Source organism: Pleuronectes platessa, chromosome 4 (genome assembly GCF_947347685.1).
Source record: "Pleuronectes platessa chromosome 4, fPlePla1.1, whole genome shotgun sequence".
NCBI classification, from domain to species: domain Eukaryota; kingdom Metazoa; phylum Chordata; class Actinopteri; order Pleuronectiformes; family Pleuronectidae; genus Pleuronectes; species Pleuronectes platessa.
This window is the reverse complement of record NC_070629.1, coordinates 2866108-3154465: the sequence shown is the minus strand read 5'-3', so window position 1 is coordinate 3154465 and position 288358 is coordinate 2866108. Positions and strand designations below refer to the sequence as shown.

Below are 288358 nucleotides of genomic sequence, written 5' to 3'. Positions count from 1 at the left end.
CTCATGCATGTAGGGAAATTTAAGCTCTGCTTTTGAACCATCTGGTGCAGGACACACAGAGCAGTGAGCGACCATGTACGGTGCCCGGGGAGCAGATGTTGGGGGAGTAAGGTGCCTTGCTCAGGGGCACTAGACAGGGTAGGGAGAATCCGAAGAAGCAGTAATTGGTAATAGCAGAGTTGAAATGATAGCAAAGGTTGGAGTAATCGAAGTGTTGTATAAGGGGCAGAGACAGAATTTTTTTTAATAAAGTAGTATGAATGGCAACAGTAGTAAAATTAATATAGAAGTTGTTGGGCAAGAGTCCCTGCTGAACTGAACATGTGGTGGGATCCACACAATGGGTTGTAAAAGTAAGGCCTGTGAGCCAAGATGAAACCAGCTCTAAAGTTTCCATCTAAGATCAAGCATGGAGATTGTATCTCCTCTGGTGGTAACTTAATCCCTGGGGTCTCCCCAGAAACCCCTGCTCTGCTCCTGGCCGCTCCCACTCTCCTTTGACCTCTGACACTCAATTGGCTAAAAGCCAGCATCATCCCATGACCACACCTCAAGGAGGCTGGGCCTCCACAGGTTAATAAGAGGGGCTGCTCATCAATAATCGCTGCCCGTTCCCAATTCCCTGAAGATAGAGCTGACCTTTCCAGTTACTTGATCCGGAGGTATTTTTAGGGAGCAATTACAGACGTTTGTTTTATTTTTATTTTGCTTTATTTCTTTAATCAGTCGACGTCTTACTTTGATAGAGACTATTTTTGTTTTTAACTTGAAAAGGCCGCGCACAGGAACTCGCTCGCAGGCCGAGCTCAGAGACTTTCTTTCCACAATCCACAGCTGCGCCACCGCTATCCATCCCCGCAGAAGAGACGAGGCAGAATTCCGTTCCAAGAGCAAGTGAAGTTCGCTCTATTCGGCCCAGCGCTAACCTCCGTTGTAAACACGAGACCCACCGGAGCCCGCTTAAGAGGCCAGGACTTCACTCATTTGTTTTCCAGGAATCCGCCGTTCGTGCAGGCATCCTGAGGTTTAACAACGAGATTCACTGGACTTCCGGAAAATCCGCGCGCCACGTGCATACAACACCGCGAAGGTCACAGTAAGAGGCTTTATTGTCTGGGCAGAGACTAGTTTAAATACTTAGCGTGTCATTTTATTTGAGTGTGTTTGTTTGTAGATCGCTGATCTGTTTTTAGATCAGCGAACTGGAGACGTCACATCCGGTTCCTTTGTCTACTATGTTCTGAGAAGCGCGCGTAACAAGCCGGCACTTCCTTTTTACGTGTTACCGTCAGAGATTTTGTGCGGAGATTTACATCTGTTAAAAGATAAATCTCACGTAACTGGACTGCCCGCTTCGCCGGAAGTTTGTCTCTGTTTGTCCTGATCTCTCTTTATCTCTCCCTCTCTCTCTCTTTTCTCCTAAACCTGTTTTTACACACGTCCCGACCTACACTTACATATTTCATGTGGCATAGAAAATTCTAGATTTAAAGAGCCTTAATACATCTCGACGCCATTCGGCGCCAGAACCAGGAGATAAGAAATCTCTTTGTCTAAAGATCCCCTTTGTTAAGGTCAGTGACCGGCAGCCATTTTGCTTTTCGCAACGTGGCTTCACTTAGGCAACCTCCATCTTGAAAGTACGTGAATGTAACATCACCTTGAATTCGGCCAGAGGACGTCACCACGTGACCTCGTCATTACGCCATAGCCACTCCCCCTTTTCTTTCTTACACACACACACACACACACACAGAGAGACACAGACAGGCAGACACACGACCAAACACACAGATACTAAGTTTCACCTGTGTGGTTCCAATTGTGATAAGTGCTGCTGCTGCTGTTGTTGCCATCTTTGAAATATTGGAGTTTGTTAAATGAAGAATCATTGAAATAACATTAACTTTATTTCCCATTTTTTAATAAATACTTTTGTAATTAAAGTATTCGTATTTCTTTGATTATTTGTGCATATCTATGTGAATACAGCTGGATTACTATAGCCTGTGCTCGAACTTAAAACCCTTCATTGTTTATTATATAATCATTAATATTAAATATTGAGATTATTAATATAACGTATATCACTTGAGACTGATATTTAAAGATTGACTTTGTGGTGTCCTGTCATTTTAGTTTGTTAATTTCAGTCTCCTCAGTGTATTTTCTGTTTCCTGTTTTATTTTGTAGCATCTGTCCCTTGTGTGTGGTTTCCATCTTCACTTCCTTTCGGTGATTGTCTTCCCAGCCCTCATGTGTTTCACCTGGGGTTAATTGTTCCTGCCTTCCCTCTGTGTCTTCTTAAGCCTCTGTGTTCCCCAGCCCGGTGTCGGTTTGTACTAGTTGTTTTCTCCCCACATCGTGAGAAATGGTTTGTTTGATCCTGCTGTTTCGTCCAGCTTCTCCTGCTTCCTCGTTCTCAGTGCGCCTTGTCGCCAGTGTTACTTTTGTTAGTGTTCTTGTTTTGTTTTTGTCTTGTTTAAACCCTTTTATTATATTAAATACCTTTTGTTTGTAACCTCTGCCTCCTGGGTCCATCTCCTCCCTTCAGACCGTAACAGACTTGTTGGTCCCTGTAACCAGGTTGGTGCCCCGCAACGATAAGCATTAATTACAGATTGTTTCATTCTTAATTGATAATTTTATTGTTTTCATTAATTATTTAACCATTATTAATTGATAACCGTATCATTTCTAATTAATTATTAATTATTCTTAATTACTAGCTTTATAATTTTTAATTATTTTTAATAAATAATTTTTATTTTAATAATCATTTTTCATGATTATTAATAATTAGCCAACGTCAAATCTATTACTACTATTGCACAACAAAGTTGTAATAGCAGAGGAGGCAGGAGAAGCAGCAGTATTATAAAGACCTTTTTCCACATGTTCAAAAACCCATGAACAAATAGACACTCGGAGAGAGAATGTGTGGCGCTCACTCAGCAGGAGTAGTAACAGGTGAGTTGATTGTCAAAGCTGCATTGAGTTGTCTAGTCATGTTCTCCTTTAATTGCAGTAGCGGCTTGACTGAGGGGAGGCTTCTGACCGACACCCGTAACCTAACCTAAACCTAATTCTAACCCTAACCCTAAAACCAAGTCTTAACCCCCAAACAGTCCTCACCGAAAATGTCCTCACTCCGTTGCTTGTAGGCTAAAACTGGTCCTCACAAAGATAGTTGTTCAAGAGCACACATACACACACACACACACAAGCACCAATGAATGGGAAAACTTAAATCCACCGAAATAGCTTAAACTTGGATCTAGTGCGGGCTGTAAGATGCACAGTGGTGTGGAGTTGAGGAAGTGTGTCTTAATCAATAAATACTTCAGACAACGCTCTGTGTCCAGTGGGCTCCGTGCTGACTCGACCCACGGTTGTAACAACCAGTGTTACATCACCATTCACTGTCAATTCAAAGGACTCTGCAGTCGACACAGATCGGTATGGAAACATGACACCTGGGTTGTGTTTTTTAAACCTTTAGAGCAACCTGGATCATGCAAGATGCAAGAAAACAAGGTTTCTAAAGCATTGTGTAACCAGGTGTAAGAAACACTGTTAATTTAGTACCGTAAAAGAAGAGAGACTGTTTGCTTTGATTATCTTATTTGTTTTGAATGCACCGCTCAACTCGCATGGTCCCACGTGGGGTACCTAGTTCTCAGCAGCCAATCAGAAGCTACGCAGGCCACGCTCAGCCTGTCGGCTCGGAGAGGAAGTGCAGTCGCGTTGCTCTTCCGGTCTTTTCGGATCTCGGCCCGGGAAGCGAGGGCAGCTGTGTGTTAAGGAGAAGAGGAAAACTAGAGAAAAAAACCCAGAGTGAAACCTGTGAAAAAGGAAAAAAGAGTCGGAGCACTTACCCAGTGGAGGTCCGGAGCCAAGTGGCTGAACGAAGGAGAGTTACGTCGGTAAGACGTGTTAATTATCCGATGAAAAGATAGCTTGACGCTTACCGTCGGTGTCCATGCTAATGCTAGCTCTGTGCTTAGCAGGCTAACTGCTTGCCTGTCCTCCGGAGAGCTGCTACGAGGTTCGGCATCGGCATGCTCCACCTTGATACACAGAGCAACGGTCAGGTTTTTTAGAGGACTGAGAGTCTGAGGTTCAGGACAACTTCCTGCTGTGAAAGATGGCGAGCCAACTACCCTGATTGAAGATTAGCACCGAGGAGATATTCACGTACACACTCATTCACACAAATAATACACTCACATTACACTACAAGGAACCTTGGAATCAGGTGAACTTTCAACAACTCCTTTTATTTTAAGGGCCCCAACAGACATTTTTGTTTTAAGTGTGCACACTACTTTTTTATTTTTCTTACTGTTTGGTATAATATTTTGCATTTTGTACGAACCAGACAAATTACTTTGTTCACTGTAAAATATAAGAGTGGCTACTCAATTGTTACTCTTGTGTCTGCCTCATTGTTGTTGCTCAGTATAGTGGCTCCTCTCGAATTTGGTCTCTTCTGATTCTGGTCCTGGTCTTATTGTTAGTCCAACTTATATTATACTGTAATTCACTTTTACACTCCTAAAATTGGTTACAATTGGTTTCTGATTGGTATGTTGAACGTGACTTACCGCTTCTTGTGTGAAAGCACCACAGGTAACTCGTTACGCTAAGCGTACTCAGCTCAGTATTTCTGTGCCAGGGCGACATGACATCCTTTGTATTAATGTTGGGATGTATGGAGATGACGGCGATAAGTGCTCACTGTTTGAAAGCACCGCAGATAACCCGCTCGTTGTTCCGTGTTACCAGCTCAGTATTTTCAACTAGTCACTGCTGTGCCCATTGAGTCCATAAAAAGGGCCATTTCTGGTCTAAAGAGTCTACAATGAATCTACATGTAATACTGTTTAACTGTACACAAATATAACTAGACGCTGAATAGAAACGTACCCATTTCGTTCCAGTATTAATGGACTTTTATATTCTTAACATGATTTTGTTCCAGACTTTCCAGGTGGTGACTTGAGCCCACGAAACAAGATTAACCTAAGGTAAGTTAAAATCCAAGAATGAAGATCTTCAATCCCATAGAATGTTTTGTGACTGTATGTACAGGGCAGTGTCTTCTGTAGTGAGCAAAATAATTATACTTTCAACAGTAACCGTAGAGGTCAACATGACTATTTTAACTCGAGCTTTAACAACAGCTTTTATTTTATTTTTATATATTTATAGTTCAGATGTAAATTGGAAACACTGTTCACTTAACAAGTTTCTTCTTTGTGGCCATAAGCTGCCAAAGCTTTGATGAGACTTCTTCAATCTTTCAGACTTAGACAAAGCAAGTCGATAACTTCCAAATTTAGTCTTTTTAGCACTACATTGCCTCTATTTGTCACTCCATCTGCCACAGCAGAGCCATAAAGCACAGAGAAACCACTAGCTTTTTATCGACCCTTGACTGCATAGCAACAAGACCTTTGAATTTTTTCCTCTGTAAATATTAAAATTACTAGGTTTTTCACCTTTCCCAGATATTAATGGAATATACATTATTTTCTTGACATGATTTTCCCTGGAATGATGGTGGCTATTTCAAGCCTGGACCTAATACTCATTGGACCCAGGGTAAGATATGCACCTAGGATAGAGTGATATAGTACCAGTAACACGGCTGTAATGAGACATTATGTACAGGACAGTGCGTTTTGTTAATGTTCTACAAGTTTTGATTAAGCTCTACGTTAAAGCACATACATTAGTCTGGGGAAACTCTTCATTTTATATATTCTAACTGGTGAAGTAGAGCTGTACCAATACCAAAATTAGGGAGTAAAAAACTACAGTATCAATATATTGGCCAATATTCTATATAAATATACATCAACGCCTGGTGACAAATATCCGTAATGAATTCAGGATATTTACATTTTACAAGTAAAGTTGGTCCATAATGACACCGTATTTTGATAATTATAAATAACTACCTCAATATTTTTAAACAATTCGAAAATATATTGTTAGGCAGTTGCCCTCTTCTTGCTAAATACCTCACTCAGCTCATGGTACATGGAAGGGAATTGGGACAATTCCGGAGTACTGGGAGGTTTAGGAACCGAGGACACAGCTCTAGTGAGGAGACATGAAGATTTGCGCTTTGGACCCCACTCGACCAACGTTCCCAAGGACCAATTGATGTGAGGACTGTGGTGAGACAACCAGGGGAACCCTAGCACAACAGGGAACTCAGGAGAGTGGATAACAATGAACAAATTTGTTCACAATGTTTCTCAAAAATAGACGGAACAACAGGAGCAGTAATGTGGGTTACTGTACCTCTTCCCAAGGGCCATCGAGGGCAGTCACTGAGAGAGGATGGTCCAGGCTAGTTATGGGCAGGTGAAGGCTGCTGGCGAGGGTGAGGTCCACGAAATTACCAGCAGCCCCAGAGTCCACAAGTGCCTGTAGAGGGTGTTATTGGTGCTCCCAGGAAATGGTGACAGGAAGCCGCAAGCACAAAGTAGAGTCGAGTAGAGTCGCCACCGTCACAGTTCTCCTTTTACAGGAGGTGGCAGGGCTTTTCCCGCAAGCACGGGACACGATGGGCGGAAATGGTTAGGACCTCCACAGTAGAGGCAGCATCTCTCCCTCATCCTTCGGTCCTGTTCTGCCTGGGAAAGGGGGGTTCCACCAAGCTGCATCGGCTCTTCAGAAGAAGGTGGGTCACACTGAGGCCACTGTGGCAAACTGAAGGTTGAAGCAGTGGCTCCAGAACTGGAACGGCTGTACGGCTCTCGTTCATGACTCCACTCTTGTAGACGGTTGTCGAGACGGATAGTCTGGTCTATTAGGGACTCCAGATCCGAAACCGGATCTTTAGCTGTCAGCTCATCTTTGATACCGCCAGCGAGCCCCTGCCGGAGCGCCACCATCAGGGCCTCCTCGTTCCATTTACACTCAGCTGCCAAGGTGCGGAAGAGCACGGCATACTCAGAAAAGCTAGCGATGCCTTGACGCAGCTGGAAAAGACGATTAGCTGCATGTCTCCCTCCTAATGGATGATCAAACACCCGACGCATCTCACCCATGAAGGTGCTGAAGTCATCACAGGAATGGCCCTGCTGTTCCCAAACAGCTGTGGCCCATGCCCGGGCTTTTCCGGTCAGGAGAGTTATGACGTAGGCAATGCGAGCGCGATCAGTATGGAAGGAGGAGGCTTTAAGTTCATAAGTGAGAGAGCATTGGGTTAGGAACGACCGGCAGTCCCTGGGGTTGCCGTCATACCTCTCGGGAGCAGGTAGTCGTGGTTCTGCAGGTGGAAGTGGATCATGTGTTGGCACTGGAACTCCAGAGGGGACTGGTGGTAGCAAGTCAGCCAGTACATCCATCAGAGTCTGTTGAAAGCCATGCAGGGCTTGTTCTTGGCGAGTGAAGGCAGCCTCATGGTGGGTTAGGCGAGCTTCGTGACGAGACACCGTGGCATCATGACTGACCACTGCCGCGTAGAGTTGATCCGCCGATGTCGGTGTCCATGGGGACTGAGATGATAGGGGAGCCTTTGTTTCTGCTGAGTCTGGTTCCATGGCCGAGTCTTACTGTTAGGCTCAGTCGGGATTCGAACCGGGGTCTCCCGTGTGGCCTACCACTGAGCTACGAGGGGTGATGTCTCAGATGCAGAGATTCCACACGGTTTGTAAAGCAACTCAAAATACCTCCAGACAACTAAAAACACAGTCTGGGAAATTTAACGGAGTAAACTAAGGATGTCCAAAAAAGGTAACAAAAGGATCTCAAGAACAAAAAAAGGGTTCAACACAGGAATAGTATCTAAAGCAGAGGTTCTCTGAGCAACTCACGTAACTTAACTCAAGGGTGTCAATTTCAAGACTCGGCAAACACAAAGAAGATCAGGTGGCTTATAAAGGCTAGCAAGTAAGGCACAGGTGAACACAATGAAACAATCACGTCAACACACATGTGACAGGGAAAACAAAAAAATTAAAACCAACTGCGTTATAAAAGTTTTAATATAGGCATATATCGGACAGTATGTACACCACTGTGATAGGCCAATTATTGGCAGACCAATATCTCTCTTAGTCTTGTTTTAACTTGAATTTTTTATATTTAGTAGGGATGAGCGAGTACAGCATTATCTGTATCTGTATCTGTATCTGTTAACCATATGAATTATCTGTATCCGTTGTTGTGCCAGAGCCCAGCGGGGGGCCGCCAGACACTGGAGCCGAGAGGAACAAAGGGTTGTTAAACTTTGGGCGGGAAAACATCCTCCTGCAGGCTCAAGAATCTCCCCCTGGTGGTGGAAAAATGTCCTGGGGTTTTCCCAGAAACCCCTGCTCCGTTCCAAGCCCCGCCCACTCAGATCCATTTCTGACACTCAATTGGCTTAAAGCCAGCATCATCCTATGACCAACTCCTCAAGGAGGAGGACCTCTCAGGTAGAACAAAACCACTGAGACCCCAAACATCGCTGCCATTTTACCCTGCTCTGAAGACAACACCAGGCCCCCTTCGGGGCCTCCCAGCTGATTTAGGTGCTAAAGGGGGCAACCAGAGTTATTTTCTTTCATTTCTTTCATTGTCTTTTATCTCAGTCGACGTTTTTATTTTCAAAAGGACTTTTGCTCTTTTAACTTGAAGAGGCCGCGCACAGGAACTCGCTCGCCGGTCGAGCATCACAGACTTTCTTTCCAAATCCACAGCGGCGTTACCGCTGTTCATCCCTGAAGAAGAGACGAAGCTGAATTCCATTCCAAGAGCAAGAGAAGTTCGCTCGATTCGGCCCAGCGCTGATCTCCGTTGCAACCACGAGACCCACCGGAGCACCGCTTAAGAGGCCAGGACACTGATTTTGTTTTCCAGGAATCCGCCCGTTCGCACGCATCCTGGGGTTTAACGAGACATTCACTGGACTCCCGGAAATCCGCGCCCCACGCGCAAGCAACACCGCGGAGGTCACAGTAAGAGGCTTTATTGTCTGGGCAGATGTTAATCTAATACGTAGCGTATTGTTTTAATACTTGAACGTATTTGTTTTGTATGAGACCGCCGAGTCTCTAATGTTTAGCGGCGACTCGCCACTTCCGGTTTCCGGTTACGGCCTTGTGCCACAGTTTTTAAGCGCCGTGAGCAGCGTCTCCAGCTCATTGTGACCGTTTGAACAACTTTAAAGAGACTTTACCGGTCAAACCTCAGCACACAACGCCACTTGGGTGCTGAGTGGTAAAGTAAATGTAACTTGTCTCTGACGGTGCTTTTAAGAGCTTTGCTCTCTCCTTGTATGCTCTCTCTCTCTCTCTCCTTCTAAACCGACCTATACACACATCCGATCTGTATTTAGAATACAGTTCATGTAACGTAGTTAAATCTATATTCAGAGAGGCTGGACACATCTGGAAGCCATGCGGCCGAACGCCAAAGCAGAGACAAAGAATTCTCTTTGTCTGAAAATCCCTTGGTGTAATTCATGTGACGACCACCAGTGTGAGCTCCGGCCACATGGTGTCATTAACATAGACTCCATTTTGAATAACGCAAGTTAACCCACCATTTTGAATCTGTTATTGCCACGCCTCCTCTCTCCCTCTCCTCCCATTCTGGCTCTAATTTCATAATGGCTCCGCCATCTTGTTTTGTAGTCAATCCGCCATTTTGAGAGTTTTTAGGCCTTGATTCCACGAATCATGATCGGCCGCCATCTTAGATGTGACGTCACCAAGTGACTGCGTCATCGCCACGCCCCCTTTCTTTTTCTCTCTCTCTCTCGCTCTCTCACACACCCACACACACACAGACACACCCACACAGACACACATTGATAGACACAGACAGATACACACACAGATACACATAGATGAATACATGTGTTTTTCTAAATTGTGATAAGCGGCTGCTGTTGTTATCTTTGAAATATGGGAGTTTGTTAAAATGATGAATCATTAAATAACACTAACTTTATTTCACATGCATACACATAGACACACACACACAGAGAGACACTTTGACACAGACACACACACACACACACCGAGACAGACATACATAGGTAGACCGCCGGTTTTACATGTATTTTCTGAATTGTGATAAGTGCTGCTGCTGTGTTTATCTTTGAAATATCGGAGCTTGTTAAAATGATGAATCATTGAATAACATTATAACTTTATTTCCCCTTTTTAATAAATGCTTTTGTAATTAAAGTATCTGTAGTCTGTGATTATTTGTGCATATGTATGTGATTACAGCTGGATTATGATTGCCTGTGCTCGAACTTAGAAGCCTTCACTGTTAATTAAATAATTATTAATATTAAATATTGAGATTATTGATTTGACATTTATCATTATGAGACTGATATTTATAGATTGTATCGTTGGTCCCTGTAACCAGGGTGGTGCCCCGCGACAATAAGCAATGATTACAGATTTGTATTATTCTTAATTGATAATTTTATTGTTTTCATTAATTATTTTAACTATTATTAATGGATAACCGTATCATTTCTAATTAAATGTGTTACATTTCTTAATTAATAGCTTTATCATTTTTGATTATTTTTAAGAAATAATTGTTATTTTAATAATCATATTTCATGATTATCAATAATTAGCCAACGTCAATTCTACTCCTACTATTGCACAACACCGTACTAGGAGTGGGCGGGGCCTAACCCGGAAGTGGGCTGGATTTAACCCGGAAGTAGGCCGGGTTGTCTTGAAACGGGCGGGGCTTTAACCAGTATGTTATTTTAAGCATGCAATTGATATGGGTTGATCAGAAATTTTTATATTTATTGCTGATTAGAAAACTATTACAGGACAGCATCAGCATTGAGCTTCAGATCAATGATTTTAATCACAATAGCAAACGAACTATTTACAGAACAAGTTTTGCAACAATGAATACAACACATGCGGTTGCAATTATGAAGTGAAATGTAATAAGTGTTTTCATACTCAACATAACTTTCTTTTTTAACTTTGACATTTTTTTATGATTTTTTATTTTTATTTTTTTTTATTTTATTTCCACACCAGGTGTGTGTGTGTGTGTGTGTGTGTGTAAGAGAGAGACAGAGAGAGAGAGGGGGAGTGTGTGTGTGTGTGTGTGTAGCTTAATTTGTAATATTTTTTATACCACTACTACCTAGAAAGTGTCAGACACTCATTGCGTGAAGTAAAATAAAACTGGTTAGAGCCAACTGACGGTTTAAAAACAAAACAAAAAACTCCAGAGAGAGAGAGAGAGAGAGAGAGAGAGAGAGAGAGAGAGAGAGAGAGAGAGAGAGAGAGAGAGAGAGAGAGAGAGAGAGAGAGAGAGAGAGTAGTCAGACACTCAATGCGTGAAGTAAAAAAAATCTCCGACAGGCAGAGACGTAACGCGAGTCGCTTTCTACCAGCACCACGTCTGAACGAACCCACATTGCAGAACTCTACTGGTTAATAAGTAAGTACAAACAGAAAAAGAAAAAAAACGAAACCCTAAACGTTAACGGAAAAGACCCGCAAACCTGAGTGACTGAGAGACAGAGAGCTGTTCTGTGAGTGAGTGAGCAGAGCGGTGTGTGAAGGGGAGGAGCGCTGTGTGAGGATTTTCATTCAGTCCGAGCACAGATATTGACTCGTATTACTCGTATAATACTCGTGCTCGGCAAAAGTGCTTTATCCGTACCGGATACTCGTTTCAGCCGAGTATCCGGCTCATCTCTAATATTTAGTTTTATGCAGAATAGGTTGTATTCGTTTTAAATTAAAGGAATGAGATATTTTTGCAATCAACATTGACAGAGTAAACAATTGCAATAACCAGTTGGCTCTAACGTTTGAATGTACATTTGAGATGTGTGTATTGGTTTCAGACAAACTTGACAAATGTCAGCATGTCCCTCAACCTCTATGGAGGACGAAAAATTACGTACGTATAAATAAATAAAGGCATAACAAATAAATAAGGAAATAAATACATAAATAAATAGGACTTACATGATTAAATGTCTTAAATTTATTTCCACATTAATAAATTACCACATTTATTTGTTTCTGAGTCTGCATGCTAATGAGAAAGACGGTATTAACCTTATTCTCATGGAGGATTGGTCACAGTAGTGCCTACAGAAGACAAGAGCTCGTAAAACAAAGAGCCCAGTCTAAAGGATTTCAATATATTCAATATTTCTATATTTGTTGTACTTTTTGGTGTATTTATATTTTTGTGGTTGTATATGCATGCTTCTGTGGCTACTTAGGAAAACCTAAGGTGTTGTACCAGTCCGTTTGTGTAAGGATACCATATCAATTGTCATTTGTTTAAGATCAACGCAGAGTTCCAGAGGCTCATGGCTGTTCCCCTGGAGGAGAAATTCATGGCCCAGTTAGATATGCACTCCAGTGAGCTGATCAGAGTCATCCGTTCCAAAGGAGTAGCAACATGCCAGAAGATTGCTGGCATCATGCAGACGTTGGACCAGGTAGATCTGTATCATCAGAGGAGATCCTATTTTTCTTATTAGCTAAGGGGGGTGTCACAGGTTATCTGTATCATTTATGGATACATAAACATGGGCAGACCAATGTTGACCATGCTTTGATTTACAGGTCATGTTTTCAGCTGTAGGAAAGCTACACCATTGCACTCACATTGTTCTTTTTTTTTAATGAAAATCTAGAATCACATATGCCTTTTTTAAGCAGATGAAAAAGTTTAGCTGTAAGAGTTAAGACATCTGTTTTTAGAGATTTGGAAAAGAAATTAAGATAATTTTTTCCTAGACTGAGGATATTCATCTTCGGAGAGAGTGTCAACTGAAAGCCCTCATAATATTCCTGGGAGAAGATGCATATGATCTGATCAAGGAATATCTTGTAAGTTTTAATACAAATATGCATGTCAGTCCAGGGGACATACATAAATATCCTACACATGGTGCATTTGTGTCTTACCTAATGCATTGTTACTGTATAACAGTGCAAAGTGCTGCCAATGATGTTTGGTTCTTGTGTCATGTACCCATCTGTAGGACTCGAGAGCTGAAAGTGCTGAGAAGGACCTGGAGCAGCTCACCATGGCAGTATTTGTTATTCGCAAAGAAGGGCAAGGATGCCAAGAGCCACCTGAAGACATTGGCATCATCATTGAGGGCGTGGAGGTGCTAAGTGGACTGACCTCAGTTGCCACAGCTTGTGCCCTCCTTCTAGGATACATATATGCTCTCAACCTAGCTTACCCCAAACCTCTGCATTTCACATTTGAAGTGCTCCAGAAAATCATCACGCAGCTTGAGCAGCACAAGATGTCCCCCATGGTCCAAAATCTCTACGGCAAATTCCTAAGATCACAGTAATACGCACTACCACGTATTGCTCCTCTGGACCAAAACGAACAACAATATGTAAACAATTTTGCCCTGATTAAACGGTTACACAGCAGTGTTAGTGTTTGTTTTTTCTTTTGCTCTTCAGTCTTAATAGTGATTTATATTTTATCTATTGCTGACGACTTGTTAAACCCATAGTTTGTGAAACATTTGTGTTCCTGATAACTTACGGGTTTTGTGCAAATGTGTCTGAGAGAAAAGGACCTAAATTGTACATGTTTTTATGCATATGTGTTGGTTTAAAACCAAAATATTGTTGTGACATTTACTTACCTAAGTAAAGTTGTTTTTAAAAGTCACATTTGAGAATGTCTCTTATTTCAGACAACTGAACATTTATATTGTTTAGAAAGTATTTTAATTGTATTGCACAAACTAAATATACACACAAAGGTAACCTTAATAACTACTTTCTATTAAAGCAAAAGATCACGTATTTATGGTTCAATATTTTACTTTTAGGTAAAGCAAATAATTGAGTTGAAAAATGGGGACATTTTAAGTTGAATTGCCTTAAACCTAAGTTGCATATATGCAAATTTCTGATTTGAATTATCTGACATTATAAGGTACAACTGACTTAAAGCAAATGGGTTTGTCTAACCTGTTTATTTGATTTGATTAAACTTAATTGAATTGGGTGTTACCAATTTAAGTAATTAAATTAAGTTGGTCCAACTAATTTATTTTTAGAGTGTGTTCTTCATTGTGGCCGCGGACAGATTCTCATTGACACATCTTTAAGGAAATTCAAGACCAGACCATGTGGTCTGAGTGATCGGATCACCTGAAACATTCGTTAATACAAGTTCTGAACTCTGTAGCCACACCAGTGCTAGTGGATAATCCCCATGTGAGAATACAGCAGGAGGTATTTTAGAGGATTCACTGCGCCTGATGGGCGTATTTGACGGTTCTAAAGGCCGAAGTATAGTCGGGCTATAGGCTATGAGGAGCCGGAGTGGCAATGTAAATAAACAGTTGACGAAGAAGAAGACGTCTCTTGGAGCAAGGAAAGAAGTCCTTAAGAAAAGGTGGAGGGGATAGAAATATTGATAAGACAACCCTCAACAGATTCATAAAGAAAAAAGAGAAAGGGAAAGTAAAATCAGTAGCCTGGGATGCAGCAGCTGAGGCAAAGAGAATAACAGATGAGATGGAGGAGGAGCTTGCCAAACACTTGAAACAACTAGCTGACCAGTTCCATGGCCTTGTTCCAGTTAAGTGCCGTGAACTGGCATTTGAATACGCAGAGAAAAACAATATCCATGTCCCTGCCAATTGGACAGAGAAACAATGTGCAGGTAAGCTAGGGTGTGCAAGAGATCACATGAATCATAATAATCATAAAGATAGATAGATAGATAGATTACTTTATTCATCCCCGAGGGGAAATTAAGTCGTCATAGCAGCCGGTACATTTGAATACAATAAAATACAATACAATAGAATAAAATATAAAATATTGCGGTAGAAAGAATAAAAACAGAAACACAAGATAAAATAGGTAGATAAGGTGCAGTGGCAGATGATGGTAATGGTACTGATGATATGATGGTAATGTTATTGTTAGACAGTATATAAAAGATAGTACAGTATATATAGTATATAATATATATTTATATATGATAGTAATTATACCAATATAATAGCAGTATATAGTAATAATAGCAGCAACAGTATATATAATAATAATAATAGTAAAATATAATAATAATAACATGTACACATGTATAAATAAAATATGTGTATATAGACTTATATATACAAAGAATATACAAAGAGTATGATATAATATATGATATATAGTACGGGTATCAATATAAGTATTTGGCGATACAATAGATAATATAATATACTGTGAGTATAAGAATATGTAGACAGAGTGTGCAAAAGACAATAATTGACAGATCCCCATGATTCGGTTACTAGTCCAATATTAGTTTTGGAATGTGTGTTTGTCAATCTAGCTGTCAGGATTTTAACTATTACAACATGTGTTGTTATGGTAGTTTTAAAGTGGAAAAAGTAAGTGTCTCACTTTACCCCAGCTACGGGGTAAAGTGAGACACAAGACAACTTTTTTAAAAACAATCATATTTCCACTGCCCTTTGTCCTGAAGACATTGCTAGAAAACATCCTGAATTAATGGGAAATGTGTAAATTTTACTGATATATCATTTTAGCTCGCCTAGAGGGGAGCAAATGTAAAAAATGTCCCACATTAACCCGCTCTCCCCTATGTGTAATATGTGAAAGGCATACTCCAAAGAAAGTCCGGACCCAAATGGCACACCTGTATAGTCAGCCTGGCTAAGAACAACATCATCTGATCTTTGTAATGAGAAATGATGTACATACTTATGTGCATATAGCAGGGAAGTAAGATTTGATTCACAAGGGGTCGCTGGACATTCCAATGTCATGAGTGAACTAATGAATGGATGCAGGTCTGAACTGGGCCTGACAGACACTGTGAGTTCCACTGGAGTTAGAGGACTTACGCGGCTTCAAAGAGAAGACAGACAACTGCAGGGCAGAGCATGTGATACAAGAACGTTTCTCTACCCTTCAACCACCACAACAAGGAGGACACAGCGAATTCTGTGTTTGCTGCTGCCTTACACTCACCAATGTAAACAAGAAAGAAGAAGTGCAAAAGTCCCGATTACAGCCCATCACACATCTTACCCTGCTCCATCTCACGCCATCTCTCCTCCTGGGAGTGCAGAACCAGAAAATGTGCCAAAAGCTACAGAATAAATAACAAAGCTGGAGGAGGGGGGGTTCTCTTCAAATGAATGCAAATTCTACTAACACCCCCATCACCACCACCACCAACAACTTTGTTCACATATTGATGAGTTCTGCAATCAGCTTCAATGGCACAAGCCATCTTGTGGGAAGAGAAAGGATGATCAACCCAGGGAACTGGAGAGAGAGAGAGAAAGTCAGGAAAAGAGGGGGAAAGTGAAATGGGGGTCCCAGATTATTTCTTCACTCGAGCCCTACCACTACTTTCATTAGCCCCCCCATTAATTAGCCGTCTTGAGCTCATTTGCAAGTCAATTGCTGTGGCTGTAGGACCAGCTTCTTTGAGCCGCAGCGCCCCTGTGATCTCTGGGTCCTGCAGCCCCTCCACCCCTCACACACTGGATGCAAGCCTTCCTGACAATTAGTACAAAAGAGATTCATGCTCCGTATAGCCAATACATTATTCATGTTTTCTCCTCACTTAAATAAATCATAATGTTCTTGAGGGTTTTACTTAAACAACATGCTGTCTCTCCCTCTCTCCCAGCTACAGCCAGCATTCTAAGCTAACGCCCTTTGGAAATCGTTTTTTCAGTGACCTTGCCCAATATTGAGATCCCTTCCTCAGCAGTGAGAGACAAGCAGATACCATTCACCAGTTCAAGATCATCATCATGGGTCTGAAAAAATGAGCACAGTTTATTTACTATACCCTCTCATGTCTAAAATGACAGATGTAACCCTGCACCTTTTAATCACTAGAGCTGCTTTCAGATATGCACTGAACTTCACAATTCTCCGCACCTTCTCCGGAGGCGGTGCCTGTTTGAACACAAATGTATGAGTGAGAGCTTCTGAAGTATCTGTGGACATTCTTGGCCTGGTCACCTAGTGTAAAGTATGCAGAGTGTGAAGACAATTCATGGTGTTAACACAGAAGGGGATCCCTTGCTTGATTCACAGCCAGCAAGTACGTGTATGGGGGGTGGTGGATGACACTTCTTACACACAATGAAAAAGACTAAGAGAATACAAATATCTCCCGGTGAAAAAGTGAAGTCACACATGACGAAGAGGTCAAGAGAGTTTTTGACGAAAGGAGCCAACCCCAGTGTCTGTGTGCTGTCAAGGAAATAACGTGATCTATGCATCACTTCCTGTCTCTGCCTGCTCGACCTCTTGCCTGAATAATGTGGAGGATTTGCTGTTGTGAATGCATCTGTGCAGAGAACCTCCCGCTTTGTTGTGCATGTGTGGAAAGCAAACTGCGGGTAAAGTCCGAAACCTATACTCCGGACTTTATCTGCTGGTCATGTCTGAAAACACCTTAAGAATTTCACAGTTTCATTCTATGTTTGAAACACAATCAGACTTTCTTTTGCCACAGTCGACAAAATAGAAAGTCCTCCTGCGTCTGACTGTTCCGTTAGAAAGCAAGCCGAAGCTTTGTCTGGAGGATTGCAGGCCTTGGTGCCTCTTATGTCCTCTGCATTGATCTGTTAGCAGTGTTGTGCTCGACCAGCGCGCTCTGGACAGAGCAGAGCAGCTGTCTCAATGATTTAGCAGCCCTTTGTACTATTATTCATCTGACTGGAGGGAGTCAGTGTCCAGCTGAGGGCCTGCATCTTTTATGACCACTTGCAGTCCATTCAGACAAAGGTACTTCCATGGAATACTTTCGGGACCTGCATCACATATTGATGCACAAGGCTGCATATTGATCTTGAACATCTTTATTTCATTGTGAAAGGGATAAGGGCTGCTATGCTAAGATAAGAATTTCTGCAGTTACTGTTTAAATTGTCTGTCTTGCTCTTTCCCTCATGTTGACGTTGATAACATTAGACAAATGCTGTCATATTTCCTGGTGCACCTGTCATGTAAGTTAATCCGTCAACGCCTGTTTGACAGCTGTCTCTTTTAGCTGCTGCTCATTTGGAAAGTTGCATGGAGCATTTCAAGGTACATAATCCTCCACTTTCCCCCTCAGAAGTTCTTCAGCCTCACTTTAGCTGTTGTATATTTGAGTGTTTTACTGCAGCATTGCGTGGTTCTGGAGATCTGAGGCTTCACGTAGACACAGCTAGCCTGTCACTTGAGACTGGGTAGAAACAGGTAGTGCAATTAGCCAGCAGAGAACATGTTTATCTGTCAGCCCAAAGACAGGATAGGATGGTTTTGAGGAGAAGGAGGGGGTGCGGGTCACACTGCCCCTTTTAACTGTGTACAGGCTATTAGACTATTTCACAGAACTCATTTTCAGATACAAAAATGGTGTTCCCCCCACAGCTGCCCCCACTTTTGCCCAATTAGGAGAAGAATCCCCCTTCTTCAGCATTTATTACACCTATTCAGTATTCTGGATGCTGCTATCAGTTTGCCATAACTAGGCTGCGCAAAGAGCAAACGCTCCATTTGGTGAGATTTGTTGCCCCGCTTGACCACTTCTTTGTCTCGGCCGAGCTGGCTAAGCACTGTGGAATGGGGCACCCCGCTGTTTTATCAAGTCTGCTGAATCCATAATGAGATAAGTGACGGTGACAGTGACAGTGAAAGGAGGGGAAGCAGAGGTAAGAGCAACAGACCGCCTTATTTGAATCATTTAAGCAAGATGCAATTACGGCTGCGCTCAGTGCGGGGGAAACAGCCCATTTTAAAGACAACACAAATCAATGAGCACAGCGATGGTGATGTGTTTGACAGAAGTGCCTGTTAGTGGTATACGGCTGCTCTAGAGGACCATTACACACTGTGTAGACAATACATTATCACCAAAAGAGGGGAATGAAAACAAAGAGCAGTGGGATGCGAGGAGGGGCCACTGGGCCATCTGTATTATTGGATTGGACGGCCATTTGGTGAAAAGAAAATTATTTCTTTCACATCTCAAAGAACTCTCATATTCTTCAGGCACTTTTAAAAACTGCAAGATAACATTTCTTCAAAGTGGTCCATGCATAACAGCTTTATGCTATGATTACTTCACTTGTGACACCTGTAAGGGTTAAGGACAGAGGATGACATTTTGATCTGAGAATGTGGGCAATACAAATAAAATTTGATTGATTCATTGACCTTTGTGTTAAAGACTTAACAATAGCGAGGTGTTGGTACTTTTAGATTTCTTTACTGTCCAAACACATGAATAGTGTAAATTCCCCACTGGGACCAAATGTGCTACATGCCCAGTATTAGCTTTTTTTTTATGAGCGCATTTAGTTAAAAATATCAGTTCTAACGCTGATCAGGATTGAATGCACTTCCAGTTCAGTTCACTGGAAGACTGAACCTGGTCTCACCTTTATTGCATAAGAGCCGGATTAATTTCAAATGTATTTAATATTTATCTCGTCTTTAAGCGAATTGGAATATATTGTATGATTAAGGATTTAAATAGGACCATAATTTTGATTATCAGAAGTCTCCAGAGATATCAGTAGTGCCAGTGCTTTTTTGATTTCAGACCACATCTCCCATGTTACTTCCCACCCCCCACCCCTCTCGCATGTCTTTGAGTGTATTGAAAACACTCCTCCAGTCTAATGGCACAAAGTAAAATGCATGTTGTTTTATATTCGTGGTAATATGAATGTTTTAAAGTCAGGTTGTTATTTCTTGATGTTGAAGGGTCACTTTCCACCATTGACCATGTCAAAGTCGGGTTAAAATAATATGGAGCACTTTGTCTTCTGTGTTTCTGGTGGTGCTTTCTAAATAACCATTAATGATATCATCAGGATTATTTAATCCTCAATGGAAAGCCTGTGTTTCAAAGCAGGGTTGTGGTGTTAGAGTTCTATGTGTGTTTTTACCAGGTAAGGAGGGTATAGGGAGAGACAGTATAATGCTTAAATATGTAAAATGTTTTAGCCATACAAGGAAGTAAAATTCAGGGTATTTCAATTACAGATTTTGTAACTGCCCCACAGTTGCTGACAGTATGGAAGTGCAATATAACTAATTGGATTAACTGTTAAATAATGTTTTCAACCTATTCTATATCTCTGGTAAAATTTACAAAAATCATTTTAAGGGACAGTTTTATATGATTGATTTCTGACAAGAAGTCCTCATATGTAATGAGGTGAAAGAAGATGGAGAAAATGAAAAAAGGTCACAGAATGTGTCAATTTTATGGGATGAGGCTTTTCCAGTTAGTTAGGCTGAACATAAGATAAGCTCCAGTAGCATCCAGGCCCAGTGTTGGACATAACTTTGACTGAGCAGAGCACCTCTGGGACGTGTCACACACCAGCGCTTTCTCTCTCTCTCATTCTCTATTTGTGGGTCTCTCTCGCTCTCTCTGCCTAAGGATGAGGCCATCTGGTGTATGTTGGTGGAGCCAGCAATGCTGACTGGAGTCGGTGTGGGCCAGGCCAGTCTGCATACTGGAACACAACTCACTTTGTATATTGCCTTGTTTTGGCTGCAGAGCCTCATTGATCTCCCTCCACAGAACATTTTACATTTGGAACATTCCTCATTTACACTTGTACAGACGAGCTGCACAGCGGCCGAGCAGTGGCATCATGAATAAAATTATCATATCAAAATATCAGCGTTGAAATTATCCATTTCTGTGTGCGAGTCGGCCTTCTCCTCTCGTATAGGAGAAAATAGACACTGGGGATTGAGAAGCAACTGTGAGAACTTGTCAGAGGAAATGAGAGGGGGTTTCTGGACCATGGACTCACTGACTGGAAAACAGGAATCAGAGGAGAGACCCTCAGACTTCTAGTCTAGTCGTGTGTAAAAAGAAAAGAATCTCTCCTACATCAGCTTTTTTTTTTCTTTTTGGAAGGGGGGGCTTCCCCCCGGCCCCTGTGATCACCAGTCCTGCTGCCCAGTCAGTAAAGCTTGAAACTGTCAAGTCAACATTGTCTTTACCAGCATGTGGCATGGCCTCCTTAAGGTCGAGTTCAATATATGTATGGATTGAAGTTAACCACTCTAACTTCAGTGTTTCCTGGGCGAACCCTCTCTATACCTGACACCCCCGCCCCTGTGGCTCTCTTTGGAGGACCATGGCTGGCCACCGGAGCTCCATGTAGGCCCAGCCCTCATCTATCAGTGACACTTACTGCTGACAGAGCACTTATTCATACTCACTCATGAATATTCAATTTACTCTTACTTCAAGGGTACAAAAGACATATCTATACACATGAGAGAGAAGCAGCATCTCTCTGTGTTCGCTCTCCTCTTGTATCTTGCGTTATCTCTCTCTTCCCCCACCCTCCGCTTCTTCTTCATTCCGCGTCATATGAATAAAACCTAAACATCGGCAGTAATGTGCAGGTCTTAATTTCATGTGCATGTTTCATTAGAGGTGTCGAGCATGAGACATTTTTTTTCTGACACTTTGAGCAAGCCAACACAATCCTGCACCGTTTGCGCAAAGTAAAAATCCCATTTGTCCTTTGTCAGCACAAACACTTTAATTTGAGGCTTTCACTCCTGAGTAAGCAGCAGATCTCCTCAGAAGCCCGGAGAGACACAGGAAACGCATGTGGGTCCTTCAATCTCTCCCTCATCAGCAGAGGCACACCTCATTCCACATGGCCTCTGTGTTTGCAGGCAGCGGGGGCATGCATAAGTCAAAAGGAGAGGGGAAAGTGCAGGTGTGTCAGAGTATAAATAGCCTACAGGAATAGCGGTCACACAATTATTGTGAAGTCCTAAAATGCTCATTACCAGATGCATTTCTAGCCTGAAAAACAGTCACAAACATAAAAACAACATAACATTTACACCACAGATCTTAAAATTAAAGACAGTCTTAGTCTGCGCCACCTTTTGTTTGAGTCATTTTGAGTCAAATCCACATGATCCTCTGAGACATGTTAGGTCCTCAGACTTTAGACCCGGGGTGACAAAGCAAACTACCGGCTGTAAATCAAAGAGCAAACATTAAGACACTGGTAGTATGGACCCTGAAAACAATGTTCTGACATGGTAAAGGACAAAGAATGCTCCACACAGTGCTTACAGTCACCCCTCTTTCTTACGGTACATTGGGAGGATGTTGTATCTAACCACTTTTGTAAAATTCTATGTCCTACAAGGGGGGTTCGGACTTTAATTTCTACTCTTTTCACTTCAAAATGACTTTGTGCTTAAGCTTGATAAGTGCAATGTGTATATCTGTTTGTGGGATCACTTTCATAGGAACTGAATAAGAGGTCTTAGAAAGATAAGGGGGGCACTGAGATTCCAACAAGGGGAGTGTATATTACATTTGTTTGATGTTTGTTTTTTCCTTCTGGAAGACAATATATATCAGGTTCAAATTAGTTTGTTATTAGAAGAAATTGGATGAAATGTTATACAGCCTGGTCACTCATTCATATGACGCATACTGAACAGTCTGGCAATGGGTTGAAAATACCTGGGAAGGCAATATAATACTTTATTTATATGTAATATACATAAACTAATATGTGTATTATAATGTCTGAAAAGTGTCTCATGGTGTCACTGTCAACCAGTATGCATTTCAAGACTCATGAATACATGAGGCATTAACAAGGTTGTCAAAGATTAATACCAACACAACGTAGATGTGATTGAATATGCTTGCTGTCTTCAGAAATTAGATGTGGAATATCTTTGGTCTCCTGTCCAAATGTGACCAGATCACTGCACTCATCTGCACCAAATAACTGTTTTGAATACACCTAAGGACAGCACTTAATAACCACATCCTGGCAAATACAGCAGGAACTCATCTCTGAAATCTGAAATCTCATATCTACTGTAGAAAGTTTTATTTTATTTTCTATTCTCATAACCAACCCCTCTCTGACATCAGTTGACAAGGTGTAAATTAACTTTTTAATACATCAGGTGCTGAATCTTCTAACGTGATTTCATACTAATTTACTTCTTTTTTACAACAATACCTGTACTTTGCTGTCATGTCTTTGACTGATGTTCAATTCTGGTGTCGTTTTTAAATAGAAATAAATACTGAACTAAAGTAAAAATTTGTTAATCAACAAAAAAACATTTTGAAATCTGAATCTGAAAAGTAGCTCTATCCTTTTCGGTGATGAGTAGTCCACACATAACATATACATTGGTCTCCTACAAACTTCACAACATGGTACAGCCTATATGTAACTAAGAGGCAAATCCAAGCCACGAAGCACTCGCTGCACCACTCACTGCTGTTTTAAGCACATGGCAGTAGCTGACAGGTACTTTGGCACCTCTACATTTGTATAAACTCTCATCTTGTTCTTACTGTGCTAGACAGTAAGAACAATGTTCAGAGTAATTAGAAAAAAAACGTCTAAAAAAGTAAATGTCCTGGGGACAAAACTTTGATCTTGAAAAGAAAGGGCCATTTTAAATCTGGCAAACTCAGCTTGCCGACTGATTACAGTTCTACCAACCACAGCTTGGCAAAGCATAATTTGATATAAACTTTCCTTAAAAGTGATCCCTGTAATGAAAAGTGAACTTGGCTTTGCTAAAGCATGTCATGATGAGGAGAGGATTTGACTCTGACACATGTTTGTGACGATCAGTGCTTGTAGCTCTCTAGGTGTGAAGAAGGCTTAATTAGCTGTTTGTGGATTCGGCTGCTCTGGATTGCATTATGGATTGCAGCGACAGCACTGGGGCAATGAGCGGACTAAGAGCAAACCTCTGTTCTCGTAATTGCACATCTGTTTCCTGTTGCTTGCTCCTGTAATTGCCTCCTCCTCATCATCTCTACAGAGACCAGCTGCAGGTGAATGCAAGTAAAGCGGGACCAGGAAACCTGTCTGCTCTCTGGTCAGTGGAGACATGCAGGGACACCTGAGAATGATGTTTTGACAGCTTCTGTGGGGCATTCACACAAATATGCACACACAAAGTATGCAGTATGTACATATCTAGTTCACTGGTATGTCTTACACCAGAGCACCACCCAGTGGTGGAAGATGAACCTACAATATAAGTGGGAGTGGCACAGACAAAATAAATGACTATTTGTGCATTGTTGTGAACTCTCTGTGACACACACACACACACCATTTTTTTTATTTAGCATCAATTTCTTTCTGATTATGTCTCTTAATTATTCCTAGACCAAATGTACTGAATTGAACAAATGTAATTAGGTGTGTTTGTGTGTGTGCATGTTTCACTCAGGCACATTGATAAACATTGTATATGGCTGCTGTGGCTGAGGGGTAGAGTGGTCATCCTCCAACCTGAAGGTCGGTGGTTCGATCCCCAGTCTGACCCATCTGCATGCCGAAGTGTCCTTGGGCAAGATGCTGAACCCTGAATGGCCCCCCCATAGAATAACAAAGTGCTGCGAATAGATGCACTGTATGTGTGAATGGGTGAATGTAAGTCTGTACTGTAAAGCGCTTTGAGTGGTCATCAAGACTAGAAAAGCGCTATATAAATCTAAAACCATTTACCATTGTGGGGACAGTCTAGTATCAACAAAGAAAGTTTTTAATTGCTGGATATCCAGACATCTGCCAGAACCGCTAAGTTGTCAAAATATAAACAGCCTAAATCACACCAGGAAATTTTGGGGGCACAAGGATTGTTTTACTGAATACTGCTTCCTTTAAATGCTAATCATAAGTGAATTTTTATGAGATCAAATAGAATAAACTGCAGAGACATGTGACATATCCATAAATACTCAAATTAATCTTGTGTTCCTCTCCACTCAGAAATGAATACATTCCTTATTCTTTGTTACTTTGCTTGAATGTTTGCGCTCCACTGTTAGAATGACATATGTGCTGAGTCTGTCATTACAAGGCTGTCTTAACATTCACCTGCTGAAGGGTTTAACAATTGGATGTATGATCAGGGTTTTATGACAGAAACTGGTGTGATATGCAAACATGCAGACACTGGAACAAAATATGATCTAGGGAAAGAAGTTGCACAATACAATCTTAATCTACTAATCAATAATAATAATAAACATAATCAATATGATTTGTTTTATTGTACTCGTTACCCATCATGGGAAGTGAACAGAAAAACTGTTCCTGAAGGTTATCCAAGGATGTACAAGAAAAGTTCATTGTGGTCCGCAGCCTGACTGTTAAGGCAGGCTGCTCTGCCCCATACTACTGCCAGACGGCAAACACTATTTGTCTTTTTATTAAAATTCTATCAATATTGAACGTATTGTGTTTCAAAATCCGGGAATATGTGTAAGGCCAATAAGATGAATGGTTTTCAAGAAATGTGATCCACATACATACAGACAGAAGTAAGGAATGTGTAGATAGAGAAAATAAAGTGAAGAGGAAAAATAAATGGAAACATTTTAGGATGAAGGTACTATACATTAGTGCATTTGCCTATGTTAATAAATGTGTATGGAATTAGGTTTATTTTTCAACAACAGACGATTTATCTGTCAAGTTAAGCCAAGACTAAAAAAAATTGAATAAGGAATAAGAGCAAAGGCTCTCTGTGAGGCTCTCTATGCAGTGGTCCACCACTTTGTCAGTTCGTCTTCAGTTCTTTGCGTTAATTTCCTTTGCCTCTTACTTGCCTACAATAAAGTATTTTTGGGTATTTTCACCAGAAGCTGTCTTCTGTTTGTGTCCTCCTGCTCTCCATATTGTGTCAACAGGTGAAGATGTCCCAGTGAACTGTGTCCTGTAGCTGCACTGAAATAGATGATCTGTTTGTATCTGTTGGACTGAGAACACGCAAGGGTACTCACAAGGGTAGTTGGTTTTGGATAGCTTACCGCTAGGCAGAATTGATCCTAGTTGGAGCAGGCTAGATAAACTAAAATCTATATTTTAGAAACGTGGCAATCAATGAGCTCTTATATCTACGTAAATGGGATCTTAAGAGTCAAGTATCAAAATGCGGCCTCGACCTGAGTAAAACGGGAGAAAAGTTATACATATTGGCAAAATCAGTGGAACCCATTCCATGCAATAGCTGAGGTTCTTTCCTGAGCAAATGTAGGAATTAACTACTATTAGTTTAGATCTTTGAAAAGAATGTATGTAGTTGGTGTCTTGAAATGTGAGGAGCTACTCAGAGTTCAGGACCACAGAGTGAACTGTGATATATGTGTTCCAATGGAAAAGCTGTGCAGCATTGTGCCACAAGGTGTCAGTGTACCAAAGTGTAATGTTACCACAATGAAAGTCATCTGATGCCTTCGCCCATGTTAAAGTCTATTCAAAAACACTCATCTACAGTTTACTAGTAAATTAGCCCAGTTTTGTAGAATTAACTACCCAATGAGGTTAATTTTATATATGTACACAATTTAAAATATACTCTCATATCTAACTACCCATCCATTTATCCATTTTCTGTCCTGCTTATTATTTCTGGGGGCTGGAGTCAATCCCTGGAAAGGTCACCAGTGTATCACAGGGCTGACATACAGAAAAAAAAACATTCCCTTACCACATACAGTGGTAGCTGCCAAATTAATGCAGCAAGAAGTAGTCATAGAAGTAGATTGTTTAAAGACATAATATATTCAAGTCAAGAACAAGTACCTGAGATTGTACTTTACTTCTTTAAATATACAATTTTCCACCACCGCACAAAACATAGAACTCTTAAATAAAAAGGTTGAGAGTTAAGGTAAAACACAGTCCCTGGAGAATATAAAAAATATCTACTCACAAAAGAAAAAAAAACTAATCGAGACGAGGAAATGTGCCATCAAATCAAGTATGGAAAATAATATGAGAAGTGAGTGCAAAATCCCTATCACATTCATTCACTGTAGTCTCACAGGGCCAATAACTTCATGGTTTACATCCTCCCATATTCCCTATACAGCTGCCTTTGTCATGTTCAGGTCTCCCTTTGAGTAGGATTTCCTTTTGCTTGCCATTTCCTCTGAGGACAGACTATAAAGAGACTTACACTGACTAATATCATATATACAGCCAGACAATAGGTCATGTATAAGCAGAGAGGTCACAAAAACAGAGGTACATGAGTAAATCTTAGTCATTTCTCACAGCTTATAGGTTATGTCAACAAACTTCTTTGGCACCAAATTGTACCCGTAAACACTTTAAAACACAGTAAAAATAAATGAACAGATTCCCATTACAGTACATAAAAAGCTTAGCTTCAGTCTATTCAGTAGAACTTGGATAAGAACAGACTGTTAAAGCAAAAACCAAAGATTCTATAAAGTCGAATGGTGTATTCACACCAAATGCGATGACACATTGAGTAGGCAATGCAAGGACACTAAAAGACACAAATTTTGCGTAACTCTCGCTTGCCAATGTGAAACCTGCTATTAACACGACGTGATAGATTGAGATATTGTCATAATGCATGAGCATTGGCAATGTGTGTGCCATTTGAGAAGCTCTGTCTTGACCCTCACCCAGTTTACATTTTGTTTCAATATTCCACGAGATAATGTCCCAGCTCATAACCAAACATTTTTAGCACTCTGCAAATCTCACCCCTCAGATCTAAGGATCATGAGTTACAGTTACACTGGATGCCTGCTCCTGCGAGCTTCACTTCTGCTTTCCTTAGCCTCATATCTCATCTATGCCTTGTGAAGACGGTGCTTCTCTTAAAATACAAAGATTGCTGACCTTAAAGAAGATATCTGCTTTCTGATGAACTGCAGAATAGAATCTCTTGAGCAGCAATATTGATGAGAACAACAAAAATACTCAAAGCAGCCATCCCTGACACAGATCTCTGGGACACCATCATTTGTTCTTCGCTTTCATCCGGCTCAACTTGAAACCACTAGTTGTCTTGGGCTGTGGTCTTGGTCATAAGAAAGGCATGGGCGGGGCGGCTTCACCAACTCACCTTAACCTCACCAACCGTACTCCACCCTTTCTAATGACTCTCTTGTACATCCAGCAGATACTTCTGTGGCTCTGAAACTGGAAGAGAATCTTTTGTCAAAGACTGCGGTCGCTCCTTCATCACATTGCTCACCCTCTTGTTCACAGTATCCTCCGTCAGTGGATTCCAAACACTGTGTTGAAGCAGATAAGGCTTTTCTACTATCCTGAGAACTTCCAGGGAGTTTTTCCTCACCCCTCTTCTACTCACAAACACTTACAGTGGGTGAATCCATAATTAGGAATTGTTCAATGCGGTCATTCAGTAATTCTTCAGAGCCATGGTCCCTGTCATCCTTGGTAAGCTTTGTTGCTTCTGCTCTCACTCCAACCCTCAATAAACTAAGTTATAGTTAACGTGCAAACTAATCACACGGCTTGTTCTCCTTTTGCCCACACTGGACCATAGAGTTGGCCAGAAATCTTCAGTCTCCACAGCTGCTGCCCCCACGCCTCCTCAGCTCACTGTCTTGGCTTTGTTGATAATATCTGCTCTGTCTCTCCCTCTAGATAAACGATGTCAACACAATTGGCAGACGAATTGTGTTACATTACATTCCGCTGCACGAGTCTGTTTACTTCCAACAAATCCGCGCATTTGGCACCTCAGAATAGTGCACCCATTAGCTCCGCCTTTCAGGCCTTATTCACCATCAACCTCTTCACATGCCCTAAACAACCCATTTCCCCCCCTGCCGACCTTTCCTCTTTGTGAAGTTGCGCTCCCACACACAGCCAGAGGCACAACTGTTGCTTTTCGCAATGTTTTATTCACACCCAACATACATGATCAAACATAACTTAAATGAACTTAAAGGGTCTAGCTTTACAGCTCAGTCCTTTCTAGAGTCTCTCCTCCTTTGTGTTTTTCTGTCTCTCAGTCCTCTGTGCCTCCATGTGCTCGGTCCTGAGGGTCTGAGAGTCTCTCCTGAGACAGCTCAGCCACTGCCTTTTAACCTGAGGATCAATCAGCTAACCGCTCTAACCTATGCTGATTGATCCTCTTCTACAGGTGAAGGTGCTCTCCCATGTACAGGGGCTACAGGGGCTGCAGGCATTGGCCTCTCTGCCGACGAGGGACCAGGAACAGTGGCTGCAGGGAGCATGGAGACAGGAACAGAGCATTCGTCAACGTCACAGCGGAGCTGTGCCCTCCACCAGACTCAGTGCTGCGGGAGAGTGCGGAATCAGCGACATGACAACCGCTGGCTTCTCCAGAGCTCTGCAAGGAAGTGGAATCTGGGCCGCGTTCACCGCCTCCTTCAGCGCGTTGCGGCAGGCGGGAGCAGGAGTGGATCCCCAACCGGGCCAGCAGATGCTTCATCAGCATTATGGCTTTCATTTATAATGAATACGAAACATTTTACTCGGATGGTACTCGTGCTCGTAAAAGCACATTATCCGTACAGGACACTCGTTTCATCCGAGTATTCGGCTCATCCGTACTTTGGACTATGTTTGGTGGTTTTGATGGCAAGGCATTGGTAACAGTTCTCTGGATTCTTACTGATGCTGCAAGGCATTTGAGTACCTGGATGTGTCTCAACGAATACCTACCTTGGGAGAGACTTCTTTTACAAGCAGTGAGGATATGCCTCAGGGTAGCTGAATTCAAGCATAGTGGTTAGCACGGATCTTCGTTCAGCCACTGCTGTAGGTTTTTGGGTGAGGGGAGGACTTCCTATGTTCCCCTAAGCAGGAAGCTTGCCTCCATTCCCCAGAGGTATTTCCTGCTGTTCTTTCTTTTCTCTATGCTCCCTATTTCATCCATTGCCCCTGTCTGGCTTGAGTGACAGCCTTCGCACATCTTGCTGCCGCTTCCTGACGCAGGATTTTCAGGAATACCAATTTTCACCGCTCTGAAGGACTTGCTTTTTTCCCCAGGGTTCTACTCTATCCAAGGCCCAAACCTCCTCTTCCCTGTTAAACATGGCCCACAATGTCAGTGTGCTTGAGTGCTGCTTTTGCTTGTTGAGTTGCATCTTTTGGTGCCCATTTCCATCATGTTGTCAATGATGGTCTTAAGGTCTGTATAGGGCTTTAACATGGTGTGACATCCTCTGTACTTAACCCTTAACAAGAGTAAGGAAAAACCACTAAAAACTCCACCTCAGAGAGAGCCACTTGTGAGGGATTCCCCTCCCTAGGACGAACGAAGTGCAATAGTGTACTATATATCAAGCAGTCCTGCTGCAATCATAGTATATGGTCAGCAGCCAGAAAGATCATGATCCAACATTAAGATCGGATGCCACAATAGTCCACAGTCATTGTCCACTGCCGCCAATTAGGATCTATCATCAGCTGCCACCTCGGTCGTGGTCCACCACCATTATCAGATGCCAACATGATAAAGAATCCGCCATTATTATAACGATCAGCCAGCACCATACAGAAAACGCCAAGCTGGATCCACAGATCGTAATCCGTGATGTGTCCACAGCTGTCACCCTGAATCTGCAGGCGATAAGGCAAAGGGACTCTGGGGAAGGGGTCAAGTCAGTAACATGTATTGACGAGATATGAATTAGTTTGATGTGATAATAATTTAAGAAGAGGAAGGAGAAGCTGGAAAGAGAAGCTCCGTGGTTCATGTGTCCCCCCGACCTTCTAGACCAAACATGGGCAAAGTACGGCCCGCGGGCCATATACGGCCCATTGGGCTTTTTAATCCGGCCTGCCGAACTTGTCCAAATATAATAAAATCTGGATCGAAGATCACTCCCAAGTTCCTGACTGTTTCATTGGAAGCAAGGGCAATGTCGTCTAGGTAGCTATATCATTTGATAATGTATCTCCAAGGTGTTAAGGGCCAAGTATTATAACCTCTGTTTTATCTGAGTTTAATGAGAGAAAATTGTGGGTCTTCCAGAATTTTATGTCCTTGAGACATGCTTGAAGTTTAGTTAATTTACTTTGTTCAGGTTTTATTGACAATTATAACTGGGTGTCGTCCGCATAGCAGTGGAGTATATCCTGATAATGTTTACTAGTGGAAGCATATGTAATGAGAATAAAATTGGGCCGAGCACGGAGCACTGTGAATGCCATTTCCATTCAGGCTGATGTTGCTCAGACATATTTGGACTCCTAACCACTTTCTCTCATAGGAGTTCATCATTCTCTCCATTTTTTCAACTTTTTTGATAGGAAAGTAAACTACTGTAAGTGGCCTCATCGGTCGGGATAAAAGTCCAAACTGTAGGCACCAGAACTTTAGCTTGCCAGGAATCCTAGACTGGTCGATGTTCTTAAGACATGTGTGGACATCCTCCTTCAGTTGCTGGACCTGCATTATATCATTGTCCAAGGCTTTTTATTGGTTATTCTCTGACACTGTTGGAATGGGTTCTCCATTAATCTTACCTTTGCTTATTGAGATGCTTCTTGATTTTGATGGATTGATTCTCATTCTGGCCCATGTGATATTGTCTTCAATTTTCCCTAGCAATCAGTCTTCCCCATCTGCATGCTAAAGATTCCTTGGGCAAGATACTGAACCCTTTGATCGCCCCTCATAGATCTCAAATGCACTAATTGTAGGTCGCTTTGGACAAAAAGATTCCGCCAACTGACATTTAATGTGATGTGGTCAGGGTTGTCATGTTGTCCCTGTAGGCCCTAATTTGTGGTAATCAGAACCCCAATTGTTGTTGCTAGCCACCTACTACCCATTTTAAAGCTTTAATAATGACCTCCATCACCATGGTGAACGCTAGTGGTGAGATAGTGCAGCCAGCCATAATGCTGGATCAAGGAAGATGACATGTAGATATCTCTTCTCACTCTTGGCTCATTGGATTTGGTGCCAGATCATGTTAGTGTATTCTAAACATCCAGAGAGACCTGGGGTTCCAGCTTTTTGGACCGTTGTATCCACAAACTTGTTTTTCTACAGAGAGTTTGTCAGCCTTTGGGCTATAATGCTAAAAACGATGTTGCCTTCTATATTGAGGAGACTGATGGGTCGAAAGTGACTGATGTTTGAGAATTCCTCCTCTTTTGGTATCAATACTCCCCAAGCTCTGTGCCAAGCTTTGGGTATTGTTTGCTTAACCCATGCCACTCTCATTAATTTCGACAAGAAGCATAGAACATCAGGAGCATTTTTGTATACCCTGTACAAGACACCGTTCAGGCCTGGCACTGATGCCAGCCATCAATTTGGTTCTGAGTAAGGACTTAAGGGCTTTGTAGGTGAGGAAGATTCTGTTTTAAATGATATTCTAAGGCTGTATGCCTGATATGCCGAGAAACTGTCACAGTTTTCAAGGAGTAGAACATCAGCCTTCACTTCAAACCAAGCAGTCAACGCAGGTACGGGCGGCTACGGCTCAAAGGTTGGGAATCTGCGATTCAAGAGTCAACTACCAAGGCAAGTTTTTTGGTGGCATTCGAAATAGCAAAGGCTAGCAAGCCTTTCTCCGAAGGCGGGTTTTGTTAAATTGCCTTGCAAATAAATGCTTTGCTACTTGTTAAAGGCCAAATCCTTTCATGTAATGATTTTTCCATGTCATTTATATTAGTTCACAAAAACACTCCGTCCATCTGGTCCTGGCCCGGCCCCTCTGTCAAATTTTAGAACCCATTGTGGCCCACAAGTCAAAAAGTTTTCCCACCCCTGGTCTAGTGTGTCAGCTTTATGTGAAAGGAATCTATTGGCATAAATTAGTTAATTAATAAGTGTGAACGCGCTTCAGAGGAGGCCATCAGTGGACATTTAGGCTAAAACATAAGTAATTGACGCTGCTTCGAGTCGAATATGAATGTCGGGCTTACGGACGCTTGGATGACTCCACACGAGCAGTATGGAGGCGTATATGTTTTTTCTCTTGTTTTATTAGGTCTGAAGAAGAGGTCGCAATAAGTTGCAATTGTATTGGATTTTGCTGCAATGCTGTTTACACCTGAAACTCTAGAAGTGTTTTGTGGACTTGAATTCACCCACCCTCCACCGTCATAGTGATGAGAAGATAATGAATGAATTTACATTTTTCGGTGAACTGTCCCTTTAAGCAGAACTCCAAATCAGTTATTAGTCATAAGTAATATTGCCAAGATCATATCACTCCTTTCATTCAATAATGAGGTAATTCTCATTCACTCCTTTGTCTCCTGCCATCTAGAATCTAGATTAATAAGCGCTGCCATTCTGCTCTCTATAATGCATTGCAGCAACCAAAACGAACATGGTGCTTTCAATTTGAAGAGTGATTGCGAAAGGATTCTGTGAAAGCCATGCCAAGACAGAGATCAGCATCTTTGGTGGGTTTGATTCTCTGCACGATATAGTAAAACAAAATAATAAAATTATCAAAAGATCCGGAGGGGATTTTGCCCATTTGCAGGCTGCTGATAGTTTATCCGAATACATTGAAGACAATGAAGACAATGTTCAGCTCTGTCCATATTCACGGACTGACTGCTAAAGCATGCTGCTACCTCCACCACTCAGACACACCTACTGACTGCTTCAGAGTGCTGTTTCCTTTTTTTTATATTTGTATAAATTTTGTATGTATTGCATTACCAAATTGCACTCCCCATGACCTCTAACAATGCACATGGAAAGTGTAAAGTTGATTAGGTTTCGTGAACAGTAAACAGTTGTGATATGTCTTCCAAATACAGACAGACAGAAGTTTGTGGAATTAGTAGGTAGATACCATCTTTTTGCATGCTTGCACTGCAATACGATACAAGCAGTTACATCGTATATCAGTCTGTGATAAGATCTATAACTGGTGTCTCATGTACAACAAACTATTGTACTTTGTAACAGAAAGAGGCCTGCACATCCCCTTATTTGAAAAGCAGAGAGTGGTAATTACCTCTGTTTATTGAGGTATAAAGGTTACAAAGACTACCAATTTACAAAAAAATTATTCTGAAAATGTTAAATATGCTGTAAAATATTATCAGAAGTGCTATGTGATGATTTATAGTATAGAGATTCCCTTCATAATAATGCTTCTGTTACTGATATGTTTGTACTGGTTAAATCTGACATTTTCTTGTCTTCATAGTCAGGGTTTCTCTCAGAGTTGCATTGTCAAGGGTGTAACAATACCTCAGCCCAAATCTACTGAAAGTCAGAAGAATACACAAATGCTGATATTTGCAAATCATTCTGTCAGTGTGAACATTGCTGTTCTGTACTGTATAAACTCTTTCTCCAGAGGGAGAGGCTGACTCAGCCCTGTAGGGGAGAGCGGGGTAATGTGGGACATCTGGTGATGTGAAACACCTTCTGTAACTAGGCAACGGAACACATTTGTGGTCAGGTGACTATAATGTTTAAATGCCCCTCCCATTCCCCCCTTGCAATGAAGGAGAAGTTGGTGCTAGTGCTGTGGAAAGTATGTTTTTTCACAAAAATGTGTTTTTTGCATGTAAAAGTAAATTGTCTTGCTTTGAACTTAATCAACTGTTGTGTCAAAACAAAATGATTCAGGTATAAAAACTTATATCATACAAGTTGATGAACTTCCAACATATAAAACCATGTGATTGATGCTAGCTGAAGATTAGCCTGAATTGATAAAAGATGTTGTTTTTTCTAAAATTGTGGCTTCGGGGTAAAGTGGGACAAATGCTGTGGGGTAAAGTGGGAAAGTGTCTCACTTTACCCCACCATGAAGCAGCAGTTAAGTTTAGTCTTAAATATATTTTAGTGTTATATTACATTATATATGTTTTATTTTAAATGTCATAAACATTGTAGAAAAGCCATCATGCCAAGAAACTACACCAGGAAGACAACCTGGGGCCAAACACCCCTCGCAGAGATGGAGAGTGCAGCCGCTGAGGTCATGTGTTACGGGTCCCAAGATTGAGACCACAGCAGCAAAGTTAATCTGTAGAAAACAGGAATGATGCAGCAGCAAAAATTAGACGTTGCATTCACTTCTTTACCCAGACAGCATCTTATTAAAATATAACACAATTTCAATTACAAACATTAACAATATAGAAATAATAACAGTCTGTATGTGTGGGAGCTGATCTACACAACGTGTAAAGTAAAGAATAATTTTATCATCAACCTCCTGCAAGACGACAGGCAGGTAAAAATAAACACCTCACAGGCGAGTGTAGCTCCGCCCACCTAGTGGCGCGAGTCTAAAGCCTGAAACATGCTTCTGCGTTTTCACGGGCCCGTAAGCGCAAGAGCCCTTCCGGGTCCCTTACGTGCTTATGTATCCCTCCTTACGTGCTGACGGGTGTCGACCCCCTTTTCTAAAATTTACGGCAAAGCTCCGCAAGCTCACTCAGCCCGCAAGGCTGTGATTGGTCTGCTCTACATCCCGTCCGGTGTCTAGTTTCCGGTTTCATGCCCCACAATACGCGGAAATCACGGAAGATTTAGAAGAACGAATATGGACCAAATAGAAGAGCACTTGGCAGAAGAGATCCGAAAGTATGACCACTTGTATAACCCGTCACTGACTGGCCGATTTGTCCGCCAGAAATAGGCTATGAGGAGCCGGAGTGGCGATGTAAATAAACAGTCTAATTATAAGAAGTTGCTCTTCAATGTCCAGCAGCTCCATCTCAATCAATTGTTGTTCGGTTGGAATCATGAATACACTCTCTGCCATGGTTCACCATGTGTTTGTAATGGTCAACAACGATTGCCACACCCACAAAGAAGGCGTCTCTCAGGTCGCCTTCGACAAAAAGCATTACTCCGCCTAGTGTTCTGGCGCGGAATTGCTTTGTAAGACGCGCAACGGTTGGGGAAGCATGAATGAAAACGAGTCTTGCGCCACAGCGGCGTGAAAAGACGCAGACGCAGTCGCAGAAGCATGTTTCAGGCTTAACTCGCCTCACTGCCCAGCGGAGTTTCTCCGTTTTTACAAATCTAAATAAATAATCAATACAACATTAATATGACTCAATAACACCCGTGGTGATCATGGGAAGCTTTAGGAGCTAACGTAGCTGACGCTTACTCACTACTAACCTGTAGAAAACAGGAATGATGCAGCAGCAAAAATGAGACGTTGCATTCACTTCTTTACCCAGACAGCATCTGGCATGTGGGCGGACGCCCCCCCCAAAGAGAGGTACGGGGTGCAACCGCTCCCATGCCAAACGTTCCACCTGGGTGCTGCGGTCATTCACTGATCTCTCTACTTATATTATTAGAAATAACCTTAAATGAAAATTACTATTAAAGTAATTCAATAAATTACAATTACTATTAAAGTAATTAAATAAACTAGAATTACTATTAAAGTAATTACAAAAATTTAAATTACTATTAAAGTAATTAAAAAAATATATTTTGGGGTATACCACACACTCCCCCACAAACAAAAAGTGGCTCCCGACACTTGCTATTAGTAGCACAGTTTTCAATAACTCACAATAACATTCGAAACATCAAATACAAAGCTTACAATTACTCAAAACTTCAACATGAAGAAACATTAGTAACGATAAACATATGTAAATTTACAGTGTCTATCGATCATTCAATAACAGTGGATAGGACAGGTGATTGGCAAGTATGTAGGATGAATGATAGGTGTGTAATGAAATGGTTGTAAGTAAGACTGTGGATATTGGTGAGTGTAAACTATGGGCTGAGTCCCTATTGCACTCACATTGACACGTGGCTGGTAAGTTGGTTGACCCAGGGAGGTGTAAGTGAACATCTGGCCAGGGCGCCTGTCTCTAGTAGACCTCCTCAATGTAGGCTGAGCCTCTTGGACCTCCATGTCTGAGTCATAAGCCTGAGACTGTTCCTGCTCATTGTAAGGCTGATGTTCCTCAGTGCAGGGCACTCTGTCATCTTGTCCTTCTGCTTCCTCAATGACACTTCCCCTTTCAGATGCAAGCTCATCTAGAACAGGTTCCTCCAGGCAAGCTCCAATCTGCTCCGGGTAGCTTTGGGTCTCACAGACGACTCTTTGGTGCGACATGTCATTTCCAACTCCTAGCGCTTCCCTTGGCATCCGTAGCCAATACCGTGGTCTTTCCTCTTCGTCATCGGAGTCAGTTGTGTCATGGTTCTGCGTCTGTTCACTTGTGCTCACGGGTTTTGAGATTTCCTTTCTCCTTTGTGACTTTGCTGGTGCGACAGAGGTTGGTTGCTCTACAGGTAAGTAATTTACTTGAAGCAACAAGTTTCGGTGGAGCGTGCGGATGGGCCGGCCCCCTGTCTCAGGACTCACTTTATAGACTGGGTTATCACCAAGCTGTTCTCTGACGATGTAGATTGTCTTCTCCCAGTAGGACTTCAGTTTGCATGGACCTCCTCTTTGGGAAACATTGCGAACAAGGACCCGGTCACCTGGCTGAAGAGTCACACCTCTGTTCCTTCTATCATAATAATGTTTGCCGTTAGCACTTGACTGCTGGCTGTTTGTGCTCGCTATCCTGTAGGCCTTGACCATTTTCTCTGCCCATGTTTCTGCGTAACCTGTTGGTGTTTTTGTTTCTTCCTCTGCCACCAACCCGAAGAGAAGGTCAACAGGAAGGCGTGGATGGTGACCATATAACAGAAAATATGGCGAGTAGCCTGTCGACTCGTGTTTGGTACAGTTGTACGCATGAAGGACATGAGGCAGGTGATCCTTCCAGCTCTCTTTCTCTTTCTCACCTAGGGTTCTGAGCATTTGCAACAGAGTTCGATTGAACCTCTCTGCAGGGTTGCCTTGTGGATGATAAGGGGAGGTCCTGGAATGATTCACGCCGGAAAACTGTCTGAGAGCTCTGAACAGTTCATTTTCAAACTCCCGGCCCTGATCATGGTGCAGTTTAGAAGGGTATCCAAACCGAGGGACGAAGTCATTAAAAATCCTGTCAGCAGCAGTTTTGCCAGCCTTGTTTCTGGTGGGGTATGCTTGGGCAAACCTAGTAAAGTGGTCGACTACCACCAAGATATACTCGTATCCACCCCGGCTGGTCTCAAGGTGAAGAAAGTCTATACACACGAGTTCAAGAGGCGAGTTTGAGCTTAAACTTCCCATAGGTGCTCTGTCATTTAAAGCTGGCTTTTTCCGCTTTATACACTGACACTTTCTGGTGATGTACTCTTCAATGTCCTTACTCATAAAAGGCCAATAAAAACGTTCTCTTGCAAGACTAAGGACTCTCTCGACACCAACATGTCCCATGTTGTCGTGCAAGTGAGTGAGGGCTGTCTGTCTAAAGGTGGCTGGCAAGACTAACTGTTTGCGACCAAGTGTTTTCCTGTATAGAAGGCCATTCTCTATATACAGCTTACTCCACTCTCTTGAGAGTTTTCTTGTGTGTTTGTCCAAAGACCTGCGTCTGTCGTCAGTCAGTTCTGTGACATTCTCTTTTAACTCTAGAATTTTCCCAATGGCAGGATCTTTTCGCTGCTCATCTACCAGTTCATTATGGTCAATTACAGGGAAAGGTTCTGTGTGTGTCTGCTGTTGAGAGGTGATGTTAAGGCTGGCTACCCATGCTACTTCCCCCTGCTGGGCTGTCCTAGCACCCTCCCAGGTGGCGCACACTGCCTCCTCTGACCATCCCTCTGATGAGTCAGTACTCATGTAGGTATTGATGTCATAAGGACAACGAGAAAGGGTATCTGCATCAACATTCAGTTTGCCTGGCTTGTATCTTATTTCAAAGTGAAAGTCTGAAAGCTGACCAACCCAGCGATGTCCTGTTGCATTAAGCTTAGCCGTGCTCATAACGTAAGTCAGGGGATTGTTATCGGTGAAGATCGTGAAGTGAGGGGCATAAAACAGGTAGTCCCTAAATTTATCACAAACTGCCCACTTTAAGGCTAAGAACTCAAGCTTACCACTGTGGAGATGATAACTCTGCTCTGCTGGTGTTAACGTGCGAGACCCATAACCAATCACCCTCATCTTTCCGTCCTGTTTCTGGTAGAGGATTGCTCCCAGACCTTGTTGAGAGGCATCGGTGTGAAGTATAAAGGGTTGGTTGAAGTCTGGGTATCCTAGCACTGGTGGGTTGGTTAAAATGTCTATTAGGCGCTCAAGAATCTGCTGGTGTTGGTTATTCCATTCCACGGGGGTACGTGAAAGCAATTGAGGCCCCTTTGTTTTCCCCTTGACAGGCTTGGGTTGTGTTGAATTGGGCTTTCCCTGAAGCAGCTCATATAGTGGTCTTGCTATACGTGAGAAGTCTTGAACGTATGCTCGGTAATAGCTAAGGAAACCTAGCAGCCTCCGAACATCTCCTACTGTCTGTGGAGTTTTCTCCTTCAATGCTTGAACTGCATCAATATCTTTTGGATCTACTCTAACCCCATTTGCAGACACTAGCCGACCAACGTACCTGACCTCTTTGCGAAATAACTCACACTTTTCTGGCCTCAACTTAACCCCGTGGCGCTGTAGAGCTTGGAGTACACGGCGCAGCACCTCAACATGCTCTTCGAAAGACCTTGAGAAGCAGAGGACATTCATCGAGATACGGGATGCAACACTCATCCCTCAGCGTCTCAAGCATTTCCTCCATGCTTCTTTGGAAGGCTGCTGGTGCATTTGACAACCCGAACGGTATTCTGACCCATTCATATAAACCCCAAGGGGTCCTGAAGGCAGTGAGATGTCTCGAACCTTCTGCAATAAACCCTTGGTGGTAGGCTTTGCCCTGGTCTAAGATGGAAAACCAGCTATAGCCCCCAAGCGAGTCAATCAAGTCCTGAATACGGGGGAGGGGATGTCTGTCTGGCACAGTCTTTTTGTTAAGCAGTCTGTAGTCAATACAAAGGCGCAATGAACCATCTTTCTTTCTGACACAAACAATAGGGGCGGCATATGGCGACTTAAGACTTTACAATCCATCCTTTCACTAACAACTCCTGGATGTATTCTTTTACTTCCTTGTACAGTGGCTTAGGAATGGAAGAATAAGCTTTCTGAACGGGGACGTCATCGCTGAGCCTGACTGACATTTGGAGAGAGGGGATGCATCCAATATCACCGCTGTCTTGGGCAAATGCGGCCGCCTCCTCCTGCAGCACCTCCTCAACTAGATGTTGTTGTTCTAGAGTAAGATGACTGAGGTCAACGGGTGGTCGCCACGGCTCAGTTGTGGAAACCCTGGGAGCGGTGACTTTATTGACATCAGCCCTTACTGTTGTAACCTGTGGTGTCTCTATTTGTGGTGTCATTGTCTTACCTATCTCTATGACTTTCGCTACATGTTCGATGGAGCCCAACAGAGTTCTCTTTGGCAGGGTTATTTCATGCTTATTGTGATTGGAGATGGGCACATGAACAAGAGGCCACCTGTTCTTACTGATCTCTAAGAGGCCTTCCCCCACACTCAGCTGTTCTAAGCTAGTACTTTCTTCTGGGGATTCATATAGGGCAACAGAGTCATAGGCGTCGAAGCTAGGTGGTACTCTGCACCGTACACGTAATGTTTTTCCAGCTGGGATAGTCACATCTTCCCTGCCTACTCTGATTTTGGCCAAACTGAGGTCTGGTGTCTTTTGTGTCTGAATGAAATTAACCATTGCTTCGGCTTGTTCTTCTTCCACTCCAAGGGCTCTTCGAAGGAGACCTATAATAGTGGCGTGTGCATCAGTCGAAGACTCTTGTCCATTTATAATTTCCTGGAGAACATTAGCTCCTAATAAAGGCTGAGGGAGACTGAGCTGGCTGACCAGGAAGGGGACCTGAATTGCAAGGTTTGGATTGTCGTTTCCAGTGAGGTTGACCGTAAGCTCCACCCATCCGTCGTATGGAATTGACTGTCCATTGGCCGCATATACATTAAGGCTTTCCCCTTGGTCAAGGAGTTCTTCTAGTGGTCGTGCTTGGTGATTGGGGATAAATTTCTCTCTCCACGACCTGTCAATGATGCTAACCTGTGAGCCAGAATCAAACAACACTGTAGCTGCATAGCCACTGATAAAACACTTGAGCAAACTTTTCCTGCCTATCAGTGGTGCTGTGCGTATCGTCATGTCAGGGGTTTCTGGTATTTCTTTGGGGAAAGTGTCACCAGCTGTTTTGTCCCATCTTTGGCATTTTGAATCATGCTGCTTACGCGTGGGGGTTATTGGTTGGGACTGGAGTTCTCGAACGGCCTCTGGTTGTCCCTCAACAGAGGTCGGTTCCCGTTTCCCTGCTGCCTGGCTCTTTTTAAGCAGCCAACAGCCCGATGTCCTGGGTCCCCACATACAAAACAGTGGTTACAGTTTTCTAAGCCCTGATGTAGACAGTTGGTACAGATTGGTATTTTACCCTTCCTTGTGAGAGAGGGTTGGCCTGGTGTGGAAGGAGGAATTTGTCTGGGAATGGATGTAATGCTGTGTGCTTGCGGCTGACCAAGCATATGGACAGGAACGGACTTAGGGTGGGTTATGTGCATAGCTGTCGTTTGCTGGTCCATTAAAGCTGCAACCATGTTGGTCAGAGTCTCAACCTGAGCACTGAGCTGTTGAATTGTTTGTTGTTCTTTCTTGTGCGCAGTTTGCTCAACATCATCCACTCGCACACTGTGTGAATGTGTTGCTTTCTGTCGGAGACCATAACCAAGCCTGCGTTGGTGCTCATTTTCATCGCTGAGGATCTTCATAACTTGACTGACAATGTTTTCATCAACCACTTGATTGTTTGAGAGGAGAGGTCTCAACTGTTGTCTGATGTCTGTGTGTTTAGACCCTAGGCCCTGGTAGATGGTGTGGAGGAAAACTTCCTGGATGGTTCTCGGGTCATAGTGAATGTCTGTGTTGGCCTGCTTTGACTGAAAGAGGATTTTCTGTTTGAGTCCAATCATGCGATACAGAAACTGTTGAGGCGGTTCTTGTTCACTTTGTTTGGCACACATTAGTTCCTGGAACAGTTCCGTACCGGCCTTTTCACCAAGATGAGGCCTGAGGAAGCCCTTGAGTTCACCGATTGTGATGTCATCTTTATGGGTGAGCATGTCTTTAAAGGCGCCTGGTTTAACTATCCTCAGCACAGCTTCAGATCACTTCTGTTCCTGTGAAACCCTCCCTGACTCCCTCGTCTATCTGCTTACAGATACTGCTATATGTGATGTCAGAGCTTTGGTTCCCAATCTGCCCCCCATGTATCTTAAACTCCCTACGCTGAAGATGGGAGAGGTCCTTTAAAGAAACCATCCTCTCAGTATCGATCGTAGCTGGGATATAACGTGGCATTTGGTGTGGCCTGGGCTCACCTAGACTTTGCTGTGCTGCATTTGCTATATCTTTGTAGTGTTGTAGCCTCTTGCCTAGCTCATCATGCATTACTTGGAGCTGGTCCACAGTTTGACTTGTGGTGTCTGTGCTACGGTTAGTGTCCTGTATGTTCTGGACTGTGGCTGCTGGAGTAGCAGTATCGTGTCTGGTGTTTGAAATATCACTGATGGCGTCATGTGACCCAGGAGTTTGATCTATGATGTTACCTGATGTAGCTGTGAGTGTCTCATGTTCCTGAGTTACTCCATTTGTAATGACAACTGTAGTACGAACATTAATTAGCTCACGTATCAAATCATTCAACATTAACAACTGACTCATTCCCCCATCCTCAGAACTGAGTAAAGTATCAGAGTTAATATAGTCAAAGATATATTCAACACAAACTTCTTCATCGTCGGACTTCAGGTCGGGTGTACTTGGATTGTCAGCTGCGATGTCCCGTGCCAGCTGGTATCTGTCGCTGCCCGAGAGTTTGAACAAGTTCTTTTTGATGTTCCATACGAGTTCTTTGCGTGCGGTGGACATGATGTGTGTGATGAAACAGCAGTGCGGTTCCTTTGGAAGAATGAAGACCCTCCTTGGACTCTGATCTCCCCTCTCGGACACCCACCAGCTGTTATCACGGCTGCAATCACGTCACCTCGCCTTGGCCTCGTGGTTCTGATATCACTGGATCTGCTCCCCTTGATGGTTCTTGTGGAGAGAGATCCCGGACGAGCCCCCAAAATTTGTTACGGGTCCCAAGATTGGGACCACAGCAGCAAAGTTAATCTGTAGAAAACAGGAATGATGCAGCAGCAAAAATGAGACGTTGCATTCACTTCTTTACCCAGACAGCATCTTATTAAAATATAACACAATTTCAATTACAAACATTAACAATATAGAATTAATAACAGTCTGTATGTGTGGGAGCTGATCTACACAATGTGTAAAGTAAAGAATAATTTTATCATCAACCTCCTGCAAGACGACAGGCAGGTAAAAATAAACACCTCACAGGCGAGTGTAGCTCCGCCCACCTAGTGGCGCGAGTCTAACTCGTCTCACTGCCCAGCGGAGTTTCTCCGTTTTTACAAATCTAAATAAATAATCAATACAACATTAATATGACTCAATAACACCCGTGGTGATCATGGGAAGCTTTAGGAGCTAACGTAGCTGACGCTTACTCACTACTAACCTGTAGAAAACAGGAATGATGCAGCAGCAAAAATGAGACGTTGCATTCACTTCTTTACCCAGACAGCATCTGGCATGTGGGCGGACGCCCCCCCCAAAGAGAGGTACGGGGTGCAACCGCTCCCATGCCAAACGTTCCACCTGGGTGCTGCGGTCATTCACTGATCTCTCTACTTATATTATTAGAAATAACCTTAAATGAAAATTACTATTAAAGTAATTCAATAAATTACAATTACTATTAAAGTAATTAAATAAACTAGAATTACTATTAAAGTAATTACAAAAATTTAAATTACTATTAAAGTAATTAAAAAAATATATTTTGGGGTATACCACACATGCAAGGAAAGAAGTCCTTAAGAAAAGCTGGAAGGGATAGAAATATTGACAAGACAACCCTCAAAAAATTCATAAAGAAAAAAGACAAAGGGGAAGTAAAATCAGTAGCCTGGGGTGCAGTAGCTGAGGTAAAGAGAATATTCACAGATGAGATGGAGGAGGAGCTTGCAAAACACTTGAAACAACTAGCTGACCAGTTCCATGGCCTTGCTCCAGTTAAGTGCCGTGAACTGGCATTTGAATACGCAGAGAAAAACAATATCCCTGTCCCTGCCAATTGGACAGAGAAACAATGTGCAGGTAAGCTAGGGTGTGCAAGAGATCACATGAATCATAATAATCATAAATGTGCTTAATTGACCAATCCCCATGATTCTGTTACTAGTCTGATATTAGTGGTTGTTAATCTAGCTGTCAGGATTTAACTATTACAACATGTGTTGTTATGGTAGTTTTAAAGTGGAAAAAGTAAGTGGACCACTTTACCCCGTAGCTGGGGTAAAGTGGGACACAAGACCACTTTTTTTAAAACAATCATATTTTCACTGCCCTTTGTCCTGAAGACATTCTGATCATTTCCATTGCTAGAAAACATCCTGAATTAATGGGAAATGTGTAAATGTTACTGATATATCAGTTTAGCTCGCCTAGAGGGGAGCAAATGTAAAAAATGTCCCACATTACCCCGCTCTCCCCTACTGCTTCACTCAAGCTGAAGCGCATTTTTGTCCAAAGAGGACACAGCTAAGACTGGCCCATCCCTCCCCGTTGACTTTCTCTTTGTCTCATGCCAACACCCTATATCGTTTATATGGCTGCTTTTAAAAGCAGTCTCCGTGGTGACGGTGTGACCCCTGCTGTTGTCAGCCAAGTCCTCAGCAGCCTGATTGATAGCCAAGAGGTGGCCATAAAGACTATCTGCTGTTGCCAGATTAGGCCAGACAAACATGGCCCATGATTGCTGACCAGCCAGGAATGTTTGTTTACAAGGGAGCATTCCGCCATTTTCTGCCTATAGATTTACACATATGTAAGCGATATACAATGTATATTTCCTATGTATGTTGTTGCAATATGCTTTTTGACTGAAAATGTCTATTTACTGTACACAGTGGTGCAACCTTCAAGAAGCATATGCAGATTTCATCCCCCAAAACATTTAAATTCGGCTCCATTCATAAATCATGTCACTGCCCTGTGAGATCAAGAGGCGATATATATATTCCATGAAGCAGGTTTACATGAGGAGTCAGCATCATTTCAGGTCTATTCTGCAACGGAGCAGCTGGGTGTGATTAAAATTAGAGTGGGGATTGTCACAGTGTTTCTGTCCCGTCCTCTAATGCTCTGCTGGGCTTGTTCTTTTGGGAAAAGCCTTCATCCTCACTCCACATGTAGGTCACTGGCCTTTTGTGTGCAATGATGCGAGCCCACCAAGTGTTTGACGTTTCCATACCGCTTTTACAATTCCTAGGTTGTCATGGAAATACACTGGGTGGCAGTTGCGGCAATGTTACAGTGGAGGGAAGAGCGAGCAAAGGGAGGAGGTCAATTAGCCCGGCCTCTTTTGTGAGCTTCTGCTGGTTGTGCCCAGTCTGTTGATTAAGAAAGCTCTGACCAAAGGCGTCTGTTGGCTTCAGGCAGAAAGCAGAAAGCAAGACAGATCATTTAAAACTGGGAAAAACCAGAGCTCTGTTTCTCACGTAGGAGCCTCCTGCAATTCTTCAATGTGGTCAAAACACGTGTTAGATTTATATGGCCTCACTGTCGAGGTTTTTGGAGAATGTTGAACCATTCTCCAAAAACCTGAATGTTCTCTTCTCAATGCTTAGTCTGAAGTGAAGTGTGCAGAGTGTCTTGTTGACTTGGAGCCAGTAAAACAGCTCTGAACAACTGTTTGCGCACAGAGCTCAGGGCCAATAAAGCAAAGAAACATTATGTATGCATGCTCACACACACAACTATCTTACTTTCACTCCAGACTCCATATTTGTTAATATTATGTGATGAGAGAGTAAACATTTCCAAATCTAAGCTTGTACGTGAACACATAGGTGTCGACAGACCCAGGATACATTGGATACATTTAGACTTTTAATTCATATATAGTTTTCACAACAGAAATCTTCCTCATGTTGACAGTAGTAGGTCAGGGTTGTTTCACTTTGGTGAGGTGATCATGTTGCTCTGGGATGCATAGAGAAATGCCTTAGCATCTCTTGCCCTGAATCTCTGTTGACTGCCACTGTTTTAATAACCCATTTCATTGGAATGAAGGTGAGTCACTTCAGCACCTGCCTGTTTTCACCAACTGTCGAGTTTACGAGGAGCTTGCTATGCCACAACTTGTGTTGGGTTTCAGGAAAATGTGTTTTCTTCATTTAGTTAGAGTTTTACAACATGGTTTATTCATTTGTTATCAGAGCTGAATAAAGCAGCTCTGATAAGAGCCATTACATTCTTAAAATGTAATGGCTTTCTGTTATTTGGGCATAGTCTAAATAACAGATTTCACTTTACCAAACCCAATGAAAATGCAGGAGGCTAAGTCCTTCCTTTGTAAAGTAATAATAATAATAATAACCCTAACCCTTTATTTGTTTAGCACCTTTCATACAATAAAGTGATTTACAAACAATACATATACAAATAAAATATTATGTGTTAATATGTTAATACAAATAAAGACATGTTAAAATGTAATTCATAAAAGGAAACAAGTAACATAAGGACTGGTTAAAATGTCTTAAACTAAAAATGCATAAAAACAGAAAAGAAGGAAAGTGATTCAAAAAAACAAGAGCAGGATTGCGGGCAAGATCAAGATCTATTTAAAGGCTGATCTTTTTAAGATGTTCACTGAACTTGCTAGCAACAGTCTGTTCCGAAACATTGGAGCGTAGTTAAAAAAGCTGCATCTACGATTTTCTTTCGGCTGTTGTTAAGAACCTCGAATGAACTTGCTGCAGTTGATCTCAGTGTTATAGAGGGGACATAGTTAACTAGAGTCAGCTATGTGACTCTGTCCTTGCCAATTCAGAGCCTTGTATGTGAGGAGGAGAACCTTAAAGTCAAGCCTGTGTGTTACAGGTAACCAATGGACTAATGTGTTCTCTCCTCTTGGTTCTGGTTTTAAGCTGAGCAGCAGAGTTCTGAATCACCTGGAGTCTCTATATTGTTTTCTTTTGGAGGCCTGTAAAAAGTGCATTTCAGTCATCCAGTCACCTAGAAATGAATGCATGGTAACCAGCAACCAACATCAAAACACTGCCTTCATGGTGTGCATGTTGTTAAATGGTAAGCGTGCTAACTTGAAAATAATTATCCCCCATCTAGAAAAAAAAATGCCTCTGGTGCACGCATGAGCACATACATGTGCCCGTACAAAAACGTGTAGAGCACCTAAGGGTTTCAATTAGGGGACCTGTGGTCACTCTAGTTATGCAACAACATATTTTTGTCCACCTGGTGAATTTACATCCAATAATCCATCTATATTGCTCAATGTTGGTCTCTTCATGAAAGAACATTTTAGCTACTTTTTCCTTCATTATACTCAGCAACAAATCCGTAACTATACCCTGCTGTTTGCTGCTGAGCAGATTGGACAGTGGACAATGGTTTTTTAGACAAACAGTATGCAGTAAGAGTAAAGAAAGTGTTACCAACTGGCTAATTTAAAGTATAATCTATACATTGAATACATTTGACATTTTTCACATTATGGCAACTAGTGTTGTGCCTTTTCTACAAATGCCTGTTTCGTGCGTAGAAGGTAAAAGCTTTTGTCACTGGCTGACTTTAGATTACAGGCATAAATCCATTGTATTAATGTAAACAGGATTCGTATAAAACTTGCCAAAATACCAATACAAACAGCAAAGCCATTCATTATAGCCAAAACTACAGTACATGATACAATGTGACATCATTGAAATCATTAGAGTTTACTCTGTATAACTCACAATCCCACAATCAGTACAACTGGCAACCTTTGATTTGTAGCAATGAAATGAAACCTAGAAAATTCCTTTCAATTGTGGTATGAAAAACTAAACTGTAGAAAGATTTGATTTGTAAGCATGTTCAATGATTCCTCATCACTATCCATAAAGCACAAACTGTGCAGGTAAGCCAAAACTACTGTGGCTGATGTTGACTTCAGTTGCTTCCATGAAACAGACCTGCCTTTCAGCATACTGACTCAGAAAGCACCAACAGTCATGAGTCATGAGTGGGACATCTAGTCTTTCTGTGCAAAAATTAGTTTTTAAACGCCCACATGCCCTTACAAATATACTTAAAAAGGTTCAGAATAGAGCAGATCTGGTCACAAAATTCTGATCAATGCCCATGGTTTTGTAGAGAAATTTGGGTGAAATCAGGATTTGAGATGTAGTTAGAAGGCAAATATTTGCAAATTAAATTCCTGAACAATATGGAAATTACTGCAGTGTTAGCTATGACCCGTACTTTGTAATCACATGTTAGAAGATATCACATTCAGCAACTTAATCATCTTTTCTGCTTTGAGAGTCATTCATCATACCCACCAACATTTAACACATGTTGCAAACGAGGGGGACATTTTTGTTTTACTTTTCCGCACTTGAAGCTCAAGGACTTCTTGTACCAGCTGCAGAATTGCCCTGGTTTTTCCTCACTTAAAACTCCTGCAGGGACCCTTCTTGGAACTTGGCATATTAAAAGGAAGTCAAGAACAAGAATTTCTGATATATTGACAGGTGACTTATCCTGTCAGTTACTAACACAGTCAGATAGTTGGTAATGTATCTTTTTGATGGTTGAGAATAAGCAGACAAGGTGCCAAAGATGTCTGTGACAAATTCCAATCAACAATAGACCTTCAAAAATATCTCAACAAATGACTTGGGTTTCAATTTATATTTGGCATTGGCTTTGACATTGTTGTCTCTGTTAAAGAACCTTTGAATGATGCACATGTGCTCCCGATTCAAACTGAGATGTATTTCTAAACTTTTACAATTACTGCATCTTTAACAATAACTTAATTTGCCAAGTCATATAGCACCAGGAATTTGTGTATGGCATTAAAGCTCTGTGGCGCATATCAGAACACTGTAAGGTGTCTTAAGATATCCACCCATGGAACCACTAGATGTTGTCCAGTGTAAAGGCAAGCTATCAATGTGGCAGTAAAGTTTTCTATATTAACCTTTATGGCCCTGATCTACTAAGATAAGATGTTTAGCGGCTAATCTACTAAAAATAATTGCGCAAATGATAACAGGTGCAAGCACCGTGGAGGCAGTAGTATTTAAATGAGTGTTACTGGTATCCGCCATGGAGCATTACGGAGAGCTGAGTGGCCACAAGTGCAAAGCAAAATTGAATGCCATGAATTTAATGCTGTTGAGCTACAGCAAAGAAATATTAATATAACTCACAGAAACACGATATGGGATAGTGTCTGCGACTGGTACATGGTGCTGATGGCATGTCAACAACACTCATTGAATCACATCCTCTGAGCATTTGTCTTTAAAGTCAACGTGCAACGTTAATTTTGCAAAAATAACTGGAAATCATTCAAAGTATATACAAGACACACACGTAAACAGTAATAAAGCAATTCAGTTTAATTTTATGAAAACATTTACTATAATATCTTCATTGCAAATAAACCAGGTAGAATGAACACCATCTTTTCTAACTCTACTCTGCAACAGAAAGACTTTTATAAAACGCTCTGATCACAACATCCAGCTCAGAAAAATCTAAGAAGTGACAGTATATTATGTTTGAGGATGACTCACTAATGTCAGGTAATAATTCTGAAGTATACCTCCAGAGCAGTTACACAGGACAAGCAAACAGTCCATTCCAAACAGGCAGGTTTGGAACAGTCCTTGTAATAGTTTAGTTATTGTGCAAATCCACTTTTGCAGGAAAAAGGTGGCTATGATTGTTTTTGTCTCTTGATTAATTATGGGTGTGTTTTGGGCATATCATGGAATAAAACAATCTAAATGTCATCTCCCTTCCCCTTTTGAAGCCAGGAGAGCTTGCACTTTGGTGAACTGACATTGATCCAATTTCTTCAGAGAAAACAGATCATCGTGTGTGTGTGTGTGTGTGCGTGTGCGTGTGCGTGTGTGTGTGCGTGTGCATGTGTGTGTGTGTGTGAGAGAGATAAGGAGGGTCTACGTGCATTGAACACCCGCCAATGCAGGTGTATATTACTATTATAATCATGTGTCTTTACAGCAATAATGAATTACTGCAGCATGTTTTCAGAGTTTTTCTGAAGTTTTCAGACACAGCTGCTTGTCAAGAAAGTAATACACCATATAGCACCTGACCAACAAACAAAAGACCAACAGTGCATTTGTTATTTTAAAAAACAACCACAACCAACTCTGACATGACAGACATGACCTTCTACCATCTCTTCAGCTTTTATTTTCTTTATATACCTGTCAGCCTAATAAATGAAGGCATAAACAACTTAAATGCGCTGCAAACCCAATGAAGTACTGTGTGTAAAAGTCAATCACACCGTTTCACACCGACTCTTAAAAAAGAGTTTAAACAGAAACAAAGAATTAATCTAATATATTAGGTTGTTTTTCAAAACAGTACCTTCCTTTTATAAGGAAAACTTTGGCTGTGTTGCTGTTCATTGATGTTTTGTAATGCAAATGTTTCTGGCTCAGAACATAACTTAAAACAATTATTTGATAGAAAGAGTTCCAGTGTGGATACATCAGAGACTCTTTGTAGAAAATAAAAATGATGTGAAATCATTTTAGCACATCAAACAACATTTCATTCAGCTCAATTCTGTCCTTTATTTTTCTTGACCTGACTACCTTTAAATGCATGAATCCCTGCTTTTGAATTTGCAATAGCCAAAGAACTCAGAATTCAGTCAAATAAAGTGCTTGTGATTTCACAGCCCAGTCTAGGCCCAGGAATGACAGAGTTGTTGAGTTCAGATGAATAGGTGAGAAGAGTGGAGGGCACGAGGCTGAGCAATGTCCACGATTCTCAGCCTGGAAGAGCCTTTGTAACTGCAGGCTCTTGTCCAGTTGTTCACACTGTGAGTGGAAACCTCAGTCTATGCTGGATATCTACGTGGAATACTAATGACTGACTTTGTCTTAATCTGGCTTTGTCTGGAGCCCTGAATTCTCAGGATGTTACTGAGGATGTCACAATTTTACTCCAGTAGGCTTACCATCCAGACTCCTGGTTTGTAAAGCCACTCAACATACAACGATGGTGTTAAAGGATTATTCTGGCTGTAAAGTTTATTGCTGAGTTATACACAGTAACATCACAGAAAGGAAGTCAGAATTGATAAGAGAGCAAGCAGCTAGAAGCTCATTTATCTAGTTTCTCAATTGTACTCATACGATCCATAATATTCAAAGAGGGGAACTCTGGAAGGACTGCTATAACCTGGAATTATTTTAAAAGCACATGGTCTGCGTTCCATTTCAGCCAAATTAGGCTGCTCCTCCATAGCTGCCAAAATCTTTTACTCCCAAACTGTTATTTAACTTTTGCAGTTTGTGTATGAATCCATGAACCACCTATATCAAATCAATGGCTCTGAGCAGATCACTAGAACAATGAAGACATTCATTTTGCTACATAAAAACTGTGCTTACAGTTAACCGATTAATTTGTTTTCTCCATTCAAACAGAACAAAAACAACAAACCAATGTCAGATGCACGCCCGTCTACAAACCAATCAACGTCAAGTGCATGTAGATACAGGAGGGTCATGACGACAAGAAGTACGTATGTCAAACAAAAGTCTTCCTAAATTGCAATGCAAAAACCAAAATTAACAGGATCAAATGTAACAAAGACATGAACAACTTTACACAAGAAGCATAACATGATACATTTAAGGTCAAAAAGCATACAGAAGCTTTTCAACCATAATGCACATAACCAGTAAATGAAAGCCACCCAAACAGGCAGACTGTATTGACTATAGTTTTCTGGTTACAAATGGTACACTGGTTACATTTGTAGTCCTAACATTTGATTGAATATAAAGTAAAGCAAGAAAATAGAAGTTCTAATTCATTTTAGAGAGTTCGGATATATAAACAAGTGCTATGTGGTAAAAATGTCCACCACCCTGCTTATGAACCCTGTGCCAAATGCTTGACACTGCTTGCGTAAGTGGGGTTCTTTTAAAAAATGACCCAATTTGCATGAGAAAAGCAAATGGCTTCAGGGTGCTTAAGAGGGAGGGGTCTGAAGGGTCTGAAAGGAGGCAGACTAGAACTGTTGGACAGATGCACTGGGATCGCTGGCTGTCTCCCACTCAGGAGACCAGAAAGTCTGCTGGATATGCTGGAAGCTGTGGTTGACACCCGGGATGAGGAGTCTGGATTTGTTTCTGATTATTCCACACATGGAGTTTCTTCCTAGATTACAAGGAGACTTTCTGCTGCTTTGGGAGAAAAATCGGCAACTGACTTATATGCAACAATGAATCAGGACATGCTCTGGAAACCTGTTGAAGAGTGAAATACAAAAAATGTCTTGCTTTGTTAAGATATGCTCAAAGCTACATTTAGGATATTATTGGCTTAATTACCCTTAACTGAAAGGATTTTGCATTTACTTTTTTCCAAAGAGAAGATTATCTTGTTCCAGAAGTATTATATTTTTGTAAGCTGATTTATTTCAGCTGGAAAATACACTGGTGTAGAGATGACTGGAGCCCTGCATACTGGACTCATTCTCTTCTCCTTCATGGTAACAACCTGTTCATTCTATGCTTAATGACTGCCTTTTCTGAACAACCGACATTCCTTATATATTTTCAAATGGCACAAATTCCAACTTGGTCAAAATTAAGTAACTTGACTTTTTCTTCTTTAGGTTGTATGTAAGAGTGAGCCAACACATGCTGGACCAGACAGAGTGGGGGGATCACATGGTGAGAAACTGTGACTGTTGTGTCAGCCAGTAGTGTCAGTTCATTCTACTGATTGATGCATCACTGGGTTTTTATTCATATTTTTCTTAAATTTTGTATGTCTTGCTTTGTTGTGACTGTAAAATGTAATGTTATCTGTGTCTTATTCCCCAGGACAGTCCGAATTGGTTCATCTGACGTCTCACTCGGCCTTCCAGCTGTTCAATGACTCGCTTGCCTTTACCAGAGCAGAGAGTTTTTGCAGAGGCCAGTTCAGCTCCCTCGCCAACCTGGACCAGACAGAGGACCGGGAAGGGACCTTAGAGCTGTTACAACAGACTGGGCTTACTTTAGCTATTTGGGTTAGGGACCCCAGCAAAGTAGCCTCCAAGCCTGTGGCCCTAGCCAAGCAGTGTGAGTAGATCAGTGCATGGACCTTACACAGATAGTAAAATAATCGAAAGTAAAATGTACTCATTGAATCACTAACTTGTTCTGTTGCTCTTATTTTAGATGTGCAGTTCCCAGCTCTAAACTTCACAAAGGAATCCCGTGAGGGCTTTGCTCGTGTCAACATGTCCTTCCCTGCCCTTTCATCTGTCAGTGTGTGTGTTCGAGTTCAGTGGGACCCAGAGTGGAATGAGGTGTCCACCATCTTCTCCTATGCTGCACCTGTCTTTACCAATGAGTTCCAGCTACGAGGCCAAGCAGACATGCAGGAACGCATCCTCCTGGCGCTCATCATCCATGGGAAGCACCTGCCGTATAAGGCATCCTTCCCCAATGACGGTGCGTGGCATCACATTTGTGTTACATGGCGCCGCAGCATTGGCCAATGGGCTATCTATGTGGACGGTATCAGGAAGGACATGGGATCAGGAACAGACACTTCTAGGGATATCCATGGAGACGGGATACTCATTCTGGGTCAGGACCAAGACTCCTTTGGAGGGAATTTTACGGAGCCTTATTTTGGAGCTATCACTGACCTGAATGTTTGGAATATGTATCTAGAAACAAGACATGCCAGTGCCCTCAATGCGTGTTCACTCATGAGCCAGAAAGTGCTGTTCAGTTGGAATCCAGACTACCTTACCAGCCACCCAGTGGTCAAAGAGGTGCAGGCCCTTCTGTTTTGCCCAGGTAAGATCACAATGCTTCTGTGTATACTGAGCTACAGTTCATCAATTGAATCCAATAAACCCAGTCCTTCTTTGCCTTCTTATTGAGGACAAACTTTGTGTTTCTGTAATGTTAGATACAGACCATTCTGAAGAGGTGAATCCTCTCAGTTTGTCTCAGATGGGAAGGAAGTCCAGGCTTACTCTGGTATTCTTTAGTCCTCTGAAGGTCACAGTTTTTGAGCACCATTGCTTCAGGTTATAATAACGTCTTAGTCACAGTAATGACTGAGATTTGGGAACTTAGTAACAATGTTTCAAACAGGTGAAAAGGAACACAGGCCTTTTTCTGACCAGAGGACGAAAAATCTAGAGTTTCTAGATTAGCCAAATTTATTTGGAAGAGCAAATAATGATCTATTCATCACAATTTGAATAGATCATTATTCATCAAACTTTCTGTTGAGTATTCATCACAATTTACAGGATCACACCCTAGTTCAAGTTTGACTAAATTTATTTACCTTGGTATTGTGTGCACAGTTTCACTATAAATTAAAAGGAATAACTTACAGTTTGACCCCCAAATAAAGTGACTGAGATGATCTGGACAAAGTGTTGGTATGTTATCGGTCTGATCATCTGACAGCCCATGTTTCTTGCTTTATTGGACTTCACTTGCTTTAATAAATTTTAATTTGAAAAAGAGCCTAACATTCTCTGTCAGTCATCTATACTGATTATAATGTCATCAGTATCTTCTTGATATAGGATTAAACGCTTTAACCACCACTAAACCTTAAACTTTGGCATTTGAAAGAGATAGTAATCTAACCCTAATCTCAAATTGTGGGGGTGATATAGCTAAATTGCTTTAATAAATGCATGCCCATAATGATGTTCATATACTGTGGCTTTGAATAATGCTCATCTAAAATATCATGGTGTCTAACTTGAAGGTGTGTTCATTTTGAGTTTGTGTGAGTTTTTGCCAAATTCTAAATGGATGGGAAAACAATAACTAAAAAAAACTTTGCAGCAAATGTTTTTTTTTTACAAATTAAAGAAGATACAGTTTGATTGTGCCCTCACTCATCATACTTTCAAAATGAATCTCTATTCCCTCATAGGCTACTTCCCATAGCCTATGAGCTTATGAGCTTTCCCATAGCTCTGGCAGTGTAGGGGCAGCATCGGGGAGAACAGAAAGCACTGAGCTTTAAGTTTGATTTTAATTTATTCCCCTTTTAAAAAAAAATTATATGTTGAGTTTAAAGATTATGTATATGCAGATTATTTTCATCATTCCATTCCTTATTCAAAAATATATTCATAATTCCTCCATTTGCTGTCGACTGTCAAGGACCTCTTGATGTTTCTGAGAGCCAGTCTTATGAATCCAATTGACCCTCTCCATTAGTTTTAATTTGATACCAGTAAAGACCTGTAAATGTGCTCAAGCTCACTCGTGTCTTGTTGTGTGTCACTTTGTGTATGGATGTGTGATCTTATGAATGTGTGTGAAGCTGTAGACCAGCAGATGGAGCTGCAGGGCTGCAGGACGCTGCAGCGCTGGTCAGATCAGCCCCCACTGTTTGGCTTGACAGACTGCTTGGAACGACTGCCATTCATCTGCAGGAGCAGCAGAGGTGAGCTCTCACATTGTCCAAAGGAACAGGAGCTGTCTGGTTTTTCTTTTTAAGTGTTTGCCCTCTAATTGTTAATGTTAATTAGAAAATATGAGCTCTAATTGACATTGATTACAGCAATACACCATGGTGTAGCCTGCATGAAGTGATATCCAAATATAACATATGCAAAATTAAATAAGTTCTATGTCTCCCTGACCTAAAAAAGCTCATACAAGACTTCGTCTTTTCCCATCTGGACTATTGAATGAACTTTATACATGCCCTAGTCAAACCTCAGTAACTGGTTTGCAGCTTATTACAAAATGCTGCTAATCATATTTTAACTTAAACAAACTGTAGGTCTCATATCACGCTATCCTTGCGTCCCTTCACTGGTTGTCAATTAAAATCAGGATTGATTCTGAAGTTCTTTTTATAACTTTCAAAGCTCAACATGGGCTGGCCCTTACTTAAATTTTGCAGCTCTTGACTCGCAATCTGAGATTGGCCAGCCTGTCCTATTTAACTGTACCTAGGTCAAGGCTGGCTACTCAAGGTGACCATGCTTTCTCCCTCAGGGCCCCAAGGCTCTGGAAGTCCCTGACTGAAAAGACAATGCTCAACTTGCCACCTATCCTAAAATCACTGCTCAAGGCATATTTTTTATAGGGAAAGCATATCTAACATGTTATTTGTAATTCTGGTATACTGCATTGTTTTAAAGGGCCTATATTGAGTAAAATACATTTGCTGGGCTTTTACTATCCCTAATGACTTCAAGGGGGTCAGTAAGGACCCTCAAAGTATGAAACAGTCACTCTGCAGACTTTTTCACTCAGTCCGTTCTATTAAATATGTTATCGAAATGTCTCGTTTCTTACTTCCTCCCCGTATGAGTCATACGGAATCGCACTCCTACATAACTACGTATTGAAACTCCATTGCGAAACCCGACTGTCCTGCTAAAACTCTAACAAACCTGAGGATGGTGTAACTTACCGTTCAGAATCATCCTGCTGTTGAAAACAGCCTGTTCTGTCTGCAGCTCCAGAGACAGGCAGAAGAGAGGAAATGGACATTCACGTGGCAGCAGTTTTTTCGACTTAAAACCACTGATATATGATTTTAGGGGGACCAATACCTCAAATTAAATCCCAGAAATGTGTTAAATATTGGGCCTTTAACTCCTGTGTTCCTTTACTTTTATTCCAACACAAGTTATGTAGGTGCTAATTAGATCAGCTTTTGACTTTGCTGCCTATGAGAGTATGTATTTAGTTTAAAAGGCATATAGGTAATGATGTCTGATCTACTGAGCGGGCCACATGACTTTCAAAATATTGCAATACAGGTCAGTGTCCAGTCAGATTTAACTTTAGCTCAGTGTACCCTCACATTCAGCTGTTAATGTTATTGTGATATAAGGCAGAAACGTCTGCCAAGGCACAACTGAAGATGATTATTTTTATTATAAAAAAACAGTCCGACAGAGCCTAAATTTGATGGTTACACAACTGCTCCTTAAATTCTTGAATTGATTGAGATTAAATGAGTTCATGAGATGTTAAATACATGTTGTAAATGTTAAAGAAAGGGGGGGGGGATTAGAGAGATAACAAGATTTAGTACAACTATCTAATGTGTTTGCCTGCAATAACTTAATTATTATATTTAAACTTCAGATGAGGGAAAGGTCCGGGATCAGTTTCTGTCAGTAGTTCAGTGTTTAACTGAAGGAACCTTCAGTGGTCTGCGGGTTGATGATGCTACCATCCACTGATGTCCTGTTGTTTTTGGCACAGAGCGTTACCTGAAAATGAAGCAGATGAGTGGGACTCAGCCTTCTGCCTTTCTGAACCATCTGATGAAGATTTCCAACAAAACCCAGGTAGACAACCCAGCACTATGGCTTCCACTCAAATATTGACATAATGTCAGCTTAATAGATGCTAAATGCTGAATTATAATAATAGTAAAAACAATAAATGAATAACTTCCCGATTTTATTGAACCTACTGTCTGGCTGGCTCTGTTTCCAGCCCGTGCTGGAGCAGCAACCATCAGGGCTGAGCAGCCTGGCCCAGGCATCCGACCTCCTGGAAATCTCTGTCCAAGCCTTGGAGGACACTCAGCAGGAGGGACTGCAGCCAACAGACATGGTGTCCCTCATTCAGCTACTCTCTCTGGCTGCTGACATCCCCTCACAGCCGTCTGCTTCTGCCACCAGCCACAGACAGGACAGCATCCAGGAGCTCAGCCAGCACTTCATCAGCGTGGCAGACAGCATCATTAATGAAGAAAACGCCCTAAAGTGGCAGGCCATCAGAGAGGTAGCACTTATACCATAGGGGAAGCACTATCTCACTTTTTCTATACCACCAGTATAGCTCCTCTCTGTGCGGTATTTTTAGAGGCTGGATACATGAGGTGTTTGCAGATCTATGCAATGGGTTAGGCTAACCCTACCCTAACCCTTATTCTTATGAAATATATCTAGTGTTCAGTGTATCTTAGATGAAGAAAGGAAATCATTTTGGCCATTTCTCAAGGACACTTAAGGAATGTCATAATAATAACTTTTTCACATATTGTGTATTTTTCAGCTTCTATGCAGTCATTGCATTAAACGCTTTTCTATTTCATGTTTAGTTTGAGGAGGAGCATTAGAGCCTTTAGGAAACCCAATTTAATTTATCAAGCCGTATTATTTGAGGTCATCGAGGTACTGGTTATCAGCTGCCATATGAAAATGACGAGTCTCAACCTTCTGTCGTTTTTTCATAAGTTGATGTTCCACCTGAAAATACAACCAACCACCCAAGACAATGCAAGCCTGTCTGAGTTATTATATAACATTCAGGAGGTCACTTGTACCTTGACTGTTTTTTATATTTTTTGAATAATTTTTTTACCAAATTCCACTGTAATACACAGAGTCTTGGTTGGGACTGTGTTGGGGTGGGAAAAGAATTCCTGTAATTTGGATTGATGGATCAAAGGATAGACAGAGTGGCCTTTCAGCTCGTGAACACTAGAGGGCAGGATGCCTCTGTAGATACAATATTATGGGAGCTCATCATCAGCATCAGAATGATTAAGTAAGCACAATATTTAGGGACAAACACTGTTACAGCCTCTGGTTGTCTTGATTAAGACATAGTGTCATCATACAATTGTCATATTCAAAATTTCTGAACAAAACAATTACTCAGAAAGGAAATAAATATTCAGAAAGGAAATAATTCTTTAATCCACTTCATAGTTTGGACATTGTGCTCTCCCAAAACTCGATTACCTTTTTTTTATCCTTTTTTTGTCACTTCTGCCTCTGCACTATTGATGTGTGCAGAGTATGGATCCGGATAGAGTCTGCCTTGTGAGTGCTGTGAGTCTCTCAGATATCTCCCACCCCAACCCCCCCATCCCCAGGCCTCTCGACACTCCCAAGGCCACCTCAGTCCATACTCAATGAATGAGCAGCACTCTGAAAAACTGTAGCTGTACTCATCCACAAACCTCCCTTGCTGTGCTACCGGCTCTGTCTCCAAGGCTCAGGTCTTAAATGGGCACACTGAATTCAGTATGCGGGGTTTCAAAACAGACAATGGCTAAATCTATGATTGCACCATGCATTATAGGCCTATCTCCCACTTCAGCCAAACTGTGCGTAGACTCTGGTAAACAGTTTACAACACTAAAAGCGTGTTCTCATGTGTGGCATATGAATGGTGATATTGAAATGTACCTCTTTAGCTTTGAAGACCGTCCGGACTGGGGCAGAGTGGGTGAGTGTTGCTGCTGCTGAGACATCTGTGCTCTGTGAATTTTAGGTGGTGAATGGCCCCATGGATGTGGTCAAGAGCATTGACCGGATGGTGACCAGCCTGAGCCCTCACTTGATGGCAGAGACTGATCACCTGACAATTCACCGCCCCAATATCAGTAAGACTCTCTCTCTCTCTCTCTCTCTCTCTCTCTCTCTCTCTCTCTCTCTCTCTCTCTCTCTCTCTCTCTCTCTCTCTCTCTCTCTCTCTCTCTCTCTCTCTCTCTCTCTCTCTCTCTCTCTCTCTCTCTCTCTCTCTCTCTCTCTCTCTCTCTCTCTCTCTCTCTCTCTCTCTTATATATATTTGCCCAGTACACACCTGACAATAACATGCAGTTTTGTGATACGATCACAAGTGGACAGATCTAAGTGCATGCATTCACACCTGACATTAAAATGTGGACCTACATGCACCTCGTGATCGGATCTCAGATCGGATCTCACTTCCCTGCCCTATATGAAAATATGTCCATGTTTTCCACTTACAAAGATGCAATGCATGGCGGGAAGCAGCAAGGAAAGAAATAAAATAACACAGACAATTCCTTTACACTGACACAGAGGACGTCGGAGGAGAAGGTGGTTTAAGTGGCCAGGACGACATTCGCATTCACACTGCTAAAAGAACGTAGATACATGAAGCCCAGACCAACTTGGTCTGGGGTGATCGGATTGCTATCCAATCTGAGTGCATTCACAACTGTACTTAGAGCTGTCCAATGTTAATACCAGCTGTGTACAGGCTGACGCACAATATTTACTGTTAATTAAATGCAGGTTTTACACAATTATTGAATATGGACAGCCTTAGATTCATAATAATTGTAAGCCTGTCAGTGTTGTTCCATCCATCTCTTTTCTTAATCATCAAGGTTGTTACCTTATCAGTGGACAACATCAACAGGTTTTTTGAATAGGGCATTGTAAGATGTCCAGATTGATATACCTCAGACCTAATGCGTGCTAACTACGACAAAAATTTGCAAAAGAATTTTTACGGACCCAAATATCAAATATCCACCATAACATTGCTCATAGTATAAAAATTATAATCTTGAAACCTGATCTGGCAGAAACAAATTTGACAAAGTTCAAAATGAATGACCACGTCTTTAAGAACTGAACAACCCTTATTTCTACACACACAGTAATTGTTTATTAGGTACACTTATGTTATTTAGTTTCCACTGCTGAGTTTTTGTTGTCGCTCAATTAGTGTGATCAATCAATCAATTTTTTTTGTTACCTTAACCCTCAGCATTGATGATGGTAAACATTTTAAAGGATAACTTCAATACTATATGTCAAGCAGTCCTGCTGCAATCATAGTCTATGGTCAGCAGCCAGTGAGATCATGATCCGCCCTCTAGATTGGATGCCACTATAGTCCACAGTCATTGTCCGCTGCCGCTTATTAGGATCCATCATCAGCCGCCGCCTCGGTCGTGGTCCACCACCATTTTCTGATGCAAACGCGACACAGGATCCGCCATTACCACTACGATCAGCCAGCACGATATAGAATCCGTCATACTGGATCCACCATTGCGACCTCTGATGCGCAATCCACAATTCGTAATCCATGGTGCGGCCACAGTGGACCCGGATCTGCGGGCGATAAAGCAAAGGGACTCCGGGGAAGGGGTCAAGTCAGTAACATGTACTGATGAGATATGAATTACTTCGATGTGATAGGGATGGAGAAGAGGAAGGAGAAGCTGGAAAGAGAAGCTCCTTGTGATCAATGATACAATGATACAGGCCGAACTTGGGGGTACACTGAGGCTATATGAGGTAAATCTGACTGGCTACTGGTTTTTATGGTAGTGCGATGAAAACCATGTGGCCCACTCAGTAGATCAGACATCAATACCTCTATGCCTTTTTAAACTAAACGCTTCCTAGCGTTCCTTCCTAGTTCTGCCGCACTAATTAGCTCTAACTATAAGCTTTATCAAAAAGGAAGGTTTTGAGCCTACTCTTAAACGTACAGATGGTGTCTGCTTCCCGAACTGTAAGTGAGAGATTATTTCACAGTATAGGGGCTTTATGGCTAAAAGCTCTGGCTCCTACTCTATTTTTAGAGACTTTAGGGACGAAAAGTAAGCCTGAATTCTGGGAGCGGAGTGCCCTAGTGGGTTGATAAGGTACTAACAGCTCTTTAAGGTAAAAAAGCGCCATATTATTAAGGTACTTGAAGGTGATGAGGAGAATTTTGAATTCTATTCTAGATTTAACCGGAAGCCAGTGTAGCGATGCTAATACTGGAGAAATGTGCTCTCTTTTCTTGGTTCTTGTCAGGACACGTGCTGCGCCATTTTGGACAAGCTGTAGAGTCTTTAACGACTTACTGCTTAAGCCTGATAGTAATGAATTACAATAGTCCAGTCTCGATGTAATAAAGGCGTGGACTAGTTTTTCTGCATCTTTTTGCGAAAGGACATGTCTGATTTTTGAGATATAACGCGAGTGGAAAAAGGCGGTCCTAGAAATTTGTTTTAAGTGACAATTAAAGGACAAATCAGAATGAAAGATCACTCCCAAGTTCCTGACTGTTTCATTTGAAGCAAAGGCTTCAAATGACAAGTATAACTGGGTGTCATCCGCATAGCAGTGGAAATTTACCGAGTGTGTCCTGATAATGTTTCCAAGTGGAAGCATATATAATGAGAATAAAATTGGGCTGAGCACAGAGCCCTGGGGAACACCATGGTTAACTTTGGTGCGCACAGATGACTCATCATTAACTTGCACGAATTGGGAGCGATCAGAAAAATAAGATTTAAATCAGTTTAGGGCGGTTTCTTTAATGTTAATTTAAAGAAAAAAAAAGTTTGATTACAGCTATTTTAAAAGTCTGTGGTACATAACCTGATGATAATGACAGATTGATTGTGTTAAGTAACAAACTATCTATTAGGGGCAGAATTTCTTTAAGTAATTTTGTTGGAATCGGATCGGTTTGGAACCTCAGATTATTTTGGTAAACTGGGTGATCAGAGAGAAGCTGTCTAAATAAAGGGTAGGATTCTCAGCCATTTCTGAGGTCTCTGTTGTTGGGAGGGTATTAGTATTTTATTATTAAAAAAGGTCATAAAGATATTGCTATTTAGGGATCGAGGAATACTGGGTTCGGTGGAGGTGTGACTCTCTGACTCTCTGGCTACAGTGCTGAAGAGAAACCTGGGGTTGTTGTTTTTTTTTGATGGAACATAGACGCACAGCTACACATTCCCTCACTTTCTATTCTTCTGCGTTAGCACACAGGGAATGTCGAACTGTCTTTGCGAGTGATGATCATTGTGAACACAGGTTCAGGTCATTTGTGTTCGGTTCACTGGTTCCAACCAGGGTCATGGGGGTGGGGGAGAGACTATTTGAGCAGTTTGAACATTTGATACCATCCTATAACCAAGATAAAGGTTTATGATGGAAGCAGTGGAATATTTTATACCCTAGACAAGTTCAGTGTCTATGTGGTCAGAAACAAGGTAACAAAAATTGTGTTTGTCTGATATTTTCAGCCTACTTATATCGATCTTTTTAATTTATTCAAAACCAAGCACTTACTGTCAATGTGTATTTGTTTTCATTTTAATGTTCAATGTCTTCTTTGCAACCATGAGTTGGCGTAAAATACCTTGAATAAAAATGTTAAACTAACAATTTAGTAGCACTTAAATAGCACTTACTTATAGCACTCTGTAGTTTTCCTTTTTTTGAAGGATTTGTACTTTCTTGATTCTTGTTGTTATGGGCTTGTACCCTCATGGTTGAATGCACTTATTGTAAGTCACTTTGGATTAAAGCGTCAGCTCAATGAAATGTAATGTAATGTAATGTAAAATAGTAACTCTTTATCAATGTTAAGCTACCCTCATGTCAATAATAAACCTTCAGCAACACTGGTGCAATAGCCATGGCATGTGAATATTACCCATTTTTGTCACGACCACAAGACCTACTACTATAGTGCACTCACTTCAGATGACTGTGCAACAACATTGCTCGCTCTTTCACTCATGAAAGGATATTTCCCTCTCCTGTAGAAGTACTCAGTCTGAACAATATAAAAATAATTTTTTGAGATTATTTAAGACGTTATTATTTTTTTTGTTTTTCCTTATTTGAACAGTTCAATTTTCTCTCTATTGTGGTTAAAAAAAATAATAATTATGTAATCAGTTAGCCTGGTGGCCTCCTTAGGGAGGAGTCAGTGGTACTAGTTACTCAAAGCTGGATACTTAGAGCTACCTGCTACTTTACTTTAAAGGCGAGCACAGTAAGCCTCAACCATCATTCTACACATGGAGCTGCTGTGGCACAACACCTGTATATTTTACAAAATAATAGTGAAAAGCATTTTTTTTGTTATTCACTATTGAAACTTTTGTTGTTTATGGTATGGTTATTAACCATGTTTGGTGAGATACACAGCAAAGGAGCCAAACAGGATAGAGAACTATTACTCACATTGTCATATGAATAGATCACGAGAAAAACATATATATATATACATATATATATATATATATGACAAAGCTGAAACCTTTATCTATTTTCCTAGTATAATTGTTATGAACATATTCTACAATACAAATATTCTTTGAAAACTATTAAATCAGGATCAAATGAATTTAATGATAACAACTACTTGTCCAAAGACACTTCCTAATGATTCTATTGTCCTGCCTTTTGTAGAAGTGGAGATGCAGCAGCAGTCACTGCAGGAAGGATTCAGAGGATCAATCTTCTGTGGGCCTGAGACAGAGAAGCACACCAACCTAGACTGTATTTCAGTCCCACTTCAGAAGATACAGGATCTCCATAACAACGGTAGGGAGATGCTGAAAGACCCTATCCTCTTCCTCCATTTGCACTTACAACAGTCACTTATACAGACTAGCTATCACAGCGCTGAGTGATAGCAGAGAGAAGACCCATTTTAATAGCCCAAGTCTTGCCAATAAATACAGCGGAAAATATACTAACAACAGAGTTGTAAAGGTGTAGCATTTATTCCCCTACTTTCACTCCCAAGGTCTCACAGGGAAGTGCAGATGGAGGCACATTGTTGGGTTTAGCAACTATTTATCCAGAACAATAAGTGATCCTAAATTAACAACATTTTTCTTAGTACTGTTGTGTTTGGCTGTCAGGTGCAAGCTGAAAGAAAGCTTACACTTTCTGTTTTGTGCTGAATGTTTAGGCTTCACTAAGCTCACGTTGGTCAATACGTGGTATGGCTCTCTGCGGCCTCTTTTCAGTGCTGAGGAGAACATCACTATGGTTCCGACGGTCACGGATGGCAGCCAGAGGTAACATACAAGCACAAACAGCTCCTGAAATGATTTCTTTTTAAATATAATTTTCATGGTACCATCATCACAACTGTCAAAGTATGGAATGTATTTTTAGTAGGGGAGAGCGGGGTAATGTGCTCTTTTTACATTTGCTCCCCTCTAGGCGAGCTAAAATTATATATCAGTAAAATGTACACATTTCCCAATAATTCAGCATGTTTCCTAGCAATGGAAATGATCAGAATGTCTTCAGGACAAAAGGCAGTGAAAATATGATTGTTTTTTAAAAAGTGGTCTTGTGTCTCACTTTACCCCAGCTTAGGGATAAAGTGAGACAGACCAGAGAAATCAAGGGGGTAAAGTGATCCACTTACTTTTTCCACTTTAAAACTACCATAACATTCATTGACAACCACAAATTCCAAAACTAATATCGGACTAGTAACAGAATCATGGGGATTGGTCAATTAAGCACATTTATAATTATTATGATTCATGTGATCTCTTGCACACCCTAGCTTACCTGCACATTGTTTCTCTGTCCAATTGGCAGGGACAGGGATATTGTTTTTCTCTGCGTATTCAAATGCCAGTTCACGGCACTTAACTGGAGCAAGGCCATGGAACTGGTCAGCTAGTTGTTTCAAGTGTTTGGCAAGCTCCTCCTCCATCTCATCTGTGAATATTTTTGCATCAGCTACTGCACCCCAGGCTACTGATTTTACTTCCCCTTTCTCTTTTTTCTTTATAAATCTTTTGAGGGTTGTCTTGTCAATATTTCTATCCCTTCCAGCTTTTCTTAAGGACTTCTTTCTACACTCTCCATCTCTGCGAGGGGTGTTTTGCCCAAGGTTGTCTTCCTGGTGTAGTTTCTTGGCATGATGGCTTTTCTACAATGTTTATAACATTAAAAATAAAACATATGTAATGTAATATTACACTACAACATGTTTAAGACTAAACTTAACTTGTGCTTCATGTCTCACTTTACCCCACAGCATTTGTCTCACTTTACCACACAGCCACCATTTTAGAAAAAACAACATCTCTTAGCAATTCAGACTAATCTTCAGCTAGCATCAATCACATGGTTTTATATGTTGGAAGTTCCTCAACATGTACGATATAAGTTTTTCTACCTGATTCAATTTGTTTAAACACAACAGTTGATTAAGTTCAAAGCAAGAAAATTTACTTTTACATGCAAAAAACCTACTTACCACAGCACCAACTTCTCCTTCATGGCAAGGGGGGAATGGGAGGGGCTTGAAAAATAATGGTCACATGACCACAAATGTGTTCTGTTGCCTAGATACAGGGGGTGTCTCACATTATCCGATGTCCCACATTACCCCGCTCTCCCCTACTGATAGTAAGCAACTTAATTTCAATGTGGGCACAAATGCTACTCAACTAAATGTTTAAGTTTTAGAGTTAGTTGGTCAGTTTGGTGGTTGGGTTATTTTATGTGGTATGTATTTAGAATTAGGCAGGTGGTGAACAGTGAATCTTAGACTCAAAAAGGTTATCGTGGGATTTAAACCTGCCTTTTTGCAAACGTTTAAGTCACTTGAGCTAAAATATCCATGTCCAAAATGGTGTGAAAATACTATTTACCAAATGATTGAAGGAAAATGTCAATTTTGTAAATAGAATATGTTTTGCTGTAAGTTATTATTTATGTTCACCTAGGGACTGCAAATTTAGCTAGAGGCTTAATTTGTAACAATTCCTTTTGAGATTGTTAATGATGTGTTTTCACATTGTCTAAATTATCCCAGGGATTGTTCATATGAAAACAGTTTACAATGGTTAGCACTGTTGTCTCACAGAAAGAAGGAGGTTTGCATGTTTTCCCTGTGTCTGGGTGGGTTTTCTCTGAGTACTCTGGCTTCCTCCCATGGGGTTGCGTTTATTGGGCACCTTAAATGACTGTAGGTGTAAATTCAAATGAATTAATTTAAATTTAATACATTTTTCAAATTAAATTTTTGTTTTCCTTTGTAACATACACCAAACATACATGGTACCACGAGCAGTGAAACGCTTTATACAACTCTCCTTGAATTTTAAAGAACAATAATTTACTATTCACAGAGAAAAATATAGTTTGAGGAAGGAAGGAAGAAATATATATATGTAAATTATATGTAAATTATATATATCTGGTAAGGATGGGAGCATAAGCAGTAGGTTGCATGGAATCAAGTGCAGAAGTACTACACTTGATGTTAGCCAAAAGAAAAGAAAAGATGCATACATTTATGTTTGTCTCTGTATTTTGGCCCTGATGCGCAGGCAACCTGTATATATATATATTATTTAAAGCAGACATCAACCTCTACTAATCTATCATTCTGGTTTGCAGCTTGCTCCTTGTTCTCATTATTAAGACGTTTAAATCTGTGTCGTTACCAGGTATTTGGGCACTGTCTTGGGCTCCTCTGTCATCTCCACCACAGCACTGGGAGATGATCAGCCGGTTAGCATGGCAGTTCACTTCCAGCTCCGGCACAGAGTACAGGTCAGCAAAATCTCTCAAATTAACTGATCATAATCATTTGGCTGTGGGGTTTGAGCAGTCATCTTCTGCCCAGAAGGTTGGTGGTTCAATCCCACTATTCCCTTTCTGCATACCAATTGTCCTTGGGCAAAAATACTGAACCCCAAATTGCCCCTCATATCAAAAAAGTGCTAAACCATAGATGCGTTGTATAAATGTGTCAAACTAAACTTTACTGTATGAATAGTCATCAAGACTAGAAATCCACTATATAAATACAGAATGTTTCTTTAGATCATTTTTTTGTACTATATTTCCTACAGAATCCAACTGGTACTGTGTATGATCCAGTGTGTGCATTCTGGGATTTTGATCTCAGGTAAGTACCAATCAACTGTAATACCACAGTTATCTTAGCTGTTTCATTAAAAATGTAATAAATGCAGCAACACTTTTAGATATGAAAATATTTTCATTCTTGGCATTCCTGTGTGTATATAGATATTTATATGTGTTGTTTGTGACTGCCTAGTCCAGAGGCTGGTGGGTGGTGGAATACCAAAGGCTGTGAGGTAGTGTCCAAAGAATATGGATACACTGTGTGCCATTGCAACCATACCACAAATTTTGCATTGCTGCTGCAGGTTTATGAAGCCCAGGTAACATTCCTCTCCTGAATTATCATTGTGTATTTGATGTAGGCTTTCATCTACAGTATTTGCTGCTATGTATGGCTCACAATCTGTGTGTGTCTGTGTCAGAGGAGCCCGGAGAACGAAAACGCTCTGCAGGTGTTGACGTTCATCGGCTGTGGAGTGTCTCTGTGTGGCCTCCTCTTCACCTTCATCCTCTTCATCGCGGTGGGGTGAGTCAAAAATGTTAAAGAGTGCACTCTGTAAAGTGCAGAGGGTGAAAAGCATTTAATAAAACTCTGCCAGATTCACATCAATAAATGGAAAAAGACAGAACATTGTGCTCTCTGGATATGTGAACAGCACCGCAGTAAAGCATTTTTGGTAAAAAAATTGAAAACGCCTGTGAGAGCCTCACTCAGGTAATTTAAGCTATGTGGGTTTGCATGCATTTATATGTGCATCTATGGTCTTGGTACCACTCATTCTGTGGGGACTTGAATCTGTTTACATGGTGACATTATTTGGATAAAACTAAACAAAAACTGTTTCTTTAATGGCGAGGATGTTTCAACTTTAGGGTAATGTTACGGTGAGGGTTCGGGTTAAGTTAAGTTGAGGTTAACGTGCAAGCAGTGTTCATGTTTACGGTTCAAGTAAGTCTCCAGGAAATTAATGTCCATGGAAAGTCAATGTAATGTGTGTGTGTGTGTGTGTTTGTGCGTGTGCGTGTGTGTGTGTGTGTGTTCAAATCTTTTCAGTGTCCCTAAATCAGACCGTACCACTGTGCATAAGAACCTGATAGTTTCTCTGGGCATCGCGGAGCTGCTGTTGATGTGCAGTGACTGGGCGTCTGCAAATGAGGTGGGAAACTGTATTATGAGGAGTAATAATAATTAAATAATGTTAAAAATAATACAAAATATGATTTCTCTATTCTTCACAAAATACAAATATTCACACAGACAGTAAAATATCTCTGGTCACCAGACCACAGTCTAATTCATTCACAAGACATTAAAGGGCCCATATTGTGTCAAATACATTTGATGGGCTTTTACTATCCCATGTGACTTGAAGGGGGTCACAAGGGACCTGTGACGTCCTGTCATTTTAGTTTGTTAATTTCAGTCTCTTTGTATTTTCTGTTTCCTGTTTTATTTTGTAGTCCCGCTTTCCTTGTGTGTTTCGGTCTTTACTTCCTGTTGTTGATTGTCGTGCCCAATCCTCATGTGTTTCACCTGTGCGTAATTGCCCCTTCCTTTCCTCTGTATTTAAGCCTCTGTGTTTCCCTTTGTCCTCTGTCGGTTTGTAGTCGTGGTTGTGCTACTCGTTTCTACACGTAGTCTTCTATAGGTTTGTTTTGTACTGCTGTCTCGTGCAGCTTTCCCCTGCGGATCTTCTGTGTTCCTTTTGCGCCTTGACGCTCAACTTCTGCTCCTGCTCACCAGAGTAGGCACCTGTGTTTTTCATCCCTGGGTTTTTTGCTCTCCAGTAGTCACCGGTTATGTTTTGTTTTTGTCTTGTTTAAAGACCCCTTTTATATTAAATACACTTTTTTGTTATAACCTCTGCATCCTGGGTCCATCTCCTCCACCAAACCATAACAGAACAAACCGACCAAACTATGGACCTAGCAGAGGTTAATTTATTTTTTGAAAAAGTTTATTATTTTGAGTTTCTGGTGTATGAGCTGGAGGAGGGAGCCCCAGACCCTGCGGAGACCCTGGAGGAGATCTTGGTGGTGGAGGCCTGGCTTAAGGATCGCCGTGTTTCGGCGTTGGAGATCCTCGCGGTGCCAGCTCCGCACCCAGCTCCAGTCCCTGCTCCGCGCCAGGGGCTCCCAGCTGACGTCTCTCATTCTCCGACGTCAGTGGTCCTCACAGCGGCGTCTGCGCCAGCACCTGCTCCAGTCCCTGCTCCGCGCTGGAGGCCCTCAGCTGATGTCACTCGTTCTCCGACGTCAGTGGTCCTCACAGCGGCGTCTGCTCCAGCACCTGCTCCAGTCCCTGCTCCAGTGCCTGCTCCGCACCGGAGGCTCTCGGCTGACGTCCCCTGTGTATCGGCGTCAGAGATCCTCGCGGTGCCAGCTCCGCACCCAGCTCCAGTGCCTGCTCCGCGCCGGAGGCTCTCGGCTGACGTCCCCTGTGTTTCGGCGTCTGAGATCCTCGCGGTGCCAGCTCCGCACCCAGCTCCAGTCCCTGCTCCGCGGTGGAGGTTCCCGTCTGATGTCTCTCTTTCTCCGACGTCAGTGGTCTTCACAGCGGCGGCTTTTCCAGTCCCTGCCCCCGCTGCAGAACCTGTCCCACTCCGGAGGGTCCCGGCAGACGCCACTCTGGTTCCGGCGTCGGAGATCCTCACAGTGCCAGCTCCAGTTCTTGCCCCACGTCCGGGGCTGAGGTCGAGGCTCTTGCCCTCTGCCCCTGACTGGTCTTCGGGCCACCTGCTCGAAGAGCTCCCGTGTTGGGCTCCTGACCGCCGTTGATCGGCCACGGCGCCGTCCTCCCGAGCCTCTGTGCTCAGCCCCGGAGCGGCCACGGAGCCGTCGGCCTGAGACCCTGGGCACCTCCCGAATTCCCTCCTCCGGTTCCCCCCTCCTCCCACCCGTCTCGGTTATGGACCGTCTGGAATCCGGTCCTTGAGGGGGGGGTACTGTGACGTCCTGTCATTTTACTTTGTTATTTTCAGTCTCTTTGTATTTTTTTTCCTGTTTTATTTTGTAGTCCCGCTTTCCTTGTGTGTTTCGGTCTTTACTTCATGTTGTTGATTGTCGTGCCCAATCCTCATGTGTTTCACCTGTGCGTAATTGCCCCTTCCTTTCCTCTGTATTTAAGCCTCTGTGTTTCCCTTTGTCCTCTGTCGGTTTGTAGTCGTGGTTGTGCTACTCGTTTCTACACGTAGTCTTCTATAGGTTTGTTTGTACTGCTGTCTCGTGCAGCTTTCCCCTGCGGATCTTCTGTGTTCCTTGTGCGCCTTGACGCTCAACTTCTGCTCCTGCTCACCAGAGTAGGCACCTGTGTTTTTCATCCCTGGGTTTTTTACTCTCCAGTAGTCACCGGTTATGTTTTGTTTTTGTCTTGTTTAAAGACCCCTTTTATATTAAATACACCTTTTTGTTATAACCTCTGCATCCTGGGTCCATCTCCTCCACCAAACCGTAACAGGACTCTCAAAGTATGAAAACAGTCACTACACTGACTTTTTAACTCAATCTTTTCTATGAAATATGTTATTGAAACATCTCATTTCGTACTTCCTCCCCCGTATGATGTCATTCGGGATCGCACTCATCTCTCAGCCCCAAGGGCGGCTGGGGTTGAGGGGTAGAGTGGTCGCCCTCCAACCTGAATGTCGGCAGTTCAATCCCCAGTCTGACCCATCTGCATGCCGAAGTGTCCTTGGGCAAGATGCTGAACCCCGATTGGCCCCCCATAGAATAACTAAGTGCTGCGAGTAGATGCACTGTATGAATGTGTGTGAATGGGTGAATGTAAAACTGTACTGTAAAGAGCTTTGAGTGGTCAAGACTAGAAAAGTGCTATATAAACAAAACAACATTTACCCAGCCAGTACCAGTCCAGCCTCCGAACTCAACATCCCTGCTCCCAACCACCACCCCTCCACACCGAACGCGACAGCTGTTTACCATCGTCAATGCACCAGAATGAGACCCATTATAGGCCTGGTTGCGTGTCACTCAAATTGCAGTCAGCAAATCAGAGGAGGGGCTCAAGAGGCAGGCAAAAACAGCCTGTTCTGTCTGCAGCTCCAGAGAGAGGCAGAAGAGAGGAAATGGACATACACATTGCAGCAGTTTTTTCGACTTTAAACCAGTGATATATCATCTTCTTGCTCACAACTACTGTTCACTAGCTGGACGATGGCTGTATATTGAATTGCATCTTTGATAGCAGCATTCAGAGATGATTAATGAAAGTATGCTAGTCATCTCATGTGTTGAGAACAGGCATCATGTGTTGGGTATCAAGTAAAAAATCATTTCTATATTAACAATTGCTCAAATGACTGAACATTAACGAGAGGGCTATATAAATAAAGTCCATTTACCATACCGACTAAAGTGCTCAGTCAGTGTATACTGTATATTTTTTATCCTGAAGGAAGCGTGCTTCATGGTGACTGCACTCCTTCACCTCTTCTTCATGGCGTCCTTCTCCTGGATGCTTGTGGAGGGCCTGCTGCTCTGGAGCAAAGTAGTGTCAGTCAACATCAGTGAGGACCGCAGGATGAAGCTCTACTACATCATTGGCTGGGGTAAACCCTCACCTCTCTTCACTGGCGTGTCACATTTCTGAATGATTTATGACCTGGTTAACTCTTTGTTTTATTGTACTTCATTGTTTTTAATTTATAACTCTATTAGTCTGTCAACTCAAATATCTGTCATCTACCAACTAATTCCAAGTCTGTCTGTCTGTATGTGGAAGGCATAAAGCGAATGTGAACCATTTATCTTATAGGCTTCATACTTGCCATGCATATTATTAGGTGGCCAGGGAAGTGAAGGTTGGACATGCAATTTGATCAACATTTACAGAATTTGAATAAACAGACTTCTACGTCCCGGATAAACTACAGCAGGGGTCATAATTTAATCTCCCTAGGGTCAAAACTGGCCTGCTAGATCAATTTAATAATATTTTTAACCAAATCAGACTGATATGACCGGACTCACGGGTGCTGATCTCCATCATGGCAACATTCACAGAATCACTTCCTGGTAATTTGGCTTCAAAGTAAATGCACAATGTTCACATTGTTGCTGCAATTCTTCATATCGACCTGAATTACAGAGATTTTATTTAAAAGAGTTGTGAACATGCAGCGTATGAACACTTAAGTAAAGTTAAGCAAATGTTTCCAACTTGTTCCCAATAAGCCAGGTTTTCAATGGGCACTGCATTAGTTATTTTGGTCTACAATCTGGTTAACCACAGGTGGTGACATCAAATAAAAAACTTGATGCTCTCACCTAATCTAGGGGTCCTTCACACAATCATCCTGCATCATAACACCATCACACCCGTTCGTAACTGTAGTGAGTTTTATTTATTAAACCAGAATCCTTATCTCAGAATGTCAAGAGAATTGTAATCTCAATAAACACCATGACTTTAATCATAACTTTAGTTAGAAAACGCTAAAAATGTTCCTTTATTGTTAATACAAATTTGGGAATCATGTTTTTATTCCTGTTTTTCCACTTATTTACTTACTCATCTAAATGTTTTCTCTATCAACAGAGATAATACATTGACAGCTGAATCCTACAGCACCTGATTGTTGTGGGGTTGTTTAATGACTGCATTGTGACTTGCTTGTTTGTGCTAATTATTCCCAATATATCATAGTTATAGTAAGTATTGAATGTTTAATATGAAGGTAATCAACATACTATACTTCAACCTTAACCAAGTTTGAAATAAAGAAAACTACGCCTGCAGCTGCTATTGTTCATGTTCCCAAATTCAGCCATATGTGTTGTGTTACAAACTAAGCTGAGGACAGTGTGTGAATATGGTGTCCCTCTCAGCCATCTGTGCAGATGTGATCAATGTTCCCCTTTAGACTAAATAGACCAAGTGAAGAGAACAGACTAAATATTCTGCGCAATACATGGTAGAAGTCACTGTTCATAAATATCTTTAGACTTGCTCCTCTTTTTGTTTTGTCAAAACATGCCCACATTTCATTTTCTTTTATTGAATTGTTTTTCAGGACTGCCTGTTCTAATAGTTGGTGTAACACTGGCAGTATCAGTGGACAAATACAAGGCAGATGATCACTGCTGGCTCAATGTGAAGACTGACACCATCTGGGCCTTTGTGGGACCTGTAATATTTGTCTTGGCGGTATGTAACTGTTATGATTTTGGCAAGATTATCCCTCATAAAAAAGTGCTGACCAAATGCACTCTATTAATGGGTGAATGCTAATGACCTGTACTGTAAAGCGCTTTGAGTAGCCATCAAGACTGGAAAATACAGACCATTTACCATTCCATACGGAGATACCAATTGCAGGGCACCCACTAGGTGACCTGGTAGCACTGGTGCCCCGCATATCGAGATTTGAGCCTTCCTACAGCGGCCAGAGGACTGTTGCCAACCCGGCCTGTTGCTATGTGTCTTCCCTGCTCTCTTTTCCATTTCATACTAACTGTCTCCTAAAACAAAAAAGCCTGCAATATTTAACACAACCATGGTACGCAATAAAACAGCAAATACAATACAAATACACAATACAACCAAGTAAAGAAATGCCTACAACAAAAGTGTTTCCAGAGGACAGAAATTGATGAATACAGCTCAGACGTGCTCTTTCCAAAAGTAAATCTTCACAACTGTGTTCAATGTGTTTAGCCTCTTTCTCTTCATTTTATTTTAGTTGCATGAAATAATGTCTTGTGCATGTGTGAAAACTATTTTATGTGATGTGATTTCCTGCGTGAATGTCCCTTGCTCTGCATGTAAGCAGGAGGCCAAGTGGATCTGCAGCAGCACATCTCGTGTTTTCTGGAGGCCATGTTGATACTATTGTCCTCCGCCTGCAGGTCAATGCAGTTGTGCTGTGTCGGGTTGTCATGGTGACGGTTTCCAGTGCTCATCGTCGTGCTAAGATGCTCAGTCCAAGCTCAGCATCAAAGTTGCAGACCTTTGACCTCACCTGGTGAGATACAATGGTTTCTCTCTCTCTCTCTCTCCTACTCTCTTTCGTCAGGCTCTACCGCTTATGCACCCACGCTCTCTCGCATACACTCTCTCACAAATACACAGTTGCTTTCTGGTCTAGGCAGCACAATAGTCATTAGAGACAGTGTGAGAGAATGGGAGTTAGGCTCAGGAGCCTGCTGTGGGAGCTGTCAGGGCTTATCAGTTTAACACCTGGTCCCAAATCTGTGTGTGTTTGTGTGTGTGTGTGCGTGCCTGCATGTGTACATGTTCGATGGGATCTGTCTTTACTGAGACACTCTGCCACACAGTGAATTCTGCCACATAAAGAGTTTTTAAAATAAAAATAAAAAGTTTTTCGTCGTATCCAAAATCCAAACATTTCTGCCACTCACTGACCACTAAAGACTGAAGCACTCCGGGTTATTCCAAACTCAGCATTTTCAACCATGAATACAGAAAAAAAAATTCCTCTGCATACTTCATAAACAGTATCTCCACCTTGCCATGACCTCTATGCACATTCTACATACTGTTCATAACCTACTGTGCCTGTGATGCGTACATATGTATATGTATATGTGTATGTATATATATATATATATACGCCGAGTACAAAACATTACTTCCTCTTTCCCTTTGTCAGGTCTGTTTATGTTGACTATGGTGGCAGGATGATAGAACAAACATTTCTAGTAATCCTGTTTGGCTGATGATAAAATATAGACTCAACAATAACAACACAACACACGATATGCCAATCCTGTAGCCTTCATCAAGCTGCTGAGCAATGCTAAGCCTGCTGCAAAAGCGTAGCCTGCTTGTGTCTTAAGTGACTGTGGCAACTTTCAGAGCGTTTGCTTTTTTAAGAGAGATGTTTAAGGTCTTGTACCCCCGTCATTATCCACAGTACCTCTGTGTCGAAACTTTGAAACAGAAAACAGAAAAACGACAACTCTGTTTCTCATAATGGTTAAGCCAGAGTGTAAGCTCATCCGCATCACTTGCTGCTGAATCTGTAAATCACGTCGTCCAAGATCCTTTATCCTATTTGCTTCTTGAAAAGAAACGATCAGATATGCGGAGTTTCCCTTGAAGTCTCCATATCTTTGCCGGTCAGAAGTAACTCAGTGACAGTGGATGTACCTGAGACGCATGCTGGGTCTTCCAATCACATGAGATAAAAAAAACGTAAATCAATACCAATTTGCTTTGAATGGAAAATCTGCAAAAACGAATTGAAGGGCAGCCCCAGGTCCTGTGGTTGCCAAAGGTTTAGGGGCCGCTATTCACTTCCAACTTCCTTTGCCACAGACAGAAATTAACAAAATACAATTTGAAAACTATATTGAACACTCACAGGCGCTTAAGGTCTACCAGGAGCATTGTATGTGTAAACTATAATTATCTAATTAAATTATGTTTAACATTTTTATGCAGGCTTTTTTGTCTATGGGTGTTGGAGGGCGCTGTATTGACCAGCCACCACTATATGTTTTAGTGTTCTTAGAAAAGCCAAACATGCTTGGACCCTACTGTGAGCAGTTTCTGTGGAATAAATAATCCGAATGAAAACGGTTGATAGAAAGGTCTGTGGAGTAGCCAGAGCAGTGTGAAAACTTAGATGCTGATGTGATTTTATTCATGTATTGTTTCAACACTGTGTGCATACAACTGAAAGCCTATCCACTTGGGTGGGTGGCAGAATTGTCAGGGAGAGATATTTTTCAAAATCTGTAACAAGATACCACATGAGGGAAGTTAGAGTTTTTAGAAAACCTTTACCAGTACAATACATGTGCAGCATAACATTATCTAAATCTTCCTCACCCTGTAAGGATTGTAAAGTAAATGGATTATAAGACGTCAATATGCCATTTGTATTAGGGACATTATTCTGTCAGTACTGTGTTCTTTCAGAGGTTATTACACAGGTCAGTACACTAGAATTGGTAGATGTTACTAATATATCTTATGGCTGAGGAGAGACTACCATCTCTTTTCATATTCAGGTTTCTGAAAAAGTCCTTCAACCCAACATGCAGCAGCTCTCTTCCATCCAGAATTTCTTTTCACACATTTGTCTTAGAGTGATGAAAATTCCACAATGCCATTCCCCCTCTCACTATGTCTCTTCATTCCCTCACAAACAGACTGAAAGTAGATGTCTGTGCCAGCTCAAGAGTGTTATGTGAATTCAGGAGATTAGAGGGAAAACGACTTTCAAAAATAAAAGGGAAGAGCGTTCTCTTCCCTTTTATTTTGAGTGCTGGCTTTGTCCTTGCACAGACACAGTGCAGTATGAAAACTCAATCTCTCTACCCAGGTGCAGCAGTGTGACAACAATAGTGGTTTGAACAAAGGCAACCTTTTCTGCCTTGCCCCATGAAATGGTTATTGGCCATATAAGGACCAGGATCATTCAAAGCCTGATTGCAAAGGAACAGGAGTATGACTGTGGTAGGCGGTAAAATCTATCGCTGTGAAGAGATGTTTGATGTGAATTCAAAGAAGAAATATTCTATAAATGTCATCAAAATACCTTGAAAACTCCACTTTGCTGAGTCCTTCTGTCTGCCTACACTCATGTGTAGTTCTCAGTTCTCACAACAGTGTGGAGTTATGTTTCAGTGGCCTGGTAGGTGTCACTCTTATGCATCTACATTTTAGAAATCATGTGTTGAATTCATACGCATACTACATGTGCATTTATGATTTTTGTGCGTGCATTCTTTGTATGTTTGCAGGGCTGTGACACGTCCAGTGCTCATCCTGCTGCCCGTGCTGGGTTTGACCTGGCTGTGTGGGGTGCTGGTCCATCTGTCTGTTGTAGTCGCCTATGTCTTCATCGCCCTTAATGCCTTCCAGGTAAACAAAGACATGCGACATCTGCAGAATCTTTTATTTATCTACATTTTTCTGTTTTAAATTAAATACAGTTTACACATTGGATAATGGTTCAAATTTAGGGGTTCCCTAAAGCAGTCATGCTTGGTTTTTAACTTGATCCGTATTTGTGTTAATAACAAGATGAAAACAATGTGACAATGGAAAATGTGTCCTCATTGTGAGTTTCAGCTCATCGTTAAAATCTGGCAGCTGTTTTCTGTAGGCTAAAACATTACTCACAACATATATAGTTGCTCTGTAACTGCTTCATTTGTAAATAAGTAGTTTGCAAATATTTTTACCGTATCGTCCAAACAGGTGACATGTCAGTGTTGTGGTCTACCTTGTTTCTGCTAGCCACAAGTGAACAAGACAACAAAATAGTTATTACATCTTTCATTATGACACAAGAAGAATTAAAGGTTCAGGGTATAGAATTTGGTGACATCTAGTAGTGAAGTTTCCTTTTGCAGCTGAATACCTCTCACCTCACCCTCCCAAACATGAAAGAGAACCTATGGTAGCCTTTAGTTGTAATAAAAACATAGGGCCCATTCTAGGCTAAAGAAAACAACAATTTATACAATGTAAATGATTACACACTATTTAAGTTTCTGCCAACAGATCCCTTTCAGCTAAATCTTAAACACTGAACCTTTAAAGTGCTGCATGATGACCAGCAATGCACAGCATAAACCAGCTGAAGAAGACAGTTTGCACACATTGTACAAATAGAGCTTTTCAATCATACAATCTGGGGTTCAGTGCCTTGACCAAGGAAGCTTAGGCAGCTGGCAAGCAGACCCCTAACACCTGATTCGTGATCGACCCCCTCTACCTCCAGAGTTATAGCTGCCCACTTATACTGGAAGTTTACAATTTATTCAGTTGAAGTTAAAATGAATATCCTGTCATCAGACATTTTAATGATTGTACACAGATGAAATCAGAACATGCATAAAGGAGACAAGTCATACCGGATCAACCTCCTTTATTCCTCCCCTGATAACACAGCACTCACTTCCTCTCTCTCAAACCCTTCACTTACTGCACACTATATCCACACCCTGGTTCTGTTATACTTATACCTTCTATCCATTTTGTGCATCTCTAGATGTCTGTTCCTACGCCACCCACCCCTCCATGCTCTTCCGCAGTCTTTAATTAATCAAAATGAACTAGCCCCTGGGTGACCCCAAGAGAGCTGCTTGTTAATTTAGATTTACTGCCAGTGTCCAGCTGAGGGCAGATAACACTACAGTAGGAGTTCCTCATGCAGTTATGAGGGTGAGGCTGGGCCAGCCAGCTTTCTTATTATTACCCCCAAAAATATTTTTTTAATTGGCTGCTTCAACAGACTATAAAAGCAAGTATTATGGAGAGCCTGTGGGTCACGAAAGCAGAGAACGAGCACTAGTAGGACAAGACTGGGTTGAATAATAACATCCAGCAGGTTTTAGTTTTGAGGTTTTACTTAACCCCTAGCTAAAGTGGTGGTCTCAGGTCTCATGTGGTTTTATCTGTCACCTAACCACTCCTGTCTTTCACATCACAGTAGTAACCAGTAATCAGCATATGTACCGGTGTGAGATTACAAACGACCTACTGCATTAGTAATTGGGCAACAATATATTCATAATCATATTCAAATGACTGAAAAGTAGAGAGAATTTGAATTAGTATTGATGAATAAGTTAATGAGCTTGATGATCTGAATTACACTTTGTGGCTGGTGAGGTGCTGCACGTGCACCCTCTGCTGACCGGCAGCCACTGGTCTCAACGGTCTCAACACAGAATAATTTGGCCAGTGATTTTTGTATGGTATTGAGCATATTGCACATAGCATTAGTTCAGGCATGTCAAAATGTAAAACTCATCCTCAATACTTCAGCTGACAGCAGCAGATTTCTATAGCAACTCACATCAGGTGATGTCTCAGCTGAACTGCTTCAAGAATATGTATTCAAAGTTCATATTGCATGTTCTATTAAAGCTGCTTTAGCAGCCAACTACTAACGTGTGCCTAGTTTTGCAATAGGCATTGATTATACCACCTTCAGTTGCTGTTTACATGCACATGATCATAAGAACCAGCATTCCTATTAAAAGCACTTATTAAATAAATAAATAACTAAATATGTGCACTCTCCACACTAGAACCTATTTAGGAATGTGTTTTTTTTCAATGCTACAAGTTAGGTAGTTTGATAAAATGTTGCAACTATACCATTTAAATTACAGTTAAATAACTTAATGAATGCAGAGCAAGCTTAAACCTTGTCTTCTTCAGCATCAGCAAAGCAGAGATTTTTTTGTTTTTCTAGAGAAAGACACAACACTTGATCAACAGTCACCATAGAGGGGTCACAGGGAGTTTGTCTGTAGCCCAGAAAACATGTATAAACATAAAACCAAAAGTCAGTTTGAGGCTTAGTCTGATAAATGTGTCTTAAAATGTTCTTCAATAATATCTGACCATGCTTACACTTCTGATTATGAACATAATGGGCTCTGCCCTGCTCACATCACAGACCTATGTATATTATAATTTAGATGTATTTGGAGTGTGTATATTTTTCCCCCAGAAGAAAAATGAAAATATGAATAATTTTTTTTTGAAGGACTCCCTAAGAGGAAAAGGTGGAATGAGTGTTGTACTAAGACTAATATACTCTTAAGAGTAGGTCAGGGTGGATTGTTGGGAGAAAATTTAGCACTGACTTTGACACGGGAGATAGCTGTTTTCATCTTATCCTTCTTTTAAACAATGACCATCATTTTCCTCTGTTACATAAACTCTACCAAGGCCTTATATGCCATCCGAACAGAAAACACTCAATGAATAGTTCTTTCAATGTCACGTATTTTGTTTTGGAAGTCCCTGATAATGTCAGGGTTAATGCTGCTAAATTGATTGACTTCTTATTTCAGGTTAGGTTCGTAACTTATCAAACACTGTCAACGTGTTACGTTCAATGGAGATTCGGGCACAGAATGCAGGACAGACTCGAGGATGCAGTTTAACAGTTATTCAAAAGGACAATAATGGTGGGACTCACGGGGAGGCAGGCAGAACAGCGGTGGAGTGTCGGTGAGGGATCCAGTGGATTCAGAAGGCAAGAGAGGGGAATAGTGAAGACGGCTGGCGGCGGACATGTTAGCAGGTGGTGTTAATCAGGAGCTGGCAGGCTGGGATGGTTCTGAACACGAGGAGACAAGAAGTTAGTCATGAGCACAGGCAAGGTAAGATAGAGCTAATGTCAGACGTGGCTCCACAGTAATGGACGGAACGATCTGGCAAAGAGGTTGAAGTACTGCAGGAAGTGATTAGGTGATGAGCATCAGGTGTACAAGCTGCCAGAGCTCAGGAGCAGGATGCCACCTAACACAAACAGAGGGGGGACACAGAGAGGGGTTGGAGGATCATGACAGTGCTCATGTGACACTACATGAGCAGTATGGAGGCATGTTAAGCTTTTTCTGTAATTTTATTACGTCTGAAGAAGGAATCAGCATTGTCTTAAATTGTACTCTGCTCTAACACTGTTAACCCCTGAGACTCCTAAAGTGTTTTGTGGACTCAAACAGTTCACCTTCCCTTCAATCAGCATCGTGGTGAGTTGATAATGAGTGAATTTTTCTTTCTTGGTGAACTATCCCTTTTTTGAGCTTTGCCAATGAACGTATTGAAGGGAATCAGCTGAGCCATCAGTCCCATATTTATACCGACGACTACTGATGACGTGTCTGGTTCCCTCAAGGACTACTAAGGACATAACAGCTCCCTGAAGTGCAGTCCCAATTCGTAGGGGAAGTTTTCAGCCACTACCCTTGTGACTCCGTTTCAAGGGGCAAGATAACCCCTCGAAAACATGGGGCAGGGGTAAGGTTAGGGAGAAGGGGTCAAGTGTGATTGGGCCTTAGAGTGCATTAGGAATACAGGGAATTGGTGGGAGTAAATCGTTACTTCGGCTATTATTAGGTTGTGCAAAAGATCAAAGATTGAATGTGTGAAATGAACTCACCACCCCTGAGAAAAATGTATTCTGTGAGGAAGACACAGCAGGTCTGTATAAGGACGGCTGTAAATGTGTGATTAATTTTGAAGGAGTGGATTAAGCAAAGCTAGATCACATGTAACTAGCGGCGGCGAGTACATATGTTTGCAGTGTTTTGAAATATCTATGTGTAGGCAGAGCCAGCACTAGTGTTTAAGCAAAATTGTATTGGCCCCCACTCCCTGGGTGCCTGCAATATTATCAGTGTTGCCATAGTTACTTTGAAAAAGTAACTTAGTTACTTTACAAGTTACTTGATTTTAAAAGTAACTAAGTTAGATTACAAGTTACTTGATTTTAAAAGTAACTAAGTTAGATTACAAGTTACTTTATTAGTTACATTCAGCAGCTGCCGACAACACCCCCGCCGCCTCAACATAAAAATGACAACCGGTTTGGCCAACACTAACTTTATTAGACACCGCCGGAGGCCCCCCCCCCCCCGCGCCAACGGAGGGTTCCCCTAACGGGCGCTGTAGCTGAGGTGATCCGCGAGAAGAGCCCGACACACGTCCAGAGTCGCTGTCGCCGACCGTCGTACCCGGTCCCCTCCAACCGGTCCCCGCCTTCCGCAGCGCCGACGGACACCGCCCCGCGGCATACTATAAGGAAAGCCCCCGCACCGCGGACGAGCACCTCCCCCCATAAAAAAACGTCGAGGAGTGCCGCACACCGAGCCTCCGGCGGCGTGGTGAGGAGGGCGACGGGGCGACTGCTCCCCCAGCCGCAGGACGTGCCCAGCGGGCTAACCACAAATACCGAAATAGTAACGCAAGGTGACTTGGACAAGTAACTTTAATCTGATTACTGGTTTGGAAATAGTAACGCGTTAGATTACTCGTTACTGAAAAAAGCGGTCAGATTAGAGTAACGCGTTGGCATCTATTGCACTTCTGTCCGTCCTGGGAGAGGGATCCCTCACATGTGGCTCTCTCTGAGGTTTCTACATATTTTTACCCTGTTAAAAGGGTTTTTAGTAGTTTTTCCTTACTCTTGCTGAGGGTTAAGGACAGAGGATGCCACACCCTGTTAAAGCCCTATGAGATGAATTGTAATTTGTGAATATGGGCTATACAAATAAAATTTGATTGATTGATTGATTGATTACTAAGTAGCGCGTTACCGGCATCACTGAATATTATTGACCCTTGTCAATGCTTGATCATTCACACACTGTAAATCTAACATACTCATTGTCAATTGTACTAGTTGTTGCTGTGTTGCTTATACGAATGCCAGCCTTTTTGCTTCTGTTCTTTTTAATCTTGATAAGCTCACACTCATGGTTTAAAAAAATATGGAATAACTAAACAAAACATGAAAAATATTAACCATCAGATTAAGATAAAACACAAGATGACAGGATCCTTCCATTGTAGCAAACTAAAAACGTTTTACTTCCAAGCGCAAACAAGTGGAGGTAATTGAGTTGGTACTGCTGCAGTAGAACACTGGTGGTTGGGTGCAGGGATCCTATTTTTATCGTGCCCTCCACTTCCTCAATGAATCGCTATGGGAGGTCTACAGGCTGCAACGTTGGAGAAAACTCATTTTGTCCAAATTACATTTCTGAAACAGATTTTCTCCAGTCCAGTTTGGATTCAGTTCAGCTGAGATTTAAGTTCCACACCCTGCTGAATGTAACTGAAGTTTGTGCCAAAAGGGAGTAGATACACACGGATAGAGTGCCTGTAGAGGTATTTTAAAATATCTTCTTTTCCTTTTGATATGGTCAAGAGGAAAACATTGTTAGAGTAAGAGGACAAAGTGCAGCACTGAATGGACTTGATGAAGATTCATAATGTCAATAAAAGCTGTACTGTATGAATGGAGTTGATTCACTTCAATTTCTCCACATCTTTCACATGTGCTTTCTAATATGTGTCTCTCCCCTCTGCAGGGCCTGTACATCTTCTTAGTGTATGCTGTTTACAACAGTGAGGTAAGAAGGCATTCACTCCATTGTCAGTGCCACTGTCTGTCACCGCTACAGCCGAATATCAGAATGTATCTGTGTACGGTATGTGAGGCTTCCAGCCTTTTGGACAAATCAGTGGGTGTAAAACTTGCTTCTCATTTAGGTGAGGAATGCCATAAAGAGGATCAAAGAAAAGAGAAAGGCCTTATCTTTCACGGTGAGTGAGTGAGAAGCACACAGCAGTGGTCAGGTCCATCAGTACAGGGCAGAAAATAAATTCCCTCTTCACACGTTTACTTTACCCAAACTCAGACTTTGCTTTTTTTTGTGTAGTTTCTAAGGATAGAAGTAGTTTGATAGACTAGTAGGTATACTTTACTTCATTATAAAAACATACAGTTGTGGCACTTCTGATTCGGTTGTGATGTATTTTCAGAACTGTTCCCAGCCAACCAGCTTCCTGCCATCCCAAAGGGCCCCAATTACCTCCTGGTGCCGCAGTCAACCTGCCCCCTCCAGTCCTGAGACTAGTGAGACCTCTGGACCCCCCAGTTCCACGTCCACATCATTGGTTATCAAGAACGGTAGGTTGCATTACCAACATTGTGTCACTAAAGAACCACCTAAAGAAATCATTCAAAATAGCGTCAACTAAGGTAAGCTGTTTGTCCTTGTTTGATCTTTAAGATGGCCTAGTGGCCGGCAACTCACAGTCATATGCTACATTAGGTAACCGATATTAGTTTAGCTATCTTATCAGTTTCATCTGCTCAGTTTCATCCGGCACAATAATAAACGTGTATCTTGGACATATTAAGAACCTCTTGAAGACTTTCCTTTTCTGAGATGATCTCCCCTCCTAGTACCTCGAACACCCTGACATTCCTAAGTAGCACCTTCTACGAGCACTGTGCGTATTGTGCTTACTTGGATTAGAGGGAGTGGTTCTGCTCAAACATAGTTTGGAAATGGGAACTGGATTTTCTGAGCTTCGTCAGGGTGTAGTACAGTAGAGCAGAGAGACACCTGTAACCATGGTAACTGTGCATAAAGATTGTTACAGCTGTCCCCTCACAATGCACTGAAGACATCTATGATGAAAACTAGTCACTGATACAAACCAGACGAAAATTGATGATTGCCATTATCGATTTGGATCTTGGTGGCAGCTGATCGTGGATTATGATTATAACCATATTGGATATACCATATTCCTACTCAAATATACAACCATCATTGGCAATACCTCTATCATTCCAATTGTCAGAATTGCTCCCTTTATCTCTGTCGGACATTTTCTTCAATACTTTAAACATTGATAGAACTCTAATTTATGTAATTTCTCATTATTGTTGTAAATATTGTTATTTTCTTGATGTTCTCTTATGATGGGATCCCTCACATGTGGCCCTCTCTGAAGTCTGTATGGTTTCTCTTTCTGAGCTTTCTACAACTTTATCCTCTGCTAGAAGTTTGGGTTTTTGAGTAAAATTTCCTTACTCTTGTTTAGGGTTAAGGGTAGAAGATGTTGCTATTTGTTAAGCCCCATGAGGCAAATTGTGATTTGTGAATTTGGGCTATATATCATTTGATTTAACTAATTACAATCAATAGATGAACCCCACCAAAACTAAAAACCAGTAGCAAGAAAATAACAGTCTTATCAACAGCCATATATGAGTATCAAAATCATTTACATTGATATCAGATCTGTACTTGTCAGTTCAAGATAGGCACAGCCAAATGCACAACTGTGGGAGCAGGTGAAAGTTCAAAAGTATTTACTAGAAGAATGTTAAAGGATACAAAAATCCAGGCAGGCAAACTTCAACAAAAAAGTTTAACAGGCTGGGTCAAAACAGAATCAATATGTTTGAGCAAGAATACAATGCTGGAAATCCAAGGCTCATGGCGCTCAGACAAACTGGCAGCAAACAAAGGAAGTGGACCAGTATATATAGAGGGCAGTTCATGGGGAAATGGAGAGCAGGTGAGTGGGGAGAAAGAGCAGGGGTCTCATTTATAAAACAGTGTGTGGGATTCATACTAAAAGTGTGCATGCGCACAAAGACCGGAAATGGCGTACGCAAAAGAAAATTCTGATTTATAAAACCATGTGCACGCACATCTAAGAAGCAATGTTCACTTTATGATTCACAGTCCACCTGGAAACGTTTGTGTATCTGCCTTATTTCTTGCCCACACAAACTATAAATGGTCATTGCAAAGCACATCATTATTACTTTAATCTATTAGTGAGGTGGACATGAAGAGAGATTTTATTTGACGGCAGTGATGTCACTAATAAAAAATATATACTGCTGCTGTTGATGATGATAATACAGTGCATGAGAGTCAGGACAATAGAAAGAACAGAGCCTGAAATAAAAAATTATATAATTCAAAGGTGGAGGAAAATAAATAATGGCTTCACAGTGAATGTGAGGGAACTTGTTGTATCACCTGTTCGTTTTTTAATCATCCAAAACTGCAGGATTATTAAATTCAGAGCAGCTGTGATAAAATCCTCAGTCTATAAAAATACACAGAATTGTTATTATATGCTTGTGTTATTACTGGGATGGTTCGGTTCGATCTGTTTAAAACTGGATTGAGTTAAGCACAATGATCACAGATCACAGATCTATAGAATCTATATCATCCTAGGATAAAAACTCTTTGTGATCGCTGAATCCTCCTCATCCTTCCATGGCCGTGCATCCATCACGCCTGAGTGTCACCACAGTATTTATATATTTAAGGAAATCTGACAGATTACTTCACACATCAGTGGATCTTAACCTCCACTTTGGGATATTATTTGGAAATAGATGTTTGAAAGTGAATAGTTTTTCGATATATTTAGTGAGTGATCTCCAGTGTGCTCTTTGCGCCTGGTGGCACAGTCACGTTCACTGCAGAGATGTTACACTCTCTCGTCCTGGATGATACACGCACAGTGTTAGAAGATATTATTAAAAACACTATTAATAACTCAGCTCTGTTCCTCTGCTGTTTAATGGTATCTGAACATAACTTGCTTGTAAATTGTTTTATATCTTTTTCAATTGAAATTTTCTATGGAACAGTTATGTCACGCTAGCAGGTAGCGCTCTTGGTTTTAATGTTCATGATGAAGTGGATCAACAATCTGACTTCAGTTCACCACCTCACGTCTGCATCGTAATTTTCTCATCTCCAAAACGTTCGTACGCATTGTTCAGATTTACCATAGAAGTGCGCACATTCTCCCTTCAAGTGGTGTACGCATCTTGCATGCACCGTTTTGTGCGCAATGGTTATTAATGAGGCCCTCAGGTGAGGTGATTCAATAAGCAGTAGGCTGGCTGCAGGGAGTGGCTGGGTCTGAAATGACAGCCGGGCTGGGAGCAGAACTGATGACAAACTATACTGAATGAAGACACTTAAAAAATGACAGTTGACTAAACTTGATAAAAACATGAGAAATTCCAGAATACAGGCCAGGAACATGGGACACTACCGGGGTATATAAAATAGAATTGGCTGTGTTTTCAGATATGGTGTGTAAGACACGGAACAAGGCTGATTAATACATTAGTTTCGATTTTTGGTTTATTAATAGTCCAAAAATGGCTGCATTTTTCTTCCTAAGCTGATACCTCAAGGCATATGGTTAGAGGTGGAATAATACTCACAATGGTTTCCAGTAGCCTCATTTATAAAGCAGTGGATAGGATTCATACTAAAAGTATACTTGCGCACAAAGACTGAAAATGGCGTATACCAAAATATATTCAGTTTTATAAAACCTTGCGCACGCACACCTGAAGGCAATGTTCCTACTCCAGCTCCACTCCACCTTGAAATGTGCGTATGTGAATGAATGCTTTACTCACCCAGTTCTATAGAAAACTGCAAACAGCCAGTGCTTACCATGTTATTCTCTCTCTCACACACACACACACACAAACACACACACACACAGACGCACACACACGCACACACACACACACAGGTGTGCAGATAAAAATATTCTTTAGAAAGGACTTTTTCTCAAATACATAGAGGGTTGCTTCACAGGAGCCAACAAATATAATATCATAAAATAGAAGGAATTTCAGGGAGTGTTCAGAGTTCAACAAAATCCAAAAGAACAACATAAAACGACTGGAATAGATATAGGTTTATGAAAATGCCTGTCAGTGTTTTTATAAAGCTTCAAAAGTTGTGTCCTCAGCTGTTCTATAAAGTTAGATGCACACTGTGATGGACACCCAGACAAAAGATGTGACAGAAACATGACAAGATCTTCGGTCATGGCTCCAAAACGCTGCTCCTACATTTCACAGGGAGAGAGGTTCAGAGGAGCACTGTGTGATGCCATCCCAGACACAGTGACTTATGGTCGGCTAGCTTTAGTTCTCTGTGTTCAGTGTGTCGCGGTATTAAATCTCATTTAGACAATTCATAGTGAGAGCATTGCTGAAGCATTCCTTCATTTCTTACACATGTTTCTTTTAATCGCCTTCACATAAAAATGTTGGATGGACAACATTTAATTCAACTGAATCAACAGAAAGTTTAGAATATACAGGTCACAGAGCGTCATTGACCATCAGTTATCATCACCAATGTCCTGGTATGTGCACCAAAGCTGTGAAACAAACTCTCCTGCACTTTCACTGTTCTTTGTGTCTGGAATAGGTGAAAATTGAGTGGGGCAGAAAGCCGACTGCTGCTAATTATTTCTTCTCTTGGTTTTTCCCATTAGTAGAAGCCTGTCCTACAAACATAAGACTGATGACTATATGACATGAATTTGATCATAAATAGAAGGATAAATACAAGAAATATGCAAACAGAAAGAACATAAAGATGGTACTGCTAATCTTGTTTGTTTTTCGTTTATATATATATTTTATGAGACTTTCTTTCGTACATTATATTTACTTCATGTTGTTGCCTTGCATAAACAAATGTAGTGTTCCTGGAAGAAAATGCTAACTTTAAATACAAATACTTTTTGTCTTTCAGAGAGTTTCAGAACTGACAGCTTTGTGAGTTTCTCTCTAAAACCAGCATCAGGAGACCAAGTAAGTAACACCTATAGTGTACAATGTGTAGTCATATATCACAGTGAATGAACAGGACTGAATGTTGGATATGTCTTTTTGATTCTAACAGGTGGTCCAGCTGACTGCATTCAAACCATCAGGTACAACGCTTACATCTCTTACTACTGGAGTTTGCATTATTTGAGACAATACCATATTATTTTTACAACAATATTATATACATTGTATACACAGTAATTTTATAGTGTATATCGAATCAGAAAATATGTATTGATCCCTGCAGGGAAATTTCTTGTTACAGTTTCACAACACATAAGACAAAGGGAAATAAGTAAATAAGTAAAAACTATAAAAATGACTTCGATCAATAAGTGAAAAGATGAATGTACAAATACAAATGTGCGAAAGGTAAAGAAGAAAGGAGAGGGGTCACACACACAGGGAATGACACCACACATGCAGGAGGATGTATACACTATCAGAGATGCTCTCTGAATGTGAACTTTGGCTGTAGCACCTCACCTAATTGTTGTGTCTGGGCAGCACAACAATTCCATTCTGAACTCTCTGAAAGCCGTCAAAGGCAGCAAGGCGATTTGGAGTAACTCCGTGTGGACATTTCTCTGTGAAAATCCTGAAGACTAAACTACTGGAAATCTGTGTCATTCCTCATTCTTATTGTCCACTTACCCCACATTGTCCACGATGATAGAAGAGAGATAGGGCTTACATCTCCTTTTCTCCATCAGTCTCTGTTGTCCTGACCCAGCTCTCTTCCCTTGTCTCTTTGTACCGCCTCTTCAACTTCTTCCTCCGGATTTCTACAGGGATGTCCATGGTTCTGGTCTTCATGCCGACTAGTTTCAGTGTGATCAGAAACGAAAAATATTAGATCTCTGTCATGTTTTGAAAGGAAACACATTAAATAAGTTACTATTAACAATTTTAAGTAATTCAAAAGAGTAAAGTTTACTAAATAAGATAACAATGAACAGCAACAAATGCAACTAACTGATCATTTTGTCACAAATAAAGAATGGACACAAACATGTTACAATAAATAATTGATCGAATGGTGTTAATATGTCTTGTGCATTCACTGAGCATTAGTGATGTGGAATGCAGTAACTGAAGTTTCAACACAGAGAACAGAGCCTGTGACCTCCCATAATGGGTAGTAGAGCAGGGAGTGGAATTATTGTTTTAGTCTCCTGAAAACAATGGTGATTGATGAAACACAGCCTGGCCCCTGGTCCTTTTGGTGCATCTCTCTTTCTCTCTCCTTTGTCTTTCTGTGGTCTCTACCATCACTATCTAGTGCGGAACTCAACTGAGTTTAATTTGTGATACGACATCAAAATGCACCGTCAGCCAGAGACTTGTACTGCTTTTGTACTGTGTTGTGTATTTTGACAGTTCCTCAATAAAAAAGTATGCAAAACATAAAAAACACTCCCTGAAATGGTATACTGAAGAGGCTTGTAATCAAACACAGGGTCAAGACTTAGTGTGACTAAGAATATGAATAAAACGAATCAACTGTCACACAAAACCTCAACAAGTCACATGCTATGAGGATTCTGAAGACGTTACCTTTATTGATTTTTAAAATGTGAATGCTGAACCCTGTGTGTGGGTCATATGGTGGCATCTCCACACTGAGGGAGGTGTGTGAAGCTGCACTAGGCTATGATGTATTTGTCGTTAAATGTATTCATGCAGTCTTAAATGAACTCGGTCAATGCCATCACCTACACATGACAGCCTGTGTGTTTCACAGCCCGGCAACCATCTGTGGCCTGTGTACCTTGACTTATTCCATTCTAGGAATGCATTAGGTCCACCTGCCTTCTCTTTTGCTCATTTAAAAAAAAAAAAATATATATATATATATATATATGCACATTTAAATTCCCGATTTAAGTTGACTGATATTTCAGTTTATATTATTGCCATTATTAGTAGTGCACGTTTACTGAGATGGTGTTTAAACATGGTCTGATGGTCTATTTTTAGTCCTGTTATGTTTTTATTTTCACAGGAGAAAAAAGTTCATTGTACTTGTAATTGTTTCTCTCATGGAAATCATTCTTAAAGGTTTCAAAGATTTGTAGAAAACATCTATTGATGGCTTCAGTCTAAACAATAAGAGCTTCCTAAAACCCTCATGCTCAGTGTGTGTGTGTGAGAAACGAATGGGTTAGCGCACAGCCATCGATAAATGATACAATTGACTGGCCTGAGGAGAAAGAGCGAAAGCAACGTTCATTTTCTTAGATTTACCTGCACAGAGAGCGACATAAGGCCTGTGTGAAAAACTGCCCTGTGTCTTTTGTTGATTTGAATGGGCAGGCGTGCACCACAGATGGTCCCCATATTTCTATAGGGTTAAGTCACTCTCATTCGCTCTAAATTGCCTGGCGTTAGGGAGAGGGAAGTTCTTAACAGATTCATTAAATCTTTGGCCGTCTGCGAGGAACGCCTGATGACGATGTTTAGAGTGCTGCTGGGTGATCATTGTTGACCGTCGAGACAAAGGGGAAGTTCATTCCCTTAATCAGGAACAGACAGTACTGGCTATTCATGCTATCAGCCATTAACCACTCCAACACCTGCTCTCTCTCACTCTGCCTTTCATTTCCCTCCCTTCTTGTTTTCTTCTTTGTGCACAAACACACGGACACTCATGTAATGCAAAAACATTACACATCAGTTTAAGCCTGGAGTCGAAGCTAATGTGTTTCACTTTATTTCTCTGCAGGTTGTTGAACTGCAAATGGAGCGGACCCTGATACTCACTTACTATAAACATGCATCATCCTGAAAGAAGGGGAGAGTGGACCCACACATCCACAGGCATCACCTGATGAAGAGCACGGCCGACACACACACTGGAGGTTGTGAGAGAGAAGCAGCGTGAAGTAGAGATACACCTCACTGCTCTGAGGTCAGATCAATATTCGGATCTGACCACTTATTTTTCTCTCACTGTTTGTAAAATAAACTCTAATCACTGAGGAAGATTTACAGTGATTCAACAAACCTAAAAATACAGATTGCTCAAATTCAAAGTCAGTTTTGAGAATACTATTTTATTCTCCACAAACATCATTATGAACAGACTTTTTATGATATAATATAGTAATTAAAACTGTAGATGGTAGTTTTTCATAATCCTGTTACAGACACGTTGCTGTTGTTGTTCACTGTTGTAGAAGCACATCTACCTGAAAACTAAATAAAACTAAGCCACTGTATTTTCTTAACTACATGGTGAATTTTTCAGTATAATTCATTAAATGTTATTTAGAACAGTGCTTGCTCGCCTGCTCCCAAAGGCCCACTAAAATTAACCTCATCAACTTGTACCATTCATTTAACACTGGGCCTCATTCTTCTTTCTTTCTGCTTTCAAACCTGGGGCCCAACATATTCTCCTATAGAATAGTCCTATGTTTTTTAGTTTTTCCTTGCTGTAAAGTGTGTTGTCAGTCTTACTGTGCTGTAAATAGAAGATATAATAAAGTTTTAGATTATATCCTTACAGCTCAACAGGCTTTGGGCTGTAAAACAACAACCAGATAGTGAGAGTTTGACACATATGTTTGCAAGAACATCCCAGAGATGTTCAAAAGTCGTGAGAACCAGTCTGCTTTTTCTATATTATGAAAAGCAGCAGCCATCTTGACTTTGCTCTCTCGTCCGTACAGCAGAGATCACTGTACACTGAGAAAGTCTGTGGATATCCCAGAGGTCTGTGTAGGTGTGTGTTTCTGCTTGTGTGTCTGTTTGTTTGTGTGCGTGTGCGTGTGCATGTTTCTGTGTGTGTGTGTGTTGTTTGTGTGTCTATATGTGAAAAAAATAGCAGATGTTTGTTGTTATACATGATGATTTTTGATGATAATGTTTTGAAGTCAGACAAGGCTAAACAACAGCCGCACTGTTCAATTCAGGAATGTTGGACCTTTTATCCCGCCTCGCTGGTCCGTATAAATGATTCTGACATGGAATGGTGTGTGTGGGGGGGTTCCACCTTGATGCTGGAGGTAGAGTTACTTCACAGCCGGAGAATATAAGAAGTGGGACTGACATAGTGGTTTTGTTTGGTTCATTGTAAAAAAGCAGAGGCAGCACAACGAGGGATCTTCTTAGCGCTGGTGTGATGGGACCTCTGTATAAAAGGGGCCAGTGACTGAATAGAATATCCTCTTGTACACAGTATGAGCTCTGTATCATTTGTGCACAACATGATGAATGTCATGCAATGATAGTCGACACAAGCAGAGCTTTTCTTCATTGAATTTTATTTTATTGTTATGATGCTATTACAATAAAATATATATAAAGAAAACAAAATGTTTAGGTCACTTTCTCTTCACTTCAGTTAAAGATGGGACAGACTGTGAACTCACAGGAAGGAAAGAAGTGATCAAAAACAAAGGCAATATCAAGGGAATCAGTTCCACCACAGTAGCATTTTGACCTCGACATTAAGCGGAGAACTTTTTGTGTTGAAATGTATCTTCATCTTGCAGTAGATATTCACTTCACAACATAAATATACTGTACAGAGTGATTACACAGCTCTCTCAACTGGAATAACCTGGTGTGTGTGTATCTTAGACATTAAGTTAAGGCAGGTGGAGTGATTGTCTACGACACCTTGAAATGTGCCACGGCGATGGATGCGCTTAGAATGAATCTAAATATCCACATTGAGAAAGTTTAGCTGCACAATCTTACAAACACTGGGTGAACGGTGTCTTTGTTTCTCAGGTGGTGCTGGTTCCACTGACAGTCATTATCGGTTACATTGTCATCATCGCAGACAGACAGGCTTTCAAACAGGGTTTAACACATCTGGAGACAAAATACATATGCTTCTTTTCAACACAGATGAACACTGACTGCTACAGATACACTGTACAGTGTTCTAGGGTCAGTAAGGACAGAGATGTTGTCCACCAATTGCCCGATAGGATATTCTGTTGGAAATCTATACATTACGTAGGAATATGTCAGTGACTGTTCCTATCAGTTGCCAATGATGATCACCCTGACAAGAACAAAATTCTGGATGGAACACTTTACTTTTTTTTTTAAATAGAACATGATGTGTATTTAATACTGTCTCCTCAACTGGATCATAGTGTTCATCTTTCATCTCTATAATGATTCAAATAGCTTGGCTGCTGTGCTCAGTGATAACTGCAACATGCACGAGAAACAAAAAATTGAGACAAATGTGGATGAGATTGGATCAGTGGCACAAGTTAGTGAAAAAATTTTAAAAAATGGCACATTTTGATGTTTATGTTTTTCTCCTGGCAAACGCAACTTCCACATGAAGTAATAATGGTGTCACCAGGACGGATGCGTCGCTCACTACTATTAAACCAACCCACTCTTTCTTACAGAAATGGAAACAACTTCAATTAAAGACTGAATGAAGGAATATACGCAGTGTCCTACAGAGTTCAGTTTAAGGAATGAAATACCACCAGAATTATGGGTTTAATCAACATAAGAATGAGCAATCTTTAAAATAAAATATTCATATTAAATATATCAGCAAAACACATTGTCAACATATATATATTTTTTCTTACAATAATTGCTTTTGGCAACCAAACATGATTTATGACTTTGTGGTTCTGTTTAGGCCTCTCAAAGCACAGCTGCAGGGACAGATCTTGGGTTGAATATTGAGAAAGTCAAGAAGAAGACAGAGATGGGATAGGTTTAACGTCTTTGTATTAAATCATAATCCTGATTTCCCCTAAACTTGACCAAAGACATTTAGTAACCTGAAGTTAACCAGCATCCTTTGCTTTGTATAGACCAAGTTGTTTGGAGACCAAGCAGAACAAGATGACTGTCCTTCACTGCTAACATGCAGTGAGTTGTTGCTGTCAAGAGTTACTATAATGCCAACATTGAAAAGTGAAATTACAAATACTGCCCGACAAGTGACATTTGATCAGCTGTTTCAGGAAAGGAAAAAAGAAACTGACAGGTTTCTAATGGTTTATGTATTCAGCAGGAACCAGTGGACTTGGCTGTCAGTCAAACACAGGGCAGGGAAGATTTGATGACAACAAGGAAATATTAGCACATCAGCATTAATTACAGAAGGTATATGTTCGGAAAATGTCATCTTTTTCATTATGTGCTCCAACAACCGTCTCAGTAACAGCACCGATGATAAGTTAATTGTGAGTCAGTGTGTTGAAAAGTGACACAAACGTAACCTTTCTTTTTTGAGGGCCTGTTGTTTTCTTGAGATATGGACTAAATAAATTACATTTTGAAAAGAAACTTGAAACCAAATGTTGCCAGATGCATCTTTTCCCTCCCTGTGTCATCTTTGCTGAAGGGCAAACACTCACGGATGCTTCCTCTTGCTTTCACACGTTTTCTGTTTTCATTCGTCTCTTTCTTACAATTAGCACACTGATGTGTCTTTTCTCCCTCCCCTCCCTGCTCTGAATTCCTTTTATTTTTTCACCCACACAGCACGGTGTATACTGAGTGCAGTTTCTCTGTTTACCGTCTCCTTTATTTGCCTGTGTCCCTCTCCCTCTCTATTTCAGAGTTTGATGAAAAATTATATTTCTCTTAACATATCCGGCTTTGATATACCAATTTATTAACATCTAAATAGATTAAAGTAAAACTATACTGAGCCACAGCGTTTAATTTTTTTTGTAAGGTTAGTGACTTGAAGAACAAATACAGAGATAAGAGCAGTTTTAATCTAGTCTGACAAGACCACAGTGTTTAAAACCCTGATGTCTGTATGCATCTAAATAATAATCTAATAATAATAATAATCTGGGAACAACATTGCTGATCTTGGTATCATAAGGTCGCATAAGGTGCACGGTAGCTACCCAACCATCAGATGTTTTCATACAAATAGTCCCATCTTGTTTCGTGACAGATGGACATCAGCTCACCCAGCACCCAATCTCACATTAAAAACATCCTATCAGTATCACTGAGTTTAAATGTTTGCTGGGCAGCTGTGGGACGTAGGAAATCTTGTTGGTGCCATTGGATTTGTGTTATATTTGGTAAAAGAGAATTGAATGCAGCTCTACAGGCCGATCTTATTTTTAGGTTTTTGAAAACAGGGCAGAAAATCCAGTTTACAAAGGTCCCGTTAATGGAGCTTTCAAGGATATAAAAACATTAACATTCAAAATAGCCAAACTGCTTTGAGTAGAGATGGCACTTTATAACTCCAAACTCAAAAGAACATTTTCTCCTCTCCAACTCAACTCAACTCAACTCACTAAGATGACCCAGTACGAACCTGTGTATCTCCTTAGATTTTGTTCACCTCTCTCACACTCTCCCTTACACACTCACTTAAACAAACAGCACATGACGGGGGAGCCTTCTGCGCACATGCCTCACACTCACGCTCGTTTGGCATGCAGCATCTCAATGAGCAGGTTGTTGCAGGGCACCTCTCCGCTCAGATGCATGTAGCACAGGTAGTCCTCGGCCTGCGTGCTGAGGGAGCGCAGCTCTGGCAGCCGCATCACCAGCTGGCTGAACTTCTCCTGGAACTGAGGGTAGGTGGACAGGGTATACTCCAGCAGAGCCGCATTCACCTGTTCCTGGACACCCTCCACAAATGCCTGGTTCTCCAGCAGCTTCACATCTGCACACACACCATGATACATAAAAATGTTTTAATATTTTTATTAGATTTCTTAAGGCAGCCATAAAATCCTAGCCTGACGTTGTCATACTCACAATTCTAGTCAGAATGTAAGTCTGATACCGCTCCATTGGGCTGTGATTATGGGGCGTGTTTCAACCGAACCAGAAAAAAAATGCCTCTTGTCTCAATTGGATAGACCTACAACCATTCAGAGCAACGTAGTATGTGACGTATGTTAAGCGACGCATTGTGAGTTATTTACTAACGCCGGGCTATTTATTCTCCACATAGGCTTGAGTGGAGAATACGTAATTTACCCTCGACACCCGACATTTAACGGAGCAAACAGAGGAGAAGTTCTTCAACATGGATGACATTAAATTAATAATTGAAGTGGAGAAGTACAGTGAGTTGTATGATCCTCGGAACATGTTGTATAAAGACAACACCAAAACAGACAAATGTTGGGACGCTGTTGCTTAATGTTGGAGCAACAAGTAAGTATATGCTTTTATACTACTGGATCAACGGGTGATATTATTAGCGCTGCCCGGCGGTTCATTATTTGATGAAATAATCTCATCTCACGGTTCACTTACTATGATATGTTGTGGAACTTTCAACCACATGTCATCATGGAATAGAGATTTATACACATTTTAATGATGGAGCCATCTTCATGACAACTGATTGAACTGCTATATGCTGTTCTTCCATTACGGTCGATACAGTCATCAGGGGATTCAGTATCTTGCCATGCGGTGTAATATTGAAATCTAAAAAAGACTTGTGTGGACCTCAGTTCACTTTCTAGAAGATTCCTCTTTTGTAATATACATTTGTTTGCTTGCTTATTTGGATGACAACTAGTTAGTGCCAATATTGAGTTTGCCATTTTGGTTTCAGAGAAATTGCTTTAATTTGTTCCAGTGTGTGAGTATTAAACTTACTATATATATTAAAAGGCTGTTTCAGAATAACAGAGAGAAGAAACCAATCAGTTTGATAAAAAACACTCACTTATGTTAGCTACAGGGTTGCATTTATACAGTGTATTATAGATAGCGCATATATATATATATATATATATATATATATATATGTGTGTATACAAGCTGTATCTATACTTTGTGGAGTGTGGGTGGCTGTGTGTTAGTGTTCGTGATTCTGTGTACTTATGAGACAATAGCCAAGCCCTTGGGTGGACCGACATTCAACATCAGCTGAGCCCATCCTGGAGAATCCTTTCAGACAGTAATTAAATGTTTTGAATCAATGTTCTGAATCATCTTTTCAAACTGCTTAAGGGCAATTAAATTACCCCCAACAAACCTGACTCTGAAGATGAGGGAGAGCGAGAGCGAGAGCAAGACTGAGAGCGCAAGCAAAGAAGCTGCCGGCAAAGACAGCAAATATTTTCTGCCTACGACAAGTGCTCTCACCATTCAAAAGCTCTTTGTTCCCCGCTTTGCCAGCGCTAAACAGCAAACACTTCTGGGAATCTGGGCAAGCCGCATCTATGCGCTCTCCATCTGCACAAGCCGCTACATGAATGTTGGTCCTACCATCGAATGATAGAGCCATCCATTACGCTTCTTTTGAATGCCATTAGTGGACAATGGAGGAGGATGTCTTTGTTAATATTGGCTTTTGTCAACCCTAGAAATTTAATTAAGTGAATTTATTGGAGGGAGAAAGGCCAGTTTGGAAAATACTTGTAACCTTATAGATAAATAGGTACTGCAGATAAGCTGCAGCAGTGACAGATTCCCATTAAAATGTCGCTGTTGCTATTCAAATAGTGCCAAAAGACAGAATCAATATGTCAGCGCCACAAACATGATTCATTTTTGCATCAAAACTAGCTATTCTTCTGCAAGTATCCAATCTACACGTTACACTTGTATAACCTCAGGACTTTCAAAACATATTTTGTTTTGATTCAAGGATGAATCAGTCTCAATAAATATTGGAAAATCTGTATGTGAAATAATAATTATTTGTATCCTATTTGAATGTTGTTAGTCTGACAACTCTGAAATTATCTTATATTAAGATAGATATAAGATGACAACATGCCTCTTCATCCCATCACAGTGATGGATTACAAACATGAGGGTGACTCACTGGGGTTGAACAGGAGGAGGAATTTCATGCAGGCGATCTCTCTGCGGTCAACCTGCAGCACCCGCAACCTCGCCGCCAGCTCCTGACCTCTCTGCACCAAACCGGACAGAGTGACCTCAGCTGTGGACAGGATGGATGACAGCTCCACCTGCAAACACGGGCTACTGGTTATTTTCCAAGCCCCTTAGTCATGAGACTTAATTGCAAAGACTCTTTTTTTTGTGAAGCGTGTTAAAAGTTGATCCCCATTGGCAGAATTTTTGTGATGTTTTTTTTCCGTCTGCATTTGAATCATACAATAGAAAACAGAGTTTATCCCTCAACATCATTTGAACAACATAGAGAAAAAGATGTGTTAAAAAAAAAAAACATGACCTGAGCCATCTACTGTGGTAACTATAATTGCAAAATGATCTGTATCCCTTCGCTTCACAACTACACTGCTCACATTCATATTAACAGTCACAGAAGAAAGTCATGAATATTCTCAAACATTAAGCATGTGGATATTCTGTGTTCGAAACACAGATAAACAACACAAAATCGATATTGTTTAAATTCATTATTAATTATTGAATAAATGTTATAATTCAGCTTACATCAGACAACAAATGATGATTGCTAATATTGTTCACCCTCAGCCCCACATTCCATTCCTCTTTTCAATATGTGCTGTGTGATCATTTAGTAATGTGCAACATAGAGATGATGATATTTTATTACACCAGGATTGTTGAGATTCGTATCATGTCAGGGGATCATGTGCTTCACTGTTGCAAATTCCCACACTAATTAATTTAATTAGCTAAATCTAAGCTCTCAGAGCTGACTTGTCCATTACGTTGTGTCAATTAGGTAATCAGCAAAATCTCCTTGAAGTAACCCTTTAATGATACCTTATATAACTTAAAATTATGACAAACGTCACATGATTAAATGATGCTCCAGGAAAAAAAAAATGTCCAAACCATTTTATCAGCTCTTTAGAGGCAGCCACAGCTCAAGACCCACATTCTGATATATGGTGTTTTATCATGTGATACTGAACAGGTCTAATGTTTTTACTTTCATTGTTTTCATTACACATGACAAATTTTAAGATATTTTGTGCTGTAAATATGGATCAGCGGCCTTTGTATAAAATATTTTAAAATATCAGTACTGCTAAACCTGCTCCTTTTATAGATCAAACAAAAACAATAGACACAGGGACTGCAGTTCGAAGATTTGGAAATAAGCCCTTCTTTTGATTCAGATGAGGTGTTCGTGAATGAATCAGACTGTGCATTGTTTTGAGGGGAAATTGTAGGTGGGAGTTGGTACCTCCTGGCCGGTCACCAGCAGGATACTGTCTTCCTTTCCATGTTGCACTTGTCTGAAAATGTGATCCAGGACCAGGAGTTCCGACCAGCAGTTATGGAGCAGCTTCATTTGATCTCCCACCTTCGAACAGATGGATGGAGAGAAGAGAAAATTAAATCTTCTTCTTATGGCAGGTCTACAATCTGAGGTTAATTCTGTTCATACATTCACATCTCATGGCTTTTTTTTCCCTTCTCTTTGTTGACGTTACACAAAAAATCCTGATCGATATACTTTCAGACATGTAAATAGTTGGGATTAGTCATCTCTTAATGTCTCTTACAGATTCTACACTCACCTTGGATGGAGGAAATCAAATACCACCTTTTCAAATGTATTTTCTACCATTTTGTGTTGTTGTACAACATATAAAATGGTCTATGGAAGCCTCTGACTTTTCCTTCTTCACCGTGTAAATTTTAAAATAGTGTATGTTGCCTTGCAGACAGATCTCACTAAATTATATGACAGAAACAGAGATGAAAAAAAGAGAAGAGAAATGAAATGATGCTTGGTGGTATGTGTATGTCAGTATGTGTGTTTCTTCTGTGAATGTGTCCTATGTTGTGTATTTATGAGCATCGTCTGAGACCTGGTCACCTCTCCCTAACCTTCCATCTGCTCTGCTCTGGGGGATGGACGTGCAATACTGTCTACACAGTGAAGGACACAGCAGTCAGTAATTTTCGAGCCGCAGCTGCTAATAGGCCCAAACACACATTCGTCTGACACGGAGCTGACAGAATTACTGTCTATGTGAATTAAACTATATATCAGTGGTTGAGGGGAGGGTCCAATCTTGTTGGCCACAAACCAATCTGAACTGCTGCAGTGGTGGGGTCCTGGCTTTACAATGATAAAGGAAGGGGTTAAGGAAGTATGAGGTCTCAGCGACCTCCTGCGCTTCCTCTTCAGGAGGAGATGTACACTGAGTTGCAGCCAAAAAATCTGGGGAAAAGGGCTTTATTTTATGTCAGTGTTACTGCCTGCCCCAAGGACTAGGTTACACTGATATACACCACAGGTTATAAAGCTGTCATATATAATGTTTTACCTGTGAGAGCCACATTGTATCTCACAGCAATGAAGTACAAATCTCCAGGATTGTCACAGAAAATAAAAAGCATACATCATCAGCTATGAGTGAAACATTGGGTCATGCCATGTTCAAGAAATATTTTTCTTAATACTTATATTAATACTCATACTTTTTAATTACATTATCAATAATTACTGAATAACTGGACCCTTTATTGATACTGAACCACGAATTGCACGTCATAGAAAAAAATGCTGCCCATAGATGCACTGTATGAATGTGTGTGTGTGTGAATGGGTGAATGGCAATAGCCTGTACTGTAAAGAATAGAAAAGTGCTATATAAATACTGACCATTTACCATCTATATTGGCAGATTTTTCACTTATACATTGCTGCTACACTGACCAGAAAAATAAGAGACCTGGCAGTTCCTACATCCTTTTACGACCATTTCAGACTTTTGAGAAAACATTGGGTCAGAAAACAAAAGCAGCTTTATCAGTTTTATGTTGAAGATAACAAACAGAGCTAGTTGAATCTTATGTAGAGAGAATCACTAAGATTTCAATACCTCCATATGCCCTGTGCTTGGCCTGATTCGACCAGCTTACTGTGCTTGGTGCTTTGCTTAAAGTGGGTAAATATGACATAGAGATGAACTGCAGATGTTCACATTATGGTTCCTTTGAAGGCTGTTACTGACAGTTCAAATCCATCATCTCCCTGGTGGTTAGTGAAAGTAATCCTGAGCAGGAGAGGCTAATGGTATTACGGCCTTTTCAAATCAGCAGTCAGGCAGTCAAGGATTGGCAATGCCAGCACTGGCACAAATATATATTGGCATCACACTATTAAACCGTAATGTAGAAACCCTGACTACAACACCAGGAAGAGCAATATAAATCCAACATGTTTGGATTCAGCCTGCTTTGAGAGGGATGACAGTGTCGCACACACACTCCTCAAGTCTTCCCATTCATTTTATTTTGCTGAATTAAGAGTTGAGGCAACATGTGTCGTTGAATGCGTTTTGCAGTTGTGTGACAGTGTTTAGACGATGCAAGTTTCTTCTGTGTGGGAATAATGTTGATTGTGCTGCAGTGCAGCTGTGAAGAAGCAGTGGACACAGAGCCATGTTCAATAGGTAGCAGCAGATACTGCACAGCAACACTATTGGCAAATGAAAAGGCTGGACTGCTACTTACTTTGGAAACATCTAGACTGAACATAAACTGAAACCTGTGCTGTTAACAGCAGACACAATATGAGAATGTTACTGCAAAATGATTAAATCTAATGTTGGAAAAATTATTTTAATATTTAAAAAGATTGAATATACAATATCCCTCACTGACATTTGTATTGTGACACAGAGACACATAGGGAATATATTCATATTTGATAATATTCATATTTAGTGTCTTATGAGGTCTTGTCTTTCTGAAAATGGCTTCCTCAAATTTTAAGTATTGTGTGTATAACTTTGTTGCTCAGAGTAAATCTTTATTGCATAACATTTTTGATCAGAACTCTTCCAAATCTTCCTGGACATGTTACTGTGTCACTACACTGGCTCTAGTAAGAGCATATTCATGATGCTCTGTATGTGCACGTCTTCAGCAACAATGTAGACGAGCGCGGCACAGAGCTGCAGTGGAGAGCTGACTTTCCCCGTTATCGCCGACATGGAATGTAATAATCCAGCCCAGGGAAACAGCTCTTTCGGCCGGAGGCTATCTTGGAAAAAAATGCTCCGCTTTATTCTCACTGTCCATGCTGGCCGTCCACTGAACATTAAACTGCTCTGACTGTCAACAGACACATAAGATGAATTAAGCATGAAGCTTTCAGAAGGCAAAATCTGACTTTATAGTTGTTTTACTGGTGGGGGGGAATCATATTACTGAGTGTTAGAGTGCAGATGTCAACATTTTTCACATTTTGCTCCTTGCCTCTTATTTCCATTTAATTGATAAAATGAATTATATATGCAAATCAAAAGATCTCTTAATTTTGTTTAATATGCTGATATTGCTGATATACTACAACATTTTAAGAACACTATCTCTCAATGATACATTTTTTATTATTATTATATTTATTTTCTGGCCCCTACAAATGATAACTACCTTCTCTCCACCTAATACTTCATCTTACATACCCCTATGTTTCCGTCTTTATCAATCAATCAAATTTTATTTGTATAGCCCATATTCACAAATTACAATTCATCTCATAGGGCTTTAACAGGGTGTGACATCCTCTGTCCTTAACCCTCAGCAAGAGTAAGGAAAAACTACTAAAAACCCTTTTAACAGGGTAAAAATACGTAGAAACCTCAGAGAGAGCCACATGTGAGGGATCCCGCTCCCAGGATGGACAGAAGTGCAATAGATGCCACGTGCATGTACTTTACTCCGAATTACATCAAATAATTCAAAATGCACAGGGAAATTGTCAGTCCGTCCGAAGTGAAACTACAGTTTTTAATGTTTACAGAGAGTAGGGAGACAGAGAGACACACATTCTTATTTCTAATCATTTCTAATTTTTAAATTATAATTAAATAATATTATACAAACATGAAAAAGCAAGATGGGGAAACTTTTGAAATAAACGTCTCTGCCGAGGTTCAAAGTGCTCTTCCTAAAATTATTTCATTTAGGCTAGCCACTTCTGCCAAACAATGTCACAGCAGCTGGACTGTGGTTCAACATCACAAAGAGGAAGCAAAAGATGATGGTCTCGATTTAATATAGGAGAAGTTTGTTGCTACTTGAATTCAGCTGTTGAACTCTTCTCAGAAAAGACACAGGAAATGAAAGGTGAATTATTGTCCTATGCCTATGACATAATAAAAGACCTCAACAATAATGAAAGAAATAGTGTTTATAATATTTTCTCTCCAAGCAAATATCTTAATTGTACAGGGGATAAAAAATGATGTCACTGATTATCCTAAATACCAGTACACATGCATGTGTTGAAGGGACGCACTGAGGCTACGTGTGACTGAGACTCAGATTAGACATGATTATGTGAGCAAGTCTGCAGTGTGCAACACAAATGTGAAAGAGGTATCCCATTGCGCAGTGCTGCAGGCGTGTCTGACAGAAATGTTAATCAATAGTTCTATATAAGACTTGAAAACATATGTACAAGTAAATTTGAATCTGTATATTTTAGGGAGGATTCAATTATAATATGTCAAGACACTTTCTTGTCTACTCCACGGTGATGACATAGGAGCAGCTTCTGTGCCTCTCTCCTGAATCAGTTTTGGAAAGAATGGTTGTTAGTCTGAGAGGATACAACAAATCACACCTTCAACACAATGTGGTCTTTGTTTCTGAGACGAGGATGGCATAAAAGAATAAAATCCTTCCTGACGTTCTCAACAATCATATTTAGTCCTTTTCATACAACATATTTCTATTTGCATCTCTACTGATGTGTTTTCAGAATCTGAAACATCCATCTCTCACATTTGTATATTACATGTACCTTGAACAACCAACCTGTGTTTGTATATATTATATTTGTAATGACCACATCATCTGTTAGCAGGCCTAAACATGACTGATTGCATGCATGTATGCATGACTATAGTGCCTTTCTACAGGAAGACATGCTTTTGTCTACGCAAAGATGTATCTGCATAATATTTTCAGAGAGAAACTAGACAAAGACCCAGCTCTGTTCATCCAGCTCTGCTTACTTTTACTTTGCTTAGGTGATTTCAAATACAACAGACAACTCTTGTGTTAATAGTCCTGGCCAAATATGGTTAAAATTAGTTCATGCAAATGGTTCACTTTAGTACGGTGGCCCTGAGAGCTCAACGAACAGCAACTTAAGAAAACACATGCAAGTTGACAAAACACAAGCAAAGTAAGAAAACATCTTCATCAATTTCACAACACAACACAACACATTACAGAAACGTGCAGCAAATAGACAAACGCCCTGCAAATAGACAAACGCGCTGCAAATAGACAAACGCGCTGCAAATAGACAAACGCCCTGCAAATAGACAAACGCGCTGCAAATAGACAAACGCGCTGCAAATAGACAAACACGCAGCAAGTAGAGGAGAAAACACAATGGAAGTGTTTCCAGAGGACAGCTAAAAGTGATGGACACTGCTGCCACAAAAACGTCCAATACACCTTACAAATTCGGTTCCACACAGGGATCGGCCACCCGCGGCTCTGGAGCCGAACGCGGCTCTTCGGCCCCTCTGCAGTGGCTGTACAGTTCAGTGGTGTTCATATGTTTCGCAAACGCTGAACTTAACGAATCAGTTTTCATATTATTAACGTGAACGTAACGATGAACGTGAGTGAACGTCACGTAAATTTTTTTAATCATCATCGTATCAGGCCATCATGAAATACCAGGAGCGGGCGAGTGTGTGTGTGTGTGTGTGTGTGTGTGTGTGTGTGTGTGTGTGTGTGTGTGTGTGTGTGTGTGTGTGTGTGTGTGTGTGTGTGTGTGTGTGTGTGTGTGTGTGTGTGCATGCGTTCGTGCATGCGTTCGTGCAAGTGTGTGTGTGTGTGTTTGTGTGTATATGCGTGTGTGTGTGTAGTTTTTGTGTTGCTGATCATCTAAATGCATGACATGACCAAAAGACTCCAGCGTCATGATTAGACAGACAACACATCAAGCTACAGTTGAATAGAAATAAAATATCAATATATAGATCAAAATAGAGGAGAAGTTTTGTTTTTATGTCAGTGTTAAACATTATTGTTTGTGCATATGCGTTAATACGGAAAACCAGAGCAAAACACCAAGATAGAGCACGTACTGTAAAGATGCTATGTAAGTGAATAATGTGTTACAGTAATTTCATGAAGCTAATGCTTCTGTCCCTGCAAAGCAAAATCAACCAAGTATGGGCATTAACCTCCAGCGGCTCATGCTTGTGCATGTTTTACACGTTTTAGTTGAAATCTTGTGTACTCTCACATTCCAAGCTTTTTTTTACCTGTGTGATTTCCAGTCATTATACAATGAGGCATGAAGCACCTCTTGCAAATAACTGAAGTGTATTTTCACAATGTATAAAAATCCACTGTTGCCTAACGTGGGCTTCAGCAGTGCATTGTGGTTGTATGAGTCAACTTTGGATGTATTTAAGGTTTTTTATACTGAAAGTGAATATAAGGATGTAAACTTTATTGCCTCAGATCTAAAACAAGCCAGCGGATTGAAAAAACACCATTTTTCCCTCTGATTTCTTAGAGCAAAGCAAATGTTATGCAACCGCGTTCCTATTTTCTTAAGTAACACATTGAATTAGGAAATAGGAAAACTGCAAAAAGAAAGAGAAGAGTAACGTGACATGTCCTTGCTAACGCTAGTAATTATCAATGGGATTTACTTTTTCGATGCATCTGCACTAGCAAACCGATTCAAAAACTGCTTTAAATGATCATCAACATATCTTAGCTGTTCCTAAATATCATCACATGTTTTAGTTATGCTAGATTCATCTATGATCATATGAAGTGTTTTCAATATGTTTAAATGACAGGGCCATTGTGAGAAGGGTTCTATACTTGTCTGTTTGAAAGTGGACTCCTGTGGCTTCTAGATTTTCTGATTGTAAAATTTAAGTTTATATTTCAGAATTACTAAAAACAGAGACTTACATAAGAGTTTTCCAACTAACCTCAGTTTTGAGACAGACATTAGGAAAAGTTCATAAATGTAGGAAATAGAATGTGGCATTCATGGATGGTGAGGTTTTTGTTTTCTGATTTCAGATTTTTTTTAATGTGAATTTTATAAGTGAAAATCTTAGGCATTGATGGAGGAAATGGTAAAAGTACAAATTTAAAAAACAGAAAGAAAAATGTACTTTTGCTTGTATATGGAACATTTCATTTATGGTTTTTGTAGTATTTATCATACGTCTTTTTGTGAAAAACAGCATAGATGACATATATTACTAAGTTAGAATTTAGATCGAGATTTTAGACTGTCCTGTTCAAAGGCTGGAGTTTAACATAAAATTAAATCTTGAGGAATGCTGTAAAATTTGACCTTTGAACTGTTCAGAGTAGACATGCCTGTGTGAACATGAGGATGGGGCAAAGAGCTTGGTACTCACCCTGAGCTCCTTGAAGAAGATACAGCTTCGAGCCCACTCCACTATGGAGAAGAGAGTCTGGTCTGCCATGCGACACATTAGACTGAAGGTGCTGGGCTTGTCCAGCCGGCCCCGGCCACTCTGCTCCTGCTGCAGATGAGTCACAATCTTATTCTGCACCACCAGTTCATCTGGATCACAGCGCAGCAGCTCCAGCACCAGTGGTGGCAGGCTGGTCGGCTGTGGTGAGGCTGAGGGGTACATGTCTGGGTAGGGGTATCCTGTCAGAGACTCAGGTGAGCTGGTGTAGTCAGGACACTCAGCTTTAATTGCCCTGCCAGGGAAGGCTGTGTACTGGTACTGGCTAGTGATCGGCATGTGGGACTGCATGGCCATGCCTAAGGATGGGGGTCCATAGAGGGTGGCCTCGTAGTCTGTCGGGGTGATGGAGCTTGGGGTGGAGGGGAGCAAATTTTTGGAAATGGTGGGCAGCGTGTGCAGGGTGCCGGTGAAGCCATAGTCAGTCTGCAGCGGAGATGCTGGTGGAAGAGCTGCGCTCTCCAGCTTGAAACCATTGGATCGTATCAAAGCCTTCTTCTGTTGCTTCAAGGCCCTGTCTCTCTTGTACATTGGGCCAAATTTATTCCTCCCCCCACGCATGCGGTCTGCTCGCACCGCTGTCATACAAGGGACAAGAGGCAAAAAACAGATTTACTATTAAAACACCAACTCTACTGAATTCTGCTCCACTGCCATCCCAATAAGCTGAACCCAGACTCTGTACTCATATGAGCTGCATTTCAGCAGCAACTATTCATACAGAGTAAATAACAGACATGTTGGTCATTTTTGCTTCCCTTTTTAGGGCTGAGAAGAATCCCCAGAGTCTGTGCAGCTCCACTCCTTCTTGCAGCCTAAATAGAGCTTTTGATTTAAAACAGGGGAGTCTCCGGGGTTTTATCAGTAAGTCAAGAATGTGTCCTTTTTCTGCTACGGAAGCAGGTGCTTTCCTGCATTGCTGTCTGGGAATTAATCTCATCCCATGTGCATATAAAACAAGAGAGCCATCAGCACCCAAAAAATATTTATCTGTGTTTTCTTCAGAAAAAATGATGAACTTATAAACATTTAAATAAGAACAGCTAGTTTGTGGAATTATTATCAGAATTATACCATATAAACTGCAATTATGAATGTGTAACAATTTAAGTCTCTACATTTTCCACTCCCAAGTAATAACTCATTGAACCCCCAATAAATGTTGACTGCAGATCGGATCCATTTAAATTTGGGCTGTGCAGAGTGAGGTTTACCTTCTAGCCGCATCCCGACGTTGAGGCATTTCTGGAAGCGACAGAAAGGACATCTCTTCCTCTGGGTCTTGTCTATTTTACACTCCTGGTTTTCCGCACATGTGTACCTCTTGTTATTCTGCACCGTCCTCTTAAAGAAGCCCTTAAACACGCAACACACATGGAGTTTTTAATCATCCAAACTTGTGTCTTCAAAACAAAACAACTTTATTTTATCCACTCAGGATAACGTTTTTAGGTCTATATCAGAGGCTACATATTAAAATATATTAATTCATATACACACCAGGATTTAACAGTGTTTGATATTTTAGGATGAGAAGTGGAAATAAAAAGTTTTTTTCGTGTGTTTTTCTGCATCTTTACCTTGCAACTCTCACAAGTGAGCAGACCGTAGTGGTATCCAGACACTTTGTCTCCACACACAGGACACAGCTCTTCAAGGTCATCATCATATGTGTATTCCATAACCTTCAAAGTCACACCTTCACAACCAAACACACAAATACAAACACACACACACACACACACACACACACACACACACCGACAGGACAAGTTAGCGCACTGTTGAAACATCCACATTTTCTCTCAACGATAATTAACAGAAAATAAAAAGCGTATCCTCTTTATTTTTTACGATAGTCTAGTAAGAATAACATGATTTGATTTAATAGTTTTTCAGATGTCTTGCACTTTGAAACACGTTATATTTATTAAATAAAATAAACCATAATATTTGTATTCAATTACCCTATGTTGTTGTTGTTATCCCTGTGAAATGAATAATATTGTTCTTGTTAATCAGCATGGCCGAATTGTTGTTTCTTCATATTTAAAGAAATATTATCATACATGTATAGAGCTATAAGGCTATAATAACACAATTTATTTGAAACTATCCCAATTATTTAATGAAAATCTATTTGGTGCACATTTTGAGCTGAATAATATACGATAGCCTACTGGTTGTTTTGGAATAGTTTTGTTCTGCATTCTTTATTAAAGCTTTTTTTAAGACATGAATTCAAATTGATCGAGCAGTTAATTTATTGAATTGATCTGTGTTGATGTAGAATATGTATAAAAAACGTTGGTTAACGAATCTCGGAAATACTGAGACATGATTTAATAGGATACCCAATTACCTACATGAGTTTATATATCTCCTATATATACATATATATATATATAAAAACTCCTCGCTGTTCACAGTTATAATGACTGTTGTGATTTAGCGCTATATGTATGTATTATTTTATAAATAACAGCTAAATGCAACGAAACGTGAATTTTAAGACCCCCGCTCTCCATGCACTTTCTTTTCACTGTGAATTTATGACATAAGATACAAACTATTCCTCAACGTAAAATGTGACCTCTGTGAATTTTAATGAATCCACCCCATCAACACGCACATGACTTTTATTTCCCACTGTTTGCGTTTTTTATTCGAGGTTGAAATCGTCTACCTGCAAGCGGACATGAGGAAGCTTCATCACTGAGTTCACAGAATAATTCATGACAGCCTGGGGCGCTTGGCCCGTTAGACGGAGCGGTTGAACACTGCCCGGCCACTGTGAGGAATCGAACAGCCGGTTACTCTGCGGCCGTTGAGCAGCCACGTTGAGGCAGAAGCATTCGCGGTGATGAACGGGGACGATGTGAGCAATCAGGGCGAGACGTGGAGGCCATGAAACCGAGAAACCGCGCCCAGTGAAACGGTCCAGAGGACACGCGGAGAGTCGGAGGATGTAAGAGAGTGGCCGCGCAACGTTTGTATGAAACAAATCAAATGAATATGAGTTGCTTTGTTGTTGTTGTTTTTTTTGTTATTATTATTATTATTATTATTATTATTATTATTATTATTATTATTATTATTATTATTATTATGTACGCTCGTTGTTTGACATGCCGTGATCATCAATACATTAAAACAGGTCGTTATATCAGACTATGAAGATTATATTGTCGACAGAATTTTAACGCCAGAAATTGAACAACTTAGCAACTAATTCTTACAAAGGCCTATTTTATTCTTTATTATTCTTCTTGCTTTTTCTAAATGTTTACTTAATTTCACAATTGTTGGTCTCGTTTTATTTTATTTTTTAAAAAGACCTATTTGGATTTTTTTAATTTCCATTGTCGTTTAATAAAAGGGGAAGCACAAATGTATCGGTTTTGTCAAATAAAGACATTGCTGTATTTTCCTGTCAGACAACTTCTCATGTATCTAAATGAAACAACAGGCTGTGGATCTGTGAAGCTGAGGATTGACTTTGTGCAGGTTTGGTCACAGAGCATTTCAACATATACCTGCAGGCTATAATGGAGACACAGACTGATGACAGAGGAGAGCCTTACCGTGAGCCTTGTCTCCTAACATCTGTACCGCAGCCAGTCAGTGGTGATTGTTTGATGAGTAAAAGCTGATGGAGGAGTAGCTGCAGCCTCACATTGGCTGCTGAGCAGAGCAAAATCACAAAGGACGCAAATCCAGATGGACACTGTCTATTTTAATACTGCTTTAAGAACCAGTGTGGCCACAACTGCAGCTCGGAGTGAAACTCATTCTGTCCGCTCGCTCTTTACTGTGCATCCCTTATCAGTAAAGTTAGGCTAGCGAGCTGCTATTGGTGGACCCTGAGTCACGTGACGGACGCTCGCTACCTCCCTAGTGAAAATGCCGGCGGACAGAGCAGCAGAGCGGTGCTGATGAGGAGTCACACCTTCTACACACACTCAGGAACCGGCTCGATCATCTCAATTTGTTTAGCAAAAAACCTATAAAAGAGCAGCTTTCACAGCTGTAGTTACAGAGAACATTTTCACACATTTATAATTTAATTATTTATGTTCTTAAATTTACTTTTGATGCAGAAAAGACTTTGCAGAGGGAACTTTTGAATACACACGCGACCCAACACTCAATTTCTCAAAATCTCTACTCTGAAATAATTACTGTTGTACGGTTACATCAACAATACTAATTCTACTGATGATAATAATAATAATAATTATAATTATAATGTTAATAATAATGTGGCACTATTGATTAGTATATTTTATAATGAGTTGTATTTATTAGTGCATTTATTAGGTTTATATTAGGCTAATTCGGTATTTGCCATTTCATTAGCTTTCATTTCTATATAGCTTTAGCAGAGTAATCGTACAGATTTAATGAATGTCCAGTTTATTTTTAAACCGGCTTGTTATTCATTGTTGGTTGTTTCATTCTGGATATTTCTATATTTATCTCCACATATACATGCATGCACAGTTGTTCCAACTCATGTTGGCATTAATATCAATTGACTCTGGTCGGGCATTTTGCTTGGTAAGCACTGTGAGACGTCAAACTGTCTATTGTTAGCTGATGACACAGGAAGCAGTGGGTGGCTGCTGAGGATCCGTCAGGATTCTGAGGGTCATTGTGTGGAAACGCGAAACAAAGCTGAAGGTCCTCAACTGTTGGCCATCATACAGTTTTAAAGACAGGAAACACAAACGACACTGACGTTAATACAAAGCCCATATCCATTTGCAGAAATTGATTACCATCCCTTTCTGGACTGTTGGGTTCAGTCTCTGCCATACAGTGAGGGGTTCTCTTGCTAAACACATCCTGATGGTCAACCTCTGTAAAACTTTTCAGACCACTGTCCTTGAGGAGACAGAGTCCGATAACTGTTCATTTAGCATTCTTAAAATACAGTATACTAATGAACCTCTTAGCATTACTGGACACAGATCTCTTTCACAATCAAATGTCGCTATTATCACATCTTTCGTGAGCAAGTCTAAATCATTTGTATGTCTTCCATCACTCACACAGGGGTTAATCCTGAATGTTATTCTAAGAGCAGATTTTGGTGAACAAATTGCTCAACAAACTCTCATAACAACATGGTGCATATAGTTTGAAGAGGTCAAATTACCGGTGGGGGGATACAGACATATCAGCAGAATCTATGGTGAAATAAACTGCTTTGTTAATTTGTTAATGTTAGGGGATGAATTGACAGTTGGTAAACAGCACCCTTACTTCCACTCAGATTGCTTGTCTGCTTGACAGTGAATCTGAAGAGTTTGGAAGAAACTGACCATAAAATGGTCTGTATTTAGTCTTGATGGCCACTCAAACCGCTTTGCATTAAAGTTTATTGCCATTTAACCCATTCACACACACATTCATACAGTGCATCTATGGGCAGCACTCTTTCTATTAGTGGCAATTCAGGCTTCAGTATCTTACTCAAAGGAACTTGGGCATTCAGATGGGGAAGACTGTGAGCGAACCGCTTAACTTGATGATGGGGAAGGTAAGTTCATGGCACTGAGGTGTTGTCTGAAGACAATTAGTCAAGTGTCAAATGTCCGGATGTTGACAGGCAAAGCAAAACGACAATAAAACATAAAACAGAGTGATTTATGTATAATTTTAAATGTTGCACCCCATTGGTGACCTCGGGACAACAAATCACAAAGATGGAAAATTATATAATCCATAAAGGTTCTACAGATGATTCTAAACCATCTTTAATGAACCCCTGGAAAGTTCCAAATTCTAAATTCAAATAGTCCTGCAAGAAATCTCCCTTCATTGAGGTTCTGATGGTCACTTTTTATTATCTCCAGCAATATTTGCATCGTTGTTAATCTATCTGTTTTTAATCAATATTAGGCAAAAACTACTTTGGTTGTTATTTTGTTCAACCTGGTGGAGGAGTTGGACCAGAGAAGAACCTATTAACTTTAGAGCAGATTCGACCGAGGGGGAAGATCCAAGATTTTTTTTCTTATTCTCTTTAACATTGAAATTTTTATGAATTTCTCAAGAAATAATACAGAGACGTTTATGAATGGATCTGCCATATGTAGAGTGTGTATATCTATTTAAAGGCCCACTTTGGTGGTGATCATGTTGATAATGTATGATGTCTTAGCTCATTAAATGTACATGCGTCAGCCTTGATATGCACATCTCAAACTGTTTCAGGTGTTAACTGAACAGCATGATCTTTGTGGAGGATATAATTCATGCTGCTGCTGAAATGTTATGCATCATACACGGAATTGTGTTTGTTATTGGTGTAGACAAAAAAGATTAACACTTGAAACAGCAACTGAGTGCACACTAAATCAAGTGAATAGTAATATATAATGTATATTTATATAGTAACAAATGCAAATGTAAAAGTCTTTAAATATGGTGTGAAACATTATTCTGATATGTTTCAGTTTTGGTCAGCTATGTAAGAGGCATGTAGCCTTATTAACTATCATCAAGGATATATATATATATATATATATATATATATATACTGTATATATAAAGCTAGGTAAAGAAAGATACTGACTCTGCATTTGATCTATAACTTTTATTGATGACAATATAAATCAATTTAAAATGCAGTGAGCAGGAAGTCACATGTGGGGGAAATGTTGAGTGCAAATTTGAATAATAATTATGTTCGTTCAAGGATCCTATTTTCCTAGTTCATATCTCTTCATGATATGTGTTGGTAGTAAATGATAGTAGTTGCAGAAAGTATACAGCAGCTTAATGTTAAGAATATCAAGCAGAGTGAACTCATGGCCTTTCCCTTTCTAAGCTGAAAAACTTGCACAGCACATCTGAGTCATTAGACTGTTTGCTCAGCATAAGGTGCATACAGGGAGATAGGTTATATCTATCAATCTGTTTCACCCCTGACCTCCCAGAGTCACAGCAAGGTCCTCGATTAGCCTATATCTGCTCATCCAACTATGAGGGAGCACAGACCAGAAAACAAGCTAGGTTGGCTGGGGAAGGGGCCCCCACTGAGTCCTCTGTCACTGGGGCCAAGAAATATGGCCTATCTGCTGTTTTTTCTCTTGCACGATTTTGTTTTGCAAGTGTGCTGTGGCTACAGGTCAGCGGAGCCCCAGCGTCAGACAAGCTCTGTCTCTGTCTCCCAGATATATTTGTACAATAAATAAAGGGGAAGGACTAGGGCCTGGCTTGTGTTTTGACTTCATCCTTTATATTTTGTTCACTTTGTGCCTTCCCACCCAAAACCATTTTCTGCCGGAATGGCAGGATCTTTATTGATAAAAGGAGATAGCCCTGCAATCACTCTGGGTGAAAGCTACAGGAGCCTGAGCTTCTATGTTTTACACCGAATTCAAAGATAATTTGTAAGATTTCAGATTGTGAGCTTGTTGATCCCGTGTTGATCAGCTGCCTTCTTCTCTAGTGTCACAAATGCAGCAATGTTACATGTGTTGGTTTCCTGCTAAATAATACAATTTTGAAACCACCTATTGAATAACACTTACTTCTTCTGAAGGCCAATACAGCTTCCAGCACAATGTCAGATAAGTGAAATTAGATTCTCTAAGGGCAGAAATATTCATGTGGTGATAACTGTTGTATAGTGCTATACTGAATCCCTCTGAGACAAACAGCCTTGTATTATTTCAAATGGTTGATAGTGCAGATATCATAAACAACAACTCTTTAGGTCTTTTCAGCCTTGCACATTGTTTTAGGATTTACTCGACTCATACCTGCTGACAATATGAAATGATTTACATCTGGTTGAGATGATGATCTTAAAAATCTTAGTAACCAACCTCCCAATATTTTCATCTTTTCCAAATAATGTTTCTGACACCTCAACTTACACTGCACTCCAACCCCTGAAATAATTTGTGTATCTCTTCATACAGTATATCCAATACTATTCTGTATTTGTAAAAGTTTTTTTCATAATTGCACTAATTATTAGTAAACTAATTGCACTAATAATTGATAACAAATCCTCAGATTTCATTTCTGTCCACCCAGAGAATAAGTCTCAGTGTATAAATACTATCTGAAGAATAGAAGCTACATACTGCACATGTTCAGATCACATCTCCTATAGAGTTGTTTTTGAATAAACCACTATGCCACTCCTCAACCTTCCATAGGTTTCAGAAAAACAGAATAAGTTTTATTTTTCGTAAGGAAAAAGTAATGAATGAATTACTCTCGGCATCACAGAAACAAATCTGTATAATGCAGCTCTATTTTCTTTACATATTATGTACATATTAAACTCATGTATTTTACTTGACTTGACACAAAAGCTAAAGAGAAAGTATAACTATGATTTGTAAACCTAGAGTAAAATATTGTTGGCCACAAGATAATTAATGTTGTGCTGCTGCATTGACCTTCTCTCCCACTATTCTAAAACAAATATGACTTATTTTAAATTTCATTAGGCAATGGCCATATCCATATTTACTACCTGGTCTTCTTACTTGCCTTGTTTTATAGATTTATGTTTGTCGGCACTTTTCTGCCACCTACTGTTTACTATGGATTTTTGCAAAACCAATGGCAGCAGGTGAACAGTGTTTCGTACATGCTCGCACAGCTCAATGAGTTTTTTTCTTGTGCACCTGCACAATACAAAAAGACAGGGAGCCAAAACATTACTCCATGGCTGGCATTAGAGAAAACTCCTACGATTAACTTTGAACCTTTATTCCACTTTGGAAAGGCAAAACAATATTTTAATCTATTTCTGCCAATATATGTGAGGTAATTAAAGAATGTATCTATTAAATAAAGAACAATTTATAATGCTTGATTTGAAATTAAACAGGGTTTCATTAATTTGCTCTAAAACATGGAAGGACAGAATTGTGAGTTCATTAGAAAAATAATGCTTGCAGACTCAAGCAAGCAAGTCTGCTTCATTAGCATCGAGCAGTTTATGTCCCTTCTATGTAAGCGGTTCCGCAATTTTTATCTTATAGCAAAAAAGCTGAATATGACATCAACCTATGTAAAAATAGATGAGTGTCTGTGGCTGAGGGGGATGGGTTGTCCGCTAACCAGAATGTCTCCCCATCCACATTCCCCACTTTTCAAAGACAAAGTTCTACACTTTATGAATGGGTGAATGCAGAAACTGCACTGTAAAGTACATCAAGACTAGAAAAGTGCCTCATAAATGCATTCCATTTAACATTTCATGATGCTTTAAGCTTCAGGTCAAGGTTTGAAAAATCTATCTTGTTGGCCACAAGATAATGAATGTTGTGCTGCTGCATTGACCTTCTCTCCCACTATTCTAAAACAAATATGACTTATTTTAGTTCAATTTCATTAGGCAATGCCCATATCCATATTTACTACCTGGTCTTCTTACTTGCCTTGTTTTATAGATTTATGTTTGTCGTTGTGTTTGGCATTAAAACAGTAAAATGTTGTTAAATTACCCGGGCTGGCATCTGAAACTATTTCAGTGAAACAGCATTCAAACATTGAAAAAAATTAATCGATCTCATTTAAGGGTTTTTATATTGTATATTGGACTTGGGACTTAAATTAAAACCTGTGCACTGTCAAATATTGACATAAATATGAAAGTAAGTTTAAATGAATTTGTTTATGTTTTGTCATACTCAATAGCTTTGACATCAATAATCATACATATTGGTCACCTCATACCATTATGAACATTATAAAATACCACAGATATCATAATTTGCATTAACAATTAAAATATTTTAAAATCTTCAAGAGTAGTCTGTATTTTAACAAGGACACACATTCATCACCTTCAACAATTTTTTTAATCTATGCGACACCTCTGTGGTATAGTTTACACAATTTGTTAAAGAGCAGTGTGAACAGGTGAGAGTTCCAGGGCTTTGTGCTTCACAATCATAAAAAAAAAAATTAAGTGAGATTTTGTGCTAAACAGCCGGCATTCTGTGTCCTCATGTCTGTCCTTGACCAAGCCAGGGCACAACCACAACAAACCACTTAGAAAAGGGAAATTAAATAGAACAACCACAATAGCACTGAGAGAAAGCAGACATGGCAGGGGGTTTCCTTAGTGTCATTCTACAAGGTCAAAACTAAAATAACCCTAATATATCTGATCCCTATAACACACAATGTCTTTATAAATTCTCAGGAAGTTAATTCAGTCTATCAACTGACCTTCATAAGCACTGCACTGAGGGGTGGATTGATTGAAGATCAAACAATAAATCATGGCCATTGACATGATTGACTCATGCCCCCTGCTGGTACATTGTAATCACTCAGTGACTGACACCATGTGTCTAAATTTGTTTACCTTTCATCATCGAACAACAACTTCGGCCCATTTATCATCTGCAAAATGCATAAAATTTAACAATAATGATAGTAACCACTTATTAATATTAAACTGTCCTCCATAAAAATAATCCAGAGCAAACACTGAGTTAAGAAATGAATATTATCACAAAATCGCAAATTTCCCATAAGAGCCCCTCACACATAAATACAACTACCTGCAATTTGAGACAATCTAAAATGACATAAAATAAACTATGTGTTAACTTTTACACATTACACCCATATCTCAAAATCTCATTTAAATCCTTAAATTTGCAGGTGGATTTTTTCCCATCAGCTACAGCTTATCAATGCTTCTAAAACCCTTATCCTGATGATGTTCTCCTTTACACTTGACATCTACTGCACTTCTGTCCGTCCTGGGAGAGGTATTCCTCACATGTGGCTCTCTCAGAAGTTTCTACGTTCTTTTTACCTGTTAAAAGGGTTTTTTAGTAGTTTTTCCTTACTCTTGTTGAGGGTTCAGGACAGAGGATGACACCTTGTTGAAGCCCTGTGAGACGTATTGTGATTTGTGAATATTGGCTTTACAAATAAATTTGAAGAGCATCTGTGAGGTCAACCGCTGATGTTGGGTCAAAGTGCCGGTTAATGTTCCTGTTCATCCCAAAGACCCCAGATTGGTATGATGCTCATCATCAGTAAATTCAATGTGACAATAAGCAGTAAGCTGATCGGACCTGAACACCTGAACATCACTGATGCTTTGGAGAGTGCATAAAATCTAGTATTAACTTCAAGAGCATTTGTCCTTGTAACTTGTACAGTTTAGCTGCATGTTTCCAGCTGTAATGATGCTGAGATTTGCGTGTTTTATTACTGCGAGCACGTCCCCTCACACTAGGAAGACTGTTTTTTCTTCAGTGTTTGGAAACTTTTCTTGAAAAGCGCAACATTATGCATCTACTTCACTCTATCTCTGCCATGATGCTTGTCAGCTATGACACGCAAAAGCTGTGTTCGTTTACTTTAACCTGACCATGACTTGGTAGACAAAAGGGATCAGAATCACAGAAAACATTTCTATCATTAGAATTTTTCAAATCAGAGTTGCTTTTTCTAAATTTTCTCATATGTAGGATCAAATTGTCTCATATGTGGCATATCGTGTCTGACTTAAAGTACCACAAGCCTCATTTGGGTATATACTAAAGTCAGCTTTAATGAGAATTATATCAGAATGAGTAACATGGTTGACTAGTTGGAGTCTGTTGCCATGGTCAATCTGAGTTATATTCAGATGCAAATGGAAAAAATTGTTTTCGAAGTTAGACATGTAGATTAGGGCAGCACCACCAAAGTAACCCAGGCAGATATAGCATCGGTCCATGACTCATGCATGCTCTGCCACACTTCCTCACAGAGGGTAACCTCAATGTCCCCTATTATCACTCCCTACAGGAGGCCAGTACAAGGTGTTGGAACGCAATGCACCAATGGTGATCATTTCAGGTTATGCTATGTGACACCTCCCTGCAGACACTGGACATGTGCCACAACTTTGTGCCTCACATAAGCTGTTTTTAAACATCCACTGAACTCAAAAGAATCTCTCCAGAGGAGCTGTATGTGAAAAGGCAAATGTCTGAATGAGATACTGCTAGACCCATGGTTAAAACTCCTCAGATTGTTCGAATGAGATCCTGATTTACCGTGAGTGACTGGGGCATGTTGATGACATTTTATAACGAGCGATAGACACATTTACTGGGAAAAAATACAAGAAAACCTACCTGCCTTCTGCACCACCCCTTGCCTGAATATTCTGTGTTGTAAACAGCATAGCAAGTCAACATGTTTGACCTTTGTGTGTGGCAAAAGCAAACTCTGGAGAAAGCCCGGCCAAATACTGCAGACATTCTCTGGAGTTCACATCTGAAAACATCAATAATTAATCACTCAATGGGATTTGAGTAATGACTGTGAAGAATAAATAAAAAAGGATGAATTTCCTTTTTTCCAGGAGATCATATCATTTTATTATTTTAGGCCATAACAACATTTGCCACCCTTCATAATACCTGTCTTTGGACGTGGTTGAATGGTAGCCAGGATGACCCTGAGGAGATATAGACGGAGCTGGTTTGAGGTGCCCATGCTGCTCAGCTGAACTAAATACTGTTCACATAAACACTGATATATACATATTTATGATGAAATAGTTTTTAAGGACCTACAAACACACCCATTATTAAACTTCTTGTGAATTTAATGTTGTAAAAAGTAGTAAAGTAATGCAAAAGAAATGAATAATCAAATAATTAAGTAAAATATTTTATCAACCAATATATTAAATGGAGAGAATGAGTCTATCATTTCTCCTTTTTTTTTGTGCTCTAACCTCCTCTGGCTCTTTTTCTTCTTTTATTGTCTGAAAAATTTCATCCGCTCTCTTCTACCTTTCTTTCCTCTGTCATTGTTTCCTCCTCCTCCTCCTCCTCCCGATCATCCACTGCTGCACTTGATTCCGTTCTCAGGGATGGAGGCAGTTAGGACAGGCAGGGTTGAATGCCTTTATTAGACAGTAGTCTTCCCACTCAGTACTTTTCTTGAGCCTGTACCCTTGCGACCCTGAGGCAGAGGAATTAAATCATGGCAGTTAACAACGACACATCTCATACTATCTTACATTCACAGTTTATTTTTGTAATAAATTTTACTTTTCACTATTTCATGTGTCAGAGAACCTTGCACATTTAGCATGAAGGGAATGTTAGGATACAAGGAATCCACCTGTTTGATCCTTCACGTCCTGGGAAAAGGACAGGAATATTGGCCGCATATATTTTAATTATATTAATTTTACATATTTGAAAATATAAAATGTAATATAATATTTTTTCAATATTTTCCTGTGAGAAAGTCATTGTCAGGACAGTGAACTACAAACGTTGTGTGTGTGAGTGTGTGTATATGTGGGTTTGTTCGTGTGTGTGTGTGTTTAGGGCGTGGGGGGTGGTAAATAAATTACCACCACTTCTTTCCTGATTTTGAGCAGCTCCTATTCTTGACATTGTTCCTTTCCGACTGTGGGATTTGTGTTCACCTAACAATAGGAGAACAGTGTTAGTTAAGGCCAAACTCAATTTCAACCTTGCTGACTCCTAAATATATTTCCTGTGTTTCATGACGGTTTGCATTAATTCACATAAAGAACAGTCAGTGGGTCTGTGCTTATGAACTCTCTGTTTATTTCAGACACAAAGTTCTGTATTATGTTTATTCACAGTAACTAAACTAAACATCTGGCAGCTGCTGAACCAGGTAAAGTACATGACTGCATAACGCATAATTTGCACGGTTCCATGCTATGAGTTTTTACTGCACCTAATTCCTAATTATTATCACCATTTGCCTGTCAGTTACTGGAACATTGTTGTGGGCACAGAGTTGGCTTGGAGAGCACCTCCACGGGTACCAGAGGATTAATCAGCCAAGCTGAGGGCTGTTAGCTGTGAGATCCTCTTTTACAAAAGGCAGCAGCAGAGCTTCTGAGGAGGGTCACATGGTGAGAGACATGACAGAGCAAAGCTGCAAAGCTTAGTCGCCAGAAGAAACTGCTGGCACATTATGTTCTATTTGTCCTTAGTGGCTATTAAAAAGGCCCTAGCCCTGATGACTCAAATGCAATGAGTCTAATTGATCCAGCCCTGGTGACTCATGTGATTATTATAACTTAAGCATTAAATCAATTTGGCTATCAGAAAAATATGAAATATTAATACTACAAATATTAATATTAAATAATAACATAAATTGGTACCACCCTTCAAAGGAAAGAAAGAAAGCCGAATTTATGAGTAAGTGAGTAAGTGAGTAAGTTTAAAAACGCCCACTGACGGCTTTGGGTTTCTTTGTTATGATGGGAAAAGGTTGGGTCTTCCAGGGTCCAAAAAACAGCTGTCACACTGGGTGGTCAACACAATTGGGAATAATTACTGTGGGCATTACCATACATACACATGGGCAATAACTTATTCACACACACATACAGTTAAAGTTGTAACTATATATGCAACGAATGTCACACTGCACATTCAACTGTATATAGTTTTAGTATTGCATTGTATTTTACCTTTTTATAGTAAGCTCTTTCTACCTTGATTTTTTTTCCTAAATTAACTGAACTCATTTGTTTCTTCTCGTCCAACTTCTTTCATTGTACTGTAGACCCTCTGTTAACTTGCACATGACAAATAAAACATGAACTTGAAAACCTTCCTGTCCCTGATAATCTTGTAGCACACTCTACTACAGGTAGGGTTGCATTGAAGGGAGTACCACTGGCAGAGATCTGTGCAGCAGCAACATCAATCAATCAAATTTAAACATGGAATGCTTGATGTCTAAGTGGCAGCTACAGCACCACTGGGTCTGGCTGTCCTCTCAGCTGCTGGACGGGAAAGGGGTGACATGGATTCCTCTGCTCCTTGCAATTCTGACTGTAAGAGTCATCCGAGGTAAAGTCCATGGTGACATTCTGAGTGAGGTCAAAATAGGTCGTAAGTTATGACTATGAGACCAAATATTGACCCTCACCATCTGTCTCGGCTCAGAACAGGGCTCCAGGTAAGAGGAAGAGGCATGGTCACCCAGTAGATATAAAGTCTCGATGATAGGAGATAAAAATGATGGCATAACTCAAGATGAAGACTGTGGTGACGGTCATTGTTTGGTCTTAGCCATAGTTATTGTCAGAACTTACATTATACAGGACCTTTAATACACACAATGCAGCTCTATGACCTTAATAATTCACCAGTCAACAATAACACAGGTTTAAAGCCAAACAAAGACACAGAGAGTTTATGGATGTTCATATAAAACATAACTAACAATAAAATGGCATCAACAAACATAATTCCATTCACAAAACCACATTATTCAGTTTCTAAAAAGTGTAATATTTAAAAGAAGAGTGTTCCATTAAATGGGGATAGTTTCTAAAAGCACCATCAGGTTTTTGTGGCAACCTTGGAAATTGTTCAAAGTGCAGCTGTGGAGGATGATTGGTTTCGTGAAGGATCATTGAATGACGGGCTGCAATATAAGACAGGCTTGGTGCTTGAAGAATAAAGAGAAAATCAATAAAAAAAAATAAAAACTGTGTGGCTAAAATAGGAAATATATGATTTCTCTTCTTAGTCCTGTTAAAACCCTACCAACCATTGAAAAAAGTTTGTAATATTTGCAGTTGCACTATTGAGACCAGAAACAAAAGAAACAACAGGCTTTCAGTACCTTGTTGTTCTTGTCTTACTTTCACGATATTGCAAAATATTAAAATGCAGTTTTGGTCAAAGAATTGGAATGTTTTGTAAATCTGAGGTCAGAATCTAAAATGACACCAAAGTTTTCTACTTCTACTCTTGTTTGCAAGGATAATATGAAACATTCTGAAGATTTGTAACATAATATAAAATGAAACAAACATGCAATAGGCACTGTTGATCATTCCCATATATTTGGTATTTATAGTTGGAACAGCTTGCCACCAATTGAAAAAGAATGGATCTAAAGTGTTTAGAGTGTTTGTGACATCGTCAAAATGTGATCCTACAATAGACTTGATTTATAAAAGATGGATGAAAAGTCTCCACCCAGCCAGCCAAAATATTCCTGAAATGAATGCTGGCATCTTGCGCAGGTTATGTCATTTGGAGCCAGATTATGAGCAGTATATACACGTATCTGACCAATCATGAGTCACCAAACTCACTGGAAAAAGTATTGTCTCCTGGCAGCCACCAAGAGGCAATCAGGACACTTTGGCTTCACGTTTGCAGAGCCATCATGTCATCCATCTTTACATATTCTACAGTCGATGGCTCAGAAGGACAAGGGGGCCATCCCAAATGCCCGGTCAATCATTTGGGCTGATGTGGTGGTATCAGATTCCATGGTTTCATAAAACGAAAATTGGGCATGCTAACAAAACTGAGTATTAAAAGCTTTTTGTTTTTGTGATAGACTCCAGACTCATATACAAGGAAACAATGAGGAAAAAAAATTGGGGGGAATTTCATGTTGTTACCGCTTAATTTATAGTTTCCATTTTAAAAGGGATAAGACTTTTGGGGGGGCAAATGTTAATTAAACATAAGAAAATGGTTGGGGACTGGCTCTCTATATAGACATTTTTCTTGCAGATTCCGTCACATATGCCAGGCAGCATATGTGACTGAATGTAAATCGACTCCAGTCTGTACAACATGGTCATCAAGTAAAATGGTAATGAAAGACTATGCAACACTGTGGCTCGCTGATGTGTTTCAATAGTTTTTGGTAAACAATGGATCTGGATGAAACAAATTGTTACACTCATTCTTGGTTTGGCTCTACACTTAGTTGACAACCCAAAAAACATAAAATATCACTAGACCTATCATTTAATTTGATCTTCTGGATCAGATAAGGATTTATTGAGACTTTAACCCAGCTGGCCAACTGAGTTCAGTGCAATCCATTGGTTTCACACACACTTCCTTCAGCACCTCCCTTCACTAATATATACTGTCAGAAAAAGGCAGGTTTGCAGACATCTTAAAGCTCAAACATTGGCACAAACCATGTCAGGCACTCTATCCAAAGTCACTCAAAAGATCCTTGACCCATGTGCCCCTCTGAGAATTTGGAGAGATCTTAAATTTTTTTGCATATTCTTCATAACAACTGAAAATGGAGAATAAAACTGACTCCTTTTGATTTCTTTAAATCTCTTTTCCTCACCAGATAATTACCAGTCTTATCACTATTTGTGCTGAACATGAATTTATTGCATTACGAACATGGTGCTGAGAGATTTTATTATCGGGACACCAGATGTTCAAGTGTAGATTTATGCCAAATCACATTCATTTTCAAGGCCACTGCAGGCTGGTTAGTAATTAGTTGTCAGAAAAGAGGCCTTTAGAAAACCATAGACATCAGTCTGAAGAACCACCAAAACACTGAGAGAACAGAAATTCTGATTGCATTTACTTACAAAACACAGTGGCAAAAATGTCAACTCAATTAAAATCAATTGAGTCTCTTTTCTTATCTTTTCCAATTCATATTGAATTATCAATCCATGCGGAATAAATAGTGCAGTCAGAGGGCAAGTTTTGATCCGGTTGCCCCCATTTATTGTGCTGTCAGTGAATACATGCAGACAATTTCTTCGGATATGCCACAAATATCAGATATATCACATTGTTAGCTAAGTTAAAACCAGTTGTTGTCATATAAGAGAGCCATGTTTAACTCAGGTCTTCTGAATATGTGATGGATTTACACTATGTGATTGTAAAAGATCATATGTATTAGTTTTGGTTGGTTACATTTTCTAAAATGTATAGTATTGAAGTTATCCTTCAAAATGTTTACCCTCATCAATGCTGCTAAAAACTTTAATCTTGATGATGTTTTCCTACACTTGACCTCTATTGCACTTCTGTCCGTCCTGGGAGAGGGATCCCTCACATGTGGCTCTCTCTGAGGTTTCTACGTATTTTTACCCTGTTAAAAGGGTTTTTAGTAGTTTTTCCTTACTCTTGTTGAGGGTAAAATGATTCACTTTACTTTTCGTCAAGCTCAATAACAATTTCCACATCCGAACACCAAAGATAATTTGAAACAGTGTTTCTTTTTTATGAACATCATATTTTCATCTATATAGTATGTAAAGCACTTTGAGCTGCTTTTCTTTTATGAAAGGTGATATACAAATACAGTACAGATACGTAGCCCTTTTGGCTATTCCTGGTTACAGCCTTAAGACCCATAGGGTCACATAGCATTTAATGTCAGATCAAGGTTATGCTTTGTAAAACTTAGGCTGTTTTATAAGCTATTTCACTTTTTGTCTGTGATTTAGAATGTTGTGGTATTGTTTCATTTGTCTCTTATTGGGATTGTTTAGTTTTTTCTTAATATTTCCCTCTTTGTGAAGGTAAGTGGGGCCCACAAGGCCAACACAGACAAATTACCCTTCAGGCTCATATTCACACATACAGTCAATCTAGAGTCTCAAATAAACCTAAAGCCAGTCAGCATTTGTTTGGACTTCGGAAGGAAGTCAGAGTATGTGAAGAAAACCCATTCAGGCATGGGAAGAACATGCAAACTCCACACAGACAGAACTGAACTGGGAGCCCTATTGCTGTGACACAACACTGCTAATCACTGTACCATTGTGCTGCCCACATATTAATAATAATAATAAGAATAATAATAATAATGGTGATGCTCCCTATATTTGTATAAACCAAATAATTCAGGAAAAAGCACATAGAAGGCTGGATAGGCAAGATCACTGTTGACTTTTGATAATTGCAAAGTGGTCATTGATTTGTGGATATGCCTGTAATTGGTCATTAAAAGTGTTTGGAAGGAGCCGTTAATAGGAAGAGAGACAGAACACTTTCAGGAGCACAGAGGAAATGACAGCAGAGGCATCAGAGAAATGTTAGGGAACAAGGTTATCCCTCTCTGGAAGTGTGTCAGTTGGCAAGGGATGAGGAATGGCGGGGTTGTTGTTTCATTATCAGCGTCTAGGTCGCACTGTGTCAGGGTCAAGGGGAACAAGATGAGAGGGAGAGGGGAGGGGGCAGGGGGGAGGAGGCTGGGGGTATGCACAGGGAGGAGGACCACACCTGGTGTAGCCACGCTTCAGGAACGTGGTGAAGCGCACGCTCTGCTAACACGAGCTAGGAGAAGACAAAGTGGAAGAATTAAGGCAGAGCTGCACAGCCAGTTCCAGCCTTGACATGTGTCCTGAGTGACGTAACTACTGTTGGTGGAAACCAGACTAATGTGTGTGTACGGCAGGAGGCTCGATCCTCCATGTTACATCTGCAGTCTGGACACAGCTACTCTTTATTATTTGAGTTAATACACACACATGGCCATAAAGAAACGGTCAGACTGAATCAGCAGTACCAAACAGGTCATAATGTGGTAGACAATTCACCATGATTCTTTATACCAAAACATTTCAAGGTTAACATTCAGTTTTGGATGCATGAATCAAAACCATAGCTTCAATTGAACTGGTACAGGCCTTCAAAATCCCATTCAAGACACTGCATCTTTTAGAACCAGCACCTTGTGGTGTCTTTCATAATGCAGAACAAAATATTACAACTTAATCGCCTAAATCCACTGTGTGTTTGGGAAATTCACCGATTTGATATCAGAGCTGTTCACTTAATGGGACACAGGTACACCTGCTTAACTGAGACAAGGTCTATGTGGTTCTACATAAAATGACTTTGTAGTGGAATCCTCATGAAGGTAGCACATCGCTGTCCTGTATCAGAGTCATATAACATTTGACCATTATTCTTAATTATATTGTTGTTTTAATGATTGTTTCTGTGCTATTTTGAAAATGTCATTCACAGTCGTATGGTGCTGGGTGTTGAAAAACCTCTTTACTTAATTGATAATCATGTGCCAAAGAGCATTAGCTTCACCAGCTCCATTGTTATAAAATTAGATCCTGAGGGCAAATAATTCATTTCTACGATTTGTTGAAGTTTTAAACAAAGGATGTCAACTGCTACCTGAAACCTGAAATACAGCGAAAATGTCCTCATTGATATTTATCAGTTTGTTAAATAAACAGGCTGCTCATCTGCTCCTCAATAACAATCATATGAATCGTAAAGAACACGCCCACAGATCATTAGTGCAGCTGATTTTGCCACCAAGAGCTCGTGTATTTTGATAATTTCATTAGATTTATTGAGTATTTATCTTTGTCTGTAACCATGATGACAATGGCCTCGAGCGAGAATGGGACAAAGGACTGATGTAGATATTTAGGTAGTAATAGCAGCAGCAACATGAGTAAGCATCTTCTCTAGCTTGAACTGAATAAAATGGGTGGATGCTGTGGTGGTGTGTGGCGTGGTACCTCTTGTTATGTATTAATAGCCATGTAGCAATAAATACCATTAGATGTATAAAGCTCAGTCGTTCATCACTCTGGGAGATCGGCTGATGTGGTCACTTTAACTTCATGAGCCTGAGACTACACACTACAGCTCAAGTAATCCAGCAACACTGGCACAGTTTGGACAGCAAAAGACAGCAGTGACTGATTACCTACCTACGCCCTGTCTGCAAGCTGATTGTCAATATGCACTGAACTGAAGTGAACCTACTGACTTCTGCTAGTAAGACCAACATGAACACTCACTGTATGCTATAAGAAAGAAAGAGAGAAAGAAAGAAATAAACATAATATTGAACCCAATAATGTAGTAAGGTGTGTGGTCCCCTTCCGTGTGCTCAATATTATCACTTTGTGTGAAACATCTACGTGTTTTATCAAAGAGAAAGAGGATGTTGGACATTTGGTACAGATAACACAATCGCATTGGTTAGCATTTTTCTGAAGGGCAGTGTCCGATGCTGCATGCCAAGGTGAGACGAGAAACACCAACACATCAGGCAAATAAACACCCTTCCCACTGATAATAAAATGTCTCTTCTCCAGTGAGATGTGATCTCCAAGCAGATAGTGAAGCTCAGGTCCTGCTCTCTGTACGAAATCCATCCTCTGAGCCCCCCCCCAGCCCCAGCTCGGCCCTTCAGCTGTGTTGTTGTGCCCAGGGGGATCCGCAGCCTTGACTAGTTCTGATCTGATTACAGCCTTTTTTTGAAGGGGGGTTAGGACGGCCTGTCAAAAGCCACTCAGTCAACCTTGAGGAGATAAAGTGATGCCTCCTGGATCTTTGGCCTGGTCTGCACTCATGATGCAATCAGCAGCCGCTGACAACCATCACTCACTGACAAGTAAATCTAGCTGTGTGTGTGTGTGTGTGTGTGTGTGTGTGTGTGTATGAGTGTGTGAGTATGGTGGAAATTTAAGCAGTGCCCCCCCTCCACACATACAAACATTATTCAATGAACCCTGCCTGCTAGAAATCACATATATACATGACTACTTAAAATGTTCTGCTGCCTGCTAATGTTTAAAGTAATATTTCGCACTTCGCGCTAATAAGGCACAATATACATGTAGAGCTGCGGAGTTGTACAACACATATCGTAGTGGATGGTGGGCTTGTTGAGCTTAGATCTGTGATATCTCATGCACAGTCCCAGTTTGTGGTTTACTTTAGAAAATAGAAGCATTTTTATTAAGGCATTAGAAAATGTCTGTGTCAGCCACAGAGCTTTAGAATCTGTCTGAATCACACTAGGACTGGTCTGTCTAGGAACAATGGTCCGACTTCATGTGTCATCACACAAATAGGAAGTTAAGAAAATATTTTACAAACAGAAACATCAGAGATCTGATTGTTAAAGATCAAAATATGTGATTATTTTTAAATGACAGCAGCCATACTAGTGGATGTACATAAAACCTTAACACAGCTTCTGGGCATTGACCAATCAAGATGAAAACTACTCTTGTTGCCATGACTTGCTGTAAATGAGTTGATTTAAAAGAGGTGGAAACACGCGTTTTTGTGCTTATTTTAATGATATTATCTCGCTGTTAAAAAACACATCGGTGTGCGCTGAACAGCAGGTCATCCAAACTCCATTCCACACGGCTATCAGCTCTATACCCTCTGCCTTGTTAGCCATGAATAAGCTCAGTATCACTCAGTGAATAGATTAGATCCCTAACCTAACCCTTTGAAAGAACCTGCACTCATGTATAAATTTGTCTTCAAACATGGTCAGATCTTCATGAACAAACACAATGAGTTTGAACTAATCACACACAATTCATTGTATTGTTCTTGTCCACATTGAAGACATCATTCAAACATTCACAGTGTCGGTTGGAAAGAGTATGTGAACCCCTCGGCTAAAGACATGAACATAAGCCAATTGGAGGAAAAGGTTTGCACAATGTAATTATAATCAGATAGGAGGTGTGTCTAAGGAGCTTATTAGACTTTCACAAAAAAACATTCACAAATTATGCTGAATATTTTGTTATTCAGATAAATCACCCACTGATATGAACCGTGCCTTACAAAGAGGATCTCAGAAGACTTTGGGTTAAGAATTTGTTATTGCTAAAGAGCTTTAAAGGTTTTCAAAGTAATTTCAAAGAGTTTCGATATTCATCCGACCAAAGTCAGAGAAATTCTATAGATGGATGATTTTGAATTTGTATCTATATAGGTGTTCGTCCAGATTAATCTGGACCTGTTAGGCTCCACATAACCAAGGAGAAAATGCATTACCAAGAGTGTTTCAGGGTGATCTTGATCATCAAAATGAATCTAAGTTAGAACAGCTCTAAACAGTGAGAGAACATGCCTGAAGCCGAAGCAGCTCTGCAGGAACAGTGGTCCAGTGTTACTCCGTCAAAGAAAAGCGAACAGTGTGTACACTTGCATAACGTTCACATTTATTTGGTTTCAAGTCCTAACATATTCTAAACATGCTTTTAACACGTAATGGATCACATTCTTCACAGGTAGTTAAAGTAACAAGAGCAGACAAGAGATTTCTGAGAGAAAAACATAAAGGCGTTTCAATTGTCTGATCACAGGTGTTGACATGTGTAAATCTATTTCTTCCCTGAGATATGTCAGATTTTTATTCTCCTTCACTTCCTCAAAACTCTTCTCATTATCATAATGTGCTCCTGAACAACATAGTTATCACAGTGCTACAGCACCAGGGTTCAACACATGTTTGTGTTGTTTGCCTGTAGTGGCTTTTAATAGTTGTTCCTCCCTGACGACATCTGCAAAAAAATAAAATAGTGCAAAATCTGACTTTACGTTTCTTTTCTATACGTTTTTAATGGCTATTCCTACAGTTAATATGACATTGACTATCCAGTGGCAGCACCTTTAGACTATTGCAACAGGAGTCCAACACAAGCAGTGAAAACTGTCAGTTGACTAGACTGTAAAAGTTATTATTTTTGAAAAAGTCAGTTTACTAATAAAGCCAACAGTTTGATAGGTCGATTGAAAACCATTTCCTAAGGTTATAATGGATGTTAAACATGGTTTTCACATTGCTTAAAGTGTGGATATAATCTCTGTATCAGTCCTTAAAGTTACAGGAAAGATGAAAAACAAAAACAAAATATAACTTTGAAGGCAGACATTTTCATACGTTCATGACATCAGTAAGTAAGGCTGGCAGCTTCCATTTAAAAGCGTTATAAGTACAACCCCAGTGATAACACTGCACTGCACTGTCTGTTGTTGCAGGCCGCTGCATCAGGGTGACATGAGCAAGTGAGAGCATGTAAACAGGAGATAAACATTTACATTCTCCGATTGATAATTGATCACGAGCAGCATTAACAAAGTCACAGTTGATAGCAGTCCCATTGTTAACACTACATGTTACCTTGAAAGGCCCTGTCAATGAACAACAATCATAGGACCACAGAAAAAACCCAGACACACAATATCATGATATGGTGATTATAGTGTAAACAACCAGCAGCCCTTCACAAGATAACAAGACGTACTTAAAAAAGGTCAGCACGGGAAAATAAAGCACTAGTTAACTGCAGTAAGAATGCCCTGCATCACGTGAATGCTTAATCAGTACGCGGACATTGTCATTGACATTCTCTCATCTTTGGTATGGATAACAGGGCAGGAGTGAATTAAAAGATGACACTAATTTAACCTGTAAAAATGTCAAAGATCAGAGAAATAAAAGCTGCTGGCAGCAGACGAGTCTGAGTTAGAAAGGAAAATGAGGCAACGTGTTTAAGCATTCGAAAAATGAGAAATAAAACAGGCATCAGCACGTGTTCTAAAGCTGAGAGGTCACTGAGTGAAATAAGAGACAAAATAACAGAACATTGGTGCAATGAAACCAATAAATAAGACAAAAAAATCACCTATTTGAAAGTAACATGATGACAAATAAAGAGGTAGTTTCAGTACAGAAATTGCAAATGACATCCCTTGTCTGCACAAAAAAATTCAAATACAAATACAGCAAATAAAAAGAACACTTTCATCAGCATATGTGTATCAAAATATGCCAGTTAGGAAGTCAGAGCAGTGGCAGTAATGTAGCTGTAGATATTTTTATTTAAACTTTGATTAGCATTTGCTGCTACATTAAAGGAAAAATCCCACTTCAGATCCTCTTCCACCGTCAGATCATAGCAGTCTGTGATGTTCACTACATTCCTGGAGTTACTCTGACATGAGGGGACTTTGTTCTTTGCCACCCTGAACATTTTCTTGGGTAATCCTACTACACAGTTAGCAGGGTTCTATGTTTCCCTGACTGTTTCTGTGTACAGATCAGCTAGACTGTTGAACATTAATGCAAAAATGGCAGTCCTTGGTCTTTCCATTCTCACACCAAACTTGACAGATAACACTTGTATTTCAAATCTTTGGAATTTCTGTCATTAAACTCTATTTTTAAGCATTTTTGGGGGATTTTTCCTTTGACATTATCGATCACATCACACAGATTTCTATTACATGAAAAAATCTATCCCTGAGAACATGTGGATTCAAGGGTCACATCATCAAATTTGCATAAACGAATTTTCTCACCTGGCACCGTATATAGTTCTGGTTGTATAAGCTCGGTTTTAAGATATCCATGTGGTGCTTACATAACTGACGAAAGTACATTATAAATATATATTTTTAAGTCTCTGCGCACTATACACACTGCTGCTGGTTTCATATTGACTATTTCTTTGATAGAAAGTAGTTCCAATGAAAACCCAATTCCAGTTAGAACTAAAGAACTGATTTTTGCAGAAAGACATGTTTTTAAATATTAAATTTCCTAATAATGTGAGCACCACAAGCTAAACTCTATCCACTCCCATTTTATAGGGGTGAAAGACAGATATTTCAAAACTGCAGCTGATCAAATCAAAACCACTTCCAAGGCGGCATATACCTTGGGGTGAGTGAGAATTTTTTTTCGAGTATATTTAATATAATTTAACTAAAATAACCCTTTAACCTTAGAAGTCTGTGTGATGATGATGTATAATTTACCGTAAGGACACAGATAATATTGTCTATGCACCTGACGCAGCTGCTCTGAGAACAATGGTAGTAGAAAACTTGTGTAATTCAAGTTTGAAACCAACAATTGCTCCAAAACATCACATTGTAAATAAATCAAATAATGCATAAAAAACTGTCAGCATTGTCAATATAAAATGTAGCTGACATTGCCTGAGTAATTCTTTGTTTTCATAAACCACTGTGGACAAGGGAAAGAGTAATTATTAATGTAAAAAAAGTCAAGAATCTGTTGAAAATTTTGAAAATGATAGAGCCTTCTCTTCACTCTGCAAAAAAGTGAAAAACAACAAAAAACCAAAACATTCACAATAACTACAAAGGTACATGAAAATGTATAATAATCAAAAGATGTAAAGAGGCTAACTGAAACATTTGAAAGATAATCACTGCATTGGACTGGTGGTAGAGTTAATGCTGCACACAGAGTGGTAGATAGAAACTGGCAGGAGAAGCCATGACATTCTGATGATGCCACAGACTCTCGCTCCATCCATCATCACTGCCAAGAGAAAAATCCACACTGCATGTCTCACCTTAAAACTACATTCACTTTCACCGAATGGGGGGGAGTGGGGACCTTGGGGGAAATAAAGTGGAGAAAAAAAACACTTTTTCTACAGAGGACCTACAATGTCCTGGAACCTACATCTACTAATACTACAAGTACATCAGCATGGTCACTGAGGAACTCCTGAATGCAATACATAACACTCACTTTACCCTGTTTAAATCCAGGTCGGCAGGGACCTGAGAGAGAGGAACACGCTTGGTGGGCAGTGGCCGAGAGTCAAGGTCTCCACACCTCACCGTCGTGTGCAAAAAAGAGTCATTGCAAGAACTGCATTGTGTCTGCATTTCAAAATTGTTCATACGTCATGAAACGGCTAAAAACTTGAAGAAAACCAAGAAGAAACTTCAAGTAGTTTGAAGTGATCCTCTCATACTTCAAAAATAAAGACCATTTTCTATGGCTTTATTTTTTAACAATGTGCATATCTGTCACAGAGGTTATATGCAAGCCAGAGGTCACCGAAATTCTCTAAAACTAGCCTAGAATCATTAAGACATGGCCCAGATCAATCAAACTGAATCCCCTTTCGTCTGGGTTAAAGTGACAATCCGCAAGTTCTTTGCTGTTGATAAACTTAAAATTTACCTTATTGATTTTCGGAACAACCTTTAAACCCTGAAGACCTGAACTGAACCAGGTCACACTTACTAGTCCCCTTTAGATTGGAGTCAGGTCTAACTTAACCTACAACTGGTCTTAGGTCTGTGCAAAATTTTGATTGGACCGGGTAAGACCTGAGAACAGTCTTACGTTCCCGGCAAACAGAACTTTTGAATGGACCAGTTGGTTTTTAATTTGGGGTATTCCCAAATGGTTTGAAGCTGGAAAAGCTAACAGAGGCTAGCCAGCTTAAAATGAACCATCGGCAATGACCGCCGACTGTTAATCACTTCTCATGGACTTGGGTTAATTTGACCTCTATGATTTTAATCCAGTTGTTGTTGGTTCTAGTTTGGTTCTACTAGGTCAAGTATACATCAACTCACCTGTGAAGATCTCTTGCTATTTAGAACACCTAAAGTTATGTTTGATGATTTTGGTGTGTTCTGAATGAATTGAAGACCTCAGCATTACACAGACTACCACTTTAACCCACAACACAACAGTATTGTGGACCTTAGATTTAGGTATGTTGAAAAAGCACCAAGTTCCTGGTACTACAGGCAAAAGAGCCCAAATAATGAGCCGTCTCATGAGAAGCAAAGGGAGAAGCAAAGACTGGGAATAAAGTCTGCTCTATGCATATAGTATGTGTGCATAAGAATGTGCGCATGTTTAGTAGCATTTAGAATGAAATGCGGCAACATACTCATCTGTCCAGCAAAGGGTTCTCCCCTCTGACGTAGATTGATTAATTTCTTATCTTGATCCTTCATTGATAATAAACCTTTTTTCTTTGTGAAGCTATCAGCTCCCCACCATTCAATGGGTGTTTGAAAAAAGCATTGCATAACACTTTGGTCAAAAAAGGAAAACAATAGAAACTATAACAGCAAACCTACATATTCTCGTCTTCCTCTTCATTAAAGCCTTACACCCCCAGTCTATGATTGTAAAAAATACCCGTATGCTCCGTTTTTCAATGAAGATCCCACAGAACCAACAACTGTCACTTAACTCATGGAATGTTAAACTGACAAGATAACCTCTCATTAGCAGAATATCTGAGAGTCCATACAGATAAAAAAGCTCAGTTTTTCTAACTAACTTAGCATTTTCAGTGTAACTAAAGACTGGATTTCAATCTTTGATTTATGCAGCTCCTTTGAACATTCGGTCTCTGATTGAGTTGCCAAAGCATCCACAGGAATTTGGTTTTGGGCCTCTCTTCATTTAACAGCAAAAAAAGGTACCTGAAAATACATAACATCATAACATCTTCCTGAGGTAGTCTCAAAACACTCATCACGTGTCTATCCGCCCCCGTCTGAATAAAATAAACTCTCTTAAAGTCTAGTTCTAACAATGGCAACACCGACACATTGAGCAAACTGGATACACACTTGTAAACTCCAAAGACCAATGCATCTACGAGCATTTGTTTTGTACAGAAGCATGTGCACAGTGTAAATCAGCATACATTCAGCTCTGTCATGTAATAAATATATAAAGAAAAAAGTTACAAAAAACAAACTAGCTGCTTGTCACATTCACAAGGGAGGGGACCAATCCCTCGACTCTGCGTGTCGGGGGGTCTAGTTTCCTGCGGAGGTGGTCACGCAGGGCAATGGGCCGGTCCTGTAGCTGGTCAGGCTGGATTTGCAGGAGTGCAAGACTGCTTTGAACAAGAGCGGGAGCTGCTCCAGAGGGACATTCACCAACTTTCCTGTAAACAGAAACAACTTGATTTATATTTAGCTAAGCTTAGGCTATTTACCCCTGAAACTACAAAAGCGTTTTTATGGACTCGAACACTTCACCCACCCCTCCATCGACATAGTGGTGAGTAGATCATGAGTGAATTAGAATTTTCCAGTGAACTATCCCTTTAACAAAGGACCAAAAAAATGTTTTTGACATGGGAGAAAGTCAGAGTGACAAAGTAAAGAGCAGAATGAACTGATTGAATCAGTGCTGTGAAAATATACAGTATATTGAATTTTTGAAATATTATATATATATTTTAATCAAATGAGTGAAAATAATGGAATTAAAGATCTGTCTCTAATGTGAATCTGTTTTGAAACTGCTGTAATTCACCTTTTTAAAATTGTTTTATCAAGCTGCCATAGAGCTTTTCACAGGCTGGCAGCGATATATGAAGGTTGTTATAAGTGTTCCTCAGTTATATTCTTCAATCACAAGACACAAAGTCTTTTAATGTGTTAATTACGGTGGCCCTGAGAGCTCAACGAACAGCAACTTAAGAAAACACATGCAAGTTGACAAAACACAAGCAAAGTAAGAAAACATCTTCATCAATTTCATAACACAACACAACACATTACAGAAACGCGCAGCAAATAGACAAACGCGCTGCAATTATAGAAACGCGCTGCAATTAGACAAACGCGCTGCAAATAGAGGAGAAATCACAACGGAAGTGTACAGTACAGTGGTGTTCATATGTTTCGCAAACGCTAAACTTAACGAATCAGTTTTCATATTATTAACGTGAACGTTACGATGAACGTGAGTGAACGTCACGTAAAAAATGTTTATCATCATCATATCAGGCCATCATGAGGAGCGGGCGAGTGTGTGTGTGTGTGTGTGTGTGTGTGTGTGTGTGTGTGTGTGTGTGTGTGTGTGTGTGTAGTGAGCGCTCCGGTCCCGGGCATAGACTGTATATAGGTCCGACCCCGCCCACTCGCTCAGAAGAGGGGGCAAAATGTCTGTTTTGATAGTGAAGGTGTCCTACCCCTGCACACTATGGACAATACATTGCCTCACAAACAGGGGCTTGCTTGTTAGCGCTGTTTATTCAGTTTAACAGGAGAAGACGGCATGTCTCTAGATCGGACCATCTTCCGTGATCAGATGGGTCTCTCCGAGCGAGTGGGCGGGGTCGGAGCGCCGGAACACACATTCTCTCTCACACACACACACACGCACGCACGCACGCGCGCGCGCGCTCGCTCGCACGCACGCGCGCGCGCGCTCGCTCGCTCGCTCGCTCGCTCCTGGTATTTCGTGATGGCCTGATACGATGATGATTAAAAAAAATTAAGTGACGTTTACTCACGTCACGTTAATAATATGAAAACTGATTCGTTAAGTTCAGCGTTCAAACATATGCACAACACTGTACTGAACAGTCACTGCAGAGGGGCTGAAGAGCCGCGTTCGGCTCCAGAGCCGCGGGTGGCCGAACCCTGTGTGGAACCGAATTTGTATGGTGTATTGGACGTTTTTGTGGCAGCAGTGTCCATCACTTTTAGCTGTCCTTTGTAAACACTTCTGTTGTGTTTTCTCCTCTATTTGCTGCGCGTTTGTCTATTTGCAGGGCGTTTGTCTATTTGCTGCGCGTTTCTGTAATGTGTTGTGAAATTGATGAAGATGTTTTCTTACTTTGCTTGTGTTTTGTCAACTTGCATGTGTTTTCTTAACTTGCATGTTTCTTAAGTTGCTGTTCGTTGAGCTCTCAGGGCCACCGTAGTTAATCCTCTATTTGTTGAGGCAAATATCTGACATTTCATTTACCAAGTATCAATGAACCGAAACCCTCTAAAAGTACAAGTAGAGCGAGAAAAAAAATAAAAAAAATAAAAATAAAATATATATATATATATATATATATATATATATATATATGTATATATTTCGGAAGTTCCCAGCGTTCACAACATTGATCACAGAAAAGAATAAGGAGCCATTATATTCCACACAACCTTTGACACACACACACACACACACACACACACACACACACACACACACACACACACACACACACACACACACACACACACACACACACACACACACACACACACACACACACACACACACACACACACACACACACACACACAGACACACACACACACAGAGAGTGGCTGAAGAGCCGCATGCGGTTGCCGACCCCTGTGTGGAACCGAATTTGTATGATGTATTGGACGTTTTTGTGTCTCCTGTGGCAGCAGTGTCCATCACTTTTAGCTGTCCTCTGGAAACACTTCCGTTGTCGTTTCTCCTCTATTTGCAGCGCGTTTCTCTTTTTGCAGCACGTTTCTCTATTTGCAGCGCGGTGCTGCGCGTTTGTGTATTTGCTGCGCACTTTTTGTATTTGCTGCGCACTTTTTGTATTTGCTGCGCATTTCTGTTATGTGTTGTGTTTTGTTGTGAAATTGATGAAGATGTTTTCTTACTTTGCTTGTGTTTTGTCAACTTGCATGTGTTTTCTTAAGTTGCTGTTCGTTGAGCTCTCAGGGCTACCGTACTTGGGCCACATTGAAGGAGTGTCTACCCCGCTTACGTCCTCAGTGTAAGCTGAAGTATATACTCTGACATCTAAGCTGACTTTGTCCATGACGTCTGAGAAATTCAAAAAGCCCTTTGAGATGTAATTCATACGTCTTGGGTGATTTGGTTTGACCAAAACAAACCCAGTCTGACCCAGGCACAGGGTCTGATTCTGATTCTGAGGTAGGTGTAACATTTTCAAAAATACAAGCAAGTCCAGCTGTCTATGTGCACTTCTACAACTCCTGACAAAACCATAGTACTGGATGAATGAGAATCTTCACAGAGGCTCAAAGGTCTTACCTGCGATGCAGCGGATCTCCGGCAGACACATCATGATTTCAGGAAAGCGTTTGGGCTGGTGCGGGTACTTGTACTCAGTGTAGTCCTGACACACATACCAGTAGCGCTTGTTCAGCTGCTCAAGCTGGGAGGTGTTGGACAGTCCTCTGATATCTGCAAGGATACAAATGGTAGGAGTCATGTAGAGAATACACTACGGGTCATGAAGTGCTTGGGTCATGTAATAACAGAGCTTGTGTTGTTACCTTGGTTGAGGAAGTTGATGGCCTTCATACATGCATACTCTTCATTACTGATCTTCAACTGGTGGAACTTACGAAACAGATATATCAACCTCTCCATGACTTCCATCCCATCCTCACTGAAGCTGAGGAATAAAACACAGACCTGTCATTAACACTGGGAAAATACCAAAGTTAAATGCTGTCACTTGAGGGTCATATTAAAGCTACTGCATATTATCCAAACAAAGCAGAAGATAAACTGGTTTACTGTCCACATTAAGATCCACTGTGATGAAGTGGAGTAGCTCATCACAAAATGAAATTCCCCTCAACACTATTATCTTCTATGCTTCAATGAACAAGGCAAAAATGAGGGAGGGAATGTGTCACATCTAGTAGAAGTGCTTATCAAACGTCTGGCTGATCCCCCAGCTTTTTATAAGAGTTAGAAAAACCCACAGAGTTTAATTCCACTCATCAAACCTCAAACCCCTGTATCTCTCATAGTTCTAATCTCACCCAGAAACTTTAGTGCCGCCACTGTAAATCAGACATTCAGTCTTTAACGACAAGCAAATTGACCGAAGCAGCACAACAGCACAGTGTATTAGGAGAATGTGTGTCATGAGGTCAGATAATACTGGTCTGATTTACACAGAACCAACCCCCCACTCATCCTTTCCTATCCAGAATGGGACATGCATGTATTTCCCATGCCAGACAGTGCTAGCCACAGCTCTGTCCTGACGAGTCCTCCCATTCACGCACCACTTCACTGGCCCTCATCCAACAACAATACATTCCCTGTTGGTTTCAAGGAATTATCAGAAGCTTTTAGAGATACTATGCTCACAGAGTAGAACGTCTTGCCTTTGTTGTTGCAGAGGGGAACATTTAATTCTTGATATCCACCACTCTTCATGAAATATGGAATTGCCCTCGCTCCAACGGGTTAAATATAAAATCTTAAATATGGAGTTGATAAGTTGTTTCTGAAAAAAATGTCATCTCATTTGTTGAAATCCTCTTCGAGTCCTGATAACCATCAATAAATGAAAAGAAAGCTGGGGTCTTTGGCCCTTGCAGGCCTGTAATAAACACAACTAATCATTTCATTTTGACAGCATGAAATAATTGGCTGGCGTACTTGTCTGTCACTAACCGACTTGCCTGCCTGTGCACATCCTACCATACAATGTATGCTCGCATTGAGGATGACTGAAGCATCATACAACTCTTAAGCAGAGATTTTAGTCAGAAGTAAGTGAGCAACTGGAAAAGTCGGCTTCTAGCATTTGTCAGGCAGTACAGTTTCATAAAGACGCAGCTTTGACGAGACGGTCGATTGGAGGGATGAGATGCATTGCTTGAATTTTGTGTTGTCTTCTTTTGGTTACTTTCCCAAGCTTAGAACCCCCAGTTTGGATATCTTGTGTATGTGAATAGCTCCACAAACGGGAGCTAGGAGACAATATGAGACACTGTAGGTGAAATAATACTGAACGAGTGAAATGTCTTCAGCCATTCTTCTACTTACATACAGATGCCTTTTTCAACTGCAGTAGGGGTGTGTGTATGTGGGGGTGGTTTTTTTGGGGGGGGGGGGGATAGCGACTTCATTGTTGTGTGGGTCTGTCTGGTAGATGATGCTAGTCTCTCTAACGTCATGTTTTGAGCAACATTAACTCGTGTTTTGGCTCCATAATGACATATGATAAAGTTACCGTGAACATGTTAGATAACAGATCAGAGCAATGGTAGCATTCATTTGGACTTATTAGTGTTTCTATCCTCCTCTGCTTTCCCTGAGGGAAATATTAGTCTCTTTAACTGCTGAATGCTCCAGCTTTTCACTGACCTTGTCAACCTAGAGCTTTTGCACTCAACACTTCCAGAGAAATGTGGTTGGTGGAAGCTATATGACTGAATCAAAACTGTAAAGTTGCATGTTGTAAAATCAAAACAACTTATGTATAGATGCTAAAAAGGCCCAATGAGCTGAGGGGAACAGCTTGGTGATAATTCCCTGAAGGCGCTTCAACCTGAACATGGTGTCCTCCAGTAAAGTAAGACTTAAGCTATGCTTCTTGCTTGATGGTTACAAACTAAATATAGTGGGTTATATCTTGGCATACAGAGGTTAGGGTTGCTACACAGTTTTCTCTTGATGCCTGTATGATTTTAACATCACATTCATACAGAATTACTTTTAAATCAATGGAATCCAAATTACAAAATAGAAGACCCAAGTTGCAATGTACTTGGGTAATAAAACAGGGATAACGAAAGCCCCTCGTGCAAATCCCTTCTTTAACTCATTGGCACTTACCCCTGCAGCTCGTCATCAGACGGTGTATACTTGGCAGTGATGTCAGCCAGGTCTCCGAAGATCTGGGCACTGTAGATAGTCAGGCAGGAGAGCAGGATGAGCTCCTGCCAGGTGGAGCTTAGCAGGCAGGTGTAGTCCTCTATGGAAAGCTCGCAGAAGAATGGCAGCTTCTTAATCCAGGAGATCTGACGGAAGAGCAACTCATCTGCCAGGCGACACAGCAGGGAGAACAGCTCCACCTGCGTCACCTTGTACCTGGGATGGAAAAGACAACAATATATTACGCTGGGAACTTCGTCTTGCTGTGCATAGCTTCATAAGCACGTGAAATCTGATTGATTACATATTTGATGTTAAATTTACCATGACAACGCATTAACTACATACTTATTCACATAATTTTGCCATTATCATAGTGGAAATGAAGAGTTACTTGTTTAGCCATTACCTGTGATGTAACAAGTTAATTAGAAAATCTCTGAACTTAAATTCAAAAAGACAGATGGTCTGCCACTGTCATTTATGAATTGAATGCATATAATACACACACACACACACACACACACACACACACACACAGGTAAATCTATTTTTTTCTTCAAGTTTTACATGGAACCCAGTCTGCAGTTGACTTCGCTTTCAACAACGTCTTTTAAATTCTACGGACAAAGTATCAGCAGCAGAAATAAAATGACAAAACATTGAATGTTCTGAATTAAATAAATAACCAGTTTTACTTAAAATACGTTCTAACACAGCTGCACAATGGGAAAACTGCAGTGTTGAACTTTGACTTTTTTAAGTCTGTGCTAACAGTTTGTAGTTACTAGGATAAGACTTAAAAAGTCACTGCTAAGTGTGGTCTTTCAAAACTCTAGACATGTGATGAGCAAACTAAGCTTTATATGAGCTGGGAAGAAATCAACACAATGTACACGTGTTGTACTGTCTCACCCGTCTTCTATGAGCATAGGTGTGGCCAGTGGGGCCAGATCTTCAGCTGCCACCAGCTGCAGCACCAGGGGGTGGGACTGTGGGTAGATGCTGCGGGGCTGGGGGGCCAGCAGGCCTGACTGGGCAGCATAACTGAACAGGTGAGGCAGGAGCTGGTAGTGTGTGGACATGGAGGTGTTGATGTACTGGTCCCTGAGGGCTGCCGTGTAGCCGTTCATTTCCACAGAGCGACTGTATGCACACAGAGGTCAAAGGTTAAACACATAGACAGATAGGGGCACATCTGAATTATTTTTAATATCAAAGGAATAGTTGGACATTTTGAGTAATACACCATCTTACCCAGAGGCAGATGCGATTGATACATCTCATATCTGTGTGCTCAGTAGATAGCAAAGCCAGTGGTTTCCCTCTGCATCCTGTGTTTGTGCTAGGTTTTGCATAACATGCCACACAGTCATATAAGTCGTGACCTTTATACTCGACTTTGGTGAAGTTCTGTGCTTTTTTGCATTAACATTGTTTTTTAAATTTCTTAGCAAACTTGTAGACTAAACTTTGCTGTTCACTTTGTACCTGCATACCAAAGCTTTCTCTGCTCAGGCATTCTATTTTGTTGTTCATTTCTGCTCAGATTTAATTTGATAAAACAAGTATTCCTCTGAATAGTTACCAGGCTCTGTGGCTGCAGAAAATCTTCTGTTTATACAAAATGTGACTAAAATAAATGCCGTCATGCGAGTACCTAGACAATATTTGCCCTTGATGAGTGCAGATATACAATATGCTCGTCTCCTTAGCAAGAACAGCAGATAGTGCTGCAAGCTCTTTGTGTTTGCTATCATCACCAAGCCTGAGGAGCTGCATATTCAGGCATTCTTAGGTTGATGAATGCCTCAAGTGAAGTCTGGATGAGACAGGAATGAGGTGTTAGACTGTCAGGGCCGGCTCATTATCTCACTGACGGGCCAAGTGCCGGCGCTGTACGGCTGAGTGGATTAGATGAACAACTCACTTGGATGACAGAGTGGAGGCAGGTGATGGCTGGTTGCCCTCTGAAGCTCCATTGCTTGGAGAGCTGTGGTCACTGTCACCGTTGTTGCCCCAGTTGTGCTCCGGGGCATCCTCCTTGAACTCCTGCCCTGACATGATCCGCTCTATCTCCTCCTCCGTGATCTAAAACGCACAAATACACAATTTATATTTTTTCTCTTTTTTTTTTGCTTATAGATGGTTAATGGTAAATGGTTTTGTATTTATATAGCGCTTTTCTAGTCTTGATGACCACTCAAAGCTCTTTACAGTACAGTTTTACATTCACCCATTCACACACACATTCATACAGTGCATCTTATCGCAGCACTTTGTTATTCTATGGGGGGGCCATTCGGGGTTCAGCATCTTGCCCAAAGACACTTCGGCATGCAGACTGGTCAGACTGGGGATCGAACCGCCGACCTTCAGGTTGGAGGACGACCACTCTACCCCTCAGCCACATCCTCATAAGATGTGTCTCGGTTCAGCTGATAGCAGTGACTAGCTCTCTGCTGCTTCTCAATCAAATGTTCAGGAGCAAGGCCACAATCACACAATGAAACAGGGAGCTAGAGAAAGACAGACAGGAGGCAAACAGGTACGCGCCTGTGTGTGTACACATGTGTGTGCATTTGACTGACTGGAACACACACACATACACACACATAAAATAATAGAAACCTAGCAGGTCTGTGCTGGGAGAAGCACAGACAAAAGCTATTTAGAAAGGCATTAACATTCCGTAAAATGTAGTGTCTTGTATCTGTAGCAGGGGTCAATTCATTGGCATTTCTATCAATTTATTACCTATATTGAAATAGCAATTCATTCCATATTAATGACAGAGAGGTCTTTCTTTCATTAGGGTTTAGAAATAAAGCCGTATTTTAATAGAAGCAGGGGTTTCTGTTTTTTTACTCACTGAATTGAGTTGGAATGAATTGAGCTCATCCCTCCCCTGAATAGTGACTCAGTGGTACTTAGCCTCATGCCACCCATTATCCTGACCATTTGTATCTCTCAAATGAAGCTGGTGCTGAATAGGGAATTATCAGTGCTACATGATAATTCTGAAGGTCAGGGCTCACGCTCATTACATCCTTCAAGGGTACACCCACATGGTTAGCATTACAGCACTGGTTAGAGCGGTTGTCCTCCAAACAGAAGGTCATTGGTTTGATCCCAGTCTTCCCCTCTATAGCAAGATGCTGAACGTGAATGGCCCGAAAAGATGCATTGTATGAAAGTGTGTGTGAATGGGTGATTGGCAAGCTATACTGTAACGCACTTTGAATGGTCATGAAGGCTAGAAAAGCTCTAAATAAATTCAGACCATTTACCATTTATTTAAGTGAATGGTTTGTGCGCTAAATGGTAAGCGAGCTAACTCTGTGACTGAGACAGGTTAATATGTATAGAGTGATTGTATATAGAGGCGTACCTGAACAGGCCCGATGCTTTTGTTCCTCCCTCCTGGCATGCCATCCTCCCTGATTGCTACATGACAGAAAGAAAGATTTCATTTTCATTTGCTTCCTGAACAAGAACACGATTCATGATTAGTATCACAGCTCTACCTAGTGGCTGAAATCAATCAAACACTGCACCGCCTGACGCCCTGTACATCCATGTGGTGATTTTTTCCTTTGTGTTAGAACTAAAGCTTTTCCTCCATCTGTTAGGAGGCAAACATTTTCCTTTCTTTACCATAAGGATTATTTGTTTAACACTGTGATTTAAGTAAATCTATTTCATGTGACAAGACAAGCTGAACCGAAGTTATACATTTGGAGAATAAGCCAAACAAAATGAAATCTGACGTCCCTTAAAGAGTTTCATCCACTAGAGGGCAGTATATGCAATTGGAACGAACAACATAACTCTTGCGGGTGCTTACTGTATGAATGTGTGTGTCACCAAGCACCTCACAATTTGGACAGTTTGATTACATTTTTTTATAATATTTCATTCAAGTTAAATTAGTTTTGAAGTCTGATCTGTCTCTGGAAAGACTTAACTGGAGCTACAACCAATTAGTAAATTAAGACTATTGATGAATTATGTTTACAAATGTTTAATCATTGAAGTAAGCTTTCAAGAGGAAAAAGCTAAAGATTTACTAGATTCCGTTTGTAAAATGTGAGGATTTACTGCGTCGGTGAAAAATGATCACACAAACAAAAGTTATACCATATTCTTGTAATGAAAGGTAGTAATGTTTTGGAATGTTGCCGTTAACTAATAAATAAAAGAAGACATTTTTCAACATTTAAACAGTTTATAAAAATTAGACATTAGTTGAATTAATATTGTAAATAATCTGAGGCTGCAGACTATTTTGTTGATTTTCTCATTATGATTATTGTAACATATAGACTTTGTTCTTGTCTATAAGAAGAAACTAAAACAAAAACTATGAAAATAGTTATTTCACTTTCAAGGAGAAGCCTTGATGAACAATAATAAAAACATGAGTTTACCATGAATGGAAATCTTAGCTGTTAAGTGGAAACAAATAATCAAAAGACTTATTTTTTCATTTTCTCTTGTAGGTGGGAGCACTGGAAGCTTATAATGTCAACTGAAGTAATGTCCTGTGTGTGTCCAAATGTTACCTTTGCGGTTCATCCCCATTTGCAGACACTTGAGCAGGCGGCAGTACTGGCAGCGGTTGCGCTGCTTGCGTGACATCTCACAGTTCTTGTCACGGCTGCAGCGGTACACACGCTTGTTACAGATGCTGCGCTTGAAGAAGCCCTTGCAGCCCTCACAAGAGATGATGCCATAGTGCAGGCCTGTGGCACGATCTCCACAGATAAGGCAAGTACGCTGGTCAGCTGGATCATCTGCAGACAGAAGAGAAAGAGGGAAAAGGGACAGATTTAGAAATCCACTCTGCAAAACCCTTGCTGAAGGCACAAGTTTTTAATTGAGATCATGGGGTCGGTCGAGGCTTAAGTGCTATCCAGGCGCTGGCTAATCCGAAGGATGCTTAAAATCTAACTCTCATTTTCTGAAAGTGGAGATGTAACAGGCAGCAGGATTGAGAATGGAGACGTTGTGTAGCTTATGTTTTATTCAGAAACTCTGTTGACAGGAGGCAGAAAGGTATACGACACGACTGATTTGTTTACAACCTCTCCTTTCTCTTAACAGTAACATCGCATTGAAGAGGCCTTTCTCTCTCAGCGAAACTCACCCTAAAACAAACTGATGTCTAATATGTATTTCAGTCAAATATAGTTAATTTTGTCAGTTGTGACATGTGGTTTGGAGATGCTCTCTCTATTGAACACCATTATCCTTAAAATCTGCATCGTCTTGTAACTTCGAAATGGCAGCTTATCTTCCAATCAAGTGTTTTAAAATCTATTGGCGCTCAGTCTATAGCAGTATCTCTTTACATGGATCCTACACAGGTACTTTCTTAATCATTAACCCTCATTCTTTTTCCTAAAAAAGCAAACACTTTTTGCTGATCACTCAAAACCAAAAGGCTGTTAGAATAGGATTAGTAATAAGTGAGGGCAGGGATTTGGAACACATGTGAGGGGATATTTGGGGGCTCAGGATAAGAGGAGGGGCCTTGTGGCACAGTGGGACAGTGGTGTGGAGCAGGATGTCCTGAACCAAGCACATAGATGTTTAAATTAGTTGAAAGGCTCACTGACAGCTTTCTTACCATGGAAGAGGGAGACTTTTAAAAAAAATAAGAAAAACTGGGCCGATGTCTCTTTCAAAAAGACTTGTGGATGTATGGCGGAACATACCGATGGACTTGGGGGAGGATCAAAGACAGATGTTTTTCGACTGAGGACCTTCCTTGTGAAGCCTCTTAACTAAGTGTGAAGGTGTTCTCAAACTGAAAAGACAGCAATCGGTAAAAGCTGCTGGAAATCTTCTCCTAATCCTCCGTCTACCTCCAGGCCACATGATACACATAATCAAACTCATCGAGGAGGAAGCTGACAATTAAGTCAGATTATATTCATGCATATTCTTTATTATCATGGTCTTTTAAGCTTTATAACACACACATAAAGAAGCTCCACACACCACACCCCTCCTGCTAAGAGAGTGGACGGGTTGGACACCATGGTTACAGCGATCAGCTCTGCCTGCAGCAGGAATGTGACCTGCAGATGATCAGAGTCAGAGCTTGACTCAGTTTGGACACATCAGGACCTGAGGTTACACTTATACAACATGTTGATGCATGTGATGTAATGGGGGTTCCTGCTTCTCTATTGTGGCACAAAGACAAGGTTTGGTGAGAAAGCTGTATTGGTATTGGTTTTGTCGAATATAGTCAGCTTCTTGTGTCCCACCACCAGGCCGTTTGAGGACCTGGTAAGAACTTGTACACATCTGAAATGTGAGCACTGCTACAGACTCCTGTTTGTGAGACACCACTAGAAGAGAGGGTGTATAAGAGGAGTGTTTTCATCTTTAACTAAGTACTGTATATTAAAAACCTATTATCCACTTGTATTAAAAACCTCCCTCATAAAATTGACTAGCTCTCAGACAAAATTAATGGAATTTAAGTATCATAAGTACCTCAAACGTTCTACTTAAGTATGTAACTGCAGCAGGACCATTAGCTATAGGCTGATGTAGAGAATGGTTTCCTTCTATTAAAGATAGGCAGAGTCCATTATAAACACAAGATTGTGTGTGCTTTCACATGTGTAGCCACAAAGAAACATAACAGGTCTGAGGCTGCTGTCCAGCAGGTTAATGCTGTCTGCTGAGCCTGGAGATTAACCTGAACTCCTGATTAATCCAAGACTCCTGTGTAATGCAACGCACTGCACCGCACACAGGCAGGACCTTTACCCTCCTATGGGCTTCTGAGGTTGGAAAGCCAATAATGGAGCCAGACAAGCAGGTCTCCTGCATGGCCTCCATTTGTACTACACTCACTACTGTCATCTGTTCACAAAATCATGAACAACAATAGCCCCATGTGGATTGATAGAGATATGCTGAACCTGCATTGTCATATATGATGTGAAATGTTCTGCTGTAAATAAACGTGTAAATTGCCATTAGAAATTATATTATTTAAGTACTTTATCAACATAAAGTATGTAACATTGGTTTATCAAAAAAATACATGTTCTATGTGCAGAAACAATTATAAATTACTCTTGTGTTGACTATAACCAAGTCATGTAACTAAGTTTGATTAAATATAAAAAGCTCATCATAAATCTTCAAAATTGAGCTGGAAAACAGTGACCATTTTGAAAAAAAAATTTATAATTTAAACAATGATTGACAATTTGGCTAAAGAAAGATAGGAGCTGACATGAATACAATTTACTTGAGAAATTCTGTAAAGATTTCATGGATATTGCAAGTCTCAGATTTCTCTGAACAAATCATAGACACTACACTTTTGTCTTGAGCTGTTGAACAGTCTAACAAACTCAGTTGATACTGCCTCTGACAGTCAACAGGCCCCAGTAACATCTTCCTTAATATTCAGCTTTTGAGTGTGTGTGTCTATATATATATAATTAAAAGGGGCAGCTCATCAGAGGCATGTGACTGAGCTGAGAGCTAAGCCTCCCTCCCAGAGAGAGGGGGGGATCATACTAGGCAGCAGGGTTCATGCACTAAAGGTAATTAGAAGGGGTAGGGGGTCGTGCGGGGGTGCACATGGCATAAAGCCTCTCCCAGATAATGAATGATGAATAGAGGACTTCTAAAGCACAGAAACAGATTACCATTTAAATGATGCTGTGAGGTTTAAGTTTGCTGCGTGCAGAGGTCCGCAGGGGCAGCCATACTGTACGGAAACAATGGGGCGTCACACGGTGAGGCCATCCTGGGACTAGAATATAACTATTCCAGTGATTAATTCTATACAGCACAGAGGTTAAGTCACAGAAGGAGAGCGCTTCCATTCAGAAGAATATCCTCACGACGCTGTTGTCTCATTTTACACATAATCTTTTAGATAACGCAGGGTGACCTTATTGCTTTACAGAGATAATTAGCACAGTTCTATCACTTTTTATATAGAAATGATATAGTCTTTATAATTATCCCTAGAAAACCAATGATAATTGTCATTATAGAGTAATTTGTAGACTTTTTTTCAATAATTCTTTGGTGTAAAAATTGTAAATTTGAAAAGGGTCGATCATAATTTTCTACAAAAACAGTCTGATAACAACCAACAGTCCAAAAACAAAATGTGATCAGTTTAGTATAGAGTAACAACAAGATGAGCAGAGCATATGTACACTGGAAAATTTAGTAATAATAATAATGATTCCAATTAAATATCGAACAACAACAAATTGATAATTGTTTGGGCTCTAATGCAGTAGCTAAATCAAAATGAATACCTTCGTAAAGAGCCCAATTTTGAAGCTTGAATTTGCCTTTATAACTTCATTGATAGGTCTCACACAATGTTTGGCCATTGTTCCGAGTAAATGTTCCAAATAGATTTGTGATTGTACATGTGACATCATCTTTGTCAGACAAATGGGGATTTAGACTATGATTTTCTTTTGGTACATACTGGATGATTTTTCTACTTTCTTATCTTATCTAACCATACATACAGAGTAACAAATAATACTGTATATATCTATTTATATCTGCAGTTTGGGTTCTACACAGCGCTAGTGTCCAATGGGTAGTAATGGAGAGGGGGGGCAACTTACTGTCACACAGAGCTATAAAGTTGATATATATTGTCTAAGTTGGTGAGTCATCTTTATTAATTTGCTAGAGTCTCCTGCCTGTTGGCTCTAAATGAACTTCAATCTGGGTGAAACGCAGCACAGTTTTCTCAAGTGTGAGTTGAGGGGCAGTTCAGAAGTGATTCAGCTCAAGCAAGAATAAAGAGCTTTCTAGCTGCTAAGCTTCAGAGTAAAGCAAGGCGACACGTCCATGAAGCCTGAGAAGAAAGAGCCAACAAACGTTGTACTACTAACCATCGTCCTCACAAAGCAAACATGCACTTTCAGTTTTTAACTATGCTTTTCCTGCAGTGATCAGCTCCACCCTGCAGTATGATGTTAGATATCTGGCATGATAAAACATTTTGAAGATCAAATTGATGACAGTATGGATCCTCACCTCTTCACACAACCATTTGTCAGACCATGTGCTCATTCAGTGAAGACATTCAAACCATATATTTCACCACCCACCCCATGTGAAAGGCCTGACTTCCTTCTGTGAGGAAAAAAAACAATGGCCATTAGTTGCCATCACTCAGGCTTATTTGCCAAATCTATCACCCTGTCTTTCAAGTGCATGGCCGCCATATAAACAGGCGACTTCACACTTTCACACACTTGATCTCAGCGTGTCACGTCCTATGACTCCTCCTCCTCCTGCCTGTAGATAACAGTTAAATATTCATGACATTTAACTTAAGGAATTCACTCTGCGAAATTCCTGCCAGCAGCATGTTTGACCCAAACTTTGAGATATTTGTCCGTGACATTTCTATCTCCAACCGATTACAATAAGAGTTGAAGTAATTTAATCTCTGATGCTCAGTGAGTTGAAGAATTGAAAACAGCAACATCTCTTTTCAGAATAATGAAGCAGTTTCTCAGAAGAATCTATAAAACACGGTGAACCTTCGAAGGGATTATTCCTAAATTATAAACTAGTTCTAATGTAAACAGTTCACACTTATTTCTGATTACCCATTGCTTGAATGTGTTTTGCCTAATAAATTAAATTCATTCACATCCGCATTATTAGATGCTACTGTAGTTAAGAAATAAATCTGTTGTTGTGTAGCCGCTGCTTTGCTTTGGGAAACAGGCATTTTCTGATGTACTATAAATATGAATCACGATGTTCATACGATTTTGAGGTCATCCTGTAGAAAACATCACAATAAAGCCCCTTTTCTCCAATCAAAAAAAAGAATAATACAAACTAACATCTAGCTTTTGTCTGCGATGGGAATGGATACAATCAGTATTCACTCCTTGGTCAAATGACACTGCAGTAGACACCGGTTTTTATTGGCTCCGGCTCTGATCGGCAGTGATGGGAAAGAGACACCTGGACTATTTAGCAGACTTCCTAGAGAGTACCTCTATGTTTGTGACTTCGAACATGAATAACAAGTGAAAATGAGGAATAAGACTTACTACCCATTGCTAGGTGACCTCTATTGGCTGTTATACAGGATCAAATGAGGAAGTCGGACGGCTTCATATTAAGAGTTGACTGCATTGGAGTGAGGTTGGGCAGGATGGACAATCTGGAATTGAGGAAGTCGTTGTTTATTACGTATAACAACTTTGACCCGAACCACCATTTCCTCTGCAAAATCGAACCAAGTACTTCTTGTACCTAAATCGTGAATACTCCACGAAGTGGCCGTATGTTTCGTATCATAACAACAAAGTTCTGGTATACCTGCTGCTGGTTTACCTCTATAGCTGTATCAGAAGGTAGGGACAAACAACCTACAATGTTGTTTATGTTGGATCTCTTATTTCATCCTGTTGGATAATTGCTCTTCTCTCCAGATAACAGGATTTGATGACAAAATGTGTTGCGGGGGAAGCAGCTTGTTGATCACAGTGGCCTGTCAAGCAGCGTTTCATTTTTAGTTTTCAATAACAGAGACCTTCTGTGTGCCTGAAAGAACAATCAACACCCCTTTTGCCCCGACTACCAGTTGTGAATGCAGGAATGTTGCTGTCACTTACTTTCAATAACAGTTCCATCTCATCATCCGTGGAGCATTTATGATGCGCAACTGAAACATTTATCTGGATGGAGATTGTTTTTTTTACACTAAAACAGCATTGTAAAACGAAACTTTGTTAGTGTGGAAGCAGCCTAAGCCTGTAGAAAAGGTTACATAATGTCCTATATGGCTCGCCCCCTATAAGGGAGCTTTATTAGGTTGACAAAATAACCCTGAGGATATCCTCAGGGTTATCTGAGTCTGTTCTTGAAGGCTACACATTTTTAACAGAAACCCTTTGTTAAAAATTGGAGAAGTGAAGTTTAAATGATGTGGATGTTCACTAGCCAGGTACAGTCTGAAAAATGCTTTTGGTTGCATTATGGAAAATGAAGAATTTAACATTTGTGGAGATTGATCCATACTATGGACTACAAGTCACAAGCCGGTTCCTTTAATAACCTTCTTTCTTTAAATCGACTGTACAACTTTAAATTTAAATTAAAAAAAATGCAACATTAAATTATTGAATGAGTTCCATCATTTTATCACTGAAACTGGATTATACACAGTTTACAGAGCAGCTTTGTTTTGTTAATGACGTGGAAGTGGATTCTGTTAGTCACTGCCTGGACACCACAAAAAACTGTTTTTGTATCATTGCTAAATTTATACATTAAGGTGAGATGATTGCATGGTTGATCTCCAGCCTCTCTTTCTGTCTCTTTAGCTTAATTAAAGGAACCCTCATCTCCACGCACGCACGCACGTACGCACGCACACGCACACACACAGAGAGAGAGAGAGAGCCCCACCCCCAAAGGCCCATTAAAGGCAGCATTGTTTCTCAGGGGTCAGCCTGGGTTTCATTCCAAACTTTAACGTAAACCAGTTGAGCGTTTGAAGCCCCAGTCAGTGGCAAAGACAAACAGCGCTCTTGTTTCCTTCCCACTGCTCCTGTATGTCCTAGCCCATGCTAAATGTGACAAGCTGACTGGGTGAGTTGTGCTTTTTATAAGGAATGACTATTTCATCTCACACACTGTTCTATCCTCTACTGAGTAAAGGTGCCTGATTAAATATTGCCCAGGTTTCACTATCTCTTGACCCCCTCTTAGCAGCATCACACTGAGAACAGGGATGTATCGTGGCCAAATCTCCCTATTGTCCACACCCTATGCACACAAAGGCTGATGTATAGTGTAAAGCAGCCCTTTGAGTGGCTGACAGAGCAACAAGGCCTGCTGCTGAAGGGGTTTTCTCTTCAGGTTTTGTCTCGGGCTTTCCATCACAATCGTGCCCAGCTGAGACAGGGAGCGGGGGATGGAGGAATGTGCTGTACTTTTCCGCTGCTGGCACCCACCATGTCTGATTCTTTCTCCTTCCCCCTTTTCAACTCCTCATCTCTTCTCTGAAACTTATCTCTCCTACCTGGGGGTGAAGAAGGGAAGCATTTCTCTTACTATGACTGGTATGTAGAAAGCGTTTGAAGACTCTCTGGGACTGAGATCCAGCATTCCCAGCAGCCCACACTGTGATGCTAATCTCTTAAGTAAGATGCATGCAGTTGTAGATTGGGCTCAACCACGAGACAAAGGTAACCTGTTGATGTTGTGCTCTTGATAATATACACCCAGGCTTAGAGGCTAAAAGATTAGCATTTACTAATACCACACCAAGGATAGGATACATTTTAATGTTATGCTAATAACAGTGATGGTACTTTGTTAAATAATATGGGAAAAGACCTTGACTGTAGGAGTCGGCCTCACCATCTGAGCTTTGTTTGCATCTGAAAAGATAATTTAAATGTTGGTTTTTATTCAGTGTAAATTTTAAATAAGAGTTAATGTGCAAGGAGGCAGTAGAGCTTTCTTACATTTGGACTGAATCCATGGTTTTATTTTAATATATGTGGTTGTTAAGTGATCTATCCTTGCACTCAGCGGGTGCATTAATAGTATACAATACGACTGATACCTGAATTTCCAGTAGAGTTACCCTACATTGATTATTACACATCAGAATTGTAACTTGTTTTTCTGTAAAATATGCTGCCGTGTTGAACATCCTTTGAGAGTATGTTGTTTTCTCCAAAGGGAAAAGGATTGTTACAAAAGTTACCAAATCTCTGTAACTATTTTTTTTAAAACTATTTTGAGTTGGTATGTTTTAGTTCAACCGCAGCAAAAATGACAACATGTACAATTGGGCTTTTTTCTATTCTATGGATTGGTGTGTTAAACCAGATACACTACAGTGGAGGATTAAAACATGCTTAGTAAACCATGTTCACTTTGACAGCATTTTTACTTTTAATAAAGTTTGTTATTTATTTAGTTTTAGTGTAACATGTTTTTTACACGAACATAAATAAAGAGTTAAAGCTGTGTGGAAATGAGGCTTGTCAGACATCTCTGTTTAAGCCTGTGTCCTGTTTCTTTCATTGGCGTTTTCCGAACATTAAAACATCTGCTTAAAAAGAAAGCAGGAACTGGTTTTGGCCCTTAGCTCCTCTTTAATGTCGGGCTTAAACAGCCAGCATGTGCTGATATGAACCATGTGCTAAGTCTTACAGCCCATGCTTTTTGATACAGAGTCATATTAAAGTGTTGCTAATGAATGTTGAGTCTCTACTGTATTAGCAGGCACAGGAGACCTCCCACAGATCACAGAGTCAGCAGCATGAACACCCATTGATAATTTCCCAAATATGAAAGACTGAAACACTGTAAAATGAACAGATTGGCAATTTTAACATCTACTATAAAAAATGATCACTAAGAAAGAAAAAAAAATTGTTAAACAGCAGATTATTTAAATACTGTGTGTGTGTGTGTGTTTGTGTTGGTCCTTGGGGGAAGGGTGCAAGGTCAGTTGTAATAACAATCCCTTGTAAGGCAAAGATAGGCAACATGATGTACTTGGTTTGGTTTGACAATGATGGAGAAATGGGTATATGTTTCAGTCAAATTAGATAAAGGAGCATGCACGGAATGAGCAGCCTATGTTATTGGCTATTTATAGACGAGCATTACAGAGTCACAGGAGTCCCTGACCTCCCCCACTGTTACTATTGATCTTCACACAGCTTCTGCCCCTGCTTAAACATCCACATAAACAACCTCATGCTCCTTTTCTGTTGATCTCTGGTGCCTTGTCTTCTTCGTCTTCCTAATTTAGTTTAGCTGAGGACACCCTTTCTACATTACAGGGGGAAAAAAAACATATCAAAACAATGTGTCCTCCTGCAGATTAAATGTAATGGCTTCAGTTATATCAACAGAAGTAAGGTGTTAAACCTCCCTTAGCTGGAGCAAAACCAATATGGCTGCTGGCAGGGGGATTAACATGAGGGGGATGGGACCGAATACAGTATCATGGCTCCTCCACATGCTTTACTAAAGTCCTTGAAGAAAAACAGGGGACGAAGGAACAACCAGAAATAATTTCCCTGTCTTTAACGTCCCCAAGCGCCAATGAGCAAGTTACATCAAAAATCATTTGAATCAAACACATTGAGTTAAGCACTTATCAAAGAACATGCAGTAGTAATGAACAGTCCATGACACTTTGGTGATTCACTTTGCTTTGCCATGTGGAATATATCTTAAGAGTGAGAAAGGATCACATTCCAAATTCCTGCAATACATGGGGAAAGAGGGAGGGGTTGATTTGGAGGCTTGGTGGGTGGGTGGGTGCTCCCAGAGGGATGTCGTGTGAAAACTGCCTAAAGAAGGTTTTTTTACTCCAGCACTTAAGAGTATTCATCTAGCCAAAGCAACAACATAACGACAAGCTAAAAGCAAATTGGGGAGAGAATTGTCAGCTGAAGTCAAGGAAAGATCATCATCATCTGAAAAAGTGCTTAGTATGAAGACTACACCATCATTCAAAACAGGCTCCAAGTGAAAAATCCAGGAAGAGCCAAATATAAGGAGACGGAAATTTAACCATATGTAAAACTCAGTTTATCCTATCAACACTGCTGCCTGCAAGCTAACCCACAGCCACTTACCAAAGATGAATACATATGGAGGCACACCATGCAATTCACTACTGCATCGTGATAAGTGATAACACGAACAACAACAAAGCACTTGAGGGCATCAGTCACAGGGAGCACTGTGAAAAGCTGGAACATTGCTCATTAAGTCTGTCTTGAAAATCATTAACCAGTCTCAGTGTAAAGGACTAATCCCATCAAATGTTGCACACAAGAGCAATGTAGCACCAGTTTACTAAAGGTGCATCGGCGTGACGTTAACGTTACATCTGGAAATAGTCTGGAACTAATTGCGTTCTTTTTCATAATGTTGAAAAATGTAATGAAAATCATTAATATATTATTATTATTATTTACTAATAAAAAATTCTGGGAAGTGTAATTAAGTGTTTTTCAAATACTCTGCAGAATCGGCTTTGATCTGACATGTTTCGATTAACAACATACAATCTACTAAAGAGACAATCAAACCGGTTACATATATATATATTGAATAATGTGTGTTTAGTCACCAGAAACCATTTAAAAACAGCTTTATCACACACGCCTCTCGTCTCCATCCCAAAAATATTAATGTTTAGTTCAACAGAATGCAGTAGTCTCCTGCTTGTCTTCCTTACCTTCCCATGTATCCATTTCATGCTTCTCCCAATCTGCCTTGGCCCCATTCAAGCATGGATTTAGCTAAAGAAAGGCTACCGGGCCTGGTCGCCTCATCACTCTTTTCTTTTTCTGCCTTTCTCTCTGTTCTCTCTCTCCCTTCAACCTATTTCCTCGACAGCCTGCCCCTCTCTGACCACAGGCACAGCCCAGCAATACCACTGGTCACTTTACTGCCTGGTCACGTGACAGAGTTCAAGCCCCGGGGTCACAGCTTGGCTTGAGGTCCAATGACAGCTAGGGGTTATCTGAGTGGAACTGATAGTCCTATTTTCGCTGCCGTTCAACAATACAACAAACCACCACCCCCTCCCTGGCTCTCACCAAAATTAGTGTCCCCTCCCCTCAGTCATGCCTGTGGCACTTCGGAAGAGGACTAAAGAGGATCTCCAAGCATAAACACAGGTTCAAGCTGACAAAACACACAGACATTAACTAATTGAAGCACTTAGTGAAGCAGAGAAAAGGTTTAAAGCTAAAGTTTCACAGCTTGCTTGGTTAAAAAACTGAACAAAGTGGAAAGTTCAAGAGGCTGAGAGCCAACAAGATGGAGACACTTTCTGTTCCTGAACATTTCTCTGAATGAAAAAAAAGGCTGCATCTCAATTTGAAGTTTGGAGTCAGGAATTCAGAGTAGTAGCAATATTTAATTCCCCACAATATATTAATCTGTGGAGGACAGCTCATGTAACATATAGGGTATATGCCAACATCTGTGTCAGTTGCCCATTGTAATTTCCGCGTTACGTTTCAATTTTGTACTTAGTTTCCTCTAATCTTTTAACCACGGTGATGTTTAATGGACGCCTCGGGTAATTCTGTTAACCAAATGCAGTGGCAGGAGTGTAAACAGTGTAGTGCAAAGTATAGACTTGTTTTATTTACGTCCGAAGGCTGGCAAACAAAATTTAACCGAACATTCACTTGGGAGGCCTTGTGGCCATCCTATTCAACCAAGTTACCCTTCTTGTATTTCTGTCAGGACTGAAGTTGCATGTTGTCCCTCTTTATCTCCTGTTTTTTTTGTCCGCATCCCGACTGTAAAATATCGACTAAAAATCAAGAAGTCTAAACATGTACAAATATCGCCATTGTAGTAATGAACCACTTTGTTTTTTAGACTGTGGTTCAAACAGAATAAGACTTGAAATTGTTTTCAGTGTTTTTAGAAAAAATAAATAGTGAATATGATAGGCGACTGGAAACTCAAGCTCTATGAAACTCATAGAAACTACAACAATCATTTTGACCAATTTTGTAAATGTAGTAACAAGTAATTAAAGATAGCGTCAAACGTCCTTGTTGATACTGTAGTTACTTCCTGGTTTAAATCTTGAGTTTGTATTTTCTACTAGGAAAATTTCTGGTGCAGCTGCTTGTGTTAATATATTTAACATTTAAGAATATTGGCCTTTTCCAGTGAATCATGTTTATATTCCTCTGGGTAAGGTAACAAGACAACGTTTAGCACTGAAACTCAGGTAACATATTGGTGGGGGAGCACTGATACGAACCGAGCTCATAGCTTGCAACCTTGACTTGAATGACCATCCCATTCAAATTCACCTGGCAGTCAAGCTAAATATCAACTTTTGTGGCAAAAGTGCTTGTAAGTATGATTTAAGGCCTTCTCTGGGTGCCATGGTAACCAGCCTTAAACCAATGAGAGCTAGAGGTATCTTACCATCCAGTAGGTTCTCTTCCTTCATCCCCTCCAGTGGCCTGGCTAGGGGACCATAGTGAGAAGCATCCAGTGTATCACACCCAAAACTCTGCTGGCTAACCTGATGCTCTGTGTCAACCAGCCTCCTCTCTCCCCGCACCAAACTCTACACTACAGTGGACAAGCCTGTCCTGGTCCTACAGCCAGTCCCCCAGCCCACCCTCTCCACAACCCCACCCTACCAATACCTCCTGTTCACTCTCACAGCAGCAACACCCCGCCCCCGTGCCCAACCCCCCATGTGAATGCTAATGACCTGGCCACACTAAGTCACATATAAGAAGCTTTTCACATTCAAACACACCACAGAAGGATAGCTCATATGATTGCATACATGTAGAGAGAGAACTGAGACATGCCACTGAGCCTGGGAGGATTCACAGCAACTGAGCTGTCCTGACCAAGCAGGTTGGTGAGCAAGCAGAAACAAGTTGAACCTGTTGGTATGGTATTACCATAAGAGTCTGATACTACATGTCACTGCGTAGAATATGGTTTATATATAGGTGTTATATCTGGACAGGTCTTTCAAGCAGATTTGAACAGTAATATTTTTTATAGTCCACTTTGAATTAAGGGTTGGAGAATTTGGCAAAGTGATCTGACCGAAAGCTACTTTACATGCAGATGTAATAAAATTACTTTTTATAGTTTAACCAGCCTTTAATGTACCATTACCAGTGGCATATGTCACCCTTGACCTTAGCACCTTTCCTTCCATGAGCCGAAGATGAACAGCATAATAAGCCATGTTGCCTTTAACCTTGTAGGCAGATGGAGCACAAACAGGGTGGAGGCTCTGCTGGTTATCTGCCGTCATGTGGCAAGGGGTGCTACCTGAGAGTTGACCTGAGTTGCAGACCCTTACTATGCTACACTGATACTTCACATCTTCACCTTCTCCTGTTTAACCTGTGAAAAGCACACCTACAACATACATGTGAAAAAGAAACTGCCACGCAGACATATCTGGGTGACCACTATGTCCACCTGCCGACATTAAAAGACACATAATTGTGACTTAAAGGATTATGAAAAACCCATATCAGCTCCATCAGGGAGATGATGGTTTTGCCCCCGAATGTTTTTTTGTAAAAACTACTGTTTGGATTTCCACGAAACTTGGTGGAAGGATGAGACACAGGGCATTTTAAGCTGTAAAATTGTTTTTATTTATATATTTTTTTTACACTTTCACAAATTTCTGTGAATGCTGATGAAAAGCGAACAGGCATATTTATGTGACTGATATGAGTGTGTGAAATGTAGTGCCGATCCAAATAGTGTTGGGCCTTGGCAGGGGTATGTGATCTATTTAATTCCATTCTTGTTTTACATATAAATGGACATTTAAACTTAAGAAGGTGGACCTCGGCACTATTTGGTAGCAACTGTCTAGACTAAAACATTGCTCTGTAGTTTTCAAACTAAAACCGGGCCAGGAGCATTACCAAACTTCTCTTTTTTAGTGGCTCTAAAACTCTGAAGTGTAGTATTGTGGATGTGACCTTATAAAAAAATGTAAGTTGTAAAAAACAAAGGGTTATTTTATTTTGCTATATACAAAATGTTTTTGCAAATTTTTAAAGGATACTGGCTGAAATATTTATTAAAGAATTGATGTCGGCTACAGCCTCAGAGGTCCAGTACGGGTCAGGGTTTGATTAAAGTATTCCTCTGTAACTAACAAGAGACAGAAATGTTTCCTGTAAATGACAGAAAAACTCTCGGCCTGGACAAACACAAATGAGGTTTAAACGTCAAACTTCACAGAGAATTTGTAATTTGCCCCTGACAAACTCCTGATGTTGTTGTCTCTCAGACAAGAGACGTGTTTTAAGGTGAAAATGTGTTTTATATCAGCAGCCTGACAGACATTCCCGATGTTTGCTCTTGTCGACTTTGCCGCTCCTGAAACTCCTGCAAAGCCCATTCAAATGAAACTAAATTCTTAGCCGGAATATGAAGTTGATTCAATGTCAGCTCTAATGTGTTGTTTGGTGCCTTGATTTCTGCATTTGCCTAAACATTTAGTAAAAAAGGGCATTTCTTTTGTTTGAGCTCCCCTCCCCCCTCTACACACAGTCACATATCTCTCCACTATTCACACAAAGAACTTCCACAGGCCACAGGTCACACTGCTTGTGTTCTGCTGTAAACATACATACATCCTGATCCAAAGCAAGTACACAGTATTCATCTTTTTCCTGACGGATCACAAGCTTTCCAAAGCACGTCAGACCTTTAGCATACCTCAGCAGATGAATATACATGATATATTTTATTTAACAAACAGTGATAGGTTGAAATCTCCCAATGTTTTGTAGATTTTCACCTTTTTAAAATACTGAGAATTATAGGAATGAAAGGCATCCAGCTCTAACATACATGGAGGCTCTTGCTTATCCTTTCCTTCCAGCTCTTTAGGGTGTCAGCAGTATGTAGGCAAATCTGAAATCAACACCCACCCTGAAGGCAAGACCTGGCCTCCTAGGATTACACTTAGCAGAAAAGTTTCTCTCAATGGCAAATTCTATAGATGAACAAATAGTTGTCCACAACTAGTTTCTCTGTCAAAGCAATTCCATTCTTCTTCCTAATGAAGTGTGTGATTATCTGAGTCTTCATAACAATTACCTTTTACAAAGGACAAATAAATCATTTCATTAATTTATGCCTCGTGCAGAGGTGCAATTTTTTTTAATTTCAATAAGAACATGTGTCGTCATTTAATTGTGAATGGTGAGAGTGATGTGCTGCTGAGCACAATGGTGGCTCGATTATGTATTTGCGAATGTAACCGCAGGCTTCCCTCAGCCAAGGTTGGTGAAATAATCTAGCCTGACGTTGTCATACTCATAATTCCAGTCAGAATATGAGTCTGATACTGCTCCATTGGGCTGTGATTATGGGGCGTGTTTCAACCGAACCAGGGAAAAAAATGTCTCTTCGCTCAATTGGATAGACCTACAACCAATCAGAGCAACGTAGTATGTGACGTATGTTAAGCGACGCATAGTTGTTGTTAACAGAACTCAACTGCACGCACGCTGGAAGAAGGGACTAACGTTATGATTGTACCAAGTCTGAGTTAGCGAACTTACATCGACACCTATGATACTATGTTTACAACATTTGATTCATATCTCGACATTGTGTGTTATTTACTAAGTCAGACAGTCAAGACTTTCTCTTACCATTTGTAAGTTAGATGAACTTCATCCAAGACGATACCTATTACGTTGGCTTGAAAAACATCGGAGCCTAGCATGTCCCTCCACTTCTTGTACAGCAGCCAGGATTCCGGGCTTCCGAAAAGGAGCTAGCAACGACCGCTGGTTATGTCCACCTCGTCGTGCACGCCAAGTTTCATCGCCGTGATGCCCATTTCGGTCGCCTCTTTCACTTGGTCCTCCATGAGTGCGACCAAAGGAGAAACCACAATGACCACTGGGTTTTCATTGTGTCCTATCTTCTTGGCGACCATCGGGCCAGCTGATAAATTAAACTTTTTCAGAGTTCCGTAGGAAGGACGGCAAAACATCGCGTTCCTCTTTCAAAATGAATGCGCTGTTGATGTCTTCTAAAACAGACTCAATGGCAGCATCTACACATCTCAGCTCTCCAGCGGCAGGCTTGTTTGTTGAAAACGAATTCAACCCAAGCGCACTTTGGTGACGTGGTTGATTACGTTACGGTTGATCATTTGTCCATCAACGTATAAAGCCCGCCCTGACAATTTAAGTGGTCCGAACAGCTTCTGTTCGGGCATAGTTTCTCCCCAACGGAGCAATGCCAGACCGAACTTCCCGACCTCAAATATTGTGGGCGGGGCTAAATTCGTCTGGCGTTCAGGCTAGAAATAATCTATAATCAAATGAAAATAAAAAATTCAAGAAAACGTTTGCATTTGATCACCTGCTACCTGGACACGGTTTGTATTTATGACTCTTACGTTATTATCAATAAAATTACAAAGTTTCCTCACATCCATACATTGACTGATTGATTCAGTTGCTCAGCACCTAAGGGTAGGGCCCCCATAGGGGTCAAGAGATAAACCTGCAGGGTCACAAAATGAGATAAAACCAAAATAATTGTACCTTATTCCTACTATTATATTTACTTTTACCTTTACTGAGGCTGCTGAAATTTCTTCCTATGAAAAAAAATAAAGAATAAATCAATTCAAAACTATAACCATAACCTGTGACAAGAGGGCAAAAGTAAAAGTTTATTTGTTTTAGGGCGCCACAAGCCAAGAATATTGAGAGCCACTGGAGTAATTTTTTTTTATGATCCCAATTCATATCAAAGCATGTTATCAGTTGTAGCGTCAGTGAATATATCCTGACTCCACGACAGCCTCATGTTTGGTGGATGTCTTCCTGCTGTTCTGTCAGGGCTCTTTGGGACAAGTCACCTCTGAGGCGGCTGCTCTGTTTGTTCGAGGTGATTGTGTCTGTACGGGAGCTGACCTCAGGGTTTTGGTTTATGTCCAATCCTGAAGATTAGATTTACAATGATCCATGTTACATTCCCCAGATGCATTTGTTTTCTGGAGCCCTGATGACTAGCGGATCAATGCAATTGTTCTCTGCCTGAGCTTCCAAAGGGCAAATAAAACTGGGGTGACCTGGCCAACATCTTGGATTTAATTACCACTAAAAACAGTCATTCACAAGCCAGTCTCATGCTTTTAATTGATCCCAATTATTGCTATATTCTGGTATTCCAGTCTGATAAATACAAGACTTGGGTGATAAAGACTGCAAAGTTGCATCTATCTTGGAAATAGTTTGTTAGTAGATTTCAATTGATAAGACATTATATTGTAACTCCAAGTGAATTCCTGTTTGCTGAATAGGAAGGGTTGTTCTTGACAGGGCTGGATTAACCTGATACAGGACTCCAGGGCAAAACTGTGCTGTTGGGCTCCTGCTGCCAACATTACATCACCTGCTTTGTTCTGTGCATTATGTTCATGTTACTTCACCTCCATGTTCCAGAGAACGGAATAGTATCTTTTTGCTGAGTGAAAGATAAGTAGAGAAAAACCTATCTCTTTTATTTAAGTAAACTAGTGCAGTGCCTTATCTAAACCTGCCTGTTGAAGTGTTCTCTTGAAAATTTTAAATGCTCGGATTTATTCGAGCATTTAAAATGTTTTGCTTGAATAAATCTTCTTATTTGTGAGTCCTCCTCAAACAGTTCCAAAATACACTGTGACTTTTTATTGTGTACATTCTACAGTGCTGAGTGAAGGTAACAAATAAAGTCAGTGAGTGGTGTGTATACAAGTTTGAATGATTTACTTAAATGTTGTGTTTTTTTTCCAAACATTCGATGTCAGCTTTTTCAGAGGTCTTGTAAGTAACGCACACAATCTTCAACTTCTCAACATTGTGCCTTTACCTTAAACACAAATTGTGAAACATGAAGTGATTCAGAGACTGGTGCTGCCATGATTGAGATCAGTGCCTGGGCTGTGTGTCTGTCTCAGTCTGATATGGTGTAAAAAAATTATGAAATTATTAAAAAATATATCTTGGGGCAATTTTGACCCAGGATATGAACCATTACCGATCTGATGACACTTTCAACACGCGACAGACACAAAAGGAAAAATCTAAAATAAATATCTCCCGGTGAAAAAGTGGCGTCATAAGGCACTGATGAAGAAGTCGAGAGGGTTTGTGGGGGATAAGAGCTGACGACGGTGTCCGGGTGCTGTAAGCATGTTCACGTAATCTATACCTCTGTCGGCTACACCTGGCTGCTCCACCTCTCGCCTGAATAATGCAGAGGATTTGTTACTGTTGTGAATGTGTCTATGCAGAGAACCACCCGCTATGTCATGCATGTGTGAAAGGCAGACTATGGTAAAACTCTGTAAACAATTCTACCGATTTTAACCATAGATCATGTCAGAAAACTGCTTAAGATTCAACTGGGTCTGCGACTGAAGGCAAACCACCCCCACTCCCCAAACTCGGCACTGCACTTTCTGCACTGTATTCCAAGAAAATACCGGTCAAGAGTGAACTTGATCAGATGAACGGTTTGCGAGACATCAGTTCCAAATACAGATAGAATTTGAATTTTCTATTATTAAATATGAAGCATTCACAATGAATGTGGGTACTGCATTTGCTGAGCTGCATGGTTTAAGTGCTATCAGGATGTTTCCCCAGGCCTGCCATATTTCTACGAAACTAAATCATCGACAGACACTAACTCCATTACTTTGCTATGGCACTGTACCTTTGACACAGTGCACTTGGCAAACTATAATATACATTACAGAATAATGGTCCAGAAATCAACTGGCTGGAGCTTTGGTCTTCCAACTGTCATGAGTCACTGGAACATCTGTCCATACCACTTATCTCTCTAGGAGGGCTGGGGCCAACATTGGGGGAGAAGCTGGGTAAAACCACAAACGAAGACACACAAACACTCATGCTCATATTCAAACCTACGTGTAATGTAGATTGTCTAATCACCTGCAAGTCTTTAGACCGTAGGAGCAGGTCCAAATATCCAGAGGAGACCAATATGAGTTCACTCTACAGGGAAAGACCCTGGCCGACTGGCATGTTGCAGAACCAAGGCCAACAAGACAAGTCAAACGTCTGTTGTAAAAGGACCGAAATCAATCAGACATTGTTTCCACAAAGCAAATATTAAGAAAATATCCCCCCACTTCCATCCTCACTCTCACATCTCACCACTCGTACCCCTCTTTTATCAACATGGAACAGGTCCCTTTCCGGTTCACTTCAAACTGTGTGGAGCATTCCAAACGAATTTGGCTCGAAACCCGAAAAGTCAGTTCCCTGCTATAACCAAATATTACCTGTGATGACATCAGTGGCCATCTTACAGGCTACTGGTTGCAAAGAGAGGATGGAGAAAGCAACAATAAAAAGGCAACTGAAAAATTGTGGGACCGCTGAACCCAGTATCCTTTAGAACACTAGCAGGTAATCACTGTAATCCACCATCTGGGTATACTATTTACTCCCATTGTACATAAAACAACAGAATCAAGGACCCAAGAATCCTGGACTGAACCTGATGAGGAATCTGAGTTAATTACGTGCCATACAAGTATCTGTGGTGTTAATTGTAGTGTTATAATTTCCATTCTTTTAATCGAACTTTCCCTTAACCTGCCTCATCCATTGTTACTGACAAATCTCCCAGAATTCCTTTCAGCCACGACCACAACACACATCTTGTTACTCTATTGCCCTTTGAGGAGAATCCCTTTTTTTTTTTGTGGATATAGCCTGTGGCTCACCTACAGAGGGTTTCTGCATAACTGCTGTACTAAATAGCTGTTAAAAGGTTATTGGTAAGTGAAGGACAAATCCCTGACTCTGACACTTCATGATGTCAAAATCTATTGCAGCAGCAGAAAATATTCAACATCAGGTTATGATTTTATCCAGTTATTGGAGCAAATGTTGAATGTGTCCCCATCTATGCCTACACTTATATTTGTCAGCACTACATCGGGTCTGTGAATGAATCAACTATATGGTGAATTTATCTTTTTGGCTACAAATAAAATTCAGATCATATGTCCTAAAAGCCTAAATTGAGGACATTGATCTGTATAATTTATTAATTGTGGAAGTGACCTGATTCAAATCAGATAATGAGGCAGTGACGAAGGTGGGTCAACATAAGGTGAGGTCAAAGGTCAAACCATGCATCTGACACAAGATTAAGGACAAGAAGAGGGACGTCCCCTGCCGAACTGTTTTACCACAGTTTTTCAGAACTACAACTGCTACATAGCTGTTTGAGCAAATGGCGTCCTTATGAACAAAATGCATACCAGCTCTGAAAACAGTGCTGAAGCTTAATGATTCTGTCATCTCTAACAGTCCTGAGAAAATAAAACAAAATATATTATACAATATAAAAGCTGCCTTGTATTCATTTCCAGTATACAAATGTACATTTATCCTCGTTTCATTTTAACAAATATATAAGATAGAAATAGGAAAATGTAAAACAGTAGAAAATTATCCAGCGGAGACCAGAGAAAAAATTCTGATCGATCCTTATCGAGATCATCCCTCCATTTCACCCAAACCCACGACCACAGTACATTGTGAATGTCTTACTTAATAATCCACAATTACTTTGTGATAAATCAATGTGCAAAACATTGCAAATAGAAATATGCATCATGTAAGGCCAATGCTTTCATACTTAAAAGTGACAGATGAAATCTGTGTGCCGCTAAAAAGAATTGTGCTACTAACACCTGTTTAAGTCCAGATGAAACAAAGCTGAAGTTATGTGAAAACGTTGACTTCAGCACAACATATTGTTACCTCAGCCTTAGGGTGGTTAAAAAGTGCAAAATCTACAGAAGAGATAACAGTTTTCACAGCTTTCACATCTTTAAACCATTAATCATTGTTTTACATATTCCTTTCTGTCAGGAGTGCAGCATCCATCACATCATCGAAAGGTGGTGGTTATGATAACAATCCTCCCCACCAGAGGGCACTATCACACAAACACAGAGCCCCTGTGAGCTTTCTGCCAGCAGACAAAGAGCCTGATAAGTCATCAGCATGAGCTGGCTTGTTCTCTCACAAATACAGGCAAACTGATCAAAGTGGAGCCGTGTGTGACCTGAAAAGAAGCAGAGCAGCCATTATAATCTATAGATGTGGGCCAGCAGCTTTAATAATGGAGGATGCTGAGGGGGCTGACTCCTAATCGTCTTATCTGCTGCCAAACAACCAACACCACCTTTGATGTTGTTGGGTTTCTATTAGCAAAAGCGGTTTGTCTTCCAGCGGTGGCCGACTAGTCTGGATCAAACAGATCCTCGTCCAGCTCTAGAAAGTGTGGGTATCGTTAATAAACATTAAACATTCACGTTTGGCACATTTCATGTGTGTTTTGTAAGTGAGAAAAATATAGTGTTGTAAATCCGGTTATCTGCATTTAGAAATTTACCATATACTCAAAAAGAAGGTTGAGACTCTTATCACAGATCAAATGCATGCAGGCAAAAGCACGCACACCACTGCAACAAGGTCTTAGAGTTCACAGTGGAGACCCCGCCCCAAACCTGACACAAAGTATCTACACGCAGCAGCTGACAGGGGTGTGTCTGTGCTGCCATGAGGGATGTCTCCTCTGTCTCATTCCAATTGAAGGGAAGCAGTTATTGATCAGTGTTAGCTGTACTGCTTGAGCTAATGAGCCCAGCCATGGCAAAAAATACATTGTTTGACATTTTTTCTTGAGAAAGCTGAGTTTATTAGATACTGCTGGTAAATAACAGTGTTCATCTATTTAAGGAAAGACAACATTTAACCACTATATATATATGCACACAGATTTCATCAGTCATGACTCATGATCTCATGACTTTCAACGACATTCATTTTCAAATCCAACACTAAATTATTCTCCCATTTAAAAAAAAACCTCTACCAATTGATATTTATACTTCACATCTCCAATGTGAACATTACTTAGCTGATACTTGATTCATCAGGCTCCCTCCAGCTTATTACATTAGCTTGAGGCCCCATCTCACGGAAGAATTCAAACCAAAATCAACACATGTAATTTTGGATTAATATACATAAAAAATACATAATTTACTTCTGTTGTGAGAGAAAAGGAAGGATGACCTTGATTCATCTCCATAGCTGGACAGTCTCCCTCTGATTTTAGACGTACTTATATTATCTTAAATGTTGTTCATCTGTTAAAAATTATCCTATGTTGTTCATATGCATTGGTTATTATGCACCTCTGTGTCTCTCTGCCGAGTCGGTAATGACGGGTTAGGCTGGCACAAGGGCGTCTGCTACGCCTCCTTCAAAAGAGCTGCTGCTGAAGCCCGAGTGGGACTGGAGCCTGTCAAATTACAGTGGGATCCCACCTCACTTCCCACTCCCTCTGTCTGTCTGCCGCCTGTCTCTGCGCTGCCACTCCTCCTTTTCCTATCTTTTGTCTCTCTGTCAGTACGTCATCATTGCAACTCGTTTTACTAATCTGAGACACACAATGCAGAAATGTTCAACATTGGCCGGCCATGCCCATGCTCCCTTAAATCTTGGAAAAATTGGATCGAAGTTGGTGTATATTTGTGTGTGTGTGTGTGTGAGAGAGAGATAGAGAGATGCTTTGCGAGCATTTCTGGAATTCCGTCAAAGGCACATTTTCTGTCTGGCAGCAGTGACTGAGTCTGTCCCACCAGAGTGTTGGTAGAATATCAAAGATGAAGAGATTGCGAATTTTAACCTCAGACTCAGAGGTCAAACCTCATCTGTATGTTTTCACAATTTTTTATATCAAAATTTAGATTTTTTAAATGGTGCAAAATAAAAAGCGATGTCTCTCAGCGGGCCATTTTCTACAGCGCGTAACAATAGAGGTCCCTTCAGTATCGCCTCTTCAGCCCTTCCCCTCCCATATTCCTCATCCCTGCTTTGTCCATATCTAGCTCATCCCTTATTTCTCTCTTATCCAACACCACGCCATCTACACCCACCCCCATCCCCTCTCCATCCTACTCTATCTCTTAACACCCCCACCTTCTCTCTCTCCTTCTTTTCTGTCCAGCCCTCCTCTTCTTGCTCCAGAACTGTCAGATGGCATTAGCTCCTTTCACGCTCATGGCCTGTAGGAATAACAGCCGTGAACCTCGCCAAACAGCGCCATTCTCCTGCTCCAGTTAGCTCTCCACTCAGCACAGGCTGTTGCGCAAATACCAATGTTATTCATGTTGTGCTCCTTTACTTACACAACATGCCCCATTAAAGGGCAAAGCTAGGCAGACGCAAATCTCAGCAGAGAAGGTCATGTTGTGGACAGAAGATGCATATGTGTTGTATAACACGGTCACGCTCACTCATATTTATTAGCTCGTCCCCCTGACTCAAGGATCGACCCACAGCTTTGCTAAGATCTGGCTCACGTGGATCAAAAACGGATCTACTTCTTATCTGCTTATGGAGCTGCAGGCTGGAAATTTTGTTAAATATATAAGGTTCAGCTTATTTCCAATGAAGTTTCAGCTGCAGGGCAAGTTGTGGCTGGTATTAAAAGCCCACTGTGACCAATAAGCTGTAAATTGTGCAGAAGTTTTTTGTGCTAAGAAACAGGGTAAAATGATTCTGATACGGCAAGCACACATGTAACAGATGCTTCGTACAAGCTGACACTGCCTGTCCAGTAGTTCATGTAGTCCGCTCCAAAAAGACCTCTTACAGTGTCTTGTATTTTCAACATCTACCTGGTATTTAAAACAGCTGTCTGATAGATGTAATGGTGTGCAAGGTTACTCTCATCGGGCAGAACACCACCAAGTGTAAGAGCCAGACTGAGCCAGGCCAGGCGAGCATCCCTTGGGGTGAAAAACAGAACACCTGAAACTAATCAAACTCAGTTTGAGGAGAGATTTCCATTTGTACCTGTTGTTGCTGTGTCTGCATTGATTATCTGTAATCAGTAATATCTGTATAGTTCTGGGGCTTTGAAACAGGAAACTGAAAGATTAGGTTTGCTAAACATAGTTACTTTTGACTGCAGACCCTTATAAGCCAGTTCAAATAAATGTTAGAGCTGTGAACTGTGATTTGAGAGGATTGGAAGTAAGTACACTGTAATAATTGATTAGTATTCTGTCATCCAGATGTCTGAGGGAATGTTTGCATGTGTGAGGCTAGAGGAGCACTGCAAATACATTCTTGAGGGAGTGAGCTGAAACATTATCAGTCTGACAAGTAAGCGCAGATAGATTAATAAAAATATGAGGACGGTGTAATTTCTCATTACTGCGTAGTCGACAAGCCCAGCATGGAAGGAAGGCTTAGAGGCTAATAATCAAAGCAGATTAGCCTGAGCTCTGATAGATACTACGCAAGCCTGCTAATCATCTGAGTGATAACCATGAAGTATCCAATCACAGTCAGAAATGAGCAGCGTGTTTCAACTTATGATTTTGCTGCAATGATCTGAGCATCAATGACCCCTCAAAGTTCCTCTCTATGCCTTCCATTTGTTTGTGTCAGAGTAATTCTTCCATGTTAATACAGTATGTGTAAGTCGGTGCATATTAAGTGTGGCAAGGAAGGGTGGGAGGAAACACTGGAGCTTCAGAGCACCGGTGTTACTGTGATCTCCGGCCTGCCTGCCCTGTGATTTGGCCTTGAAATGACAGACCTGCCCCTCATTGGGCTACGGGTGGAGAGCTAATGACATGCTGCGTGGGCTAACATGACTATTAGCCCACTGTGAGCAGCAGGAACTGACAGGAACACAATTCTGTCATTACGCCCTGAGGAGACCTCTAATCAGAGAGGCAGAGACACCAGGAGAGGCCAGTTGCACTGGTTTAGGTTTGAGACAAAGAGGTAACGGGCTGGCTGTTTTTTGTTGGTTTCTTATGTGTCAGTAAACATTAGATATATTGCTATATATTGCTGCATAACACTTAACTGAGTCAGTTCCTGGACTTTATATGACACATATTCCCTTGTGATGCTGTTACACTGTCAAAAGTTAATGGAAATTCAATGTGCCATTATTTTTGGATCCCACTTGCTGCTGACGAGTAAAAGTCGCATAGTCTCCCTTTAATTGCATAATCTATAAAAAATACTGTAAAAATGCCCTTCACAATAACAGAAAAGGTGATGTCAATAAAAAGCCAGGAGTCCAAAAACAAGGATGGTGAGTGCTGCACTGGGACCAAAAATGACATCTGTTTTTAGACATGAACTCAAGACAATGTCTGGTGAGAGGGGTCTGAACTTTCTCTAGAATTTACCTTTCACATATGAACAATGAGGCAGGTCATTCTCTGCTCAGAAGCGGTGACACAAGACCAGGAAAAACAATGAAACCATACATTTTTTGACATCTTGGCTTCGAAAATCTCCTAAGGAATTAGAATTAGAATAATTGTCGTTCGAGTGGCTTGTTAATTACCTGACTAATTGTTGTTGCTGTAACAAATTGACAGCTCGATTTTACCATTATAAATGCTGAACCAGCCATCACAAGGCAATGTCTGTTTTGTGACCTGTGTATTACTGCTCAGTGATACAGACTTTGAAATTGTAAATATATATTTTCTGCTGACTTAACTGGTATTTGTGCAGTGCCACTTCTTCCAATCCAATTGCTAACCCTCTCTTCGCTCACAAAATGGCAGATAAGACAAAGCTGAAAGTGACCTTCTTAAGATTTGAATAGAGATATTTAATCTACCTGCTCCCCTAAAAGTGCCTGTCCTCTCAACTCTGCTTGCTCCATATCATCATGCCAGTTTATTAAACTGTATTACACTTCATGTCCATATTGGTATGAGCTGCCAATATCTTTGAATTGTCTTCCATGCTTTTGTAATTACAGCTAGGAAAGTGAAAACATTTGGTTGAATTAATGCAGTTTACCCCATTTATCTTTAACTATGTTAATCATACATTCTAATAAGTACAGGCACACCTACCTGTCTGGGTACTTGGTTGTGACTGGAATCTAATCTGGAGTTTACTGTATGTCTTTCTGCTCCATTAGGTGCTGGATATTAAAGTATATCTTTGAACATGTGTTTCCTTAGTTTTGTTTTCATTGTTTTGTTCGAGATCTGCATCGATCTAAAACTGTGACCCACTTATCCATTACTGAACAAATGCCCATTTGAGGATGTCCATGTCTTTCTTTATGCCCAACAAAATAATGTGAGATATGTATTGGAAATTGGCAATATAATACAATACATTCAAATACTAACATCAAGTCTTTAACTTGAACTAAGAAAATTTAAGATGTCATAAATAACAAAAAGTGACAGAGGTCTGCATCGAGTATGATAATAAATGCCTTGGTAGGAAAATAAGCCTGGCAATAAGCATGACAGCTCCACGGAGCAGGGGCTGAATCAGCTGTCTGAACCCTAATGTCACAAAGTGTCAAGAAGACCAACGGAGCTAACGCAAGAGAAGGAACATGATCTGGTGGCCTTGTCACCAGGCAGATAGTGATGCCAAAGGGTTGGAACAGAACTACACAACAACAACAACTATTCAGGGTGCCTACAAAGGGTAAGCCTATATACTGAAAATCTAACTGAATGAAAAATAAGAGCAATTTCATTAACATGAGAATCTGACAAGGTGCCAGTAATAGGAAATATTATCGAGTAGCAGGGGTACAAAATATCAGAGTATTCCACTTACCTAGATTACTTTCATTGATTGCATCTGAAAACAGAGAACAAAACCCTTATCAATATACATGATCAATCGTGGTGGAATGTTGGCTGATTTGAGGACTCAGGTTCGAGCCTTATTCACTGGTAGTCTATGTTCTACATCGGGACAGTCGGCCTGACATGCTGAGCCCTACACGCTAGGAAGGAACAGGTAAATATGGTGATCCCAGTGCGGTGCACAAATCACGGCCAAGGTGATTCCAGAAAAACACTGCTCGAGAATGAATTGATAAAATTCTGATGTGACTAGCTGCCTTTTATGGAAAAGGAGCATGTGCAGAAAATACATCAGTTCTTCTATATTTTATTGTGTCACTATTGTGTCAAGATTTAATTAGTGACATACAATATATATATGTATCACACAGCACTTAGTTTACAGTAGCTAAATATTAGTGATGAATACAGACTTTTTCATAAAAATGTTTGAAATAAATGTCTATGTCACTACTCTCAGTGTTATGTCCAAAAATATGGCAAAATAGGTCAAATATAATGTAACCCTTTAACTGGGTCAAACTGAGGGTCTAAATCACCACCAGATCATTTCGATAATCTGATCATTTTTATTTCACCATATCTGACTGACAATGAGATTCAGCGGTGTAGCGGGGGTGCTGATCTCCGTTATGTTAACAATATTCACAGAATCTTCCTGTTTGGAAATTTGTTTTTAAAGTAAAAAGCATATCGTTAATTTTGTTACAACAATGCTTTTTATCAAGCTGAATTACAGCTTTTATTTTGAAAACTTGTGAACGCTCTGCAAACAATGTCCAGCTCGCATATAATAAAAAACTGACAGTATATTTATAACAGTTTGAGGAGGACTCACTATTCACAAGGAATAATATTGAAGTAACTCCAAAGCATTAACACAGGCGAAGCAAACAGCCCGTTCCAACAGGCATGATTAAAATAACGTTAGTATAAAAAGTGTTCAAAGGCACAAAATTGTTCCGATGTTGCAGAACAATCTTCACTTGTACTGTCTTTGCTCCACAACGTTTACAATGACTTCAGACATGGTAACCAAAACAACTATATTTCTAGAACCCTGACCAAAGTCCCTTTGACTAGACCACTAAAGTTGCCCTTTCACACATAGAGCACACAACTGGAGATGATTCATCTCAGACATGTTCTCACCTACTAAAATAACTGTTGGTTTAGGCAATGGGCTGTACCTGGGTGCGCAGGGAGCATGATAGAAACATAATCAATACACCCACTCGCCCACAGTGAAATCTCCGGTCCATGATCTACTCTTTTCACATGGGCTCAGTCCGACTTTACATCGATTTTAAAAGGGAGCTAATTAGGTTTAGTCCATTAATGTCCAGTAGAACTGATTTGGACATTTGTGTCACACAAACAGCTACTGCATATAACGTGTAGATCTTCATTGAACTGGAAACATTTTTTTTACTACCAATTGTCAGGGTTTTATATGTTCAGGTTTTCAGTGTGCCAGTCTCTGAGATATCTGTCTCTAAACAAATAAAATGTTGGTGAACTGAATTACATTTCAGGCACTGAAACCTAACATCTAAAATGTATCAGCAGCCTCTTTCTCCAGAAACAAAATTTCTGTTATTTGGATAATCCACATAAGATACTGAAAACACTTTTCATATGTATTGTAAAATGGTAGTAATTGTGGTTAGAATATCTCCAAGTGAAACAAATATGAGACAATATTAAGTTAATAGTGATTATTGTATAACAACACAATGTTGTGCTAACCAACCCCCCAAAACAGCAGCTTTGAATTCATTCATTATATATAAAACAGAGTCACATCAGATATAACAACAGTAAATGTGTGAATTCTTAACACTGGTTAATAGATGTCTTAAAAAACTTCACATAACAGCCTCAGATGACTTATTAGATTAATCATAAAACCACACAGCCCCTGTTCTCCTCATCAGCAGCTTTGTTGAAATGCTCCTGACATCCTCACACCGAGCGCCGAGAGCGAGGCAGTCTTACGAGGCCGAAATAGTGACATCACCCGAACAACAGCTAAACAAAATAGGCCACAGCTGTTTGGTTCTTTAGGCTACAAATTAGACTCAATATGTCACACAACATCACATCACAGGGAGCAGCATAGAAAACGCACCGAACCGTCTCCGTTAGACTGAGCTATCTCTTTCTGTTTGCTTACTCTCTGTTCTGTTTTCAGGCTAAAGATATAATGCTAATTTGCACTAGATGAGGAATGAAGGATAGAGGTTGTATTGGTTGGCAATGTATGAAATATGGAGGGATTTAAATAATAAATGGCACCCTCTTCAACCAAGATGAGAGTCTTGAAAGAGAGTGGTACTCAGGGAGGTAGTGGGACACTTTGTTGAAGCCATAGACTCTCTAAAGAAATCTGGGGCGTATGAATTATACCTTACTGGGTCCATTATCGCTTATCAAGGTATCAAATGAATGATTCTGTCGGGGGCCCTTGCGAATGTGTGCACAGCGCAACTATAGTTCTATTTCAACAAGGAAACAGAAGGATGGAGCGATGCTTCCATATGGAGATGGAAACACCTGAGAGGAACCAGCTGTCAGGCTGGAGACATTAAGGCGTCAAATATAACACAATTCATTAAGCTTTGAATGGTATAGCCACTGTATTTCCACCGGACTGAGGAAACACTAGGGTAAAAGGGGAAGAGAATTGGGGAAAGGGGGAAGGGAAACGTTGGGAGTTTAGAAGCTAAATATGTTGTTTCTCAGATTTCCATTTAGACACCGTAGTCTAAAAATACCCAACCAAGCTCTGTGGGAAGGTTTTCCTCAAAACCGATTAAATAGTAGCAGCAGCAGGGACAGGGGTCAGAACTGAGAAAACGATGAATAAACCTCATGAACTGGGTATAAAGATGGACAACATGTCCTAAATTCCTCCCACTACCCATAAAAAAAAGCCAAAATGTCTCGGATATGACACTGCCATTTTTCACATTTGTAGCCCGAACCTGCACATTAGCATCTAGGCGGTGGAGCAGCGGTATCAAAGTCCTACTGATGCACACGCACAATCCAATCATAAATCAGTGTTAGCTGTCAATCACAACATATCACCCAGCTTTTATATAAAAAAAAAAGCGAATTAAATCTAAACTTAAAAGAACAATATCACCTGAACAGTGTGGGCGAGAACTACGTAATATTACAAAACCATTATTTGGGAAAAATCTATGTGATGTACATTTTGACATTTTATGTCGGTCCATGTCCCATCCACTAAAATGGAGGTGCTTTGAACAAGATTCTTTCTGGTTCACTTTTGGGGAGCCGTCATGTCGTCCATCTTTATATACAGTCTTTGATGCAGCCAGATACAGGGTTCCTTGAAGTAAACCTGGACAACACTGGATTGTCTTCAGGACTGTTCATAAGTGTCCCAGACAAAGTCCAGAGTTAAACCATCTGTGGAGAGACCTGAAGCTTAGAGACACTTCTCATCCAGTCTGATGGAGTTTGAGAGGATCTGCCTGGAAGACTGAGATAAACTGCACAAACCTAGGTGTGTACAGAAGAATGGAAACTGTAACTGGTGCAAAAGGAGCTTTTACAAAATAGTGATTTAAGGCTTTGAACAATTTTATAAGTGAGAGATTTCAGCTTTAGATTGTTAATGTGTTAGCAAATGTAAAAATTCTGGATTATTGAGTGTAGACTATTTAATAACAACTGTTTTGAATCCACTAACAAGTAGATCTACAACAAAATATGTCTGGTAATCATGAACCTGGATTGTGAATAGTAAGTAATGATTTTATATTTATAGTATATATGGATGATGAATTTTGTATTGGTATTATATTGATAAACATTAGCGCATTTGACAATTAAGTGTTTCAGCAATGTCATTATATATCTGCTATTATATTGATGGCTGCTAATGGCTATTTGTCAGTGTGGAAACATTAACTGTTTTGCCTGCATATTCAGCAAATATATAGCAATTATTTGCATTTAGCAAAGACGCATGCAATTGTCATTTTTGTAAAATTATTGGGCAAGCAGAGAAGCTTACAGGAGATGGACATGATATAAGGGTTGAAAGACCACCACAAAAACCAAGTTGTTATAATTGGAAAATAGTCAGTGGATAACCATTACAGTAATGAACACAGACTAGATTTGCAGTAACGTTCTAAAGTGAAGTAAAACTACCACAAAGAAAAAAATACTCTAGCCAATTTAGTGTGAAAAACACATAACAAAAAATCATTCAGTCACACTTGTTCTTAAGTATTTACACGTCTGTCAAAGCAGTACATTTTTTCGAAAGCAATTGTCATTCTTATCCAACCAAAAGACCTGTACAAAACAGGTGAATCCTGTTGTGGGTCTCCTGCTGTGTTCTCACATCAGCTCCTCACATCTTTACGCAGACATCTGGAGTTTAGCCAGAGAAAGTCAGCAGAAAGTACATGGGCTCTCACTCGAACATTGTCTTTCACATATACAGCTCCTCCAGAGAATGTCCAGAGGATCTCTGAACCTCAGTGCCTGTCTGACAGCAGCTTTTTCAATGAATCAATAAATCAAATTTGTGTAGCCCATATTCACAAATCACAATTTGTCTCATAGGGCTTTAACACGAGTAAGAAAAAACTATTAAAAAAACATTTTAACAGGGTAAAAAGAAAGTAGAAACCTCAGAGAGAACCACATGTGAGGGATCCCTCTCCCAGGACGGACAGAAGTGCAATAGATGTCACATGTAACAGAGAACATCAGAAAAATAAGGGTATTTGCGGCATGGATTGGACACTTTGTAAGATATGGAAGGTAAATGAATTGATGGATTATTGTCAGTAATGAATGAGTATCTGAGGAAACATGTTGTATATCAAGCAGTCTTGCTCTAATCAGGATCCACCGTCAGCTGTTACCTCGATCGTGGTCCACCACCACTATCAGATGCCAACACGATACAGGATCCGCCATTATTATCACGATCAGCCAGCACGATGGAGAATCCGCCATACTGGATTGTGTGTTATCAGTTGGTAACAGTAGTGATAGAATAGTATGTAGAATCGTCTTTGTAGCTTTATTTCTAAAATGTTCACAGTAAACTGATAGCCTAACCCACAGGCTTAAGCTAATAGATGTATAACAGCGCTAAAGCTTCACTGCAGTAAGCATAGAACCAACAGAAGGGAAATTACAATCTGGATTATAAAGAAATGACTTATACTGCACTTTTGGCACTGAACATTGAGACATTGAGTATGTTCTTTGATGTCAAAGAGGAATAAGACAGAGTGGACCAGCTGTAGAGGCAGTATGTTTCCCAGCATGTTGAGACACCTCCGGCAGCTCTGCACTGTTTATGTTTGGTCTAAAACTTTAACAGGAGCTGAGGCCCCAGGCCGGGGATGTCAGTCCTTGGGTGAGTCCCCTGGGATGCGCTCTCACCCTGCAGTTCTCCAGCTTCTAAGGAACCATGAAAGGGGGAAACTGGGAGTGCTGGGGCCACTTTAGTGACGTTCATGCTCACCCTCAAATTTACCCGTTGGCCTCATCATGACACCAAACCCCTGAGAAGCCACTGCACTCAAAGTGAAGGTCAAATAGCTGAGGAGGACACAACAAGACGGCCTGATCAAAGTCAGCAGCATCTCCGAATCTGCCCCGGATCTCTGAGCCCTTCTTATGTTTTATGTTCTAACTCAATTTTAAAAAATAAATCTTGCTATATCAATGTGACTTCCTCTTCCATGAGAAACCAACACTTTGCATCACATGGACTAAACCTGATGATATTATTATTTCTATAAACGAGAACCAGCATCATTTGATCCAGATAGAAATTAAATGATGCTATTTGGAAAAATATTCTGATTAAAGCCAGAACAATTAAAGGGAGTTCCCCTTTAAAGGCCAACAGACTTTCATTTACATAAAATATAATCCATATTCCACATATTTCGATATCTTTACCCAAGCCATCTAATGCACCTTATTATTTTAATACCATTGGTTTTTCCACAACACAGTTGTGAATGACAGTTCTGAAATTAGGGGAAATATTTTTCATTTAGCAGGAGTTTGTGAGTGTTTCATCTTATTGCTCAAAATGACGGCTTTTAATGCCGCAGCATTCATAACCCGTGCCTCTTATCATGGCTCGCTCCAACACTTGATGGAATTTGCCATCGCACAATGGTTGGAAAATACACTTCAAAGGCAAGACGCATCTAATCTCCTCCACTCTGCACATTGCAAATTTGCTGTGATAATAAGATCCTGCCTTCCCAAGCGTTCTTAAGGATCTGAACCAAGGATGAGAATTTCATTTCTCTCTCTCTCCCGGTAACTAGCTCTCTCCCAGTGTTGCAATGCTGAGATGGGTGGGGGGTTATGGTTGTACTGCAGTTTGAGAGAATCTCTGCAACAGCAACACTGCATATCTGTGGAACCCATTCCATCCTTATGTAAAAGCCCTATTTTACAGTTTTTTCTCACACACACACACACACACACACACACACACACACACACACACACACACACACACACACACACACACACACACACACACACACACACACACACACACACACACACACACACACACACACACACACACACACACAGCACAGTGACCCAGTTTACACATGGCCCAGAAAGATCAAGCATGACTCCCTCAGAACAGCTATGGGCACAAAAACCTGGTTCAGTGCACATCGGCGAGCAGCATACCTACCCAACTATAACAGGGATGTGCCACCTCAACTACAGTTTGCAATACTGAAATCAAAAAAGGGTACCACATCTTCGCCAAAGTCAGAAGGCAAGTGGAACTGCAAATGGGAAGGGAGGTAAAGATGTCAGTGTGTTGTGTTTAGTCTGGTTGAGGGCAGTCTGAGGACAGGCTTGTCGTCGTAGGCACAGCTGCAGGACATACTGCAAAATCACCACCTCCGACGCCCCCACTACCCAACTCCCAGTGCCCTACATACACCACTCCACCCCATCCAGGTTATCTGCACACATGAAGAAGGTTATGGATGGAGATGCTATCACAGAGAGCACATTAGCACAACAAAGAGTTTTAGAGAAGGGCCCTCTAGGATAATAGCTGATCCCTTACCAAGATGCCATGTTGGATACAGAAAAACATGCTTATGGGAAGACATAGTGTCAGGTGTTCAGGTAGGAGATGTTATCTGAGCCACGTCCACAAAAAAATTTACAAATATAAATTGGTGTGAAATTTTGGCTTTCATCAGACAACTCCAGCACCATAACTATAACTGTTAAAGCACTGCTTTAACCTGCCACATCTCCATACAGGAAAACCAAAGAGCAATAAATTTGCCTTTATGTCTGACACAGTGAAACATCGACATCCTCTTCAAAGATTTCTTACCAGAATTGCAAGCATTATCATTTAATATTATGATTTAATATTTGAGTGAAGGCACCATTGACATACACAATACAGACGCCATAAAAGCTTTTATAAATATATGAGTAGTTCTACAAGCCATTGGGGGATAATCTAAAAGGCAGCCCTTCACATCTTCAAAATACAGAACAAATAGACAGACATATAACAAGCATTCCAACAGCTCATACCAATGACAAGCACAAGAAACTGTACAAAGTCAACTTGAGTATGACTTTAACAATTTAGAATGATTCATTTCATCACATATGACATTCAGGTGAGTGAACAACATGCAAGTTTGTTAGATGCCAATTCACTCTGCTGTCCTGACATCCACCGAGGCATCTGCTTTAATATAATCTAATTCCATCTGGAGGGCAAATGGGGGATGCAGCAGTGTTCTGTTAAGGCCAAAAAAAAGGCCTGTGTGGCAGCTTGTTTCCAAGCGTGGAGCGCTGCGTGTTATCCAGGTCAGAGTGATCTAATCAGGTGTGAATGAAAGCACTTGGCAGAGCTCCAGGCAGAGCTACGCCATCATCACTCACAAATGTATGTTCACATAAATTTGTCTTACTAGACCAACATAACATTTTATTTTATACCTTTAAGGCAGCCCAACATACACTTAAGACCAGTTAAAAAATTGCATGAATTTGCATTTTGCACTGTTGGATCTTAGGAAGGTTCTAAGTAGAGCTTCAAAATGCAAAAAGAAGAAATAGGAACAAGAGACCAAAAGTTGTGAGCAGGCAATTTATTGAAAACAACAATTTAACTCAAATAGGCTGTTCATCAGCTGATCAAAAGTTTAAGACCACAGCCTTTAAAAGCCAAAATCTGTGCAAAAATTTGGATTCCATGTCATTTCCTGTCAAGTAATCACACTGTGAAGATCTCTTGATGGCAAAGGCAAAAAAGCTCACCGTCTTTGAACGTGGTAGGATTGTTGAACTGCATAAACAAGGCCTCTCACAACGTGCCATCGCTGCTGAGGTTGGACGCAGTAAGACAGTCATTTTGCATTTCTTAAAAGATCCTCAGGGTTATGGAACAAACAAATCAAGTGGTAGAACCTGGCCTTAATTTGGGACGAGGATCGTCCCAAATTAAGGCCATTACTGGTGCTGACTGCAGCCCAATAACCATCAGACGGCATCTGCGAAGGAAGGGCTTCAAAAACAAGAAACGTCTTCAAAGGCCACGTCTCCTTCAACGCCACAAAATTGCCCGTTTAGACTTTGCAAGGGAGCACCAAACATGGGACATTCAAAGGTGGAAGAAAGTTTTATTCTCTGACGAGAAAAAATGTAACATTGATGGTCCTGATGGCTTCCAACGTTACTGGCATGACAAGGAGATGCCACCTGAGATGTTTTCTACGCGGCACAGTGGAGGGGGAGCCATCATGATCTGGGGTGCTTTTTCCTTCAATGGAACAATGGAGCTCCAGGTTGTGCAGGGGCATCAAACAGCAGCTGGCTATGTGGAGATGTTGCAGCGGGCATCCCTCATGACTGAGGGCCCTCGTCTGTGTGGTAACGACTGGGTTTTTCAGCAGGACAACGCTCCAATTCACAATGCCCGTCTGACCAAGACTTTTTTCCAGGAGAATAACATCACTCTTTTGGACCATCCTGCGTGTTCCCCTGATCTTAATCCAATTGAGAACATTTGGGGATGGACGGCATGGGAAGTTTACAAAAATGGAATTCAGTTCCAGACAGTGGATGCCCTTCGTGAAGCCATCTTCACCACTTGGCACAACATTCGCACTAGCCTTTTGGAAACACTTGCATCAAGCATGCCAAAACGAATTTTTGAAGTGATCAACAATAATGGTGGAGCTACTCATTACTGAGTCAGTTTTTGACACTTTAATTTCTGTTTTAGGAGGGTTTTTTTCTTTTTTTAGCTGTGGTCTTAAACTTTTGATCAGCTGATGAACAGCCTACTTCAGTTAAATTGTTGTTTTCAATAAATTGCCTGCTCACAACTTTTGGTCTCTTGTTCCCATTTCTTCTTTTTGCATTTTGAAACTCTACTTAGAACCTTCCTAAGATTCAACAGTGCAAAATGCAAATTCATGCAATTTTTTAACTGGTCTTAAGATTTTGATCAGGAGTGTACTTTTGACCCCCCCCCCCCCCCTTTGATAGGGTCGTACTAACACTTAAGCCGTTTTCAGACATGACTTCCAGGTAAAATCCGGAGAATTGGCCACAGAGTTTACCCGTAGTTTGCCTTTCACACATGCACAAGACAGCAGGAGGTTTTCTGCACAGATGCGTTCACAACAGCAACAAATTTCCTTTTTAACTTCCTGGTGAGAGGCAGGAAGTGATGCATTAACTCTGCTGCGTAGATCACATGATTTTGTTTGCAGCAACCCAATATGTCATCCGCTCTTATCACCACACTCTATCTTGACATCTTTGTCTGTGTCTTCTACGTGTATGATGCCGTTTTTCACCGGGAGATTAAAAAAAAATCTATTTTGCATCTGTCGCGCGTTAGAAGTGTCATAACCCCCCACTCACACATCAACTTCTCCTGGATTTCCACGGAAGTCAGGAGGATAAAGTCAGTAGAAACTGAGTGTCTCACTTGGACATTTATGTACACACATGCACCGCCTCTGGAGAAAATACAGAGGATCTGCGGCATCTGAAAGCAGCTTAAGTCAGCGGAGAGCAGAACAAATAATTCTGATATGCATTAAAATGTTAATACTATAGCAATTTGATTCAGCAAATGTGGCCTTTTATTGTTTTTGTTGCGATTTATTTAATTGTGTTCACGCTAATGTTTCTATTTCACAAGAGTGAAACAATTACTCCGTACTGTCTGGCCACAGCAATGAAAAAAATCCAGTGAAGGGATTTAACTCTCAGGACGTTGTTTTCTTCTGAGCAATGTCACCCAAACTCCACCCAGAACCGCAGCCATTCAATAGAGAAGCCTTCTACTTTCAATGGTTTGAGCTCAGACCAATCACAGCACCCCCTACCCCCCTTCTCCCGGACCATCAGCCAATCAAAGCATCCCTTGCTCTACACATGACTGTGTGTTGCTGTCCATCAACTGCCTCATATATAGTGCATGGAAGAAAATGTGGAGCAGTTCAATAACTTGTGTCGTAGCCAAGCTCTGTGTGTGTGCGTGTGTGCATGTGTGTGGGGGAATGCATGTGCTTGTTTATCTACGTAGAACCATGGAAAGAGAGAGAGGAGGAGGGAGGAAGGGTAAGGGAGAGAAAGAGAAAGAGAGAGATTTGTAAGGCACTTGTATTTGCACACTACTGGCTGGGTTCCCACTAGAGGCAGGGAGATCAGACTGAAAGACTATGTGTGTATCTGGAAGTGTGTGTTGGTCTGGGAGAGATACATGGAGAGGGACCGGTTCAATCCATTTCAACAGCAACTTTTCAGCCCGTCTGCATGAGGTTTATCCCTGAATATGGAAGCTTTTGCTCGTTCTTTTTTTTTACCACCGTAGTCGCCACAGATTCACACTGCCGAAGTTTTGGCCACACCGTAGGTAAGTATTTGAACTGCTCGTCCTTCCTTGAGTCTTCACTGATTAAAACTTCACTTGCCTTTAGCACTTTTCCATTTGTTCAAATTTTGTTTAACACCACTGCATGACTCATTCAAACAAACTAAAAATCCATTTGTGATTTTATAGAAAAAACGTATTTGTCATAAATGTTAAATTGCAAGAAAGGCTTTTTTTCCGTTATAGAAGGCACAGAGACAAAAGAGTTTACTTTATTTCATGTTACGTGTGAGTGTTTGTGCTTGGTACAGTTTGTCTATATTGTGTGTGTGTGCGCTTGTGTGTATATGTGTGTGAAACCAGACAGAGGCTCTGTGTGTGGGAGAGTTTTAAAAAGGATGTATGTGCAAGAGAGACAGAGAGATTGCGCGTACTGGACAAAGTGTGCCAATTGTGGAAAGGGTCTGTGTTTTTTTTCTAAAGCTTGCTCTGTGGAAATGCAGACTGCGGTAGCCAGTAGCGATGTTTAACTGGGAGGAACTGAGCCAGACAGTAGACAAAAGCGAGCAGGGCCGTCCAGACAGGGCAGGTCAGCCATTAGAGGCAGCAGTGGAGGGACAGGTCAGCCAGCTGCTGCTCCGCACCACGAGGGGAGGGGGTAGCCTGCCTTTAGCGTTAGGGTGAGGGTTAGAGTTGCGGACGGGGTTAGGGGTGACCATGCTTCACTTTGTGACCACCTCTCAAAGTGTTCACCTCGCACCTCACCTTCTTTGAGAAGCTCTCTATGCTTTGCTCTGCCAAAATCAGGGAGTTAAGGCACAGTTGAAGAGCTAAAAATAATTTACCTTGCATCACTTGTCACAATTTTTCAGTTTGCAGATAAAGTTACATTTAAATGGCTTCAATCAAAAATCAAAAAGACTGATATAAATAACTTTCTAGAGTTAACAAAATCTTTTAAGGAGAAAAATATGACAGAACAAGTACAGATATAGGAGGCAGTGAAAAATAGACAAAAGAGGGACAGACTGTAATTTTGAGGTTGTTTTTTTCTATTCCCTTTTCTATTGGTTTTTCCCCGCCGGCTTGCGTGGGGGTCGTTGGGTTTGGAATGTATTTATTGACAGGAAATGCTGGCTGTCCCTGTATTTTTTGCCCTGCTCTGCTCTTGTCCAAAGCTCTTAATCCACCACAAAAAGCTGAGTGCGTGAGGGAGTAGCACCAACCGAGAAAAACACTGCCCCTTATCACAGATGGCTGGTGCTGCTGTAGTAGTCCCCTTTCAAAAAACACATTCACTGACAGCATAAAGGCTTAACATGAGAAACAAACAAAACAAACACACACATAAATACAGTAAGTCTGGACTGTTGCAGAGTGCTGGCGATTGCGAGAAAGGGCTCCTCTTCGAAGCTCACACACAGCTTGTGTCTTCACTTCCATTTCCACCAATTCAAATTAAAAAAAACTATACATGTATCAAATGTCTGAGGCTCTTGAACTAAAAGCCGACTACCAGTGATTCTCTGAAATGCCTGTACATGTAGAGTCTTGTTACCTAGATACACATCTCAGCCCTCACCACCAGAAATGAATGACAACTAGAGTCATACACTACATAACCCGAGTCATCAGAGTCGTTCCATGAGATTGTCACTGAAACACAGGCCGCTCAAATATTGACTTCAGCCTACATACAGCTGCTACTGCAGTGTTTGGATTCCAAATGAGAAGGGAAAAATACACTCTGTTCTTTAAAAAATGGTACAAACTTTCCCAATTGATTACAGGTAGTCAAAGTCCATTGTTGACAGAATGATAACACTTGGATTTTTGCAGCATTCAGGAAACATTGACAGTTTTGTCAAGTCCAGTATCACTTGCTCATCAGCAGATGTCTGATCAGTTGCTGAGACCCTGCTCTAAAGGTCTGGGTGGACGTTGGTTCGAGGCTTGGAGCGCTATAAGTCCCTTTGCTCCCCTTGCTCCCTCGCAGGCCTGTGTGTGTACCTGGATTTGAATAGAAACCAGACAGCAATGCCCCCTCCCCCTCTGTCACCACTCCCGCGTGGGACAATGAGGATTTGTTAGTGCTCAGCCGCAAGCCTGCTGACACAAAGCATATAGCCTTCCAGTCCCAAGCCCTGGGGTGTAGCAAGCTGAAGCACAGGCAGGCAGGACACCAGCAGGGGGGCTCGGAGCGGGGTTTGGAGGGAGGAGAGGAGAGTGGGGGCAGTTTGTAGGGGTGGGATTAGCAGACAAGAGTTCTAGGTTGGGGGATGGGGGCCTGAAATGAACAGGAAATTACTGCCTTTGATGAGACAGAGGCAGATTCGCACAGGCTGAACTCCTCCGGGCCTCTTCCCCCTGCCGTAAAAAAACCTGTTTGAGCAGAAAATGTCAAAACACTTCAAGGCCCCCATGTGTCGCTTCCCTCTGGCTACGATGGAGTTCTTAAGTCCGTACACAGGTGCTAAGCAAACACTTGCAAAACTTTTTCCCTCCAACACTGCTACTTACTGCACCCTCAACAACCTTTCCGTTTCCTTCCCCTTCCTCCCTCCAAACGCCTGCCCCTGACCATGTCATGGGAATCCGATTAAGTACGACTTCTATCCAACCCATTTTCACCCGGTGAAAAAAGCACAGCTCAGTCCATGTTGCACTGCGGGGAAACCACAGACCACACCATTTAGAAAATATTATAAATATACTGGTTGATGCATCAAAGGAAGAGGAGCAGAGATGAGGAGATAAATGGAAGTGTAAAATCAGGGTTTATTTTGCTTTCCAAACAAAAAAAGAAATAAGCATAGCAGTTTGCCCAGCCCAATATTTCCTAGGACCTTCAGCCACGTTTGACTCAGAGAGACGGAGGAGGGAGCACTTTCCTGGTCCCTTATTTACATGATTGTTCGCTATACGCCTTCACAATTAAATCATGATTCAATGTTTTACAAGAGAACTGCATTCTTTCCACTTACACCCACTATGTTTGAATCTCTTTTTTTTTTAAGATGGAGAACTCTACGGTGGCCCTGAGAGCTCAACGAACAGCAACCTAAGAAAACACTTGCAAGTTGACAAAACACAAGCAAAGTAAGAAAACATCTTCATAAATGTTACAACACAACACAGCACATTACAGAAATGAGCAGCAAATACAAAAAGTGAGCAGCAAATACACAAAAGCGCAGCACCGTGCTGCAAATAGAGAAACGCGCTGCAAATAGAGGAGAAACGACAACGGAAGTGTTTCCAGAGGACAGCTAAAAGTGATGGACACTGCTGCCACAGGAGACACAAAAACGTCCAATACATCATACAAATTCGGTTCCACACAGGGGTCGGCAACCCGGGGCTCTGGAGCCGTATGCGGCTCTTCAGCCCCTCTGTGTGCGTGTGCGAGTCACAGTGAGCTCTGAGCACAGAAGAGGGTCCGATCTAGAGACATGCTGTCTTCTCCTGTTAAACTGAATAAACAGCGCTAACAAGCAAGCCCCTGTTTGTGAGGCAATGTATTGTCCATAGTGTGCAGGGGTAGGAAACCCTTACCGTCAAAAGAGACATTTTGCCCCATCTTCTGAGCGAGTGGGCGGGGTCGCCACACACACACACACACACGGGCAGAAGAGCCGCATACGGCTCCAGAGCCCCGGGTTGCTGACCCCCTTTGTAGAAACGAATTTGTATGATGTACTGGATGTTTTTGTGTCTGCTGTGGCAGCAGTGTCCATCACTTTTAGCTGTCCTCTGGAAACACTTCCGTTGTCGTTTCTCCTCTATTTGCAGCGCATTTCTCTATTTGTAGCGCGGTGCTGCGCGTTTGTGTATTTGCTGCGCACTTTTTGTAATGTGTTGTGTTGTGTTGTGAAATTGATGAAGATGTTTTCTTACTTTGTTTGTGTTTTGTCAACTTGCATGTGTTTTATTAAGTTGCTGTTCATTGAGCTCTCAGGGCCACCGTAGAACTCCCTCCATTCCATGTGTGTTTGCGTTCCTGAGCGTGAGTGAAGATGGTAATGTGTGCTCACTGAATATCAGGGTCGATTAGAGAGTCTCATCTGGTTAGACTACTGCAGATTAGACAGGCGGAGCAGATACAGGCCGAGGGCTGATCGTCTGGCGCTCTGACCCACATTGCTCTGATGTGCACGTCACTTCCCATTATGCTGACAATTGGACGCCACATCAGCTGAGCAGGCCGTGATCTGCATACCCTCCCCGCAGGCCAGGCTCCCCATAACCTCATGCTGTCATAGGCCAACCTTGACCGTCCTGCTGCCTGGCTACAGGAAGTGTTGGATGAGTCACTGTGAGGCATCGCCATCACAGCTCTCTGTCCTAACTATGTGGCTGGTAGATTTGGCAGGCCAGCAGAATGTTGACCTTGATGCTAATATACTAATATTCAAGCTTCAGGATGTCAGGTCAAATAAGTTAAAGCTCTCTGCCTTCAGGAGAGTGTCCAGGACAAATATTCAGATTAAAGCTTTAAAATTTGTCAGCATAATTTCTAGTAAGTAAAGTAATGCCATGACTGGATCCAGTGTGTCAAGAAGTTATGTGTCCACCATGGACAGATTGTATTATATTTTGTTCTACCCTTCCTCTGTAGAACCACTCAACATGTCCCTGCCCTTTGCACAGGATTCTGATGAGCATTTGGTGAATGAGCAGAACTTTTTCAAAACGCAATTCTGAATTTCATCTCTCATCTGACATTTCAACAAGTACTTGAACCAAAAATACATTGTCCAGGCAGCCTATCATTGGTGCGCCTGCATGTATACTTTAGTTCGGCAGCTGGCTGACAGGGTCTGTTTGCAGGCTGCCTGAAAGATAATTGGCAGCTATGGAGTGAAAAGCAGGCTCAGCAACAGATAAGGGCCATGTGGAAAGCTCCGTAATCAGCTCGGATTAGCAAATGATAAATCATGGGTTCACACAAGTATGCTGTCACAGCTGAGCCAGAGAGAGAGGTGGGAGAGATTGGAAGAGGAGATATATGGAAAGAGTGGGATACATAGCACGTGAGAAAGAGAGAAGAGAGTGAATAGTGGAGAAGATGTGGATGTTTTTGCTGTATTTCAAAAGAAAAACACAATAATACCATCTAGCAGGTCAGCAGGAGAGGGTGGCTGAGAGGGGGAAATGAAAAGAGAGGAGAAATTAAAAGCTCTGCCAACACTCTGGCTAATACAATCTTCTGCCTGTCAGATTACCTTCTTTAATCCAGAAAGGTTTAACGCCTCTTAGAAATCTGAAAGGAGACATGAATTCAGCAGAGATTTTCCTCTGCTAGAGAAGAGGAAGGTGGGGGGAAGAGGGTTAAGTATCTGAGCAACTCTCCAAAGCACTGGCCTCAACAACTCTGCTGCACAGTCGTCAGACAGTTATGCAGAGGATCAGCCAATCCAAAACGCCGCAATGACGACTTCTTCATTCTAGAATTGTAGCGCAGTGTTATCACTATCACTGAAAAATACATTATATTTGAGCACTGGTCGCCTGTCTTTTACAGATACACCAGGACATAAAGATGAGCTCAACTTTGGCTTAGGCGGAGCTGATCAGGTCAACAGACCACAAAGCATTGTACAGCACATTAAGAACACAATGTCCCTGCTGATGCGATGCAGCGGCACGCTTCCCTACTGTGATGAGGCCGGGTGCTTTGTAATGTTTGTCATGCAAAAAAAAAAAAAAAGGGTAAAATCGATCTATGGGAGTAATATGTAACCATCGACAAAATATGGTAATAAGATTAATGAAATTGTTAAGTCTAGATGTGGCAAGGTGCTAACAATGCAAAGGGCTAAGGGGCTCTGATTTTAACTATTTCTAAACCCAATAGAAGAGAAGCTATTCAAGATTTAGTAATTTGTACATAATTTGCACCACGTATCTCTATGTCCTGTATGCTTTTGGATTGGGAGTGGCTGAAGGTGTATTTTTCAGGATGCACCTAAATATTTTAAGCGAAATGAGGTTCTTTGCTTCCCTTGAACTAGCTCCTTTAACTTATATTTCTCCACAGTTACCTTTGCTAAAAACATAATCAACACCATTTAGAACGACTACACCACTGTCTGGCCGTAGGGTGGCACAGCCAGCGTCTGGGAAAAGGGTGATCAGTATCCAGGTCATTCCCATGGTAGCTCACCCTGCTGGCACCCACTAATAACGGAAATGTGAAATCCGAATTGCCGTCTGTGATTTTCACTGCTTTCCTGCTCTGTGCCATTTCTAAATCTCTCAGTTTGAGGCTTGGTTTGTGAGATGGGTGCAGGGTGTAGGAGACAGAGTGTTTTAAAATGATGATGATGATGATGGTGATGATGATCAATTTGAGAGCCCAGTCCCCTGCTCTATGCCATTTATTACTGCAGTCCAGGGTGCAGTGAGTTTAAGCACCGGGCTGGCGAGGGAAATGCTCCGACCACAGCACCACGTTGACATGACAGATTTAAATGTGGATTATGTGCTTCAAGTGAGCATTGAGGATAGATTATTTGTGTTTTTCAAAAATATTTCTGCTGTGTTTTAATGACCTAATCAAGCCCCAGAGATTCAAACCGACTGAGTTCCGGAATATCTAAATATGATAGTCAGAGCAAGGATTCTGCATGTGAGCTTTGACAATGCCAGCGTTCAAATGGGGCTGCGAGTCTGACCTAGGGATAAAGTCTTTTGAAGATAAAAAGTGGCAGCAGGCTCCAGAGAAATGTGACGGTTAAATCCAGAAGACAGCCACAAAGGGCTCTCTCATCCCGCTTTGTTAGAGATCCTCAAAACTGCTGCGAAAAGAGCCCAGGCTCCAGATTCATCAGTCTCAGTGCTCATGACTGAAATGAGCCGACGAAGCTTCAGGGAAGAGGGAGGAGTGTGCCTTACAGTGCAGTTCTCTTAGGCATGCTGCAGTAGTGGATACGTCAAATAGAGCCAGACTGACATGATGTGATCAACTGCATCAACGCAGGTTCAAAGGTGCAGAACAGAGAGAGAAAGACAGGCACGTCTATCAGCACTGAAAAGGTGCTACAAGGAGGATCTGAGGAGAAAACGAAGGGAAAAGGTAAGTCATAAGCGGGGAGGGTTGTATGTTAGAGAAAACAATATGTCACTATCAAGTGAGAGACATATCCTAATGCTGAGATAGGAGTTGGCAGCATTGCTGGGTGCTGGCTCAACCACAGTTATGGCTGCAAATGAAACCCCTGGAGCCTTGGCAGGATGATCCATGGCACGTGGAGGCAGGGTGTTTCTGAAAAGGCTTGGCATTCCTTCTGAAGGAGTCCTCTTGTTGGAGCAGGGCCAGCCTGGACACAGCTGCCTGTACTCAGGTACAGCCAGTATGGCTTTTTTAATAGCTAAAAACCAATGCACAACAAGCACCAAAGAAACACACTATGGCTTACCAAATTGTGAAATCTTTGATAAATAATCAATTGCTTGAAACTGTACAAGGTTCAGCTATTTAAGGTTTTTTATTCTAGAATTTAAGGTTCAGAAATCATGTGCATTCAGCATCAAACTTCTATCCTTTTAAGCATGCTCAGCAGCTAGAGACTAGATATATTGATTGTATTATAAGAGAAAAAGAATATATTTCACAATCAAAATCAATATTGTAAGGTCTATACCTGACTGTGATTGTTTTCAGACATCCAAAATCTGGATAATGTCCGAAAAATCGGGTCTGGACTTTCTTCAGAGTTTCGCATACGAGCAACTCAGCAGGAGATTCTCCAGCCAGATGCCCTTACAACAACACAACAATCTAAAATGCATTCAGGGGAGGGGTGGCACAGCATGCAGGGGCATGCAGGACATAACATGTTAATTCCCTTGTGTAGATTATCCCTTGTTTCACAGCGCATCCGACATCAGCCTGTATTACCAAAACTTCTCCAAAGTCTTTGTCATTGATTTTTTATTTAAATTTTTCATCCGTGGTGAGACAGAAATGTCGTCAAAATATCCACTTACTCTTAGTGATTCCTCCAGAGAATCTCCTGCTGTGTTCTCCAATGGGTTCATTCTGGAATTATCCACTTTGATTGCAGGAAAAACTCTGGAGAAATTCCACATCATCTAACTGGGACATTTGCGTCCTCATATCCCTCATAGCACTTAAGTTTTACTGAATTAAATTATAATATGATAGATAAAATAATACAAAATCCTCATTCTACATGAGAATCAAAATAGTGTTATATATAGCACGAGTAGTTCTAGTCAATTGTAAATATGTAAGCAATAAAATTACATTATACAGTCATAATAGTGCTACTGTTAGGGCAATGCTGGTCCCTAATTTAACCCTGCTTTATTTACTGATTTTAGCCTCCTGCTGACATTATATCAATTCTGTTACATCACAGTCCACACTCTTTAATTATGTGGCAACAAAGACAGCAGTAGCACAGCTAAATACTATATTTTACAAACCAGCGCATGCTAAATGTCATGACAAACTTCTCAATTCGAGCAGATATTAAAATGTCCAATCTGACTTAAAGCCTATTTTATGACTGGCATAGCAATTAAGCCATATTTGTTGAATTTGATTGAGTTTGCCAAAAAAGAGGATCACTTACACCACAAGCGATTTGAGCGATTAAATCTTCCTGTGCACTTCCATTAGCAGTACCAGCTGATTGTGTAATAATAATTGTAAAGAGACATGATGAGATGGGGAAAGTGTGTGAGCGCATATGCTGGCAGTCTCCCACCCGGAGTATTCTTGAACAGGCATCTGAGCTATGCTAGGAGTGTCAGGTTAATGTGAGTACTGGTATGTGAGCAAAACATCTGTATTGTCAGAGGAATGGGACAGATATAAAGCATGTTCGGGTTTTCCTAATCACATTTTGACACCCTGTGCCTGTCTTGTCACAGCATATTGGATTCTGTGAAATGAACGATGTTTGCCTGTGACTTTAAATAGTGGGTCGTTTTATAGGATAACTGATAACAGATAAGCGTGGAGGTCTTCTTTTATTTTTAAGATTGGTGGATACATTCACTTTCCAATCCAGAGAATAGCAGCTCAGTTCCTGGCTCAACATTTTCAGTTCCTGGGTAAGGTTTTATTTTAGATTTTACCAGAAGCCAAATCAAGTTGTCGAAACCCTCTTACAGAGAGAAACAGTATTTGCAACTCTGAGTTCTTGTTGCTGGTGCGCAGGCTCCATTCCCCTAGGGTTCTTGTCTGAGAATAGATTCCCACATGATCCAATTCTTCATATTTCAGGCAGCATTCCTACAACTTTTGCAGAGCTTAATCCCTGACAACGGATAAGTCAGAGAACCATTGATAACTCTGTACGAGGGGATCAACGTTTTGGTCATGTCTAATCATATCACTGACCTAAAGTTCACCTTTACATAAAATAAACCAGTTGAATGTGTTCTCCAATCCAGCTATCCTAACATAACTAACACAATAGACAGGTTTTAAGAAATTGAGTTTTTCATTTTTCAGATTTGTGTATCTCTGTTGCAGTGGCCTCGTTTCAGGCAGAATGGAGCCCTGGCTAAAAACCAGCCAGCTATGCAGGCAATCTGACGAAGAGTACACTGTGTGCTTCTCATTGTCCAACCCCTGGTATGTGCTGACGACGCCGGGTTCACACTGGTTCAGTCACACTGTTGTACTCTTCACTCTGGCCTTGTCAGGCTGTCATGCTCATCCAGCTATTTTTACACACTACACTTTTGCATGATTTTCCGTTATGCAAATGTTTCTTGGGACCATGCCAACAGCGGTATTATCAAGGACCCTGAAGCAGAGCGTGGCCATACCTCAAACTGATGAATAAGTCAGCATGTGTTAACACACATTTCCCAAAAGTTCTACGAAGTGCAGGGAGAGCGGAAGTCAAGTTGGATGGAAATGGCAGGGGGAGGGAGAGGGATATTTGAGAATGAAAAAAGCCCCTGTGTTTCTCAGGCATGCAGCCAAGGAGGGAAGCCACTGAAGCCCGAGCCAGAGGAACTAAAAAAACGATTGCTTCCCATCCCATCTGAGTAGAAACACAGAGAGAAATTGAAAAATGTGGGACACATTGAGGCCACTGAGGCATCAAGGCAGTTTGAATTCAAGATAAAAAGTCATTTTTAGGGCAAATCATTTTTTGATTCAAGGTGGTAAGTAATCACTTTATGGGAACAACGACACTGATTTTAAAAAAAAGTTGATATTGTAGAATGTTTTAATGATGATTTGTGGTAATAATGACTGGTAAATTGTGTCAATGCAGGAGAAGGACAACAGTGCCCTCTTCCAAAAGTGATCCTGCATTATGCAGAAAGGAGGACGAAGTGGCTTCTTTCTAAGAGCCTAAAGTGTGTAAATACCAACGAGAGACTCTACAGATCCAGTTCTCTGATTCTATGTCTTGACACAACCCGAATCCCACAAAACTGCAACTAATCTCTCTACTGATATTCACTACCTTTCCTAACAGGTTCCAGTACCTCTTCAAATCAAAACCCCAACCTATATAATATACCAAAATTCTATCTGAAGAGAGGATGCAGAACAAAGAAAAATGCAGTGTTCTAAATCTCTTCTGAAAGACAGGGGAGAGGAAGACAGAAAAGGACAGACAGACAGAGAGCACATTAATAAAACATGACTGCATGATTTTCCAACCTCAAAGAGGCGAACATGGGAAGGCGTACTCCCAGAGCAGAAGCTGAGGTTCAGAGCAGGGTAAAGGGAACAGTAATCACTAACTAGCTGAACACTGCAGTGCACTAGTTTAAGCTGAGGGGCACAGCGGCACTCTCTGATCACACTTGCACCAATTCGCCTCTTTCCATGAGCCAGACTGACATCGTCTTCTGTCCTTTTATTCCTGCCATTTCAGATTTTTTTCCCCATTCTTTTTGTTCCTCTTCTTGCTGCTGGCTGAAGATGAGAGGAGCGCAGCCTCGACGGAGACAGATGAGAGTTTTGTTAGTACATCTGCATAAGGTGAGAATGATGACAGCGATCATGGCATTCAGCACGTCTGCAAGGCTATTTAAGGAAAGCCACACCTTCGCATCACCGTCTCACAATCTTTCTTCACTTCCACTTCTTCTCATCAACATCATTTGAACCTCCATGTCGACATGGGTGGCAATACGTCTTGACATGGAAATGCTCAACAAAGGCCAAGAGAAACAAAACAAAACACACACACACACACAAAAGAATTTGATACTGGCAGCATTCAGCTATATCTAGCTTGTTTTCTTGGTGACGATTAGCATTGCAAAGTCAGTAATTGCTGTAAGGGACAGGTATGCCTTCACAGCAGGATTACCCAAAAAATATGTTTATATTTGAATAGCAGACATGTTTAATATATATAAATGGAGTGTTTCTGTGATTTTATACTTGTGTGGGTCACACAAAGGTGAAAACTTAAGTTATGCACTCATGTTGCATGTGTTGATTTTCACAAGCAACCAGATTCAAGTTCCTGGTGCCCACAGTGAACATTCAACGCTGTCGGTGAGTTTTAACTCTAAACGAAACCATCGACCGTTAAATGTACCCTGAGGTATCCCAAAACAAACACAACTGTATGGAAACCAAACACCATGAAACATTTCAGTTATGCTGAGTATATATCAAACATGGGCCTTCCAGTTGGTTTTAATCTCTTGGACACATTTCATTAGGCACCAGATCAGCTGTGACGCAGGAGGCGTTCACTCTCAAGGCTGCAATAAACATTCATTGCTGTCGGTGGGTTTACATAAGAATAACTCACTGATCAATGAATGCAGACTGCGGTTCAAACACCTCAGTAAGCGACCAGCCCCGGGGACCAACAACACCAACTGTTGTGAAAAGGCCTGATATAACATTTTATTGTAATGTGAGAAATGAAGGATAACCAAAGCTTTGCATGCTTAAGACTGATTAAGGCTTTTAAATACAAGTTTACTATTTGCATTGTTCCGATGCCACTGTACAAAAATCTTCGCATTAAAGTTCAGATTGTTGTCACATATGAAGTTCCAAGTGGTACTTTTCAATAAATTTGTTCACCCATAATGTAAGAAAAACATATTTCCTCACTTACCAGTGTATCTGGATACACAGCACGTTCTGAAATAATCGTCTCAGCCTGCTCATATTAAGGAGATGAAAGTAATTTCATACATGCTAAAACATTTGGTTTCAAATATCAAACAACATCTTATTCCAGAAATGGCATCTCTCTGATAATCCAAGGAATGCTCTGATTTTACAAGGTTTATTTCTTCACTGTACTTCTGTTGGAAAATGTAAACAGTGAGGTCTGTGGTATAAAGGACACTTTTTAAAAAATCGATTTCTTACTTCTGTGGGCATCACCAAAGCAAAATGTTATTATAATAAAAAAACAATTTTGTATTTGGGTGGAGGCAAAAATCTCTTGATATTTCAAGTGTGAATGAATCAAAGGATAAAGTGACCTACACCAACTGAATGACCCTAGTGATAAGTGAGTTAATATTACATTATTGAAATTAATATTTGTAATTTGGTTGAATCCACCGATTTTTTTGTTTTGTTCTAGGATCACCATTATCACCACATCATGATCAAAATATAAAAGCTGACTCTGGACATAAAAATGTAGAATGCCTTTAATTATTTACTACACATAACAAGTACATGTTACATCAAACTGTTCCCTGAAGCATGTTACTGCTTAATATGTGTCTGAATAGCACAGTGAAAACATCTGTTTTCATTTCTAATAAAAGTTGTGCTATCAGCTGTGCTTGTCCTTCAGTCAGTGCACATTGACATCTGCAACATTATTACCACACAGCAATACCATACAGTAAGTTTGACCAACGGGCAGACATGACGTTCTGTGGGATGAATTATCCAATCAGCAATGTTTCAAGCCACAACACATGATTTTTAAACTACAAGGATGTGAATGGAAACAAACTAAGTCACAGCAGCAGTAATGGATAAAGTCGGGAATTGATGAACATTTTTTAATACTGGTGCTGATATAATACCTTAGTTATTTAGTACCTTATACAATCAAAGCTTATTTTGCAAACAGAATCATTCAGTATACCAGCTGTACCTGACATTTTCTTATAAGATCGAAAATAGAATGGAAAAATCATGCTAATGTGAATATGGATGTGAGACATGAAGAAATGTTTTTTATAGCATCCATTACATTATCTTGTGAAGTAGGGATCTAAATGTCTTTATAAATCAACAAATGTATTCAAAGTAATTATTTGTATATTTTAGACATTTCTTTGGGCTGTCACAGATTATTTCTTGTCGTTTTAGATCTGTAATTCAAAAGACCAAGGTGTCTATACAGATCTGGTACAGCCACTAAAGATTGAGCCTCGCTGTTATACAAACTGGACATCACATTATTTGACAATCTTATCTTAACCAGGCAGGTAGGGGGTTCAGCATGTCGCCTATGCAGCAAAATTCCCACCAAGACCCAGATGTTACATTGCATGACTTTCCCCGATTTTCTCTGATAACGTATGACCGCTTCCATGACTCAAAATGGTTTTTAGTTCATGTTTGTTAATGTTGTAAGCTTTCTGCTTCACAGCAAACTGGAAAAGTCTGTGGGCTTTGTTCCGAGAAGCTGCTGTTCTCTGATACTGTCACATAACCAAGTCTGAATTTACCAAACTGAAACACCACTCAAACAAAAAACTGATATTCCAGGAATTCCAATGCCAGAGGAACCTTGTCAAGGACACGTTAAAGATAGACAGGCTGCTGTGGAGGTTGAACATAAGACTTTATAATTATAGGACAGTCACCTAAGTGTACTGTAACTAAAATGAGAGGTAAAACTGAGAAACACAACAAACTCAGCAGCGGTTCAAATCAACTCACACAAATATATATATTTTTCTAAAGTGAAACAATCTGTGCCCGCAATTCTTGGAAAGTTAATAAGCCTCTTAACCCCATTTCAGTGTGTAATTGGAGGAGATCTAGACATATGGAAATAATCTTGCAGTAATTGCCCTCTAAGGTTATGTTACCATGCTGGGAAATTTCAAACACATCGAAGTTTTCCAGCCGGAGCAGACCCCAGACCTTATATTTACAGTCGGAAAGTGTCGGAGGGGACAATGTGAAACAGCCTGGGTTACTTCTTGTCTGTTGGGCGGCTGTGGTTCGGAGCTGGAAAGGGTCATCCACAAACAAGAGGATCAACAGTTTGATCCCTGTCTGCGCATGCTAAAATGTCTTTGGACAAGATACTGAGCCCCAAATTGCCCCTGACAGTGTGTGAATGGGTGGATGGCAAAACTACTGTAAAGCGCTTTGAGTGGTCATCAAGATTAAAAAAGCGTTATATAAATAAAGACCATTTAACAAATTGATATCTTAATAAAAAACAAGTATATTTAATATACACACACACACACTTGTGTATGTATGTATATATATATTAGGGCTGTGAAATGATTAAAATTTTTAATCAAATTAATCACAGGTTTCTATGGATTAATCTTGATTAATCACATTACCGATTTTTTCGGAATATTTTTGTGAAAACAAGATTTATGACATTTAACTTTTCTTTTGTGCTGCAACTCAGCAGTTCTTCAGCAGTTATCATTGCTTTTCCATATGGAACATTAATATAATCTTCATCCTAAACAGAATTCGGGTTCCTTAGCCATTGTGTGGTTGAATAAAACTTTTTTTTTTAAATTAAACAGAAATTATTTGAGCTTCTTAGCCATAGGATGGTTGACATTTTTTATATTTTTTGTCACACAACCATTAACCACACCATGATACAATCTAATGCCTCTAAAGGCCCTCTTAGCTACTCGGTCTTTAGCCAGTTGGTGAGGCAAACTAACTTGTTCAAATTCTCTGACAGTAAAGCTGACCGCTTCTTTTGCACAATGTGTCCGGCGAGTGAGTCTGGTTTGGCGCATTCCACTTGAACGCCCCTCGCCGACCAACACATGCTTCGCGTTGCGGTGGTTAGGCGGGTATTGCTACGGTGAAACGATAACGTCTTCTCGCAGAGTGTGCATATCACCTTGGTTTTACTGAATGTTCGATCTTTGTTTTTTTGGAACACGATCTTCCCGTCCAGAAGGTCCTCAGGTTCATCAGAATTATCCATGTTGTTTGTTTGTTTGAATGGCAGCTGCCATCTGACTGCATTAGAGCGGCGACTAGTGCAGAGGCGGCGGAATTGGAAGGTCCTTCTGCGCATGCGTTAAATGCGTTAAAAAAAAAAACGAATTAATCCTGTAATTTAATCATAACGCGTTAACGCGTTATTTTTCACAGCTCTAATATATATATATATATATATATACACACACACAATTACATTTATCTATATTTAAATTAACAGATTAAGTATTTTCTATGAATATATGATGACATATTAACAATTCAATAAAACAGAGTCTACATATTGCTATACAATGCTGACTTTTAATGAGGGATTCATCTACAAATGAATAAGTGAATGACTGAATCAAAAGTCAGCTCATTGGTTCGCTGCGGCTTACAATTAAGCTGTATAGCAAAAGAGGGCTGTATGCGGATAATGGATTCTATTTTCTTCATATATCAGGGCCACACATAAGTTTGCTTGTTTATCCCTGTGGAGTTTGGCTTTGTAATCACACACTGTGAAGTTATAGGAACTGACACTGGGAACAGCATGACCCACTTCTCCCTGACCTGGAAAACTCTGCAGGCTGACCCCAAGTCTAAAGCCAACGCAAGTTGCATCCAGCGAGAAAGAAGGGACGGTGAATCAAATCTTGGCTAAACATGAATTATGAAAGGCTAAAATAACAAGAAAGGACAGAGGCCAGCAGCGGCAGTGGCAGCTCCCAGACACTCAGTGGCACTCACGCCATGTTCGGAGTGCAAAAGGCTGGAACACCCATCGGAGAGGAAAAGGAAAATCAAGTAAAAGAAAAAAAGGCAATAACTGGCCTTTCATTCTTTATCCGCTTATCTATACATTCATTTGAGTCAAACACAGCCCTTAGGACCTTAGTGAAATGCACTTAATGGAAGGAGAACACTATAAAAGAACACAGACAGGGATATGAAGCGGCGTGTAGTGTTTGACTGCTCTGCTGCGTAGCACATAGGAAAATTAAAACCTGGTGATCTTGAATGACTTTTGGACAGAGGCATATGAAGTTAGCCCAGTTATGTGAGGACAAAGGAAAGGCATGTGGTGGGCTCCAGCCAAGTAGTTCCATATGGGTGTTGAGTTCACTGGGTCCAGGTGGCACGTGGGAGCATACATAAAATGGAGGGCTGTTATGGTTCTACTGCCCCCTTAAGGCCTGGAACATGTAGTGCTGCAGGAGGCTTCGCTGCTTGGCCTGAGTTACAAGGTAGGTTTCTTTACGGATAAACGACCAGGGAAATTAAATAATTTTCCAGAACATAGTGGATTGTGGATAACACAATCCATGTTAAAAACCCAGTCGGGCATGGAATACATTTTGTTCATGTGCACAAATTCTTTATTATTTAATCTATTTTCATTTTCCTACTTTGTCCACTTCTCAAGAGATAATGATTGAAGTTCTTTGGACTGAAGCGATACAAGCCCCTCAGAGGCAAAGTTTAATAGAGAAAGTCTAGTCCCCAGCTTGTAATGATTAACCATAGAACAGAGGTAGTGTGATAACCCCACTGATGACCCACTCCTCAGCGATTGGTCAGCTGTGTGAGACATACAGGCAAGGGACATACATGTGCCTTCATAGGTTATAGAAACAGATTTTAATATGAAGGATAGATTTCACAGAACTTGCTTCAATCATTCAGCATTTGGATTATATAACATACATTAATAAAAAGGCCTCAATTTAGGATGAGGCTTTGAAATGATCAATTATTTATCCAGGAAGATGTGTGACTGATTAGGAGTTACAGCTTCAGCCTTTATGAACTCCTGCATTCTACCACCACCCAAAAGACCTACATCTGTGCCCAGGATACCATACTCTTAATGGTTTACAACCCAGCGAACCACAAATCAATCTCCAATAAAAAAGGCCATCTGCAGGATGAAGATGGCCATGAAGATGTTGATGCATACTGCAAGATTCCAGAGAAAGATTTGGAAGAAGGGCCAAGGAAGAGAAGCAAACTCTCCTCATTTGAGATATCTGAATAGACAGGGTTAGTGTTGAAAACAGCTGTTGCTAACTCAGCTATTTGGCCCCTGACCCGGGTTTTTCGGACACTGAATGGGGGTCTCTGATTTCCCACCCCTGTCAGAACATTTACAAGCCTGCGGAGCCCTGCCTCAGCCCCCTTGACCCCTGAATCACCCTTGCCCAATGCATGCACCGAGGCATCCTGGGAGCAAAGTAGGGCCATCAGAGAGAGAGAGAAGGAGAGAGCGAGGAAGAGAGAGAGGGAGAGGGAGACAGAGGGAGAGAGAGAGTGGTCACAGCCATGAGTCTACCTCGTCAAGTTTACAACCCAATCAGACTCAGCCTCATAAATCCACGCCTTCTCCTGCAACATATAACAATGCCAGCCATTCACTACTTGCGCAGGTTTAGTAGTTCCTCTCAGGCATCTTTCCACTTCTTTGCGACCCCCCCCCCCCCCCACACACACACAAACACACACACAAACTACTTCTTTCTCCTCTCATAGGTCTATAAAGGGAGCGATGAGAAAGCCTAGGACGGAGCAGAGCTGCACACTATCAGGTCAGCAGAGTAACAGAGAGGTCAACAGTTTCTGAACTGTGTCCAACCTCTGACCCCTTCATGGTGCCACCTGGTGCTGCAATAGCAGCCAGGGGAGTCCCAAGTGAACTTCGCCTGAACCTGGACCTTAACATTGGACCATTGCATCACCCTTTGCTCTAGAGTTTGCTTCTCTTTAGACCTTTGCTCCCAGCTTCCTCTGTGCTAGAAGACACACATCTAACATTTTAACTTTGCGTTTCACCCGCCATGGAGGGACTCTTCTGATGATGCCATTAAAATGGTGGACTTGGATCTGGAAAAAAGGCAGCTGACCTCTCCACCAGCATGTACTGTTTATACACAGACCAAGACAGACATTGATTTTTTCTAAAGCCAGAAAAAGAAAATCATGCAATCTTTAGCTCTTTTTAAACACATCATTTAAACCTGCTGGTGAAATTTCACACTATCTCTCCCTGATGAAGCTGAGGAACAAGGGACGGCTGCACATTGACAGAGCTGCCCCCTTATTACTGAGTTTATACTCCCCTCTTGAGGATTGGAATGGAAATTGTTTTAGACAGAGACAGAGACAGACAGACAGACAGACAGACAGACAGACAGACAGACAGACAGACAGACAGACAGAGAGACAGACAGAGAGACAGAGAGACAGACAGAGAGACAGATAGACAGTTTGTTTGTGAACTCACCCATGCTGTCATTCTGTTCAGACTCCATCGGATGGTCAGTGTAAAAGTCTGAAGAAAAAGGCCCAAAGATTAAGCTGTTTTAGACGATTTGTACAGAGAGCTAGAGATGCAGATACTTCCGCTGGTATTAAGATTTAATTTAATAATAAAAATATGACACAGAGCAAATCCATCCTAATGAAATATAAACATGATTAATCACACAAATAGTTTATTAACTGCTTTGGTTAGGTACATTTTTAAATAAAACCCAGACATTGTTGAAATTGATAAAAAAAACCTGCTGCTTTTTCATCTCATAATATTTAAGTAAAGTAAATATTGAATATTCCGTGTAGACCTTGTTTTATATTTTGGACACATAACACGACTTTGTAAAATTGAGATGGTTTTAGAGTCACAATGTCATTGGCAGATGATTTAACTATGAAATCAATCGTTAGCTGCAGCTTCAACCTTTTGGTCTTTTCACTGACATTCTATAATCAACAGAAGATTGATGGAGAAATCAAAGCATTCTCTCGCAAGTACCTCCATCCATTAAAAAGGGGCATTATGGTGTTATAAGTAACAGTGCAATGTTTGACAGAAGTCACTACTGGCGAGCACTTGACTAAATCAAACAATGATTTACTGCACAAAGTAGACACAATAAATTAGGCTGATATTGTTTATGATCATATCATATTAAAAACTACATTTCAAATATTGATTTTACATAAACTGTAGCAAAATATTTCAGACATAATGAACCAATTACTGCCATTTACTATTGCAGTATTTGCGATTATAACAGTAACATGTAAGATCCTTGTCAATTACAGGTTCAAGAGTAATATAATTGTATAAATGTATTCCCCTCTTTGTTAAACATGTGGACACAAGGAGAGCATTTTAAATCTGTCAGCTGCAGCCAAATGATAATCCTGCCACTCTGACTTTTATAGTCAATATTCAAGGCTCACAACTTGGACCAGGCATATCTCTTATATCTGATAGTTATACTTTTAAATGTGAACTCAAACAGAGAGATTAGAGCGCAACGTCAGGGGGAGATTGTATTATGAATGAAGTTCTGCTGAGGAAACAGCACCAAGAGTGTGTCTCCAAAATACACAGTGCACCTCCAATGTTGTTTGTGCAGGGTTTTCACCAGAATAAACAAACTGATAGTAGGGGAGAGGGACACAGATTGTATCCTGTTCTCCGGATGATGCTCTGGATGATCTGAATAACTTTTCTTTGCCACTGATCCCTTCTGGATCTTCCTTAAATTCATTCAGACTTTCAAATCTACAGGATGGTGCCTGCTAATGATCCTGTAGCTTTATATCTGGCATAGAAAAATTAGTGGTTTTAAAATGATCTTTCTTTGCCAATGATACCTCATGAATCTTCCTTAAATTTGTTCAGACTTTCAAATCTAGGGCGGAAGTGTTCCTTTAAATGACGGATTCAAAAGATTGCTTACTATTTTAAACCATTTTGAGCCTATGACAGTTTCGTCTGCATCCATCTGTCCTCTAAACCTTATTACAATTGCAACACACGAAGGAAAAGAAGACAAAATTAGGAGAAATGAAAGAGCAAATAACTAAAAAGAATGGGGGCATCAAACAGGCTGCTGGATAGACAATCCATATAATGCTAATTAACTGTACTGTACAGACAGGATCAGTCAAAGTGCACCTTAGACAAGAGTGGCAAACCACACCGAGCCTTATACATCATACCATCTAACCATTACCCCAGAGCAATCTGTTTGCTTCAGATTGATTACCCTTTTGCTGCCTGAGCTTTATTTTATACCCACTTTTTTCACCATCTCATCTCAATCAGCAGCTTGGCCATCTGTGTGGCCGCCGTCTGGAGACACAGCGTCCACTTCTCACTTACACGGGGCCCGGCGAGCTCCATCACTCACATCCAGACGGGTACAGAGTGGGGGCTATCATTGCGTCAGATCCCCCTATCTGTGTCAGTGTATCACCCTGCTATCAACAGCTGCAGACCCCTGACCCGACACACGCCAGATGCCCCCCCCTTTCAACCCACCCCCCACCTCCTCTCCCGCCCCGAGTCAACACCGGCATATGTTCTCCCTGGAGCATACACCAACACACACAAACTCTGTTCTAGCTCACACGTGCCTCACCCTCCCCTGTGCAGACACACACTTATATTGACGAACAACACACAAACACGCAGCCAGGCATTGTCACTGTGAGCACCCGCCACCTTAACGATACTGACACTCTGAGATATGTCACAGCTTTCAAATGAGATTTATTGTAAAATAATAAGGAATCATGTCTCCCATCGTCTTCCACTGCATCTCTGATGTAGAGGTCTAAAGCATTTATAGCTAGCTGATAATTATTTTCATTGCATTCATTTTCTTACTGTACATCATCACTGAAAACGTTTTAACCCCATTTGCTTCACATTATTGTTCACTAGTTTCAAACATGGCACAGGTTTTGAACAGATCTATTCACCTAGTCAAAAAAAAAAACGCATATAGCCATGCAGCAGAAAGCTGTGGTTTTACTGTCTTCCCCCAATACCAGAGTGAATACCAGAGTTAAATTTGAGCAGCGGTAGCTCCAGAGCTACATCTATGTCTATATATGATGCATGTATAACAAGTATAATATTTACCATATTCACCATCTTAGCTTAGCTAATTAGCTGAAAACAAAATAGCTGAGTGAATGTCAAGGGCTATTTATGAGTATTTGAATGATTTCATATTTTAGACCCAATGACGGTTCTAAAGGAAACAATAATGTTTAGATCATTTAAATCGGATTTATACTATCTTCGGGTAATCATGAATGTCTGAACATTTAATGGCAATCCATCCAGCAGCTGTTGACATTTTTCAGTCTGAACCAGAGAGGGCCGTGCCGGGTCACATGGCATACCAAAATGGCATTTTAGAACAATAAGAATCAATGCCCTTTTGAGACTGGTCCATGAATAGCACCTGAACAGTCAACAGTGGGACGAGTCTTTACCAAAGACCTTGCACTAGTGAGAGTGTGGTGATTGGATTATCCTGTTGAATTTATATTTTCGATTTTTCAATGCTGTAGGCACCATAAACCATCACCTCTATTTAACTTTTGTGGATGTAGAAACAAACCTCACACTGTGCAAATAAAACCATACCTATGTACCCGCTCTATATATACAGTCTATGGGTTAGATACCCCCAGAGGCAAGACAGACTATTGTTATTTTTGTGTTGCCTTTTTATAGGTAAAACCTTAAAACTTATAATATAAACTTAGTTCAACTCAGGGAGCAACATGTCTGCATCTATTTTTGTCAGATATGTGGGTTGAATGGAAAATATAAAAGAGACTGAAACCACTCTGCCCATACAACTTTATTAGCTAAAATAAAAGGCACATATGTCATCCAATGTGATGGATGACAAGTTTCAAGCCTCGGAAAGTCAGAGCTCCTGTTGTACAGGGATGATAATATAAACGTATTTCATTTTAAAATCCCAAAACACTGTAGTATGGTTTGGGGGAAAAAGTATCATTATTCTGCCATAACGATCTTTTTAACAATACTGTACACAGACAAGCTGTCAGTGTACAGAAAGCTACTGCTTTCTGGTCCAGTCTTAATAGTAGCATGTCTGGGTTCAGGATTAATCCTTGCTTCAGTCTGTACTCAAGGCTGTAGTGTTCGCTGACACTGGACATGCGTCAGAGAAGAATGGGGCTCTCTAGTGTGTGGTCTCTGTTGCTAATCCTCATGACAGCTTATTGACCATTATAGCTCGAGGCTGGGGAGGCTTTTAGCAGCAGCCAATACTGCCGGAGCCTCCTCTGCTGTGGCCCATTGTGTGTTGACAAAGAAAGGCTGCATCTTTAACCTTTCACCTTTAAAACCTTCGCAACCTCCGCTGCTATCAGCTCCCCATCAAAATAACATACAGCCTCTTGTCCCCTCTTCCCCCTCCTTATGGATGGAGACATGCATGCTCAGTGTGGCATTTAACACAGGTTGCTGTTGTCAGCCTGACATCAGCATCCTGAGATCGAGATGGCAGAAGAAGTGTTAGCAGGCATTTAATGTGGTGATTTATCCACTAATTAAAGCATGAACTCTTAAGCATAGCTCCGTCTCACTGGCTGTGGAAACAGGCAGCAGCAGCAGAAGACAGAGAAACACAAAGCAGTTCCTGCTACCTATATCACTGCTCAAACACTAGTCAAATGAAAAGTTGTGGTAAAATTTGGTTAATTAATCAGGATATTGATAAAAAAAATGGCCGCTTTGTTGTCGATTGATTGACCATCAACTTTCAAGCAAATGTGACAACATGTTGGTTCCAGTTTATCAACAGTGAGGGTATGCTTTTTTTCTGAAGGAAGAGTTTTGGACAGATGGTCAGACAAAACATGCTGTGAATTTGGTATCTTTCAATGTGCAATGCCATGGAGAGAGCCAAGCCAACTAACAATTGATTTATTTCATTAGCAATTTATCTGGTGATCCTGTTTTCGTCGAGCTGTCAACAAACTGTGGAAATCGGACTAGGAGGCATCATCAAACTACTTATTTTGTCTGACAAACTGACACAATATTTTCTATTAATATCATTATTACTAGTGCAGTGCCTGTTCTAAACGTGCCTGTTTGGGATGGGATGTTTACATGGCCGTTGTAAATGTACCACAGCTAGAATAAGAATGATTCCTTGCCATTAGTGAGTCCTCTTAAAACATTTCAACTATATACTGTCACTTTTCTTTATATAAACAGTCATTGCTGCATTATTATCTTCAACATATACTTTTCTACCATAGCATGGTTAAAATACACCTAAGTTTAGCTGTCGTTGCCCTCTTTACACAACTATCCACACTTGATAATTTAATGCATATTGCAGTACAGCAGACACAACATTCCTATCAGAAAGCACCATATGGCTGAACCGATTTGTGCACGAGGCCACGATGTAGAGGCTTAAACAGCAGATATTGAATATACACCAAGTCACCCACCCTTTGATGCCATAAGACCTCCCCAAGAATCCCTCCCCAGCATTAAAGAAGCCCATATCTCAGTCCATCACTGCCATTGCTCCTCTGTGCCAGATGGCCAGGGTTTCGCATGGCCAGTGGAGGGCAACACATGCCTGTTATCTGAGTAAGCTGGCCTCTACCTGCTAGCCTGACCGAATAAGGGCCAGCCCCACTCTTATCTCAGCACTGCAACCCACATAGGCACCGTCTTTAACGTCACACTGTGAGGACCTGGTCTAACAAAACAATAGGCAAGAGAAAGAGGCCATGTGGTCACCAAAAAAAGCCAAACCGAATTAAGATGAATAATTACTAACAATAATAATTGATTAATAACTATCAATAGGCAGCAATTTGTAGAATTTTTATTAGTCTAATATTGCAAATATTTACTTGTTGCAGCTTATGAAAAGTTAACATTTGTTGCCTTTCCTTTTCTTTCACGAGATTAGATTAAACCTATGAGCTATGGACTGTTAATCAGACATGAGAGGAAATTATAATTAAATATTTATTAGTTATTAGTCAGTATAGTAAAACAAAATTTACTAATTCTGTAAACATGATGTAGTCAAATTAATTAATTTTGGGGATTTTTGTTAAATCAATCATGGTTGATAAGATTTAAATGAATGAGGGTTCTTAAACCAAAATATTTCATTCTGAGCACCATGGCTGGACAGACCTGCAGAAGCTTAGTCCTCATCAATGAAAATCTGTTGATCAAGGTATCAAAGTGCTGGATATCAACTAACTGTGACCACACATTGGCACAAACCACTCTCTTTGTCAGAGCACAGAAAATATACACACAAGAAAGGTTTGAGAGATTACACTTGAACAATACAGTTGTGGGTTGTGTAATGTCCGCTTTCTGCTCAATCAATCAGTCAGTCACCCCTCCCAACAGTAAGATGGATGATAGGAAGCAGCAACCACAGATAGATCATTGTTTTCATTCTGCAGCAGGACAGAATGAATCCTGTGCTGGCTGAGTGGTCACAGCAGAGAGGGCTACTTTACCCCTTGCCCCCCCCCAACCTGCAGAAGAGTCACCCATGCAGATGGGTTTATAACTAAGTATGGAGTGGAGACATGGAGACATTGACACTGTCACCCCGCTAAATAAGAAGAAAGTTAATCAGAGGAGATAAGCTACATGACAACACGTGGCTTAAAACAGATGGGAAGTGGCATTCCACCAGCTAAGATGATTTTCACCTTGCCTCGAGAAATAGCCTGGTAAATTAAAAGAAAACTAGAAAGCTAGTCCAATGAATGTTCGACTAGCTTTCGAACATTCATATTCGAAAGCTATTCGAATATGAATGTTGTGGCTTCCGGACACTTGGATGACACCAGGCGAGCAGGGTCACCTTGGCTGCAACACTGTTTACTCCTGAGACTCCTAAAGGGTTCTGTGGACTCAAACACCTCAGCCACCATCGGCATAGTCGTGATTAGATGATGAGGGAATTTACATTTTTCAATGAACTCAATGAAAGCATGGATGGCCCATAAGCTTTTACTTCTCAACTCTGACAAAACAGAAGTCATTGTATTTGGCACTAAAAACCACAGAAAAACGTTGTCTGACCAGACAGTCACCTTGGATGGTATACAGTTGCAATCAGAAATATTCAACCCCCTCACCTCAATAGACATTATAGTGATGTGGATGACAGATAATGACAATAAATGACAAAAAAAACTCATCAAACAACAAAAGATATTTATTGATGCGTATTTTAGTTATTTTGACAACAGAAGTTGACTTAACTTGGAAGTTCAAATGAAAAATGTAACTCTTTCAACACATGTGCATGTTCAGTATTATTCAACCCCCCAGCTTCAGTACTTTGTGGCGCATCCTCTAGCTTTTATAACTTCTAAAAAATGTTTTCGGTAAGTGCGGACAAGCTTCTTACACCTCTCGATTGGAATCTTTGCCCATTTTTCAAGTGCAAAAGCCTCTAGATCAGTGATGTTTGATGGCTTCCATGCTGCAACTGCCTTCTTTAAATCCCACCAAAGATTTTCAATCAAATTTGAATCTGGTGACTGTGAAAGCCATTCCAGGACGTTCCAGGATCTTTTTCTCAACCAAGCTTTGGTGGACTTGTAGGTTTAGCTTTGGATCATTGTCTTGCTGGAAAGTCCAATGATCACCAAGGTTTAATTTGTCAACAGAAGGCATCACATTCCTCCTTAAAATGGCCTGGTATTTCTGTGAATCCATGATGCCATGTACACAATAAAGATTGCTAGTTCCTGCCGCAGAAAAGCAGCCCAACATCATCTTTGACCAACCTCCATGCTGGACTGTGGGGATGGTATTCTTCTGGTCCTAAGCCTGGCCTTTCACACGCCAGACATACTGCTGGTCCATACATCCAAACAGTTCCAGTTTGGTTTCATCAGTCCATAGAACTGTCACCCAAAACTCAGTAGTCTTATCCAAATTCCTCCTGGCATATTCTAGTCGACTTTTGATGTTCCTTGTGGTCAAGAGCTGAGTGTGTCTTGAAGCCGGCCATGAAGTCCTTTTTTATTCAGTGCACGTCTTGTAGTTGCCACTGTCGCACTTGTACCAGCCTTCATCAGGTCATCCTGTAGGTGTCTTGCAATCACACAGGGGTTTATCTGAGTTGTTCTGACTAAGTTGCTGAGGGTCCTTGATGAAATGTTGGGCTTTCTTCCACGGCCAGGCAGGTTTGAAGCTACTCCATCAGTTTTAAACTTCCTTATAATGTTCCCAATTGTGTCTCTTGGAATATAATTTTTGGGGGAAATCTTCTTCTACCCAAGGCCTTTCAGATGTGATGAAATAATCTCCTCTCTCAGCTTTTGTGGAAGCTCCTTTGTCTTTCCCATGATTGCAACTCACCTTGAATACTTTCATGGGTGGGGTTTATATATGCATCACAGCTGAAGCAAATGAAGGATAAGTATAGATTTCCCAAAGGCTTAATAATGTTTCAACTTAACTTTAGGACAAAAAAACTGTCAGACAGCTTTAAAAACAACAATATTATATAGGGGTTGAATAATTGCGACATGGCTATCTTAACAAAATATACTGCTACACACAAATACTACATCATGCATTTTCCATGTTGATTTTCTGTATCACTCAACTCATAAAGAAGTCATCCGAAGCAGAATCTTGCTCAAAGAGCAAGATTCTGTCAACTTTAATTGATAAATCCTTAAAATCTTTGGGGGGTTGAATATTTCTGATTGCAACTGTAAGCTTGGCCCCAGCTCTACTGTGGAGCACGATGGTTAGAGAACTCTTCCTGGTTGAAGTTCCTCTATGATCTATTTAATGTGCCTTGAGATAATGTATATTATGGCGCTATACAAATAAAACTGAATTGTCACTTTTATGCAACCACTAAGCTGAAGCAGACCTGCTGCTGCTGAATCACTCTATCCTGCCTCCGATAACAATTCATTAATCTTTCTTCGAAAGCTAAATGTTATTTCCAGAGGGTGTGAATGGGCTGCAAATTCTTATAGGCTACGAATTACCTAGTCCAACAGGTGGACCTTAAATTAAATACTGACACTTTTGTGTACAACCACTCAGGAACAATTCTGCAAGTGCTATCTTCAACATGACAAACAGTCTAGGTCCTGATTAGCAGTCTGTCTTTAAGGCCTGGTCAGGGTCAGAGCCCCTCAAACACTGCATGGTGGATATTACATATGACAGATTGTGAAGGAACTCAAGTGTTGGCTTTCACAGGCTGCTCCGCAGTCATCCCTTTAACCTCTACACCTGACCCTTGACCTCGCTGTGTAACAGCGCAGCACAATGTCTACTCTGTCCTCCCCACTGCTTCTGGCTGACAAAGCGCTGCACAGCCCCATGGTGCTGCCTCCCAGCGCCACTCAAGTTCACAGGGCATGCCCCATGCTCATGAGATCACACTTCGACCAGCAGCAGCGTTTGACGGTCATCACCTGGAAGACTTAGCATTTAAACCTTCTGTAATGCAGATAACATTGGAGTAGAATACTTTTTACATCATCTGAAAAAATTATCAAAGAACACAACACCCTATAGACATTCAAAAAAAATGAATTTAAGATGCAAGGCCCAAATTTACATATCTAATGTGGAGTTCCATTACGTTTTGGAGTAGTATAGCCACTATTTCCCAGCCTTTTCCAACGGAATCATACTAAAACCACAAATAACTGGAGTGGATTTTTACAACTTGGGATGAGCAAAATTAAAGATAACAAATAAGTCAAACTGTGCAGATGAAGGTAACAAATTAAGAAGAAATCCCAAAACATGTAATTATTTTGTGTTATCAGGAGCATCAACTACAAAAAACAATGACGGGCTTACTTCAATATTGGAAAAGGATGTTTGAAATAGTTCAAATGACTGAGCACTTCGGGATAATCTGTAACTCACATCAAGTGTTTTACCAAGACAGTATTTATTCATGAAATATTATCAATAAAGATTTCCCCCGAATTTTAAGCACAAATTTTCTTTCAATGATGATGATGATGAAAATCTGATTTATCATTGATATTATACTGATAAAGTTCAGGCAATAATCCACCCTTCCTCTTATCAATGCTTTGGTGTAACCTCTGATGTCAAACAATGGGGTGGATGCCATTTGTCATAGCATCAGAGACTTTTTCATAGAGCAGTCATCAGTGTATGTTATGTTAACCTAATGAATGTATGTCTTCATCTGTGCTAATCCCGGCGGGCGGCTGGGTGGAGGGTCACACCGTGGTCAGAGGGGCGGAGGCTCTGTCACCGCTGCTTGACACGCTCAAAGGAGCAACTTCCCTTTCATCATACCAGGGGTCAGAGTTTTACTACCTCCCAGAGCCAGCGAGCGTACTGCACTGTGCACACTCAGACCCGTAGCAGCCATCTGATAATCATCACCTTACAAAACACACCAAAAAACAAAACAAACCAGGGGCATCTCCCTGAAGCCAACGAGCTACATTTACATTCAGCTCTATCTCACTCCCTGTTGAGAGCAGGCTCTGGGGGTGGCTTCTGAGAGACACTTTGAATTGAGGCTGCAAGTTGGTAAAATACAGACACGTTAAGCTCTACAGCCAAAACTCAACTCTTTCACTCTTGTTCTCTCTCTCAGGAACTATGCTGCTGTAACCTGGCAGTGCAACTCTGAGCTCAACTTCAGGAGACGTTCAGGCAAAACCGCAACAATTTATTTTACTACTATTCAGTGCATGATATAGTAGTAGAGTATACCTATACTGTTTATGTTTTGTTTTTTTCACAATGTATCCATTTGAGTTCACTTTAGTTGCTACAGATTCTGCTGCTGCAATTCTACCCCCCACTCACACATACATACATATAGAAGACACAGACAAAGATGTCAAGAGAGTTGTGGTGATATGAGCTGACAGAGGTGTCAGGATGTTGTAAACATGATCGCGTGATCTTCGCACGGAATTAATACGTAACTTTCTAACTCGGCCTGCTGTACCACTTGCACAAAATGTGATGAGACACTTTTGACTATCTTCTGACATTTTACAGAATTAACGATTAGTGGACATCACGAAAAATACTGGAAGACATGAGATATTTTTTAGGTGCAGTCCTAGCTCTCCAGCATTAAGTCCTGCAATTCAAAACTTGAACTCAAGTGAGCAATGCAGGAAATGTTTGCTCCTCACAGTGTGTTTGTGTATGTAATGAGAACAGTAACGGTTTAGCACATCCCTGTTAGAAGAGTCAATATACACAGCTCTGTGTGTCTTTTCTGTTGACTGTGATATGATCATTGGGGATTTAAGGACTGTGCTTCAGCAGCCAATTGTCTTCAACCCTTTCCTATCTTCTCGGCATGGAAATACCTCTGCTGTCAAACCCCTGCACCTTCTCTTCACACAAATCACCTGTGAGTTTCTTCCCTTATTCAAATGTCAGATGTCAAACGTAGGATGACACCTAACTGTTACGACTACTTACAGGAGACCCCATTCTACCCTCTAAAATGGAAATAGCGTTTCTAAACTGAAATGGCTCAGCTGCTCTTTTACAACCCCGCAACAACTGCATCCTTCAGCCCTGCAGTTTTATAGAAAAGTCATCCCTGCTCTACATAGCAAGTTCAGTGTTTTACAGCTGCCTGTAAACTCATCCTCCACCCAAATTCAAACTCAAATTGAAGACGTTTATGACCTCTGGCTAGGGTACGTGTTGAATATCGCAGAGGCCTGACAAAAACGTGGCCTGCAGACAACCAGTGTCACTGTACCAGCTGTCCCCCATACTTACTAGAATACAGTTCCCCTAAAAATATGGTTTATGGCATTGAGCTTCTTCTTCCCCAATCCTCCCCCGCTGCTCATCAGCAGCTGTTAGCGCCTCAGGTTATGCCAGGATGGAGCTAACAAACATCTCAGAGAGCGGCCTTACTGCCATCCCAGCCTGTAGCTCATGGATCAAGTGGAGGCTGTAAATACTTTCCTGGGTTACATGGAGGTCAGCAGAGAGCGGGCCATTAATGCTTCAAGAGCAACATCCCACTGACCCTGGTCACCTTTCCCATAGCGCTCACTCCCACCTCCCCCATGTGTCGCTCACGCAACAACAAACTCTTACTTTTTTTTACCCATAAGCGACATTCTGTTAGGTCAATCAAACAATTAGTCAATCAAAAGAGAATTGGATCTGGACTTTTCTCTATAAACTATAAGTCATTTTCTAGCAAAAATGGCAAAATGTTATATACCTTGAAAATATTTATATATGTAACATATTTTCGTTATGGGCAGCTACAAAATGTGATGATGATAGAATTCTCATATTTGACTGCTTTGTGATTTAATTAAATGATACTTTTTAACGGTAGTAAATTTGACACTCAAAATGCCAAAATTTGTAAATTTAAGCGATTTCTTGAGATCCAATTTGTAATGGACAAACTAAACAGAGCACTGGCCATTTACTGAGTAGTAAACATAGTTCTTATCGACCTCTCAGTTTGGACATAGCTTTTAATCCAATATTTATAATGACAGTGACACTTTTAAGTGACCTGACTATTTGAATACGATCAAAAGAACAGGATGAAAACTGCTGTGCCGTGCTATACTATACTGTGCTGCGTGCGCCCTGTTCTGCTGTGTTGCGCATGAATGGCTATGCTGCCTTTCTGTCATTGATGTTGCATCATCATCTGACCATCTTCATTGTGACCACATACATGTGTGTTGCCTGGAAACAGGCACATCGGGATCAAGGACATTCAGCCTCCAGACCTCTCAGACAGAAGACAACCTCATTCCTCACACTCAGTCCTCACCTTACAATGATCCCATAATTTAAATTCACCTACATTCCCTGGTCTTTGAATGCATTCTCTGGTCTCCCTAAAGCCACATTAGTATATCTATAGGGCTTTTACAAGGTGCAACATCCATTGTCCTTCAACCTCAACAAGAGTAAGGAAAAACTACCCAAAAACCTTTTAACTGGGGAAAAAACATAGAAACCTCAGAGAGAGCCTCATGTGAGGGATCCCTCTCCCAGGATGGACAGTGCACTAGATGCCTTGTGTGTGTCTTAATGAAAAGCTAAAACCGTAATAACTTAAATGTGCATGTCTTTAAATAGGGGTAAAAACGAATTAATTATTTTCATGGAGATAAAACACATACATACACAAACAAATATATACAAAACTTGACACTTAAAAAAAAAAGTTCATAATAATAACTAATAATAACGAATATTGGCCTGATAAACAATTAGTACAACGGCATATATGAAGTTGTTTTAAAAAAAGAATATATAAAAAATATTTTAAGCAACATCTTGAAATGCTTTGAGTTAATATTTCATCATTCATTATTCAAAAACTCAAATAGCTGTTTTTACCAATCCTCTATGACCACTACATCTGTCAATTCAAAATCTACTTTACTGTGTTATTTCGTTGAATTTATTCAGCAAGTGGTATAAAAAAAATAACAGAACAATATGTCAGCATTGTTTTAAGCCCTATGCAAAATTATAATATAATCCTAAATAATTACTTTGGCCTGTTCTCCTTTTCAATACAAGGTCGAACAATCAGGCTCCAGTCTTTTATTTTTGTCTGCAGGCCTTCATGCTGACGACTTACTAAAATCCCTTCATTCATCAATATTAAGCCTTTAAAATGGAGAAGAAAAAAAACATCTCTTGTGGAGCTTGTTGTGAGATGAATCACCTTGTTTGAAATGCTAATCAACATGGGTGAGCATTTTCTTCCATCTGCTTAAATTATCTTGGAATGCCCTAAAAGGAACCTCCTTGTTTTACAACATTTAGTGAAATAATATCCTTCACTCTCCAGTTAAAAAAAAATCATTGTAACAGGCCTCGTCAGTATCTGTCTGTTGTTTCGATGGAATTTAAGTTTAAGTAAATTAGTTGTAATAACATTTAGCACCTGAACTAAATAACAGATATTTTATGGAATGCTTAATCAAATTCAGGCCCTTACAGAAAACATAAGCACCCAAAGTATGCATCATTTTGGTTATCTTACCTCTGCTGGATTTCCTTACTTTCCTTATTTACTTATTTACAGGCCCTAAATCAGAAAATCTGATACTTACTAAATTACTAACCAAATTCACTCAAAATAGTAGATTTATAGATATCAAGTCATGGTCTCCAAAATCTAGTTTTATTTCCCCAATTAATCATTGAAGAGCTGCAGCTATAAGTTACTAGATGAGAAGGACTTTCAATTCATCAGCATCTGCTTTGACATATTGTTTTATTTTTACTTTAATAATGTTACATCTTAAATGAAGCACTAATTTGTTGTGTTGAATATAAAAAGAGATTAACTCAATCTTTCGGTAATATTCTGAGAGTAAAGAATCATTCACTGCATATTTTATTTGGGGATTTTTGTTACTGTTACAGTAACAAAGCATCAAGGCCCGTGTCCACTTCTTCAGTTTAGATTACTTTTATTCTTATCCATTTAAATGTATTCTTATCCACAAAACACTCATGTAAGAACAGAAAGCTCTGTTTAAATCTCACTGTGTGTGTGTCTGTGAGGTGAGGAGCAGCTCGTGTCATGGCTGCTGTTGAAATAGATCTAATGATAGCAGAGGAAGCCAAGTTAAGAAACAAGTTAAGAAATAAAAGAAAACATGACATGATGGATCACATCTGCCCGTGTCCCCCCCCCCCCCCAGTTTCCCTCTTCCACTAACCAACACCAGCCCCTCCTCCTCTACTGTACTCCTTCTGGCTTATCATTCAAGCGTCACACTGGGGGGTTTCGCATCCTGTCCCTGCCCCACCCATTGTCAGCCGTCCCCTTCACCCTGCCCCGAGGGACAGGACAGATCCCCCCACACACACCAGAACAGAGGCTGACAAGGCACTTTCTTTCAGCCCATCTACCCCAATGTGCCAGCCTGCAAACCCCCAAGGCCCAAACATGGATCCACACAAACACACAACCCCCTTCCACCCACACAACCTGTCTTCCTTCTTCTCTCTACTTCTTCGCCCAGTGAGTTGAATTACATTAAAAAAAGGATACTTCACTGAGCAGAGAGTGGGAGGGACAACCAAATTCCTGGTCAATTCAAAGATCAATGCAAATTGAGTGTGTTCTTCAAATGTGGTTATGTCATCCAGGGGCTGAAGGAGGGTTCAGCTCCTTTGTTTCTACAACAATGTGAGTTGATAAAAAGCTTCGACAGTCAACACTTTTTACCAATCAGTCATGGGTTAACCAGCTGGACTTTAACATCTGTAACATCTGCCTATCCTCTAACGTGGCAACTAAACATTATTGTGACCTGATCCATGAATCTACTTACACCTGTATTTTCTTTATGAAAATGGAACCTTTTTTTTCCCCGACCAAACATTTTAAAGTTAAGAGATTAATTAACTGTCAAAATAACTATTATTTCAACTAAAGCAACTACACATTATTTAAAAGACCTTCTTGATAGTATTATTCTGTGTACTATTAAATAAAGATAATGATGAAAGTGCGACAAGAATATTACAAGAACCCTGTTCAGGACAATGTTTTAATTGATAAAATGCTTTAAATTTTGTGAATCTTATTTTATCAGTCTTGCCCAAACTGCCCATTATAAAACTGATGATTTCAAAATTTAATCCTGATCAAGGGCTTATATATTATTCCCAAACATATTCAGTGTTGGTTTATTCATTCATGTATCTGTATTTATATGTACATTTATGTTATCTGTGAATTTGCTTTATACTCTTTTAGCATGAAATAGAGAAAACATGATACATTATTATAATAGTTATTTTAAGGTCAGAATGACTTCAACTGACAATTATTTTCATTATATATAAATCTGTTGAGTATTGAATTTTGATTTATCCATTAATTGTATGTTCTATTAAATGTCATGATTATTTTTTTAAAGAATTGTGAGATTTCCCAGAAGCCTGGTGAGGATGTCTTCAAGTGTTTTGAAAATCTGTCACATTTATGAAGCTGGACCCAGTGAATGTCAACGTTTTTTACTTGATACATTACTTTAAATGATTTAGGGTATAATTATTGGTGACTGCTGATGATAAATTTGCCCTAATTGACTAATCAATTAATCCCCCCAAAAAATCTGAGCTATATGTTGCTATAAAAATCAGCTGTTGCTGCAGATAAGCAGGAAGTTCTATGCATTTATACGAATAGATATTTAATAAACACTCTTAGGTACTTACTGTTATCATTATCACCTATTTATTGATTTCACAATTGCTAAAATGCTGTTTGCAAAAACCTCACAGAGCTCTATCACAGAGCAGAACCTTTGGACAGGACATATCAATCCCATTCTTATGGGCCTTCATGTATCTTTTTAACTGAGCTCATGAAGTCACCTTATCTACACGCATGTGACACACACACATCTACCAAGCAGAGAACACTTTGCAATTTTAATCTTGGAAATGTCAATAAATCTTCAGTCGCCCGTATATGTGCAGTATGCCGGCCTGGCCGCTGGGAGGTGGCCCAGTGCGGGGACGGGTTGGGGCCTGGACCCGGTCCGTATGGACCATATGACGAAATAATAAGCCTTAACAAATGACACGAGGATCGAGCTATGAGTGGTCTCCACCTCCAGGTATTCTGATCTGAAGACTGTGGGATGAACAGGCCACAGATCAGGCTGAACGTCAGCCATATGAACCGTGCATCTCGTCTTACTGTCCTCTCCCTTCCTCTCTCCTCCCTCCGTCTCCTCCATCCTGTGCAGCGCAGGCAGCACCGGATTTTGGGAACTGAAACACTAATGGCTTCAGGGCGTTCTCAAAGTTCAAAAGTTCACCTTTTACGATCTCCTCGAGCCTGACTGACCACCTCCAAATAAAAACATTCCGACCTCTGTTCCCAGTGAGTCCAGCACTCTCTCGCACACACTAACTCACAGACTGACAAACACACACACACAGCAGTGTTGGATAACTCCCACTTAAACAAAACAAGGAGACAAATCAAACTTCACAAGTTGGATCAAAATGCGCTCTGTGATTACTGCAGGTGATTTCCCTTGTGTGACCGGCAGTAAAGTAAAGTTGAGCACGTTAAGGTTATTTGCTGATGACACAGCCTGGGGCTTATTTCTGCAGGTATGTAGCCTACAGTTTGGAGAAGGTGCGTTGACGTGCCTGTGAAACCTCAGGCAGCACTAATGGTCGCACTGGTTGGAGGTGAGGACAGAAATGATCCACTCACGGACAGCAGCGGTGTGTTGCACAGGATACACGGTGCTGTGTGTGAGTGTGTGAGTGTGAACATGCAGGACCATGCTCCGGGGCGTGTTAGCCTACCGTTGACGGACTTGGTGTTGTTTCTTTCCGGGTAGTCGAACCCATTCGTCCTCTTCTCTATCTCCATCCTCCTGCATGGGCTGATCCCGAGTCAGCCCGACGTCGCCTCTCAACACCGCGGGAAACCTGCACACTGCTGCTGCTGAGGTGACAGTGGTGGTGGTGCTGGTGAAGATGATGATGATGATGAAGATGGTGCAGTCTGAGGTGATTCGTGCTGGCGCTGCTTTGTCTCTCCTCAGCCTGGATGGCTCACTCCTCCGACCGCCGTCCCCTGCTTCAGTCAGCGGGGAGTAACTGGATCCACACCCCCAGGGATGGTGCGTTCATGGCCTGCCAGAACGGTGGAGGATAGTGGCTTCCAATTAGAAAACTGACTCATGGCCGGACTGATGTTCAAACTTCAGAGGAAGTGAGGCAAAGTATTAAAGACACAATCTCCCTCTTATAGATGGAGAGTTGAATCCATGCGCAATTAACAAATAATATAATTAATTTATCATACACACAGACCAAAAATAGAAAATAGCCTCACCCCTCCACAAAAACTGACCCTGAACTGTGAAAGACTGTTTTTAATACAATTAGAATTGTTTCAAGTAGAGCTATCTATGTGTAATAGGCCTACAGTGTAGACTATAGCCCCCTCCATTAGTCAGATTCCATCAAATAAAAATGTTTTTTCTATAGCCTATATTCACAGCACATAATTTGCCTCAAAGGGTTTAACAAGGTGCAACATCCTCTGCACATAAGTAAGAAAAAAGAACCATAAATAAATAAAGGGGAAAAACATCTCAGAGAGAGTGACGTTTGTGGGATCCCAATGAGACAAATTGTGATTTGGGAATATGGGCTACACACATACAATTTGATTAATTGAATGTGATTTATCCCTCTCCTAGGGTGACAGAAGAGCTGCTAGATGCAGCATATAGCAGAGCACATCAAAGAATAACAATATTGTTTTATTTATCATTTATATGTTTAAGATGGAAAGATGAACATGAGAAGAGTTGAGAGTTTCAGCTATTATTTCCTGATATTTAAGCCTGTGTTGAACAACTTAACACATTTAATTTGAGACCCATTGTTCAAATGAGCAGAAACATCGCAACATTTACACATGTGCCTTGTTGCCCATGTGATGCCTTTTCCGTTAATAATTTAAATCTTAAAAAGACCAAAATGTCAGCTCTTGGTTCTGATCTTGGGTTTCACCCCTGAAAACTGTGTAAATGGTTAAAAATTATAAAACATCATTGAGAGCAGGTTGATGTCTATAGTTGAAAAACGGAGACATTCAGCAGCAGAGAAAGAGTGATTAGATCAATTAAACCATCATTAGACATAACCACTGAAACAATTTGAAATGTCCTGTAAAAGACAGAGATGACTGGTGAACTGAGCAATGGACATCTAACAGGTCGGACCAAGGACAACAACAGCAATTACAGAAACATTGGGAGTTAGGAAGAAAAGTCAGTAGCATCAGCGTCAACCTCCTAAGAGCAGGGGTGAGAAGGACTATGGGAGCAGAAATATACAGTAGACCCCAGAACTACAGAAAGCTCTTCAATAAACTGATGAGCCCAAGATGAAGCTCTAGTAAAGTGAATGAAAGAAAAGTGTGGAGACAGAAAGAATCTGCTCATGATCCGGAACTGACCATTTCATCAGTGAGCCTCGATGGAGGTGCTTTCATGGCAGCTTCTGAAACATTATTACAGATCATTGATGATGAATATGGATGATTAGCATATCATTAATATTGTGATATGGTGACTATAGTACAAACTGTTAAATGATCAAATTGTATTCTATGTTTGTTTTGAATATGTGCATAGAAGTAATAAAGACTAAAGTATAAAAAGGTGAGAGATTGGAGAAACTTTGCTGACGTCAATGGGCACACGCTTGATGCACTTATTAAAAAAAGTTGTTCAACCAAATATTAAATGTAAGTTCCAAAAACATTTGGGAATATATAGCATTTAATACCTTGTTGTGTCTTTTACTTGTCATTTGATTATATAAAAAGGGGGCTGTTAAAAGGGACTTGTTCTATGATATAAATCATTCAATTTAAAAATGATTTTCTCATTTTCATCGTTTAGAGCTTAATTCCAAATGTCCAACAAACACAAACTGGTGTTACTGTAATGATTTCGCCTAATATAACACTTTCAGTTAATCCCACATGCCCTGAAGGTATCACAAACACACAACAGAGATTACGTAATTTTGCCCTGTAGCATTATGGGATGTGTAGTGTCGAACCCTCAACCCAATCAGGCCCCGTCCTGAATCTGAAGATCAGCCCTTTACCCGAAGCTAAAAAGCTAATGCTAATCCAATCGTTAGCCTCTGGTACTTCCACGCTAATATGAACGGGAACAGAACGTGTTCGCTAAGAGCAGCAGGTTTCACCGAAGAGTCTTCACTGAGAAATAGTTGAACAGCGTCAGTGCTGCTCCCTGGTGGTCATACAGTGTATTAACCTCAAGCCAGGTGCCGGGGGCAGAACCACAAATGATCTATAGAAATCAGGAGAACAGATTCAGTGAAGTTAGACCAGTAAGAAATCATGTCAACTGACAGGGTTGACCCTGCAGAAATACAGATTCCATGAAGTTACACTGTTCTGTTTGTACCCACCTTTCTCTATCTGTCAGATATGAGGAGATAAGATGAGCTGACTATATTATGTCACCACGTTTGATTGTGCACGTGTCCTGACAAGAACCAGGAAAACCCATTTCTCCTGTATTAGCTGCACTACACTGGCTTCCTGTTAAACCTAGAATAGATTTATTTTTATTATCCTCCTCACTTCAAGACCCTTACTAATATGGCACCATCATACCTCAAAGAGCTGATAGTGCCTTATCAATCCACTAAAGGACTGTGCTCCCAGAATTCAGGCTTAGCCAACTTGTCGAGTTCAGTAAAGTTGGCAATATATTCACAGATTCGGAATTCCTGGATCAATAAGTCATAAGCGAAACGTTGTTAAAGCACAAACGCTGCATAATTACCACCGTAGTGATGTGGACAACTGGCTACAGGCCCAAAATTATACAAAATCACTTTTTCCCAAAGTTAGTACTGTAGCATAGTCAGCCGGACTCCCTGAATCTGTGACGTGATTTTGGTGCCAATATACAGTATTAGACCGAAGTTATTAAATAATATTCATAACAAATATTTCCCAATATTAAACAAAACCACATTTCCCTAAACTTAGTGATGTAGCATAGCCAGCAGGACTCCCTTGACATGTTATGTGATTTTGGTGAAAATGTACACTATTACAGTGAAGTTATTGAATAATCTTCATAACAAATATTTCCAAAAGTATGATAAATTAAATTTTTTGTACTTTGTACTGTAGCATAGTCAGCAGGACTCCCTGGACCTGTGACGTGATTTTGGTGAGAATATACAGTATTACAGTGTGGTTATTGAATATTTTTGTAATATCTCTTTTCGGTGTTGCACTTTGTAGACGGTCCGTTTCTCAGCAAGCTGTACGTAGACACCAATGTTCTGTGTCCATCACGGAGGACGACTCATAGTGACGAAAACTGGCCTGTAGCCCGCTGTCTACCTTACTACGGTGTGAATTATGCAGCGTTTGTGCTTTAACAACGTTTCGCTTATGACGTTTGATCCGGGAAGTCCGAATCTGTGAATATCTTGCCAACTTTACTGAACTTACTTGTCGTCCCTAAAGTCTCTAAAAGTAGAGTAGGATCCAGAGCTTTCAGCATCAAGCTCCTCTGCTGTGGAATCATCTCCCACTCTCAGTTCAGGAGGCAGACACCATATGTTTAAGAGTAGGTTTAAAACCTTCCTTTACGATAAAGCTTATTAGAGCCGGTCCAGGCTTGTCTTAGACCTGGAGGTCAGGGGACCCATGACACACGGAGCTTATTTTTCCTCTTCTCCCTCTTTATCACATTAAAGACATTAATATCTCATCAATACATGTTACTGACTCAATTGCGAATCAGAGATCGTGGTGGCGGCTGATTGTGGACTATGATTACAACAAAACTACTTCCATACAATATGCCTCATATACCATTACTGACAGTTCCCTTCATTTCTATCAGACCTTTTCTAATGTACAAATACTTAAAAAATGTACACACTTTTCTGTTTTGTTACAAACTGCTTCTTCTAATCAATGTTGTAAATACAGTTATTTTGCTGATGTTCTCAGTTACACGTGGATTGCACTTCTCCCTCACATGTGGCTCTTTAAAGTTTTTAAGTATTTTTCTCCTGTTAACAGTATTTTTGGGGTTAGTTTTTCCTTACACTTGTTGAGGGTTAAGTACAAAGGATTTGGCACCTTGTTGAAGCCCTATGAGACAAATTGTGATTTGTGAATATGGTCTATAATATTAAATTTGATTGATGCTAAGATAAGATTTAATAAGAGAGATTTTTATATGTCTTTATTTGTCTGATACTTTATTGTCCCCATGGGTAAATTTGCTTACGGCACTGTCCAGCCTGCCGTTTCACATAAAATAAAATAATATCTCTTACACATTGACCTATAATACTTACATAAACATCTGCTGACAATGACGACGTATTGCACTGCGACAAATTGCTTAAATGTCTCTACACTGTTTGACCAATTAAATTCGGAAGTCAGAATTAAAGGCAGTGGTGGGATGTAATGAAGTAAATTCAGTATGTTACTGCAGTATGTTATTAAGTAACTGTACTTTTTCCAGTAAATGTATTTTTGAGGACATTTTACTTTTACTCCACTACATACAGTGCCTTGCATAAGTATTCACCCCCTTTGGACTTTTCTACATTTTGTCATGCTATAACCACAGATTAAAATTTATTTCATCGTGAGTTTATGTAATGGACCAACACAAAATACTGCATCATTTGGAAGTGGGGGGAAATGTTACATGGATTTCACAATTATTTACAAATAAAAATCTGAAAAGTGTTGAGTGCATATGTATTCACCCCCTTTACTGTGAAACCCCTAACAAAGATCTGGTGCGACCAATTGCATTCACAAGTCACATTTGCAAGTCACATAATTAGTAAATAGGGTCCACCTGTCTGCAATTTAATCTCAGTATAAATACACCTGTTCTGTGACGGACTCAGAGTTTGTTGGAGATCATTACTGAACAAACAGCATCATGAAGACCAAGGAGCTCACCAAACAGGTTAGGGATAAAGTTGTGGAGAAATATGAAGCAGCGTTAGGTTATAAAAAAATATCCAGAGCTTTGAACATCTCTCTGAGCACCATAAAATCCATCATAAGAAAATGGAAAGAATATGGCACAACCGCAAACCTACCAAGAGGAGGCCGTCCACCCAAACTGAAGAGTCGGACAAGGAGAAAATTAATCAGAGAAGCAACCAGGAGGCCCATGGTTACTCTGGAGGAGTTGCAGAGATCCACAGCTGAGGTGGGAGAATCTGTCCACAGGACAACTATTAGTCGTCTACTCCACAAATCTGGCCTTTATGGAAGAGTGGCAAGAAGAAAGCCATTGTTGAAAGGGATCCATAAAAAATCCCGTTTGGAGTTTGCCAGAAGCCATGTGGGAGACACAGCAAACATGTGGAAGAAGGTGCTCTGGTCAGATGAGACCGAAATTGAACTTTTTGGCCTCAATGCAAAACGCTATATGTGGCGAAAACCCAACACTGCCCATCACCCTGAGCACACCATCCCAACAGTGAAACATGGTGGTGGTAGCATCATGCTGTGGGGATGCTTCTCTTCAGCAGGTACAGGGAAAATGGTCAGAATAGAGGGAAAGATGGATGGAGCCAAATACAGGGAAATCCTTGAAGAAAATCTGATGCAGTCTGAAAAAGACTTGAGACTGGGGCGGAGGTTCATCTTCCAGCAGGACAATGACCCTAAACATACAGCCAGAGCTACAAAGGAATGGTTTGGATTAAAGAATGTTAATGTCTTAAAATGGCCCAGTCAAAGCCCAGACCTCAATCCAATAGAGAATCTATGGCAAGACTTGAAGATTGCGGTTCACAGACGGTCTCCATCCAATCTGACTGAGCTTCATCTTTTTTGCCAAGAAGAATGGACAAACCTTTCCATCTCTAGATGTGCAAAGCTGGTAGAGACATACCCCAAAAGACTTGCAGCTGTAATTGCAGCGAAAGGGGGTTCTACCAAGTATTGACACAGGGGGGTGAATACTTATGCACCCAACAGATGTCAACTTTTTTGTTCTCATTGTTGTTTGTGTCACAATAAAATGTATTTTGCACCTCCAAAGTACTATGCATGTTTTGTTGATCAAACGGGAAAAAGTTTATTTAAGTCTATTTGAATTCCAGTTAGTAACAGTACATAATGGGAAAAAGTCCAAGGGGGGTGAATACTTATGCAAGGCACTGTATATCAGCAAATATATTTCTACTCAAACCAGCCGACATATTTACAACGCATTTTGTGACACATCATTATTTTTATATATTTTTTCAATTTTGTATCGGTAATCAAAAATGAAAGGTAAACTAATCCAATCAGACTAGGCCGGTTAAACATTGGACCCAACCAGCTGCAGTGTTGAAGAGACACCTGACATGGATTCAGAGCAGGTCACTGCCAAGACTCAGACTGTTGCATTATGGAATAGAATACACTCTGCAAATACTTTTGGTTTTGATAATTTAAATCAACTGCTTACTTACTTTTACTCAAGTGCAAAAGTTATTGTGGTACTTGTGTTTTCCCTGCTGCTAATTGTTCTTTATCACATCTGATTAAATCACCATATGTAGTAACGCCACATCAGTATGATTTCATTTTAGGCATTTAATTATATATGATAGAAAACATGCAGACAGAAGACTGCTGCTGTCGAGACTGGTGAAGTTTAGTGTACTTCTCCTGCTGTCCTGCAGGTGTCTCTACAGCCTTCACCGTTCCTCCATAGCAAGAAATTCCCATGTGGGGGCTCTAAACTTGTGTGTTTGCTGCTTGGTGCAAATGTAGGCATAGTTTAGACCAGGTTAGGATCTACACTGCAGCACAATATGAACTGATGAACACAAAACGTATGAGTGAGTGCAGCGGTGTTCACTGCCTGATCTTGAGGTCCTCACATCTCATCGGTTTTCACACTGAGCGACCTGTGAACGGCCTTAAGAATTGTAGGGCAGTGTTGCCAACTCCTCAGTAAGGAAAGGAGCTATTGGCTGTCCTAAAAGTCGCTAGATGTCACTAAATGACGTCATCGCCTAATTTGCATAATGTAATGGTCGCTATAGGACGTACAGAAAGTGAGAAAGAAACACCCTAAATATGTTTAGAACTTAAAATAGGCTTTCTTCCGCAGAAGCGTATTACATTCACTTCACAAAAAAATTATTCAGTTTTTCTGGGATAATTATCTAGGAAATTCCGAGACAAATGCTCAAAAAAATTAAAAATAAAAGTGAATGCAATATGCTTCCGTATTCTTCTGGTGATTCTTTTCTTTTTTTTTATCTTGCCATTGAAATAGGCCATCATTTCTCAAAATCGATTTTGTCCTGTATTGTTAAATGTTAGAATATCAAATTTAATCAAAAGGCTGTTATGTTGGGTGGAACTTCTAGCTCTAGGTCCAACCCTCCTCCTTTGATGTGCCCGCAGGATGATGTGCGCAGCAGGACGATGTGCGCCGCAGGACGAAGTGCGCCGATGATGTGCACCGCAGGATGAATTGCGTCGCAAGCCGCAGGATGAAGTGCGCCGCAAGATGATGTGCGCTGATGTGCGCCCCAGGGGATGATGTGCGCCGCAGGAGGATGTGCGCCGCAGGATGAAGTGCGCCGCACGTGCGCTGCAGGATGAAGTGCGCCGCACATGCGCCGCACGTGCGCCACAGGATGACACCTCTAGTGTGGAACGTGGTGAAACTGAACCCTTTCATCCGCAGCGCACATCATCCTGGGGCGCACATCATCCTGTGGCGCACATCATCGTGTGGCGCACATCATCACCGCACATCATTGTGCGGCGCACTTCATCCTTCACCAGCTAAATGAGCCAAAAGAGACACTCTGGCAGAGCAAGTTTTTTTTGTTTTTTTTCAGGGTCCTGAAAGGGTTCAGTTTCACCACGTTCCACACTAGAGGTCTGGAAATGTCTAGATTCTTAGATGCATCACGATGTGGACTCTGCATCAATGAAGAGACTGAACTCATGATGTGCGGTGAGGATCGTGCGGCGCACATCATCCTGCGGTGCACATAATCCTGCGGCACCTCGGCACACAAAACACACTGAGGACGTTGCTCAGTCGTGCCAGTGACGGTGAAACCAAACTGCAAATAGCTCTCGTCATATTTGCAAAGCTTTGGCTTCTTCGCAACTGGCGCATCACTTTTACGAATCAGAAAATTGTCCATGGTTGTGTTTGTTTGCTGATACAGTGTGTGTGATGTTAATAAAGTTGTAATTGCAACGTCGTGGTCTTGTGACTGTGTTTGTATGTGTGGCTGGGAGTGACTTGCACACGAATAATGAATAAGGCTCAGTGTTGCCAACTCCTCAGTAAGGAAAGTAGCTATTGGCTGTCCTAAAAGTCGCTAGATGTCGCTAAATGATGTCATCGCCTAATTTGCATAATGTAATGGTCGCTATAGGATGAACAGAAAGTGAGAAAAAAAAAAAACCTAAATATGTTTAGAACTTAAGCTTTCTGCTACAGAAGCGTATTACATTCACTTCACCAAAAAAATATTCTGTTTTTCTGGGATAATTATCTCGGAAATTCCGAGACAAATGCCCCAAAAAATAAAAAATGAAAGTGAATGCAATACGCTTCCGTATTCTTCTGTTGATTCTTTTTTTATTTTTTTTATCTTGCCATTGAAATAGACCATCATTTCTCAAAATAACTTCATGGCTTCAATGCTGTATCTACACCCACATACATAAATCGATTTTGTCCTGTATTGTTAAATGTTAGAATATTAAAATTTAATCAAAAGGCTGGTATGTGGGGTGGAACTTCTAGCTCTAGGTCCAACCCTCCACCTTTATCCGGGCAAAAGAGACACTCTGGCAGAGTTATTTTTTTTTTCTTCTTAAATTTTGGTTTAGTTTTCAGGGCCCTGAAAGGGTTCAGTTCCACCACGTTCCACACGGGAGATGTGGACTCTGCATTGATGAAGAGACTGATTTCAATGACTCATGACTCATATTTTCCAGTGACAGTGAAGATACATCCCTCTCTGTAAGCCAGGGCAGGATCAGCGGTGGCTTTGCGCATGCGCGATTCATTAGCAGTCTGGAGGACGCGGAGTGTGGGTCTCCTCTCTGCCCTGACTGCAGGACTCCTGCTAGTGCGTTGGGACAGCGGAGGGGCTCACGGCAGCACCCGCTGCTCGTTGAGGACAGTAACTGCAGAACGATACGGGCTTTCACGTCAGTTTCCAAAACACCAGAAAGTCTCCAATATCACCGGAAAAAGTCGCTAGATTTGTCGCTAGTAGCTTTTGACAAAAAAAGTCGCTATGAGGGTTTGGAAAGTCGCAAGATTTAGCAAAAAAGTCGCTAAATTGGAACAACTGTTGTAGGGTAGTAATTGGCCAGCTGATGGCGCCAAAAGGCCTTCGGGTTTTCTGCAGCGGGTATTGCTGTTCTGAAACAACGAATTCAGTTTGACGTCAAACTCACAGTGAGACTATCCAAAGTGTAAATACATAGATTACATTGTATTTACATCAACATCCAATCATAAACCAATCTTGTTGTAAATATTATTGGTGTTGTTATGTAGGCTAGTTGTACTTTTCAAACCGAGACGGTGTGTATGTGTCTGTGCGTGTGTGTTACCTGTACTCATATCTTTGTGAGGACCATTTTAAGCACCGACCCAGCAGAGTGAGGACATTTTGACCAGTCCTCACTTTTTCATTGGGCGGTTTGAGGGTTAAGACTAGGTTTTGGGGTTGGAATCAGGTTTAGGTTATGGTAAGGGCTAGGCATTTAGTTAGGATGGTTAATATTAGGTAAAGGGGCTTAGGGAATGTATTCTGTCAATTAGTGTCCTCGCTCAAATAGATGTACAAACATTTGTGTGTGTGTGTGTGTTTGTTTGTGTGCGTGTGTTCGTGCGAATGTGTGCATGTGCGTGTGAGTAGACCCCTCCCATCACTGTTGGACACGGTGCTCACTGTAGTCATAGCGCGCGGGTGGAGACAGGGCGCACGCACACAAACACACCGCACGCACACGCTCACACAGCATCCTTACATGCAGACAGACGGACTCAGACTGGTGGAGATGGAGTTGATGTAGGCGCGCTTCTTCGTCATATGGACTGAATGCAGTGACTGGCGCTTTGGATTTGTGCTCTTCACGCTACAGAGAGAGACCAGAGAGAAAATGTGGAGATACACAAACTTGTTCGCCTGTCTGTTGGTTTTGTGTTCGGATGCGTCTTCACAGAGCAAGGTAGGTCAGACGAGAAGTGCATTTTTTGTCATGTCCCATTTTCTTTACCAAGGATTGCATGCACAGCTGCATAGTGCTGCTGATTAAAGAAGTATTACTATGTAGTTATGTCCGTAATGGTCAATATATTGCTGCGGGTATACAGTGTCCAGCTCTTCTGCCCTGTTCTGCTTAAACTCAACTCTCAGCTGTATCATGTTTTGGTGTAATGGTGCCTCTGCTTCAGACAAATGAGGGTCTAGACCAATACCCAACAGTTTCCTCAAGTCAGACCTTTAATTGTCTGTCTAAAGGTGGCAGATGGTTCAGGTTATGTATCATTTTTTATGATTGGAGGTAATCCTCCCAATGAGGGCTTATGTGTGACAAGGGTAACAATGGGTTTAGGAAATCATACCTCCGCAGTGTGCAGACCTGATGCTTTTGGAGTGTGGGAGAGATGACACTCTCAGTGGGGTAACTAATATCTGGTTGTCATTGTTTGTGCAGCTGCTGGACCCCCCAACTCTCCCTCAGCCTAATCCAGCTCTACACACACTTGCATACACAGACATGCACTGCCAGAGGATAAAACACATGTACGGCTCACATTATACAGTATATGAAGACAAGAGGCACGGTCGCCTATGTACCTTGTGTGTGGGTGTGTGTGTGTGTGTGCGCGTGTGTGTGTGCGCGCGTGTGTGTGAATGTGTGCGTGTGTGTGTGTACTTTGGATACAATCAGAGAGGCCAAATCAGCAGCAGTGTGAGTCAGTGAAGAGTCAAGAGTAATATAAGCAGTATGTCAGGAGTAATACGGGTCTTTGTAAATGTGCCTGTGCATGGTTAGCTCTTGGTCCCTTAGTTTAAATGAAGGGAAATATACTACTACTGCTTACAGTATTACTTTGACAATAACAACACCTGTGTATAAAGCTCGGTAAAGAAATGGTTTCCCCATTTGCTGGCAATTAACTTGACTGGCCTGCACAGAGCCCTAACCTCACCTTTGGGAGGAACTGGAACACCAACTGCACGCCAAGTCTAACCACCCAGCATCAGTGTTGCATCGCTCCCGAATGGGAGCAAACTACTGGAGCCTGTTTATTATAAGTGGTCGAAAGAAACCAGAGAAGTGGAGGCTGTTGTAGCAGCACATTTATGTTCATGTTGCAGGAATGTCCAACAAACACATATAGCTTATGTTCAGGTGGCCACATACTTATGGCCACAGAGTGAACATCTAGTAATAGCAGTGAAAGAATGAGTAGTGTCAGGAGTAGTGGTGATGTGGGTGAGGAAGGAGGTAATACAGTTGAAAATAATGTACACCTTAAATATGGTAATACAGCGCTGCAAGGCTATCAGTTGCCCCAACTATCAGTTAAATAAGTCAGATAGTGGCATTAGATTAGTCAATCATGAAATGTCCTTGTGTAAGACACTGAACTCCAAATTACCCCTGACAGCTGTGCTAGCAGTGTGTGATGTATTATCTCTGTTAGAGAATATATGAATGACAATGAATGTGTTTGGATGTGACTTGTAATGTAAAAGTGTGAAGGCGCTGAGTGGTGATTAAGACTAAAATGCTATATATACACTGTCCATTTGCAAGTACAAGTACTATTAGTAGCAGTCGCAGCAGTACCATCACCAGAAGCAGTGGTATCCTTATGTCTGTAATGTTGGTTGACAAAATACAGCTTTGAAACCAGATATGGGTGAAGCAGCATCTGATTTGTGTTTTTCATGTTCTGTTAAATATTGTTTTATTATGGTAAGTTATAATAAGTTACATTTTTTTAAAAGTTTATGTTTTAATCATGGCCTGACATGGAAGCGTAATAAAAGATTGTCTTTCAGCTTACTCTGATACAATAATCCAAATAATAACCTTATTATTTAATATTGCAAGGCACAAATACTAAAATACAAGTGTACAATTACGTTTAAATTATATAAATGTCCAGTCTTTAATTCATGTGTACCATAAGTGATTAGACCCCAAAAAACATTTCAACGACAATGAAATTCACCCAGAAGAGAAAAGCATTTTCACTTTCACTTTAATAATCAATCAGTCAATCAATCACATTTTATTTGTATATCCCATATTTACAATCGCAATTTTTTTCTCATAGGGCTTTATCATGGTGTGACCTCCTCTCCCCTAACCCTCAACAAGAGTGAGGAAAAACTACCCAAAAAGGGTCAAATAACGTAGAAACCTCAGAGAGAGCCACATGTGAGGATCCCTCTTCCAGGGCGGACATAAGTGCTAGATCCCACATGTAATGGATAATAATAATAATAATAATAATAATAATAATAATAATAATAATAATAATAATAACAATAATAACAATAATAACAATAATAATTATAATAATTATAATTATAAAAATGATGAAATAAAAATGTCACATTAGACTTATTTTAGGTGAAGGACTTTGTTTAGACAATGTAGCCTGTTGTATTATGCACAAACGTTGCAAGTTCCAAACTTCTTTCCTTCACTCACTATTTCTCGCTCCAGGTTTTTCTCACACAACACTTACACTTTTGTTTGCTTTTAATTTGATAATTTCTTTCCTATTGACATTAGGATGCTAATTACTTTCTGACAGCAAGTCACTGTAGTCTGTCCTGAATAAATAGCTTTGCTCAGATGACATATTAACCTGTCATATAATGTTTGTCATGCAAACTCAATGACTCCCTAAGCTCTTGGTGAGACTGGTTAGTTAACAGCTGTTGATGCTAAATGTTGACATATCATAATTTCTTCTGGACTACAGCAGACCCCCAGTCATAGTCTGTAGTTGTCTGGTGCCACTAGCATTAATGAGAGACAAAGCCCGCTTAGAGAAGAGCATGGAGGGCAGAGGGTGGCGTGGGAAACAGTGCACCTGCTTCATGTTTTGGTTGAAAACAAACCCAAGAACAATCTGCACAAATCAGCAGGGGGTGAGACAGAAGGAGCCAGCAGAGTGGGATGCCCAGTGTGCCTCAGTGAAATAGCATTCTGGAGTATGGCACTCTGATGTTGGCACAGACAGGGCTTGGCCAAACATGCATGCTCTTACATGTGCTGTATGGTGTGTTTTAGCCTCAGGTCATTCCCATAATGTGAAAGATATGGCATTTTGTCATGCCATGTTATACTAGTTAGGATTGCTTTAATAGGGCATGTCACATGGGGCTTGATGAAGTGTCAACATTATCAGACTGTGGAGAGACACATCACCCTGTTTGTGGTTAAAACAAAGCTGCAAGCTGAAGAGGAGTAGGAGTTACACCGGGGCAACGACCGGTGCAATATAGATGTTTATTCTATAGACGCTTCACTGTTCTTGATCCTTGAACTGATTAACACATCAGCCATTAAATCAACCTATAAGTCTGCATGGACACGAAAACCAGTGTGTTTGTTTCGTTTTGACTCGCGTTGTGGGGAACTACATATGTTAACCCAGTCATATGGTTGTATATTGTCTTCCTTATAGGTACACACATCCTATAATGTCCCTATAGTGTGAATTATTACAGTTTAAAGTGAAGACATGATTTAAGGTTAGGTTTATATTAAGATTAAGATTAGGGTCAGGGTTAGGAATAGGCAAGTCAAACTAAGGTTAAGGTTAGAGTTGGTCTCCAGGAAATGAATGTAAGTCAATGCAATTAGCTCCAGTAACGGAGACACAATGGTGTGTGTATTCACATAAACTATAAAGCAGAGAAAAAAAGAACTGGATCTCAGTATGTTTGTGTCTGTGAAAGCAACATCTGTCCTTTTTTAATCCTTGAGAGCAAGATGTATTTTCCTAGATTAGTTTTAAATTTAGCTAGTCTCTGCCGACTCTGCATGTACGGAGTCCTTCTATGGCCTCTCTAAAAATTCTCATGAAATCTCTCTCGGGCATATTCTTCCTGTGGACTTTGAAGCTTCTACAGATCAGTATCATTGTATCCTGTCCTGAGTAATGCATGACAAGCATAAAATCGTTCTTTTAGAAATCAACTTCACATCCTCAAAAACCTTTGCGTATAAAGTGCATTTATGTATTTACAAATGAAGTAGAAGTACTTAGATGTACACATTACTGTCAGGGATGATAGGACAAAAAATTACAGATATTTATTGTATTTTTCAGATGTCACCATCAGATGTGTGTCTGCAGTCTTATCCTGTTGGGGGTCCTAGCCCCAGTATCTATAACAATTACATATTTGAAAGTTCTGTAAAGCATGATTTAAGTCCAGTTGGTGATTGAGCTAAAAGTATTGTGTCTCCTATATGTAGCAAACCATGGCCCTGATGACCACTCAAAGTACTTTACAGAACAGTTTGCCATTCATCCATTCACACACACACACATTCATAGCTTAATTTATTAGCAGCACTTTTTTTCTATGAGGGGGAATAGGGTTCAGCATCTTGCCCAAGGACACCTTGGCAGGCAGATGGGGAAGACTGGGATCAACCGCTCTATCCCTCAGCCACAGCCGCCCCAATATGGTGTTATTTTAATAATTGAATGATCATTTAAATTATCTAAATTATCTGGCGGCGATTTTAATCAGAGGTTTGACCTAGTTGCCAACTACTGCTGTTGTTTATGAGGTTAACGTTTAATAATTTGTTCAATAAATTCTTCTAATATGTAGTGCAGTATCGGTGATAAGATCTGCAGCTTTTTACAATAATAATAATATTAATAACACAAACATCTGCTGTAACAAATCATCTGAGACAAAAGATATTTGGCAACATCTATCATTCCAGCAGTGGTTGAGGTTTCCAGACATTCACTGGTAGTTAGGGTAGTTAGTGTCTCTTTGTGCTTATGATTAAATTATTATGTCAGTCTCTCAGGGATGTGGAGTTTTCTGGGTTTGTTGCTATCTAAAACTCTGTCTGACTTGATGTCAGATTTTGCAATGTTTTTAATTTAGTTTTTGCAATGAAATTGTTGGAGCAAATGAAAACTGCAACCAATCTGTTATTTGGTTGTATAGAGCTTTCCCACCTTTTCTAAACAATACATACATAATGGTTTCTCCAGCCCCTAAACCAAGACTTGGTTTAAACCCAAAGCCTTGTTAAAACCCATTGAACTTAACACTACCCGTAATGTAATGTCCAACTGTTTTTTTCCTGACAAAAAAAGAATGATATTTAGACCAATGCACACACACACACACACACACACACACACACATGCACCTAGTTTGTCACTGAAATAGGAAAGGATGCCTCTAACGGTTAGAGCAGGGGTGTCCAAACTACGGCCCGCGGGCCATCTGCGGCCCGCCATCCATTTTAAATTGGCCCGCCTCAAAAAAATTTTAATTAAAAAAAAAAAAAAAAAAAAAAAATTACAATTAATTATTAACTAACAATTTAGTAGCACTGAAATGGCAGTTACTTATAGCACTATTTAGTTTTACTCTATTTTTGAAGAAATTGTACTTTCTTGATTCTTGTTGTTCTGGGTTTGTACCCTCGAGTAGGGTAGAGCGGGGTAATGTGAGACATTTTTTACATTTGCTCCCCTCTAGGCGAGCTAAAATCATATATCAGTAAAATTTACACATTTCCTATTAATTCAGAATGTTTCCTAGCAATGGAAATGATCAGAGTGTCTTCAGGACAAAGGGCAGTGAAAATATGATTGTTTGTAAAAAAGAGGTCTTGTGTCTCACTTTACCCCAGCTTAGAGGTAAAGAGAGACAGACCAGAGAAATCAAGGGGGTAAAGTGATCCACTTACCTTTTCCACTTTAAAACTACCATAACAACACATGTTGTAATAGGTCAATTAGGCACATTTATGATTATTATGATTCATGTGATCTCTTGCACACCCTAGCTTGCCTGCACATTGTTTCTCTGTCCAATTGGCAGGGACAGGGATATTGTTTTTCTCTGCGTATTCAAATGCCAGTTCACAGCACTTAACTAGAGCAAGGCCATGGAACTGGTCAGCTAGTTGTTTCAAGTGTTTGGCCAGCTCCTCCATCTCATCTGTGAATAATCTCTTTGCCTCATCTACTGCACCCCAGGCTACTGATTTTACTTTCCCATTCTCTGTTTTCTTTATGAATCTTTTGAGGGTTGTCTTATCAATATTTCTATCCCTTCCAGCTTTTCTTAAGGACTTCTTTCCTTGCATGACCTCAGCGGCTGCACTCTCCATCTCTGGGAGGGGTGTTTGGCCCCTGGTTGTCTTCCTGGTGTAGTTTGATGGCTTTTCTACAATGTTTAAGGCATTCAAAATAAAACATATGTAATGTAATATTACACTAAAATATGGTTAAGACTAAACTTAACTTGTGCTACATGTCTCACTTTACCCCACAGCCAACATTTTAGAAAAAACAACATCTCTTAGCAATTCAGGCTAATCTTCAGCTAGCATCAATCACATGGTTTTATATGTTGGAAGTTCACCAACATGTATGATATAAGTTTTTCTACCTGATTCAATTTGTTTTGACAAAACAGTTGATGCAAGATAATTTACTTTTACATGCAAAAATATTTTTTTTGTGAAAAAACATTCTATCCACAGCATCAGCACCAACTTCTCCTACATGGCAAGGGTGGAATGGGAGGGGCTTGAAAACATAATGATCAAATGACCACAAATGTGTTCCGTTGCCTAGATACAGGGGGTGTCTCACATTACACTGATTGCAAATCGCTTTGGATAAAAGCGTCAGCTAAATTAATTGTAATGTAATGGACTATGGCCCACTGTATTGTACTACTCAGTTTTGACACTAGGTGGCGCCACGCCCCCCGCCCTAAGCTACGCGATTGAGGCGCACTGTCAACAGTCAGCTCCAGGGCAGGGGGGCGTGGCGGCGTGAGTGGCCCAGACCTTCACATTTTTTTCTGTATGTGGCCCTCAGGATAAAAAGTTTGGACACCCCTGGGTTAGAGGCATGCTTTCCTATTTATATAAATCGCTAAGGGTTAGAGTCTAACCCTTAGCGATTTATATAACAAGAAAAGTTTTAATCTTGATGCTTTCAGCAATTATAGATGTTAATGTAGCAGCCTCGATCCTTGTGATTTGTCTTGCCTTTTGATGCATTTTAACTATTCTGCAGGTTTGTTTTGTAGTAGAAAAGTGTTTAGTCAATCAGTGACTTTCCACAACAATGTTGTCACAAAAAACTGACACCAGGGAATTGGCCAACATGGGTCTCTGCAGTAAATTTGGTTGGTAAGTGTGAGACGTACATGTCACACACGTCTGCAAGATCCCAACCAATAACAAGGTGGGAGTCGGTTCATTCTCATTGTTTGGAGATAACTATGATAGGTGAAACACTAGGATTGGTCAAATTTACTGAAATATTGAAGTGATTTCACAAAATCTTAAGGGTGGACATTATTCATGGGGATAAGTGGAGATTGGGTTAATTGCTGCATTTTAGAGGGACTGGTATGTAGATTTGACTGTGGAGCCATATTGACAGCTTGATCTTGTACCTGTTTCTGTGGATTTTTCTACACTCCAAACAGAGTGATCATGTTGTGCAGCAAATCAAATGCTGAAATGTGGAAAAAATCTTCAAAGGCTTGATAAAGTTTTCTTGAGTTCTTCAACGTCACTCTGGCTCGATAGGAACCTTCATGCCAGTATCTCATTAACAATCCTTTTCTAATTTCTTCGTTAGCATGTTCTTAAAAAGACTGAAAAGTTTAGAGAGGAATGTAGATGTGTACCCCGAAAAACAGCAAGGGTTCGCTACACTTTGTGTTCAGCTAATTAGCATCTCTGTGCTAATTCCAGTGTTTTTGTTTCAAAAACTGAGCCCCGACCTCATGGCTCATCTCCAGCCTGAAGGGTTTTGAGGAATTCCTCCTTTGTACCTACTTAATCTTCATAGTGACACAGTTAGACTGTTTATCATAGGCTCGGCTAATTAGATAAAAAAATCAGGTGGGCTCTGGACTGGAATTTGGACCCTGGGTCTGGTCTTGAGTGTGCTTGACAGGAGATGATGTGGATTTTAAAGGGATAGTAAGTCTTTTAAAATCGCTAACATCACAAGCTTAATGGGCTTAAGGCTGATTAGAGCTGGTACTCATGGTGCCTTCATGTGCGTTTGTGGCGAAAAAAAGTTCAAAACGCAACGAGTGGTGGTTAAATTAGCTGCAGGTCAACATGGATCAAAGTACGAATGTTTGTGTCTGAAGAAGGTTGCAAACATGCATCTGGACATTTTAGCTTTTCCACAGGATACCTGCACTGGCTGCTTCTTGTGCCATACTGTTACCAGCTAGCAAATCAAAAAGAACGGAGGAGATCCTTGTTTATACCTTGTTGCAGAGATAGCAGCGCAACACCAATGCCTGTGTAATACATCTCAGGTTTTTAAGAATTCCGAGCACAACTAGGAGTTAACCTCATCACTGTCAGTGCATGTTAGCTGCCCGATGCTGCAGTGGTTGATCTAATAGAGCTCTCTGCAGTGTGCAGGCGCTTTTCCTCGTATTGTGCAGACATGAGTTCATGTTTGAGCCGTTCCTTTTTGACCTGAAACTTGACTGCACTTGAAAGGTCAGAGCCAAAGACTCAAAGCTCAAAGCATGCGTTAAATACTCTGTACTCTTAATTATTAGCACTCTTAATTGTGTTGCCTGTTCTCATGCTGGTAGGTCAGCTCTTGGCCTGAGATGCTTGACAGTTAGTTAGGCATACTGGCACATAGGATTTGACAGGGGGCAAAGGCAGCTGCTCTGATTGGAAGAATGGCTCAGATCTTTCATGATACATTGCTGCCAAATCCTTCTCCTGCTGGAAAGCTTTGGTCCTTTTTGACCGAACACGAAGTACTGGAGTAAATCCTCCTGGAATTTCACTGACTTCTACATCCTAAAGCAACTTAAGCTGATGTTGCTATGCAGCAGATATTGTTCGGCAGGGCTTGAACACTGCAGCCCAGCAGGGCAATAGCCATGGCTTCTGCTAAAGAAGTATAATCTGCTAATCCAGTGTGTTTTCATGTGGCTGTAGCATTTGTCAGCCTGCTGCCTTTTCGTTTGACTTGAGTCAGGATTGGTCCAGCTCTGCACACAGGAGTCCTGCCCTGTATCAGACCCCCTCCCATACATGTCTGCAGTAATAGAGGGGAAAGCATACACCCCTCCACGTCTTCCCTCATCACTCAGCCTACATTCCTTCACTAATGAGCCCGCACCACCTTCACCACTCCTCCCTTACCTTCATTAAGCCTAATTCAGCCCTGCCGGAAGACATTCAAAATTGTGCTAAAACTGTAATGAGGGAAACCCATAAAAGAATATAACATTAACTTACATCCTAATCAATCAGTCGATCATTTCCACTTTCATTAATAATTTTCTGCTCAATAGTAGTCCAGCAATTTTGTGTTTCATAAATTTGAGGGACTCAGGAGAGACATACTTAAAAGGAATGGTCAAGCTGTTTAGCTGGAGATGAATTTACTTTAAGTCCATAGTATGAGTCAAGCTCAAAATCTTTCCTACCTGCTTGACATATAGTATTGAAGTTATCCTTCAAAATGTTTACCATCATCAATGCTGCTAAAAACTTTAATCTTGATGATGTTTTCCTACACCTGACATCTATTGCACTTCTGTCCGTCCTGGGAGAGGGATCCCTCACATGTGGCTCTCTCTGAGGTTTCTACGTATTTTTACCCTGTTAAAAGGGTTTTTAGTAAATTTTCCTTACTCTTGCTGAGGGTTAAGGACAGAGGATGTCTCACCATGTTAAAGCCCTATGAGACGAATTATGATTTGTGAATATGGGCTATACAAATATAATTTTATTGATTGATTGATTGATTGACCTAAGACCCTTGATATTTGGGTAAATGCCTGCATAATTCAAGACAATGCATATCAGTGGCTTTTCCACTTAGTTCTTACACAGAACGAGTGCCGGAAGGTTTTTCAACATCATTATGCAAGGCCAATCTTTTTCTTTACATTTGTCTCCATATAAGTTCTATTGTTTATAAAATTAGAGTCCTACATCTGAACATCAGTCACATCCGGACTGGACCACAGCTCATTAATGAAGAATGTCTGTGAAGTAATACCATATGTGCATCTGTGCTGTGGTTTATAGTCCCTAAATCTCACCAGGGAGAAATGACAGCCCTAACCTCCTGCAATATATGATCATACGGCCATGATTCTAAATGATGAGAGATGAGCTCCCATCAGTCACATGTACCTGCGGACTATCTGTCAGAATTAGACAGTGGTAAAATGGTACAAAATCATTTGTATTATAATTTCGACATTTGTGTATTGAAATATACTGTATATCATAATAATAATATGATAAAGGGAACTAGTCAAACTACTTGTCAGTATGAAGATTGGAGCCAGTTAGACTGATTATCAAGCCAACGTTAACGTTACTGTGCAAGCTTTAATTTGTTTTAGGAAATTTGACCTTTTAAGTGTGCATGTGCTGTGTTTGTGTTTCAAGTTTATAATCTCAAAACTTAAAAGCTATAACTCCACCTCTATCCACGGTCCCTCCTACCTTCCTTATTGCCTCTAAACGTTTTTGAACTAGCATCACTAAGTTTTCAGATATGCACAAATCTTTATTCATCTATCTACATTTTCTCCTCCCGGCACGCCGCCCTGTGCAAATGTGTGTATTGTATTTTGTTGTATTTTGCACAGATTTTTTTGCAATCATTTCCCCCTCTAAAATGTACTTTGCTTACAGTCAGAACACACCTTTTTACAGATTATCTAATGAACAACAAGGCATAAGGGCCCATTCAAAGGACACAAGTTTTGCAAGAGCAATTTACAATTCTGCCCAACAAGGCGTCAATGGCCCCTGTCAAATGAGAAAAGATGGCTTAGGAAACACTGTTCAGTTCTCAGCAGACCTCTGCCAACTCACCATCACCATAAGGTGGACCACGACCGAGGTCGGCGGCTGATGATGGATCCTAATAAGCGGCAGTGGACAATGATTGTGGACTATAGTGGCATCTGATCTTGCTGGCTGCTGACCATAGACTATGATTGCAGCAGGACTGCTTGACATATAGTATTGAAGTTATCCTTCAAAATGTTTACCCTCATCAATGCTGCTAAAAACTTTAATCTTGATGATGTTTTCCTACACCTGACATCTATTGCACTTCTGTCCGTCCTGGGAGAGGGATCCCTCACATGTGGCTCTCCCTGAGGTTTCTATGTATTTTTACCTGTTAAAAGGGTTTTTAGTAGTTTTTCCTTACTCTTGCTGAGGGTTAAGGACAGAGGATGTTACACCATGATAAAGCCCTATGAGACGAATTGTGATTTGTGAATATGGGCTACAAATAAAATTTGATTGATTGATTGATAAGCCTCATCAAATGTCATAAATCTGTGAGGTGGAATTCTTCTGTGAAATCTCCACTGTATGCCAGCGTGCACATGTCTCACTTAGGAACTGTGTGGAATGTGTGTTCAGGCTGCCATGCTCTGCTTCCTGTTTATTAAATAAGCCATGAACATGGCCTGCCAAAGCTCTCTCATCATACATGGCAGCCAAAGGCCAGCTGGTGATGCAGGAGTCTTATGAGTTATGTTTGTCTCAGAGGCTTTCCTCTGAGTCACGCAAGCTAACATTCAAACCAGGGGAAACATGTGGTTAGAGTTATTTTCCTTCCCTTGCTTTTGTTTCCCTACAACAGAACAGGATTTATTATTCATGCAAGTCCATCAGGGGTTTGACTAATGGAATAGATGAGTGGAAGAACTCGCACTGAGGAAAGAGCACAGCTCAGCATACAGTATAACTTTATCTTTATTTAGCCTCACCCCACAGGTTCACATCCAGGTCTGATGTTCTAAAACCGTGTTCAACCCCATGGCTGCTTATTTTGCAGTATTACCACAAGGAGACATTTTCACATCATGCATCAAAGGCCTGGTTCATACCTGGTATAACGTGTTGGGTGATTTGATCACATGTGGTTATCTCTAAGAAAGTAACGTTTCCCGAATGACCGCTTGTAATCAGATCTCATTTCCCTGCTCTATATGCACATGGACACCTCTTCTGTTTGTCAAGAAAAATGCTTTGATTTTGAACAAGTACAGGAGGTAACAATGCAATCCATGTCTCCTGGAAATTAAATGAAGCAGACGAAATTGAAACAATCCAGACTAGATTGTTCCAATCAAACTAAATCCCCCAAGAGATTTGGTGCAAGATATACCTTAATATTCTTGAAAGAACAATTTAATTGTGGATAAAAAGCCAGCTTACATGATTTGAGAAGGCCGATTAAGAAGTAATACCTCTTGGGCAAAGTGTTAGTTGAGTCTGTGGCCCAGGACACAATTGATAGTTTGGCCATATGTGGTCACCTTCAAATGTGATCTGACCAATTAGACCTCCTTCAGACCTTACATTAACATCCTTCAGTCCAAATGAGGCCTAAGTCGTTTAGCTGTTTGAACACAAATTTGTCTGGGGCCACCCATCTCTCATGGTGTATTAATAACAGAAATGATGTGTGTTTAATCATAAGAGGTCATTGCTGAAGAGTAAACATAAAGGGAACACAACAGAGACATAAAAATAAAAGAAACGATGCAAACCTTTTTGTTAGATTCTAAAATGCTATAATTCCTTCTCCCTCCTCCAGATCTTTGGGGAGACTGAGCCTGTCCGGATGACATCAGAAGGCTCAGACTGCCGATGTAAATGCATCATGCGCCCTCTCAGCAAGGACGCCTGCGTGCGGCTGCGAAGTGGCAGTGTACGTGTGGAGGACTTCTACACAGTGGAGACGGTCAGCTCCGGATCTGACTGCAAGTGCTCGTGCACTGCCCCACCTTCCTCCCTCAACCCCTGTGAGAATGAGTGGAAGATGGAGAAGCTGAAGAAACAGGCCCCTGAGTTACTAAAGGTGAGCAAATGAGGCTTAAAGCCACTATAGCCTTTTTCCTACATGACCTATAGAGGAAGTCAGGAGAATTGGTGCCTTTCACACATGCACAATGCAGCGGAGGATTCTCTGCTTAGACGCGTTCACAACAACATTGAAATCTCCGGAGCTTTTAGGTAAGGGATGAAGCATCAGGCATGCAAACGTCAGTAACATGCCACTCTTTCATGGTGAATCCTGCAGAGGATCTCCTGCTGTGTTCTTACATCCGCTCCTCTGGACTTACTGCAGACTTTGCACTAGGGGACCAGGTGGAGAAAGACCGCTGGAGGCTCTCACTTGGACATGTGCATTCACAGATACAGCCTCTGTGGAGAAAGTCCGGAGTATCTCCAGAGTTCAGTGCGTGGCTGAAAGCAGCTTATGATAGCATGTTTCAAGTGATTCTGATGGTGTCAGATGATGAACATTACAGCTTAACTGTACCCTGCTTTGCTGTTAATGCATTTTGATGACAATGAGTCGCCAAAGAAATATGTCCTCATCCCCATTCATTAAGGACAAATGTGATCTTTGCAAAAACCTCACAAATAGTTAGAATTGCCACTTTCTCACCTCTATAACTACACTGCAGAAAGACAACACAATAGGATCATCCATCATCCACATACATACCTCTCTATGGTTATGAGCAGGATGTATTATAAGGTTTATTCCAGTTTAAGATCCTGATTCAACTCTCTGTGACCTTGTCTGAGTAATTCATCAGTAAGTCATCAGAATCTTTTGTGAACTCGTCAGCGCACTTCTGCACATTCCTTCAGCACATTATCATTTTTAACAGACTGGAGAACCCCAATATGTACCATGTGAAGTAAAAGGCGGTTCCAGATGTTTGATCTGACTGCACCTTAACATATGGATCAGCCCAATACATCCCCTGAGAAAATAATTTCATGAAAAAGGAGCGGTTGAATATAATTCAAATGAACCCCAGACTAAGAGCACACCACTGCATATAAAGTGTGGATGTCAATTGTGGTAATCAGAGCAAATTATTTGAGAGGTCACTTAAGCTATTGCTGATGTTAAAGAGAGACACATTAATCTGTCAGCATTTTGTTCAGGGGATGGTAAATGATGCTTGTTCTCTTTCATGACGTGAATGTTCAGCTCCAATCCATGGTGGACCTCCTCGAGGGAACCCTTTACAGCATGGATCTAATGAAAGTTCACGCCTACATGAACAAGGTGGTGTCACAGATGAACACCCTGGAAGAGGTGAGCAAAAAAAAGGACTTACCTCCTCATATGATTATATTTAAAGGTTTTGTAACTTTAAAGTAACAGCTCATTTTTTTCATTTGAAATTAGTTTTTTTATTAGAATAAACCTGATGTACCATCTTATTTTCAAGGGAGTCCCAACATTTAATGGATGATAATAATTGTGATAGTTATGATTCTGTCTTGCAGACAATCAAGACAAACCTTACACGGGACAATGATTTTGTCCGGGACAGCATGGTGAGCCTCACCAACCAGTTCAAGAGATATGAGAACTACTCCAACATTATGATGAGCATCAAGAAGGAGATCTCCAGTCTCAGCCTGCAGCTGCTTCAGAAAGACTCAGCTGAGAGCAAAGTACAGGTTAGGAAAAAAACTCTCAAAAACTAACACACATTGTCCTTAGCTATTAACTGGGAAATATTTGAAATATCAGAAGAACGCGATGACACGTTCAACTTGGTTTACAGAACAATAGTTAGCACACTGACTGCTGCAGAGCGCTGACTGCCTGTTTATTCACATTTTTATTAATATTGCACATATCACAAATCACAATGCCCCTTCCTCAGCTTAGCTATTAACACATGCCAAGTATGAAGTCGATAAATGTAACTTTTCAAGATATATGCGTTCCACATTCAGACAGACATTTGTGGAATTACTAGGGAGATAATATGCTCCTCTATTACATAAACTGTAAAGCAATACCAATAGGGATATCGTATCCATTTTTTTTTATGTTGCACATATCTAAAAGTTAAGTCGAGAAACTTAATACATTGTTTCTTAAGGACAGTCAACATATGAAACACACAAGACAATTTTACCCAGTTTCTTAACAAGGTATAATCTGAATATGCATTTTACAGAACATTAATGATGAGAAAACCAAGGTTTCCGTAAAAGTACCGAACAAAAAGAACCCTGCAGCCAAACCCCCTCCGAAACAACCCAAAGAAAAGGTCATAAAGCCCAAGAAAGAGGTCATCAAACCTGGGAAGCCAGTCAAGCCTGACCCTACAGTCAAAGCAAAAGTGGTTGGACACCAGCCTGGGGTGGTGCGGGGCATCACATACTACAAGGCTGCCAAGACCGGTGATGAGCATGGAGAAGGTGAGTTTTCAGCTCGCCCAGGACACTGCATTCTGGTGCGTTGTGTTCATATAAGGCCTTCCTCCGTGAGCTAAAGAAAACACTGTTCTCGCACTTTAGCTGAGATTGCACTCCCATCTGTGTGCGATCATCTGTGTGTGATCCCCTGTGGGTGTTGAAAATGATCCAAATTGGTTTCTTTGTCGGATCAGGATCAGCCGTCAGCCACCGCTTCGCATGTCATACCAACACAGTGAAGATGGTTATTATCTGGGTTTCGTTTCCAATAGAGGACAGTGTAAAGTTTTCCTTAGAATGTTGTTTTACACAAGTGTGCGATAAGGCTGTAATTGTATTGCTAACTTCACACGTAAGCGAAAGGCAATAAAACAGGGAATCTATAGCTGTGTGGCACACAAGATCCCCTCAATACATGATTTACTCCAGTGTTGTTTTTAGCAAAGCTGGTCTAGTCAGCGTAGGATAGAAACGCTGGTGCACATTCAGCGAGCAGGAAATCCAAATCTTTTATTGACAAAATACACGGAGCTGATGGAATGCTGTCTCAATGGAGGGCTGCCATGTCCATGACATGCCTCGGCTTCACTCCTCACAACAATGTGTGGGGACCCTCACAGATGCAGAGAAAACATTTCCCAATTCCTTCCAATCCTCTTTAACTCTAGTTGAATGAATAGGTATGTGGCATTTGCACAGGGCACACGCACACAACACTGTCAGACCGTGTGTTCTACCATGTATGTGAACCTCAGCGAGTTAAGCCACCCTTGTCCAATCACTGAAACCAGTCACTTGCATTTCCATAATCTCTGGCAAAGAACCGGATGCAGAACTTATTTATTATTCATTTATTCACCCTAGAAAGGTTTATTCACCTTCATACTATTTTTTCTGCAATGCCTCTCAAGTTAATTTGCGGTGATGCACATTTCGAGCTGCCCAAGGTAACCACATTTCTCAGCTGTTCGTCTCTGTACAGTTGAGTGGGTATTAAATGACACACTCACTGTACCTGCTTACGAACTTGATTCAGAAACTTGAAATTTCAACACCGTTACAGTAACCGTAAGATTGAAAGATTGAAATCAAGGCATTTGTAACTCTTTGTTACTGGAATCTGGGATCATTATAACAGATTAATTTGGAAACATGTAACTTTGACAATGATAAAAGCAAGTATGGTGCTCCTGACAAAACATTTTATGGTCCCTTTAAAACTACTTTAATATCTCCATCACCATTCAAAATATATGAAAGAGGTCTTTGATCTGTATAGTAATAAAATAACCTAAGTAATACAAGATGGGTTCCATCTGCTTCACTAAACACAGATGGATGTCACCTCTGTTAACCATAAGCTAATGTCCTCTTTCATGGGCTCTCCACTGAAAGTCATTACTTACACTCAACCTCAGATAAATTGATTGCAACAGATTTGCTGCTTTTGTGTGGATGAGGGTTACATTCTACTGTTTATTGAAATAACCTATCTGAATATTGTTTCCACTTCAGCTTCAATCTGGTCCATGTGTTTAGAGTATGCTCGTGAGGAAGGTCCGCTACATATGTAGAGAAGCTGTGATCTCTTCACATCGGTCTGGCAGCACAGGACGTCAGAGTATGAGGACCAGAAGGAGAGCAGCCGCTCTCTCCGCTAAGACTGTCTTTGATTCAGCCTGCTTTCTTTTTTATAAAAGAACAAAAGTGAATATTGAAGCCTGAAACTGGAAAACAAGGGGCCAGATTTGAGTAGTATGGATTTTTGAAGAAAACAACACTTTATGTTCTAAAATATGGTAGACAGTCAATATATTTAGATCATTATCAGATGCTATATATTAACAGATGTGATGTGTTGTCCAACCACATCTAAAAGACAAAGTTGATAACTTGTTTCAAATGTGATGACAAAAGCATTCATGATGGCTAAAAAGTAATTACAGGTTGGATGCAACGAATACTCTCTTCTCAAAAGCATTGATGATGTTACACTGGATTGTAGTCATGAAAAATGATGCAAATCATGTGCAAATATGAATGATTCTTTTCATTAGCAGCTCAAAGTCCAAAGATATGCAGAGTAAGATTAGGTTAATTGAACATTCTTAATTGGCCGTGAATGTGAGAGTGAATCCTTTGTATCTGTAATATGCTTCTCGTCCACTGACAACTCACGCTCTGACCTTCTGTATAGATAATGGATGGATAATCATCTGAAGAGGAGGTAGTTTGGAGCACTGAGAATTTCTGTTTTACAATTAGTCTCATTGTGTTGGTATTCTTTGTGTGCTCTGTTGCTAATGTGGCAACTTTTATGTTAACACGTGGAAGTGGATTTTATGTCTCAAGTCGCTATTACTGTTTGTACTCTGCAGTAATTGAAAGGTTTAAAAAACTGTTCGAAAATACCACCAATGTCCCTAAAAACTTACTTCTTTAATGTTTTGTTTATGTGCCCATCACTAACAAGAACAAGAAGCAGCCTGTTCTCACTTATTAACAGCTAACAGTATTAGTCTCCTCTATCATCACTCGGCATCAGGACTGTCTGACATTGTTTAACCATCAGCTATATTTTCAGTGAAAACTAGCTCTGTAGACTCTTTGATTCCTTTGTCTTTGTCCTCTTGGCCTGACTCTACACTCCCCTCCACCCTCCCAGATCACTCTGCCAAAATGTACACCGCCCACCACATCACAGAAAGTCAGTCTGAGGACGGAGGAGCTGAAATGGTCCTGGAAAACATGGAGGCCACGGTGGCTGAACCAATCACTACCACTGCAGTTCCAACCACCACAACCACCACCACAGCAACTAGAACCACAACTACTACCACCGCTACACCCACCACTATCACCACACAGGGCGCACCAGCATCTGAAAGACAAGCTCCAACCATCGTGCTGCTGCTGGACAACTCCAACAACAACAGTCGGCCCACTCTCCACAGAGCAGGTAGCTGCGTTTTCACGGGCCCGTAAGCGCAAGAGCCCTTCCGGGTCTCTTACCTGCTTGTGATGGCTGTGAAGGCTGTGATTGGTCTGCTAACTACATCCTTTCCGGAGTCGCATTTCCGGTTTCATGCCACATAATACCGGCAGAAACAACGGAAGATTTAGAAGAATGAATATGGACCAAATAGAAGACCGTTTGGCAGAAGAGATCCGAAAGTATGACCACTTGTATAACCCGTCACTGACTGGCGGATTTGTCCACCAGAAAAAGGCTATGAGGAGCCGCAGTGGCGATGTAAACAAACAGTCGATGAAGAAGAAAGAAGGCGTCTCTAAGGTCGTCTTCGACAAAACACGTTACTCCGCCTAGAGTTCTGGCGGGGAATTGCTTTGTAACACGCGCAACGGTTTGAGAAGCATGAATGACAACGAGTCCTTCGACACAGCTGCGTGAAAAGCCGCAGATGCAGTTGCAGAAGCGTGCGCCGGCCTTAACACTCACACACATAGTATTCTGTCTCAGGCTGTGACTGCAGTGACAGTTTAACAGCCGAAACGTGCACAGGTTCACTCTGCTAAGAAATGTATGAGTGTGAAGTCAATTTAAATTCTTCCCTAAACGTACTAGTTTAATAGTCTATAAATGGTCTGTATTTATATAGCATTTTTGTTTGTCTTGATGACCAATTTAAAGAACTTTACAGTCCATTTTATGTATTCATACACACGTTCATACGGTGCAATTATGATCAGCACTTCTACGAGGGGCAAGTTAGTTAAATGTTCTGCTTTTATTTTGTCCAGGGAAGATCCTCAGCTGTGAAGGGACGCTAGCATCCATCGAGCAGCCAGAGAAGCAGCACAGTTATGGGCGCAACGAGGGAGCCTGGATGAAGGATCCCCTGGCCAAAGACAACAAGATCTATGTCACTAACTATTACTACGGAAACAACCTGGTGGAGTTCCGCAATCTTGACAACTTCAAACAAGGTGTGCTTCATTTGGGTCTTTTCATAACATTCTGTTTACCAGTGGCTGCATAGGGTAAAGAGACCCACTATAATGGTTTAGATTTTTGCTCATATTTGCATATTATCTGTTAAATCTGTATATATAATATGAATATTTAATTACATTCTAATGTGTGAATTTGTGCAATTGTTTAACATGTGTTCAAATTGCTTGGTGAATGTTTGTGGAGGTCACTTAATACATTATTGGGTCGATGTTAATGTGTGTTACTGAAAAGAAGTAGACAACCGTCTTTCTTAAATGTTGTCTTGACTATCAGTTATGTCTAACCAGCATCAAGGTTTATGGGGCAAAACACAATCAGACCAGTCACAACACCCCACCCCCCATCCTGGAGCTGCAGAAAGTAATTTAGTGAATGGACTGCCTGACTCCTTCGGGACTGAGTGAGTGAGTGTCGATTGGTGGTAAGGGGCGGAAAGGGCTGGGGGTGGGGTGGGGTGGTGATCTCATTGGGCCATCCCTATAAAAAATAACAAATATAAGCTGCTTTTAAACATGTACTGAATTTGTTGCTGTTGTGAACACGTCATGTCTGAAAACTGCTATACTGTTACTGAACGTAAGATAATGTCACTCCTTACATCTGATCTCAGAACAATGTTCTGACCCATAAAAGGATATGATGTTGCATTCATATGGTATTTTACTCTAAATGTGGTGGCAGCAGGATGTTGTCTAGCTTCATCAGCTGCTACTCAATGTTTCTGCTATTTCTGTGAGGGTAGAGCAGCATTTTTTGGACCCTTGCTCTTTAAGGATAAACCTAGGATCTCTTACGGGTGACTGATCATAGCTACCAGGTAATTTCAAACTGTTTTTAGTAGGTGTTATGAAGCGGCAGTAGCAGGTCAACAGGAAAATTACACTGATCTACCATCTGGTCTGTATAAGTTGTTTTAATAATCACCCTGGTCGACATATGTGCCAACGAGTAGTTAGGGTTTACTGTGGAGCAACTTTTATAGGAATATGTTTACATCTTTACAGGTAAATATGGTAAACGAAACCCAAGCATTCTTTTTGTTTGTTTTTGTAGTTTTCATATTAATCTTCTCTATAATCAAGGTAGGTTTCTCTGTGCAGTAAGTTTGAGAGGTTTGAGAAGTGTGTATGTATTGAGGCAGGTGAATCCAGGGAGAAATACATTTAGGCTGTCGCTTCCCTTATCTACATTATGAGCTGGCTCTGAATATTTGAATACCTTAATATTCTTTGAATACTATTACAAATATCTTGGTTGTGTAACCATCGTCATAGTTGGTTATTACAGTGTTTACAGACTGACACTAATCTTTCTTCCTTTTTCAACATTTAGCTCAAACACAATTCTATGTCCCAATATTTGGTTCTAACTGCAGGATCACCCTGTCTTAACTGATAGCTGTGTTTTCTCTAACAACAGCACTGACAATGATTAATGCTGATTATTCCACATGCTCAGTGAGACTGATGAGATCTGTGGAATGCAGGCCTTGGTTGTTTCATGGCTTCAGTGGGTGGGAAAATCAACTCCTTTCACATCCACATCAACGGAGGAATTGGATTACACTCTCTAAGAGAGTTAAGACGATATATCCCATTGTAAGACTTGGCTTGTTGATCTAGATGTGTTTGGACAATGGGCTTTCTTACATATGAGGCATCCTGTGGTGCAGTTAGCTCACAGCTGTGTGCGGATGACTAGGTATCTTGGTGAGTGGCGGTGATGCCTGCTGTTCCCTGACGTGTTCTCTCTTCTCAACTGGGCACAGTGGAGAGGGATTAGGAGTGTGGGCTGGCCTAAGAGATGGAAGTGGTGGGAGTGGGGGTGAGAAGGGTAGGAAGGGAGGCTTGGCTACACGTTGTTTTTGTCCCATTCTGGGCTTTTCATTTATTGTTATTATCTAAATCAGACTTCCTGAGGTTAGAAGGTTAAGAGAGCAGATGGGATGTGATTAGAAAATGACACCTACAATACTCCACGTGTTTGTTTAGTAATGAACTCCTAAACATACTGTGTCGGTGTCACATAAAGCCAATGTGTACACAGTCTGGCATTGTAAAAACATTGTCATTGGTTCTTTGAGGGCCAAACTGTTAGCACAACATACACACAGCTGAATGTATCCAACGTAGATAAGCACAAGAGGGGGTTCTTAAACATAAAGACCAGCTCACTATATTGTCCTGCCAATTGCATAGCTGACTATTTTATCCCTATCAAATCCTATAAATCGCCCATGCAATAATTACAATGTCCTCCTTATACAAACTAGAATGGCATGAGTGCATACCTCCGCAAAAAGCCCTATGTCACTCTGATTTATCAGCAATTCAAAAGTGGCTGTCACGTTAGGTGGCGGTTGTTTCATGCGACTATTAAGAGGCCTGCAGGATAAACAATGGAGAAGAAATAGAAAGTAAGCAACCAAGCGCCAAAGTAGCTACTGAAATTTAAATTACTCTCTAGAAATGGTGGAGAATATGGGTATTGTAGGATTATTTTAAATTAATTTACAGAAGTAACATCTGATATCAGCATAACCTTCTTTTTTTAGACTTCTCCTAGCAACTGCTACTACTGGGCCTACCACGGCAGATGTCACCAAGAATGACAATTGCTTATTGACATATCCCGTGCTACAGGCCTAACAAGTAGAACATAATTTGCCTTTTCCCAAATAGAAATCAGCTAACATGAACACATTGGCTGAATAACTGAAGGGGAAGAAAATTGTCATTATCATGCTAATTACACGCATCAAGTCCAAGTCAAATCTTCAGTGATAATGTTTGTGGTTTAGGTTCTGCTTTATAATTACAGAAGAACTACATTTTGATTTAGGTGTTTTATCAGCAAAATCAGGATACTACTGCTGACCGTGGGATGTTTCCCATATGTTGCTGAAGCAGTAAAAGCTTGGATTGTGTTTATGGCTCAGTGTTGTCTTGACAGTTAGCTATCGATGAGAAGAGCAGCCTCTTGTGATACTAAACATGTTGGTAATATTGTTGATACTGGTTTGAGTCATCTGTTTGTACTCTAGAATGTGTTCCTTGGCAAATACAACTCTAGTTCCAGTATAAACCCAGAAGTGATATTAAATAAATAAGGCTAACATACTGTTCTTATTTATCCTAGGCCGATGGAGCAACCTTTTCAAACTGCCTTATAACTGGATAGGAACAGGCCATGTCGTTTATAACGGAGCCTTCTACTACAACAGAGCCTTCACCAAGAACATCATCAAGTATGATCTGAGGATGCGCTATGTGGCAGCCTGGACGCTGCTGCATGACGTGGTTTACGAGGACACCACCCCCTGGAAGTGGAGGGGACACTCAGACATTGACTTTGCAGTGGATGAAAGTGGTCTGTGGGTGATCTACCCTTCCATGGACTATGACTACAACCAGCAAGAGGTGATTATCATCAGTAAACTAGATCCTGGAGACCTGTCCTTGAAAAAGGAAACAACATGGAGGACGGGTCTCAAGAGAAACTCTTATGGGAACTGCTTCATCATCTGTGGAGTCTTGTATGCTGTCAATGTGTACAACCAGAAAGAGGGTGAGGTGAACTATGCTTATGATACCCACACCAAGAGTGAAGCTATCCCTCACCTGTCCTTTACCAATGAGTACTCCTTCACCACCCAGATTGACTACAACCCCAAAGAGAAGGTTTTGTATGCCTGGGACAATGGCAATCAGGTGACATATCAGGTTAACTTTGTCGACCAGTGAGCCCATCTGGTTTGTGCCACAGATAAGCTCACAGTAGGCCTGCCAGTATGGCACCTATATAGAAAAATGATGTTCAGTATTGACAGCCAGGAAGCAGGTATATCGGACTAAACAGGACAAAGGATGATTCTACTCCAGCCTTACACTAAAAACAACTGACCTCGCAAAGTACCAAACATACATGCCTTAAATATGTATTGGAATGTGTTTGTACAATATGCAAATAGATGGGGCGCAAACAGTGGAAATAATTGAATGGGTTGAGTTAAAGCTCCTCATGTAGAGTCTATAATAATGGATATTTCTTTATATCTTCATTTATGAAATGTCAGCAGGCTGGCTAAACAGATAAATTGTTTTTAAATTGTGATTTTAAGGGACACTGAAGCTTAAATTTTAGAACTATCACTTGATGTTGACTAGATGAAGGTAATTTCTGAGACCTGAGAATTTTAGGGCTGATTGGCATTAGCCGAGGCTGATTGAGATAGGGTTACATAAGGAGTAACTCCCAAATATAAGTGTTATTATCCTTGAATTTGATAGCTTCAGATAAATATATGTCAATACATTACATGCAGTGCATTGCTACTTATAGGTTGAAAGTGGTTTTGTTTGCTGTATCTATTCCTCCTGTAAATACTGTAACTCGTGCTAGCTTCAGCAGAACTTTTTAATCCTGCTCTGCAGGACAGTTTTCAGACGAGAGTCAATGATTACTTATTTTCCCTTTTAGCCAATACAATATATTGAGACCATAATTGTTGCTGTACAAACATAGACATTTCCTGACAGGCTAGCAGTTAGCCATTTGTTTGATCAACGCAGGAATTCATCAACTAACCTGGCAAATAGTCACTTATCCTCTTGCACTGCTAATGTCACGAGGATGCATTGATGAACTCACTGGACCTGTTGGAATACAGTTTCCCGTTCTTTGTCAACAAGAAGCCACAGAGCTGTCGAATGAGTCAGTGATGGTGTAGCATGAATTTATCAGCAGATGCTGCTTAGCTAATATAAGCGAGATTTTTGGGCTCCGTCTTCACACTGGACTGTATTTTTTCAGCCAGGAGTTGTCTTGAAGCTTACAAAGTAAAAGCAGCATAAGAAAATTTGCCAATGTATTAGAAGATGCAAAAAGGCTAGATTTAGTAACCATCATTAGGTTCTCTAAAGTTAGATCCTCTTTTACCTTTTTATGGGTTTCAACTTTACATAGAACGTTTTGACGTTTATTGGCTCAGTCCTGGCATTTAACTCAACCATGGAGATTATGTCTGCCTCCAGAGAACTTCTTCTTCCAAGAAATGTTTGTTAAATGTTACTTTTATGTTTTGTTTCACTTGCCCGACTACTCCATCCCATCACCTAGCACTTTGACAATGAATCTGCTTTGTTTATTATTCCGGCCTCATGATGCTTTCTGTCTCCTTACATTAGTGTTTTGAGATAAGTGTTGACTATAAACTCCAAAAACCACACAATTTTCTTAGTATAAAAGTCTTATGCTCTTAGGTTTTTTATATTTACCTGAATTTATTTGACAAATGATATCATAGCCTATAGCTTGTTGTCAAGGTTCCAAGCATCTTATTAAATGTTAATGTATAAAAGTATACACTATCTGTCATTGTTAATACATTGTGCATAACCACTACATTTAATGTCATTACTGTGTATTTTAATATTTTCAGCTCAGTGCATATTTAGAACTGTGATCAGTCATGCTCATATATAATGTGGAATGTAATATTATTTCTTCAAGCTTAAAAAAAGAGAACCATGAAGATTTTTACTTTGACATTGACAGGCAGAACTTTGTGGGGCACATAGTGGGAATTCAGCATTAGCATCACAAAGCTTAATAGTGCTCTTTAGTCTCATATACCACCACATTGTTTTGCTAGTTGTTGAATTATCCAGAGTGTTTGGTTTGTTCATATAGGGCATGCTGATTGCAATGAAATATTTTGTTCAGCTGCAAAGTCTTTATACGTAAATGAAATGTAACACAACACTTGAAACCAGCTGTGTGTATGTCTGTGGTATGAAATAAAATGTCCATAATAAATGTCTCATGAGATTTATGAATCAGTCTTTTGTAAATGCCATGGGATAGCAGGACTTGCCTTGCCCAACTCCTGTTGAAGGGATGATGACCAGTGAGTCATCTCTTCAGATTTCTGGATGTCTGTTCTCATGAGTTATGTTTAGTTCTTGGGTAGAGGTCGATGTGCAATGCTTGATCTCAGTCCAAAAATACACTGAACGAACCGGCTCTGGGTCATAGTACTACGGGCACGGCTGCCTGATTTCTTGGCTAGGATATGAAATCTTCAGCTTCAAGTCATGCAATTCTACAGAGACACTGAAATAAATCAAGAGCTGAATTGTGGGTGTGGTAGAACCATGCACGTGTGTCTCATTTAAACAAATCCAATCCCCATTGCTATTTAAAGAAGATCTCTCTGCACTGTGGCCTTTTTACACAAGGATAATGAAGTTCACTATTGAGTATGAGACAAGACTAACTTTGATGAGTGCAGCACTAATGGTGTGTCCAATCATGAACTCTGTCACGACATGTTGACATGTTGGTCTGACGGAACAATGAAGTCAACACTAGCCGAGGTGATGAACACTGACAATTCGCATGACCTATGCTGCTTCAGTCCCAGTGCCTCATGGCAAACACAAAGGCTCTCCTGTTGCTAATTCTGTACTCAACTTGATCCTGTTCACATCAGCAGGGCCTCCTGTTCATCACATCACATACTCATCATATGCCATCGTTTCCTCCCAGTGCCTAGGATGTGAATCCTTTGTCCCCATTTCACATGCTACTGTGAACTCAGGAACTGCACTATTGAGCCATATCATTCATGTTCAATAATTTGTTGGGTTAATGTAGGAAAGCGCTCTCCACCTATATCCCCATGCAGGCCTCTGCCGTACTGAGGTTGTTTTCTCCAGCTTTTACATCACATTACTTTTCATTTAGCTGACGCTTTTATCCAAAGTGACTTACAATAAGTGCATTCAACCATGAGGGTAAAAATCAAGAACAACAAGAATCAAGAAAGTACTATTTCTATGGGGGCCTTCCACTGCAGGATCTGCCCAAATTGAGATACACACCAAGCATTGCAATACTCCATCAGCACCTCTGCATTTGGTTGATTAGAAACATAAAGCAAAAGCGCACATATCCAGCTGAAAATATACCTAAGAATATATCCAGAGGTGCGGACTTGAGTCATATCACTTGAACTCAGGTCGAACTAATGAATTGGAGGACTTCAGACTGAGACTGACTTGAACACCAGTGACTTGGCACCGGTCTTTTAATCTTTTGGCTTGGAGTGAATCTGTAATTTCCCCAAACCCAAAATTTAAATTAAGGTGTAAAAGAAAGTGTTCAGCTGAACTACTCCATACTACAAATACTTTGAATGAATCGTAAAGCAGCTAGTAACACTGTCAGGAGGAAAATATCTATATGGTATCAGGTTCAGAAAATACAAAATTAACGTGATAATAATATTGGCCATTAGCTAAACTGAACTCACACTTAAAATTATGGTTTTGACTATAAAACTGTTTAAATTTGAATCCTAATGCTTCTTACACAGCCGTTCAATTTCTCATTGAATCTTTTGACAGTTAAAAACACTTTCATTCACTACTTGCAACTGTGCCTGTTTCCAATAAAAACATACAATTGGTGTGATTTTGGCCATTATCCTTTCCTTCTGACACTAAGCAAAGATAGACCACTTTAATTATTATGAACTCTGAACTATTATTCTCTGGACTTTGCCTCCTGATTAAGGTGGGTTTGGGTTTTTGTGATAAATTCTTTGTTTGTATTTGACCTTTACCTGTGTTTCGTGCTGTCAGGGTTTTAGTGGATACAGGACGACCCAAGATGCAGAGACAAAAGTGTTTAACTGAAAGTTTCCTTTAATAAGGCAAAAATCAACAACCAAAAAGCACAGGAATAGTAGAAGCAGGGCTGACATTAATCCTCAAAGAGAAAAACACTGGGAAACTAGAAAAAGATTCAAAAGAGTTAAACTGAAAATGCAGGGTCTAGGTGGGTGACGTGAGGCTCATGAAGACAACCATGAACAATAAAGAACTGACCAAGACAGAACTCAGGACTTTTCTTAAATACAAACTGAACTGATGAAAAACTAGAGACAGGTGGCACAGGACACACAGGGGAAACAAATCAAGGCAAATTGAGTAAATTGAACAAAAACAAAAACACAAGGGAGATCCGACTTTCAAAATAAAACAGGGAACAGAGTGGAACACAAATCTAAACACAGAATGAAACAGAGAGGGACCAAGGAAGCACAGCAATGATAATAAAAACCCAAACTCTCCTTAATCAGGAGGCAAAGTCCAGAGAATTATAGTTCAGAGTTTATAATCATGACAACCAGAAATACTTGTATTTTGACTTAAAGACTTGAGAGACTTCACTCTTATATCACAGGAGACTAAGTCTTGCCCAGTATAAGGCATGACCAACAGAATGGCAGATACTAGAAAAGAGGCTCGGAAAAAAATCTGGCATTATCATCCACCCTGAAGCCTACCGATTCCGTGTGCGGGAGTACAAACAAGCCCTATCCTAGTTCAAGAGACTTAACCACCCTCATCACCAACCCCCAAAAACTCCCCAGGGTCCTGCTCTCTACCACCAACCCCCCTTGATGACACACATCCAACAGCTGGCCCTGACCTCTACTCCAGGTTCTTGGTGAACTTCATTAGCTCACCAAAACAGCTTGAGACACTCCCATTCTTAAAAAGTCAGGTCTGGACACGGATTACCTCATCCAGGCAAATCTTCAACCTCCCCTTCCTAAGTAAAATCCTGGAAAAAGCTGTTGCCTCTCAAGTCCCCCAGTGTATGTCCATCTATGGTCTATACAAACCCCTCCAATCCGGCTCACCATCCCCAACACCTTAAGGACTTTTCAGACACAACATGATGGAAAGCATAATGAATCTTAGTTTTAGGTGTTTTCACACTATAAAGACATCACAATTTATCCTCCTAAATGCTACACACTGGACTTTTAACATAGTGCTTATTTGAACCCAAACCAAGATTTGGTATGTTGCCACTTGTACATTCCATGTTTTATTACTGCGAATTGACAATTTAAGTCCACTATGCTGTTCACCAGGCAGTATTTTAGAAGGTGCTCCCCCGGGGTCTGTCAGGTTGGAGAAGTCATAAGGCAGAACTCTGTCCCTCACACACAATCAGGCTAATAAACAAAGATTCTCAGATGGGTCTAATTGCAGAAAACTGTGGGTTTTATATTTGGAGCCATCCTCAATGGCATATTGCAAACAGATTAGAACTAACAGTGAAGCATGTGTTAACAGAAATGGGGCTCGTGACAGTTTTAGTCATTCTGTTGAACAGAGCTTCAGCGTGACTTTCATTTTGGACACTTTGGGCTGTAATAGTCACTTACGACAGAGTCGGCAGAATAGGATTTAAATACAGAACAAGGACAGTGAACAAGCAACACGAGAGCTGCATGGAAACTTTTGCGTGGTCAACCTTTCCTCAGTCTCCAAAGTTATATCAAATCTAATTTGTAAAATAAGGCCTGGGGGTCTAATACTCAATAACAATCCAATTATGAAGTGCTTCTCTCTGAGCTAGTCTATGGGAGCTGGCACTCACTCAATAATGTCTTGTGTTCTTTTCAGAGGGGGCTTTCCTGAGGTTTAGGCTAGTGACCGAGGAGCACACCAGAGAAGGCCATTGTATGAGATACAAAGGAGGCCTTTGGAGATTACAGAGGAGGAGTGACTGTCAGGACCTCACATCAACATTTTGTAGCAGAGGCCCAGACAAAGATGCCCCAAAACACCTACAGATTTTGGCACTTGATCGAGGAAAAACACTGCAAGGCCAATACATTTCTTAATAAAGTTGATTTGGTAATATATATGTGATAAATCTATCAGCAAACAGAAAGTCATTTCTAGGATTTCCCTTTTTATCAGTATGGAATCGAAACAAAATGCTGAGGACTAGTGAACCCTGGGACAATGTCACAATGTGTGTTAGGATCCACAGAAAGAGTTATTTGGATAAATATGAGTTACCCTTAAATACAGAGATGCGGATTCTGACTTTAGATATGCTTTTTATATTACAATAGTTTATATGACTTGGGGCAAGTTACACCGTGCAATGCATTAAAACACAACAGGCCTTAGAAAAAAAAAGTTACAGTGGATAATAGAACTAAAAATTAGTGCTGTCAGTTAAACGCGTTATTAACGGCGTTAACGCAAACCCATTTAACGCCGTTAATTTTTTTATCGCGAGATTAACGCAGAGCTGCCAACTCTCACATGTGTGTGTGTGTGTGTGTGTGTCCTCCCAAATAGCGCACCGGTCCGGCGGCTCCGCCCACCGCCACCACGCACTCGCTCAGAGAGACACAGTGAGATCAGAGCTCGTTCACGTGAAGTCGGTCACGCTCAGTGACTGACTGCTTCTTAACTATGGAAACAGTGAAAACACAGAGTTTCTCTGGTCTCAGCTGATCAGAGATCAGCGCCTCAGCGTCTTGATCAGAGCAGAAGCTGCAGTTGGTTTCTACCGATCTTCAGTATCTGTGTTCGCCTCCAGTCTGACCTTTAAAAATAGGGTACTTCTTATTTCATACATTTTCCACAAATATGGGGAGGACTCAAATAGCCCTACAAAGTTCTGTGTTTAATTTATTTCAAAGTAGGCCGACACTTGCCTTTGTATTTTGTTTGTTTGTTATTTTGTTGCTTGTCTGTTTGAGTAGCTGACTGAAAGCAAAGAAGTAGTAGGCTTACCTTTTATTGGTAACCTAACTGTTACGGTTCATTGTTTCTGAAATAAGAGGCCTGAATGCTATGTTCACAGCAAACTTGAAAAAAAGAAAAAATATTAAGCCATGGTTTAGCTGCACTATAGGAGTCCTTGTTTACCTGAAATGTGCAATTATGAAAAAAATGAAGGGACATTTAGAATAGATAAAAATGTTCGATTAATTGCGAGTTAACTATAAAATAAATGCGATTAATCGCGATTAAATATTTTAATCGTTTGACAGCACTACTAAAAATGTAAACTCGGTCATGCGAGACTGAAGAAAAACTGACCACAACAAAACAAAGTAGGATAGAAACTTCAGAGAGAACCATATCCCTCTCGCAGGACAGACAGAAGTGCAATAGATGCGATGAGTAGCAGAGAACATTAACAAAATAACAATATTTACATCATTGGTGAGATAACACAGTGTCGAAAATAAATGGACAGGTGCCTCAATGTGTAAACTAATTGTACATACTGTAGGAAAATGTCCGAAAGAGGTGAAGGGAGCAGTAATGGTTGTAATAATAGAGTTATTGTCAGTAATGGTAGAATATGTCAGGAGGTTAGATTGTAGATCTAGGCAATCTTGTAATACTACTCCCCGATCAGCTGCCACTACAATAACCATTTATGATCATGATCAACCATCACGGTCAAGTTCCACAATCCACCAACAAGATCATTTTCTACCATCATACCATCCCAATCATAATCCACCATCACAATCCATGTTGTGGCCGCAGCAGCGATCCTGGATTCCGAACTGGAAAGCACAAATGCTTTGGAAGTGAAGCTCATACAGTGTAGGGCACCTGTGGACAACAGACTGCAGACTGACTTGTATAGATGTTGATTTTCAAACACAATAAACATGCATACTAACGGGTAGTGATTCGTTTAAATGGTTTATTAACATTTGCAGAATTTTTCCCACCCATCTTGAACATTTGCTCTGTGGGTTTACTTTGCTCTCATTGTTGACTTTAATCTAATTTAATACTCGCCGTCACTACAGGTCTCTGTCAATATAAATGGTGCCTTCATGGTTCACAGTTACTGTGCCTGACACACACAAACACACACACAGTCAATAAATGGATGATATCCACTAGTCTTATCACATTATCTGACTTCTCTACGGACCTCTCTGTCCATACTGAATCAGCAGTGATGACTCTTGTACAGCCCAGAGACAGAAACATGGAGATTGACAGAGAGAAATCCCCTTGAAAATATGTCTATTTATGAGGAACAAAAGTGTGTTGATATCTATTCGTGTTTGTTTTGGCTCAGCATGAGAGGGTAGAGATAACCACAATGTGTCAGGATTGGAAACTTGGTGGTGTTGTGCTGAAGGCAGGGGTGTCCTGGTCCTGGGTTTAAGCCATCAGTAATGGCAGCATGGTTGATATATGTAGACATGTGGAACTACAGCACAGGAGTGATTGCAGCCTCCGTCAGCCCTGCCATCTCTCACACTGTCCCACCCAACATAAACACCATTTTGCAGCTGGTGTGTGTGTGTGTGCGAGAGAGAGAGAGAGAGAGAGAGAGAGAGAGATATATGGGGGGCTCATTAGAAACAAGATTAATTTGTTGTTTATGTCAGAAAATTCTCCACAGTTGGGATATAGCAGAAACAATTAAAATGTGATTGTTGCGGAAACTCTGACTTCAGTTAACATCAAGAGCGACACCACAAAACAAAGAGACACAGATCACTTAATTCAGAGATTTGTCAGGTTTGTCAGACTTAAAGGAATGGGGATCCACCAGTTGACCTTCTGATAAGTGAATGACCAACTACCTCCAGTGCCTTAAAACCCAATCACACCCATTTTAATATGTCAATGTCAATTTTATTTATATAGCACATTTTAAAAACAACTTTGTTGACCAAAGTGCTGTAAATGGTAAATGGTTTTGTATTTATATAGCGCTTTTCTAGTCTTGATGACCACTCAAAGCTCTTTACAGTACAGTTTTACATTCACCCATTCATACATTCATACAGTGCATCTATTCGCAGCACTTGATATTCCCAGGCGGGGGGGGGGGGGCATTCAGGGTTCAGCATCTTGCCCAAGGACACTTCGTCATGCAGATGGGTCAGACTGGGGATCGAACTGCTGACCTTCAGGTTGGAGGACGACCACTCTACCCCTCAGCCACAACCTGTACAGGATGAGTGGCACGGCCAAACGACAACGTTACAACATAGTACATTAAAATTCAAGTAATACATTAAACATACATTAAAGTTCAAGTAATACAAATAAAATATTAATGTATTAATGAAAAATAAAAATAAAAATATATAAGAATAATAATAAAAATAATAGAACAAAATAAAATATAAGAATACGATAAGAAAAATAAAATCAGCTGCACTGAAACGCACTCAATGGAAAGTCTGAGAGACCAGGTGTATTTTTAATAATGATTTAAACAGTGTAAAATACGTTTACATGATGGATTTGTGTTTGAATTCTTGCTCGCTTTAAGCTCCCCTTCGAACAACAAACACATTTTTGACAAATTGAGGAACAATAATCTTTAATAGCTGTAAATATATTATAACCCATTTCAGTGTTGTTGTATTGCTCTCCATTCACAACAATATTTAATATATTATTTTTAGAGCATTGAATGACTGCTATGCTGGAATTTAATTAAAAGTACTTGTTTCAGTCTGGTCAGAAGATACTAACCCCGATGTCCCAGATTTCATCGTTACATAAACAACTAAATAAAGCTAAATTTTTTGAGCGAGCATATATCAGTTGTTATAGTAACCAGTAAAGAAAGTTTTATTTGTACTTTAATACCAAAACCTGGTATAGGACATAAAGAATAAATCTACATTTGGTAAAATACCATGGCTAATATGTTTTTTTGTGACCAGGCTCTGCTGTTGCAAGTTTACCACCACTGCATGTATAACAAGCATTGCTAACAAAAGGTGCAACTATACTCCTGGCAGTACAAATACAAATGCCGCTGCTGCTCAGAAACACAAATGCAACTTCTGCTGTGGCTCCTATCACTGCTACTTTTAACATCCTAAGCCGCTGCCATTATCACTGCTTGCAATAATATGGTGACAGCTCGCAACAACAGTAGTACAATGGTAAAGGTTGAGACAGCTGTAGTAATGAAACAAAAGTATTGTAGCAACAGGATCACTGCCAGGAGCAAAAAGGCAACAGGAAAGTTGCACTAGCAGCTGAGGCGTGAAAACAGATGTGGCACAACAGCCCCAACCTCTGCTGCACCACTTCTGCTACACTACTATCACTGTAGCTGCTAATCTTTGTATCAAAATGTAACTTAAAAGTACAGTTACTGCTGCCACTATTTCTACCAATGATACGACTAATGAAATCACTGTCACTATTTGTAGGCGGATCCGATCTGATGGTCTTATGCCATATTTTAATTTCTCGAATGCGCAATGCTGCTTTATTACAAGCTTTAATAACTTATGTCGGGACATGGTTTTTGTGCAAACCACAGGCCTCCTTTCAGTCAAAACTTGAAACAAGCATGCAGCATGTCTGGAGCGAACTCAATCTCTCAAGGTGCTACATGTTCTTTTTGTTCTGAGATAGTCAAGGAACTCCATCTCCCAGTGGGCAACAGGCTCCTTTTGTTTCAGCAACTTCATGCATAGGTGTGAGAAGCCACAAAAGTCAACTCCTATTGGTCACTCTGGCCACATGACCTGTGGGTCACCGGGCCAATATAAGGCTTCTCCCCCAAACTCACTCTCTTTCCATCCACCCACAAGGACAGCACGCGGCCAACCGCTTCTCCTGCATCGCTGAGGAGAGGGCCTGGCTGCTCCAGCACATCTTCTCTTCCCACCAACAACCGGAGGTCAGAGGTGCAGCTCTCCAACTCATCTTCTCAAGGAAACCGCCTCGCCCTTCAAGCTCTCCAACTTCCTAGTGTCAGGATTTCAATATTTTAGCTATATTCTGTGTCTGACTGAACACAGAATTGTGTGTGTGTGCACACGCACACACACACAATAAATAAAGATAGAAGCATTTCAAATTATAGCTGTACTCTTATCAATAATGATAGAAGCAGTTTGAGCCAGATAAGGCCTTCACGCAAATGATTAATAATAACCTTTTCCTTCCTACTGTTTAATCTTGAAATTAGAATGTGTGAGCGCCAGAATGTGTTTCGTTGTTTTAGTTAAATTGTTTTGAATGTCTGTACAAACAGAACATTGTTTTGATATAGCAAGAACACAATAATCTTTTCTCCAATTGTCAACACCGTTGGCCCACATGCCATCAGCTGTGTCAAGGCTGGTCAAGAGATGAACATTTTGAGACTTGTCACTTCCTTATTCCAAAGCCAAGAAGGAGGGACTACGCCTGCGCACTTTCGAGGAGGAAGAACCAAGATCTACTGTTATAAAATAGACAGGCGCCGGCTGTTTGATGCGTTCTGATGGGTCTCGTATTCTGATGCGACTTGTTGGATGCCCATTGCTTTTCTGATTGATACCTTTCATTGCTTTCTAAATAAATACTTGATTGAACAAACTGAGTTCGGCTCATCTTCTCATATTTAGGATAAACCAACACGCCTGACACTAGCAGCGACTCAATGTCCTGCAGGTCAGGACTTCGAACCAGCATCTGAGCACACGGCTCCACAGTAACGCTAAGGCAGAGAACTCCACGACCACAAAGCCAGGAGACATCACAGAATTGCAAACTGAACAGCAACCTCTTTTCCTTTTCCCTCGGACTGGTAACATAATCTGGGCTTAATAATTATACTACGCTAAGCAAGACTGTTTATTCGATAAGGGGGGGGGGGGGCTGCTATCTTAAGGCGTTACTCTTTTGGTCAACTACCATTTTGAGAGGAGCCCCTAATTTACATACATACACACACACACACACTCACATACACATCCTTGTTAGTTAGTTCGATTGTTTAGTAATTTGTGTGTTTATACTTTATTATGTTCGTAATAAATGTTCTTCTTTCACAAATATTCTGTCATTAATGTTGCATAAGTGAACTTTGCCAACTGTTAGACTGTTAAGAACTCCATAACCTTCACTGTTCATTATATAATCTTTAATAGTGAATATTGAGGTTTCTAAGTGAACTAGATCTTAATGAGACTGATGTTAATCAATAAATTGGCCTCTTTTCCCTTCTTTGAAGGGTTATGATTTAATATTAATATTTTAAATATTAATGTTTTATATTTTATTTTGATAACCAAAGTTATTGAGTGCCTAAAGGCACACCATTCTATGGTAACACTTTTTAAGCACTATTGCACAACATTATCTATGCCTTCAGTTTCATTTGGAGGTTGTAATGTCCCAGACTTGGGTTTTCTGAAAACTTTGTCCTCTGACTTTTGTCATTATTGAACTGTGCAGAGAAAAAGAAAGTCATTTTGCATAGGCTTTGATGAAGGCTCTTGTTGACCGTTCCATGCAATCCCAGACATACTTGACATTCAGCACAAAGCCAGTTTCTCTCTTGGCCTTGAGGAATGCTGGCTGGTTGACAGAGGTCTGAATCTAGGCTAATAAATAATGTGACCATTGTAGAAACCAGCAGATCTTTCTTTTCTATCCAGCACCACAGACAGCTGTTGTCTGGAGGCTAAAGACTATGACACAAGCTCTATTTATTCTGCTTCACACGCTGACACAGGCTTTGTTTGTCAGGTATTGGCTGGAAATTACATTTTGAATTACTAATAGAGATACGAAATTTCGGGATTCAAAAAAAACTTTGAAAGTTAAATGTTTAGAGTGTGTTCTGTCCACACCCATGGCTTACTTGGACAAAACATCCACAACAGAAAAACACATGCTGCAACACACAGATGTTCTTTCAAAGCATCCTTTGGCCTCTGCATGCTGTGCTCTAGACTGAGTCAGGACTGATAATCTACTTCCACATTTCCATTTGAATCAGAAACGGAAGCTTTTATTGGCTCTGACATCAGAGAGGGACCAGCAGGATGGGTGTCATGTGTTTGCTTCTTGTATGGGTTACTCCCAGCAGAAACAAGACACAGAGTTCATTTTGAATTAAAGCTTTCTAACCGCGAAATCATTATATATACAGTTTGTTACACTGAAACTGATAATCACTTTCAATTTCCTTATTCTTGTTTGTCAGAATAATTGATCTCTTCAATAAGACATACTAGTTGATGCTCTTGCTCACATTGGATTTCTCTGCAGTTGAAAAGGAAAACTGATTATAATTGTCGTGTTTCTGGGCTAAGCTGTATCTTGTTCTTTATCTTATATTAAAAGACCAATATTTTACAACTTTCTGGGATTTAATTGAGATGATATATCAATGGTTTAAAGTTCTAAAAACTGCTGCAATGTTGTGTGTCCTCTCTTCTACCTCTCTCTGGAGCTACAGACAGAACAGGCAGTTTTCGCCTGCCCTCTTCAGCACCTCCTCTGATTGTCTGACTGCACTTTGAGTGACACGTCACCAGGCCTATCACCGTTCTCATTCTGGCACGTTCACTCAGGCTGTAAACATAACTGCAAGTAAAATTGTTATGTTTGCAGGTATAGAAGACCAGCCATATATATTCACAGTCGATTACAACAGGATGTTTTTGAACGGTAAGTTACACCATCCTCATGTTTGTTGAAGTTTTAGCAGGACAGTCGGCCAATGTAGGAGTAACGTCCCGAGTTACAGTACGGAGTTTCACAACGGAGTTTCAATACGGAGTAAAGTAGACTTTTCTCCGTAGTGAGCACACCGACACGGCTCGTCAGAAGAAATAAAGCGTAAACAATGGTCACGAACATTAACGTTCTAAGGAGGAATGTGCACAGAAACATTCTCTTCCTTGCATCCCTCCACGATGAAGTGTTTCTTCAGTGTTGTTGGTTGTGGTTAGCCTTGGTGTCACGTTCGGTGTGGAGGGGAGGAGGATTGGTGGTTGGGAGCGAGGGGGTTGGGTTCGGAGGCTGGACTGGTACCCGCTGGGTTGGGCTGAGAGACGAGTGCGATTCCGTATGACTCATACGGGGGAGGAAGTATGAAACAAGACATTTCGATATCATATTTCTTAGAACGGACTGAGTGAAAAAGTCTGCAGAGTGACTGTTTCATACTTTGAGGGTCCCTACTGACCCCCTTCAAGTCATTAGGGATAGTAAAAGCCCAGAAGATGTATTTGACACAATATGGGCCCTTTAATAATTGGCGTTGGGAGATAAAACCACCAGACCCTGCAGCTCCCCTCGGCTCTATGGACTTTTTAGCATCTTTCAACTTAGTGTGTTAAGTTATGCAGGTGCACCCTTTTGTTATAGTATCACCCATAGACCTCGCACAGATATGGACTCATTCACAAACAGTGCATACGGACAAATCTGGGCCTAAACCATTCAAATGAACGTTTGATGAACGAAGTGGGATTCATCAATATGTTCTTACCTTAATTTGTGTTTACTCTGCGAAACTAATTTAGAACTTCCTCAGACCATGCGTACGCACAAATGATGAAGGCCCGGCTGTCCTAGAAAATGTATACACACACCCTTTTAACTAATACATTGTATATTAAAACTCCATCTATTTCAATAAAAAAGGTAAATAGACACAAATAATTTAATTTACTAATGCATTGACCAAATGTATTAAGTAACTATGAAATTGACGCCCTTTCATCCGTATCATTTGCTGAATTCATAGTTATGTTTCTGGATAAACGGGGCTTCGCTTCTTCTGGAACAATGAAGTTCAAACACCGCGGTAAGTCGTAACCTGAGGGAGGAACTCTTCTGTCTGCAGGAGTGTGTGTGTGCGTGCGCGCCTGCGTGCGTGTCTCTGTCCCTCTTTACACACAAACTGATAATCACATGTTCTTAGTTATTAATCGACGATGTCGGATCATGGTAATTCCGGTCACTTCAACCCTGATATCCTGACTGTGCACGTCACGTTACGTCTTGGTGTTGTGTAAGCAGGTTTAAACGTGTTACTCATAAACTCTAGAGCGAATCAAACAAACACAAAAAGTAAACACCAGTCCTGCCGGTGTCCTAATAACTTGTTATCAGTGTTGGGTTTTATTGTTAAAGTGTAAAGTGAGCGCAGGTCAGAGGAGTGAGGAGGAAACAGACTCCTACAGAGACTCTGACACAGACCGGACCTTTAAAGAGTGTCTGTCCTGATCCTGAAGCAGCGGTGTTATGATTATTCAGCATCCATGTCCGCGTCGCGATGCATCTAAAAGAATGTCCACAGCTCTATAGTGATCAGGTCTGTGCAGGAGTTCCCATTTGACCCCTTGGGCCTACTATTACCCCTACCCCTTGTTTTCGAGCGTTATCTTGCCCCTTGAAACAGAGTCACAAGTAGCAGTGGTAGAAAATCTCCTCTATGAATTGGGAGAGCCCTTCAAGAAGCCATTACATCATCAGTAGTCTATTGGAAACCTGACACGTCATCAGTGGACGTCGATGCAAACAGACGAGACAAAATGTTTTACCATGGCTCTCTTTGTAATAACATTGATCTTAAAGGGCCCATATTGTATAAAATACATTTTCTGGGCTTTTACTTTCCGTAATAACTTGACGGCGGTCAGTAGGTACCCTCAAAGTATGAAAACAGACACTCCTTTTCCTTTTTACTCAGTCCATTTCAAGAAATATGTCTTTGAAACGGCTTACCTAAGGTAAGATGCCGTTACCTACTCCTCTCTCTTCTCTCAGCCCCACCAGGCTGGTACCAGTCCAGCCTACGAACCCACCACCCCCACTCCCAGCCACCACCCCCTCCTCCCCTCCACACCAAAGGAGACACCAAGCAGACATGTTGCTGAGCTAGCATCTTGTTAGCTACCACAGACAACAAACAACACTGAAGAAACACTTCAGTGTGGAGGGATGCAAGGAAGACAATTTGTCCTCTTAAGAACGTTACTATTCGAGATCAGTGGTTACGCTTTATCTTATCTGACGCGACAGAGCATTTCAGGAAGAAAGTGTGTTGGTGTGGGCTTGGCTCATTTTAACACATACTCTTAACCAGGGGTATCCAAACTACGGCCCGCGGGCCATCTGAGGCCCGTCATCCATTTTTACATTGGCGCGCCTAAAAAAATTTAAATATATATATATATATTTTTTTTTTTTTTAACTAACAATTTAGTAGCACTTAAATGGGACTTACTGATAGCACTTCGCAGTTTTGCTCTATTTAAAAAAAGTTGTACTTTCTTGATTCTTGTTGTTCTTGGTTTGTACCCTCGGGTACCCTTGAATGCACTGATTGTAAAACGCTTTGGATAAAGCGTCTGCTAAATGAATTGTAATGTAATGGACTATGGCCCACTGTATTGTACTTCTCAGTTTAGACACTAGGTGGCGCCCAACTCACCCCTGACCTGGCAGCTGTCGCTCAGAACGCCGCCACGCCCTGAGCAACGCGATTGAGGCTCACTGTCTACAGTCCGCTCCAGGGCAGGGGGGTGTGGCGGCGTGAGTGGCCCAGACCTTCGTATTTTTTTCTGTATGTGGCCCTCGGGATAAAAAGTTTGGACACCCCTGCTCTAAACTTAAGAACGAATCCTCAAGGACACGCCGGTCCCCACACTGCTCACATGCTCTACATGCAGAGGTAGGCGTTACGCGTATTGTAACTCCATACTTTAACTGTGTACTATAACTAACTCTGTACTGTAACTCAGTACTATAACTCTGTACTTAAACTCAAGACTGTAACTCAGTACTAAATCTCAGGACTGTAACCTCGAAGTTACTCCTACATTTGCCGACTGTATTGCTAAAATTAAAACATGGGGACAGGGTAATTTACTGTTCAGAAACATCTTGTTGTAACCGACTGTGAATATGTGGCTGGTCTTCTATGGATGTATTCAAACATAACAACGTGACTCAGCTGTGTTTGCCAGAGAGATTGTCAATGCGCCAGAATGAGACAGGCGATTGGCCTGGTGGCGTGTCACTCAAAGTGCAGTCAGTCAATCAGAGGAGGGGCTCATAAATAATGAATGAGGCAAGCGAAAACAGGGGACATGGCAATACACATTGCAGCAGTTTTATATAATAATATATAATTTTATATATAATCTAAGGGTACCAATACCTCAAATTAAATCCCAGAAAAGTGTAAAATATGGGCCGTTTAAATAAACCACTGCTATTGTTTGCAGTTACTAAAGTGACAAATGTATAATATCCTAACAATATCTCTGCTATGCAGGTGAATCAATGACATTTCCATTCATCTGATGGAAATTAAAATAGCTTGGACGCTCTACATTATTTCAAGTATAAATAAAAAGTTCCCAGCTTCAGGCTGCTGGCAGTGCTAGGATGCATCATTATCAGCGGAGCAATTCAGTAACATCGCAGGTTAAATCAAATGCGTTGTGTATCTGCAAGAGGGGGGGGATGCGGCATGAAATTATGAGAAAATACGGGATTATAATGCTAACGCTAGCATGCTAGGGATTTTGTAAATAAATGGCCATAATAACTTGAAACGATATTAAACTAAGATATTGCAATTATTGTCCTAATTTTTTAATCCTTATTAATGGAGAAAATACTATATTTTTAGGTCTGTCTCCCAGCTTGCTGGTGATTCGCAAGGCATTCTGGGAAATTCTCATAGCACTCGGTTTGATGTGGGGTCTGAAAAATCTCAGTTTAGTGCTGTACAGCCCTAACACTTGGCCATCCACCTCCATGCCAACAAGGATCGGGAAACACTACCCCCCTACATGCAAACGCTCAAACATAGGGGTAGGGAGAAAGGGTTGTAATGGGATTGTTTAATGGGAAATGTAATCTCCCGGCCTGATATTTCATTTTTTTATTCAAATTAGTAAATTTGTTAGACAGGGAAGCGGTCTCAGTTGTTGCTTTTGAACAACATCCCTCCGGAGGACAAGCTATGGAAAAGGGTGCCTTTTGTGGCTTCTACATTCGACACAATTATTTCAGCTGTTGTGAAATTGTACAGTTTTTTACCTTTGGATGCCATCTCATATAATTTCAACTTCTCAAACATATGGACAACCAAACACATTATAAGCTCTGGGCGGTTTAAGAGTTATCTGCACTATGAAATGAAAACACAATGAAAACATCCATAGACAGAAATGTGCTAACCAGCTAATGCTACCCACCCAGGCACCATGGCACCCTGAAGGTTATGAAAATGACCCACGTTTCAGAGTGCCCTACAAGAGCATGGTCCCATTCTTGACAGCAAACATGATGCATTGAGGCCAACTGTTGCTTAAATCAACTCACCCCTGTGACAGAAGCAGAAAACTATGTGTAATCCTTTCTGGCTGGCTAACACACTGACTGTTATCCAGCAGTAGAGATCAGTTTCACCACTGGCTGCATTGAGGTTTGACGTCTTCAATGCACTTAATGCCTCAAGATCCATAGGGACTTGTCAAATATTTAACACTAAAGCTGCCTTAAACACATGTCAGTGACCAGCACTGAAACTGTACGTTTGACAAAAGAAAGCTCTGGCCAATGACCATATTGTGAAACATTCTTTTTTTAATAGATAACGTAAATTTATGTATCTCTTAACCAGTCTTGCATCATGTTTCAAAAAAGATATACTGTTTACATTTGATATCATCTGCACTCAAGATGTGGTTAATATAATTAGTAGGGAATGCATTGGACACCCTGTTCAAAGGGAGCAATATGAAAAACAAAAGGGATATCTCGATCCTTTATATGCAGCCTTATGCACTGACCTAAGAGAGGAAGCATTCTGGACAAAGGACGCAGCCTGTGCTCGTGTTTATCTAAAGGCCTTACTGCATTACCAAAGTAAATATTCTAGTTGTCAGTGCACACATCAAGCTCCAGTGTTTTAGATAAAAGTGAATAGTAATTCTACCTCCAGTGACAAGGGAGGAGAACAGAGGTGCCCAGACTTCCGATGTGGCCATGATTTCACCCAGGTCTTGCCATGCCAAGCATATCAATGAGAGGAGTCCAGTTTCTCTATCCTGCCGTCCTCACATACAGGGATCATGTGGCGGATCGCAGCACGCCGATGTAAACGCCAAAGTAGATTCATTGCCAGATGTTGGCAGTGCATGCTTTATTTGTCTTGTAAAACAGAAAAGAGAGCAGGGCAAGCATGGAAGCATGTATAATTCTAGAACATACTTCCTGAGGAGTTGTCTTAATAGAAATGGCGGAAGCAAATTGAACGAACACTGACGTGTCTGCACAGGGCGGAAAAACTGAAACTATTGTTTGCACAATGCACATATACTGTACAATGAATAAATAATTTGTGACTGTTTCTATATCACGTAATACACATTACAGATAATACAGAAGAGCCTACAGTTCTTCACCCTAGCTGTTATCTGCTCAGGTCTGGTTTGTGTTTCACAGAAAGGGTGATTCTTTTGGAAATAAGTTGGAAGTAAATAACTCCAGTGGTGGCAAGCAAGTACATTTATTCAAGCACTCTACTTACTTAAAGCTAGAGACAATTAATTAGTGCGTTTTTACATTTACTAAATTTATCTGATAACTCGTTACTTTGAAAATACAGTAAATAAAATATATTCAACAAATTACTGTTGTATTATTATGGCTTAACAGATCGCCACCTTAACAGCTGCAAAATGTGATGCTCACACCATATTAGGATATCATTAAATATTTGTGTGGGTCAGTTACTTTAAAAAACACTTACTGTCTTCATTTCATGATAATGTCTGTCAAAATTCACTGACTGGATTTTTATTACCTGGGGCCGGTTTTTCAAAAGTAATCTGATCAGATTACGGCTATCGGATTGGATCAAATCTTGAAAATGTGTATTTCAAAAGAAAAAAAGGATTCAGAAATTGGATTGGACCACGTAATCTAATCTTGTTGTTGATCCGGATCAAACCTTGAGTTTGGGTTTTTCAAAACTTTTTGGGATCATTTTGATCCCAAAAATCAGGATTAAACTGATCCCAGCAGGAGGGTGGATTCATCAGTGGATTCATCAATTTCACTTGAATTGTTCAACAGGAAGTACATAAAGTAGGTAGGCTATGTAGGCTAGCAACCTTTCAGTACAGCAAATTATAAATTATAAATATTTCGGCCCCATAAAATAATCCCCCAAACAGCTGTCAATATTGAACTCAAATAATAAATTCTGTCTTTGTTCATTAAACATTAATCACACTGACACAATCATCAGTCATGGACTTATAAAAAATAGTATCTAACAATTGCCTCTCTTATTCTGACAGAATGCCGGAGGTTGGTCAGTGTCTCCAATGGGCTCAGGTGCATCAGGGACGTCATCACAGAGAGGGACCCTGCACCTGGTCGCGATGTTGTGTAGGACAATGCAAGCAAGTATTATGTTGCATGCTTTCTGTGGTTCCACTCTCAAGTAGTTAAGGCATGCAAAGCGCCTCTTCAGAACTCCATTTAAGCGCTCAATGGTGCATTTTGTTTTGCAATGAGCAGTGTTTAAGCGTGCCTGCTTAGGCGTGTTTGCAGTCAGAAAAGGGGTCATCAGCCATGGTTGAAGAGGGTAGGCACTGTCTCCTAATATGATACCATTTGGTCGGTTGGGTTGGAGCTCTCTATATAGAGCGCTCTCCCTCAGGATGCGCGCATCATGGACAGACCCAGGCCACTTCACAACGCAGTTTGTGATGAGGAGCTCAGCGTTGCCCACAAGTTGAACGTTGATGCTGTGTCTCCCCTTTCGGTTTACAAACTCCCACTCATTCTCATGAGGTGCTTGTATGTGCACATGGGTGCAGTCGATTGCTCCAATAGTATTGGGCATATTCCCCAAAAGAAAAAAATTCTGCTTGGCCTGGATGATCTGGTCATCCTTTGGAAATGAAACAAATTCTTTAATCAGGCTGGCCAATGCAGTTGACACACTTTTCAGAACATCACAAACAGTTGATTTTTTCACACTCATGTAGTCACCCACAACTTGGTAGAAAGTCCCACACGCATAGAAGCGAAGAGCAATGAGGACCTGTTCCTCCACAGACAGACCATGACTCCTTTGGGTTCTGCGTTGGAGGTTGGGCCTGAGAAGGTCCACAATATACTAAATATCAGCTCTTCCGAAGCGAAACCGAGCATACAGCTCCTCATTAGTATATTTCTGCAGTGGATCTATACGCTCAACATACACCCTTTGACGGTATCTTCTCCTGTGGTGGCGATGGACAACACCTGCCATGTCACTGCCTCTCTGTGACATGGCAGAGAGGCAGTGTCTTCCCAAACACACCTGCTAGCTTAATTGCTTTGGCTTGTGTTCAATTAATGGAATCATACCCAAGGCCTATAAAATGATGCTTGCTACATCAAAGCGTCGGAACCATGGACTCAAAAGCCTGAATTTCTCTGCTGCTGAAACCCAAACAACATGTGAATGCCATGGGGTTTGGCCAGAAGAGAACAACAGAGCAACTAAGATTTCGGTGGAAGAATCTTAAGGCCAGGGCAACAAAAGACCACGCTTAAGCCAAGAACAGCCGAACAGGCAACAACCCATATAAGAGGGGTGAATACACAGACATAGTCCTTGATATTATTGGAGGTGAAAAGTCGGAAGCTCTGCATGGGATCCAAGATGTTGCAGAGGATGGTGAGCCTGTGATGACAGCAGAAAGTGAGCCTTCTTCAGAAACAATTATTCTTAATCTCAGCCCTGTAATCGAGGGAGAAGGTCAATCACAGGTGGAGCCAGAAGGCCTAGTTCCTACAGGACCCCCAGAGAGAGGCTCAAAGCACCCAAAGAAAGAGGACGCCTATAAGGTACTTCTGCAAAAAGAGACTGAAAGGGCAGAAGTACAGATCCATCTGGCAGAAGAACAGCTTATTCTTGCCCGACTGCAGCAAACCAAGGCCAGACTTGAGATCCGCCTCCTAAAGGCCAAGCTTGGACAAGCTGGTCTCTCCACAGCAGACGAAGCAGATGATGATGATGAAGAAGAAGGAGAACTCATAAGAAGAACTACTCATAACAAGAACTAAGAAGTAATTTATTTTGTTAAGTATTGGACATTTAAGCCTTTTTTTATCCAGTTCAATTCAATAAATCTTTGTTTGAAACCTGTTCGAAACATCCATAATGTATTTGTGAGTAAAGTATGTATTTATTTATTTGTTGTAGGTCTCAGATGAGTGGACTGCCTGTTTCCAAGAATTGGACAATGTAGGGGGATGTTTATATTGTTTGTTTGCTGTTCCTTTCAGTCCTATTTTCTGTTCAAATAAAGCATATTGGAGTGACCCCACACTATTCTACCTGTTGTTCTTTACATAGCTACATTGTGATAGTCCCATTTAGACCACAGGTAATCCAGATTTGGTAATCCTGAAAAGTTTGAATCCGGATCAGAGTAATTGTTTGGTGGGAAACAAATATGCATGTTTGCTCCGTATTTTTATGCTTTGAAAAACCAGCATAAAAATAAAATGGATTACGTGATCCTGGATAGCAGAAAAAGAGATTTCCAAATCTGGATCAGTTTGATCCAGATTAAAACTTTTGAAAAACCGGCCCCTGGAGACTGGCCATTACACAAGGAGAGCTGGACAGGGCCGTTGAAGGGCATCAACCCAGCAGCAGGACTGTTATCTGCTTCTTTGTGTGAGGAGGAACTGGTGTGCATGTTTCTGACCAAACTGACAGAAACAGATTCCATTAGGGTGGCAGGAGGGCCCGACGACCTCTAGTGGGAAATGCGCTTTCCTTGGCATTCCTCATAGAACACTGAATTGGAGAGTCAGTTTATCTGCACTTCAAGACAATAAAACCTCTTATGATCTGCCCTTTTAGACACTGTCAAGTGGTTTTTTTAATGTTTGGACTTGTTCTTATTATTTCCTTTTTTCACTTTGAAGCTCACAACCATATTAGTTTATTTTACTTTCTGTATTATCTAGTTTCTGAGAAAGAGAGAGAGAGACTATCTTCCCCTGATGTGTTTCATCTGTATCCAATTATTCCTGCCTCAGTTCATCTGGTATTCTCCACAGGTTGACCTCATGCTTCTGTTCATGCCACGGTAATGTGGAAGTAGATGCACCCAGATGCAGAGGTTTTAACAAAAGAGCATTTAATATAAAAATAGTCTTTAACTAGACAAAAACAAAACACTAACAGGTGAAAACCCTGGTGAGGCAAAAACACGAGGACGAAAATACAGAGCGGCACGGGGAACACAGAAGATCAGGAACAGACAGCGAGACATGACAAACCTTAGATGACAACGAATGGCAACAACGAGTAGGAACAACCAGTAGTAACCGACAAGGGACAAAGGGGAACACAGAGGCTTTTATAGAGACACAGGGAAGGCAGGGGTAATTATCCCCAGGTGCAACACATGAGGACTGGGGAAAGACAATCACAGACAGGAAGTGAAGACAGAAACAACACACAAGGAACAGAGACTACAAAATAAAACAGGAAACGCAAACATGAAAACAACTCAAAACTAAACAACAGAGATCTAACAGAAAACAATTACAGAATTCAAAGTGACAGAACGTCACAGTTCATCTTCCTGTGGTTTCCAGCACTGTAGCTTAATTCTTGAGCTTTGAATTTTCTTGTACCTGTTGACCAGAGCACCACGGATCCTGTTATAAGAATAAATGTTCTTCACGATACCTACATGCCTTGGTCTTGTCTGTATTCTGAGTACTGAAATCCTTAAAATAAAAAAGCTGCCTTCTCCATTCCTAAACATTACATTTATATACAACTAAACAGTATTGCAAACTGACTATGCAACATAATGACAGCATTACAAGTCTAACGCCGGGTTCTAACAGCGTCCCAACATGTTTCTTTCTTGGTGTTGTCTTTATACAACATGTTCCGAGGATCATACAACTCACTGTACTTCTCCACTTCAATTATTAACTTAATGTCATCCATGTTGAAGAACTTCTCTGCTGTTTGCTCCGTTAAATTTCGGGTGTCGAGGGCAAATTACGTATTCTCCACTCAAGCCTAAACGTCAGTAAAATGTTCACAGATATCATGCATATTTGTTTCCCACCAAAATAACAGGTCTTGCAGTACAATCTCTTCGCTTGTAGTGACTCTAGCTTTATTAGAGTGCTCCATGGTTCAGTTCATACTCACACAGTCTTGGATAATGACGGAGGTTGGTGAAAGATCCAGGTCTGGTTTAGTAAAGACAACATGCTCTGTGACACACCATATTTCATGAACCTTTACCACAGCACTGTAATGCCAAAACCACTGACAGTACCCTGGATGTGAATTCTGGTCTCTGGTGTGACAATCATGCAATAGTACGCCCATCATCCCCCCTCGACATCCCCATGGATGGTTGAGGTTAGGGTAAGGAGCTAGGGAATGTATTATGTCAATGAGTGTCTTCACTAAGATAGAAGTAAAAGTGTGTGTGTGTGTGTGTGTGTGTGTGTGTGTGTGTGTGTGTGTATGTGTGTGTGTGTGTGTGTGTGTGTGTGTGTGTGGAACATGAGTAGTTTGCTTTGGATTCCAGTGCAGTTTCATACACAAACATACAACTCTCTGCTGTGTTGATCACAAGCTCTTGTTTGGCTCGTGGACAAAAATCATGACCCCCACTCTCCCTGCAGACCCCACCTCACAATGAGAAATAAATCCAGATTCAAGCATTGGATTTGGACTTTAGCACTGCACTATGCAGGAGGTTATTTTCTCTGGGCTCACGCATCATGTACAAAAGTGTTACTTATTCTTTCATAAGCACCACATGCAAACATGGTTTTTCTGTGAAGTTCAATTCTGGGGTCAGAGCACATCGGGGTTTTTTTTCTAACCCTGCTGACATATTGTTCAAGCTGGCAAGAATATGGAAATCCCTGCGTGTTATTCTCCTCCCAAGAGAAACAGCTTCTCCACTGATAAACACTTCAATCTGCAACACCAAGACCTCCCAATAATCTCACACCCCAGTTCTCTATCATCACTCCTTCTCCAGCGTTCTTAGAGCCCTTTGGCTAAGTTGCAGTGCCTTAACCCCAAAACATATCAGCAACTCATATTATTGTAACAGTGTCTCTTCAGGTCTTAGAAAGCTGCAGCTCATATACAGTCCTCACTCACAACTCATAAGTGGAGCACCTTAAGTCTCTGCACAGGCTTCCTGTGTCAGAGGACACACTTTGAAATCATGTTACATTTCTGTGAAGCAAAATTATCTCAGGCCTAAATGCTGTCTCACGTATACATTTTGAAGCATCCAGGTCCTTTGGTTTCTAAATTTAAATACAAGCAAAACTTTTAGATTCGTTGCTCCCACCTGGGGAACAGGCCTCCTTAAATCATGATTGAACTGTATGTTCACATCATGAAGGGCTATACAAAAAATTACTGTTTTCAGTGACTATAGCAATATGTTTCACATTTAACCTCTTTGTAACCTTTACTTATTCATTTTAATCTTCTCGAAAAAACAGTTTTTTTGTTATTACATTTTAAATACATTTATTTTTATTTTTCTATGCCGTTCCAAAGCACTTTGAATCACCCAGATTTATAGTCATATGAACTGTATCTGAATGTTGCTATATAAATAAACTTGCTCGCCAGACATAGGGCTGAAACCGCCCGACAATAGGCATTATGCAAATACACCTCGTCAATGACAATTCTGATTGAATATTATAATTAGTAATTATTAAGATTCAGATTCAGATTCAGGTTTAAGAGATTAAAAGTCTCTCCAGACAATTCTTTGTGGTTTCAAGCTTTCTCATTACACAGAGTTATTTGAATCACTGTGTAATGAGAAAGCGATGTGTAATAAGTGACATTTGCAATCTGTAGTGGAGCTTTAACATCAACCAAAAGTATGCTAAATGTTTCTCCTGTGGTTGGTAGAGGTATTTTACAGTTTCATTCAAACAGTAAAAGTGTGGGCTCAAATTGTTTGGTCAATGCAACACTGTGTGGAAAAACAGAATAAATACCACAGTAACCTGTTGTTTACCAAGCCCAATGCCGGTGCAGCAGCCAAAGCCAGCAGCTGAATCTTTATTGGCTAAGTAATTGGTGGACTTTGAAAGGAGTGGCAATGACAGTTGAAAAAGCAAACAATTCCCAGGGCTCTTCCTTCTTCCCAGTGTGTCTGTGTCAGCATGTTCTGACTGTTTGTGTTTTTATAATCTACATTTTGTATTCTACTGTTTTATGTAACACTTGGGTGGCTTGGATAGACAAAAGTCAGTGTCTTTCTGGCTTTCAGGCTTTCTTAAAATGTTGGCAACACCGAATTGAACAACGTGTTGCATATGTACATTAAAGTTCGATTATTTTGGAAGTGTAACTATTTCTAAGTGTTGCACTTCCAAAATAATGTTACCCATTTTTTTTACTTCATTACTGAGCCCAGAAGTGAAGACTTCCAGGCCTACAGCAGATCACATGTCTTACATCTACCCTGTCCTCCTTCCAGTTCATTGCTTTGTTCTTACAGCAATTTCATGGTGCTGTGATGCTGCTGCTTCATTACCCAAAACCTGCTGCAGCTGAAAGGGTAAAGTACTCTTACATTTCTCGGCTGAAGTCACAAAAACTCACAAGAGGTGTAATGAAACACCTCATCAACACAGTGCAGATTCACGAGGGATGGGTGGGAGTCTTGAGCCCCCCACCCCACCCATCTAACCCCCCCATCTCCACCCACAGAGAACTCTGAGCAAACCACAATGATATCATGGTTCAGCGCAGGAAAAACCCCTAAAATGTTGCGAGGAAAATAGTGTGAAGATCCTTTAGACAAGGGCAGCAGTGTGATGAAATATTTCCACATTCTTTGAATCATCAGCTCACACTGGGACTCTTTTCACTGGGGGGAGCTCTCAGGAAGACGGGATGAATTGATCAAAAGGGCAGACGAATGATATAACTGAGGATTCACTTGGAATTCCCTGACCTCATCTGTTTCACAAATACAGCATAGGTGCTGGAAAGATGATAGCTTCAGAACGTGTCTTATCCACCAGAACTTTAAATTGTTTAAGAAAAAGAAAACAAAGTTGCCTCATTGGAAATGTTTCCAGGACTGAATATGACATGGAGTTTTCAAGGGTCATTTCATCACAAGCCGATCTGTTTTGGAAAGGATTTTGATGAAAGCATCTTGTTTCAGTGGGAATTCTGGTGGCAAGTCTGGGTAGAGGGGGCAGTTATGATCTCCCATTACTCCAGTGACTTCAGTTTACACTCTGGCTCACTCTCTGCAACAAACTGATTTGATTATGAGTATCTGTACGTCCAGAGTAAAGATAGAAATATACCCTCTGATAATTGATAAGGAAATCCAAATATATGCTATTATAGTCTTAGTTGAACCACTTTTTCAGGTTATTTGCTTGCTGATGAATGTGAGGGTTTTAGCAAAACTAGCTTCAAGGCTCGAGAGATGATAATGTTAGTCAGTCAGACAATTGGTCCACCACTGGGCTCCCGACTGATCTTGACAACTATTAGTTATACAGACATAAAAGTCTCTACAGATGTTCATGTCCCATTGATGATTAACATCTGGTCATCGACAGGTGCTATAATTACATCAAAAATATTGATTAGTCCAGCTCAATACCTGCTAAACTACTTTCCATTACTTCAGCTTTACTTTGTGTTTAATGCTAATTAGCAGTTGTTAGCATGTTAGCATTCTTAACTAAGATGGTGTACATCGTCAAAATGATATCATTGTATCTACCAAAGTTCAATTTGTTAAAGCATATGAAGTCTGTTTTTTTGGTCAGTTTTTTTAGTAAATTAGATGCACAGAAACCTTTCACAAAGAGTCCAATGCATTCTATCATTTGTGTCATCCTGAAATTTTGCAGTATGGAGTTGAGCAGCGAGGAAGACTTTGTATTCCTTGCTTCTTGAAAAACAAAAGTCAGAATCAGTTATCAGAGCTATGAAATCATGCTGTGGGGCTATTACAATACAAATGCATTTTTGGATAAGCTAACGTTACCTTCTCATTGTCATGAAACAAGGACATTGCTTCCATTTACTTCCATTCCTTTTTTACATTGTTTTTTATACAGTGCTTTATGCTTTGAGATGATATAGTTTCTCATATACTATTTTGATTTATGACGTAACTTGACAGTACGGTGGGGGGAGAACTCGATCCCACAGCTCCCCTCCACAATCACCACTGCATTGACTCCAGGGTCCAAATGGAGTTTAGGCAGTGAAATATGGCAGTGCCCGTATCTGGGATTGACTTCACTTATGTAAAGTGATAGAAAGTGATAATATATGACGTCCATTTTGATATAGTTATTGTTTCAATATAAGGATATACATGCCGCAAATGGGAGCACAGCTCAGCCTCTCACAGAGTGAATAGTCATGTTTCCCAAAATGTCAAACATTTCCATTGAAGTTTTAGGCGTGTTAACATTCTTTATTTTGGCACAGTTGAAAACATTCATGTACTTTTCATGTGTTCCATTTCCAGATTTCCTGGAGTGTTTTAAACTTCAGAGTGTGTCCATCCATAAGAGCTAAACAGCTCATTCCCAATCAGTTTGACAAAGTGTGATCTAGTATATGTCCAGTTTATTACACACTGTTATTATCAGGGACTTTAATTCAAGAATACAAATGGAACCAGAGGGGTTACTCTTCTCACTGTCCACTCTGACAGTGGACAGAGATTTTTCCTTTTCCCTCACTATGTATCCACCCATATTAACAGGCAGGGTGTAGACTTTTGATGTTGCTGTTTAGGAGAGTGTGTAACCAAGGCTATGTTTTCATTTATACTTTCTTCCATTTAGAATGTTTTGAATCATCTCTCTATTTTTCTTTTGTCATTATAATGTTCACTTCTTCAGAGTAAAACTGACTGTAACACAACCAGGAGCCCCAAATAAAATTAAAGTAACGATGTTTGGATCTATTTTCTCTTAAATTTCTAAAGGCATCTTTATAAAGCATCATGACTGTCTGGTTTGACTTTCACATTCTGAAATGTAACCTTTTTTAATAGCACATATCCCTCCTTTGTGATTTCCATCAAACATATAGAGTATAGGACTCCTGTATTATCTCTATTAAAGCTAATCAACACAAGGTCTAAGTGGCCTATGAGGCAAAATATGAGTTGTGAATATGGGCTATACAAATAAGATTTGATAAAACTAGAATTTGATGAAAATAGTAAATAAATAGACTGAAAAAAGGATATATTACAGAGCTTTTATTTTGAAAAGTTGGGAAGTTTGGTCTGAGTATTGTGTCAATTTCTCAACAGACCTCTGAAAATAGCTGACATGTTATTTTTGAAAAAACAACAGCAGTCAAGTAAATACATTTTCAAACTATGTAAAACATTTACTATTTAATCGTCACTGCAGATGAACCAGTTATGATGAACACAATCATGTTTTCCCTAGATGAATTATAATGTATCTTTATTAATAATTATAGTTTGTCCAATACTTACTGGATTGTGACAATATACCTGAAAACAATGCCCACCCTATAATTTGTGTTTAACAAATGGCGCCATCGTGTTCACCCTTACACATTTGTTAGGATAGCTCTACAAGCATTGATTCTTAATGTTCAATTCTGGTTACCTGAGCCGTTGGCAAAACAGGATAATATTACAATAAAGAGATAAATGGGCAAATTCATTCACATGTAGAAAAAGACAAGTTAGTGTGGGAGGGGGAGAGAAATAAGGGAAAAGCTCTTTGGTGATACTGTTTATTTCTGCAGAAAACCAATTTTCCCTCAGGGATAATTAAAGTTTTCGCTCATAGCAAAAAAAATTATTGTGATAACAGAAATAAGCAGATTGATGGTTTGTGATGCCATCTTGTTTTGACTGTCTGATTCAGAGCATTTATCACTGCTGTTGTTCCAGCTGAGCTGCTCCAAGTCCAACTGCCTGAACCAGTTACCAGCAGATACAACACCTTGCAGAGTGTTCTGCTTGTGGCAGCAGTGGTGAAAGGTCATGTGAAACACTGTCCCTTAAGACCTGTGGAAAGTGCACACATGCTTTCTATTATAATCTTGTAGATGAGACTGACATTCTAATGTGCCAAACATAAACATCCTTATTGAATCAGCTCCAAAACTGCCTGCTATTTGTTTAATGTAAAATAAGATTAAATAGTTAAGATGTACCAATACCACCACAAGGCTAAAATGGTTGTTACACCCTCTACCAAAGTGCACAAACCGGCATTTTTCTGTTCTGAGATGTTCAAATAACACCTATACAGGATGTAGCTTTTTGCTTTTGCTTTACAGCCAGCATTTGAAATGATACGAAAGAAATAAATGTTGTGTGTTCATCGACTTACCTCCAATTGTTAGCAGCTCAACATGGAAGGTTATCAGGATAGACGGATCTCTGTTGTAGAGAACTTCTCACCGCTTGCTCACTTGCTCACAGCTGCTGATTTAACCAATGATCAGACAGCGTTGAAACAGAGGAAGATGATCTAGACATAATCATTTTTGGAGTAAAACCCTGGCATTAGATTAACATGTTCAAGACAATAGCCTTACTTCTGTCATCAGGATTATAATGATATAATGAAGATTATCTCAGATAGAAGATCTGATTACAGCCCTGTTGATCCGATCAGGTAAGAACACATGGGGTTAGCTAAATGAGTGTCAGTCCAGACTCTGATTTGCAAACACTCACTTGCTAGAGTAACCGCATCCTTCTTCTTATCACACATAAATACTGGATTTGAGGGTTGTTTATTGGCTTTGGTTTGGAATATGTTCTCTATACCACAGCTCTCTTGGCAGTTTATTTCCTGCGGCCAAGTTCCAACAGTACTTTTCCCACCAAATGACCCAAGGAAATGAAAGAATAACAACAAAGGTCAAATAAACCACTTATGCTGGGTGTGAATGCACATGACTAACTCCATCAGCGGTTTCTAGTCCATTGTTGAGCTGAAACTGTGGCTCTTTTACATGGTAACCAGAAAGCCTTGTTAAAACATCAGCCATAATGCCATTGTGTGACACAGACCAAGGCTTGTAACTATGACAGTGGACAACTATGACACCCTCACCCACCCCATCCCATGTTATCCACCACAAACAAACCCAGAGAGTAGGCTTGTGGTTGCTTAGCAACAGCAGAGAGTAACAGCCATACTGGCAAAATCAGCTCTTGGATGTGGATCCATATTCGATGGAAAAGCACAAAGTGGGATTTAATTTTTCATAACAGGTTTTATCAAGAGGAAGTGTTGAAAGAGTTTCTAAGGGAGAGCAGGTGAGAGCATTCACAGTATTTACCATTGTGAGAGACTAGCTGAAAAGCAGTGTAATGAACTGTAACCCATAACCTTAACCACACACATGCTTTTAGTTAAAACGCTCACGATAACCCTGCTTGTCCAAGTCACTGAACCTCCACGGCACAATCATTTCCAGAGGGCTGAGCCTTCTGTTTCTCTTTAAAATGTGTCAGGCTGTTAAAATGGGCTTGTAAAAGAGTACTAGCTGTGTGAACTGTTGAGCTGTGTTGTCCCAGGATAGAAAGAACTGTCTGTCATAGACACAGACTTATCCCCCAATTAGTCAAACGGTCCATTACTAGTGTACTGACAGTGTAACAGTCTGTCAGTCTGAGGGCTTCTCTCTCATTTCAGCAGGTTTTTTTGGATCATCATTTTGCCACAGTTGTGTACTGTTGGACGCTTGGACATGTTTTGAACTTATAGACTTCAGCCTTGTTACCTCATTGTGTCTGGTTTCTGGATTTTTTTTTCTTGCTTTACTTCCTGCCAATTCGACGCCATCTAGCATATCGTTTCTGAAATAGAGGAACCACAACAAATAACGGGAGTTGTTTTTTTCCCGATTTTTTGGGACGGTAGACATGCCAGATACCCAAATTAACGTGTAGAAGCACTACAAAAGTGGAATTTTCACAATATGTCCCCTTTAAATAAATGGAGATCATGGTGATTTTCATTTCATTTGATTGGATATTCTTGACAAATATGCTTAGAATTTATGAAATACTTTTAGAAATTGTTATGCCTGGAGAGGCGGTGGACTAGTGGCAGAAACTTGGACTATGGGCAGAAAAGGTCTCTGGTTCATCTCTGGTTCGTCTCTGGTTCGACTCCACGGAGAAACAACAAAAAGACGAACCTGGATTGATCTGTCCAAAAATCCAAGAGGATTCTCCATACCCTGTCTAGTGCCCCTGAGCAAGGCACCTTACTCCCCCAACATCTGCTTCCCGTGCGACGTACATGGCTGCTCACTGCTCTGTGTGTCCTGCACCAGATGGGTTAAAAGCTGAGGTCTTTGGGACAAATAAATGTATCATAATCTTCATCAGCTATTGTATTTATAGAGAGATGACACAGGCCCAAGACTTTATGTGGGGACATTGTAGTTCATTGATCTTTTACCAATTATGAACTATGGAGCCACAAGAATTGTGAAATTACGAGTGCAGAGACCAAGGTGGGAAAAAACTAATATCAGCAATATATTATCCGCTAAACTCCACATTGATACACTATTGATAAGGTTCACTGAGTGGTTTAATGAAAATTAGTATAATATTCATTGTATGCTTTGGTTTTTACTGTAAGCAACACATCCCAAACAACCCAGCTTAATACTTAACAGTCCTCATGTCACTAATGCACCTTATGAGGGAAGATCTTTGAATACTGTGGTTTTTGTGTAATTATTTCTCACCCATCTGTATGTATGGCTGTGCAGACTAGATTTATTAAAAGGAGCTTCCTCTATGCAGAGAGGAATAGTCAGGCCAGGCCATGTGGTTGACACATTATGCTAACATACTGAATCTGGTGTAAATTCTGGTTTCACTTAGTCGATGCAAACAACTGCCAGTTTTTTTTTTCAGCACCGTAACAATAAATCCAAATCAGATTCTGCCAAGATACTTTGAAGTAGTTTTTTTTATTTAACACATTCATTCTACAAAAACACAGGGCACACCCATTTTAAATACCAAGGCACGGAAATTGCTTCACTTATCGGCTCAACAATACAAAACAACTCATTGTATGGGAGTCGTGCTGTTTTGATTATTTTTGTAGGCAGTTGTGACATTGGAGAGAGAGTGGGTTGTCCACTGAGCAAAGGATCAGTGGTTCAATCACTGACTCCTCTGGGGTGCATGAACAACCTGCAAATTACCCCTGATGGTTGTGCCAGCATTGAATGAATGATGTGTGATAGAAATGGTATAGAAACGCTGATAAGACGAGAAAAGCCCCATACAGATACAGTCCATTTACCATTTTAACAATTTACTTACTGACTGTTCACTGACTGTGGATCATTTGTCCCTGCAGGTAGCCATATTGGATGTGTGACAAATGACAGGGGGAACCATCAACGGAGTGTGGGGCAGATGAAAGTATGTATGTCCACAGCAAGCACAGGACAAACCTTCGGTCCAAACCCTTTCATGAGGGCACAGCCTTCACTCTGCTTCCATCAGGACCACGGTCCCGTGTAGACACACAGCTTTCCTGCAGAATCTCTGAGCCTGTGGGCCTGCAAGGTGACTGCATCTGTCTGTTTCTGTGCACTTAATCAGTATGGGTCCTTCAAATGGCGAGTGTTATGCTGTGATAAGTCACCTTATCTTGTCAGATTTGTTGGGTTGTGTCATGTCATTTCCGTTTGTGTCACATGCATTTCATGTGACACCTCATATTTTGTTATTTTGTCTAATGCCAATTTGTGTGATTTTATTTAGTTTTGTATCATTGAATAATTTGTCATTTCACTTAGTCCTAGGTTGTTTCATATTGTTCCTTTTTCTGTTGTTTCACTATACTTTGTGGTTCTTTTTTTTCATAGGTGTCATGTTGGAGCTCCGTCTGTGTCTTGTAATTTTGGGTGGTGTCTTGTCATTTTGTGCAACATTGTTGTCATCTCTAGTTGTGTGATTTAATTTGCCATTTTATTTCACTTTCTGTCTTGTTCGATTATTCTGTTCTGGCCTGTATCATAACATTTTTATGTAATGTGATTTCATTTAATTAATTGTTATCATGTCTTGTCCTTTCATATAGTGTTGTGTCATTTGTGGTTAGTGTCTGTGAAAGTACCACTCCTTATTGTTGTGGTAAATATACATTTTTATTCGAAGTACAAATTATATGATAAATAGTATAATTATTATGATTCCTGTCACAGTCCAGGGGTTTTGCTGTCCCCTCCAGCAGAGGCCCGGTAGTGGCAGGGTGACACCTCAGAGCAGAGGGGGAGGAGATGGGAGACTGATACTGCTGAGCGGTCTCAAGGGAAGGTTGGAGAGCAAAGCAAAACCAGTGGCCAGTGCCGGGACCGGAAAGAGAGCCGTGGAGAGCCCTCAGGCTGGAGCTGCCTCTGTTTGCCCTGACCGAGATCGAGTCAGTCACACAGCAGGTAAATAGCATTGCACCACCACCACTACTACCATGACACAACTTTGATACACAATCGCTATTACCCGAATACTAAATCTCAACCGTTCCAAAGCTTAGTGCTCATAAAATTATTTCCTGTGAATTTTTACATCACTTATCAAAACAATAAGTGATATAAAAACAATAAATACATACGAACATACTTAGCAACATATATACAAACATACATACAAACATATATACACACACACAGGGGCTGGGGCTGAGGGGTAGAGTGGTCGTCTTCCAACCTGAAGATCGGCAGTTCGATCCCCAGTCTGACCCATCTGCATGACGAAGTGTCCTTGGGCAAGATGCTGAACCCCGAAAGGCCCCCCATAGAATAACAAAGTGCTGCTAATAGATGCACTGTATGAATGTGTGTGTGAATGGGTGAATGTAAAACTGTACTGTAAAGCGCTTTGAGTGGTCATCAAGACTAGAAACACGCTATATAAATACAAAACCATAACCATTTACATGCCTACCTACATACATACATACATACATACATACATACATACATACATACATACATACATACATACACACATACATATATACATACATACAGGGTTCTCTTCTAGATATATCAGACTTCAGATTTTATACCTGAAATCTGCTTGAGCCCCTTATGGTCTTATTATGGGGACCACTTTGGACTTCACCTTCCACATCTGTTCCATTTATTCTTCTGTTTCCTCTCCATCTTCTGGTGCTCCTTCTTTTTGATGTTACTGTCAGCTGGGAATGCTACATTTGCCACTTCTGCCCTCTTCTGCTCCTGGTCTACCTCAGCTATGTTTGGTAGATCAGCCAGCAGCTGTTTGTCAATGTGGAACATGACATTCCACAGGACCATACCTTCTGGTATGTCCCACTGGGACTTTGCTGCTTCCAATCCATGCCTCTCAGTGTACACTGACCCAGCTTGCATCTTACACCTACTGTACAGTATGTGCTGGACTGTTTCATGGACATTGCAGTAACACAATCTCAACACATTTCAGTCTAGAAAAAAGCAAAACTTATAAATGTAAATTAAAATACACAATGAGTGATGGTCGGAATCTGAGGGGGACCATCTCACTGTCCCACTCCTGAGCAGTTGTTACTGATGGAAAGATTTTCCATGTTGTTATAAGATATTAAAAAACCTACAGTTCTGTTGCTGGTTTCTTCCTGTTAAAGAGAGTTTTTTCTTTCCACAGTCAATGTTTCATCATTGTGGGAAATGTTCACTTCCTGTATAATATTATAGATTATTGCCTTGGAATAATGTAGTTTGAATTAAATTCAACTGAATATCCAGCCAGCTTAGTTTTTATGTAGCACACTCATACATGTGTCTATGTGCACAACTTTACACTATGAGAATAGGTAAATTTGGGGTTCAGTATTGATGGTATTTGTGCAAACCACAGGCCACCTTTTCGGCCTACATGTGTGGTCAAAACTTGAAACAATCATGCCGCATGTCTGGAGCGAACTCAATCTCCCAAAATAACACAGGTTCTATTGTTCTGAAAAACCAAGGAACTCGGTCTCCCAGGGGGCAACAGGTTCCTTTTGTTTTAGCAACTTCACGCAAAGTCATAATGAAAAGTCATAATGCTCACCTATTGGTCACTCTGGCCCCATGACCTATGGGTCACCGGGCCTATATAAGGGACTTCTCCCCCAAACTCGCTCTCTTTCCACAACTCTTCAAGGACAGCAGGAGGCCAGCTCTCTTCTCCTGCATTCGCCGAGGGGGTGGCCAGGCTGATCCAGCTTTCTTCTCTTCCCAACCAACAACCGGAGGTCAGAGGTGCAGCTTTCCAACTTATCTTCTCAAGGAAACCTCCTCTCAAATCAAGCTTCTACAAACTCCTAGCAGCGACTCAATGTCCTGCAGGTAAGGACTGAGTACCAGCATTTGTGTACACAGCTCTACAGCAACGCTAAGGCAGAGATCATTCGACCAACCGGCAGGACGAATTGCAACAGAACTGCAACTCCCTTTTACCCTTTCTAAGGACTGGTAACATGAACTGGGCTTAATAATTATACTAGACTAAGCAAGACTGTGTATTCGATTCTGTGTGTGTTTATAAGGTTGATATATGTTTGTGATATTGTGTTTATAAGTTATTTGAAAGTTAAGTGTTAGATACGCTCTTCCCAGGCTTTCTCTCTGACTCTCTATCGGCCGTAAAGCAACCTCAGAAGAAGGGGGGGGGGGGGGGCTGCTTGAAAGCAAGCTCAGGAAGGCGTTAAGCCTGAAACATGCTTCTGCGTTTTCACGGGCCCGTAAGCGCAAGAGCCCTTCCGGGTCCCTTACGTGCTTATGTATCCCTTCTTACGTGCTGACGGGTGTCGCCCCACTTTTCTAAAATTTACGGCAAAGCTCCGCAAGCTCACTCAGCCCGCAAGGCTGTGATTGGTCTGCTCTACATCCCTTCTGGAGCTGCATTTCCGGTTTCATGCC

The 288358-nt window shown here is 40.6% G+C and overlaps 4 protein-coding genes and 1 long non-coding RNA gene across 7 annotated transcripts; 3 read left to right on the top strand and 2 right to left on the bottom strand.

Moving 5' to 3' along the window:
- The first annotated feature begins 3761 nt into the window (after nt 1-3761).
- Nucleotides 3762-4431, top strand: LOC128438658 (uncharacterized). Its single transcript, XR_008338364.1, has 2 exons — nt 3762-3926; nt 4011-4431. It is a non-coding gene; the product is annotated as an uncharacterized LOC128438658 (long non-coding RNA).
- Nucleotides 4432-52389: 47958 nt separating this feature from the next.
- Nucleotides 52390-88410, top strand: adgrd2 (adhesion G protein-coupled receptor D2). Its single transcript, XM_053420188.1, has 24 exons — nt 52390-52434; nt 52561-52618; nt 52772-53011; nt 53111-53740; nt 55245-55367; nt 57152-57237; nt 57389-57679; nt 59180-59291; nt 63874-64008; nt 64382-64490; nt 66894-66999; nt 67302-67357; nt 67511-67637; nt 67740-67843; nt 68372-68474; nt 71732-71885; nt 73350-73483; nt 74185-74300; nt 77050-77170; nt 83152-83193; nt 83333-83386; nt 83606-83753; nt 88186-88244; nt 88336-88410. Exons 1-24 carry the CDS (start codon nt 52390-52392, stop codon nt 88408-88410), a joined length of 3228 nt encoding a protein of 1075 aa, XP_053276163.1.
- A 4103-nt stretch (nt 88411-92513) lies between these two features.
- LOC128438251 (nuclear receptor subfamily 5 group A member 2) lies at nt 92514-110439 on the bottom strand. The gene is made up of 7 exons (XM_053420749.1): nt 110212-110439; nt 108208-108326; nt 107842-107983; nt 106550-107205; nt 99352-99471; nt 98029-98176; nt 92514-95898 (listed from the first exon to the last, which is right to left on the bottom strand). The coding sequence occupies exons 1-7, from the start codon at nt 110231-110233 to the stop codon at nt 95651-95653; spliced, it is 1455 nt and encodes a 484-aa protein (XP_053276724.1). The 5' UTR covers nt 110234-110439; the 3' UTR covers nt 92514-95650.
- Nucleotides 110440-129388: 18949 nt separating this feature from the next.
- On the bottom strand, nt 129389-218218 carry nr6a1a (nuclear receptor subfamily 6, group A, member 1a). Of its 3 annotated transcripts, XM_053420752.1 has the most exons (12): nt 217960-218218; nt 217330-217333; nt 201036-201083; nt 171658-171681; nt 144958-145188; nt 143784-143839; nt 142323-142483; nt 141308-141538; nt 140354-140608; nt 138046-138167; nt 137801-137953; nt 129389-134918 (listed from the first exon to the last, which is right to left on the bottom strand). In XM_053420752.1, the coding sequence occupies exons 1-12, from the start codon at nt 218017-218019 to the stop codon at nt 134788-134790; spliced, it is 1476 nt and encodes a 491-aa protein (XP_053276727.1). In that variant the 5' UTR covers nt 218020-218218; the 3' UTR covers nt 129389-134787. The 3 variants fall into 3 exon arrangements, with proteins under 3 accessions (XP_053276727.1, XP_053276725.1, XP_053276726.1); XM_053420750.1 differs by lacking the exon at nt 217330-217333 and having other exon boundaries at nt 217953-218218; XM_053420751.1 differs by lacking the exons at nt 171658-171681; nt 217330-217333 and having other exon boundaries at nt 217953-218218.
- Nucleotides 218219-228172: 9954 nt separating this feature from the next.
- Nucleotides 228173-253518, top strand: LOC128438359 (olfactomedin-like protein 2A). The gene is made up of 8 exons (XM_053420915.1): nt 228173-228429; nt 241094-241357; nt 242510-242617; nt 242812-242988; nt 243498-243741; nt 246404-246697; nt 247501-247686; nt 250853-253518. The coding sequence occupies exons 1-8, from the start codon at nt 228361-228363 to the stop codon at nt 251455-251457; spliced, it is 1947 nt and encodes a 648-aa protein (XP_053276890.1). The 5' UTR covers nt 228173-228360; the 3' UTR covers nt 251458-253518.
- The last annotated feature ends 34840 nt before the right edge of the window (nt 253519-288358 follow it).

What these genes read in the sequence shown, in the direction of transcription:
- nr6a1a (XM_053420750.1), bottom strand. Translation starts at nt 218,019, where the DNA reads ATGGAGATAGAGAAGAGGACGAATGGGTTCGACTACCCGGAAAGAAAC. An exon ending in CATCAACTTCCTCAACCAAG is followed by an intron (nt 137,954 to 138,045) that starts GTAACAACACAA and finishes GTATCCTTGCAG; the next exon opens with ATATCAGAGGACTGTCCAAC. An exon ending in GGAGATCCGCTGCATCGCAG is followed by an intron (nt 134,919 to 137,800) that starts GTAAGACCTTTG and finishes TTCTGTTTACAG; the next exon opens with GAAAGTTGGTGAATGTCCCT.
- LOC128438251 (XM_053420749.1), bottom strand. Translation starts at nt 110,233, where the DNA reads ATGTTAGGAGACAAGGCTCACG. An exon ending in CGTCGGGATGCGGCTAGAAG is followed by an intron (nt 107,206 to 107,841) that starts GTAAACCTCACT and finishes CTTGTATGACAG; the next exon opens with CGGTGCGAGCAGACCGCATG. An exon ending in TCTTCTTCAAGGAGCTCAGG is followed by an intron (nt 99,472 to 106,549) that starts GTGAGTACCAAG and finishes ATCTGTTCGAAG; the next exon opens with GTGGGAGATCAAATGAAGCT.
- adgrd2 (XM_053420188.1), top strand. Translation starts at nt 52,390, where the DNA reads ATGACTGGAGCCCTGCATACTGGACTCATTCTCTTCTCCTTCATG. An exon ending in TGCAGGTTTATGAAGCCCAG is followed by an intron (nt 67,638 to 67,739) that starts GTAACATTCCTC and finishes TGTCTGTGTCAG; the next exon opens with AGGAGCCCGGAGAACGAAAA. An exon ending in GAAAGGCCTTATCTTTCACG is followed by an intron (nt 83,387 to 83,605) that starts GTGAGTGAGTGA and finishes ATGTATTTTCAG; the next exon opens with AACTGTTCCCAGCCAACCAG.
- LOC128438359 (XM_053420915.1), top strand. Translation starts at nt 228,361, where the DNA reads ATGTGGAGATACACAAACTTGTTCGCCTGTCTGTTGGTTTTGTGTTCG. An exon ending in ATGCGTCTTCACAGAGCAAG is followed by an intron (nt 228,430 to 241,093) that starts GTAGGTCAGACG and finishes TCCCTCCTCCAG; the next exon opens with ATCTTTGGGGAGACTGAGCC. An exon ending in GCCCACTCTCCACAGAGCAG is followed by an intron (nt 246,698 to 247,500) that starts GTAGCTGCGTTT and finishes TATTTTGTCCAG; the next exon opens with GGAAGATCCTCAGCTGTGAA.